Source organism: Euwallacea fornicatus, chromosome 13 (assembly GCF_040115645.1).
Source record: "Euwallacea fornicatus isolate EFF26 chromosome 13, ASM4011564v1, whole genome shotgun sequence".
NCBI lineage: Eukaryota > Metazoa > Arthropoda > Insecta > Coleoptera > Curculionidae > Euwallacea > Euwallacea fornicatus.
Window position 1 is genome coordinate 2,776,689 of NC_089553.1, and position 250,497 is coordinate 3,027,185.

Sequence of the window (250,497 nt, forward strand, 5' to 3'; positions counted from 1 at the left end):
GTTTTGAAAAATACAAGTGTTTTTATTGTTTTGCTTTTCTTATCGAATTGAATGTTTTTGAATAAAATAAGTAAAGTAATTTTCCACTCGAATTTTTTCTTTATCAACTCCAAAAAAATGTGATAAGTCCCTATGAGCAATAAGTGTAAACTCCATAAAGCAATTCGGTAATAGGGGGTGACATTCAAAAAACTGAAGTTGGATGTCGTTGGGACGTTAAAGGGTGGAAAAAAAAAGGTTCAAGGTCGTCCAAAAAGTCGCAACAAATTACTCTCGTAACTTCCACTTGAAACGTTCTTCCATTGAAAAATCATTCGAAAAGTTTCATTATTCCATGTACATGGCGATTCGCAACGCAACCGACACAGAACAGGCGCGTGTAGGGCACCTCTAAACATGTCGATTTTTTATACGAAGTTTTTTCCTGACGCCTGCGATTGCTGAGATATCGGTTTCCGAAGATGAGTAAAAAAACAAATTAAAAGATTCTCTATTTCAGGAAAGGCTTAACCTAGAACCGCCATATTTGGGAAATATTTTTGTTTCATTGACGTCTTTATTTGCTGAAAATTTGAAGTGGCTGAAAACTTAACAAGAGGTGGTTTACCTCAGCAACCGTAGGCATCAGGAAGATACTTCGTATAAAAAATCGACATGTTTTAAGGCCCCTTACACGCACCCGTCTGTGTCGGTCGCGTCGCGAATCACCCTGTAGATGACGGCCTCTGCACCATTGTTGGCTGCTGACGACGCTATAGTTCGAAAGATATTTTTTCCACATCAACTGCCTCCGACCCTGCAACCTAAGGATGGCCCGTACGTGAATATGGCCAATTTGGCGGGTCATTTTGAAAATCCCGAATCCCGGTAAATGCTCACGGAACCCATCGTGTCTTGGCTCTGATCAAACTAATACCCCCTTAAATTGACGCCGTGTGTAATGGTCAGAGCTTGTTGGTGATTAATAATGAGTCAAGGCGATTTTGCTACAACCGTCTTTTGTGACGGTTCCTCTGAAAAACACTACGTTAGCATCATTTGACTGATTACTTCACAACCATTTTGAAAACGTCCATTAAATAATAATGGTATCAAGAAAATAAAATAACGTCGTAAGTTCTGCGGCAGGTTAATTCGGTCGACCTCCCTGCTAAACCTAATTGCACTCACGCTTAATTGAATTAGTGAGTTAAGATGGTTTAAATTCACGTTTGATAAACCAGAGCGTTAATAAGTTGTAGTTCGGCACTGTCCATGGATATAAGTCCCACATCGTGGTACGTGAATACCCACCAGTGCTAAACTTAGTTCATAGTGTTCAGTACCACCAGATAAACTTTATTGCTTTTATTCAGTTCGATATGTTTGATGATTTGAGTCTATTGATAGCGAAGACTCGGTGTTTTTGAACTTTTCGAAATTTATCTGCGTTACGTGTATGTCAAGTGTCCCGAGACACCAACTATCTGATACACTAGGAAGATTAGATTAGACGGTAAAATGAATAATAAAGTAAAAGAGAGATTTATTTAGGTGAACGTTTTTTCTAGTTGCATCATGTATCCAAAGAAAATCTTCAAGAAATGTGTCCTATTCAGCGGATTTCTGGCAACGGTGATAACATTCGGAATCGTTATTATCTGCTTTCGAAATTTGATTTACAAGGCGATTTTGAATAAAGTGTTGATGCTGCAGGGAGACGGTCCCATCTACAACGCATGGAAGAAGAACCCGGTCCCGTTGTCCTTAAAATTATATCTATTCAATTGGACGAACCCCTCCGACATTCTCAACAGGTCGGTATCATCAACTTCAGGAAGACAAATTTATAATTTAATTTCAGTTCAGTGAAACCATTTTTTAAACAGCTCGGCCCTTACTTCTTCGACGAAACCAAGGAAAAAACGAACGTTACATGGAACGATGTCGAGGGCACTGTGACCTTCCGTCACCTGAAACGGTGGTGGTTTAATGCGGAGAAAAGCAGTCGAAATCTTAGCGATCCAGTGACGTCAATTAACCCCATTGCTTTGGTAGGTAAAACAGTTGATTCTAAATATCCCAATTAACGAAATCAATAAATAAATGACTTCTCCATTAATTTTAATTAGGATATTTTAACCTATTTGTTGTTGTTTACAACGGTTTTAGGCCAGTGCTATTACAGTGAAAAATTGGAATTTTGTGGTTAAAAAAGCACTGGATATTATGATGCAATCCATGAGCATATCCGTGAACTCTACCCACACAGCCGGCGAAATAATGTTCTATGGTAAAATTTCCCTATTTCAATTAATTACAGCACTTAATTGACTTTTCCCCATACATCAGGATATGAAGATCCTATTCTGAACGTGGGCAATAAATTCGGTTTTTCGCAACTCCCAAATTTCGACAAGTTCGGATGGTTTTACACGGTAAGAACTGAAACTCCTCCTCACAGACTTAACTTCGAAACAGCGTTGGCCTCTGTTCACGGAGGCTGTCCATTTCTTTAGTTCATCCAAGGAAATTTTGGAAGCCCTACAAAGAATTCTAAATCGGGCTAAAGAAGCGCAACATCATTATTATAATTAAATCTCCATACTTAATCGTTTTATTGCTCTGGATAAAGCTCTTATCGTCATACAACAACAAAATTAACCTTATTAAGATTACTAAGGCCATTTTTTTGCACTTCAACAGAGGAACGATTCAGAACTCTATGAGGGAGAATTCATTATGGACACAGGCGCCAAAGGCAATTTCGGGGAACTCCTTTTCTGGAAAGGAATGAATTCCACCCCGTTCTATCGGGGTGAATGCGGGAAAGTGGGTGGATCGGCCGGGGAGTTCTTCCCTAATAATATGACCAAAGAGTTAATCATTAAATTCTTCTCGCCGGATCTTTGCCGATATCTCGAGCTCGAGTTCGAGGAGGAGGTCGTTGTGAATGGAATTTTGGGGTACAAGTACGTGGCAGGGGATCGATTTCTAGACAATGGTAACATAAAACCAAACCAATCGAGCAAATGCAAGATCAATTCTTCTTGTATCGTAGGTACAAAAATAAAAGAAAACAAGTGTTTTTGTGAGGGAGCCTGTATGCCTTCAGGAGCCCTAAATGTGTCGACGTGCAGGTACGATTCTCCAGCATTTGTGTCCCTGCCCCATTTCCTCAAAGCTGACCCTCATTATAGAAGAATAATTGACGGAATGGAACCTCAAAAAGACCGGCACGAGTTTTATATGATCTTTGAGCCTGTAAGTCGGTAATTTTTCCATTTTTTAACCTATAGGCTTTCTGTCGCAGAGAACTGGAATACCTCTTCAAGTAGCTGCAAGATTACAGGTGAACTTGCTGCTGCAGTCTATATCAGGATTTAGGTAATATTATCTAATTAACATGCCAAAAACTATGAGAGCGGCGTTTTTTTTTAGGTTTTTGGAAAAAATTCCAGAAGTGTACGTGCCGATCCTGTGGTTCGAGCAAACAGTGACAGTGCCAGAATCCATGACACTGTACCTAAAGATATTTAATAATTTTGAAGTAATCTGCTTAGCACTAGGAATATGCTGCATATTTTGTTCGATTGTGTGTAAAATATGCTATTGTTATAAAATATGTCAATCGATAGTTTCCAACCGCAAAATCAACGAGAAATACAGTAGAGAAGAAGTGCCTTTAACATTACAGAATACTTCCTCTTAGTCATTGTTAAATCTACTTATAATTAAGTATGAACTGAGTATACTTTAAAATTACGCTTTTGGAGCACTATTTAAAGCCTTCTGATTCGGCTTTAAATTAGAATTAATGAGGTACTTATAAGTATTTCTATTTTGTTCGAAATAAGATTGACTTATAGAAGGGGGAGAGTCCATTCTAGGGATAAAACAGGTTCTAAGCGGAAATGTGATATTGTTCTCTTAACGTGTATACGTCCTAGTTATGCCAATAAACAAACGTTTGATATAAAAAGTCTGGTTTCACCTTTATTCCTCAGTTCAATCTTTCATACAGGACTGTTCAGTATCGACGCTCATCATTGGGATCTCAGTAACCCTAAGAGATACGAGGTCGGTTTGGGAGAGGGGGGAGAGAGATTGGGGGGAAGTTACGCAATTTGGAGCTCAATAAAATGCCTTTTCGAAATTTGAAAAATTCCGATTACATCCGGAGATATCCGTAAAAAAACGAAATGAAAAAAAAAACACGTTCCTTTTGTACAAAGTGGTGATATCATATTTGAAATCTGGCGTTTCGATTTCCAGCAGCCATCATCGACTTGATTTTTTCTTATGGGAGCCATCTTGGATTTTTACATTTTTAAATTCAGTATTGTTTTCTGACTACGACAATGCATTACATGTTCGGGTTCAGCATTTCAGTTCGTTGAAAGTGTCAAAAAATTAATCTTGCTAAGAACGTTTCGGAAAACTTGATTTTAATGAAATTACGTATCACGCCTAAATGTTTTCTGAAATTTAACTACTTAAAAATGAATTTAAAAAATATAAATAACAAATTTTTTTGAGAATATCATTTTAACAATTTAAGGTACCTAACATATCAACGAACTTTGTCTCATTTAGTATTTCCAAAACATCATTAGCAAAGTCTATTTTTTTAATATTTGGATCAAACTGAAATGATGAACCTTAACGTGTGATGCATCGTCTGCAACTGAATTTAAAAATGTAAACATCCAAGATGGCGCTCATAAGAAAAAACCAAATTAATGATGGTTGCAGGAAATCGAAACGTCACATTTCAAATATGATATCACCACTTTCTAGTAGAAGAAGTGGTAATTATGACGTGTCATTCGTTTTTAATTATCTTTTCAAATAACCCCAGTTGGGAAAAGAAACGTTTTTTTTTTCAAAATTTTGTTTTTTTTACAGATATCTTCGAAAGTAATAGATTTTTTTTTTTACTTTAAAAAGGCATTTTATTGAGCTCCAAATTGCGTAACTTCTCCCCAATTTAACCGACCTCGTATCCCTTCTGGCTGCTGATATCCCAATGATGAGCGCCGATTCTGAATAACCCTGTATAATTAAATACAGCAATTTTTTTCTCCCGTTTTTAAATCGATATGGCAACCTATATATTTACCATATAAAAATTTATCGATAGTATACACAGTAGACACACACACATATAGAGGTCTGGTAAAAGCTTAACCACTACGAAGGCTCAATTATGTGTGCATGTGAGTTCATAAATTTATCTGATGAACGATAGTCATAAGCATTGCGTCGCGATCCTACAGGGACACCATCGTCCTCAGATTTTGTAATTTTTATTTCTAACATGTTTGTGAACGTAGTCCACACTTGAAAAATCTCGAAAACCGCTAGAGTTACCTCCGGAAGAATCAAAATTCACAAATAATTTCTGCCAAACCAGAGGCGCACACATATGACACTTGAGACGTGATAAAATCGAATGTTGTTTCCTAAATCATAATAAAGAACTTTGAATCTATGTTATCCGTGAATACCACCTTTGAAATGGTGGAGCTTTGGAAAGGTACTTTTTTTGAATATTCGTTTTCGGCATCAAAAAGTCATAAAAAATCAGAGACCAAAATGATACCGAATTTCGGAAACTAAAAAAGATATTGCAAAACGATTTTCGTTTCAAGCTAACTCAATTATAAGTTTATTTCGTATTTCGAAAATATTCTTTGTCCACCTACCACTCGACTGACTCATCAGTGAATCGATATTGGTACGAAAACGTATAAAATATTTTACAATTTGCCTTTTGCTAAGGTATGAGTAAGTTATGAGTCATACGCCGAACGATAACCACGATGTGATGGTCTCTAAAAGTCCAAATAACGTTACACTCTTTTTGTGAACATAGAACTTATTGGTCTAACCATGGAAACGATATGAGAAATGAAATAATAGATAGCATGTATGTACATGCTTACATGTGTTAAATTTTAATACAATAATAAAATATCTTCCAAAACAGTTAAGAGTATCGGATGAATTTCGACTCGAAACAGAAGCAAACGTATTGGAAACCTGAAACATACAAAAAAAAGTCATTTTTAATTCCTGAAAATAATCTTGACAACAGTTGTAATTTTGAATTATTTTCCTCTTAAAGTAGAGCCGCACCCAGTTGAAATCTGAAACACCAAAAAATCATATTAATTCTTGAAATAATAAATTTATCAAGCAGTTTGAGTTTCGAATCGATTTCGATTTGAAGCGGAGACGTATAAAGTTGAGACCCGAAACACGGGAAAATTCAATGTTAATTTCTGAAAATATCTTCAGTGGAGTTACAGTTTCGAAATAACTTCGACTTGCAACAGAGGCGCCCACAGTGGAAACCTAAAACAGACAAAAAATTCAATATTAATGCTTGAAAAAACTTTCAACCAGCTGAGATCTGTAACGAAGGAAAAAATAATTATTAATTTCTCGAAAAACGAATCTTAAAACAGAAATCCGAATTAAGTTCGACTCGAAGCAGGGCCGCATCAGCTGAGATCTGAAACAAAGGAAAAAATAATTATTGTAAACTTCGACGCGAAGAAAAACCAGTATTATTTCCCGAAACAAATTTTAAAATTTTGGAAACAGCTTAAGTTCCGATATCATTCTTCGGCCATGTCCAAAGATCACGTGGGATTGCTGTATAAGATAAAACAGCTAATCCCAAAGTACTACCTGATACTGAAGGCCTACTTATCTGAACGAGGTTTCTACGTACAGGTCGGAGAGAGCCACTCTCGCTCATGTGGAATGCACGCTGGAGTTCCCCAAGGATCTGTCCTGGGGCCATTCCTCTACTCCTTGTTCACTGCGGATGCGGTCCAGAGCGACAGTGGCATGTTGTCAACCTTTGCAGACGATACGGCATTCCTAACCTGTGACCCAGACCCGCACATCGCAACTGTCAATACCCAGGAATACCTACATCACCTGGAGGAGTGGACGAGTAGATGGAAAGTTCGAATAAACCAAGGCTAGTCAACCCACGTAACGTTCACTCTGAGAAGAGAAACCTGCCCACCGGTGAGCATCTTCAACCAGCCAATTCCGCAGGCTGATAGCGTGAGGTACCTGGGAATGCACCTTGATCGGAGGCTGACGTGGAGAAAGCACATACACACCAATAGGGTCCAATTGAATGGAATTATCAGGAATTTGGCCTGGCTCCTGGGCTACCGCTCTCAACTAGGACTAAGCAACGAAGTCCTAATCTATAAATGTATTGTCAAGCCAGTTTGGACTTATGGCATCCAGCTTTGGGGAACCGCTAGCAACTCGAATATAGAGATCCTGCAGCGATTCCAGTCAAAGACTCTGCGCATGCTAGCGGGAGCCCCCTGGTACGTGAGCAACCTTACTTTGCATAACGATCTCAAAATGGCAACCGTGAGAGAGGAAATCCGGAGACAGGCCAGAAGATACATGATCCGGCTGAACAGTCATCCCAACCACCTTGCGCTGAATCTCTTAGACTCCTCTCGATATTCCAGTGGATTGAACAGATTCAACCCACTGGAATTTAGCGACAGGTTCGGCGCCTAATGGGAGGAGGACCGAGATGTCGGTCACCCTTCAATCATTTATATTTTGTTTTGTTCTTTGTAAGTTCATATATAAAAGTTGCTGAATGTCCTTGTAATTAATATGTGACAGATTGTGACATCATTAAAATTTAAAAAAAATAAAAAAATGTCCAAAGATAGCACCTAAGTACGTTTTAAAAGGGTCAAAATTGTAACTAATTTCGGCTTTAAACTAAAATACTAATTACGACGTTTCCTTTGACTTGACAAAACTTAATTGTTAACGACAAGAAAAAACAATCAGAACTCACCCCTGAGCACCAGAAGTGTGGGCCAGAATCACGTCAGCAACATCTAATTTCACTGGTTAACCCATGGATGTACTAACGGCGTACCTTAAGAGTCTTTAGAACAAAAGAAATCCCGGTTATCCCCCATTATAAGGGCAGCGCGAATTACGCACGCCCTGCTCATCGCAGAGCTAGCATTCGACTGAATCACCTACGAAATGATATCAGTACGACCTGCCCTTTGTTAAGGTACAGCTGATCGGTCGTAGCAATGATAATCGATAGGAAGTAAAATGCGATGTTTCCAGATTTACCTAAAAGGGGGTATAAGTCGCGAATTTAAGGCAGCAGTTTCTTTATGCAAACACACCACTACGAAATAAAAAATATATTTCCCATCGGGAGGAGAATTTAATGGAAAAAGCTGGCTGAGGTTTTTCCAAAAAAAATGCTAATTTAGAATTTCGTACAGTATTAAATGCTTCATGTTCATAATTAATATGTGTAGAGGGTGCATAAAACAAAGCGAATTCCGTGGAAATTAAGGAAGCGATAAGACATACAAGGTGGCTCAAACTAGAGAGGAGATGCGCATTTATATTCCCGTTCAGAAAATGTCCTAAAATTAAAAATATGCACTGGGCTTGTCAAAATATGAGCAAAAAACTGAAAATTATGATTTTCGAAAATCATAAATTACGAACACACCGTTTGAGTAAATTCTACAAAATTTGGTATTATCAACTACTGTCAATCTTTTCTTCTAATTTGAACCACCTCTCACCGCTTCCACAATCACCACGAAACTCAATTTATTTGAGACACCCTGTATATGTCTATGTATAAAGTGTGTTCCGTAAAGAATGCCTCAAAAAGAAAAAAAAATCTTATAATCCAGGCATTAAAATAAGGTTTAACGCGACTTGCCTTATGAAAATGTTACTCGTTTAGGATATACCGGGGGTTAAAGTTAATTTTTATATTTCAATTTCATTAAATAAATCGAGTAGTTCTGAAGATATGCTCTCTAAGTCTTGTATTTGTGATTTTTTAAGGCCCCTAAAAGAGTAATTCGCGAAATTTGAGTTTTGGAAAAGAGGGCGCTAGTTGCAGCCTATAGGGTGCACATTTACATCTCAATTTTTTTTCTCAATGTAATAATTGTGATTTTAAGCAGTATTATTGATAGATCTATCATTTCGAAAGACAAAAGGTTTACCTCATTTATTGTGCTAATCCAAGCCATATTCGAAATGTGGCGAAATTAAATGTCCCTAACGTGTTTAGCAAGTGCACGATATTCAGTACGAATAATTTATTGATAATAATTATTAACAACACGACAGCAACAATTAACAAAAACAATTTACTTCAATGAATTTTAATAAAAAATTAATAATTGTTTCCCTGAATTGTTTTTACTTAATATCGTGCTTTTACTCAGACATACCATATTATGGACATTTACGCACTTCGACACACAACTTCCAGAACTGAATAATAAATAGTGAACTTACAAATTTGATTTTTTTTCAATGAACAATAGCTTAAGCATCGTGTCGCGCCCCTACAGGGAAAACTTTTCCTTCGTCAATTTGTCCGGAATTTGTAGTTTTTGTTAATAACATGTTTCTAAGTTGTGCGGGCAACTATTTCAATATTTGCAATAAATATCTAAACGTAATTTTACCTGTCGGTAGATCCCCTGAAGGCTTTCTTATCAGCTATTTTTATATCGCGAATGATTTTGAGCTCGATTAGGAACGGGCGCCGTTGGTACCTTCTGCTTCCATAGATATTCTATCAACCAATTAGGAAGGCATCAAATTTTTCCTTTTAAAATTTAGGCGTTTTTTAGCTTTAGCGTCTTCAATTAACATTATTTGGATTAAAACTGCCCGTTTCCCTAAGTTGCCTTTCAAAGCTCGTGAAAATTTGATAGTTCGGAATCCAGCGGTATGGATTTATTATTAAATTGAACTTTGACGCTCACACGTCCATTTTCATCGCAGAATCCATATACGCACTAGAAGTATGACAATCTTCTGAGCGATTGGTTAATCTCCATTTTAAAAGACCAAAAATTTCTCAATTTACAATAAACTCAACTCCGATCAACAACAACCATAGTGAACGCTATCGGTTTGTGAGATGTACGAAATGTTCATTTCATTGATGCGTTTTTAACATTGTTTTCGCAACAATGATGATTCGTGAGGTATCGTAGATAATTTCTCATAGAGAAACTGTGTGGCGAACATTTTGCAAAAACATAAAAATTTCAAAAAAAAGCCAGCTTGTGGCAGAGAAAAAAAATTAAGTAATTCGTACTGAGGGTGACAAAAATACGAAGTTTCATTTACGAACGACGCGCCATATTGAATACTTCCGCGTATTAAAAAAATTTATGGAGGAACTCTAAGTTCAAAAATTAGCGAGAATCGATGAGAGCTCAGCAGTTATTTCGAAAAACTACATTTATTTGAGAATTTTGGCGTCCTGCAGCGGCGAAACGAAGCAACGTTGGATATACATACAGTGTGACCCACTTTTTTTGGGGTCGGTCTGTAAAAATTTCATAAATAACGCGATTTAGCCCGGATTTTTTTTTTTTTAATTACAGAGCTTGATAAACTGCACATTTTCATCAAAAATGGCCTATACATGCTACTTGCATACATACATATGTAGGGTTGCCTAAAATGCCTCATTTTTCATTCAGAATGTCGAGCGTTATCCAGTCATTTCAGGGGCACTTTGTCTGAAGAACCCTCACCCCCACAATCGGATCCTTACAGTCGTTAACACTGCATTATAATAGGATAAACAAGGAGGAAAGGAAAGACATTTCACGTCAGAGAAAATGAGTATATTGAAAATCTTACACACCCCACACTCAAATATCTCTTTAAAGAAGTAGAAATGGCACGTTCTATTAACGTGATTTTCTCTTCAAAGTGCTTACCAATGTTGATTTCTTTCATTTAAATTTTTCAATAGTTTACCATTTGCAAAAGGAAAAAACGGGGCTTCTTTCAGTTTACTGGTTGTGTAAGTTAAACCAAGAAGACATACCCAAAAATCATTTAAACAAACTTTTCACATCGATCGATCTTGACAATATGATTGAGGACTCTGGATCCATTTAAGTCCGCATGTAAGGAAAATTCTACTTTTCTTTTATAAAAGATTCTATATAATTATCTTTATTACGGAATAAACATTTTTGAATATGGAGACTTTTATTATTGTAGGGTGCACAAAAATCCCTTTTTGCCCTGCACTTAGAAGTGCCTTTGTGCCTTCTTTAAGCTAGCTTAGCTCGGTAAGGGCCACTTGACCAATGTACTGGCACTTTCACCCGGACCACCAAGCTGACCAATACCCCTCGTATCATGGATATTGTTCACTTCGGTAAAGTTACCAGAACTTTGATCTATCCCCACCAAGTTCCATATTTCAACAGAGTCTTCACGGATTACGACCTTCAATAACTTAATGTCTGTGTACTTAAAAATAAATAAGTTATGACCATCTGAATTTGATTTACTTGGCAAAATCGTAAAGCGATAAGAAAATAATTAAATAACATAGTACCCATGGAAGCCCATTCATTAGCTAATCTCTTTTGAAGTTCCATAGTCCGATTCCACTCGAATAAAACCAAAACAGCAAACAATCCGAGCTTATCAGAAAAAATAGATTTTTTTCTTAAACCCAAACACTTGAACAACGATAATTTGTAATCAACGGCTCAGTTCGTGTAATGCCACCATGTTGGGAAAACGTGCTTTAACTGGTCTGCCCCGACTTGTTCTTAACCAGCAGGGCTTCAACGGGGTGGGATTCTATAAGATTCCGGGACAGTTGGCCGCTCTGAGGCCCTTGGTTTTGGACCATTGCAGATACGCCAGCACCAGTCCCAGATTATGGGTACCCAGTTTGACTGGGGTAAGTTTCATAGTCACAATTAACTTTCTTTCTGCAATACGTTTAGGGCATTCGACCAAACGCTCACGTAAGCCTGGCAATGCCGCGATATTTTTCTGTGGCAATTTGACAGTAATCTAAAATTCTTCAAGATCTGTCTTTATTGGCATTAACGTTGCTATTTTTGTGGATTTTGATGCATTTTTTATCGCATCCCCGAAATAGAGAAAATGTGAAAGAGATGAAAAGGCGAAACGGTCGCGAATTTAGTGGTTTAAACCAAAGCAGGAAATCTAAGACCCGTAAAACATATAATTTTTCTCCGAAAAAAAAATTGTTTTTCTCATGTTTTGGTATTATTAGAAATCAATACATAAATCTTTGTTTTTATTTGAAAAAGGTTTATCTCTCAATACCATAACCAGAAGCTCCGTATGAATCGTTCTCAACAGTTACTTCTTTGGATTTCTAATGACACATTCTTGTTTTTGCCCATGCAATTTGACGTCATCATAGCAAAACCCATGTTAACCTAGCAATTTTTCTAACTTTTCTCTATATCAAAAGCACATTTTACGTAATTCGATGGGCGTTTCTTCTCTCGATCCTGAATGCAAAACAATTTTGTTGTCGGTTCAATGTTAAAAGCTAAAGTGCGAATGTAATCTAGCTGTACTTTGGAAGATATTTAGAAAAGTCTTTGCAACTTTTCGATTTTCTTGTGCTCAACTTTATATCGATTGTCGGTTAGGTTATCTCTAAAAGCATTTTGTTAATTATCCTTTCTTGAGTATGAATTTGAGTATGATTGTTTCATACATTGGGTGGAATAAAGGTTCTTGATACATGCGAACATATTTAATTATGAACCGACATTAAGCAACAACGTTCGACTCACTTATATCTCCTACGAGTATAGACAAATGAAACGTTCTTGTGATATTTTATCCCTCAGCCCAACTTTGGAAACAAACCCATAGCAGAACGAAGGGAGAACACCTTTAGTGACAGGAGCCAGCTTAAATATGCTAGAAGAGTTGTGATCAAATTGGGGAGCGCCGTTATCACCAGGGAAGACGAACATGGTTTGGCGTTGGGACGACTGGCCTCCATTGTTGAGCAGGTGAGCATGTCAAGTTCAAGTTGGGATGTGGATTAATTGCCTAATATACAAGGTAGCCCATGAAAAAAGTTCATTTACCAGTACTTTAAGAAAATCGTGTCAGAATTTCCCTTCCAAAAGCATTGAAAAACTATTCTTATTAATCCTTATGTTACTGGAAAACTAAAAAACGTGGGTGCGGGCGATTCTACAGGTAAACTAATCTTAATGAATAGAACATAAAAAATGTCTAACATATGCGGTTTTCTGTGCGAAAAAAATAGAGTTTTAAAATCTCTAGATAGAGACAATAATTTTCGAAAATCTGGCCGCATGAAGGTTTACTAACGAGATCACGTGAACACCGATAAAAACAACAATAGGAAAGTGCATTGTGGATTCATAACATTCAATAATGAACAGGATATCCTATGGAAAAAAATGGATTTAGGATTTTCCCAAAGCAGTTTTAATACCTAAAAAGCAGTAATTTAAAATTTACACTCCAGAAAATTAGTATTTGTTAATGAAATTACATGTAATATTGATGGCATCAAAAGAAAAATCATGAAATCCCAATTTCCGAATTAAGGTTGCAGAATGCCAGAACGAAGGCCGAGAATGCATTATGGTGACCAGTGGGGCTGTGGCTTTCGGCAAGCAGAAATTAACCCAGGAATTGCTGATGTCCCTATCAATGAGAGAAACCCTGTCCCCTACCGACCACACCAGAGAGGTCTCATGAAGTTTTCTTTGAAAAATTACTTATTCGTTCATACTTCTTCATACTTAGGACGCACCTACACTACTTGAACCCCGCGCTGCCGCTGCCGTTGGTCAATCCGGGTTAATGTCATTGTACGATGCCATGTTTTCCCAATATGGAGTGAAAATCGCTCAGGTTTTGGTAACTAAGGCGGATTTCTACAACGAAGAGACCAGGAAGAATATCATGAGCACCTTGTCGGAGCTGATTAGCCTCAATATAGTTCCGATTATCAATACCAATGATGCAGTGTCGCCTCCTCCTCAAATTGACGAACCCATTGGAGGTATTTGTTAATATATAACGTAGATGTCGACTCAGAAATTCATTGGGAGAATTTTCAGCTAAGCCAGGAAAACGCGGCATTTCCCTCAAAGATAATGACTCTTTGGCTGCGATGCTGGCAGCAGAAGTCCAATCGGATTTATTGATTCTTATGTCCGATGTCGATGGTATTTACAACAAACCTCCATGGGAACCTGGTGCGAGGTTCTTACACACTTTCTCTTCGGAACAACGACAAACCATTGAATTCGGCCAGAAGAGTAAAGTGGGGACTGGTGGTATGGACTCTAAAGTGAACAGCGCCATTTGGGCTTTAGATAGAGGCAAGAGCAATTACGAATTTAGTGCTTTTTAACTCAATTTTTTTATGATGTTTTAGGGGTGTCCGTGGTAATTTGCAATGGATACGCCAAGGAAGCCATTAAGACTATTTTATCTGGAAGAAAAATTGGGACTTTTTTCACCGATTCTGCTGTCGTTGGATCAGTACCTACAGAAGTTATCGCAGAAAATGGTTAGTTTTAACTAGGCTCTGCAAAGATAACGCAATTCTCCATTTTAGCTCGAGTTGGGGGTCGACTTTTGCAGACTCTTACTGCAGAGCAAAGGGCCTCAGCTGTGCACACTTTAGCAGACCTTTTGGTCTCTAAACAATCCCTCATCTTGGATGCAAATCAAAAAGACCTTCAAGAAGCTTCCAGCTCTGGCCTGGCCAAACCTTTACTTTCCAGATTATCGTTAACTACATCTAAGCTTAAAAATCTCGCGGTTGGACTGAAGCAAATAGCCGATTCTAGCCATAAGAACGTGGGGAGAGTTCTAAGGAGAACTAGGTGAGTGTGGCGTGAGTTTAACGTAAAAGTGACTACTAATACTAAATTGTTAACGTGGTTAGGTTGGCAGAAGGTCTAGAATTGAAACAAATCACAGTTCCTATAGGAGTACTACTAGTCATTTTTGAATCCAGACCTGATAGTCTGCCTCAGGTAGCCGCTTTAGCTATGGCATCTGCAAATGGACTGTTACTTAAAGGCAGGAAATTGCAGTTGAACGTGAATTAAGTGTTACATATATTTTTTAATTTAGGCGGTAAAGAGGCGGCATACAGTAATAAAGCTTTGATGGAGCTCGTAAAGGAAGCGTTGGGAACCGTTGGAGCTGAAAATGCCATATCTCTGGTATATAGATACTTTTGTCATAAGACAAGAACCATACAAAAACAAAACAACCCTTCTTCAGGTTTCTACAAGAGAAGAAATCGGAGACCTTTTAACAATGGAACAACATATCGATCTGATTATACCCAGAGGGTCCAGCGACCTCGTCCGGAGCATCCAGAAGCAATCTCAACACATACCTGTGATGGGTCATGCAGAAGGTCCATAATCACCCACAATTTTCCCCAAATAACTAATTTAAATAATTCAGGAATTTGCCATGTCTTCGTGGACAAAGATGCCGACCTAAAGAAGGCCCTTAAAATTGTGAGAGACGCCAAATGCGACTACCCAGCTGCTTGCAATGCCATGGAAACCCTTCTCATACACGAGGATCTAATGAATACAAGCTTCTTTTCGGATATATGCGATTTGTTGAAGAAGGAGGACGTTAAGATTAACGCGGGTCAGTTTTTGCTTAATCAAAATAATGATTTTTCAGAATAAAAGTTTTGCAGGGCCTGCATTGAATCAAATGCTGACCTTCGGTCCACCTTTGGCGAAGAGTATGAAGCACGAATATGGAGCTCTGGAGTGCTGTATTGAGGTGGTGAAAGGAATAGATGCGGCCATTGACCATATTCATACCTATGGCAGTGGACATACTGAAGTTATTGTTACAGAAAATAGTAAGTTTTTGATATTTACTCTTATGAGAAAAAATATTTTTATCGCCATTTCGTCAAGATTATCCTTTTCTAGTTAGTTCAAATTAGCTAATTGTGTGGGTCTGTAATTAACAAAACAGTCCTAAATACGCGTAATTTCTTACTCTTAATAGTGAAACGCTTACATCTACACTTTCAACAGTTTTAGAGTTATTATTAATTAAGGGAAGAGTTGTCAGGTAATTAAAAAATATTGGCGATAATTTGGGAGTTCACAACTTTGATAAGACTTTATTATGTCGCATCATTCATCACCTTCCGTACATATATTATGCCAACGTTTCTTTTCGTTTTTAGACAGCAGAGCAGAAGATTTCCAGAAGCGCATAGACAGCGCTTGCGTTTTCCACAATGCCAGTTCCAGATTTGCGGATGGATTTAGATTTGGACTGGGTGAGTTTCCTTGATCTACAGGATGGCACTAATTTAATCATGAATTAAATGCTTATGTCGTCATTTAGGTGCTGAAGTTGGAATAAGTACCGCCCGCATCCACGCCAGAGGTCCGGTAGGCGTGGAAGGCCTCCTCACAACCAAATGGGTTCTAGATGGGGTAGATCACGCCGCAGCCGACTTTTCCGAGCAAGGAGGACGGCAATGGCTCCACGAAAGCTTGCCCACCAACGGTCAATAACTTAATATTATAGAATTAATATTTATGTAGATTTAAGTCTGTTAAAGATTGCTTCAATTTTGTATTTTTGTTGTCGAATATACTTTTAGATTTGTGAATACATGCGCTATATACATATATTACTTGGTCAACAGGCACCAACCCGCATTAGTCATGATCATGATTAAATGAACGCAACTGTAAACGCGTTCATTGTATGAAATACTGTGCTATAACCAATTTTGTGGTACATAAATATACTCATTGTTACAGCATGTCCAATATTCATAGACCCAAACTTTAAAGCGGCATTTAAAAATGCTACAATTATACCCTTTCAAAAATCTACCCTATCTGCACGGTTGGTGGCGCCACGAACGTGAGCTCCCTGCGAAAACCCTTTTTCTGCTCGGGAAAAACGTAGGTACTCAAGTGAAAATTTTCTTCACACGTTTATTTCGCAATCCATACAAAGAAAACGCATTTTATCAAATTGCAAAGCTAATTTCTACTCCTTAGCAATGTGCCATGCAATGTAGTGAAATAGTATATATTCTTGTACACAAATAACGGTAAGTAATAATGGGATGACAGGTGGTCCTAACCAGAATATGGATTGTCACGGAATTAGCGTTTAAAACTTACCGAATTTCACCTAAAAGCTTTTACTGAGACTCCAAATTTCAACCGGTCATAGAGTTAATATTAGAAAATGGTCAGCGGATAACGTGGACTAGATGAGCAGGTCACACCACGTAACGCTCCGAACTGCGGCTTCCACAAACAGGGATTTCGCGAAAGAATACTCATAGCACTACGTTTTCCATATTTCTGTGTATCCGAATAGTTATATCGGTTTTAGAATTAAGATTTCACCTGAAAAACTTTCCGTTAAAATTAAATGTTTTAAACAGTCTAACACTGTGACAGTAATGGCTGAAAAAACAAAAAAACTTCCTGCGCAAATCACGAAATTTAGCTTCTACGCATTGATGAAATACTAGACTAGTTCTAGATAGGCAGAACTTCAAATAAAACTTATACAGAGTGTTCCAAATCCGATGTGCGATCATTGCTGTCTTTTAAGCGGTAAGAATTTCCCGGTAATTTATTGCTATACTATATCACTTATAGTATAACAAATTAGAGTTAAAATCTCCCCTTAGAACTTCTGAATTTGTTTATGAATATTTTCCTTCTAGGCGCCAATTTTTTTGTAATCCAAAATGACGTTAAAATGGTTCATCAAATTGAATTTTCCACTGCTAGGTCGATAAACATATGCTATTTTGATGTTATCTCACAGAGAGGCAGAGCCCTGAAATCCTCTAACAGGTAACGCGATATTCAGACAACTGATTAAAAAAGTTTGTTTATTGAGATACAAAAATATACTTGTTTTTCAACTCCAATTAGGTACCTATAGTATTAAAAAGCTGCCTTATTTGTTGAGGCTTGGAATAGGCAAGACTGGTAACATTATTGTAGTAAGATAGCTTAAAAACAAATCAAGAAAAGCTACGCTATATTTCAGCTACACCGCTCTTCTTTTTCCCTGGGCAGCTACTTAATTTACATACTGAGGCTGTGGCCTATAGGGCAAAGGTTTGCCTTTAGATTGAGGTATGTTTGGTTTTCGAGGCAACAGCTCCTCCTCTTCCTCCAATTCTGGCTCGTCACACTTGTTGCCAGTCTCGTAAGAAAATTCTCTGTAAATTCCTTCAAGTTCACAAAAAGCCTGTTACTACAGTGGTTGCAAAGTATATAGCTTCACCTCTTCACTCCGTCGGGATCAACATAACCATATTTTCCTCTAATGATGCAATCAGCCCCCAAAGTCTCCTCCTTGAAAGTCCCGTCGTCGTTTTCGAAACCCCAAGTGATGCTTCCGTCCTCGTTATCAGTACGATATTTCCTCAATATCTGACTCACGGGCTTGCGCCTTCTGTCCCTCTCATCCTCCTCATCCTCGTAGGTTTGTTGACGAGGGGGGATTTTAGTAGGAGCTGCCCTGAATGTTTGCACTGGAGCTGGCCTACTCACCTTTAAGTAAATGTTGCATCAAAGTATTAGACAACGATAAAGACAATGTGCAGCCTTACTTGTTGCCTTACAGGCGTCTGCCTTAATGGAACTGGATCGTCTCTAATATCTTGTCTGATTACGGCCCTGGTGGGGAGCGGAGGGGGCGCAGAAGGCCTGGATAGCAAGGGTTTATCTCTGATCTGGTCGCGGATTATCGGAACAGGTCTTTCAGGTCTGAATGGCAGAGGTGTTTGACGCTCTACATAATTGAGTCGGAATTTAAAAAGGCACAAACGCTATTTAAATAAAATTAAAAAAAAAAACAACAACAAGAAAGAAGTACAACAAAACCAAAGGCTTATTAAGCGTATTAAGATTCAAATAATTTGTTGCATATAATGCTGGACCATCACTTGATACAGTGTGAAACTTATATTTATTCTCAGCTTTTGATTATATTTAACGGTGGCGGCATCCCTACATCAAACTGCAAACAATAGATTTACTGATGCTGTGACGAAGGATAAAGTAATCAATAAACTTGAATGAAAAAAATATTAAATAAGCAAACTTTCACCTCAATACATCACAATGTTTATAGTATTGTATTTGCATATAAAATAATTCGAGACACGGATAATTTGCTTTACAGCGTGCAACAGGACTGCTAAATCTCAACAATTATACCCGCACTTTCTTGACTTGTTGCAACAGATTATTAAGCACAACAGGCAATACTACATGTTTCGGTTTTGCTAATTTCATCAAGAAACGTGATTTGCAAAAAAAAACCATCGGTACCTTCTTCATCCTCCCGTGCAATGGATTGAAGAGAGAGCCCCAGTTTGTTAACTTCCTCGTCGAAAGCGGACGTAGGAGATGGCGATATAGAAGGATAGTTAGGTTCCTCTATGTCTTCTATCACTGGCCTCACCTGTTAATAAAGATACAGCTTGGCTAGTGACAAAATCATTCTCATTTGGCAGTAAGAGTGCCATACCTCCCTGCCCGAAGATAGCGTAGGGGTGGGCCTGCGCAGCCTAGCAGGGCTTATGCTTTGAGTTCTCAGTGGGGCAGGCCTAGTCCCAATGGGCAAAGCCCCGGGGACTTGGAATCTTTGAGGGAGCTGAGATGCAGCGTAGCTCACATATATCTACATTGTATAAATAAAGATCTAAAATGCTTTCAGTTGTCTAAGCTAATGCAGCAAATTAATTGAGCGATATATGTAATTGCGAAACCGCTAAATGGACTTGAACCGACTCCAATTAAACGGTACCCACCAGCACCAAAATTGTTATTTACTGGTAAATAGGTGCTTAGTGCATATCGAACTAAAAATTTTAGGTGTAGCCCATGTATTACCTTGGTCGCATTGTAATTGATGTAGTGTACTAAGCGCTGCCCGGCACGCCTGTCAGGCTAATTATTAATTATACATAACATACATATTAGTATAACTGAATGTTACACACATTTTTTTGAAAGGGTAAGTGCCAAAGAGGATTTTCCGAGACTCGTATGCAGTTAACTGCTAATGAGGTGAAAATTGTTCGTTAATTGCACAATAACTAATTAGGAACCATCTCGTTCCATTTTCGTTGATTAAAGACACAGCAGCGTGTTACAAATTGGTAAGTGTAGCATCCACTCAAAACCAAGTTTCTCATCTATTAGAAATTTTCAAGTAAAACCTGAAATGCTCCACCACTGATATTTCGCCAGATAGGGTATAAATTTCAAAAAATGGGTAAGTATGTACATACGTTAAAACTATTTTCAAACGTCCTTGCCTCTGTTAAGAATTCTTATGTCCGTTATCTCCCTCGTATATGAAATGCAATGATTTTTATGTCTGTATATGTATCGGTACATAGCACATTTATTACAATAAAACAAGGACGAATAACAGCAAAGACTATAGATTTACACAGGTTGTTAGACTTTTGTACTACGTAAGATTTCCAATTCCGTATTCCTATTATGCACCGCACCTCTATGATTCTTTAGGGCTACAAAAATTCTTAGAGAATTTGTTCTGTTACAGACAAATGCAGATTGGTTAAGACAATTTACGTAGAGATTTCTGTTGGAAACCTGAAAGATCAAAAAGGTGCAGCATCTGCGTCAGCGGCCCATCTTAGACCTTAAGACACCTCCTTATTCTAAAACATGCAGGCCCATGGACGCCCACAGAGCTGAAGTAATACTGATTCAGGTCAATATCGTAATAATAATTATGTAATTATTAACTTTCTTTTGAGGAACAGCCAGTGGTTTGAAGGAATTGGTGAGATGACCCATGAATGAAACGCTGATTTCTGGCACATGCGCCATACGTTCTTTTTCATGGAAAAATTATTTCCCATGTATACACATGCAAATTTGTGTGCCTTTTTTACTTATTTTCGTATTTTATGCATAAATCTTTCTTAAGTGTTCCTTAAATATTGCCGCTTTTAATACCCCTTATTATCACCATAATTTGATTGACCCTCCCAATACAAGGTGAAAAGTATTACATAACGTACTGGGTGAGGTCCCTCAAGGACCCTATTCCTTTATTCCCCAATTTTTGTTAACTAGTGTAATAAATGAATGCTACAAATAAAAGAAATCAAGTTCAATAAATTATAAAACATTTTGCGACATTAAGTACTTAACAATTAACATTGAAGTGCAAAAGACTTATAAAATTAACTGCACTGTTTAATTCTAACGGAGATGCTTTGAAGCTCTTGGCAGACAAATTCTTACACCTGCGACACTTATTGACTTTATCGTCAGTTCTTCTTGGACAGAAAAAATATCTCTATCCATTTTTCCTGACTGGCTACAAGAGATTATTCCAGTTCGTCTACTGAAACATTCTCCCTTGCTTCTTCTTCCACTTGTTCTTCTACGTGAACAGATCGTAAATAACTGGCAGACTTCTCTTGGAAGTCTGCTTCAAATGCCAAGGTTATTTAGTCGTCTCTGGATCATAGGTACAGTCAAGCATCCAGTCCATCACCACCTTGGCTGGTCCTTTTAGGAAACACCACATTTTGATCATCGAAAAGGGTCATGTATTTTTGTCCGTGAATCGGTTCATACAGGGTATCACCATTTCAAGTCGAAATATAGGAATTGTACAAATGGGAGAAAGGTCGCAAAAGATTTAAAGTGTCCCTAAGAAAGGCCAACAACGAAATGGGTGGAGTCAACCCGGCTGACGTCTCTTCTTGGATGTTTTGGTTAGTGTCGATTTCGTTGCTTTTGCGCCGATAGAAAATGTGTAAAATATCAGAGCAAAAAGCTCGAATGTAAATAAATGGAAAAAGCGCAAAGACCATAACTCTGTAAGTTAAAATCGAAATTTACTACATGCTTTACCTACACTGGTCAGTTTATTTACTTTCCGTTATCAGTCTGGTTTGTTTCGACACTTCAGTCCGTGTTGACAATCTTAGACCGACCAAAAGTTCATAATCAAATATCAATGACGTAACTAAGTTATGCTGTAATGGAAAAATATAGAGTAATCTGTAAATAAGTAGAAATTCGAAACTATTTCAATCCATCACTTGAACTTAAATCAGCAAAAATTCTGACGTGATGACAGATCTGGACTGACTCCGCCTACTTCAACCACTGGTCTTTGAACTCACTTCGTTGATCTTTGTCTTAGGCATATTAAACCTCATGCGATCCTTTTTCCACTTGCACAAATCCTAAGTTCCAACTCGAACTAATGCTACCTGTATAATTCCGATCCCTTGAGTCACACCCCATATTTTTCCCTGTACCTTCAAACCACGTTTGGTCCCTCCATTCGGACAAAACACAAACTAGATCTCAACTTTCAAAGTAGATAAAATGAGGAAATTACGTGCAAAAAGAAGTACTTCTTCTTGTGTGCAACTTCATTTTTTGAGTATCAAAAATTCTTAATAAATCCATTTGTACTATGTTGTAAAAAAATATATTCTGCTGCTGTTAACTGCATTTTACCGTTCGCTACTTCAAACACCACATCCATAATCTCTGATTTCTGATCGTTTCCAATATACCGTAACCACTAGTTCAGATTCTGACATCGTTATTGCTATTGAACCGTAATGAGAAATTTATACCAGCATTTAGTGTGCGTTTCCCTTAATAATTAATTATTCAATGTTTGACTCAATGGCAGAGTCAAATTAACCATTCACGAGGAGATTCGAGACCATTCGAAATCTAAGTATAAGAACAATGAATTAATTTGCAGTATCTAGTTGCTACAAAAAAAAGACAATTTTAAGCCGAGGTCAAAATTATGTTTTCTAGATTGTCTGCTACAAAAAGTACGGTATAATTCAGCATATTAAAAATAAAGTTTATCAATAAAATTTGACGATACTGGAGGTCGTTTGGTCTCAAAAAGACCAAACATAGGTAGGTTTCGTCCTCCCTTTGTAAAATTCGGGGAAGCTTTGACTAGTCATTTTTTCCTGCACCTCGATTAATTTGGACCAAATAGCAATCGTAGATCTCGGAAATCCCGGATTTTCCCCGAAATCAGATATCTGTCTACTACATGGGTATTTCGAAAACTGTAAAGGACATTAAAACCTAATTGCACGAGCTTATTATGGTGCTCGGTAGCAAATTTAGTGCCATTTTTAAGCGCCCTTGGCACGCAAATTTTTTAAATTAGCGATGAAAATGCGACAAGTAGTAGTGCCTGCTATTTCCTTTAGAAAGTGGGTATTAAGAAATATAATAAAAACGTACGTTACAATGCTCTGAATCTTCCATCATATGACTCTTGTAGAGAAATTAAATGTTTTTTATCATTAAAATGTGCAATTTTAGAAGACAGCGGAACATATAAGTATAAAAATTTGTTATTAAATCAAATATTAAACATTCACAGGAAATTCCTTTCAAGACCTTCCTATCATTGGAACACTTGTTCATAAGTCTACTATTATTAAGTCAAGTATGCCCAACTCAATAAGGTAGCTGCCGAACGAATTTTTCTTCATTTTAAGCACTTAGAGATAAGGGAGTCTCTAGAATATTGAAACCCACATAATAGTTTATTCATAAACTAGCCATAAATATGGTGACTTTTAAAAATAAAAAAGGTCAATAATTAAAATTCGTTAAATTACCGGCCAAAATGTTGTTTTTTAAGATGTTATGTTGGTTAAGAAAATGTGATCAATAGATTTAATATAAACTTGTAAGTTTTATAATTTCATGATAATGAATATTAAACAAATTTTCTTTCCTTTTCCTGTTCCCCTTTAAAACTTTTATATCGGAAAAAATAACAAAAATGTACAGGGTTTTGCGGTATAACATGTGCTATTTTATTTTACGAAACTTTCCTTATTTCTAAATCGCTTATTTTAAGGTTTTCTAAGATTTTAAAACCCACAGTTTATCCATAATTCGCAGTACTGAAAATATTTCTTGACGATATGGCGTTTCTTTAGTTCGTGGGTCATTTGTGTTTTTCTGCAATTGAAGTTTCATTTTAATTTCACTGCATATGGAAACTAATAAAAAAATTCATTGCGTTAAAACTTTATAAATTTGAAAAACACCTTTGTTGCACATGGAACTACAAATATGCCTCTCACTTCAATTATTTTTACTTAATGGTAAAAAAGCCTTAATTTGATTGTTCCTTTAATCCGGGACACCCTGCATTGCATGAAATAAATGAAAAAAGTTAATAAACCGGTACCTATACCCGTGCCGGCCAAACCAGATTACGTAGTCACGCCGCTTACACATGGTCAGAAAAACTTGCGTAAACAATAAACCAGTAGGGAAACGGATAATGGACTTGCGATATTAAATTATTAACAAACACAACATCCAAATAACAAACGGTTAGTAAAAGCTTAAAACAACTGAAATTGCCGTAAAATTAAAAATACCTATTACTACAAAATAAAAAAAAAAAAAAACAAAAATGCAAAACACTTACCACAAAAAAAAACGCAGTAACGTGCCGCCGACCCATCCTGATGACGAATGGAATTCTTCGACTATCAAGAACGCAGGTAAATGCCGAAATCTTTATAATCGAACACTTTCACTTTGAGAAAAATGTCATCTCGCCAAGTACACGCAAAATGAGTTCAATCGTAACCAGACAGTGTTATATATTTGCCACACCCCGATAAATTCTTGCAATGTGACCGCAAATGTGGAGACAAGCAAAATACAGTGGCGCACGACGAGGCGAAGCCACCCTTGTAAAATACCTAATTAGATGGTTGATTGATAGCAAGAACCGAAAGCGCGAAACTGCTTTTGTCACATGTAGCCCTGAAGAATGGGCCTATCACGTCACACCTAGAGTTGCAGTAGTCCCGATGAAGCTGACGAGCCCATTGAGATGAAAATATTTGGCCCTATCGAATAATAGGATAGGTTGTCTCAAATTTTGTAAACATGCATAAAAGGTATCCCCTGCATTTTGGGTCCTGAACAGTACATATCCATCAGAAATCGATGTCATCGAAAGTGATTGTCAGGACATTTTATCCATTCTACAGAAGGTATTGTTGCGAATTTCTCGCTCTTCAGGAGGAATGTTAATTAAAGCTTGGTGAACATATTGTGGTCTTGACCGGGAAAACTACGAAGGGTTGTTTTGCGTTCTATAGAGATGGACAAAAGATTTACAGATACTGTATTTTGCATTGGTCGAATTGCACTTAAAATATGGAACATGTTCTTGAGGATGATTCCTCAAACCAAAAGCGGCACTTAAATTTTCCGCAGATCGTTCTTCATTTTGAATACTGGGTATAACTTTAGTAGTCCGGTAGCATATTTGCGTCAGGAGTGGCTAAATATACACACCTTAAACTAATCAGCCAAATGTGTGCATCTCACAAGTATATTTGTTTTGTTCGCATTACCCACGATAACTTGATTTTGACCGAATGTTCACTCCAATGCAGGTTGAAATCTAAGGGGACACCCAAATACTTGGCCATCAGAGCCAGAGAGAGAACTTACTGCTCATGGTATCTCTTTTATTTAGATAATAAAAATGTATTAAAAAAGGGAGAATTACGACCGAGAACATATTTATTTGCAAATATGAGACATTACTTACACTAAACATGAAGAGTTAAACATAAATACAATAGTTATTCACCTAACAAGTGCAAAAAGCTAAACTTTTGCTTCACACTTATTGCAGTTGACCGATCAATTCGAGACGGAGTTCGGTCAATGTTCCAGTGCGAGAAAGACACTTTCGCTCGTGTTAGATGCTATATTTTTCCTACGAGCGCATGTTCTGTGATTTTCATGCGATATAAGTTCTAACCGCACCCTTGCTATAAAGTGCCATTTTCAGCTCGCAAATGCATACAATAAAGTCACTTTATCACGCGCTCATAGAAAAAATTTTGTTCAATACGGTCGTGGCCTGTTGCCAAAGTTTCCAGAAAAATTTTTGCCTCGCCCTGCATTCCAGTTATCTGGGGGAGCTATAGCTATGTCCATGTAATCTCCAAGGGTCAGTCTATAATGTCCCAAGGTCATAAGATCGTCTGGCCCCTTTATTCCTGTTGTCGTACTTCCAATTTCTCTCATTCTAGAAACAATAGAAGAGCTTTTTATCTAATAAGTCAAAGACAAATCACAAAACACCTAAACTGGTTAACCATTTGTGATATCATGAAAAAATTATATGATGACTAATTTACAATGCATCTCATTTGAGCATATTTGTTTCTACATAGTCTAAAGATAGCTAAGGTATATCTATTTGGTCAAAAATGCGCCAATATAGATCATTTCCAAAAAGAACTAATGTAAACTTTCAATGACCTATTGATTTAAACTGCTTTATCAACTATTACTCTATTGAGAGTAGAATGCTTAAATCATACCTGTACATGGGGCTCTTGAAATCAGGATATACAAGTGCAAAGCTAAACTTTGTACCCTTACGACGAGTTTCTGGATTCACTTCTTTTACCAACTGTGTAAGTTCATGCAAAGTAGCATCTTTCCAAGTATAAATTTGAAGTTCATTAGAGGGAGTGTTTCCTTTATGGTACTCTGCTATTTTGTGGTGTTGCCCTGAAGAGGAGACAAATACCCTTAGGAGGAATGGGCAAACCTGAAACCAAATAAGGTTTTTCAATGATGGTAATATTTGATAAGAAAAAGAGACATGTACAATTGATAACAAGTTACTTGGACCAGCAGAAAAGTGAAATATTTTCTAGCAGTAGCCGATTTCCTCATTAAATGGGCATATATCCTTAAAACTCAGATTAAATTCTGAAAACTATGTACATACAAACATTCAAGTTCATTCAAGTTAGTTCAGGTTCAATCAAATTCCAAAACACATGCTACTACTAATAATAAATCAGCAAATTTATTACACCAATTATCACACTGTTTCTCCTTCAAATTCATGGAATCTCAACACACTAAAAGAAATACTACTTTTTGCGACCAAAGAGTGTTTTACACAACTTTTGCCCACTCAAACTTCGGCAATGACTGACAACCACAAACCAAATTTCTTGAATCTACTTAAACTAGCATAACTAAATATATGTAAAGCTAATGGTCATCGTCTGTTAAAAGATATTAGAAGTTTGATGAAACTACTCACTTTTTGTCTATCCACAGCATCATCCTTCCTATCCTCACTGAGTTTGTCAGTTGCAGACATTTTTTATGAAATAATATTTTATGAAAGAGAAAAAATAAGATAGAAATATTCTGATCTAACTTCTGATCTTTAATGATCTGAATTTAAATAATCTCTTGTTTCTGATATTCCTCGAAAATTCAGAATTTTCACCCAAACAAGCAAGTCAAATTCCCGATTTAATCAAAAATATAACCTCAATCTTTATTCCAGGTCTTAGGGTACCTTGGTTCTGCTCTAGATACTCAAATTACGAGAAGCCAATATTAATATTATATCGAATATTTGAACTGATCCAGTTAACATCAATTAACTAATACGAAAGTAAAGAAGTAAAATGAAAATATGAACTTGTCTTTTAGCAGTTAAATTCAAAATAAAAGAATATTTATATTAGTTCCATCGAGTTCTCTATTCTATGTATTAACGATTGACAAGGATTAAAAAGCCGATTTTCTTGCTAGTATGAGTACAAGTACTAATAAAGGAAATAAATTTTTAATTGAAAACAAGCATAATTTCAAGATATGTACAAAAATAATTTTGTATTTCAATAGAAACTTGTACATTTTTATATACCCCAAGAACTCAAAGAGCTCTATTGGCTCTCTACTTTTACAGTTTCTACACCAAGTGACGCTCCCGTCACTCATAACCGACTGCTACAACGGCGGTTCTATCGATTGTCAACTATGCCGCCGCGACGGTCAAATAAAATATCAAATAGCATCTCGAGGTTTGCAATGTACCCTCTATTTTTATTATGTTATTCAACAATTTAGGGTTTTATAAAAAAAAATGGAGCTGCAAAATGTTAGAAAAATGGTAAATGGAGTTCCAGAAACGTCCCCACTTGCCTCAGGTACATTTCAACTCGCGGCAAAGTGCCCATATTTTAATACAAAAATTTGCCTTTTAGATGTTTACTTTCTCATACAAAGATTCCTATCCAAGGGGCCCTTAAGAAGAACTTTCCAGGTAAAGACAAACCTATTACCTTCTTTATGATAAACCATCCTATAGGTACTTGGATGTAATTTTCTGAAATTGTGTATGCTGTAGTGTTTCCTAAGTCTATCCATAATTCCCCATGCATTGCTAGATTGCATTGCTCAATAGTTAACCTTTAAGGACACCAAAAGCCCTTTGAATTACTTGTTCAATGTGTTTCACACTATTCACTAGATTATAATGAATCTTGACCTGGGCAACTTGCCATTTTTACACAAATTTATAATAATACAACTGAATTGGCCTAGATCTCAAATGGTACAGTTTTTTATAACCATGAAAGTAGCTCTTTAGTGTTTTTGTTTTCTTTTCATACAATAAAAATTTCATAAAATAGAAACAATTGCTTTGGGGGTTAATACCCCCAGCAACATTGACACTTTTTGCAATAATGAGAAATGAATTTAGAAAAATTACCTATCAGGCCTACCTTCAGTTGAATTGAATTGAAAATTTATTTTCTGTAAGAAATAGTTAATTAAAACAGGAGCAATAATATATGACCCCATTTATGTTTTAATTCCTTCCATGATCTGCCTTATTTTGTATTGTTGTATACTCCATTTAAGTCTTTATCTACCTGTAATAATTCATTACAATCAGTGGAATGGTTGCAAAAGGGATTTATCCACAAATTTCTATTTTGTAATTTTATTAGTTACTTCATACTCATTTTGCTTACTTCTTAGTTAAAGTTAAAAATTCCAAATTATTTCTTGCAGGAAATAAATCTTCTATTCAGTTGTTCTCATGAAGAATAACTCTTTGTTTCTGTATCTTAGACTTGAATTTATATTTCCAGACCCTCAATGAAGAATTACATGAGCATCGGGTGAGTAATAATAATAATTATAAATGTTATATTCTGATAGTGTTGAAATGAGTAACATTTCATATAAACCTAAGCATTTTAAGTCATATGTGTACAGAACCACCAAAGGCCTATTTGGCCAATAAATACTGGGTGTCCAAAAAGAGTCCAATCCACTAACCTCAGATGCTTTGAGCATAAAGAAGTTTATGAAGGTAACACATTTGACTTCTATTTCCTAAATCTTTAAAATATACAGAGTATTGTGGATTGATGAGAATACACTATGATGACCTAAGGTGTATTGCAGTTGAGACAGTACAAGATACTCATTGCCCCAGAGTGGATATTTCCTACTAGGTGTAGGTTCCTGACACACTTCACCACCTCTCGTTGTAAAGACCTGTTTAAATCTTTTAGCTCAGTAAATGCTTTGCTAACATATCAAACTTTTGTGTAGTAATTGTTGCATATAAATTTGAAATTTGGAGAATTTATTTTTCTTTGGAATCTACATAGATACATAGATTAATCATTAAGTGACATCAATTATTTGCCTAAATGCAAACAACTATTAACTTGATTTGGATTGGTCTCGTTTTTTATGATACCCTGTATAACAATTTGTTTCATTGGGATATTCTTTTTTAAAGATTTTGCCAAAAAGAATTGACTGGAAAGGCAATGAACATGATAGGACAGTCGAAGATATGGTAAGATTGTGGAATACTTAATATTGTTTTTCAGCTAATTCATTTCAATTTTAGCAAAGACAATACCCAAATATACGCGAAGATTTCCTGTTTTACTTATGTAGTCAAGCTTCTGCATTGCTGAATCCAAATACTCAGTCAGTACCATCTTTTCTCTGCTTTCGTCCCAATTCAAAAACAAAGAATGGAACCTTTATTAATTCTAAACAGATTTTTAATTATGTTAACAAATATCGAGGAGTCTCTCTTCAAGATATAAAAGCTCCTTTCAACATAGGTAATGTACTGTTAAAAAAGTGTTTATTGTACCATAATGAGAAATTTCAGTGAATAACATCAGGGGGAGGGAAATTGGTGGGTCTCTTTCTCGTCAAAGAATTATCGGGCCAAAAATTTTTACTGGGATGCAAATTCAAAGATGTACGATTGGTCATTTATCTGCAGTGTATTGCTTATTATTTGACCATTCTGGAAGGTAGTTAGAACTTTTCTAGAAAATTTTGCATTTATGAAAAATCCAAACTTCCATACAGATATGTAATTACTGGGGCTGACGACCTCCTGATAAAACTATGGTCCACGTATACAGGACGTCTTATTGCTACTTTTCGGGGGGCCTCATCGGAAATTACGGACATAGCCGTAGATCCTGAAAACATTTTATTAGCCGCCGGGTCTATTGACCGAATATTAAGGGTACAATAAAGTATAACTCATGTTAGAGTTATGTTTATTTCTCATTTATTAAAATTAGGTGTGGAATCTACAAAGCGGGGCTCCAGTTGCAGTTCTTACAGGACACACAGGAATGATAACTTCAGTGAATTTCTGCCCCACTTCTTGTTGGGGTCAACGGTATTTAATCACCACCAGCACAGATGGATCTATCGCCTTCTGGGTCTACAGTTCAGACGGCAAGGAAAAAGTTGATTTTCGGTGGGTGTTTAATGCTTTTAAAAGTAGGAATTAATGCTATCATCTTTGGGATTAAACACAGGAATACCCCAACATTATACCAGGAGAAACTGAGGCCTGGACAAGCTCAAATGATTTGTTCTTCTTTTAGTCCAGGAGGTACATTTTTGGCCACTGGATCGGCGGATCATCACGTTAGAGTTTATTATATGAAAGGTGTGGACTTGTGATAAAGTATTGCAAATCTAAAATGTAGTGTTATAATATGTCAAATTAGGGGATGAAGGACCGCAACGCATTCTTGAAACTGAGGCTCACACTGATAGAGTTGATTCCATCCAATGGGCCCATTCAGGATTACGATTTTTGTCAGGCAGTAAAGATGGGTCTGCAATCGTGTGGTGGTTTGAGCGGCAACAATGGAAAAACTTGTTTTTGGATATGACCTCCAAGTTACCAGGGTATGTTAGAAGTTTATACATTATTGGAGCTTCAAGCTGAAGTTGGGTTGAACTCCATTAGGGACAAGCAGAGTGTAGAATCGGATTCGAAGAAGATACGTGTAACAATGGTGGCTTGGGATCGCTCGGACGCAACGGTGGTCACTGCTGTCAGTGACCGTTCGCTGAAAATATGGAATGCAGGGACTGGGCAACTAGTAAGAATTTTATCAGGTAAGAATAAGTTTTTTTTTGGCATTTCTGTTGAGGACCAAAACCACAAGAATTTGGTAACGATTTTTGCAGTTTATTAAATCTCTTGGTTTTCGACATATGAGGTGACATTAGTACCTATTTGCTTCAATTTTATGATGTTATAAAATAAAGAAGAAAATGCTTTACCAAGGTTCTAGGACCTCTATTGTGGCCGGTTATAAACCACTCCTCTTACAATAGATTTTATTTGGCATATTCATAATGGAATTTTGTACCTATATTGAAATATCAAAATGCAAGCAAAATTGAACTCAATTCAGTATAAACAAATCACACAATTTTTAGAAACACTCATAACACCAGAATGACGTTTTTTGTTTCATTTGTTAATTTTTATCAATGCCAAACTGAAATATTTTGTAAGAAAAGATTAGTTCAAGGAACTGTTAACTCCGTGAAATGAGCTATCAATTTTGTCTCGTAGAAGTAGCAGCGATCAATAGTAAGTTAGTGAATACTATGTATCTAACGCTTTACCATTTAAGATTAAATATTATTTAACATTATTTTTAGGTCATAACGATGAGGTCTACGTATTGGAACCGCATCCACATGACGAGGACATTATTCTTTCCGCCGGGCACGATGGCCAACTGCTCATTTGGGATATCAATAGAGGAGAGATATTATTTAAATATTTGAATACAATTGAGGGTGAGGTTGTTTTTATATCATTGTTTTACCGTCAAAGTCTTGAATATACATTTGTATTTCATGTTAGGTCAAGGTTATGGGGCTATTTTTGATGCTAAATGGAGCCCGGACGGTTGTACCATCTCGGCCAGTGATTCTCACGGCGATATCCTTACGTTTGGTTTTGGATCTGGAAGTCCATTCTATCAACAGGTATTTTTCATCCTTTTTTTTTGACATCTATAATACGCCGGGTTTTAGCTCCCTAAAGAGTTGTTTTTCCATACCGATTATCGACCTTTGGTGAGAGACCAAAATTACTGGGTGTTAGACGAGCAAACTCAAGTTCCACCCCATTTGATGCCTCCGCCTTTTTTGGTCGATATCGACGGAAATCCGTACCCTCCAATGTTGCAAAGACTGGTGCCTGGACGGGAAAATTGCAATGCCGAGCAATTGGTGCCGAACATCGTTATAGGAAACGAGGGTGAGTATTGTTTCATGGATGATATGTTTTATAGTTCAATTATCGTTCAAAAGGGAATCAAGAAGTAATACAGGACCTGCCGCAGCAAATTTTGCCCAGTCCTGAATATGAAGAGGACGACGATATAAGGGGCAACGCGGGGGGTTCTATGCGTTCACACAGGTATGTAGAGGTCTATGCAATTGTTACACGTTTTTAAGGATTTTTTTAAGAATACGTCAAAGTACCGGGGATTGGCAGACTGACCATAATATTGAGTGGAAGAGAAACGTATTAATGGAATATCTGCCGCGAGCTATTTTAGATAGAGCTAACGAAATTAGGTATATTTGGTTCTAAATTTTCCCATCATTCACTAATTATAGTTCCATAGAAAACTGATAGAAGAAGCGGAAAAGAAAGAGTATCAAAAACAATTACGAACAAGGCCGCTTATGATCTCAACCGCTGCTCCCAGCAGTGGCAGAATTAAAGATCAGAGAAAGCGGATATCAAAGAAGCAGGAAATGAAACCGAAGAATCAATTAACAGTAAGTGCGGAGAGATAAAAGTAAAAATCTTTTACACTATATTGCTTAGTAAATTTCGGGTTTCTCTGGTTATAACCCAGGTCCGATTTGTAGTCGAGTAGAAGTTTTTAATTTAAATTTGTTTTGCATTTGAGCTGTGAAAAAAATTGTAATCTCTAGCTGGAAAGCAAGTTTCTTCGCTTGTTAGATGACTAACTACTTTTGAGTCACAATGTTGTTGTGTTTAATAAGCGATATGTACATAGTGCGTACCTTTTTTTATGTTTATATAACATTGATAGTACTATAAATAGGATGAAATGTTGGAAAACTACGATGTTATGCCGGTGTGTCCTTACTTGACCGACGAATCGTCATATTCGGATTGGGCGGAAGAGGTTTCAGAGCCGCGCAGGACCAGGTACGAATGTGATCTTTATATTTTGGAGTATGACGTAATTCTAAGTTATATAATCGTTAAGCAGAACACGTCAGAAAAAGAACGCATATAGCCGAAACAAGTCATCTTCGGATAATGATGAAGATGACGACTTGTCCGAGGAATCAGGGGCTAGTGATGATGCGGATTCGGATAATATTTCCGATCAAGAATTGGGAAATTCGCCACGGACCACCAGAGAGAATAATAAATCTGCTAAGGTAAAATTCTAGAATATATAACTTTGACCTATGCCAAGAAAAATTTTAATTATTTTCAAGGATAAATCGCGTGTGTCTTCTCCGAGACCATCAACCTCAAGGCAAGCGGGAATGTCCAGGGCATCCGTGCCGAGAAATCGATTGATACCCAAAAAAGACCCGATGCCAAAAATGGCGCAAACTGCCAAACTAACGGCCACGGAACCGTCCACCAGCGGGGGAGTGACCACCACCTCCAGCGGACCTAAAATTAAGGTAGATACCGCTATGTTTTATAAAATAGATTCAACTTTATTCTAATTATTTTCTTCATTTGCATTTAATTGAATTGATTAAACTGCGTTGGTTTTCAGGTTTCAGAGCAATACAAACTAAGCGAATGGCTGTCAGAAACACGGCCTCGAAAGTCTCCATATTACCCACAAATTAACGACGAAATTGTTTATTTTGTTCAAGGTAAGTTGTTCTTTTCTAATTGTTAATAATTCCTTACTTAGCGACTTTTCGAAAAGACCTATCTACAGTAATATTAATAATTGATTTAATGTTACAATTATGAGTAATAATCTCAAATCCAAAGGACACATCCTGTATATCGAAGCAGTCAAACAAAAAAACGTGTACGAGCCGGACATTAAAGAACTGCCCTGGGTGAAAGGAATACAGCTCAAAGACCACGAATTCTGTAAAGTGGTCAGCATTCGTTATGAAATCAAACCACCGCGGCTTTGCTGTCTGAAATTGTCCTTGCAAGACGAGAACAATTGTCCCACTGGCCGAACAATCACTCTCCGTTATCACGACATGCCCGATGTGCTCGATTTCTTCGTTTTGAAACAGTGTTACTTGACTGCCTTGTCCAGAGATTGGCAAGCCGGCGACAGGTGATTACTATATTTAGGTGAAATTATTTGCTGTTTTTAATATTCATTCTTCCAGGTTCCGCTGTATGATTGATGACAATTGGTGGATAGGTGCTATTACGTGTAAATCTCCTGCTAGCGAATTGTATCCAGAATCTGTCTTTATGTGCTATGAGATTGTCTGGACAAACGGAGAAAAGGAAAGAATGAGTCCTTGGGATATGGAGCCAATAGATGAAAATCGTAATGTGGTTCGAAATGCCAGTTTGTAACTTTTTAAATGTGTCTTTTTCAGGAGTTCCTGAAGACGAGAAAGAAGCCATTCCGGTCTTAGCCAATGAACTATGGTCTATTTTGTACAAACCAACGTCAGTAGACTGGCCGAACTGTGAAAGAGACACCGCCTGCAAAGCTATCGCCAGAGGGATTACACAAGTACATAATTTAGTAATCCTATACCTACATTTGAGGCGAATTGTTCATTTTTCATTTTATTGGGAAAAACGCTTTATACGTTCCCAATGCTGGATATCCTTATTTTGACACACCGTATTATTCTCAAAATAAAATAAAAGAAGAAATGAACTGCAGTGAAAGTAACTAGAATTACCTTCTTTATATAGGTTATGGAACTGGCAATTGCTGAACCCTTCCTGGTACCGGTAGATATAAATGTCTACCCTACTTACGCTCTAATCGTTGAGTACCCCATAGATTTGTCGACTATTAAAGCTCGATTCGAAAACAACTTTTATAGGTAGAGATTTCATTCAAGATTTCTGTAACGAAATTGCTAAATTTATGTTTTTGTAGGCGATTACCGGCCGCAGAATTCGATATTCGTTATCTGGAAACTAATGCTGTGAAATTCAATGAGCAAAACAGCACCATTGTCAAACATGCCAAAATTCTCTCCGCGCTATGTTTGAGGATCTTAAAGTAAGACAAAGCCACCAAAAGCTCTTCGATTGATACATATCTAGACGATATATACGTACTTTCTCTTTGCAGAAGTGGTAATAATGCAATAGACATCGCTTCAGTTTATCATCAATTGGTCGACGATTACTATTCCTCTACGGATGGTGAATAATGTTTATCATAAATGGTATAGGTATAGGTTTAATTTGTCGTTTTTTAGGCAACGAAGAAGAAGTTGACATTGTAAAGCCCTCAACGAGCAGGTCTGTGAGGTATTTGCCGGTTCGATCTTGGAAATCGCCGGATGATTGGAAGATAGAAGCTATGTAAGGTCTAAAAGCCTATTTTTACGTTGATTGCTTTATTTTATGTTTACAGGGGTCTGCTGGAACTCATGCGGCAAACAGAAGACTCTGTACCCTTCAGAGAACCAGTTAATAAGCATAAGTATCCCACATATCATCAGGCAAGTATTGATTATGGAATATGTATAAAATTACCGAAACAATTTATTTTGTCTTCGATGATGTGAAATTTCGAATATTTACAGTTAGAAACTGAATATATCGCAAAAATAGTCGAAACAGCGCATGTCCTTATATTGTCATTTAGTGACTTCTATTTATATATGGTTTCGAGATAATTACTATCACATAAATCTGGGACACCGAGTATAGTGTAATAAACAAAATATGAAAAACACAAACGTAAATATTTTTTTTGCTCACCGAATACGATCCTGTTGTTTGCAGATCATAACAAGACCCATGGATTTAGAAACGGTGAAGGAGAAGCTTCAGAAAGGAGCTTACAAGGAACCCAAAGATTTCTGCTGTGATGTAAGATTAATATTTCAAAACTCAAGAACCTTCAATACGAATAAGAGATCTCGGGTAAGTAAATTTCAGTTTCTCTGTACCTACTTGCGCACTTATTATTTCTTGTCTATATTTTCTAGATCTACGTGATGACTGTCCGTCTATCAGCTATGTTCGAGGAACACATTAAAAAAATCACGTCGAATTGGCGGATAGCAAAGAAGCGCCATCGCTGTCGAACGAGTTCTTCATCCGAAGAAAGTGATTGTAATGAACCTTCTTCGGAGGAGGATCAAAACAGATCTAAACAGAATACCATCAAAGTGGTGGTAGAGAAAATTGAACCTATAGAAAATGGAACTTTGGCCGCGTACGACAGCGATAGCGACAATACCCCGTTGGGAGCGCTGTTGGATCGCAGCACTGAATCAGATAATACCCAAGATAAAGTGGTTTCAAGAGCGGACGAAGCACCCTATCTTGGAGCGGAAAAAAGGCTGCTGTTGTCAAATGGATTTGATCCAGAACCTTCGACGTCTAGCCAAAGCATAATAGACGATTTCGATCATAATTACACCAACAAACAGCCCACTACAAGTGGGACTCGGAAAGATGTTAAATCTAGCGATTTTTCGGAAGACGAGGGTTTGCATAGTGATAATAATGATAGTTTTGGTGAAAAAATGCGGGAAAGTGGTGGTTCGGATAGCGAAGAAGAAAGTTTAAATCTGCGGCAATTGCAAATGCGTGGAAAAAGAAAATCTTCAGAAAGTGATGATCAGGACGAAGATTTTTGCCCGGACGAATCATCGAGCAGTTCTGCTGTAGACGCTCCATCTAGAAGAAGAAGAAAAAGTAGCACAGACTCGGATTCCGATGACGAGAAGCCACTTAAGAGACGAGGGCGGCGGCCTCGAAAACCTTCCTTTGTCGTAGAAGAAGATGAGGAAGATGATTCTTCGGACAACAGTACTTCAGACTCCAACACGTCGGACGACGAGGTACCTTTGAGAAAGGCACGACGCCGGCGTAAAAACAAAAAGACGTCTTCCAGCTCGCAAAGCGACTCCTCCTTACGTCCTCGCAGGAAAAAGCGAAAAGTGCTGGAGAGTGAAGACTCAGATTTAGATATGGGGAGGACTAATGGCCGGGCGAGGTACTTCGGTAGCGTGAGCAGTCGCGGTCGAGTGAGGAAAATCACCGAGCGCGCAGCAGCTTTTTTGAAGAAAGACAAAAAGACTGGATGACGTAGCTTTAGCCCATTTTTAGGACATTTCGGACGTCGGAAAACTTTTAGTATATAAGTACAGTGTGTTTCGCTTTATTGATAGGACCAAAATGTTGGCACGTATGATGTGGGTCTCGTATAATAAGATTTTGTCCGTTTCGACTTCGATAATAAAGAATATTTTTATTATTAAAGGTGGTGTATTTATTCCGGCAAGTCTCAGTTTTTAGTACAACAATATTTCTTTTCCACACTTTTCCAGACCGTTTAATCTTCGACAGATCATATGACGTAAATCTTGTGTTCTCTCAGTGCGAACATGACTTGCTAAAGGATCAAGTTACTAATTGGGCTGGAGCATCAGTCTGGATTCTCTGGCAAACTAACTGGAGTTTTTCTTTTGTAGTTGTCTACGTTTGAGTGATATCTCCATACTTTGCGGTTCCGAAGGGCTCGAATTTACATCTTCTTTTCAACATCTTCATTGATATCCTGGCGGAGTGTCTTACTCTGGAGAAAAAAATTCCCTTCGCCAAATGACGCAGAAATATAACTACTGTTTTTTTTATTTACCATTTGCATTATTGTTTCTTTGCAATGTGAAATCTATCTAGCAAATTTCTTAACCTTTAGCTATCTATCCATTCTGCATGACATATATATTTTTTGCTCTGTTTATTTTCGTTAAAAAACGAACAGATTTGAGATTTTTTCAATGTGCAAAGATTGATCAACAAACTGCACACACAAGACATATTCATTTTTCAGGGACAAAAATCGCTTTTGTGATATGGAAAATTTCTTTTTAATGTAAAATTTCCTAAATCGACACCGTAGTTTCCTCTTACGTATTCAGGAAGTACTGGCCAAGATTTTGGGTCAAAGAATTTGGGGTCTATGTGACTGCCCCTCGTATGTGTGTATCGCCACGTTTTGTCGGATGAGATTTCCACTTGAATTAGCCATGAGGTGCTCATTATATTTTTCGACCTCGAATACTTGATTGAATAGTAGTAGTGCCAGTGTGTTTCTACTGGGTCGAATGGAATCTCGACCCATAACAGGATCGATTATTTCAAGTAAAAGAAGAGAGAGCGCCGGAGAACAAACACATTAAATAGTTTAAAGAAAACGTTAATGTGCGACTAGGTATACTTAATCATCATTGTGCACAATTTATAAGTTTACTAAGTATAGGTAATTGTGTGTTTGGTAGTAAATATGTGGCGTTAAGAGTTTTTTTATTACTGATACTATTTTTGAGTATAAAATATTTAATATAAATAAATTCGGATTATGTGTCCGTCTTCGTGTGCGAGTATTAGCTGCAGGTAATAGGAACTTAACGCTAAAGGCAATAAAGATAAGATATCGTTTTTACTTGTAAATAAAAAGTATAAATATGTTTTAGTTGTATACACGGTAATTGAATTCTAAACGATTAAGCTAACACGTAGAAGGGTTCAAATTTTAATTCATTCTAACGACATTTTCACGCAATTATTATTGACGGAAATAATTGCTGTTACTATATTTACGAGAGACTCGTAAACAGGTAGAAAATAACGAGTAACCATAACGGTTTAAGATTCAAGTACTAAGTACGATAGGTCATATTTTGATCCCATTAATATTCTCCCTAGTTACATACGTTTATTTCTCAGGTCTGGAAATGTTTGTTTAAAAATCATGATATAAGTTTTTCTCACTCAGTTACAACCAAAATGGAAATTGGTGGGATTTCATTCGCTCCCTTGAAGGTCCCGATGGACCGCAGACTTCAAACATTGGCCGCCGGTGCTGCATTCGTCTGGCTCATTTTCGGCGGGTTCATATGCGTGATCTTCTCAATTTATTTAATACTTTTTACGAAGTTTTGGTTGCTCACTATCGCGTACCTATTGTGGGTGATGTTCTGGGATAAGCCAATCAGTCAACAAGGGGGGAGACCCTGGAAATGGGTGAGAGGTTGGCGGTAAAGTACTACAGTTGAAAGCAAATCCTCGACCTTTTGCAAGAATTACTTTCAGGTGGTGGAAATACCTGAAGGCATATTTTCCTACTACTCTGGAAAGGCTGCCGTGGGTCGAATTGGATCCCAAAAAAAACTATCTCTTTTGCTGTTTTCCTCACGGAATGCTATCTTTGGGAGTATTCTGTAGTTTTGGTAAGTCACAGAAAATTTCTCAACAAGCAAAAAACTGTTGGATTCTCTTGCAGGGACAGAATACGGGGAATTTAATACACATTTCCCTTATCACAAACCACACATAGTGACCCTCTCTCAGCATTACATCATGCCATTTTTCCGAGAAATGGCACTATCTTTAGGGGGAATTTCGGCAGAGGCAGCAGCCATAGACTACGTCCTAAAATATCCAGAAGGAGGGCACGCGTGCATACTGATGCCTGGTGGTGCTCAAGAGAGTTATTACTGCAAGCCTGGGCAGTACAAAATCATACTGAAAAAGGTGTTTTATCGTAACCTAGCAGCTGCAAAAATAACTCTTTCTTTATAGAGAAAAGGCTTTGTTAAATTAGCCCTAAAAAATGGGTCGCCCTTAGTTCCAGTGCTGTCTTTTGGGGAAACTGATACTTTCGATCAAGTGGAAGGAGCCACTTTGAGAAAAGTCCAAGAATTTCTCAGGAAACGGATAGGAATCGCTCCAGTTGTTCCGGTAGGAAGGGGCTTTTTCCAGTATACATTTGGCCTGGTACCCAGAAGGAAACCTATCTGGGTTGTAGTAGGCAAACCTATGAATATTCCAAAAATTGAAAACCCAACTAATGAACAAATCGAACAGTATCATTCCATGTTTGTTGATTGTTTACAAAAGATGTTTGAGGAACAAAAATTTAATTACTTGGAAGACCCCGAAAATAAAAAACTTATTATTGAATAAATAATATTTTTGTTGAAAGTAACGTTGTTTTCTTTGAGACAGAAATAATTCCCCAAAAACTTGAACGTAATAATAGACAGACATAAAACTTAAACATGTTTAATTAGGCCGTTAATAGATTATGTACAAAAATAACCTAACATCTAAAAATAAATTAAAAGCCTTTTTTTGTCCTCATTGGAAGCAGGGATTCCTTAGCGTAAGAAAATAAAGTCAATAAACCATATTTTCTATTCCTTTTAGAGATGTAACTGGACACAACATCCACATCTAAAAATCAGCTATTACACCAAAAAAAAATTAATTAATGTATAGTATTACCTGATAGGTCAGTGGTAGTTGGTAAAACATTGTCATTTGCTGAGAGTGAGACAAAAAGGGCAAATGGTACTAGCCATAAGTACAAAGTAAAATAGGCAATTACCTAAAATCAAGAAAACATCTAAAGATTTAATAAATTGTTTATATGTTTAATTACCTATTAGGCCAGCTTGTATAACTCAGGTTTAAACTCAACCTGACATTTAAGCCCCAGATTTGACATATATATTGCATTGAGAATTTAATTCAGCTCTTATTACACTAAAAATTGGAACTTCATTATTAAGTTACAAGTGTAACAAAAATAGGAAACAGCTAATTTTATCTTGATTGGTTGGCATTTGGCCCTTGACATCCTCTTCTGAATATAATTTGTGCATTAAATGCTTTAGATAATGTTTAATAAAATTTGAGCTAAGTTGCTCTAAAATTAATTGATTATTTTTAGTCACTTGTTCTATTACTTATGGTTAAATGTCAGAATCTTTAGCCTAACACTGGATGGAGTTTAAGCTGAAGGTATACAACCAGGCCTTAGCAAGTAAAAATTAAAATTTAATATAAAATTATGTAATCTTACCTCTGAAAAAGGGTGGTAAGTTGATGAAAAATAACTAAATGCAAAATAGTGATTCACGAGCACAAATATCATCCCAAAGATAAATTGAGGTGAAGAAAACGCTACAAAGGGGAAATTGGAGAGTATCATAAAATGACACACTTGAGCCAATATTCCACAAATAATCATCACTGTTGGGAAATTTTCAAACAGCCATAGACATATATAGAGAGAAGTTACAGTCTACAAATAATGTAGAATTTGCACTTCTGTGTGACAAAATTGATTAAGATCATTTAAATCTTACCACATTCATCCACCAGATAACTTTTTTTGCAATCGAAGAGTATTCTTCTACTAGTTCTGCAATATAATACAATCCAGAGGCTAAAATACATATTGGCTAGTTACTCAGGCGGGTAGTTTACTTACTGATTAAAAACCCTTACGTTAGGGTCTTACCTATTGATACTGTGATAAACACTACTTGAGCTAGTATTGATAAATAACATATCAGTGTTAGGAACCACATTTTGCTTAATTACTTTTATTTAGTGCTAAAATAACTCATATTTAAATAATAAGAATGTATTTATTATTTTGTTTGAGCTACCATTTTAAGGGGCCTTCCCAGGTTAAGCTTGTGTTTCCATATTCTATTTTTAGATAATCAAAGTACTTGAGAAGGGTGTTTCTGAAGGTACACCTGTATGGAATTGCTGATTTTCCTAAGGATTTTTAAAAGGCTCAATAGAAAGAGGTATTTAAAGTAAGTAGTATAAATTAACCTCAAAACTAACAACTATCGCTGTCATTGATAAAAACCGAAGATGATGCAAATCATTTGCAACGTTGCCATAACTGTCCAATTTTCTGTTCAATGAGTGCTGAATTTTGACGAACCTTTTAAGGTTGTTTTGTTAACAAGCTCTAGTTTAGGAATGGAGTCAAACCTGATATTAGGATATAGAATATAGGCTTATATATTGACAAAATGGTACATTAGAATTTTTTGATAACTTATTCGGCTTAAAATTTTTACGCTGGTGACCTTTAAATTTTTACTTTGCACAATCTTACATCCCTGGTACGCTCCACTAAGGATTAGACTGAAAAGCGAGAAGGAGACAGAAATTTGTAGGGGAACGAAAAGAGATAAATATATTCCTTCGAATCCCGAGTATTTCCGAAGATTTCGGTGGGACTTCGCAGATGAATAACCGAACTTATATCAATCTACCGACTACTGCCGAGTTGTCGAGTAGATCCGTTTGCTGAGTGCTCGTGCCGCCCTCCGCGCCGTTCTGCCATGTTCTACTGAGTTTTTGAGCAGAAAAAATACCTCAAAATAACATCGTTTTGTGCTAAAAAGGTAAGTTTAAACTATTATTTGTATAATTTCCTAAACGACAAATTAAAAATTACGCGTAAACCGCATTTTCCTTTACTGAAAATCTCGATTTCACTTTTGGCTTTGTTGTGTTGTGCAATTTGACAAGTAATGGCGTATTTGCTATTTTATTTCCCACCGAACTCTTTATTATTTTTTGCCATTTTTCGGAGTTGTTTCGAGGGCTGAACTGTTAATTTAGCGTATAAATGCGTTGTTGCTCTTTATTCTTTCCATATTAACCTTCTTAAATTCTGGTACCCACTCTATGTATTGTAGGGGGGCATATAGAATGTAAACACTAGGAATGCAGCATCTACATGTAAAATAATCTTCGGTCTCTGTTTTGTTATTAGAAATTGTTAAAATAGCGTTTGTCTCAAGTTAATTTATGGTAGGTAATTAAAATTCGCCCTATCTCAAATCCTAATTTTGGCGCCCATTTCCCATTTACTAGACCTTTTTACTGGCTTATTTACAATACCATTTATATGACTACCCGTCCTTTCTAGAATTCTCTTAAGAAATATATTTGCCTGCCAATAAAGTCAATAAAACCTTTTGTTAAGACTAAGATAAGAATTTTGCATTTTACAACCCTCAAAACCCCATTAAAAGTCTTTTATTAAAGGCTAAATTCAAGGATTTCTGACAAATGATTTTGGTTTATGGGTGTATAGTAAAAGGGACCAGGTAAAATTGAGCAGGGTAGGATTAGATGGTTTTGAAAATTGCCTCTCCACAGTGGATTGTTTACCTATTGATAGATATCAGTTATTGTTAGTCTAATAGTCATCAATTTAGCCATAGTTACCAATTATCACAAAAAGACATTTGCAAGATGTACCTAACCTTTAACCTATAGACAAATTATTGTATGCTACTAGTATATCATTTTTTAATTGAACATAGATATTGGAATCTTTGCTACCAAGTTAATATTGGTAATAGTTTCTTGATTACCATCACACAGAAACCAATTTGGTACAGCTAGACTCCTGGCTTATAAGTTTATGATGTCCAAGGATTTTAAGGATAGACCAGGAAAGTGGGGGGGGGGGGGGGGTGTACTGTGACCATATTTTACCAACAACCTTTCTTGTGATAAACATTTCATTGGTTGCCGTTTTTTTTTAATTCGCACATTGATCACCATATTAACAATTGCATAGTAATATCTAAATACCCCAATACATGAAAAAAAGTAAAATGTTTTGAATTTGCCAATGTACGCACTGAACGCCTCAACCCAAGGGCGCCACTCTGACTTTGGTGTGCAGCGATGAAGTCCGTTCTTACCATAAGAGGAAGTAGGCAGGCAACAGACACACGCTGACAGACAAGTTCTGATGAAAAACATTATCATATATGCTATAGCAGCGTAGTGGTCTTATTGGTATAATGTGATATAATCCAACTGATCCTAAATTGTAAAGGTATCCTAGAAACTAGGGAAAATAATGAAATTTTTCTTTGGATTACGGTCCATTATTATCTCTGGCGTTATTAACATCTGTAGGGCATTACCAAAGACCTGGAGTACCGAATTTATTCTGAAAACGGCAACACATCTGGACACGTGCTAGCGGAATGTCAAGTTTCGATTTGGGCCCAAATAGGGTACAAAGTTCGTTTTTGTGCCTGCTGCCTCTTTCAATCAAAATCCTTGATCTCTCTTTTCTGTTTTTACAAGAATTGTAAGCAATAGTAATGGGAGGTAACAATTCGATTTGAGTCTTTTTTATGATTACCATTATTCCCTTAAAATACGTTCAGGAAAATTCTCGATCACTTTAAGTAGTTCACTAAATTAGCATCAAACTTCTATTTAATCAGTTTTTATCTGTTTATGAAAAACAGAGTATGTATTGCATTTCATATTATTAGGGTTTTTTTAAATAAACAAAAAGCAGAATTTTTATATTTACTTAGCATAAAGATAATATAGTTAGATAAGGTTAAGGGGCTTGGGTAATCGTCAGGGACTTTCCTTATTATTACCCGTATCAGTTGCTAAAAGATTTCTCTTTGCAGGTATATCATGGCACTAACAAACCCTCATTTGATGTTCAACCAATAAATTGCACCATTAAGGGAAGCAAACAATACCAGACCAGGTAGGCATATTGTTGTTATAATTAGTATAATGGTTTGATTGAGAGAACTTAGATACTTCTAAGAAAAAAAATGGTTGTCAGAAGTATGATAGTTTGATTGAGAGTGCAATATTACTTATAAGAGAAAATTTACTTAGATCCATGTATGTCCTCTTTAGGCAACTAAACATGGACAACATATTTTAAAATGGCCTTTGGCTTTGCCAAATTAGCCATTAATACCACACCTCTTGGCTAAATAGTAACCACGAAACAAGGGCACTTAAGGTTGGAGTTCAGGTGCAAGATTCTTTAATTTAGATTAAAATATTATGAAGTACCGACCGCTGCGGTCACTACCTTCAGCGGTCCAAGTTTGGTTCGAAGAACAACTTGAAGCATTGGGAGTTGACTCAGCGCTGTACACTCGCTACATACTTAGTTTGATGTATGCAGACCCCTCGGATATCATCAATGCTGAAGACGAATGTATAATTGCAGGGCTGAATCAGGTATATATCTGGAAATTTGTTTCTGGCATTAGCTGGAAATTGAATTTTTTGGGGCGCTTTAGGAGGGAAACAAACGTCTCAGACGCGCAAAGTCGTGGCGAAAATATGCATACGTTGATGCTGACCAAATTAAGCGTTCGGCAGTAGTCGAATGTCTCATGACAGCTGCAGAACAGGTACCTACTGTTTGTTCTGATGTGCACATAATTCCTTTTGCTTCTTTCTTTCACAGTCCATAACTCCATCCTGCAGAATCGCCACTAAGTGCCTATATTTTTCGCTTTTTGTTTTGTGCATTTCTTGCTTTGTGTTTCGTATTTTTAAAATGTCCTTTTGTCATTTTTTCGCTTTTTTTACGCTATTAATTGGATGGATTATACTCAATTTGAAATATATGATTGATTTCGTTGTAGAATTGCGAAGTCGAGGCGTTAGTGGACCAACTTTGCGAGAAGCTTCGTGAAGTCCATTCAGAAAACGACGTTTGGCCCTCCCAAGATACTAAGGTGCCTGTACCTGATGAAGATGAGCACCAAATGAACAAGAAAATTTCCCCTACTGAGTTAGCACAAAAGTAATTATTTGGCTTCAGGGCTTTGTTTTTGGGTTTAAGAGTGTATAGCTAACACTTTATTAAACATTTTTCTACAGGTATTACGCTGCATTTCCTCCCCTCAGCCAAAAATCAGATTTATATTTCTCCTCCAATATCAGTTTGGTTTTAGACAAATGGCCGTCTAATAAATCAAACACCAATCTGATTGCTGCCAAGTGGACGCCCCCAGGTATGTATTATTTCCATATATTTACAATATTGGATACCTCAAAATTCATACTTCCCTCATATTAATTTTGTTTGTCCTTATTTTCAGCATTGTAACTTTTATTAGGCTAGATTACACTATATTTATCGTATATGGGCTTGAAAATGCCCTTACACCGGAATCATTCCAATAGTATTGAGTTTGTTTAACCCCCTTGAATGATGAGGATTCCGTGTAATTCCTCTAAATATTCCGAATATCAGTTCTCGTCTGTTGAAGAAGACCGTCGCCACCAATTTAACAAGAAATTTAATCGTCGCCCACAATGGCCCTTCTATAACTAACATTGAGTTCCCTAAAGAATTCGACTACATTATTCAATTTATTTACCACCTACCAATGCTTCTTTTAATGTGCTTTTTAGTAACATTTTCCTTCTACTTACTGTCTTACATCATCAGATTTAACGCTAGGCTGTTATCGGGAATATTGATGTGTTTACATAACCAACATTTGCCCCAATTTGGGGCCGGAGTTTTTTTTAATAAGTACGAAATATACTCTTTTCTGTTGTAAGTTGCAATATGTAGTAGTCTACCCGTCCGTGACGAATCTCCATTCACATTCTGATATTCAAAATTAATATATCATCCAGTCTGCATCTAGAGAGTTTCAGCAATTGTCTCAAACCCCTAAATAATTGAATAACGTAATCTTCGCTACATTTGAACAACAGAATGTTCATACCGAGTGCTTTATTAACTTTTTAATTTAATGAATGAATTTCTCAAAAAACAATAATTTGAGAGCATTTTTTTTTTCATTTTTACCAGGTTCTTCAAAGAAATCCAAACGCAGATATAATAACAATCAGCCACTCAACGAAAATACCATGAAAACGCCTAGCAGAGATAATCAAAATCGGAACAGATTTGGCCACAAGAGGACGCACTGCGGACGCGATTTGTCCAAAGAAGCGGCGGATCCTTCTAATCATGGGAACTTCGTGGTAGTTGTAGAGTGTACGCCTCCGAACCGACGTAGCCCTGTTGCTAGTAAGTAAAAAGAAGTTGCACCTTTTGACTAAACCTTTGTAAAATTACTATGGCTTATCGGCTAATATTTTATGGTGTAGACAATTTCACGAAATTTTTCTGGCATGATCACAAACATTTCGCCTTTAACAATCTTTTAGACCAGAACTTTTTCTTTATGATTTCAAAAAGTGTGTATTTAGTTTAGATCTGTGGCATTTGAATTAAAAATTATTTCTCATCAGAATCTTCAGAGAGAGATCGTCCCAAACGGATTGGGAATGCTGACACTCAAGAGGGCAGAATGAAACTATGGCTAGCAAATGCGGAATGCAAAGATCCCAACAGGCCCATTAAGGTGAGTTTTTAAAATGTCCTACAGACTTTATTTCAATGTTGGAACTTTCGCAAAGAAGAAAAATATGGTGAAAAGAAGGCGGCTGTTTGAGAACAACAACCAACACCCCCGCTCTCCCGTCCCACTGTATTCAAGGGCGCTTTGGTCCCTGCCCACAGAAGATCTTAAAAGAGATGCCTTGGCTAGATATGTCAATGATCTGTATTCAGTTGGAGAAAAAGGCAAGTAAATCATAACTATCTCTGGTCGGAATTGATAAATGACTTTTAGCGGATAATCAACCCTTTACCACCACTCTTGACATCGAGCCTGAAATTAGTGCCCTTCGCGAAGAATACCAACGTTCTCCTGGACGAAAGCTAGATGATGATGAAGATGAAATCGCCATTAAAGAAGAGTATAAGCGACCACGTCAACGAGTCTCCAATCAGGGCGTTTACGCTGATTATATGGGCAGGGACAGTTTGGAGGAGAAAGTTTATAATGGTGATTGGGAGGATGAACAGTGTGATGGAGATTGTTCCACGGTACAATTTTGGGACACTTATTCGAAGGCACGCAGAATGATCTTGGGGAAGATGGGTGATTTGCAGAAACAGGGTAAGTTACTATATTTAATCTATAAACTATAATTAATAAGGGATTTATCAGATGTCGAATTCATGAAGCAAAGACGAATCAATGACCTGTTAGTAGAGTTGGGGCAAAGCAGTAAGATAGCCGTACCAAGAATCCGCCAGCGTCACGACAGTCATCCGCGGGATGTTTTTCATCCTCTTTCATTGAGCCTGCTGACGATAAATCACAGCAGTGTAAGTCAATTGTAAAACAAAACTTTTGTATTTTCAAATAATTTTTGCTATTATCATTATAACATTTATTCAAGACTTCTGATGCAATCAGGTTGACAAACATTTGCATAGTCTAAATTCGTTAAAAAATAATTAGATATAATGACCTAGTTAATTTATACTAACTTTACGAAATGGATTTGCAGCAGAACAGCGCCTTTTGCGAATACCGCCCTCCGTTGCTGGCTAAAGCCCCGTTGCATTCGAATCCGTTTAATAGCCTTATTAATCAACCCTCCTCGAGTTTGAACCCGCCGAATGTTTCAGAAGATCAGAACCGCCAAACTCACTTCCAACCGTTGGACGTGCTCATAGCACGTGAGGAGCGCAAGAAAAAAGAGGAGAGAAAAATCAAAGACGGGACCACCTTTGACGTTCAGAGCAGTATCGATGAGGTTAGTCATAGTTAAAGAAAAACTTTAGTCACTAATGGCAATGCCACGATTGATATGTTTGCAGCCAAGATGGCCGCCCTCATAACATCTCACAAGAATGTTGCCACTGACGTCATAGTTTTAAGGATTATGATCATGGTCTTCAATTTCATTAACCTGCGTTCTTGTTTAGGTGAAGTTTGAAAGATCGGATAGCGGAACGTTGTGTCTCCAAACGGAGTTTGGTGAGATGAGGAAATATTACGATTTCAAAATGCAGACGCCCAATGACGAATTAATGAAGATGCCCAAAATTCGCAAATCGGTTGGAGATCCACAGTTCCAGGTGAAATTCTGGTTATCCAAAAACGATAAGGTGAGATATCTATCTTCATATGATTTATTAGTACGCATTAATTAAATATTGTTGTGCGGTAGGCTTGCCAAACTGACGATCCTTCAGACGAAGCAGTGTTAGGACCTCTACACGAAGAAAGGAAGCTACTGGACACCGATTTATCTGAGTCTACCACTAAACACGATTTGAGCGTATGGATACCTCCGCCACCGCACCGTAAGTAGCTATTTTTTTTTATGTTAGTATCAAATTTAGAGAACAGTTTTTGCCACTGTTTTTCCTTAAAACAAAAATTACTTTTGCAATCTCATAAAAATTTGGAATAAAAATGGCTGTCTTGGCTTTGTTTGGGCCATGTTGCAACTTTGTTTTCAACAAACGAGCATCTCGCTGTTTCCTAAAATGCTCTCATCCCTTGTTTCAGCAGAAGAATTAAATCCATCAAATTCGGACCCAACAGAGGTGGACGGCCTGTGTGGCGCCAATAAAGTGGTTTGGGGCGACGCGCCCAAAAACTCAAGCCTGTTCTGCAAACACTGCATCGTGAATCACCCGTGGCCTGCCAATTTGCCGCAATATACGAACTGCGACCTGAAGCACATCTGGGCGGGAACTGAGGTTTGTTCCATTTGTTGTAAATTTAATTAAGTGAGAAATTATTAATTCTCTGTTGACTTTATTTTCAAATTGATTCGTATAGAAATAAAGAATTTGACAAATACCAAGGTTCGACTTCTACAGAAATTAGCTTAGAGTGACAGTTAATAGCACATTAATTTTTTGGCCCTAAATAGTTTAGGCAAACATCTAGATGCAGCTATGACTTTGATTGAAATAAACTAATCTGTTTTTATATTTTGTAGAAAAGCGACGAATGTCCTTGGAGAACTATAGTTCCTACCCCTCAGGCCGATCGGTCAAGCTCGAAACTGCGAGAAGAGATCCGCGAAGAAGCCGAACGTTTGTTGTCAGACCTGAACAGCCTTCATCTGTCCAATTTAGGCGGTTGTCGTTACCTTGATTCACGCGGTTTAAATGGCTCTGCGGAGAAAATACGTCGTCACAGGTAAGAACACCGACGTTTAATGTGAATCACGGTAATTTTATTTAAGGGAATAATTTCCATGGAATCGTGGAAGTAAAGATATACTATCGATTACTTTTGCGGCTGATATTTTGTTTATTTTTTATTACAGTTTTATGGACAGCGCCTGGAGCTTTGCCAGCCTTTTACAGGAAGATCGTCTGGTCAGTTTGCCCATCTTTCCATCTCGTCGTTCGGTAACCCTTTAAAAACCCCTCCCCTTTTAATAATGCTAAAAAATCAGGGTTATCGCCTTTACACTTTCAGCATAGAAATCTGAACTGAGAATGTAAACGCGATCGCCTTACGGATGCAAAACTTAAGAACCGTTGCTCAGCAAAGAGCTGTATTTTTCGTCGAATTAAGTTCTCGCGTAAAATTCTCTGATCCCTTAATATTGGTCATAAACTGATGAAATGTAATGTTATATTAACAGAACTTTGTTTCAGCCTGCTTATGTGTAAATGTTTTTTAAGTTTTGCATCTTTCATCGCTGGCGAGGAGTAGGTATTTGGACGACTTGTGGAGTTTATAGAAATTTGTGTAATTAGTCGGTTGAACGAAAATTTGGGTGGTTCGGATATAGCGTTGAAAATTGGCTATGTTGTTGGACACGCGGTGAGTTTTTGTCGAAGTTACCGTGGCTAATGAACGGGGAAGAACATGCAGTTTTCGTCTTAGTTGAATCCGTTTAATTGTACCTTACTAGGTATTTCTAAAAAGTTAAGTTTTGTCATAAGGTAGGTCTGTTCCAATAGAAAGGGAAATTGAAATAAACACAGCACGTCGGTTGGGATTCCTTGTACATATTTTTGATCGTTTCTAATGTGTCGAAATTTTTAAACTGAAAAAATAGCGTCGCTTCATAGAATTTTTTTTAAGGTGTTAGGTGGTATTGGTTGCATGGAAATTGCAGATGTATTACGAATTCCAAACTTAATATGAATATAGTAGAGTATATAAATGTAGAATCTCGAGATAGAAGTCCTGTTAAGGAATATGATCAAGAAAGACAGTTACAAAAGTTTTTCGCTATTGCAGCATTACATAGCTCAACATACAATAGATACAAGTCTTTATTTATGATTTCGAGTATGATGACGTCTCGTCGTTTCCGACATTTAGTGAGATATAAATTTTTCAGATTGTTCTCATGCTGTCAGTAAGATAGCAGACCCATCCAATGGATTGCTTAGAATCTGTTCTACGCTTGTTGGAGCTAAAGTTAAAGAACTTATTCCTGTGCGTAGCATCGCCTTTATTAAATCCTTCTGGGACACTGTCTAATAATGTGGTTTACGTCATCCCCTTAGCAACACTCACAGAAGGTTTTGGATTAATTTTTATCTGTATTAAGTAATATGCCTTAGCTCTTTGTTAAAGAGAATCTTGTTTCCAACCAAATCTTTCAAGAAAACAGCGTGATTAACTCAGTTTTTTGCAAAATAAACATAATTTTTGGTACTTTTCATATACCCTGTTATAGTTCATAATGCCTCGTGAAATTCCAAGTCAATTTCCTTCTATTGTGTCAAATGGTAATAGAACCATCCCATACATATATGCACGCTTCCCCACATTCTGTGGCCCAAGATAGCCTCCAGATATTTGTAGTACTCATTTCATTTGGCGCTGCATTTAAGTGGGGGCTACCCTTGTTAACTTGTCTTCCCAACTGACACTTCATGACCATTTTCATCTGCTCACTCTCTTAAGCCTTCTCTGCAGGGATATTAATCACCCTGAATTAATCCACGTTTTATGCCAAATATAACTATTATTAAAATATTGCAAAAATTGAATCGAGCCATCAAGAACAGCAGCGAAGTCACGCTATTCGTAACTCCTGAAGGAACTGTTGACCTCATTGCCCCAAACATATCTTAAAAAGCTCCCTTGACTCTTCGTTGTCTGAACTTCCATCGTAAGTGTATGCGATTTTAAGAAAATTGACAAATGTCATATCAACGTATTTTTTTTCAATATATGTAACGACAGCATTACGCCCCATCTGTGAGTTCTTGCTGCACTTGTAATAAGAATTTTTTTGGCGTTAAGCAATGACTAAGGGTAAATTGAAGTAACAACCTCCCTATCATGTAAAAACAATTAATCCAAATATTGTTGTTGAAGCTTCTTTCTCCAATTGACAGTAATTTCTTCGAGCATTAGTTACAGTGCGAGATGCAAAAATAATTGGTTTTGTATCTACTTGGGAACTTAGTACCGCTGTGACCGCATCACAAATAACATTCACCTCTACTAGACGTATAGTATGGAAGCAATAAGTTCCTCACTATTACGAAGTGCTTCTATAAAGTGATCGTCCCAAACAAATGGAATCCTTAAAGATTTTGTGAAAACGCTTCAATGTATCAATTTAAATAAGACTAATTAACTCACTCAGGTGGCGGCAGGAGCGCATGCAATAGCCCCAAAACGAAAATGACTTCTGGCGCTGACAAGGGTTAGTACTTTTACTTAAAACCTTGCTACCAGACATACCTGACATACAACACATATACCAGCTACCTTTTATCGATACACTATATGACTATACCTCCTTTCTTTTTCTGGGCTTGTCCAGTCCCTATGTTTAACCTTTCACATGGTACCAGAAGGTTAAATAAATCTTTTTTTATCTGCTTTTTTATGTACATCGACCATCATGTGGTCTACAGAAAATAGGTGAACCAACTTGTTTTCTAACCTGAACAACCCTTCTTCAGTTGTATCAGCGGTACATCAAGATATACGAAATGGCTATCTAAATTTAAATAAATTGATTATTGATTTATTTCAGGAGTATCTCTTTTTTAATAATTTGCGTAACACCATGCATAAACAAATCCAGAGGAACATTCCTTCTCTTAGACCCTGGATATAATATGTCAATTCGATTTCTACCAATTATTGGTGTAAACTCTGAAATTGAACAAGCAGATGTGCCAATAACTCGCAATTTGCCATCAAAACCCCACTTTCATCAAAGTGTAGTAGCCTCAATGGCTACATCTTTAAATAACTACTCATATGTTGCTTTGTGAGAAATCATTGTAGAGGCTCTTGTATTTAATTTAATTACTAACTATACTATTTTGTTTCGATTAAATAGTATGTACTCCCGTACCATTTTATCTTATTAGTCAGTTGTGAAACGAATTCCTCATAGTTCTTCTGTATTGGGGATATCTTGGTCTTCACTGTACTGTGCAGACCTTCAATTCATCATACGCTTTAATCGCTAGAGACTGATGGTCCCGATAATGTTATAAACTTTCGTGTTTTTTTTTTGCGGTATTTCACTATTCTATACTCTTCATGTAAATATTGGAGTCCTCAGAGAGCCATATATTCAAATTACCCAATGAGAGCCACATTTCTATTTTCACTTTCGCCTCGTGGGTTAACAAACATACTCATTAATTCGTTAACTAAGCGAATTACTGAGTATGTCAAGTTTTATAAAATTTATAATTCCAAAAGGGACTATTGACCTCATGACCCAATACCTGTCTTAAAAAGCTACCTTTACCGTGTCGTGTATGCTGAGTAGGTATCTGCCCCATTTGGTTTTGATCGTCTTCCATATAGAGGTTAGAAGATGAATAATTCTTCGATTATACCCAGTAACCATTCGACTTCTTCATCCGGGGTCACTAAAGGTTTCAAGACTTGTTAGTAATTAAGCCGGTCCATATGGTTTGAGATCGGTATAATGTCTGGACATTTTTTTTTGACATGGCTGAGTTTTCGCAATTCGATTCCGAAAATCTGGCAGCTTAGAACTCTCACTTATTCAGCAATTGAATTTGATCGTCTCTGTCGCACTCGTGGCGTAGCTAATTACTATGGTCGTGTCATGTTGACAAATGAGCGTCGCAGTGTTGCCTTTTCGTGAATAATTATTTTAAGATTTGACATCAATCCTGATCAGTTCAAGTTTTTAAATAGAATAAAACAGGAAAAAATAAGCAGAAACGCTTTTTAGTGGAAATTTCTCAGTACGAGTTATTTTCCAGTAGCAAAACGGTTTTTTCAGTCAATTTAGACATTTTTAGACGTATGGACTAAGCTGAATTGGTGATGGTCTCGGTGTAACTTACTAACGTGTAATTAGAAGTGGAGGTTTTGTAATAAAAGATTTTTTGTTTCCGAGTACCCCTGACCCGTTTTCAAACTCCTGCACTATTTTTAATTTAATTGTACTGACAAATGTTGACTTCGTATATGTGACAATTTCCGACATCTTTTTATGAGAATTCGACAAAAACTCACCTGATATAATCGAATCCGATGAGGTGTAAAGGACAAATCAAAATTAAACTTAAAACGTCAATAATATGTAATTTCACTCTTGCCGTCTATGAGTCATATTTCAACACTTTCTTCGCCAGTGGTTTTATTTCGTGCGGCTTTCAAAGTTTACATATACCCAAATTGGACCGACAGATTTCGAGGGTTTCGTCTTCCCGGTGAAACCCCACACACAAAATACGACTGCCATATTAGTTTTAGTGCAGAATCCTGTACGCTTTCGCCGCCAGTGCCGAAAGTCGTCATGTTAAATCTGTCCGGGTCCATGGCGGTATCTTCTCATTTGATTTCGCGTCCGCTTTAGTGGAATTTTATTGTCTTTGTAAGCATATTTTGTAGTGTAGTTTGGAAACGGTGAACGGCGACGCCGCTAGTTATTTGTTCGTGTCCGCGTCGCCGTATAGATCAATCTTAAGTAATATTATTTCGATATCGAAAATAGGAAATTTAAGAGGTTTTTTTTAGTTGTCGAGGGTCAAGAGGGCTGTTTTTGTTGGTTAGTTGTGTCTGACGACCGCGATTTGACATCTATGCTAAGCGGTAAATATCTATCAGCAGACATTTTCAAGGCATCCCACAATGGAACTCCACAAGGGAATTCAGGAATTCGTCTTACAGCGACTCGTACATACTTACCAGGTCATATTCGGAAATAAACAAGTTTTCTTAACTTCAACTAAAACTTCACTTCGATTTTGTAATCTTGTCTTACACCATTTATATTTCCTGGAACGTGGCTTTAAATCGAGAATTTTTGTCGCTACTAGTTCGTTCATATGTGAAAAAAAACGAAATAAAATTACTTGTGTACTTGGCCATCACCCGCTGTAGCAATTTGAGTCATGTCGTGACGTCAGTGATGGGGCAGTTGCTGGCAAGCAGTGGACAAAACTGCCAATTTCACTGGACGCTATCAATTATTTTGCGACGAACCAGCAATAGTATTGTCGCTTTTTTATTCAAGACCAATTGACACTGTTCTTGGATAATTTATATTACGAGTTCAAGCGTTCTCTTCTGATAAACTCATTTTTCAACATTTTGCCCCGCTGGGCATCAGGCATCAATTCACATTATGATTTTTCGGAAGAGTTTTTGCGCTCTAGTCCTTCCTAAGGGCATTACAAGAATAAATCACAGCACAGTGGCCAGGTTCTGGCTTTAGGAGGTGTCAAATTGGTTTATCAAGGTCGTCAGATTAATGTTAAATCGAATTTTTCTTTTTGTTAATATTGTTTATGAGGTCTGCCCAACAACTTCAAAGGCGGTTCGTCTTTGTAACACACTGTAAAATTTACTGCATATTTGTATGATTTTTCCTGGTAGACCGTTAAAATAAGATTTTTGCAGTTGGTGTTCGCCTGTCAGAGCAATTTCTGACGGGAATTATTGTCATTTTTCGTTTGATTTAAGTGGTAAACGTTAATAATAATAGATCGGCTGAAGGTGAGTCACTATATCTTCGGAATAACTTTTCAGTTATGTAAAAAATGTTAAAAAAAATTTGACTTCGCCTTCAGCTGCGCATAAACTCGAAAAAAAAATATCGCAAAATCTAGCTTATAGCGATATGATGATGGTGGGGTGACCCGCAAAAAAAAATAAAATATTTTAACAATTATTATTATATTTTTTGTGTGTGTGCATATTGTGCGAGTGTACAGAAATTTTGTATTGTTGAGGATGTCGCGTTGTTGGAAACAACACGCAATTCCTAGTTGGAAACATGTGTTTAGTGTGATAAGAGCAACTCGAGAGCCTTTGAGCACAAATTTAAGTCTCTAGCACAAGATTAAAATCACTCTGAAGTAGTTGTTTAAGTAACAAGAGTGTTCATGATAAGTATGATTTTTCTGTCGACTGCCGGACGGTAAAAAGTTAATAGTATTACGCTTGCTCTAAACGGATCTGCCCTTCTGTCTGAGAGTGAGCACCTCCATGCCAAAGACCGATTGCCATCATCCGTCAAGCACGCGTGTGGTAATTGGCCAGATGCGCGCAAGCATGGTCGCCTCACACCAATCGCAACGCACTCGAGACGATACATTAATAAATTATTGCTGTCAGTTAACGATTTTGTGTTTATTAAAGAAGCGTGTTAACGAATTGATCAGTCGAGGGAAAAATACGCTTAAAGATGTCAGGCAACATAAATGATATGTTAAAGTATCCAAACAGCGCTCAGAGGCTCGATTCTAGAATAATAAACTAACATTTATTTTTCAGTAGCAATTATTAACAAAACGTGCGTTTCAAGTTCTGTAAAATTAACGCATCTTTAATAACGGAACGAGTAGTTTCAAGATCATCCAAGATAATTTGTGTGCTCTCCAATCAAATCACCGAAATTGCATAAAATTCGACAACAATTATTGTATTGCAAAGCAGTGGCCACAGCGTTAGTTCGTAAGGCTGCTTTACAAAAAAAAAAAAAATGTGTAGTTGAACGACATGTTTTATGTTTTTGCCCGTAAAGTTGCTTTTTTATTTTGGGGCTCGGGCAAGCATCACTTGGTCATTTATGACGAAATTTACGTAACATACGTAAAGGCAGTGGTCTTTTACCCAAGACCGGATATTACAAATTATGAATGCGGGCAATTGCCTCTAAGATATGATTGTTCTGTTAACGAGAAATGCCTCAGTGCCACACCAGTCCAAAACGTTCAACAGTGCTCAAAATTCTTAAGTGCATTATTTCCACAGAAACCAAGAAACTGATCAATACTTTCAACGTTACCATGGAAACCAAATCTTCCAGGTACAGTCGTTAGAATTGTGATGGGTCGGTTCTAAAGTACTTACTTTAAATGTATAGGGTGACCTGAAAGGTTAACAGAGGGAGGCAATAAGACCTTTAGGGGTGGGCCACCTTCGCCGCTTCGCAAGTTGAGTTTGCATTGCCTTTGGAGGTGGTTTTACCGAGACATGCTCGAACTTGGGAAAATAGAAACAATTTTGTTGTTTTTACAAGTATGGAGGGAAGAACGCGCCAAATAGGTCCTTTAAGATGTCTTGCTGGTTGGCGAGAGTCAGTTAGGACATATAAAAATTCATAAAATAAATACAACAGTGCAAAGTTACCCCTCAAACAATATACAAGAATTTCAATGGCGATTTCATCGACAAAGGCAATGTGTCTGCAAATGCGGGGCAGCTTGCCCTATCCGTGGAGCAACTTGCTTGGTTTTGCCCTCTATGCATATGAGGCCCCAGTTTTCGTAGTCCCCCAAAGAAAAAGAAAATTCACTCCTTCCGCGATTAGTCCCGTGTTTCCCGGCTCCCGATGGGTGCATTTCAGCCATAGTCAGTGTAGCAAATCTAATTATTGTTCGATGGAGTAGTTCTTGAAGTTTTCATTCCAGTGGACAATTATTCTGCTTTAGGCCGGCAATACCCTGATGGAACAAAAACGTTTTTGTATAAAACGGGGTTTCTTGGTTTAGGAACGTCCAATGCGCACTAGGAAGGTGAAAACCCTTTGTGCGAAAAAGTTTTTATAGAAGGAAAAACGTTCGTTATACAGTTATGATTTGCGTTAATACCAGTTGTAATGAGTGAGTTCCGAGGAAGAAAATATTACAGTTTTATGGCAATGGATGCTTCCACAGCTTCCATGTTCCGTTATTGAGATCCCATCGTTTGCCTCAATGTCCTACCCTTTCCATGGAGGGAGGATTTTTCCATGCAAAGGGAAAACACGAAATGTGTTAGTGTTTGTGCACAAAACAAACGGTCGCACGTTAAGTGTGACTAAACATATCAAAACGTTTTATCGGCGTAAACATAAAACGCAACAAAATTTGCTGTTTAAAAAACGTTTCTCTGTGCGGTAAAAGGTATTTATTTTACAGTAAAACTCGTCCATGAAACATTTTATCTGAGTTTCAGTATAGTCTTTTTCCCCCCAACGAAATTAACCCCAAAAAAAAAAACATTTTCGTTGAAATCGGTTTCGTTTAATCAGTGTGCTGTCGGCTTAAGTGATTGGAATATTCGCAGGCAACAATCCTTCTGTGAGGGGCATTTCCTTTCAACTAATGTGGCCCATTTTCGCCCTCTTCCCGCTACTCATTATTTCACTTAACGGTAAAGTACCCTTTCATTACTAATATTCCTTCGACTGGAGGTGTATTTTTGCTCTTTTTCTTGTTTTTTCTCGAGACTCCGCTGAACTAGGTTCCCATCGTCTTTAACCGGCATTATAAGCCCCATCCAAACGGCGAGCACCACCTCGCTACTTCAATCAGTTCCGAACTTCCTGTCTGGCCTGACAATGAATCCGAATTCGACACTTCCTCATGTGGGTCGTAACCAAGTTCTTGGTCTACTGGATTGACGCTAGCCAGTTCTTTATGAATAGTTTTCTTTCCCCGACTCCTTTTTCTTGAGGGTGACGGAGTAAAATGCAGTTGAGGCCTGCCTCGAATCTGATTTGTTCATATTTAATGCGTTAGCATGCCGCATGATGCGGACTGGGCCTCCATGCCAGACCAACAAATTTTGAATTGCTTCTTGTCGAAACAATTGGGATAATTACTGAACATACCATTCCCTGTCAACACTTTTGTCAGTCCGACGTCGCGCGCAAGTGTTCTTTGCCACGCCCTCGTTGGCAGTTTTTACGTTTTTCTTTTCCAGGCTGTCAATTCGCTTAGTTCCAGCGATCGCCAATAGAGCCTCCATTGATTCTCTTCTATACGCAGTTTTAATTAATGTTGATAATAATTCACCCTTTGGGATGTTAATTTTGCCGAGTTTATAGCCTTCCTATTCAAAATTACAGTACACTTTAGATTTATTTAGGTTGTCGAATCTGTACGGTTATTTCCAGCGTTTGCAACATTCACAGGGCAAGCTCTATTTTAAGAGTTCGCTTAAGAACACGCCTCTGCGAGTTAATCGCTTGTGCATTGGTCCTTCCTCGCCAGGCTTGTAATTCCCTTGCTCTAAATTCGGCATTTGTTCGCTCAGTTGCTCGAGGCTTTAATCCCAATATTTCCTTTGAAAGATCCTTCGATGTGTCCAGTACCTCGCTACATCTCCGTTTTGCCACAGTGATATTCCCGGGTTCCGAGCCAGCATTCAGCCTTGCGCCACCTGACCGCCCCCCGGCAAGGGCGGCCTGAGGTGCTTTTTATAAAATAATCTTTCAGACACCCTATATATTTAGCGATACTTTGTGCTGAAGACTGCACTCTCAATATTAAGAACTTAGGCGATTTTCGTTAACACTGCAGATTCATTAGACGATTGAGCAGAGATAGCTTGATTTCCTCTTCTATTACAATGGTTTGAATATTAATATAAATGACATAGATCCGATTCTTCAATGTCCTGCCATGCGCAGTGAAGTGCAGTCAAAAGGTCTTTAAACTGCGCAGGTGTTTCGTTAGCAAACACTTATCTGTCAGTTAGTTGTTGACTGGGAGCCGTATCCCTGAATAGACATTGAAGAACCGGCCCGTGAATGTTCTGCTTAGTCAGTGACCCTTTTGAGAAATGTCAGGTGGTAAATGACTAGTTTTCAGGTGTTGAATGCGAGGAGAAGAAAGCTGATGGGCTGTGTCATTTGTATCATGTTTCGGTTCATCAAATAATACAGCTATCGTCGGTTCACTAAATAAATAATAAATTCGTTGTTGGGTGCCATATGTTGTCAGAGAATCTGACCAGAACACGACGATAGCTGATCACCATTTAGTGCCGCTCTGTTCGATTTTTACTAAGAGCTATTTAAACAATCATAATATTGAATAAATAACTTCACAAGAGAAACCGTTTTTTAGTCAATTCCCTTTCTCGATTGCAGCCCGCTGGGCTCCGCAATTAACAACAAAGTTGCATTTCCATCCCTTATCGAGCCCAAACATTGCAGGAGGGCAATGCAACCGAAAAGGAACTTCCGGCAACAAATCGATAAGACATCATTACGCCTGCTCTCTCCAACGCAATCACCCTTACGGCGCTACAGGGGTGAACGTTTGTTTCGATGTATAATTTATAGAACTATAGAGCCCCATAAGGGAATTTTCGACTAGCCAAAACTCCATGTTGCTTTACACAAAGAAAAACGTGAAATTTGTGGTTTTATCGCGTTAAGTTTTCGCAGTGGCTGGTCGTCCGAGTATTGGAGAGCCCCCGGTATGTTTGAGGTCCCTCTGCCTCTCTTGTGGTGCGTATCGAAAATTTGTTCCAAAAGGCGTGCGTCGTGCTAAAAGGGCCGACATCGTTTATCCACTGAACGCGCATCTAATTTTATTTAAAAAAAAAATCATTTCCACGTCGTATAATGTGAGTGATATTGCACATCGGGCTCTGATGTAAATGCCGTTTTGTAAGAGTTTTCAGTGAAATGTGTCCGAATTATCGGTTTTCCCGTCGCTAAATGGAGACCCTCAGATGTTCCTGCGAGTCATGGTGAGTGGAGGAATGTCTACAGGAATTAGCACAGCAGCATGGCTGCAATCAGTTAAGCTCTGCCTCGGTGTTATTCCCTGCCCGATGAAAGCTCAAAAGTGCACGTTGTGAATGGGTTACGTGTTGAGCCCCCCTGTACATATTTCCGCTTAATTGCAGCGGTATTAAAATGTATAGAGCAATTTAATCAACTCCACAAAATCTGAACTTACACGTCGCAAAAAGCTCGGTTTAACACGGTTCGAGTTAAATTGAGGCACGCAATGCATGCAATTTGTAAAGTTACACATTTTTGCAGAAAATTCCTTTATTAGCCTCGTAGTCGCGACCAAGATGGATTGATCGGGCACTACTAGGAAGCAGGATGAGTTCCACGACTAAGGGCAACTACCACGCGATAAAATCCTCTGAAAACGAGTGGCCTCCCAACCATCAGTACAATAAGAAAGATGGCGTCCATTTAAACAACCTTTGGTCCATATGGTACGGCATTATTTGTGCCATCTTGCAAGGATATCTGGCCTACAAGTGCCTCAAGGAGATTTTAGGTCTTAAATAATTTACGAGACTCCGAACGAACCAAACTAACCCAAAGTTATTCTTTGCACTCCTAGGCTATTCTGTGTTGACCTGGCCTGATGGACTGCCGTATCTAGAACTGAATTGCAGCCTAGGCCTCAATGGGGCAGTTTTCCTCTTGTTGCCTATATTTTTCACTGTGACAATACTCAAGGTATTAATGCGGCTATTGCCGAAAAAGACCTGAGGAAGTTACAATTTTAGATCGGAAATCTGGCCAACGATGGGTACAAACTCGGAAGGCAGACTTCGATGTGTAGCAGAGAACCTACAGACGTCCTGGGCAGCGGTGCCAACTGCGGATTGTTCCGATACGGGGGCCCCACGGCTGCATTCATCCACATTGCCATGGCTTTTTGCCTTTTAATACCGAAAGTGCTCATGGAGGGCAAAATGATCCAAGCGGGGTTTCTATCTCAAGGTAAATTGCAAAGCACGAAACTGTTCTCTTTTAACGACAGGGTGCCACAGAATTATGGTACCAAACTGCCAGGGATTGTTCAGTGCGACGATGGTACACATCCTAGTGTAAGGATCCGTGCCAACAAATGTCTCTCTGAGGGGCTACGGCTTTGTGATGCTTTAAGGCAATCATGCGCAAAAATGTGTTTGATGAAGGTTTAGTACGTTTTATTTTAATTTGTTTGTACAAAATAACACTAGATAAATTGTTGAACATGTCGCCCTTGAACTTGATTAGTTCGGCCGACATTGAATCGCCAGAGCCGGTCCGGTTTCGCGGCCGGTTAGGTCACCCGATCTAACACCTTTAGATTTCTTTCTGTGGGGACATGTAAAGTCTCTGGTTCACGAAACGCCAGTGGAAATTGAGCAAGATCTGATTGCGCAAATCACTGCGGACTTTGAAGTCGTTCAAAACGATTATGAAATTTTTAGTCAAGTTCGCAGAACCGTGTATAGAATCACTCAAACTGGACGCTCCACCCATTTTATAGGAAAACGGAAGGCCTTAGCAAAGTAATTTCTTCACCACATAAAAAAAGGCGTAAGCTAAAATAAATGCTAAAAACATTGAAATATGCAAAGCGACGCTCGGCGTCGCGATGCCCACGCTCTATTGTTTTCAGAGGCATGTGTTTTCTTTTAATATGAATATCGATACGTTCTGAACAAATTTTGAATGAAAAGTTTTTTGAAATTTCTAATTTCAAAAAGAACCTTTACTTTAGGTAATGTGTTAATATAATAAAAATATATATAAATAAAAAATATATATTTTTTATTTATATACTATATATATAATACTTGTTTAGAAGATGTCGATGTTCACGTTTAAAAAAAAAGGTGTGTGCCTGAAACAAACTTAGCGTCGTCGTCGCGACGCCGAGCGTCGCTTTCCATATTTTATTGTTTTCAGCATTTATTTTACCTTATACCCTCTTATTTAACGTGATGAAAAATTACCTTGCTAAGCCCATTTATTTTCATATAAAATGCGTGGAGTGCCGAGTTCGAATGACTGTCGTGTAGGCAGGTGCAATGAGGTTCCTGCATGACACTTTAAACAATTATTTCACTGTTATTTTGTACAAATAAATCAAAATAAAACGTACAAAAACTTGATAAAAACATATTTACACATAAGCTGTCTTAAAGCATCAGTTGCCGATACGGGTTCTTATATTCGCAAGTCTTCCATTGCTACATTGAACAAACCCTAGAAGTTTGATCCCATGGTTCTGAAACACCCCGTATAACCCTTATAGACTTCATTTGGCACACTGACCTGGATTTCCTGCTGAGTCAAAAAAACCGCTCGATGGTGCTCAGTTTTAACCCTCTGAGCGGCAACGGCTCAGGAGCGAATGCGATGGTTTTCAACGAAATGGCTCAGAGGTTTTATGATCCCTCGAAATTTATTAGATTTTCGAGCGCGAATTTAACGCACACTGTTATCAAGACGCTTAAGGATTTTATTGGGCACGAGACCAGGAAATATGAGGCTGTTGCGGCTGGTAAGATCACGTTGAAAGCGTCTTCAGTTACATGTCAAATTATTCACTTGATCATCTTAAGCTCTATGGTTTTTTATTCTTTTAGATGGCCTCTGGCATTCTTCCATATCACTAGAATACATAAACTTAATAACCGCACTTGTGATCTACTCCGTTAGGTACCCTTCGCTATTTTGGTCGGCCAATAAGTGCCTGGGACTGTTGTTCTCCTTCATGCTCATCGTTAATGGCATTCAAATCGTTCTCTCTTTTGCCGGAATCAGCATTTTGTATAAAGTAATTAGTACCCTTGAAAGCCTTTAACATTCAATTTAATGATTTTATTATTCAAGCTTCATATAGCGGATATTTGGAATTACCTCCCTTTCAACCAGCCAAGGCTCTACATGACCTTATCGCCCTCAGGCTTGTCTCCATTTCTGCTAAACGCTCAAGTCACTTTCGCTCTGTATATGCTGGCAACCTTACTGGTTCTGGCCAGCAGTGTTGTGATGTATTTTTACGGTCATACTAGGTGAGTCTAATGATTCATAGTCATCAATGAATAATTTCATTACAACAGATTCATGGAATTTATCAACCACCAACGCGACAAAAAGCTGATAACTCTGCCAGGTTCCTACAGCAACATTTGGGTGTATTTCACCCATTGCGCCGCATTTTGCACAATAATTTCAATTGGAATTTGCAACGCTCCTTTGGTGCACGACTTCGTGGTGGCCTACAAAGGAAACCATGACGAAGTGCAGCTCATTTGTATCGTCTACGATGTGTTTCACTTGCTCTTTTGGAGCTTCGCATGGATGTTTTTAAGCGCCAAGCACAGGTGGACTTTCAAGATCCGCATTTCTGTGAGTTAGTTTCTTTTCTTGTTTTTATATAAGTTAATGATTTGTATTGTAGATAGGGGAGGCTGTCATCAAGGAGTCCCGCTCCCTGCGTCTGATTCACAGCGTTCATCTGAACAACCAGCAACAGCGCACAGAGGAAGCTTCCACTCAGCAACCTCTTTTGATTATTGGCAATGGGAGGACTTATACTGTGGCGGACACTTTGCCCAAGAAGGCTATTATGGAGGTTTTACAACGTTCGGCTATAGTTAAGAAGTCCAAGAGTAACGGTGAGTGGTGCAATGAGAGTAACGCGGGAGTTAAAATTACTGTTTTAGGCTCAATGACTGCGAGCGAGGATATGAGTGAGGAGATCTATTGGCTGAGGCCTACTTTAGATGGGTCATCGCAAGCACAAAAACGCTCCAAGTATTTAAGATGGTTTCGGAGGAAGTCCCGGCAAAGCTTTGTGGAGACTTCGAATACTTCTCCTAAACGGTACAAATTCAATACTTTTGCGACAATGTGATCATAGTGATACATAAGCTAGTATTACAATGACCATTGTATATAACCTGTAATACATTACTATATTTTTCTATAAGTTACGGAATCGAACGTTTATCAATGAGATATATGATATTTAGCTATGGTTGTAGAAAAAGTATATTCATTGCAGTGTATCACTGGTGACGCATTCGCGTATGCAAGTCCATAGATTCGTTAATATATGTTGCAACCAGTTGGCCATAGTCTTGAAAGCCTGTTCCTAACAAATTTTTATTCGCCATGTTATCAAGAAAATGCCTAAATTCTTCTTTTAGTGCTAAGCCTAATACAAGGAATAGCGTAATTCCTGGAATTGACGAGGATGATGGTGACTACGCGACTCTAAGAGAGCTTCCCTTGGCCCCTCAAAGAACCAATGTCTCTATTGACAATTCGGGAAGCGAGGGAAAGGTCAGTTTCCCTAATGATAACTCAGTTTTTCTATACATTTTTTCTATAGTTACTTGCAGCTGTACATGATGAGGAAATTACCTATGCCAGCGCTAATAAGGACTTCACCCCTCCTAGTCTGTATCAGGAGCACAATAATTCTTTGCTAGAACCTATTGTGGTGCATACAGACTTTGCTTCACAGGTAATGAAAACATCCTTTATAACTTCTTAGAATGCGTTTATTAAAACGTATTTAAAGCAACCTTCCACATCCGGCAATTCTGAACGACTGCTCCGGGCCGATTCCGGCATTTTGGCCCATGAAGAGCTGCCCGGAAGGTCGAATTCTCTGAGCACTGAATGCTCGGTGTCTCCTCCTGAGCCGCCTGGCAGCAGCCACAGCGAATCCTCCAGTGGTGTCCATTCAAATGACAGTAATGAAACTTCCATAGCGAAGCAGGTAGGTAATTATTTTCTTTCAGGTTCGGTTGAAAATCCAATCATTTTAGCAAACCTCAAAGCCAAGCTCGGATTGGAAATCATCCCAAAACGACATAAACTCCAATGGAGAAATAAACCCGGAAAGCACCGTTGTGATTCGACGTAAATCAATCAGACCCAACCCAAATGAAGGAGTAAGCTTTCGGACCTTTAAATTCATTCAAGCTTTTTCAATAGGATTTTTAGGTTGCAGAGGCCATATTGAAAGAAGATCCCTATGGGAGGGCGACCAATATGAGGATGACGTCTTTTATGGATTCCAAAGGGATCTTGAGTCAGTCATCTTCTGCGACGTTACCACACTATCCCACGCAACCTAGCGTCCAGAATGTCTTCTCCAACTGCTCGACCATGCCACTGCCACAGCACACTTCTGCCTCTATTCCTCAGCCGATGGTTAATGGAAACAGGTGAGGAATAAGTGAAAATCAATTTGGCAAAGTTTCTCATCTTTCGTTCAGTTGCAACGTTTACACCAATCGGCTACATACGACAATACCAACGCACCTCAATGGTGTGAAACTCGTGACGACCACTACTGCCGGCACAAGGGTTGCTGAAGCTACCCCTCACATTTCGAAATTGGAGCCTATTTACACTAAAATTAACAGAGCTACGAACGAACTGTGTCATTATAGCAGTTCCAGGCGCTCGTAATAAGTAGTTTAAACGTACGAGGTGCTGCAAATTAAGGTATATTTTAGAGGACAAATGTATTTTATTGAAGGCAGGAATAGATTTCTCAGATGCTACTTTAACCCTGGCCTCCTTTTTATCAAGAAAATGTTGATTTCCATGGATCTCTAATATACCTAAAATTATTGTCTATATTATTAGGTGTTGTTGAAATAGCCTCTAAAGTGTTTATAAATGTACCAAAGTTCTTATTTCACACAACATAGACTGATTTTTATAGTTTTATAATAATTAGTCCTAATAATCGCTTGTGGTATACAATTCTTTGCTCACTCAATCACAAATCATCGCCTAGCACTAACGTTTCTTAGGAGAAAAAACTCATTTACGTTCCATTACTTCGGCTCTTTATACGAATTCTTTCACATATTGGATCACCCTGTAGGTATAATACGAAACTTTCACAAATCCTACACATTTTGTCTTGGAAATGACTCGTTACGTGACGCACAAAATTGCAATTTCCAAGACAACAAGCGGGATTTATACTCGGTGCGGGAATCAATAAGGGTAAACTCGAGACAAATAATAAATACGCGCAATTATGATTAATAATATTTGTATACAACAGTTGTCTGCTTAATGGTATAATATTCTATATAAATGTTTATTTAGTAGTCGACACGTAGATGTGTTAGGAGTTTTTTAGTTGAAATGAGCATGGGTCTGTTCACTTCAAGAAGGCTCCATATCACGTTTTCTTGAGCCCAATATATTTCACTCTTAATAAAAAATTCCATAAGTGAATTTGGGCCGAATTTACATATTCCTGTCTGTTTTCACCTGGGGCAGCACAACGCAATGCAAACGAGCTCCATGTTATCTTTTGAAAAGGCGAACGAAAAGTTGCTTAAATCTGAACAAAACTGGGCACTGTCGGTGGGAATAAACAAATCGTTAATATATTCGGTAGATAAAGATTGATTCGCTCCTGGAGAATTTGTGCAAAGTGGCGCAGTTCCCTGAATTTGTGAGCTAAAAATAAGGTCAACTTCCATTTGTATGTGTTTGAGAAGGGTAGGGCACAACTGTTGGGGCCTCTCGAAAATCATCGCTGATATTTCTATTTGCGTCAGATCCCTGGACATTTTTGCAATTTCCGACCGGAAAACATGCCCGGCTACGGAAACCCTCAAATAAACCGGATTTCTGAGAAATTCCCAATTAAAAAGTTGGAAACAGCAAGGAAATTAGTTTAATGTGTGCCCGGTAGGTTTTTTTTTAAGTTGCAGAGGTCTACAGCGGAAGAAAATGTCTATTATCCATCATGAAACTGATTAACTTAATTACTGTTCCGAGTTTATCGACGTATATCTTAAGGATTTATGTTGCACCTCGAATGGTTGACCAGATCGGCTAACGGGAAGAGAAACTTGAAGTATAATTTTTGAGATATTTTTGCCAAAATGCAGATTTTTACCATTTTGGCGCATTACATAGAGAAGAGTTTTTGCACGAACTGGAACGTTTCCTAAATATTTCATGAATGATTGTGTTTCGGACAAATATGTTTCACGTGATGCAAAGAAAAGGCATTTTGTCACCCTGCGTGAAAAGAGGCAGGCGTTCTTTTGCCCCCCAATGAACAGATCCATTACGACCATTATGACTTGATATCTACCCTCGGAACGTCTTTTACATATTACAAAAATGAATATCATCTAGCTATATTGCTATTTTTGTCCGAAAATAATATATAGAGTGGTTCTATACTAATGACCATGAGCAACTTTTGGGACGCCCTGTGTAAGTCCCATTTATTACATATAGCAAAATTTGACATTTATGATAGATATAAGATTGGATTTGTGTGTTAAATTACCAACAAAAGGTACTGAATTCACCACGTATTAACCATCATATTCGACCATAATCTTAAAATATAATATCTCCCCTCATATCAATCGAGATCACAGTATTTATACGCATTGGTGTCACCCATCGAAATATTCTTGTAGGTATAATAAAGAAAGTATAGACGAATCCTAGCTTTTGTATTTTAATGTGAATTTAAGATTGTGCTGCTTATATCAAGATACAAAATGGTCCCTGAATACAGGCATTTTACCTCCATTTACGAATACAGCATATGAAGGGTTAATTGATGGACTACCGCTGGTTGTGAAACGTGAACTTCGATTACTACTTGAGGTTGTAATAGCAGAGGTTATAGAGTCTAAATGTCTGTTTCTTGCCTCCTATAATAAAGGCTGTTTAATTCCTCCTATCCAAACTTTATAATGGTTGTGCGCAAAAATATGTTATCTCACTGTGTGTAACACAAAAGTGAATGAGTTTTCCTGCTGCTAACTCATTGATTTTTCATTAGCAATAGTTATGATTAATTGTATATAATACCTTCGTTATTTATGACTCTATTATGTATACTTACATTGATCTGAAATCTATGTACCTACTACTATCCTCTATTTCGATGACTATTTACAGACAGGATAAGTACTAATATGTTGCATTCATACAATGTAGGTAAATAAATTAATATATTATTTAGTATTTAATCAACAGTATGTTTTAATTGGTTTACTACGTACTCCGAGGAAAACACCAACACATCCCCATTTTTGGCTGGTTGTACGCTCACAAGAGCGCTATCGCAACATTTCCCACTGATCCTCCTAAAGCTTTTGTGAAACACAATTTTCGGTTCTTCCCTCGTTGATTTAATGCTGCGAGCACTGTCATCGTAGTCTTCGTTCGTTTGTCCTTCACTGTCGATTGGGTTCTCAGGCAGTCCTCCTCCGTCTTCCGGCCTGATTACCTGGAAACCTGAGGCCCCCATTCGGATACAGTCAAAGGACCACTCGATTAACGTAAAGTCCTCCCAATTGGCCTCAGCGTCGATGCACATGTGCACGTTTCTGTTGTTGAAATATACGTTGGAGAACTCCACGCAGAATTTGACGAAGGGAATTCTGGGCAGGCGAATGCAGATTGGAGGAGGGTTTTTGCCTAAAATTCCAAATGAGAGATGCTATTATTCATACGACAGATTTAATCATTACCCGAGAAAGTCCGGTCGAAAAATGGAACATCGTTTAAGGTCATGACTGCGTGCACTGCAAAGTCCTCAGGTTCGTAAGTCATGTTCACACAGGCTTTTTGATTTAGTCTGTCCAAGATGTACCCTGTACAGCAGCCGCATTGTCCCGAGGAACACGAGCATGGCAACCGGAAAGCTGGTAAAAAAGGCTTCCGCGTTGTATATGGAATTGCCGATGAAGCAGTAGCGGCAGATTCTTCTACGATGAGAGATATCGCTGTCGTTTCTGAGATATTTTGGGCTATAGGGAGAAGTGTGATGATATTTAAGATGCGTGAAGAAACGCATATAGGAATAATTGTTTTTACCTGTGATCATATGCTTGCCGATGCTGATGAAAAGTACCATTAGTAGTACCATAAACGTAGATGCTACTGAACTCTGCATGTTCTCAGGGTGTTAATGCGAGAAGTACACGTTGAACAGCTAAAGCTGAATCCTTCGTTGTTATGATGTTCCACTTTTTCTTTTGCAAATAATCAGTAAAGTAATGGCTTTCTCTTGATAGCCGGTCTTAACGGAAGAACGAAAAACTCCCGTGATGCGGGCATATTAATTGCGTATATGATTACAATAATAATCGATTATTATATAATGAGAAAAAATGAAAATAATGGCAAAAAGGTGATGAGTTTTAAATAGGATATGATGACCTAGATTTCGAGAGTTTTGTGGCTTGAAAATAAAATTTGAAACGTAGGAACAGCGAGTTTATTCAAGTAAATCTATCAAAAAGTTTTGTGAGAATTGCGGTACGAGGCAGCAGAGGAAACTTCTACCCGGAATTTTATATAGAGGCTCCAGTGGACCAAGCACCTGGAAAGCAGGACGCGGTAGAAGTTAGCAGCAGAACCTCTCGAGGCATCACGATTCTTTATGGATATGATAGAAGGAAAAACAACAATGCCCGAGGCAAACATTCCTCTAAAAGAATGCCCACGAGGCATGAAGTACAATCAACAGAACCAATAAGTCGTTATAAATCGCACCTTCTTGATCGTAGGAACAATACAAGCGAGAGGAATCAGGTCCCCGGATGTGTGGAGAAGAAGGAATTCGTAAGGGAGAATTCAGTAATATTCAATATTAAATGTCATTAACACTAACATAAGTTTAATATATTTTTTTTACATGAATTGATTCATTGGATCATCTTCCCTCTTTCTCTTCAAATAATATGCCTCAATTTCTTCTTCTGTTGGCTTCTTGACGTCAAACATACTATTGTAGGGCCTCTTTCGCTCATCTACTGCCATTAGCCTTTCTGCTTCTCTCTGGCTCTTCTCTTCAGCCTGCAGAGCCTCACTCAGTTTGTCCTTTATCCTTTCAGTCCCCTTTTTGGTATTTTTTTTCTTCTTCTTTTTGATATTTTCTATGACAGATTTATTATCACTTATTGACCCTTGTTCAGTCAAAGACTCTGCAGATGCCTCCTCTGGATGGTTTGTAATGGATGGTATTGTATCTGCATCCTCAGTTTTGCCTGCTTCTGATAAGCAGTAGGAGTTCTAGAAAGAATGAACATTAATACAAATCAAATTTACTTTTGCAATAACTTACTTTGATAAATGACTGGCAACATTTGTAACCCCATTGACCACCTTTCCAATATGACCCCCAAACACTGGTGTGGTTGTTGATATACAAATCTTCAGAATACTTCGAGAGTACTTCAGTCTTCTCATTCCCCTTCAAAATTTTGCCAGAACGTGAATACTCTACATAATCTTCAGTTTGGGCAAGCAAAAGTGTTTTGGGAGGGGCTTCTAAATGCTCAGCCCCTCCATATTTTTCTAGGACACTTGACTGAACTTGAGTCTTGAACTGGGATTTTTTCAATTCATACTCTTTTTGTAGTAGCTCTAGTTTAGTAGGCTCTGCCAACAAGTGGACATCCACTCCACGCTCATGGGCCTCCCATGCAAAGAGTTGGGCTTTTGCATGGTTTTTGGTATCTCCAGTGAAGCGAACAAAGTTCTCTCCTTCATAAATATCATCCTTACTAGGTTTGGGATTCTCCCTCATAGACCTGGTTTTTGGATCATAATATGCAGAATTTGGATCCAAATTCCTTAAGTATTTTGCAGTGTCCTCTCTAATTCTCAAGTTTCTTACTGTGATTCTCTGTTTGCTGTCTACTTTTGTCCCAGGCATATCCACTTCATCCACATATTTGTCCTCATCTTTCTGATCATCATCTGAACTCTCTGCATCAAGTTTTTCTACCTTAAGCTGTCTTTTAGCTTCTTCAACCTTCTGAAACTCATCAATGACTGATGTGTATTCAGTGGGATTGTAGCCACTCCATCTATCTCGCTTCCCATCAAAACTCAAAGAGAGATTTTTCTGGATGTATTCATCTGGGAGGATGTTGGCTTTTGAATATTTTGCTCCAACCTTCCTTGGTCGATCCATGCAATCTTTTTTCTTGTGTGTCATTGCCCCGCAGTTTTCACAAGCTCCCTTTCGGAACTTTGTCACGATTTTTGTTGCATCTGTTCCTCTTTTGTACCACTCATCAATTTCAGAATACTGTTTCTGTCGATCTTCCTGTGGTCTTTGATGTTTCAGCGTAGGGCCAGATTTTCCATAATACCATGGAGCATTGGAAATGTATTGAGGAATATGTGGGTTAATATCTTTACCCTCTTCGTCAACTGCAGCGGGAGCTGTACCAGCTTTACGAGCCTCTTCCAGCTCCTTGGCCTTGCGCCAGTCTTCTCTGGATTTCTTCTTGGGTTCATCCTCAAAAAGGCTCTTGTTTTTGAGAATTTCTGAAACGGGTAGCCCCTGAGTCGAGCTAGCCATGGCGGGTAACAATTTTTTAAATTAAAGTATTTTAAAGCGTTGTTTTGTACGACTTAGCTAAAACTCATAAGTATTATCAACAAAAATAACAATAAAAGAATGTCAGTGACGTAGTTTATATTAGTGATTGACAATCCAGGACAGAAGAGTAGACATATACAAAATAAAACGAGATAAATAGCTACATAGGTATGGAGTAAATAAGGACAAAAATCAACTTTGATAACTGGAAATTTTCGTTTGTATGGGGGCGCTACTAATATCACTCAATGCGAATACGATGGACTGAAATGAACATTTCATAGGACAAAATTGGTTTATGATTTAAATAATATTCCCTATTAACAAATATAAAAATATTGGTATGTGAATTTTCAATTACAGATACCAAATAGATTCTATGAATTTGAAGGGAGTTATTTATTTTTCCTTTTATTTCTTTACCCAATTTTCAGCCAAAATTGATTAAAAACAACTTTCATCCTTTCATAAGAGCACGGATGAAAACCTTTCTTGACGTTTTGGTGACACAATTCTTGTAAAAATGAATAGAACATTGAAAATTAACAGAAAATGTAAAACGTGTGTAAAGGGCTCAAATAAAAAACTGTTGTTTATGCGTTGATGATAAATTATGATATAATGCAAGGGTTATATATAAAAATAATTAAATCACACCTGTGTGAATTAACCCGTAAATTTCGCGACACCGTCATGTCAATTTTTGTATATTCTAGTAATGTAAAGAAGTGCTTTTTGTTACTTTAACTATATAAGACGCCGTATAAAATAGCCTAATCCTTTATATGAACTAATAATGAGATTGGGACCCAATTCCACCCATCATCATGTCTATTAATCGTGTGCAAAAGCTGCTTTTTTCCGAATATTGCGACTTTCAAGACTTAGTCTTGATCGAAAGCCCGTTTGCTCAAACTACCAAAGATGGGAGAGGGTTGCGTCAAGTACACTTAGGTACGATATTTAAATAATCTAAAGAAAACACATCGGATTTTCATATGCGTTATATAACATATCAACGCAAAATCGTAATTTATCTCGTCAGGTTTGACTCCTTCGAAATTGATTTTGGCTACCGACGTCTTGCCCTGGATCGGTCTGGAAAATGTGACTTATAATCCATTTATCGATCCAGAAATCGAAACTTTCGAACTGATTGCCATCTACCCAGTAGAATGCGTGAATTTAAGTATCTACAGAAAGAAAAGAAGGCAAGCCTTAAAGGCTCATTTTTGCAACAACCGGGTGTTTTACTTCGAACTTGGAGGTTTCGAACGACGTGGCGTAAGCAATTTTCAATTTTCCTCCTGAGTGTGGCTTAATCAAATTTCCGGAAAGATGTTTTGGAACTTGTGGTGCGAGAAAGTCAAGTTTTTGTGTCCTGCGGATTCTGGCACCTCGCGCTCTGAAACCTCAATTGCGTCTTCAACGACTGGAAGCAGCCTTTACTTGGTGGACAAAAAAGTTATTACCATCAATGGGGTAAGGCAGGTCTGGTGCAAGTACGGTCCGAACTCAAGAGTGGACACTCATCTTATCAAAGAAGTGGCGAGCGACGATCGTCAAGTATGTTTCGTTAGGTCTATGCACAAACGCAATTATTTATGGTAATTTTAATAGTAGAGTCTGGTGAGGAAGTGGACTGATCGATATCTTTATCTTGGCAAGGATTTGCAGGAGTCTTCCTTGGACTACAAACCAATTACCAAGTTTCCATGCAGTGAAGAATTTGTGAGACCCAGGAAGAAGAAGTTCCGGTATAATGTTAACCAATAAGTTTGCACTCATATAGCTGCTTCTTTTTTAAAAAAGGAAACGTGCAGAATTCCCAATCCAGACCCACCGAAAGGATTTAACGTTCGGAGATCGGAGAAGCGTTCAAGTCAACAGATTCAGATCTGGAGTTTATGAGGGATGCAACGTGGGGTTGTACTTGACTCTCTACGATTATGAGAATCCTCTTGGAAAGCAAAACTCAACTGCTATACAAACTACTTCATCCGAATCAATCATAGATTGGAAAACTTCAGATTTGGAGGAAATGGCCGAAACTGCTTTGCGGTTGTGGGAGTATTGTGGATGCGGCGATTTAAAAAGCAACAAACAAAAGTAATCTTTCTTTTGAGTAATTACTTCAAATCAGTTCTTTAAACATTATCAGATTGCGTCATCGGAGGAGATACGGCTTCGCCCCTAATCCGTATTTTCTTTACGGAATATGGCCTTCGATTGTATCAAAATGGGACAGAACTTCCTTGCAAATGAAGCGAGTATTGTCGGACGTCAATCTGAGAATTGTTGCGGAGAAGGGCCTTAAATTGCCAGTCTCGAAGCGGGAATTATTCGTCACCATTTCGAATCAGATGCTAGCCCAAGAACGCCCATGTAGAATGAACAACACAGTGTAAGTATAATTAGGCACTTGACTTAATAATATTCATGAAAATTTCCTAGAAATGACCTCAAGAAACCAGTAATATTCTTCTGGACTCCTGGCTATTCGTACCGGCCGATTTCCGCAAAAAACGCCTACAGCGAGTTGCAGCAGCATTTGATGAACATCAGAAACCTTCATGAAGCAAGCTCTAAATGCAAAAGTAAGTTTTCCTTAATCATAAAATGAGTTGATTTGAAATGTTTACGGGTAATTAGTTTCCTGTTTAGGACGCAAATGCAACGGGCGTCATTTTTTAAAGCGCTTTGGAACGAGTAAGAACAGTAAAGGCTCGGAAGAGGAAGACTTTGACGAAGTTTGCGAGAAAAAAAAGCGGAAGCATTGCTTTATTTTACACATGCTAGGAACGAAATTTGGGGAGCAACTTGTTCAGAGTTAAGGCTGCTTAAGCTTTTAAAGGCATATTCTATTGCGGACCTTCTATAGATAAAGAGAAACGACCTCATGAATCCTCTTTGCGGTTCCTGAAAAGGATGGTGGAATTCGATGTCAGCGTGTCAGCCTGGGATTTGGATTCGACCACCCTAGCTCAGCAACTCACCATGATAGACAAAGAGCTGTTTTTGAAAGTATCCTCAACTGAAATGGGCAACTTATTATGGCAGCGCAGTGTCAATAACGCTCCTAATATTGCTGCGATCATCGAGTTTTCATATAGAATAAGTTGCTTGATAGCCAGCGAAATTCTTAAGAATGACACAGAAAGGGTAAATACAATATTATATACTTAAAAAAATCTTCGAGAACCATTCTTGACAGTATGGCGGAGCATAACTATATTAATGACGCTAATCGAGTACATAATAAAACAATGCTCCACCATATTGTTAAGAATGGTTCTCGAAGATTTTTTACGTTTTCAACGTATATTTTAGGGAAGAGCAAGATTAATGGCCCGGTTCATCAACGTCGCGAATAAATGCCACAAATTGTCAAATTTCCATTCGTGCCGTTCGGTTTTGTGCGGCCTGCAAAACCCCGCAATCTTCAGGCTTCGCAGGACTTGGGCATACGTTCGGAAAAAGCACTCCTTAAAATACCAGTAAGGTTCAGTTTTAATTGAAGGTCACAAATATTACGCGTCCAGTGGCCATTTTTGGCAGTGTAATATTATAGTTTATGTCCGTTTGCAGGGCCTTTGAATTTTTCTGTCGACTGTATCGAGATCCCCGAATGCCGTCCTTTCAAAAAACCTTTTTTGCGTTTTCTCGACACCCTCCCTATTTGCCGTACATAGGACACCTAATTGCCAAATTGTTCGATAAAATCCCGCAGTATAAGTTGCAGACTCTCCAGCAAACTTGCTCTCAGCAGCTCAGCATTTGTAGGTGCCCCATTACAATTTACCGAGTTATCGGCAATTTTATTTTAGATAAATCGCTGCGATCCTTGAATAATAAAGTGCCACTGAAGCAGAAGCAAGCGAATATTTTTGCAAAAATCCTCAATGCATTCTCCAACCCCTTGCCAAATAACGAAACCGGTGAAGCCGACAATGCGAAGCAAGAAACGCACTCAAAACCAATAAACAGAGACAAAACAGTTAGATTGAAAGGGTTGCACGAGCACTTTCGACCTTTAGACGATTACAAAGATTGCAGGAAGGACATTTTAAAGCAAACGGTGGAATTGTTGGAGAAATGCCAATTGGAGGCCTTGAACTACACTTTCAGCTGCAATGACGCGGCTCGGAATTTTTTGCTTAAAGCCAGACACTTTGACGATAAAGAAAATTTCTTTATTTCAGTGTGTTTGGAAGCGCCTGAACCGAATAATGCTGAAAAAAATGAAGTGTAGTTTTGTGGGTTTCACCTTTAGGTAACTCCATTTTTTCCGAAGCCGTGTTTATTGTGACCGGTCCTGCAGAACACTGTTCATAGAATTAAACAATTAACTCACTGACAAATGTTTGGGTAGTTCCTCTTTTTAACATAAAGAACCGAATTTTTCACAAGTGGAAGCATTTGAAAATATAAATTAAATACTATTAATTCACTATTGTTTCGTACTATTACATCGTTGCCAAGTTTAATTTACTGCTTATAAAGCTTAAATAGCTGTTTTCATAACATCTGCATGCGTATTAACCCTAAAAAATATCAGGGCATAGAAGCAGGCGATCTTGTGCCAATGGGAAAAGTGACGGAAGTCCGCCATATTGGTCCTCCAGTTCTGTCATTGCTAACGAATTTGTGCTGATATTTAGCTTGTTTTTGAAATTTTGCTCATTTAGTCGTGTTTGCTTAAATATTATAGTTAACGTGGAATTATTTAAACCTTAAGAGTTATTGTGATTGAGTTTTGCATTATTAGTGTCATTTACTAATTTGGCCTTACGTCGAACAATGGTAAGTCGTGCAATGTGTGGTTGTTCTTTATCGCCAAGAAATATAACTGTGGGAGTTATGAGATCCTACTTATTGATGAAATATTACTGTGAGAGTATTTGATTATTACAACTGTACATGATGTTTTATATATTAAAGTGTAAACATACGAGATACTTCTTGGTTTATGGTGCTTAGCGGTTATCTAACGGCGGCAAAATTGAAACTGCCTATTCAAAAACGGCTCCCGCGAATGAAGGTTTAGGGACACGGAATGAAGCTGCGCGTAAAAATACTGTACATATAATTTAAGTAAAACATAAAAGTACATAATCAAAAAATAAAAATGTATACAATACACATGTATATGAAACTTATCACAATACAATTGCGGCACGGTAAAATAACTAAACAATAAAGGAAATGTAATAATTTAAGCCTCAATTCCAGATACAAACTATCGCCCCTTTTACCAATAATGCGGCACAAGGCATTTCGTATATTCAATGTTAATTATTGGCGATTAATCCAGTCTTCGAGAGTGGTTTATTCTTGGTCAGAGTGGGCCTGCAATTAGAGAAACTCCGATGAGATTTGTATCAGTGCTTTTCTAAGTATTAAGAGAGAGAAAGAGAGAGAAAGAGAGAGAAATAAGACTCAATATAATTCTCTGTTAATATTCTCTACAGTTCATTCAATTCTAAGATAGAGTGGAAGTAAGCAAACAAGTGGGGCTCCCGCGTGGGCCAGGGTTGGACTCGGAGAGATTTCAAAGAAATTGACAAGAATTTATTGAAAATAATATTATATTTGTTAGTGAGATAAAACGTAGGAAAGTGGCGAAAATTACGTTTATTCATTTATATACTTTTATTTGTTTATGGCCCGCATAAAACCTATATAATGTATGTGTATTTATTTTTATACATTTTAAACAAGATAACAAAAACATAAAACAACATTTGAACATCTTACAAACATATTCATTATCCACTTACAAATCTTATTAAACAAACTATAAATAGAAAATATGCAAATAATATACGTATATTAAAACCAAACATAAGAAACATGATTAATCTAGCAAAATTCTATGTCAACTCATCTGATGAACTTAATGGGAGCCTGCTGCTGAAATAGTTCCGCATTTCGTCGATTAATATCTCTGAATGCTGATTAAGTTGCTTGTATGTATAGATGATGATTGTTCTTGCGATGACCTCCAAGTGAGACCTTTTGGAACGTTTCTTTACTGACGATATGACAAACAGGCACAAGAACATTCTGCATCGATAATCAGATATTTTCACTCACTTCCACTATACACGCGATATTCACTTTGATTCAATCATATTTTGGCACTTTTCTTTTTTTTACTGCTACATTTTATCACTTTGTATATCTTGCGATTAAGGACGTTTAGGTTGCTCGGTTTATGATATGTCTACAGGGTGGCGCATTTCGCCTCCCGTCTCCTAGAGATCAGTTAACGTTGAAAGTGGAATTTTGATATTGTGTACTTTACCTGTGTCTTAGGACGTACCTTAAGAAAATATGTCAAATTATATAGGGTGCGCTAAAAAAGTGTAACGATATCGAACAACTTTGTTCTAATGGAACACCCTATTTTTTCACATTTAAGTGCTTTCTATAATTGCCTACATATTCCTTTAATTATGTTGAAATCGGTTGAATAATATCGGCGAAAAAAACTTAAACTAAAAAAACGCAATTGCATCTCTGGTTTGAAAAATTAATAAAAAATAGAAATAATGACTATTTAAGGAAGCTATACAAGGTAAATAAAAATAAAATACTCTAAAGTTTGAAAAATTTGGCTCTAAATTTTGGACGCCCTGTGCAACATCAATCATCGAAATTTTTTTAATAAAACTATTAAACCGTGTGTAATAATCCCCTTATATACTTTGTTTTAATATTCATTATTTCTATTTTTTATTAAATTTTCAAAGGTACAAATTTTTTTTTCGCCGATATTCAACAGATTTTAGCAAAGTTTTAGGAATATATAGACAATTACACAAAGCACTTAAATGTAAAAAATAGGGTGTTCAATAAAAAAAAAAATGTTCAGTATCGTCACGCTTTTCTGGGGTGTCATGTATAATTAAAAATATTTTTTCTGAAGTACGTTCTAACGCGCAGATCAAGGATGCACAATATTAAAATGCTACTTTCAATGATAACCGAGATATAGAAAGGGGAGGTCAAATACGCCACCCTGTATACGCCATAACTGTTTGAGAAAAGTCCTGTAAAGAGCAGAAATAGCTAATTAATTCGACGTTCTTTAGATGTTTCCTTCTTTCTCTGATTTATTGCGTTTCAAACCGAGAACAGTACGACGCTGCACTCATTTCGCAGCCATTGGTATTCACTGTTTTCATTGAATTTTTGTTTATTTCCACTTTATCTTAATTTTGAATATAGTATAGATACTGGTTAATTATTAGGTATATTATGTTCATGCCGAAGAGTAGGTACGGAGAGTTGTTTTAGTAATGAAGTCCAAACGCTACAGATGGGTCAGTTTAGGTTAAGATTTAGGTCATCGATTACTGATCTTACATCTCTCCGAAAGTGATACTTTTTTGCGCATTCAAAGTTTTGTGACTGGCGCACTCATGTTTCAAGATACCGCTAGGAGTGTCGCCATTTTTGAGCGGAGGGTTGATATTAATAGTGACGCGAGACACTGTCTCATAGTGGTCATCGGTCAGATCACTTGTGGATTTAGCGAAGGCTTTCGATAAGTTATTTAGCGAGATACGGACTGCACCGTTTCTCTGAGTTTTGATCTGAGACTCCCCCAGTAAGTTCTCCTAAAAAATTTTATTAGCTCGTACCTCCGGCGAGCTCAAGCATACCCACCATAGACTCAGTCCTCTTCTTCAAATTGGATCTGTTCAGTGTCTGCGTCAACTCTGAGGCCAAACGGTTCCCTAGATTATCCTCTTTCCCTAAAGCTTGTTCTCGATTATTCTGCAAAAAATCCAGCTTTCCGGGCGCCCTTCTTGCAGTTGCGTATTCCCCAATGGTGATGCTCACAGGTCTGTTTCGGCGTATGGTACTGCACCCTGACTGACTGGATAAGGTGGCGGACAAATTCCTCTTTTGAAAATATGTGCTGGGAGGCCTGGGCTTGACACTCGCGGGACTATTGATTCGAAACGACTCCAGAGACTCCATTTCAGCGGAATTTTGGTTTTGACATCCCGAAGTAGTACTGGCCAGACTGACAGTGTCGTAGTCGGGGGTGGGACATGGGGGCGGCTGCGGAAAAGCCTTATTTGGTTGCTGCGACGAGAGCACGGAATATTTTACTGGAACTGGGGGTGCCTGTTTCGACTTATTGATGCTTTTAAGTGTGTTTGAGCGGGATGACGGTGAGCAGGAGTTCCCCGCCAGCTGAGGAGGCTAAAATCGATTTTTTTTTTAACTAGAATTTTATTAATTTGAGTGCGTACAGGAGGGGGAGGAGGAGGCGCCGGGCTGAGTCCGTTGGTTCTGCAGGCGATCAGTCTTTTGGATTCCTCAGAAATGCCGTTCTGAAGGTTGCTCAGTCGTTCGGAAAGTTTTTGCGACAGCTCGTTGGCTTTGTTAGTGCTGTTGAGCCGGTCCTGGAAAAAAAGGCCGAATAAGTTGAAAGTACTTTTACTATATGCATTCAAAGGGACAGAGTAAATAAAAAATACTTTGTGGACAGTGTAAAGCCGAGACCCTAAACATGCCTGAAATGGTAACATTTTTTTCTCTTGAAAAGTAGACATAAACAAAGGAGGTAGTAGGTGCAAATCCTAACAGGGGCGTATCCTGGGGAAAACAAATAAAATATGGATACAGCTAAATTACCTCGTCAAATAACCAGAGGAAACAATAATTTCTAAAATTTTTCACCCACTTCGTATGGTTACTCAGTTCCCCATGATTGAGCTCCAGAATCACCCTCTACGCCTCTATTGTCCATAAATAAACGCAATCAACGAAACTTGAAATTATGGAATTTTTGAATTTTCCTTTACAACGCTTGGCTTCGCTCTCACATCCGAATTTGCCATAAAAGCTAGATTAAGCCTTAAATGCTCCTGCGGAATCTATTCTGTATTTTCGCGACGTTTTGATCTAACATACAGGATGTTGCAAAAAAGAATTACTGGTAATTCGACATGTTCCTTTGGTAGGTGATAGGACATCAGGTAATGAGTGAATCGTACCCATGGACGCATATGTCAAAACTCATTAGATTTTGAGTTATTTAATTTTTTTATTCGGTACCTTGATGATTTCAGAGCGATTTTTCAAGAAATCCTTTTTGGATTTTTTTATTTTCGCTACTCGATCACTTGTGTAACATTATGATCTTCCATATGGAGGGAAATATGTCCGAAAACGTTTGCATCATATGAAGATTTACTTATTACTTACATTTAAGTTAAATTGTTCATCTAAATCATTTCGATTATTTTTTTGGAATCGCAGATGGTTTGTTGCACATATGTAATACGTCACTGGATGGCTATTGAAATGAAGAAGTTTTTAGAGCGATTTGTGCGCATGTCACTGTTCCGAGGGAATTGAGGTAGTCGATCTTCGGACATTATTTAATGAATTACCAAATGAGCAAACAAAGTCTTAGTGAACATGGGACTGCAAAGTAACGGTTTCGGAGAATGGTTAAACGGAAGGTTATTCTTTTTTACTTCCATTTTTTACTTTGCAAAAGATTGAATATTCTTATCATAGCATGAATATTCCGTGTTCGACCATTGTCTGTGCATAAGTTTTCGTTTGCTATGGTTGTTCGTCCCTGCTTGGAATGGGAAGAAGGGCACTGTCAACATCCTACGTAACTTTATTTTTTGTTTTTGGTAAAGTCATCTCTTGTTTGTTTGCACATAATAAATAAGTAATAACTAATAGCACGTAAATGTTTTAAAGAATAATAGCCTTCCACATCTCTGAAACCGTTAATTGCAGACTCATGTTTTCCAAAAAACTTATTTATTTCAGCCCGTACTATTATCTCTTTAAATATTTTACACCCTTTTTTTGAACACCCTGTATAGATCGGATTGTGGAAATTTCCATACATGTTTCCAACGTATAACGATAATGATAATTATACGTTGAATTCGAATCTGTACAGCACGATGGGCGGCCCATGGCAAACTCCGGTATTTTCTAGTTCTTGCCTTTGGGCTGAAAAAAACCATGACCGCGTAGTCAACATCGCAGTTGGTTAGAAATATAATTAATTGAATTTAACTGCAATAATTCAACTACAATAATTAAAAATGCTGATTATTATTGCTCGAACAAAATACCATTACCCGTATCCTTGCATCCATCAAGCAACTCATTTCCTCGTTATTGTGGAATCCGAAACTTGGGCCCGATAATTATTGCATAATTTCATTAAGTAGACACATTTTTAATAGAAATTTAGCAACAGGCTGAACCAATCTTGCGCTTACCAACACCTGCAATTTTTTCCGCACTCTTTATCACGGTGTATAACTGGAAATTCGACGGTGGACCGAAGGTATTTGGAGAGTTGCATAACAAAAGCAATAATTCTTATTAAAATAATTGAATTACATGCCTTAACATTAGAAAACTATTACATGTTTATGCACGCGAGCGAAATTATTCTAATGAAAGAGTTTCTCTAGTCCATTACCATGCTTGCAATAATTTCTATTCATGCTTTCAATGCTGAATGCATTAGCGAAGCTTCTGCTGAAAACCGCTTATCATAAGCCAAAAACGCGTTAATTTGTTTAGTTTAATAACAATAATGGTGATAACACGATATATTATGTAGCTCACTTCGTAAGTTTGCAGTACGAAAGCCGGTCCATCGCCATTCGCCTTCATTTCGGTTGTTCAGAACATTAGAAACGCGTTTGTACAATGGAGCTGCCACCGCGAAATTTCACACAAAACTAAACAATACGAACAGCAACAAATAGGCAAAAAGTATAAACAATTAATTTAGCGGCTTCGCTTATCGCGCGCATGTTGTACTCGCCCCGGCTGAATTGTACTAAAACTGCGCAAGTATTTAAGGAGCCGCTGAAATGGTACGAAACCTAATGTACAAATTCTAGTACAATTTCGAGGCAAATTGGGAGCCCACGGAAAGCGATAATTAATAATTCCTCTGCGGGTTGTTTTCACAGATTTTAGGATTATCGCTTCGCAACGTAAATATTTAGCAACGATTCCATAGATCGCAATTAAATCAGGTCTAATGTGGCTCGGCCCATTGTGGTGCTAACGTAACACGTAACACGAAGATGGTGGTTCGCACGATTTACGAAGAAACCATCGTTATGACGCGAGCTTTACGAGAGGGGACAAATGTTATAGATTACAGACATTTTTATCAATATAATGTACCATTGTTTCGCGTTTCAAGCCGACAGGTGAGAATCAATTAGTCAAAATATGACATTAGTCTTAATGATTTATACATCTGACATCAGTTCCATTTATACCACATTATAATAGGTATCTAATCTCTTTAGGTAACATATGTGCAGTATTCTTCGAAGCTCTCACGAATGTTCTAGGCAGAGTAATGAGTATTTTCCCAAACAGAACTAAAACTTAACTTTGCTCATTTTATCGATCGCACGCTGCTCCTGTGCCAATACTCGAGCAAGATAATAACATAAAATTATAGTGTCAAGCAAAGACATGTCAACAGCAAACGATGCTCGGGACGAACATTAAAGATAATTCATGTTAGTTCCGGTTAGTAGGATTCAATAATTTTGATTATTTTATTAACGCGCTTCAGCTCCGCCATATTGCCAAGAATAGTTCTCAAATTTCTTTCGATCAACAGCGAAGCTTTGTATAGCAGTTTAGAAAATTCATCCTGTGTAATATAAACATTTTCCACTTAAGTTCGTTAAATCAGTATTGCTGGACACATTTTCGAGGACTATAACAGGTACACGTGAAAGAGATAACTTGATCAGTCACAAAATATTATGATACGCTAGTGATTTATTATGTATTAAAAACTCGACAAGTTCTCTGTAACCTAAAGGACATATTAATAAAAATGGGACGTTCAGAAATAAATTTCAAGTAAAGTGCGGTAAGAAAAAGGTCAGGGTGGTACCAGGAGGGGTTAGAAAGTTGAAAAAATCAACAAAAATCTGGTCGTACAACTCCAATAATTTGTGGACGCAATGGAAAAATACTGCAATTTTCACCTTGTACAAAATGTGATCGAGAAGGGAATAACAAATAAATGAAATTGTAATTTTTCAACGGCATCGCAACAGAACTACGTAAGCAGTTTTACAATGCAAAAGTACACCCAAGACAATAATAATCACCAGTAAGCAAATATTTAACCAATTTTATCAGGACTCGCCTCGTTTTGTTCTGCCACAGACGTGTTTATACTTTTCTCAGAATTCTCTACGTTATCCACCTCGGTCGATTTGAACATTTTTTGATGGGCTTTCTTGAATTCGTCCATCAACTTGCTGTGTTGGTGCTGACGGTCCGAATCCACACTTTTCAGTATCTTTTTCTTCTGGAGCTGATCATCTATTGAGGTCTGCTGAATCTTCTTCTGTAAAAAGAGAAAAAAGTCAATAAATAATTCCGGCTTAAAATAGAAATAAAAAGATGGAAGCGGGGTAACAACGGGTAGCTTGAGGTGAGGGTAAATTGGCTTGATAAAAAAAAGAGCAGCTCTTACAAGCAGTAACAACAGGTCCGCACCACTGGCACGTATTTACCTTTAATTTTTTGATTATGTATTTATCGAAATATCGTATTCACAGAATACCCGAATTTGATACGTTATTGGTGACATCGACTTCGGCATCCAGAACATTGAAGCCAGTTATACAGGATGTCCCTGAAATAACTGTACAACGCTTGACGAAAAATTCCTTAACCGAAAAGAAAGCGCTCTAGGCAAACTTACATACGAGTATATGAAATATGGCTTTTTGACGCTACAGGGTACCGAAGTTCTCAAATTAATATAGTTCTTTCGCAATAACTGCTGAACACTTTTATTGAATTTCACTAGTTTTGGGACTAAGAGTGACTACATGAATTGACGTGTTTTGACTTGAGTGGGATCTTGTTTTAATGCGTGGAAATACTAAGTGTGTCGCGTAAATAAAAGTTTGTGTTTTTGTTACCCCGGGTACCAATGGCTCTAATATTTTCTCTGTAACAAAACGACTTCATTTTGACACTTTTTGGTCTCTTGTAAAATTTTAATTAGGAGTACAGATTCTTTGCAAAAAATCATTTACGATGCCTACCGATCATAACAAATATTCAAATCGCAAAATTCCCAGCCATAAAACTATGACGAGTATTGAACGACATGGGAAAATGGGTAGTTTTAATCAAAATAATGTTAGTCGAAGGCGCCAACACCGAAAAACGTCAAAAATTGACAAGAAGAAAATATGGCTTCATCCTAGTTGATTGGTGGAATATCTACGGAAGTGGAATGTACCAAAAAACCCATTTCTTACGGAGTTCTCAATCATCTCCAAAATAAAAATAAATGGTAAGAAAGACTTCCGCAGCTCCATCGAAAGGTACACTTATTGCAAACATGAAAATAGTTACCTACATGACTCAGAAATATTCAATGAACAAACCTTACAAATTCTGGACAATTTGGTGAAGGAGATTGTTTATTCTGAAAAATCGCCCCATAGTGCTTACGGCTTTTGCTTATTAGATTGCAATCATTGTGCAACTTTTAAAGTTGCTAATTTTTAAGAGACCGAAATGATATATGATGGCTTTATCTGTCGCTTCTTCCCAAATCCGTGTAAATTACGATAAATGCGCGAATATGGACATACCGTTAGATTATAAGCTCCCATTCGTAAGAGGGGGGGGGGATATCTAATAACACGTTTTCCGATCCCATTTTAAAATTGAGGTCTAATAAATAATAAAGAAAATATGTTAGAAAAAGACGATATCTTGTTAAAATAAAGACAATATAATGAATCGAGTATTTTGTTTACCCTCCTTGTGAACAATCTTATTAAACAAACAACAGAACGGAAATTTCAATCATATCTATGACTAATAAGACTTATCTTCGATTTTCAAGAGCAGACCTATTCTCTCTTTGCCAATTTTCAAATTTGGAACGCCGATATCCTGGGAACGCGTGAGTTCTGATGAGTGAAGTTGTTTCTTGTGGTTCAGTCAAATTTGTCGGGTCAATGAGAATGTCGTAATTAAAATGTTGGCCTAAAGTACGAAATTACTTGCAATTTTTGTTCTTTTGTCAAAGGTATTTAGGGCCATTTTTGTACGTGGCCGATAAATGATATCGCAACGCGAGCTGTTTCGAATTAAAAATTCAGGAATTAATACTGATCTTTTTTTGTCTCAGGTCTCAACAGAGTACGCCTCTGTTTCGAGTCGAAACTATAACTATTTTAAAGATTTTTTTCCAGGAAAAAGAATTATTTTTTCAAAAATGAATATTAATTTTTTCGTGTTTTAGCTTTCAACTGAGTACGCCTTTGCTTAAAATGGAAACTAATTCGAATCTCAAATTCATTTGAAGATTTTCAAAATTCTTTTTTAGGAATTAATATTTAATTTTTTTTTGTATAGCAATTAGATACACGTATATATGTATGTACATACATATATATATATGAATTCTGAAAAGCCTCTGATTATTTTCCCGTTTATTTTCTCTTTTAAATGAGAACTTTATTTATTATAAATATATTTGAAGAAACGAAATTTTTGGAGGTCATCGAATCGTTGTGATCGTTCGGTCTATGATTCGTACCTTTGCAAAAGGCAAATTGTACAGTACTTTGTGCGTTTTCGTATTCATATTGATTCTTAGATGATTCATTTGAACAATAGCGCGACAAATAAGACCTTTCAAATGCAGAATAAACTAATGATCGAGTTAACTCAAAACGAAAATCCTTTGACAATATTTTTTGTTTCCGACTTACATTATTTTAGTCCTTAATTTTGGGATTTTTTTGTGCTGAAAATGAAGCGTTAAGAGAAATACCTTTCCAAGGCTGGAAAACCTCATTGGAAAGATCGATGGTCAACATAGGTCCAAGACGTTTAATTGTAATTTAGGAAATAAAATTCGATTTTCTTTCGTTTCAAGTATATAGTATATAATATATTATAATCTCTATGTAAAAATTTTCATTTCAATAATCTATGCAGGCGCAAAAAAATGGTACCGATTTCACAAGCGGATCTCGTATGTTCAGGATCCACCTGGACACCCGGTATAATTCACTCAAATGCTAATGCGGCTATTAGCAAAATGTTCATAACGCGCGCTACACTAATAATAATCGGGATAATCAAGAATGTTTCCGTTCTAACGACTGGTGTGATACGTTGTTAGTTTATCCACGATTTAGTGAGTGAAAGCGGGAGGTATTTAACTATCAGTTTGTGAGTGAAAGTCGATTTTTTAATATTATCTTAAAACGTCAATTTCTGGACAATGGTGAATGCGAAATCGCACATTCAAATTTTAACTCTGTATTTACCTCAATATGGTTATATCCATATTTAATGATTATTTTCTCAAAGATTCCATTTCTGGACAATGGCGACGGTAAAATTTTTACAAAATCATCATAATTTTTGTAAATTAATAATTACTGATTTAACAGCTCCCAATTTCTCCCCTTATGGTTGTTTATTTCTTCCCTAGATTTTTTATTATGTGTTTACTGTTTGTCATAAGTCTAAAGTATTAATGTAACCAAACCTGTCTTCTTTGAATCTCCAGCGCAATTGCCGAGGACAAACTCGTGTTGGTGACGTTGCTTGTACAACTGCTTTTACTCGCCAAACTGCAAAAACTGCTACCCGATGCACTTTTCATCAATTTCAAGTGTCCATTTTCGCTCCTAATAGCCTCCGCAGCTTCTTCAGTTCTATGCACCTCCACCAATACAGTTTTGGTCTCTCTCTGATGCACTGCTGTCGAGGATATCTCCTCATTCGGTACTTTGTTGTTGATCGGTCTTAGATTAAGACAGGCATATTCCTCGACTATCGGCACCTCGGAACCATTGTTGTGGATCGTGGTGCCGTTTGCCGATAAATTAATTATTGTTGGTTTGAACAGGGGTTTGTCATCTTGATCGTCGTCCCAGGATTCCCATTTTTTTACGTTTGCCACTGAAAAAAATATCAATAAATTAGACGTAGTTTTAAATTTAAAGGTTAAAAAACCTACAATTCTTGAACTTATCGAGATGATTGAGCCTCTCCCCCAAATCTAGATTTTCCTCGGTCACAATCGAGAGCCTTTTCGATTCGGACCAAGAGGGACTTTGGTCACCGGTGACGGAACTGGCAGAGCTATTGTACCCACTAGATTCGCCGGGAAAAAGCTCAGAACCAGCTCCCTTTCTTATGACCATATTGAGCTGTCTGCAAGCCTTCATCAAACTGACCGCCTGCATTAACACAGTTTAAACGATTTGGGAGAAGTAAAGTCACAGATAAAAAATACCTCGTTGAAAGGTATATCGGAAAAATCCACGTTATTGCAATGCAGGATTTGGTCCCCAGGTCGGAGGCCCGCTTCCCGAGCTATTCCACCCTCTTTCGTGAATTGCACGAAGATGCCCGGTTTCCATTCAGGTCCTTTGCAAATTCTGAAAAAAAAAAGTTATTAAGTTGATGGTTTTGGACGTTATTTAATTGATTACCCACCCGCATCCTAATTTGCTCTTTGGAGCTACCATAACTGTTATTCTGACGTCGCTGTGTTTCTCGCTCAATTGTGGAGAACCCCTCGAAGGCGAACCCGTATCGGTGATGATTTGCCAACTCAGACCATCATTCTTTTTACTAATATAACATCGTTCAGACAAATGTTTAAGGACGTATATGTTGTTCCCACTTATTAAAAATGTTTTTTTTTTATTTAGGAAATTAAAAACATTCTTTAACCCGATATAAAACTTATATGGTTGGATAACGCTGAATTTGACATATGAGTGAGGTTAGAAATCTGTTATATAATATTATAGGTGTTCTATAATCTTCTGATTATATTCTATTATAGGTATTTCTAACCTCCTAACTTGTCAAATACTAGAGTTTGACATTTGTTAAAATTTGGGATTTTTAACTCATACGCAAAAGTAGATACAAAAAAACGATTTCTAACTCCACCCCTATGGCAAATTTGTCTGCTGTCGCTCTTCATCATTTATTTAGGGAAAAACAATAATTAATTTCACCACTACCCGATTTTTAATAAGTTGAAACAGCATGTATTTCACGACTTACTCTTTTACTGGTATCATCCCCACACCTGAAAAAAAAATTATGGTCATATCCGCACAAATCCATGGTGTTAAGCAATTTGTTAACACTGAAACATCTCCATTTCACCGTTTTTTTACGCGTCCCTAATTCGGTAAAAGTGAAATGAGGAGTGATCGTCTATCAAATTCCAATTTGGAATTACTGTCCCGCGGAATGGGACCATACAATTTAACACCTAACAGATTGCAGCGGTTGGAAATTACTTTCTCATACATCAATAATAATTTTAATATTCTGATCGTTGAATAAACACATTCCAAGAAAGTGAGAATTCCCTGTTTGTTTATTTGATTTAGTCACAAGTGACAGTGGCGTATAACCCAGCGATTCGGTCTTGCGCCCGGGGGCCCAATCTCCCCTACATCCGCCACTGGCTGTGATATAGATACACACCGTAATATGAAAAACGTGTCTTTGTGGAAATTCTAAGAAATCTTTTAATTACGCTAACGGTTTTCGGAAATGTTATAACACGATAATTTCGAATTGTGTAGATTAATTTCCAGGGAGGCAAGACATCTTTGGAATTTCTCTATAGACCCACAAATTTTTACTGTAAACTCCAGGACCGGCCTAGCTTATTGAAAAGAAAATACGAAACGATTTTTTTTAACTAAAACATCAAAAAATTCTATCTTGCGGTACATCATTGTAAAGGGGTTACTAAGAACTTTTAAAAATGCCCAAAAAATGTACAGGTCCGTATTTGAAAAACTCAAGTTGTTGTCATTATCTCAAAAACCAGGCAACATTTAAAATTTTGAAGTTTACTGGTTTGTAGACATAGGAAAACTATGAAGTTTTTGTATCGAAGGTTTGGTGAAAAACCTTTGGTTTTCGATTTATTTAGAAAATTAAATTTGACCGAATTTTAGTTTTTTCATAATGACTCACAAACTAAAAATCATTTGACAACTTTATTTACAGTTCTGAGAAGAGTATAAAATTTGGTACATTTTTTCTAATTTGACCGACCCTGTAACTCTTATCGTTTAATAAATAGCAATGATAGCACATCGGATTTCCAACACCTTATTTATACCATATATATATATATATATATTGCTTCAATTGCACGTCCCTTTGGCGCCGCCCTTGGGTTCTGATTTTTGTAGCATATTAAAATCGAAATTCGGTAATTTGCAAAATTGTACTGGTAGTTGACAGTAAAAGGCGTCCCAAAACATGTACAATACCGTGCGTTTTTATAAATTTAATTATTATTATTTAAAAAAAATTAATTACAACAGACATTTAGAATAAATTCTTAATAAACTAAACAGGAGAAATTATTCTGGAATTCTAAAATCCAGAGATACGCCAACGACGTACTGTATTTTGAGTATCGCAAACAGGTCCGGCCCATATAAATTTGTTTCCACTGAATCTCACTTAGCTGTAAATCCATCACTGATCACATTGTTGCAATTGGATTTTTGTATTCAAGCTAACTTAACCGCAAGTTTCGACTAAGCATAAAATTTGGACTATTACAAAAGAATTAAGAAAAAGGAGTATATTTCTTTAGGTAGTTAGATACTTATTTATTGATACTATTTCTTTCTTTTTGGGCACAACAAGCACATACGGCTGATGACGAAATACGACAGATGTTTGTAAAAAACAAATGGTCTCGTCGCGATTTCACTATCTTTCACTTTTTGGCCAGTTTGTCCTATATTCAAATAAAATAGGTAAAGAGCCTTGAACTTTAACTACAGCATTTCGCCATTCCGGAGTACTCCCCATTCTTATTTGTATTGCTTCGATGGCTTCGCGTGTATACCTGTAGCCACCTATAGCGAGGAAACGATCTGTGGTCATTGATTGTGGGTTTTTAATTTTAGATTTACAGTTAACCACGATCATTTATTTTCCCCTGTAAATGGCAACATGTCACCGTTCTTTTGTTTCTTAATGACAGGCAAATGTCAGAATAATCTGACGACGTTGGCAATTGTTTCGAATTCAGTCGGGGCCGAATTCCACGGAAGGAGGGAAGAGCCAGAAAGAAAACTTTGTCGAACGTCAAATTTTCTCGGTATCGTCAAAAATTACATTCCCACTCTCACATGTTCACTTGTTCCTTTAAATTCTAATCAAGCTCCAGGTGTTCTTTAATCAAGTACATACATAATTGAATCGCGTAACAGCTAATTATCGTACATAGATGTAGTTAAGATAGGGCATGCCCAGGGCAGTTCGCATAATGAGTTGAGTAGCAAAAGCGCCAATCTTTCCACCTCAATAGGCATCGGTTTAGTTTTGGCCATTAGCAAGCAGACCTGAAGTATTGTCATCTCACTTGTTAGCACCTATTTATGTGTATAAAAGTTCTAAATTTCAACGGATTCTCTTATATAGCCTACATTGATCCTGCACCTGCATTTTTGCATACCATTACCAGTTTGAAACTCACCTCTAACTTTCAAGGTAAGATGAGTGTGATTAGAGATCAGTTGCAGAACCTCTTTGTGGACGGCGTCGTCCACTGTGTAGCCATTGATGCGGACTATTTGATCTCCCACCTGAAATACGTACATAACATCAACAACTTTCGTATATAGCAAGCTCAGGTTGAATTGTTGTACATAAGCCCACCTAAAGTGTCTTTGGAAGATTGTTATTTTAATGACTTCTAAACTGGTTTCAAAGGATGTGGTAGATTATACAAAAGTACCGTGTTATGGTTGTTTCTGTGCGCTAACAATTTCGTTAACTAAACCTACGGTTTACTGTGTGATATTGCTTATGGGAAAATGTACTTAGACGAAGGTACTGGAGGACTTCTGGTGATTGGTAAAATTTCAACTAATTTGAAGAGCCGGAACTAATCATTTCTTAATTTTTCTGAAAATTGGTCGAACAATACCCCATTCGGCGTAGGACATTGGAAAAAACCTCTTTTAGTTAAAATCTATGTACTTTTGCCGATCAATATCGAAATTTTTGAAAGTAAAACATGTTTTGTTCACAAAATTTCGTAATTGAGCCCACTTTTGTCTTAGAAAATTTCTATTTGCTCCTCTTTTATGTGTAAAACTGAGCGTCAATCTCATGGCATTGTAGCGTACTCTCTAAATCACGTAGCCATCCTTATCTTTTGCACCACGATGAATTGATATTAATTAAACCTGTTGCAAATACAATAAGATTGTAATAAATAATATAGCATTATGAGTGCTGGTAGAGAGAGAGTCTAAAACACACTTTTCTTTAGATATTTATATACAGGGTGTCCGTGTCTAGCGATCAATCACCCGGATGTTGGTAACCTTTAAAGATACGAAGTCATTCAAACATTTTTTTCGATTTTCGACAGTTATTATCAACTTTGTTCTTTCGTATAGACGCCATTTCGATTTTCACATTTCACCCAACATGTGATACATCACGGTAATAAAAAAAGCGAAATTTAAAAACTTACCGCAGTGCCAAGGACCAAGATGGTTATTTGATTTGGAGGGAGCATTTCACGTAATGGACGTTTCAGTTTTGAGCCCACAGTGGTAGAAAATGTACATTTTCTTAGGTCAAGAGCGGAGTTAATGACGAAACAGTTCCGTCCATAAAACTATTTTTTCCATTGAAAAGTGTTCTGGTGAATACTGAGTAGCGAAAGTAAAGAGATCTTGACCAAAAGAGGTTCTTTCCAATGATCTATGAAAATCGATTAATTCGCGAAGTGGCAAATCTGGAAATGTTGTTCCATCAATCCTCGCAAAATCAGACGCCATTTTCTAGCCCCTTTCCAATGCATTTCCTCCCATTTCGTACAGCTGTGGCGGACGCAAATTAAAATAACCAGGGGATATTGATACTTCGATCTTCTGACGATTCCTCACGTTACTATTTTTCATAATATATTATCACACCTCATGGACACGTGAGCCCACACTGCGGCCATTAATTTCCAAAGAAACTGCGTATGTCATTAATTCCACTCTCCGCTTTCGGTATGGTATCACTAAATGTTAAAGGAGTGCTCGTGGTGCTGCAGGTGAATTGTTTTGTAAGATGTGCTACATTTACGTTCTCCTGAACGCGCCCACAACTTGTAGATTTAGCGACGCACTTCTTCACGTATCATGGAAAACGAATCTTAATGTAAAAAAGGACATTTAAATGATAATAAATTTGACCTGTTGCGAGAAATTGTTGCAAACCAATGGGTGATTAAGATAATGATTTGGCATTATTTCGTCACGCTCCAATTGGTCCTGCGAATGATAAATAATAAGAAGTCAATACACCGAGTAGTATGTGGATAGCTACTTCAAGACTTTTAGAAATTTTATTTGTTATTGAAGGGAAATCAAAGTGGAAATATTGGAGCTTCAGCGCGCGTGCATGGAATGCTCCTAGATCGGGTTTCACTTACAAGAGGCTGTTTGAACTACCAATAGCGATTCTACAGATTTTGGAGGCTTCCAAAGTTAACATGAGGCTTTCGCACGTAAAACGATTAACATGTGGCCTTACGCTTGATCGTAAACGAAACAAATACCGGGCGTCCATGAATTTGCCCATTTATGCAAAATTACGGGGAAAGTTAAAATTTACTTTCCTCCGTACTCATTATTAGTTTAATAACCGTCATTGTTTATTACCAGTGAGAAATACGACAATTAAACAATTTCAATGGGCACACGTCTGTCGTAATTGCTCCGAATGGGATGGGATTTTATAATAATTTAGTGAGAAAATTGCACTATTTATTTCATTCCCCCATTTCGACCTCAGACAATTCTCTTTGTTCGGCTAAAAAGCCATCAAGGTGACTTATGAATAATTACGTAAACAATACTTACGCGCAATCCCTGTACATGGGCCTCAGACCCGATCTCCACGTGAGAGACGAAGATTCCAGTTCCATGTTCTCTGCCTCCTCGTATACTGAACCCCAGAGACGGACCATGCCGGTACGACAGGCCCGGAGGTGGTAATGGGCCATTGGCTGGTCTCACTAACCTGCAGGAGAGTATACACGCATAATCCTAATGTGAAATGTATTTTATAATTGCTGTTTGAAACAAGTATTGTAATAATGCCGGTTTAAGAACCTCTTAGACCTATGTCCGGTCAAGCAAAAAAACTTCTCTATAATGAGCCTAATGAGCGCAAACAACAGGAAAATAGTAAACCGATGTATCTAGTGCGTTTACCTTAATTAGCGGTTTGTTTAAATATTGTTCAATTAGGCGGTTTCCTTTAATTTTTTTTGCTTTCACACAAATTTGAACGAAAGTCGTCGCGCAAGCAGAAATTGTTATCCAACGATTGCTCCATCGGGTGCTGATAACAAGAAGCGGGTAATTTAGGAAGCAGCAGTGCAGGACAAGGCATCTCGAGCTAATTAGAAACAAATTGATCACGCTACATTAAATTTCAATATTCGAACAATTAAACTATTATTACGTACGCCACTCTGGTGGGCATTGACTTTAAGACACCGTTAGAGCAGATCTGAATTATTTCTTTTTAGGAGACTGAAGTAAGTTCGTACAAAATAGCCCAAAATAGCACATTCACGTAAATACCTCTGTTCAAGATACAATTGCAAATCCAATCAGTCCGCGTGTGCAATATGTATGGGAATAAAAGTAAAATAATAATCTCGACACCTCGATTATTTCCAAACGCCATTTTACTTACTAATTAGCGTATTTTTCTTTTTTTTTCGAACCTATTTTGTGAGATTTTGAAGGTGCCGTTAAAAGAAGGTCCCTGCAATGGTTCTCTTGGACTCCGTGACCGTTAATTAATCCGGGATAAACACTGAACCCATAACCCTCGTTACTTCGCTGTGTTCACGGCTCGAGCAAAAAAATCAAAACCACAGGTAATTCTGCAATGGTAAATTATACAGGAAGATCGTAAAGGACATCATTAAGACCCGAACGTCAAGTTTGAACCCTGAAGCGCGCAGTAGTTGGAGATCTGAGCCGTGAGGGTCAAGAGTATTTCACAACACCGTCGGGTGTAAAACTTTTTCCAATACTGCATTTGATAAAATTACAATAAACCTAAGTAAATTAAGAGTTCGTTAACCCCAAAATGCAGCATAACGTTAAACGGGGTCTTAAATTATAACATCAATTGTAATATTTAACATTCGTTTCCATGACAATCATAAACAAAACAACAACGGGGATGATAAAAAGAGTGTGGCCAATTAGCTCCCTAAATAAATAACGAGTCATGCGCGCGTTATTATTAACCTGTTATTCAACTGCTGAAAAAAAGCGAGAAAGCGTGGTTTACAGTCATTCATCACACCCAATAATTGTGTCATTTAAACCTATAGCAGTGAAAAAGCATGTTTATTCTGCTTTAGATGAGATTATTCACCTCTGAATTCGTCGACAAAGTTGGTGTATAATTTTTTTATCTTTTCTTACCATATTCTTTCCCTCGTTGCGGCTCCCTGATTTTCTCCAGATTAAGTTCTGATATCAAAAACCGAACTTTGCAAAGAAACGTCGTTTAAATTGCTTATTATATATAGAGTGTTTCAAAAAGAATGAGGTTATAGGGCACATTGCTGTAAAAAATATTTTACTATAAATTCCTAGTTGAAAACGAGGCGTTTCGGCTGTGGAGCATATTTCCCAACTTCAAGTTGTAACAGGATATTGGTAAAAAGTGATTTTACCATCATCACATCGACCTGAGGTTTTCAAATTTTGCAACGAAATTTTACTTTTAAATTGTTGAAATGATGCAAATTAACCTCGTTATTTTTTTTATTTTTGAGTTACATTAACTTCTTGATCTCTGAAATTCCTGTACCCACCCACGAGGGCCTGTTAAGGATACTAATGGCAATCTGTCTTTTTATGCAGCAAGATTCTTATATGATACAAAGGGTGCACGATTCCATGATTCGAAGGACAAATGTACTTAACGCGATTAAGAGTTGCTATTTTAAACCATTATTGTAAATTCACTATTTTTGCGTTGTTTTTCCTAGAAATTACTTAAATATCGACGTGTTTTAGTGTCAACGAAGAAAACATTACGTTATCGGACGAAAATTGCTCCAAAGCCAAACCGGCTCATTTTCTACTAGGGGTATCTATGCAAAAATTTCGTGCCGCAATGCTCTCTATACCCTCCCCTAGTTTGGTGCCACCTTTTTGAAATGCCCTGTATTTTCTTAGTAGTTAACCTTTAGTAAATGAGAATTTTCTTTAATTTTTTTTCTGTTCTTTCTCCCTCCTTGTTACGCCTCTGGTTTTTTTTAATAGCGTTTCGATTCTCTTTTTTTTTTTATCGGGAACTCATTCTTGCTACAGCAGCTGCAGTGAGAGTTGCGTTTTGTTTTTTTCATCATGTTGCCTACGCAAGGCGAAAATGGAAACGTTTCAGCCATTATGGGAAAGTTGGAACTCTTTATCGCCATATTGGAACACGTCTGCACTTTCTGGTGGTTTTTCGTAAAAATTTCACGATTATATGCGGATAATATTTTAAAAGGATCGAAAATGATCAAGCGGATTGTGTTTTTTGAAAACTTGCTGCGTATTTTTATATCTCTTTTTATCTAATACCTGGAAATGAGAGAAACAATCCTATACAAGCAACCAGCATTTCTCTCGATTAAATGGCCGGCGACGTCACATTGGAAGCTCCTGATTGGTCCAGGCAAATTTCACGCTCCATTTTGTGACGTTCTGCTGCAGCCATTTGATACTTTGCAGGTTTCAGTTGAAGTTTTTCATTTAATTTCCCACAAGTTTTGCGGTGAAAAGTTAAAGGAAATGTGCAAAAGTATTTTGGCGTCTCAAAACCTCGCTGGGAATTTGAACTGTTTTTCTTGAGTAGAAACACGCCCAAATGAGGCTCATTACAATTAACACAGCTTAACATTTGTTTAAATATCCGTAAGTTGGAATTCAATTTTTTTTGCAGTGATGCTACACTGAGTTGTCCAACTCAGCCCCGCATTACTACGAAAATGACTCATCAAAATTAATTTTTTGCATTATTACAACGCCACACGACTGCTTACCTTACAGTTCTTATTCGATTATTTCGACTTCCACAACTCTCGCTGATGGTCTCCGAGGACATGGTGGAATAGGCGTACTTGTGGTGCTGCATCACCCCCATACCGATGGTACCGTACTCCATGGCTAACATGGCGGAGACATGCTGAAAGTAACGACACTGCTGATAATGAAGTTTTTCTGCGACTAAACTATGCTAAAGCCATAACAATAAAATAAGACTGAAAACACGTTTTAATTATTCCGAGAAAAAAGGAAAAACCATCGTCCCAACTCGCATTTTCTCTTGCCATTTATACACAATTGATCCTTTTCAGTGTCTTGATGGGCAGTTTAGATTTTCACCGCCAATAATCGAGATAAGAGATTATTCGATTTCTGAGGAATCACTTTCTCTTTGATCTGAATTGAAGTGGAAGCGCGTCTCCACAAATAAAAGAAACCGCCGCAGTTGCGAAATTAGGTACCCGTTTAAAGTTCCTTGATAATCGCACCAATTTACTCACTGTCGTTTGGCATTATCACTAAATCATTTACATACAGAAGACCTTCAGTAAAGGTAACGGTATGCTTTATATGCAACGTTATACCATGACCAAGAGCCGGCGATAATAACGATTTCGAACAACTATGCAAGAAAATGAGGCTACGATGACAGCAGAACGACCTTCGAAGATAGCTGAATGTTCACTTTTATAATCTTGAAGACATTTTTATTATATGTATTAATAATATCAAACTACCATTAAACGCTTCTACGTGATAAATCACGAAACTGACCTGCTAACCTAATCGGTGCGGCAAAGAAACGCATCATTTACACGTGTATACCACACAGTGTTGATATTATCCATCGAGAGTGGAACACTTTTTATGAATTACTTTCTCCGACGATGTGAATTTCGAAAGGTCATAAACAATTATCAGATTCTCATTGAACATCTATTGAAAGTAGTTAATGACTGTTTGCGCGTATACAATGGCGGTGCTTTATCAAAAAAAAACGGAGAAAAACCGCAAATGTTTGAGTTATCACGAGCAAGTCTTTTGGTTGAGAGAAGGGAGTCCCAGTTAGCATGGGAATTTTCAAAGAATTCCATATGAAGTAGCGGGATGAATTCCCAAGATTTACTTTGACTTGGGCTTGCTCAGAGTAAAGCCTGCAAGTTGCAGTAGTGACAACTTAGCAATTTAAAGGGAAAATCCTGACTGTGTGACGCTTGTACCCATAATTCTTTTCGCAGGAAAGTAACAACTTTGAGACTTATTGACAACGATCCTGACTACTTTCCTTGGATAATTTGCCAATCAAAATCTCTTTTTTTGTTGGTTTGGCAATTTTGCAAAAGTATGCTGGATCCTGGAACAGCAAACTCATTAACAACTTACAGAGTAATTTATTTCACTGTTTAATAATGCCCCTCAATCAGTTTTACGAAAATGAATAACTCGGTTAACGAAATACACGTCAACGCGATCGTTCGAGACCACCAATTGCATACGAGTTCTGCAAAGTTCTTAAGTACTAAAACAGGGGGCTAAGACAGATTGGGGTACTACGGCCAAGAGACAATTGTGTGACGGTTTATTATAAATATCTTTAAAGCGTAACACGTAGATGAATAGCGAGATTGATCTTTTATTGAGGTGTTGCAGTTGTACCGATTCAGCGAAACGGGGTTGTATTTAAATTCTAATTCTTACCAAGAAAAAGGGTGAAAGTTTTATTGCACAGGGGCACATATTTTCGATAACGAGGGATATTGAAATCCGGCCATGCCGGATATATTGCCGGGAAATGGAGATGTACATAGGCGTAGCATAAGGATACGGTACAAATGCTAGAAGTCCAAAATCTCAATTTCTTCATTTCTGAAAATCCTCAGAATCGTGATTTATCTACATTTCTGATTGCAGGAAAGTAAGAACTTTTAGGTTTTTCTCACGACAATTTTGACTCCCTTTTTGAACCATTTGATGATCGGAATTTCCTGCCATTTTGCTTCACAGTTTTCGCAAATATTGAAAAATCTAACCACTCGAAATCGAAAATCGTGACCAACATCTTCTGGTAACGACGATAAACTCGCAAATGGTCCGTTACAACAAATAGATTACAACATTGATGCGCTTAAATACAATAAACTTACTCAAAGTAGTGATACAACGTGGATTTGTTGCCCGAGGATTAAAGAAAAATATTCTAATTCTGTGGCATCGCGAACAAATTGGATACAGAGAATATATGGAGCAGACAAACTTGCAATTTGATCTTCTCTACTGTTACCACTAAAATTAGCAACTTCATGCGCTAATAAACTACAAACGTGGTATATTCCGAGTCTAATTGGCAGTAATTTATCGAGGACACACTAGAAGCAACTATAATGTAAAACATTCAGCGAAAGAAATAATAAATAAAAGATAACTGACCCGTCCGACCAACATATGAAAGAGACGCGCCTGGTAGAAAAGTTCTTTGGTCTCGACCACCTATTGAGAGCCGCAGAAGATTCTTTTAATGACCATTTGCCTTCTAATTGGCCTTCGGAGATGAGGCACACCCAGGGATGCCTACTTAACTGTGTCGGATGGGTTGTACCGTAGCCAATCTCGAAAAATTTTTACCGGATTATCGATGAGTAAATATGGTACTAAAGATTACTTTGCAGCAGAAGAGCAAATTATCGCTCTTCTTATTACCACGGTGAGAACAATCTTTTGATTTGTGGGCCACAATGGATTACAGAACAACTTATTAATGAAGCTTTATTTATTGAGATTATTGCATCCAAATTATCTCCAAGACAAACACAGTGTGTACACGCAATTTTTAGATAAAACCCGACTATTAACTAATCAAGAGGAAGCACAGAAAACCATAAATTTCGTTAAGCCAATGCGAACCTCTTGAGAACTCAATGAACCGTGGAGACTGCAGCGAAAGAGATTTACGTATAGGGGCACTGTTGTCCAGTTCTGCATTGCGGCTCTATAGGTACTCGAATTTTTCCAAGTATTAAATACTGATGTTAAAACTTTGCTTTCTATAATATAAACGCCGCAAATTGAAGGGGCCCACGTGCAACATCTGTCAGTACCATACTGGAGTACGCCGCTTTACGCAATTCCTAAGTGTGATATAATAACTCGGTCCAGGTAATAGATTCGATTTAATAAATACGGCAATTATTTAACACAAGGAAATGGAATGTTTGGTCTGTGACCACTACTGGTTTCTTTGTGGCACATGGGTACCTAAACCATGACATCGGGAAAGGACACTTCTCGAACCATAGAATTGGTGACTTTAATTCGATAGGTAACAAGTGCCACGCCACTGAAATTAAACAGGAACTTGTCTAAATTGTTCCGCTATAAAATATGAAAAAATAAGTCAACTGAAATCAAAGACAGCGGCATACTGGACTGAGATGTGAACTGGTCATGAAATCAACAATAAATATAAATAAATGTTTTTATTATTTTTTTTTTTATCTTTATTTCTAAAATGAAAATGTTACACCACTGAAAGTAAACAGAACCGTGGCCAGGTAGCTCTTCACCAAGGTGCCACATTTATGACTTAATTGGAGAGGCGCCGACGCCCGATACGACGCCAATCATCACCAAGTGCCGAGACTTCACGGACGATGACTCACGTAGAACACATAGACGAGCAATTCCACAGATTTGCTCGGTGGACAAAATAACTCACGTGTGTTTCCGGCCTTAGTTACACTTCAAATTGTCGATAAAAACGCGAAATATACTGCTGCAGCTGTTGGGTGTTGGTGTTGTTGAACCTTTGTTGCCTGCCCCCATCATCAGCGCTCGGCCACTCGCTGTACGCTGTTTTTGCATCGTCATTTATTTGCTTTAAGCTGAGCAGGGCCTGCAAAACAGTGTTCAGGTAGCTGAAGCACCATTCTCAGACAATAGAACATTTCATTTCTACTCAAATTCTTATTGTTTGACATTAAAAGCCCTAATCTTGTAGTAATATGGATTGTTCCACAAGTTTCAACCCTTGCGGGGACACTCCTGATTACTGACATTTTATCTAAGTTTTTTTCTGATATTTTAACACACTCGGCAATTTTTTTTGCCAAATTCGAGGTCTTCAGTTGCGTTTTAAGCAATGAAAAATGTTTAATACATTCAATCCCCGAATTAAGGATAATATAGAGTGACCGTTTTAGCAGCCCCTCGGACTTCTATGGGCGTATTTGTGACTTCTTAAAATAATCAATTAGGGGGATGTATGTGAAGTTAACGAGGTTAAATCTTAAAATTATTTGCAACCCGACAGAGTGTTCCAAAAAAGCGGGACGTCATACAGTGCGATTTCTTCAAATAGGAACATTTGCGGTTTTTTTTTACCTTTCTTGATCCTGGGTTAGTTCTCAGATTTTTTTAACCCTAAGATGCAGTGAGTCGAACCTGTGACGTTTAAAAAGACATTTAAGACACTCTCACTGCATCATAAAAAAGTTAATATCGCAGTTAGTCTAAGTTAGATTTTGTTAATTTTTGGATTCTCATGTAAAATCACGTTATCAGGCACGAATACGCATTTCGTCAAAAACGCATACAGATTATTTACAATGACAACTTTAAACTTCAACTTTTCAACTTAAATTTTCTTGAATTTTTCAAATAGGGAAGTGTATGGACGCGAGAAGAAAGAAAATTTAAGTTTCCTCATTTTGGTATAAAATAATGTCATATTCATCTTAAACGTTAATGGATTTACTTATTATTTCGAGAAAAACCGTATTCATGGCCACGTGCCTATGTAAGTGTTTAACATGCGTTGCCATGGTTTCGATGTTTTTTTGTTTTAAGCTTTGACAGTTTATTTACAGTTTTCTGTTCCTTCGAAATATATTTATTTTAAAACTGGCCATTAAAATGAAATATACTCAACAAGAACTTAGTATGATTTACATATTTAATTGTTCATGAAATGGAATTTGTTTATTAGCATCCCAGCATAATGCATTTTTAATGGAGGACAACGTAATGTAAGAAGCTTTAGCCGTCTAGAGGAGTGTTTTGAACGGACAAGACTTGATAACTATGAAATGAAGCGTTTAAAGAAGAGGGTCTTAGGGGAAAAAATGACCTGCACATAATTTTATCACAAGTAGAAAAACCCGCTTTTAGCGTAAAAAAACTTAGTTAGGAGGTGAATGAGCTGTCAAAACTTAAAACAAACAACCTTGAAACCATGGCAACGCATGCTAAACAATTAGGCGTTTAGCCATGAAATGCAGGTTTTCCTGAAATAATTAATATTTCCATTAACTTTAAAATACATATGAAATTATTTTACACAAAAAAAAAGAAAACTGAATTTTCTTTCATCCGATGTCATAAAAACAACATCCTGTGAGAAAAAAAGTGAAAATTAAGTTTGTGGTACACCCTATACATATTTATGCCTAAACGAGCACTTGTGCCTCCTAAAAGGATCTTACAAGAAAATCCATCCTAAAATCATCAAAATCTAACTTAAGCTAAACGCCATATTAATTATTTCATGACGCACTGCAAATATCTAAAATTTCTTTAAAAAATAATCTAGAAACTATCGCAGGATCAAAAGAAGTTTCTATCACGTGAAAACGTGCAGAAAATACTTTTTTTTTTAACTACACTTTAAAACTTCCCGCTTTTTTGGGACACCCTGTAGGGTTGTCACTAATTGTCAAATTTACCTTAATTAGTCTCATATACAACCCCACAATTGATTTTTTATAAAATTACAAATTAACCGAGCCGAATCTGAGGGACTGTTAAACGGACACCCTTGTATATGTAGGTTGCTCTACAATTGCGTCCCTCGTGGAGATGTCCCTGATGTCTAGTAAAGCCACTGAATTTAATTTTCGACATTTTCAAATTTTTTAAGCTTTGATGACCACGATCGAAATGTCAAAAACTCGAAATTTGCCAACTTTCCAATGACGGACCCGAATTCCAAAAAATTTCAAAATTTTTGAATTAAGATTTTTGGAACGTGTTACCTGTCCGGAAATAAAAAAATTAAATCTGTCTCTAAAAATGTGCTAAATGCCCAATATATGTAGTTAATATTTCGATAATTAGTCGCTATATGACGTCCAACTCCATTGGCGTGCATGTTTTCTTATTCTTTTTTAGAAAACCCCCATAATACTTGGGCACGTTTCAATTGTCCATATTATCATCGCAAATTAATAATCTCCCATTGTCAGCACAAATCGTTTTGCCATATTTTTAGACAGACGAATATTAGCAATTTTCTCTTCTCCGATCTGCCAAACACAAAGATACGGCTTCTTCAGTTCAGACGGAGTGGTTCCACATATTACTTTCGCGGTTCGATCTTCGTGACTCACTTTCCATTCATAAATAATTTAGAGGCCGCTTGTCGCACTCATACCCCCAAAATTTAAAAAGAAAAAGCGGTTCTTCGAGTATCAAAGGAAGATGGCCGATGTGCGCGCAAACTGGTGATGGGCAGGACATTTTTCCTTCGGGTCATCGGCGGCCTAGTTAATTCGGATGACGGAAATGGAAATCAGCAGGTTGTGATATGCGATTTTCAAGAATTTTAATTATTTTCTTTTGATTTAGTCCAGTTTTAATTAGTGTCAAACAATGCCTGGTCGTGTGTGAGGCATGATTCCCAAACAAAGTGGAAAGAAAAAATTAACGGTCCGTCTCAGACGTATAACATACATTTATTTAAACTTGTTAAAAACTCAATAACTAAAATATTTGTTATTTTTTCATTTTGGGTTCTTATTTAAATTCAATGTTATAGCTAATAGTTAATTCTATTAATTAGTTAATGTCCGCACTTTCACCACGCACCTACTTAGTGGTACCCCGAGGGACGACAATGCTGAAATCTGTGCTGCATATTCTAATGACCACCTGTGTTTGAAATCGATTTTGTTTACTTATTCCATCAAGTAGCAAAACCATAAAGCTGCAAATAATTTCTTCAGTTGAGCAAAGTATAAGTTCATACTTCAAATCACACAATCAGAATTCCATTTCACTTATTTCTATTACTGTTGATTTCTTTTTCTTCAGTCTCTGGTGCTGTTTGCTGAGGTATTTATTGGGAAATGCATAATTGGAAAATAATATAATATAGAATCAAAACTAATTGAAAAAAAGTGATAAATGCACTTTGTATGTTTATACAAGGTGTCTCAGAAATAACCACCGTCAATGTTGGCGCAAATCGATATTTACAAAATATTGGAGAAAACCTAATAGACATGCGCTGAAATGTCGTTGCTGGAACATGGGGTGGTAAAGTTTAAAAAAAAAAAAGCAAAATTGTAATTGCTTGAAAACGACTTTAGATAGTGCAATAAGATTTTGTTGAAACATTTTAAGGTGCCAAATTGATTCTAATTAAAGAAATTAAATAACATCAACGGTTTCGACGGTCTCAATGAAGGGGGAAACATTTTCGGGAGATTTTCTCAAAGGAATCTCAAGAAATTAAAAATTTTTATTTTCGAAAAACAGGGACGTATCAATTCTTCTTTTAAAATGTCCAGTAACATGTTGGTCTTATCACGCTGTGGTATCGGTAATTCTGAGGGTCGCAATTATTCAAGGAAAAAATATTTTTAGTTACCCAGTGGCGCGCTTACTATCATATTATTACACATTTTTAGTATAAAAAACTGTTGATTGCATGAGAAAACCCAAATAATGTTTTTTTTTCAAAAAACGGTCGCTCACTATTTTTTTTTTCAAAAATAACACGTGACATATTAGTATGTAAGTCACTGGGGGAAGTAAACAGCCTTTTTTTTGTTTGAAAACGATGGATCCTTTGTAGCTGAAAATACCTTCAAAGTGTCGTTAAAATGTTTGAAGCGTTTTGGAGTCTAGAATTTTGTACTTTTTAAAGCAAACTGGAACGCCCTACCTTCCAGCAAAGAGCTGTTGTGGACCTATATTTATCACAATTCTTTTGGATCATTTGGTCTATTAGCCTCTGCATTTACGATACTCATTTCTGCGGTACTCTGTATGCACATATTGCAATAGCAATGAAGGTTTGGGGGACGAAATGCGCTCTAGCGTGATCTTGAGACTGTAATAAGTGCGATTGCAAGAAAGATGATGAAATTAATAATGAAACTATTTCCTTACATGTTAATTTAAGCAGTTTCTTGATGAATTTATGTGTTCGTATGCATGTCGTGATAGATCAGAGGCATAATGTTGAAATTACCATGTAGGTGCATGAGAATAAAATAAAATATTCATATATCCATCTTGGTGTTTATATTTCGTCTCGACACTACATGTATGTATCAGTTTGAATGATTGGTATTAGCACTTTCTAACGAGATTGCGGACACCATTATCATCACTGAAGGAGGCCTGGGGCTGCTGCAGCAGTACACCGAACGAGACCAGAAGGACTTTTTGGAATGCAGTCGGTGTTGGCTGGTGCATGCTGCATGAGCATGTGAGATAATTTTAAAAAATGGTCGAAACATGAGACGAATGATCTGATACCACAACTGCGTTTGCAAGAAAGAATATTGCATGCAATATCACTCTGTGTGCGTTCGATGAATGTATCAAGAAAGATGTGCATGTACGGATAATTTTTGAGTGACTGAGTAATCCGAAAATGAAATTATCATAAGGTTAACTACCCAGAAGATTCTCAAATAACTATTTATGAAACTCCCTGTATACAGGTTTCGCCAAATAACCCGTCCATTAGAAATTTCTCAACTTCCTACTACTATAGCTCAATGAAACTCGGTTTCAGACTAGAACTGACCATTTTGAATCCCAGTGAAATATTTTTCACATTGTACCACTTCCGGTTACACCGGAAATAGTTACCAACTTTGTTACTTTAAATTGAAATCCATTTTTTTTGGTTTTCACATATCTAGTTAAATTTTAAGATCACTTTATATAAATTGTTTGACATGTAAAATTTATCGCTCTCGAGTTATACGGGAAAATTTGAAAATTCTGACAGGTGCGGAAATCGATATTGTGCACGAACCGCTGCAAATTTTAGAATCGATATTCTAGGGCTCAAGGAAGATCTAATTAGCTACGTGTTGATATATTTCAGTTTGACAAAAAGTCTTCCACAATCGCTGAAACGTGTCTCTAAAGTTGAATGACTTCAAATCTCAATAACTTGTTTATTTTAAATGGGGCATCTCGTATCTTAGAGCATTCCCGAGCCTATCGAGTTCTGTTTCAAATATTATTATGGTTCCCAAGACTGATTTTGGGCAAAAAAAGTGTTGTGGAAGACTTTTTGTCAAATAAAAATGTGTCAAAACGTAGTTTATTAGGTCCTCTTCGAGCCCTAGAACATAAATTTTAAAATCGCTACGAGTGGCGCACAATACCGATTTCCGCAGCTGTCATAATTTAAAAATTTTCCAGTATAACTCAGAAACGGCAAATTTTACACATAATATACTTTACATAAAGTGGCCTTAAATTTTAACAAGAAATCCGAAAATTACAAAAAATTACCAAATTCTGTTTAAAATAACGAAATTGATAGCTACTTCCGGCACAACCGGAAGTGCCGCCATTTTCAAAATGTTTTACTTGGATTCAAAATGGTTGATTTTAACCTGAAACCAAATGTCATTGGGCTACAATAGTGGGAAGTCAAAATTTTTCTAATGACCAGGTTGTGTAACTAATCCTGTATAGTACCTAAATTTAGTGATTTTGGGTACTTACCGTTTATATAAACTCGTGCACACTCATCAAATCAAAACACTATAGGGTAAGGCAAAAATTTCAAACTGAATCGTCAAAAGCGCACAACAAATATATCCGGTGGGTAGCAAAATTCATCTGTTTTATCGATACCGGTGAAGTTTTCCCTTCGGGGAAAACCGCTTTGATGAATACGAAAGTCAATTTAAAAGCGGCACCGAGTGCTTTAACAGCAGCAACAGCCGTGAAAACGTGAACTGAGCTTTGAAGAGTCTGAAGAAGGCATTGGCATGAGTTTACACGCGGATTTTGTTCCCCTCTTCTTTGGTGCCAACAGCCAACTTGCTGATTACCTGTTCGATGTTGTTAGTTCACCTGTTTTCAGCAGCGGACAGGCCCAATATCTTTGCATTTTCAGACCATCAGCGTCCTCACTAAGAACTACCTTGCCAAACTTTAGAATTGCAAATCCTGCAATTGGGGCTCTATTAGAATTAAAAAATTAAATATGATTTTAAGGTTTCAAAAAATATGAAGCGTACTGAGTATGACTTCAAATTATGAAATAATGTTTTAATTTAATTATTTTTCACATATTTTTTCTAAATCTTTATGGAGATTTTCGACGTAGTCTATTAGTTTCAAAAGGAAAAAACGTGGACTTGCCTCTCACATTGGTTAAAATTTGTTCTATAGTTAATGTGATTGTTGTTGTGAACTTTGTGAATTTTAAACTCACTTTAAACCGTTGCAAATTATTTAAACAACAATATTGTGTTTAAATTGTAGATAAATAACTATTATCTACAATCTTCACATAGTCTACGTTTTGTTGCCCTTTTTGATAGTCGATCACACTCTTTTCCTCTATTTAGAACCCACAGACCTCTGTCATTAACGTCATTTCAAAGTCACTTGTTATTTGTCTAGTGCGGCCGTTGGCTCGCTTTTGTCTTTTTACTCTGTAGTAACGGCCATTTCCGTTTCGTTTGATCGGAGTTTGATCTGATTTCATAATAAATTTCTTAATTGCATTTTCCAGTGATATCGTGCACATATTGGTCGACCATGGCGACAGTCAGAATCCACCAGGATCGGGAAAACCAGTTGCCTCAAGCCAGGAGCAAACTGGCTGCGGGCAGTGATGGAGGGAACCAGAAAAGGTCCGTTTTAGGGCAGTTGAATATCGGCAATGTCGAAAATACTTCTGAAGCTTGTAGAAATAAGCAGGTGAGAACTTTTGCGTTATAGAACAAATATATTCAGAGTGAATTAAGCAAGATTTTATTGGAGGCTGTAATCTTAGGTTTTAGTAATTAAAAGACTGCATTTGTGCCAACAAATAAGCCTCGTAAAAGCAGGGCATTGGTACCATGACATTGTGTTGAAAAATCCAAGGAAAAAGTTAAAGATATTGAAAATTAACATTTAAAATTAAGCAGTCATAAACTTTGGGAAAGATATATCTCTGTATTTCTTGGAGTTTGAAATGTCATCCCATACCTTTGAAGTGAAACTATGAAGAGTTATAAGAGGCTTTTTAAGGTCCATCGAATATTCCTTATAAGGTGAAAAAACTCTATGAACATGTAACAAAATAAATGCCTCTTGTGTTTTTGAATGTGGTGGAATTATATTAGGTATTTGTTTAACTATAAGCCAAAAGTTTTTTTATGCCTGTTTGCAGGAGTGAATTATGTTTTGAATTAGAAAAAAGTAGCTTATTCTGTAAAATCTGTTCTTAAATATGAATTTTCTAATGTGGGGTTTACATTACTAATTTTTTTTATTGTATTTTATTACTAACTCAAAAATGAAAAATTTGTTATCATTTTTCTTAACATTTTTAATTACCCTTTCTGTATAGGGTGACATTTTTGATAGAAATGGTAACAAAGAGATGACATCTGATGCTATTCCGTTGACAACCATTTTCAAGTGAAAGTGGTGACAACTTTACCAGGACGGAGTTTCATTTCTTTTAATGAGGCACTAATTAATTTAATTACAGAAGAAGCATTTATTAAAGTACTAAATTATATTCACCTCACTCAAAGCTATAGAAGAAAAAATCCTCTAGGTACAGCATTCAAGCTTAATTGGTTTTTTCCAAAGCATATGGCATTAGCCTCGAATGGATCAAAAAATTATAATTAATTACACAAGAAAAATATCAGTAGCTCCTTTATTCCTATTCCAGACCTTTGGTAAATCAAAGACTATAAAATGCAAGGAAAATCATGTCCTAAAGAAAGAGAACAGCCACCAGGTTCTTAGAGAGCGAGTTGTAGAGCCAGACACTCTAAAAAATATTGTCAATCCTATTATTCCTGTGGCCCAATTTGAGGCTTTTAAAGTATATGAGGACTCCACCTATGAAGACAAATGTGCCAGGATTGATGAGAGACTTAAAGCTAAGAGCACCTGCAATATATATAAAGGTTGGTTTAATATACAAATAATCATGTTTCATTTTACTATTGTGTAGGGACTACTTTAAAATATTAAATAAATTTGATCATGAGAAATAAATTGATGGCATAGTTGAATTTCTCATAAAAGTTGATTATATTACTCTCAAGTAATTTATTAATTATGGTAAATTACTATTTTCAATATTCTTCAATAGGAACTGAAGAAAAGTTTGTCACCAAAACTGAGGTGGCTGAAATGGAACGTTTGGGACTTATTCCTAAACCATCACCACTGAGCCCTATGAGTATTGAGAAATCTTTTGAAATTGACTGTAAAGAAAACATCTCCCAGTTGGCCAAAAGTGATGATGAGAATGGGGACTTTTTTGCGGTCACTGAGTACTTCCCAGAAATTTATCAGTATTTGAGGGCTCATGAGATGCGGAATCGGGCTAAGTCTGGTTATATGAAGAAACAACCTGATGTCACTGCTTCTATGCGTACAATATTGGTCGATTGGCTTGTGGAAGTAGCGGAAGAATATAAATTGCATACGGAAACTTTATATCTGGCTGTAAACTACATTGACCGATTCCTTAGTTATATGTCGGTGGTGAGAGCTAAGCTTCAACTTGTGGGCACTGCGGCCATGTTTTTAGCTTCGAAATACGAAGAAATTTATCCTCCGGATATTGGGGAGTTTGTTTACATTACGGACGACACATATACAAAGAGACAAGTGGTCCGCATGGAACATCTCGTGGTAAAGGTGCTGGGATTTGATTTGTCTGCGGCTACGCCTCTGACTTTTGTCACTGCTATGTGCACCATTAACAAAATTGAGGAAAAGACTAAGTTCTTGGCTTTGGTGAGTTTAATTTGGAGATTTTGTGATAGTTCTAATTCTTCTGTGTTCATGTAGTACCTTTGTGAACTATCCATGCTTGAAGGAGAAAGGTATCTAGAGTTTTTGCCCAGCCAGCTCTCAGCCAGTGCTTTAATTTTGGCCCAGCTCGCTTTAGAACAGACTGTATGGCCTGTGGATTTTGCCAACAACACTGGCTACAAAGTGTCCGATTTGACTCAATGTCTTCATTTCCTGTACCAAGTTTTTCTTTCTGTAAATATTAGGAAAGCATTTTTTGCCTGATTATATTACATTACGATTTTAGGCTCCGTCTCGACCACAACACGCCATCCAAGACAAATATAAGTCTCAGAAATACCTACATGTGTCCCAGACCGTCGCTCCACCCATTAATCAATTCTTAGCTTTAAAGATGTAAGGTCCAGTGGTCATTTATTAGTGCATGTCATACTTTAAAAAAAGTTATTTTAGATCTTTTCCAACTAAGAGGAAAATCAATTTTTGGTTCGAAGATACGGTCAGAAATATACGTATTAGACCAGTTAGGACCCCTTACACATATTTTTGGCCGTTTTTGATCACGCGGAATTGATTTTCTATCTTGGTGGAACAATGCTAAAATTTTCTAATCGCTATTTAGGGACAAGCGCAATCTCAAAATTGTCGTGGATGCCCTCCTTAAAACCCAAAAAGAAATATACATTAATAATCTATATGCTCTTAAAACTTGTTAAAAATCGGACGCTGCCTTAGCAATGAATTGCATTAACCCTTTATAAATATCGGACAATGACAACTTCGGCTACTGATACTGTCTGTTATTTAGATAGGGACAAAATAATTGATTGCGATGGCATCGGCCGATTTTTAGTAAGTTGGAGCAGCATATAGATACCTGTTCCGTTAATAGATGTATTAACCGCGTGGGTGTTTACTGTGCCTTGTAAGACTTTAAAGGATAAGTTTGTGTATATGTTTTATTTTTATTAATATTTCTTTTAGTCGCCAAATGTGGCAATGTACAGTGTGGGCATTTCCTTGCATTTTTATACCTGTTTCTACTCGATTTTAGTAGCTATTTTTGTTTAGTTTTTAAGCTAAGATAAGAGGTTTTTGTGGGCCTTGTATTGCCATTTAAAAAACTTAATAAAACCACCGTTTTCGACTTTTTTTAGCTCTTTCCACATTCCTCAGTATTTGTTAGAATAAAACATCTTCGAGGAACCTTCTGCGGTCATATTTTGGTAGGGAAAAGAAAGATTTATATATTGTGGATTGTTTGAATCGGGCAATATTGTCACGTATGGAGTTTGAATGGCTATTAATTTGATACGTGTTAAAATTTTTATTCGGCTCATATTTCCATAACAAAAAAACTATCGAACCACTCTTGATGTTTTCATAGCGTTTCGAGCCTTCTAATTGGTTAGAATAGAACATCCTTGAGGAATCCAAAGCACCATTCCAATACAAACATAAATTAAAATATCTGCTTCTGAGTAGGCAACACGTAGTGCGTTCATTGCATTTTAGGTTGAAGTCAGGATTAACAAGCGCATTTTGCATTGTCACGTGGGGGGTTCACAATTTTCATTAGATGATGAAAAACTGGCTATTTATTTTTATCTGCGTCTGTGTTTTGTTTATGCTGATTATTGTATTATATTGTACGTTTTTTTTTTATTTAACTGCTTATTGCATATCAGTTAATTATTGTTTTATATACTAAGCCTAGAAAAAATTATACGGATAAGAGTTTGTTGTAGGTTGAATGTTATTTTTATCGTCTACAACCATATCATTTATTTCAATTATGAAAGTGGTGGATTTTTTATATAGTCGCAAAAGGTCCTAATTGTATTTCGGTATTACAATAATAATTATATATATACACTAAAGATTGTATTTATGATGTTTTTGGTTGCATATATCGCAGAGTTAGAAGGAAGTTTGTCAGCATTGTTACATGCTAGGGACTCTTGACTTTTGATTGGTTGATGAAAAATATCCGCCATCTTTTCAATTGTTTTATGTTAGTTTTAGTCTAAGTTGTTTGTAGTGCCAGTCTCGATTATTCGGGGTATTGTTTAGTGAATGTTAATGAATTAAATGCGCTTTTGAACTTTTGAAAATAATTAATTATTTGTGTGACACGCTAGCCTGTTCAACCTAGTATATAAAGAAGGTAAGTTCACATTATTGCATTATAGTATACTTTTCGTTCAGAGAAACAATTGACTGCAAAGAGGAAGCTACTGGGTGAAATGATAATTTAAATTTAAGAAAATAGCAGTAGCTCAAATTCTGACAATCTTCATCCTTTAGTTGCCCTATAATTTCTTGTTTCTTCTCAAATGTTTTCTCATTCAACTAGCGTAGCATGAGATCTGCAAACATTTCATCCGTTTTGTTAAAACATTGGTTGCTCTGGAAACAAAAACCATTTCGATTTCAACGACAAAATGATCAAAGCGTTATATTTAAAAAAAAATTTTCAGATTATTAACAATACAAAACTAAATTTAGATTTCATCGCGTCCTGCCACCTGATGCTAAAGACAGGTAACGGTCTTTTCTCCTACTTTGGATACGTTTTCGATAGATGGCGCCACAATTTATACCTTTTTATGTACACTAGCCGCCAATTGAAAAGAAAACACAGTTACTTACACAGCGTGCTTTTCTTTACGATGAACTTGTTACTGGTACCTTAAGACTTGTATTTAATTTACAAAATATGCGTTTTCGTAACGAGATATAGAGTAAACTATGTTCCTAAGCATGTGAACTGGCTCAAAAGCGATCTTGGACACCCTGGCATAGAGTGTGGTTGAAGCGCGTCCAGAAACATCGTCCGACTGCAAACTCTAGTCCTTTTTTCATTCCTTGGTTCCTTTTCACCACTCTGGTACTGCCAAAGCCATTTCATCACCTTTGTCTATCTTTCAATTAACTTTTTGGTTCTTTGACCTCTTACGTAGTAGTCGTTTGATTGAAGTTGCGTTTTGCGAGCATTATATTCTTTTATATATTTTTGGTTCCAGCAGTGTGGATACATGCATTTTCTAGTCGGCTACCTTAATTTGTAACATTTTTCTAAATCATGACATGCAGAAATCTGGTCTGTTCGTTATTTGATTTTCATTCTTCCGTTCGATATCTATTTGGAAAAAAGTTTAAATCCCCATTATGCCTGCTTTGCATAAAAATCTCCAAGCATCAGAGGTTACAGAAAGTCATTTAGCTAAACGCCCGAATACCTCCTTGATAACGCAACTGTCACTACCTCTTTCCTTGGGCACTCACTGGAAGTACCAACTTTACTTACTCAAGCCTGCTATCGGATGATAAAGGTGAGCCACAATAAGCGATGGGTTCACGAATTCGCCAGGCTCTTTTCGGGCGCTATCGGCTTAGATTTAATGGCTATATCAAAGTGCCGCGCCCAACTGAACTTTCTGTGATTGTTACGTTCGGTGGTGTTATCATATGTCCCAGTTCATCAACCCAATGTTGATTCTCAGATAAGCCCATATAACTGAATTAAAGAATGAAAGTGTTAAAAATGTCTTCTTTGGAAAATAATAAAACAATTACTCATCTTACAAAAATGAAATGTATTTGGTGTTAATTATTGTTCGGCCGCTATTCAGTCCACCTTCTTTAAGGAAAGAGACGGATTGAGAGAGAAAGAAACCAGAAAAATAATACGTATCAGGGTGGAACGGGACTGATTAGTATACCTGTAAGAATTTTACGACGGGCGGCCGAAAAACAAAGCTATCGGACCTGTCAGTTGGTTGTGAAGGACCTATTTCTAAGTTAAGTGCTCTTTTTAACGAACCCAGTAATGACACGGCCGGACCGCCGCACCGGATACCATTCGAACCTCCCAGGGAGCCCCAAGCGCCACCCGCATGCTTTGCTATTTCTTTGACCAATTTTTGCCGAAGTTTTCGATATTAAAAAGGAAAATAATTCCTCTTCTTGTTGATTTTGAACGGTCATAAAAGTAACTTTTTTCCAACTGAAATCCATGAGAAATTTGTGTCAGTCCTTCATATTATTATAATTCCCACATTAAGCCTCGAAATAAATGGGGAGGCTACCATGTAATTTCCAGACCATTTGTCCGCGGGTTTTGAGTGATATTAAAAATAATGACAACACCATAATACCCGGCCAGATCGGTGTTCTCCCAATGATTTTATTTATAATGCTGTTACGTCTTTAATGAGCTCTAAAAATCCCCGAAAGGATAGTAAATTGCAGGTTTGCCCTTCGTAACATCTTTTTATTTTTCGTCATTATTGCGACCATTTTTAGCGGGAATATGGAATTATCATCCGCATGAAACGATCCTAAATTGGCAGGTTTTAAATTCGCGAATTTCGGACTCTAGATTTCGCTAGACTTAACGTCTGTTGATGCGCTGATTGATTTGTAGGGGCCTCATTAGGCCCCCCTTTCCCCTTCACGGATGGGCCACCACGAAGGCGGCCCGAGAACATTCCGAAACTTAAGGTGTCCACTACTCAACCTTATAATATCTCCATTAGTGAGTCTGGTAAACCGAACTTTAAAAAATTTGACGCTTTTTAGAGGAACTTTTCAAGTCATCGAGAAAATTAAGAATCGCATTGCGGGGCTAATTAATTACAGTTGTCTATTAGGGGGACGGGGGCTCTTAAATGTTGGCGATCATGCCGATGAACAAAGGCACTCATCGCGCCGTCATTAACAAACTTCGGGATAACAAACGAACTCACGGAACACCTGGGTGGCGGCCAGCCCCGAATATGCAGGGGCGGAGCTCTGAGGCATTCCATAATACCGTAAGACAAAATGTACGTAATGCGGCTGAGTTTTAGCTGAAATGTAAGGACAGCGCCTTAAAGAAAAATCAACCGTCTCATTCAGACCAGTAAGCAAAAGCAAGGGAAGGCACGAGGACTGTTCACGGTTAATCATTTTAGTAGTTCAAACGGAACTCAAAATGCGAAACAACTGCTTGTGGTAGAAGTCTTGAAGTTCACTTTTTCTGTTATAGTGAACCATCAAGATAAAGAGGAAATACTTATATTGCTCCGCCTCTGTACACTAAGATGTTGCATCGCTAAAACAAGCGATCATCGTAAAAAAAAAGACCGTCTCTACAATTTGGGGAAAGAATGCAGCGAATGGCCGGCAAGCAGGCCTGATCTGAGACCCGGTGTCTGCCATAGCGAAGCGTAGTCAGACATAATGGCATTTCTCGGGTTATTTTTTCTCGTGCGAGTATTGAAAAATCTGGAACTAATGCCTAATTAAGGGCGTACAAACGAGATGGTGCCTACGTCTGCAACCTGTCTTTTTTTATGAATTTATATCTAATTGAAGAGCGAAATCCCGCTAGGTCGGGTTTACTCTGTCGTATATACGGCCATTGTGTTCTTCGGTTTATTGACTTTTAAAAGAGCCTAGGAAGCGTTCTCAAACGGCTTATTAATTTTCGTTTCGATTCGGAAAAAAGCCTATTGTTACCTCTAATAAAGGAAAAATGAAGCCGTGCCGTGCGGTAATAATTGGATTTTTTGCCTTGTCGCTTAGTTATAAATAATTAATGTAAAATCGTGTGTTTATCGTAATAGAAGCGGAATGAGAATGGGAAAATTATTGCAATGCAATTTCCCATTGAACTTCTTTGTGCATGCAACAGTATAATGCGACCAAGACAAGAATGTCTAGCATGGGAATCTCCTGAAATCGATAGACGTAAGCCCTCACGACTGTAAAAATTCCGCACGTTCGGTTTGCAGCTCCTTCTTCCAAGATAATTCAATTTGCAAAATACACTTAAATGGTGATTCTACGTATATTCCGGAAACTAAACTGGCACACACCATCGTTGTTGTTCGGAGATTCTGAGACACCGAGGCGCAAAGATTGAAATGCAACATTGCACGATCAATTCCGTTTAGGGCCTGTGACGACGTAACGCCGGACATCTACAGTGTGTCGCATTTAAGATGAAGACACCTCTATAATTTCGTTATTTGAAGGGGTACAGATTTGAGTTTTTGCACAGTCTCTACAGGTTAATGAGTTGCATTTTTTAAGATACTCAACTGATATCCGAAGCGCAAACTGCGCCTAATACAAATTCACATACAGGATGATTTCTCGATATGTTGCGTCGCATTGGAGATATCGAAAAAAATTGTTAGAAAAAGTTGTTTAGAATGTTATTTTAATCTTATGTACCGAAATGTGAAACAGGTGTTAAATATCGATCAGATTAAACTTTGCGGTCGTTAATCAGAACTTAACGCAATAAACTCAGAGTTAAAGTGCCATTGAGTTTAAGAGAAAAAATCGAAATAATCCGGTTGTTCTGTGATCACGCTCGTTGTAGCAAAGAAGTAGCTGCGGAGTTTAACTTGAGACATCCCCATCATTTGCGAGGAGTGGTAAAAAATAGAGTTTATAAAACAAGGCCCTTGAAGTTGAGATGAACTTTGTGCCAGAATGAGACAAGTCCGTCAAGATGTAAGCATTCCGGAACTCAGGCGAGTCGCTAAACAAAATCGTAAAAGAATCGAAAAATGTATTCAAATAGGCGGAGGAGAGAAAGTTGAGAAGGGTCACATTTGAAAGTTAATTATTTACATTATCAAAATTATTGTTGTAACTTTTGAATTAATTATAACTTATGGAATTGCCAATGTGTCGAGTAATTACTTTCCATGACACTTTTATTATTATTATTAATTTTTTATTATTAAGTTAAAAAATTGACCTGTAATAACTTCGAGTAAGAATCAAAACGATGGAAAAATAAAAAAAGCCAATTTTGTCATGAAATGCGGTACATGAGATTAAAATAATATTCTAAACAACTTTTTCCAACAATTTTTTTCGATATCTATAACTCGAAGCAAAATGGCGAGAATTCGTCCCGTTTGTGAATTTGCAGGAGGCACAGTTTGCACTTCAGATATCACTTGGGTATCTTAAAAAATTCGACTCATCAAGCCATACACACTGTGCCAAAATTCAAATCGGCACCCCTTCAAGTGACGAAAACATGGGGATGTCTTCATCTTAAATGCGACACACTGTGTATCATTGCAAATTGCTGGTTTTAACGTCGGCTTAAATCTGAAATTTTAACTGAGCTAGAACGTACCGGGCTCAATTTTAAAGGGATCGGTTCTAGAATATGTGTTCTTATATTCTATAATTTTTCCTATATCTCTCTGTAAAAATTGTGGGTATTCGACGTCTTAAACGGGGGTTAGTAGTAGAAGACTTTGGCTTTTTCATCCACTCAAAAGTTTATTTTTTAAAATAGAATACCACACATATGTACTTTTGAACATCATCCACCGTGGAGGTTTTCACAGTCTGATAAACTGACACTATAACGCACATTTGTTTTGCTGTTTTAGAACTGTATTATTTTTAATTTCCCTTAAATTTTCAAAAGTTATTTTTAGTTTTTTTTTCATTGCAAAATAATTTTTATTTTTTGGAATTTTGTCAAATTTTCACCTTTTTTCACTTTTTCCTTTTGCAATTATCAAAATTGGAGTCAGTTTATGAATATTTCCAAATGTAGCAAGGAATGCGTATCGCTCTATCTCTAAAATCAAGGAGAACTACAGGTCCACAAAATGTGAAAAACCTCATGCATGTATTCAAATTTGAAATATTAAAAAATGTGTATGAATTTATTAAACATGGAACCGTGTACCATCGGGTTCAGATATCAACTTTCTGTGTACACTGTTGTGACAAAAGATAGCACTCTATGGACAACGAATTTACCGCCTTTGGGGAGAGAATAATCTTGTACCAATGACGTAATAATATTTTTTGAGGGGTATAAGTTGGCTGCAGATTAAATTGAAAACAGCGAAATATTTGCTTTTCTTCATTTACTTTAAAGTTGCCTGTTTGTTTTTAATTCCTAGCGATGTGCCTTTGTACCTATCTCCATCTACATCCAACTCAAAAAACGTATTTCTCTCATCGAATCAAGCGTTCCTCTTACCGTTTAGGAGATCCCTCTGCTCGAAGTTTTGATCTTATTGGGCATGCGCAATACGCCAAATCCAACATGATTCTTGATTTAGTTAACAGATAATTAGGGAAGTTTTTATAGAGCGAGCACGCATGGGAACGACACACAATGTGGATTTCCATCTACACAAAAAATACCACTGGGCAGAATAAAAATGCTTTAATATTTATGTACATTCTTTGTACAGCTCGCACATTTTACAAAATAAGCTTGTCTAATACTTATAAATTTACACATTCAGAAATGATTATGTACAATATGCACAACTTCGTATTAAGTATATGCAGCTTTAACAATAAAATAAATACATCCAATATATTTAATGTATCCTTGCAGGTACTTATTAATGTTACATTTCGAACGACCTGTGTCGCAAGTGTCTCAGATTTACTCAAAGAGGTAACTTGAAAATAGAGGGGCTAACCTTAGAGTTGCATAGCGGCTAACATCAAGTCACGTTGTATTATACAATAAACACACGTATGTACGAACAACATTGCAATAATAAAAATACAATCACAGACAAGAGAATATAAAAGAGAGTGGCAAGTCTGGTGCTTATGGTCACCCAATCACTCCACGCGCATGCTCGAAGCTCGAGTCCGACAAGAATTGATCACAGACGCTTTTTCGATTTTTCTCGGTACTAAAACTTACTACCGGCAACCGCACCCTGTCACAACCATTTCCCTGTAGTTCTTCAAGACCACCTTATTGTCCACGTCTAAGTAGAGCATGGAGATGGAGTTGAGTTGCGTGGGAACGCAGCAGGCTTTCGGAACGGTCATTGGGGACATGGAGTTCATTAGCGTCTGGACTATGGCGTGATTCGTCGTGTTTAAGTGGTCAGCCAGAGGGAATCTACATTCACCATGGCAATAATAAGCGTCGTATCCTGGCGGGGCTACAATCCAGTCCTTCCATCCTACATCGGAGAAGTCCACGTACATTTTGTGACGCATACACTCAGAGTGTTCGTCTTTCCTCCTCCCTTTCCTCGCCGCCCGCTTGCGCCTCCTTATCCTCCTTACGACATCTTTAATGTTTGATTCTCCATTCCGCTTATCGTCGCTGTACGTATACAAAAGCGGTTGGAAGTTTGTCCAAGTCTGATCGTCTTCGTCGGCATTTCGTCTAATCCGGATATTGTGCGTTCTTCCAGGGCGATCCAGAATGCTCACGATCACTCCGTGATTGTTCTTGGGGTCTTTTCTCCACCGATGCACCGCCTCGCTTAAGTCCAACTTCACCGTAGTGTTTTTGTAAGGGTGTATCACTTTACTGTCGATAACCCGCTTGAAAGGGTCGTGCACGCCTTTGTGACCAGGCTTCAAAATGTCCTCTACCACAATTCGCTGGAAATCCTTCCTGGAGGTCTTCCGTGGAGGCACTTCTGTCCTTTTGAAGATCAGTTCGGCGTGCTGGAAGACTTCTTCGTCCGGGAGATTGGGCTCGAATTTGAAGCGAATCCTGTGCGGCGCTTGGAATTTTCGATCAATGGGGCTTTCTGGAAATAAAGAGATCATTGAGTCGCTAATTGAAGAATGAACGATTGAAAAAGCAAAAGTAAAAAACAGCTGTTTTTAAAGTTAAGCGATTTCGACGTATTTTCTCTTGCCGAACCGCGTACGGGTAAAGTTGCAGCGGCGCAGTTAGAGCAGGAGAGACGTAGAGGAAAACAAAACGCGATCGATCAATGGGAAAATATAAAATTTTGGAATTCGATACAGACGATTGAAACAAGAAATATCTGTACGCGAATGGGGGGGCACTTATTGAGTAATAATGCAATAATGTTCTGTAAGGAGCAATGGAATTAGTTTATTCTGCAATTAATGTTACTAGTGAGATTAGAAAATTAGCACATTTCTTAGAAAATTTGACATTTGCTAAATTTTAAATCTCTCTCGTTACGTCTCAAATTAATTTAATTAGCACTGTCTATTGTTGATACAGGAGAAGACCATTCATTGAATTCCATACGAACGATAATCAAATAATACACAAACGAGTTGCAATAGCGCCAATGCTATTTTAAAATGAGTGGTAGAACAGTTTACAATAACTGCAGAATATCCAGTTTTAAGTGTAAACGAACACTCACTGAGACAGAAAAGTTATCGCCATTTTGAGCTTGTATACAGGATTTTTCAAAAGAATTGGACTACCCACATAAGTATCAAATTAATAGGCGGAGTGTTTCTTAACAGAGCCTATTTGAAAATCGAACTTGTAGTAACGTTGTTACGAAGTATTTAGATCACATGCCAACCCAATTTTTTTTGTGAATTATTAACGCATTTTCAGCTCTGATTTCACCAAAATAACCGAAACGCTTGATCAAATGTGTAAATACGTCGGGTGTTGGACGATTCGGCAACGCCGCAAGTTCAATTTTTAAATGGATCGGAATTCCTTAGATACGAAAATTTCGATCTTTCCGGATCTTTTGTCCAAACCCTGTATACGGAGTACTTTTGCAAAATGCGCCCTCTGAGAAGCATGCTTGAAACGCGAGTTACGTCAACGTTAACATGCATACGTCAGAATACGGATAACGCATGCGACAATACGGGGTTTGATTTCTCCTTGGTGCAGAAGACTTAAAGCGGGTAGGTACATATGCATATAAATGGTTCGTCTTCGAGAAATAGGAGACGTTAAAGTTCTAAAACGCAGATCCCAAATCAATCAAACTGATGATTTTGAGAATAATGCTGTGCCTCCATTCACCGATTTAATCGTACAGCGACAGCAACGTATCAACTTCAATAACACAAATTGGCTACATAATGGTGGCCTCTGAAAAAATTCCTCCACGTCATTACGGTTCAGCTGGTAGCAGTGTAAACAAAGATATACCAACAGGGTGTGGTTGGCTGGTTGATTATAAACACCTGATACCAGTGCGGTAGGCACCAATTTTAATTCCAACACTCTATTCTCGATTGTTGGGGGAGACCGTGATTTGGCAACTCAGCCATGTTGTGAAAGGTCACAGGTCCCAAAAAGGTAAAAATTATGTTATTTCAACCGAATGAACGTCAAACGGGCATTTCCCACCAATGAAATTGAGTTGCATCGATCATTTTTACCCCAGGACGAAATTTGACATAAGACAGTTGCGCTGTTCGTAAGAGCTAGATTCTTTTCAACCATCAGCGCCACTGCCCGACTGAAAGGTGCCGAAAATTTCAACCAGCGTGAAAGTAGGGCGTGTTTACACGTGCCCCATCAGTAATACGTATTGCAAAACAGATTCGATTTTAATTTAAGCTAAGGGTGGATTTACACTACTCCTTACCGATATGCACAAAACTCCTGACGGTGTTTGCACTGGTCAAATAGGCCGCCTTTTTAGGGATGTTTGAAGTGGCAAACTTCATCCCGTTTTGCAACTCGTAGAGCCTCCTGATTTCTTCGGGGATCACCAATTTACTCCGGTCCATCTGGAATAATAAAGTCAATTAAATGTAAGAGGAGGGCCGCATAGAACCGAGAACGGTTATTGAATCAATTAATACCTTTTGAGGTCGTTTTTTATGGCCGAAAAGGGTGAAGAGGGTGGATTCGACTTTTTCAATGACCTCTGGAGGGTAAGTGTGGATGACGCCGGATGTTAAGAAGCAACACTCCAAAATAGCCAGCCAGGCCAGCCAGCAGCCTCTGAGATTCATTATCGAACGATCTGGAAATGAAACGGATTAACTTAGAAATGTTCGAAAACTAATAAATAGAACCAATAAAAATTGATAATCCCGAAGAATGCCGTATTTGCATCAAATCTGAATACCAAACGAGAGCGTTCATTATACAAGGTGCTGCTCGCTTAGCGACTAGAATGAAGAAAAGATACACCGGGCGAACCGGTCTTTCTTCGCTTAGCTGTATATTTCAATTTCAACATTATTATGTTTGTATCTTGCGTTGTAGATGCTACGTCATACAAGCTTATTTATAATTATGGCCTTTCAGCGTTGGAAACGTCCGAGCCGATTTCTTCCTACAAATTTCACCAAATCTCTGAATATTTAGTGAAAGTTTTAAATGGCAACGTCGCGTTTGGCATTTGTTGATTTGAATCCAATGAAGTGACGTTTTGAGGCGACGTTGCCACTTACACTTTTTAAACAATTAAGGAAAGTCCATCAGGAATCTTTTGATAAATTTCCTGTTCCCAGTCTGGTGCCTCAGTCAAAGCAGACGAGAAGCCGGCCCGAAATAAAACTTATTGTTTGTATAAAATGATTGGTTAACTTAAAAAGTCGTTCTGCATGCAGTTAACAGTGCTGCTCAAACATCTTGGAAAAATAAACAGCGACCGTTTAAGTTTGACCAGATGTTAAAATCGTCAAACTGCCGTGACCTCGATAAAAATTATTCAGACCATGGTGAGTTTTCTGGTTAGTTTTCACGATGGATGTGTACTGAGCATGCTTTTTGTGAGGTTGATTTTTTTACCGTCACGTTATCGGGAGGCCACGACGATAGCTCTCTAACTTGGCTGGCTTTACCAGACAGTATGGCTGCGTAGAAGAAGGTAGAAACGGACAGAAGAGTTCGAGAAAACAATAAAACGATTTACTGACAGAATGACTATTACAGAGTTGTTTAACGAAAATGACAACGTGGCATTTGTATGCGACCAAGATGGCCGCCTTAGAAATCCTTAAAACAAAGCTGTCATTCGCGTCAAAGCAAAGGTTTAAGCGACGTTGTCACCTTGTTTTTAGTTCTTTGAATCTGGCCGGGATGTTAAAGCGGGTTTTTTTTTAAATATAAGATTTCTCCATATACGGGAAATGAAAAGAAAATTAAGAGGAACAATACATTGATTATCTGGGAGAATCATCAACTGCGAGTTATGTCATCGGAAACAAATCAATAATAACAAAGTATCGTTTGGTGTTTACCTAAGATCAAGATGGCCGCCTCACAATTTTTTTATACAAAGCTGTCATTCACGTCATTGCCTGTTCTTTGCCACTTTGAATTTTTTAGATTTCAGAAGATGTTAAGTAGTTTCTGATTTAAAGCGGGTGATGCGATAATCCAGTTTTAAAGAGGAAACCATTGAAAGAAACCATCGTCTTATAGAGACTTTAATAACTTCTGATCAATTACGTTCCGTCGAATGACGTTTTAGCGAGTCTTTGTGCAAAATTATCGAGTTTCTTTTTTTAACTGGAAATCGTAAAATTCCTCGAGCTGAGGCACAAAAACGGGTTGATGACACCGTTTTGTAATTCCAGACAAGGACGACTGCTAATTTTTTCGGTAATAAAATGTTAATGGCCCGTTCGCGTCTTACATTTTTTCGGACGTTAAAATGCCTTTAGCGATTTATTTTCCGTCTAAAAAAAGAATCTCATTTTGACCTCAATATCAAGCGTTTAAAGCAAATATTTAAATAATTAATTAATATCGCCTGATGGCGATATTTGAACAGCACTCGTCACCTTCGACAAAGGTGTTTTCTTTCTTGCACGCCTCTGTATCGGTACGTTTCCATAACATTATTTTATTAAAGAATTTCCACTCCCGTATGTATCCAATAATAAGCGTTAACCCAACCAACCGACGACGACCAAGAGAGATTTCTTGTAACTGAACCCGACGCATTCGAGTTGTATAAGCGTGCGACCTTGCCCGCATATAATTTTAGAATTTACAGTAATGGCTCGTTACTTTTAATGACCAGAAATGGCTTTCCGAACGTTAAATTTTACTACATATTTCTTTATACTTCTTCAAATGGATCGCGTTTCATTAATGCAGTTTATATTCATCTCCGATTGCCGGGAACTTAAACTCTATACTTAATGCACTATAAAATAAAACGATCGTCAGGAAGCTATTAATAAGAGACAAGTGAAGGCTGACAGTTGACAGACAGCCATTATGCATTACCGTGGAAAGAACCAAAAGACGTTGTAAGGAGCGCTCTGTCAAAATCTATAGTTCTGCTTTTTTCGATTTAGACAATCTTCAGTTTTAACAGGAAGTCCTAGGTAACTTTGGAAATTGTTTTTAATAGCTGCTCAAGATGGACGGGAGACCCTTTCAAGGAAGTTTAATAATATGACTCCCAGAAGTCAGGACATTTGTAACAAATATGGAACAAAAGCAATAAATTTGATATTGCGTTCAAAGGCCAATCTATTATGATAAACATATAAATAATATTGTTTCATAGAAAGAAGGCGATTAGCATTTTCCTATGTACGAGTAATCGGTCGATATCTATGCGCGATGACCGATTATAAAAAAATTTAATTATTATTCCGATCCATAAATAAACATAAAAATTTGATCGCGAGCGTTGCATACATTAATGACCTTTTTTATTGCCTCCGCCGCAGTGGTCGAAAGACACAATCGAGAAGACTTAGATCTGGAAGCGGGCGGGCCAAAGCGCACCACGCGTACCGCGACCACCCCAGACTGCACGGCACCGCAACACACACGTTATTCTATAAACGGAGATATCGAGTTGCCTTAAATGGCGAGACGCGCTCAATTGTTTTCCGAGGCATTTCGAACAAATGCGCGTTGCCATAATTGCACTAATTGTCGCTCGATGTTCGTTTGTTTTGACGCGGTTTTGACAAACAAGGAGTTTTCCCGAAATAGACGTGGTTACCGCAGGTTGTTGGCATTATGGGTTTTCTTTTCTTTCTCGATCGGTTCCAGCCGACAGGTGTCGTGATCTCGAGGGAACGGTAGTTGACGGTAATATCTGGCGAATCTACAGGGCGAATCAAAGCAGAGCGAAACTGACGTCTGTATCTGAGAGGCACAGTTTGTATGACAAACCTACACCGGAATTAATCTTCACAGCCAGGCAAATTGAAAAAAAAAATCATAATATACTATTATGCTATGCTATTATGCTCGTGAGATACTACATGAAAAGTAACATTTTAGCGTTTCAAACATGGCAAAAATCGTTTTTTTTTTTTTAATATTCGAGACATGGCCTCAAGGCGGGTGAAATTACTCGAAAATCCATGGAGATAGCTACAGGAAAGTCAATTGAGGAATTGTTCCTTGTGACTTCTAGCTTCGCAACATTCAACAATTCACCAGGTGTTTCTGGAAAAAATCGAGTTTCTACAGGATTGAAAAATAGTCATGATAAAGGTAGTTAACAGGATAAAACGTTGCACTGACGCGGATCTATAAGAGTAAGTGGGCGTCAATGCTAAGTGAATTCTTGGATCGCCGGTTACAATGCCCGGCTACGCGTCCGCCACTGTTGACGGTGCTCAATACGCTGTCATCATTGGCGTATCTCGATATTTTAGGACTCAATTGTTTACTGTTTTTTGTTTATTATTTCTGCTGCTTGATTTCGCGATATTTTCGTCATAGGTTTGACTATAGATACTTAAATGAAGAAATATAGATAATTTTTAAAGCACTTATCATCATTCACGTCATCACAGCGTTTTAGTCCAGTAATTTTCAACATTATGTCAACCACTTAAATTTTCTGTTCGTTGGTTCTTAGTTGAAAATGGTGTTCTATATGCGCTTCTTTATGCTGCGATAAAATTCATATTTTTCAAATTACAGACGATCCTTATAGTGCTTAATGTGCACCAAGTTTTTAGAGTATTACGATGATCTCACGCTCAGCAATTTTGAAAACAACTTTGTTTTTCAGTTCTGCACCTTTCGTTTTAATGTTTCTCAATGAAAAATTCCACCCAGCACGCCTCTGCTTTTACTGCACCTAAATGTCAATTACTCAAAATATAAAAAAATACTTAGTATACGATAAATCAGTGGTGTATCACAGTCTTTCACGATCTACCAATTTTCGTTATTTTTAATTGCTTTTGTTTTAACCCATATTAACGTGTCAATTTCTAGGAAAATCAGTAGTGCATTTGACTTCAATAAAATTTCAACAAATTCTTGAAAATTAGAGAGATAAACAACATCTTTTGGACCATTTTGAATTCCATGTGGATGCGCACGCGATTTTTTCAAATCTATTTACAAAAGTAAAAAATATCATACTGTCATGATGCAAGCAAAGGCATATTTGGTTCCTCGGAACGTGTACCTATTTTCCAAATTTACTATCGTTTCGTAATAACTGAAAAGAAATTAAAGTGCGCCCCTGTGTTTCACAGTTATAAAGTTTACGAAGAAATAACTGATATTAGGGACATGTTCAAAAGGTTTTGACAAAAAAGAAGAGAGAAAATATTGGATCCCCAAATGTCTCGTTAAAAAACGCGTAAGTACTTCAGGTACGTCATTGTTTTTCAAAGGCTATGGAAGGTTATAGAGATAAAAAATTCTATAGATTTGTCGATTTTATGGCGGTATTAATATCAGGATTATATAATGTTGCCAAATAAGAATTTATGGGCTGGCAACATCCGTGACAATCAGTGGCGTAGTGCGTTTTACATAGGTTTAAAGAATTTTGAATGAATAACGACGATTTCTTTTAATTCGTTCTAAAACGCCTCTTGTTTTTTCCAAACCGATTCAATTACAAGATTTCAATACTTTCAAATGTCAATGGCGTACTCTTTTACGTTTTTTAGAGCCTCCAGAAATTTTCACAGCTTCGAGTGATACGACTTTTTACTTAGATGGAATTACCCGTTTGAACTATTTTCTTTGGCCCTGTCAAGATCATTGATGGAGCAAAGAGTGGGCCCTCGGGCATAGCACCGACTTGAGGATGTTACAAGTCAATAATATTCGATCGTGCACTTAGTGCTCCATGGAAACAAGTGTTTTAACAAAGTGAGGAAAATTCTAAGAAACGACCTCATTAAGTGACTCTCATCAATAATTTTATGAGGTAATAGCATAAAATCACACGTACGCATATAAGACTATAATGGATGTGCTAAGATTCGGCTCGAGGCCGACTTTCTTGATAAGGTTTAATAACAATTAGGATATTACAGAGTTCGTTGTGAAAGCGGACTTTCCGGGAAAATTCTAAAAATATTCGGTGTACGTGATGTTTGGTCGATCGCAGAAATTTGATTGGCAAACATATAATAGGAAATAGCGATAAAATTCACCTCTCCATCTAACCCACGTTCCCAAGAAAACCGGCATTCAAACCATTCTCTTTGGTTCCAATTTCGACCCTACTTAAACCAAGATACCAATAAAGTTTTATTGACAACATCAAGGTAGTTCCTTCGCGAACTTTATCACTAGGTGCGGGTGTCATTATGGGAACCTTAAAGGCGAATATTTCCTACAGAGGTTGTACCTTTTAACAACACCCTCTCGTCCCTTTATTTGAAAGTTGGATGAGTTATTGCATTATAATAATGTGGGCAATCTTGGAAATATTTATATAGAATAAATACGAAAAATAATGAATTGATTGCACTCACCAACAAATCGACGAACGAAGAGTGGTACCACCGGACGTTAATCCAAAATGTTGCACACTGCACATACACACAAATGGATAAAAACAAAATCCAAAAATATCCCACGGCACTGATCGGGCTGACTTGTCCGGTACTATCCCAGCAGTGGACTGAAACTTTTGAAGATCGTCGTAGACGATCTGACCACCCTCTACCTGGTATCTCTTCAGGTGTTCGTCCAATCGGACGGTACCCGCTTTGACACGTGCGAAGTCCACTCGACGTTATAAGTTCACTATTGTGTTTTATTGTTGCGCTTTTTTACTGTGCACTGCTTCAGATATGCAGTCGAGATTCCGCTTTATATGCAGTACTAATTGGGTGGGTACAGGCCCCTGGAGGGTACCACCCACACCGGTTCAACTAAGGCCTTTATTGGGCCGCGGTTTTGTTTTTTTTCGTCAAGTTTTACCCCTCTCCCGATGCCCGTCAAAGATGGTTCCGATGTTAGACAATGAGCCACTTAGTCTGGTACTGCAGGTACCTCTTTCCCTTTTAATTAGCCGCGCTCATTCGTCACGGCTCATTTGCATCGGCTTTTGACTTTTGGCTCTGGCCAATTCGCTCTTATTTAACTACCGGGAAATTTGTTTAGGTCGTTATTTAACCCGGCGATAAATAATTTCATTGTTGCACTTGTTAGCCGACACAATATTTCCAGTGGCGGACATATAATGATCGGGAAATTCCTTGCTATATTTTCCTGTTGTTTTGGCGCTGGCTCTGAGGTAAGTCGCGAAAAAGAAAGGGGAGAGCAAAGTGCAATTTTAGCAGAAGGCTCGACAGTCGCAATGAAAAATCAGTTTCACGCTGAAAGAGTAAAGATTTCCCAGGAAAACAGTTGTCGTTGTCGCTCAAATTTTGCAAAATTCGTAAGGTTACACGCATCCATGAAATTTTGACCTCAGTCGTCTTCGACATAAATTGCGTGCGCTACTGATAGTCGCGAATATTAGCACGTTACAAATCCTCAATTTAACAACACTGCTGTGTAAAAAAATCTGAATCATGGCAGAAACGGGATGAGAAATTAATGAAATCGACTATCTTCACGTAAAACTCCGCTTTTTTTGCCAAATTTGAAAAATTCATTGTCAGGATGCTACTGATTTTCAGAAATATCGTAGTATCATAGCTTCGGGACTTGCAGATAGACTGAAAAAATATCAGAGACGTACCAAAAGGGATGGAAGGGGTAAAAAACAGCGATCAGAAAAAAATTCAAAATTTATGGAAACTATAGGAAAATGGAATATTGAAAGATCATAATTTCTAGCTTTGTAAGTTGATACGAAAACGATCAGGGACGCACATACGCCAACAATGTACTGCGTATTGTGCACAGCGACCAATGTCGAGCACATAGTCGGGCAGTTCGGTATTCGTGTGATAGTAACATACGAATTTGCTTCACTTAACCCATCATCACGTACTAAATCGTGTATTGAAGAAAAGCGAAAACGAACTTCATTCTTCAGTCGAGGTTTTTCTATAATTTTTCGTTAGTGCCGAAAATTTTGAATGTTCATATGTTGTTTAAACCGTCTAATTTCACCAGAAGGATAATTTCCGTAGGAATGATGCAAGGACACACTATCGGTTCCAGTTTTGTTGTAGTGTTTTTTTTTTTTTTTTTTTAGATAAAGTTGGCCAACAAGTTGTTCTATTGGCCCTTAGTGTTGTAGACGCGGTAGTGGCATTATTCTAATAAAGCAGCGTGGGTGTATGGAAATTACTCCAGTAAACAACTATAACAAAATAAGACGTAAAATCGATTAATTTGCATTGAAAGTTATTTTTAGTTCACGTTTTGAATACCTTCGTTGCTAAATAAGATATCTACTACCCGTATAAAATATGTCTGCATCAGATTCCTCCAAACCACATAAACTTTAAACATAAACCACAGCTGCATATAAATATAGTTCAATACGTTGTTGTCGATTTGTTTATATGACGAATACGTTTACGGATTAATCATAAAGATTTGAGCAGAGGTTCTCGGATGATGGATGCAACTGTGATATGCATCCGTCATTCGATGATAGGAATAATCAAAAACAGAATATGAATCATCAATAAACCGAATGCGCTTTTTTAATTATTTGTTCAACGTATGGTCGAACGGTGGGTCCGTTGGACAAGAACTGAAAATGTTCGGGGTGGAGTGCGTTTTTCTCTGGAACACCTTGTATACGAAATCGAATAATTATTTAATTCGTTTCAGTTTTTGTGACATTGCACGGCATCAAAGTGACAAATTCAACTGCTTGTCGTGTCATCACATCATTGGATGACAGAAAGCTGGAGATGACGTCTTAAGCTCCTGTCAGTATATTGGTTGTGCGATACCATATTAAAGAATGGCGCCGGTTTCGCACATTTGGAAATAAGGAAACAGCACGCTCGTGACTTTTTGCTTTAAACTCATTTAAGGAACAATGATCAAATTTGAGCATGCTGTTACAAAAAAACTTTGAAAAAATGTACAAAGTGAATCGTTATTTCACAATTCGAAATCGTTGATCGGAGGTGCGTTTGTGGGTTTTATTACGAAAATACTACAATTTAGCCTGAGTAATATATGAGTGTCAAACTTATGTAACATGTGACGGAGTGGGGCTGCAAGCATGAGACGGCAACTTCAAGCGTTCTTTTCATACATCTTTGGCGGGAGAATTTTTGCTCCAACCCCAATAATTCAGAAATCCCTTGATTTGGATTTATTTTGATTTATGCTGGGGCCCATATAACTCCCTCTGCCGCTTGCAGTACGATTCGCCCTGAACATGCCCAAGGTCTAGCAGCTCATTGTATCGATTCGCAGAACGAATTTTTAATTAGGGTAATTTGGCTAAAGTAGCCCCAGTACAATGGAGCCTGCCTGTCTAGGCCTCCACATTTCCCAGAAAAGTTTTGACACTTTCAAGTGCCCCAAGTATCATTTTGTGCAGGTGTTTCGCCTTTTTCTGTCCTGTCAGTTTCGGTGCATCCTCAATAACTAAGTTCAAATTCGTTTCAACCCGATATTTGCTTTTCCCATGGCCGATGCAGAAGAGTGAGTTATTAATGCCCCCGAATGCGTAAATAATAACGTAACCAGATACTCGCGCAGGTCCCTCTGATTATTTATTAACCTATAATCCGTTCGGGACGATAAACAGATAGGCCATTGTGGGTTTTTCACTGCATCTGTCCGACGAACAATGGGGCACATATAAAGTAACGATCCCATACAGGCCACCCACCGGGGGGGCCCTCCGTCTGTCCGAATTCACACACACGAGGCCACACGTGACTTTGGGGCACACCTGTGGCATTGCGTGGTTGCCATTGCGATTCATCAGCGAATAACCCTTTGGATGATATACGTATATAGAATGTATAGAATTGAAGTTATCTTCTATTCTTTTCTATTGAGCTTCAGTTCGGTTTCCTAAAATGGACGTTTTCGGAAGAGCATATTAATGTTCTCTCTAAGCAAATGTATGTGTAGTAATTTGTCGATTCTTGACAAAAGGGTGAGTGCATTTTTTAAATGAAAAATCTCTTCTTTATTTCGACTTAATTTTAAAGATGTAAGAATGTGCATTTTTCTTAAAATTACTTAGAGAGCCATTACAGCAATCATCGGCGAATTACGTCCATTTTTAAGTTCCGGAAATCCTCTAAATGTACTTCTTCCATTTGATTTTTTGCTGTTGTTGGTTTTACTGGAAAATTGAGTCATTATTTCATTGCCTTTGCGTGCATTCGACCCTTTCTCACAATCGGCGGTTCAAAGGGTAAGCAGTGTCGATATAAGAGCTGGAGTTAAGTTCCTCGATGAAGCTTTCTCGTTAACTCAACGTTCATCACAAAGTAAACATCACAATAATTATTACAACCTTAACTAAATAAGTAAACGAGGAAGTTGTTAATGAAAAAATTCTATCGGCCAATAGCGGTTGTGCATTAAAAGCTAAACATTTACCATTTCAATTTGCGAAAAATCATATCGATAAACAATCATGCAAGCACGTTTCCTCGAAAACAAGTCGCTAATATCTATTTGCAGATGGTACTTGTAAATAAACTCGGACGAAATTGAGATTAAAGTTCAATTTAGGTTTAGCTCAAAACCGAAAACGGCCCGATTCAGGTTCCCAAGAGATTCGTGTAATCTCTCGGCAATATGTAACCTTTCTGATTAAGATTTATTTATCAAGGGAATTGGTTTGGACATAATTAATACATACCGAACCAGGTTAATTAGAATTTTGAATTTCCGACCAGTTTGACCACATAGCCATGTAATTTTCTGATTATATACCTACTAATAGCAAATAAGCAATTTTTTCGTCTATAACGTAGGTTTATTGTCGCTGCAGTCGTCTTCCACAGCGGCGACCTTCCATTTGGTACTGCTGCTGGTAAAAGGAAGCGTATACTGCCATAGAAAGTGCAACAACACAAGCCGATTAAATAATACGTAATTTCAATGAAAAGTATTTCGCCTGGCACCTTCGAATACCATGCAGGACTTGAAAATATTCAGGTGACCCACCAGCGGCGTACCACCGAAAATCTCTCACAATTTCACCGCTTTTACCAGAATACGTAACAATAATCAATAATGTATAATAATTAAATATTATAGGAACGCCTCTGGTGTAGGTCCTTCTCCGTAGCAGCAGCAGCAGCAATAGCAATGTAACCAGTTTGGTTGGTCATCTCTGTCCTGTATTTTAGTGTATAGTGTAATATTATTGCAAGTGCGACTGATGCACTTATTTATTTAAGTGTAGTGTGTTCAGCCATCACCCTGTATCACGCGGTGAATAATGGCAATAATTATTTGGCCACTGCAATAGAATAAATGAGGCTGTTACATGGTACTTTCATTTACGTCAGCAGGTCGGGTAAACAGGTGCGCGATAGAGGCCGAAAAATCGCCCGGTCATGTGACATGTTGTTTACGTATAATTTGCATGGGGGAAGTCCCAAGGGTACCACCAACAATGAAAAACTCGAATAATAGTTACAAAAAATTATTCGAAAAATGGCCGTCTAGTGCTATGACGCGTAATTTCGAGGCCCATCATTTCAAAATGGCGCCCGTCTTTAATGTCAAATGTCGTTCCGATATTGACAGTTTTGGTTCAACGTTTAAAGATGAGGTTTAGGGGAAAGGAATTGAAAACCTTCAGTTAAAAAATTTGGGCGTCTCCTGCTGTGAACCGTTGTTTTTCAACTTTACTAGACTCCACCATGAATATCAAAAGACTCGGCAAAAAATACAGTCTGCTAACAATGTCTTCGCCATCTGGGTCTGTAAACGGCTTAAGAGAGAATGACAGCTAGAGAACAGACGGACAGACACTTATTAAATCCGAATTCAATGTAATTGCTTCATTAATACGAATTTATGTGTGGCAGTAGTAATTTAGCGTATATAGAAAGCTTATCAAACAGCGAATTTCCTCTTAGACGTTGCGGCATCTTGTGAAAATCCGTTGCCGAAAACTAATTATTCTGCCCAATTATCAAAAGTCAACACGAAATGTTGCAAAAGCCCGAACTCAAGCCGGTTTCTGTTTATTATTTGAAGTTGAGGCGCACATGTCAGGACCTAATTTACTCGAACGTAACATACTTTATTCGTGGAAATCCGAATAAGTAATAACAAACATATCCTGAAGTTTACGATGCAATTTTCGCAATGGCTTTTCACGATTTTCTCCTAAAGGTGCCCGAAAAGTGAAGTGATGTGGAAAGACCTTGTATTAAGACTTTGGTGGAGCAACGAAAAAGTTCGCCATTTTGTATTGGAGAATTATTTCACACTCCCAGTGTCTTTATTCTATTATTTTCGGGGATTCGATATGTGTTCTTTTAGTCCGTCCATTGTGTATAAGAGCAGAACAACAGGTGATCTGTGAATAAGGGATCAATGAAAAACGAAGTGATGAAATTTTAACTGGATGTCGAAATCAGAACGCACAGGCGTCGCTCAAAATAATAGAGAATTCATGTCCACGATGTGGAAGCATTCAGTACAGAAGTAGGTTGTTGGAAAATTTGATGTATTTTTGGACACCACTGGACGTCATAATTTGATATATACAAACACTGACCATTGTGACTAAATATAAGTAAAAAAGTAAGTTAAAATAATTAACCCAAGTTCTAAGGAATTTTGGGAAAATCTGTCTTCAAACCCAACTAAAACTTTCAATTTTCTATTCGAAGAATATCAAACATTTCGACTGTTGGAGTTTTAATCGGCTACCAAAATTCTACTACATTGTTTTTACATTTACGTTATTAATACGAAATAGAAAAAATAAACTTGTCTTAAGACATCACACTTATAACATTTTCTCTATGTACAATGTATAATATCAATGGTATTTGAATTTTTGCAAAAATAGTGTCGTATATGGTTTCTCGAAATTTTCGTAAATTTGCAAAATTTAGATATTTTTCAACTTTTGAAAATTTTGAATTCGCCACCAATTTTTTTTTTAAGGACTATCAAAACTCGAAATTATATTTATATTTAAACATTTTTGAAAACTAGTGGTCGCGATTACATAGCTTTTCTAACGAAACTTTCTCTCTCTCTCTCTCTTTCTCTCCCCCTCCCCCTCCCTCTCCCTCCCTCCCTCCCCTCCCTCCCTCCCTCCCCTCCCCCTCTCTACCTACCGCCCTCCCTCTCTCTCCCTCTCTCTCCCTCCCTCCCTCTTTCTCTATCTCTCTATCTCACTCTCCGTTTCCCTTTCTCCCTCTTTCCCTCTCTCTTTTTCCCTCTCTCTCTTTCCATCTCTCTCTTTCCATCTCTCTCTTTCCCTCTCTCTCTTTCCATCTCTCTTTTTCCCTCTCTCCCTTTCTCTTTCCCTGCCTCACTCATTAGAAGTTCAACAAACGTAGTTTTTCCAAATTATAGAGAACCGGGACTAACTACCGTTAGAGTCGGTTTAAGGGAGCGTTTTTTGATATAATTACCCGAGTGCACGTCCGCCAATGAGTAGTTAGCATTAGAGTGTCTGAAATATGAATGGCATAAACTGACTGAGCTTTATGTTGCGCTGATTGAACTTTTGGACACTGTACGAAGTTATTCAAATGCAAGTAATGAGGGGATTTAATTTAGCAGTGATTGGTTCTCTCCTGAGAAGTCCGAGATTAATGCTATCTATAAAGTGCAAACCACGTCTCGATTTGCGACAACAAAACAATGAAGAGTCATGACCAGAAAAATTGTAAAACCCCTTCTCAGAAAAGGCCTTTCGCACAAGTTTTATGTTGTATGGCGGCGGACATTTTTCTAATTAAAGTATTTTTTATTTTCAATTTGCTCTTTACCTTTGGAAGTAGACGGTCCGAAAGGTTGAATGCTTGAAGTCAAAACGTTCGTCTGGCAGTCGCGGCAGACTACATGTCGACATGAAATCCTTGATCGGCAATCGCAACTTGACTCGTTGTGGTTTCCTCTACGAGCGATTTCTTCTGCTACCACTGTGGGAGCACTGCTGAGGCCGACATTTTCGCCAGACTCGAGTCCAACGGACTTCCAGAAACACTGAAATTCCTTTGGAGAACGCCTCGACACTCGGAAATTAGGAAATTGCCGCCCACGCCGGATTAGTGTTATTACATTTAGTCACCGTTTTCACGGGATATTTTAATTCCCTAAACGAGCCAGGCCGCGAACGATACACTGTAGACTTGTCGTCGACTCGTTTTTCGTACCTCGGTAGACGTGAAGGCGATTTCAGTGCCACAACAACACACAACAACAATTTTTTCTCTCCTTCAAACATTTACACACCACATGACCACATTCTATACACACTCTCGCACGGACAACGGCGACGATATATCTATGGTATGTTCAACGAGCGTTCTCTTTACCAACTGATGGTATTCTTGAAGGTAAAACTTAAAGTCGAACAGGTGAGACACGAGAATACCTGTTTTTGCTTTTTCATAATCGGTGAATATTTGCATACGACGCTGATGCTGGCGGTGACCATTTCTGGTCAACTATATTGGTTTTGTTCAATGTTCGATTATTATAGCGTTTTGCGGTTTCTTCTTGTTACGTTTTCTTCGTCTAACTCTAGATACATATCTATGAAAAATCGATGACATAAAGGATAAACATATTTTATGACGTCAGTATTGTCATAAATATGCCGTCACCTCATCCTCTTTTTTAATAGCGAGTCCTCGGACAAGCCCATCATTTGGTAGCACCATTTCAAAGTGGAGGTGACGTCATATCAGTTACTTCGACGACGTCACAAAATATATTGGTTGGTATAGAAAAGGGCATTACAACACGGTGTCTTTCGGTTTCGCTTTCTGGGTTTTGCTATTTTTCTTTGTTTATTTTTTCTTTTGTGGTGTTTGTACGCGGATAGTTGCGCTTTCTTATCAGCGTTGTCGCTGTTGTTACCAGTTGTGCAATCCGGGTTCGGACGTCACTGGGGATTTTGAACTCCCTTCCCACCCCCGTTAATTGTCGGGCATGAAACGTGACTCCTTATGGAAAATTAACCACCAGTCTTAGGGGGTACTAATTAATCACACAAGCAGCACACAAATTTTAAGGTGTCGATGTTTTTAATTATATTTTTGAACTCTAACACGACATTTGACGAAATTTACTACACCGAGAAAGTCGATCGTAGAAAATTCAAATATTTACTCAGTTTTTTATTTGCCAATAGAGAGCGCCGCATCTCGAGGTCCAAATTGCGTGACTTTACCCCAATTTAACCGACCTCGTATCTTTCGTGGATACCGTGGTCCGTCCCTATGGCTAAGCTCCAAAAAGTGACCCGCTGTATAAAAAGGATCTACCTCGTATATCGATGATTCTTTTGGCTTTTGAAGCTTTCACTAAGCAGGATAATTACCATACCAATACAATATGTACTCATTTTAGGTGGACCTGAGTTGTGTGACATTTGTCCGAAATCGACCGAGTCGGTGCGTGAACAACCGTCAGCCGTGTATAATGCCCATAACAAGAGTCCGATCTTTACATAATTGTAAATTCATGTTTTGTGCAGGCAAATAAATGGCGGGACCGTGGATGTGTCAGAAATGACGAGGGACCCCGATCGAAAGCCACCTGAGGCTCTTCTGCTTTTGTTTTTACCGCCCGGGCTTGTTCGGGCCTGCCGGGGGGCCCACGACATTCCTTAATGGTTTTTTCTCAGGCCCCTTTGCGCTTATGATTAATTTATTTTATCTGCTCGCTGCATCTTTATGGCATAATTTAATTTTATGGGTATTATATTAAATAAACAAAGCTCATCTCTCTCCTAGAGGGAACTGTTCCGTTCTCGCTTTCTAGCAACGAAAAATCGGCGGCAACGGCAACGCCGCCGAAGACCTGGCAGTCGCAATTAACATTCCTGAAGACCTGCCATCAAGCAGCAGGCTTAGAACAAAGATATCCGTGAATGCTCTCTTCGGTCTCTTCAGTCTTCCCCGATCTTCAGTTTTGTTCCCACCATACGACGTCACCGCGGTTCCATCACGACCACGGTGGTTGGTTCGGATTGAATGGACGGGAAAACCGGCTCGTCATTCACTCATTAAAAAGCCGAAAATTGCAATTTAAAGACAAGACGTATTGACATTTACTTATACGCGTCGCTGAAGTGGCAACTACACTACCTAATCAACAAGAAAATATTCATACAATAAATAATCATCTTCGCATTCATGATTACATTGGAAAACGATATTTACAGCGTTGAAATGGACGTTTTGTTTAATTTCGCCATAACTCAAGAGTATTTATCGCCTTTAAACACCTGGCAGCTGGAACCCTCCCGATTTCAAATTAATATTACATATTTTAAATCTTTAATAATTTGTTGATTCGAAGATTTCTAGGAGCTTACGGAACATTTATTCGGTTTCACGGAAACGAGCCACTCGGTGATTGAATTGTTGTTGCTTTATCTCACATGATGCGATCGTCAACAGTAATTAATGCAAAAGTTTAAGCCCAACACGACCATCAATGATCTAGAAGAACTTTTAACAGTTCCACGAATAGCGAGGCAGCTTGTTTTTTAGAAGGCAACGTTTATAACGCCATTTTGTCATCAAAGATGCATCATGGACTGACGCGATCGCCGCATATGGGCGTCATGGAGATGCTACTTCCTGCCATTTTGCCGCCGCCACGGATTAGTGTTTCATCTGCCAAAAAGCGGCATCAAAACTGTCAAACACGATATCACGCCCGTGACGCTTTCTAGATCATCGAACGTGACAGCGAGGAAGTCAGGATATAAGGTTATGTGGTAGTGCTCGTGATGACACCTAGGAAAAGAATTTTTAAGGGTTATTAATGGGTTATTAATATTTGCTAAGAAACTACGCAGACAGTATGGCTTCGAATTGTTAAATCATCATATATTTAAATACAAAATTTCAGCTTAAGGCGATTAGGCACATGCTTAAATTTCCTTTTTACGACTCTAATGTATTTTATGCTTCTCTAGGTATTGGAGGATACGAGCAGGTTCGGTAATTGCTTATACTTCGACTATCGAATTCAACACAGAGAGCAATACATCCCTGACCGTCAAATAAGTACCTACTTCTTTGGGCCATTTTTGACTTTGATGCTTGCCTTTGCAATTTGAGTAAAGTGCTTATAAATGAAAGTGCAATGAAGTCAATTTTCAAGATCCATAAAACGGCCAATTAATCGAGTTGAGAGAAAAGGCGCAAATCTCAAAAATTTCAGAGTTATTGAAGCTGGTAACCAGTAGCTAGAGCTCCTTGAAGCATACGAACATTTCATATTACATTTTCTTTAATTGCAGCTATGATTTTGATTTATGCAGACATTCTGATCGTCAAGAGCAAAATTTATGAAGTTTTCTTACTTCGTAGAGAATAGTTTGAGACACAAGTCCGCAAAATTTCTGTGCAGTTGAAGCTGCACGAAGGTAGCTTCAGAGCCTTGAAACGTGCAAACATCAACTTTAAATTTCCTTTTTTTGAAACCATTCTGTCCCTTTATGACGAATCTTTGATCGTGAACAGGAAAATTCAAGCCGAACTTGCAAACAACGTTGATATTTATCTTTTCCTTTGTTGTTCATTTTTGTGATTTTCAAATTATTTTAAAAGAGAAGTTAAATTCATACGCATTCCTCCTCAACAATTGGGTTAATAAAGCGTGGATTTATTTCACGTCAGTAGCCATAAACTTAAGTGCAAAATCATGCAGACCCTTAACAGACAATGGTCTTCCGGTGTTTATGGGCCGGCCCATTGAACGACTGTCAAAAAGGACACTGATAACATTTCGTGAAAAAATGTTTATCGGTACGGCGGTACTGTCTTCATGTCGATGAATGACCGATCTTTTACTATCTATGAAATTTTACAGGTTATTAAAATTCCTTCGGGACCACCATCGGAAGTATGAATAACGCATTCCTCCCTCGTTTCGGTTTTGACCTTATTAAGCGGTACTTTTGACCATACAAAGCCAAAAATAGATAAGACCACTGCGCTTTTATGATCTACTGACAATCCTAAGTTTACACGGGCCGTATAGTCCCTTTGTCTATAAGTTACTTTCTTTTCAATGGAATTTTTTGAAAAATGGGACATTCCTTTGGCGTGAGTAGGCATTTAAGCACTTAAAGGTGGACGAGTAGCAGTGAATAAGACCGGCAAGCAGCCTTAAACGAGGTGCGAAAACGCCAAATGATTTATTGAACAAGCACAAACACATTAGAACCCAACTCGAAGCAAACTCCCAAAGTGATAATGTGGGCATCATCATCTCGGACGCGGTTTTTTACGGCTCGCACTGATGGTTCCCAACTGTTTTCCATTTAGTACCATCTTAATGGGGTTTGGAATGACTTGCGTGCGGTCCGTTTCAAACGCGTTGAGCAAACAGCGTTAGGTGCAGCCAGTCTTCATGTTTTACCATCAGCAAGAGCTCCAAAATCTTCCATTGAAGAGGAATCTCGATGCGTGTACAACGGGTCGCATTTATTTAAGACCGCGGGGGGACAAAGGGGCACCCATGGCGGCCAGGTGCAGCGCCTCGGGGGCCGCATTCCTCGCGAATCACTCGCAGTGTGTTGTTTGCTCATCCCGGACCAGGGGCGGCAGCATGAAGGGGCTACTGGAATTTGGTAATTGACTGGAAGTCTCCGGAGGTTCCTCACTAATCATTATCAAACTTTCAAATGCCGAGTTGTACCAAAACCACCACGGCATACGGCCCGTGAACCACATGTGTACATATATCGAGGGAGCCCCCCCCTAGGTTCTTAAGTACTACCAAACGTGATAACATATGCCATCACTTGATGCCGGGAAAGCAACTAGGAAATTTCATCAGTTACCTGAAGTACCTCCCCTCCGTATTATTGAATATGTTGATTTCTCGATCAATCTTCCGGGTGAAAACACGCATTAGCGAGAGTTTTGAAACTATTTGAAATGCACAAATTCTGAGAAAAATAATCCATTGCTAATGGAACTTAAGATATTTCGAAAATTGTACGAACTGTAGAGTTGTGGCGATATCCTCAAATATCTTCCTTCCATACCTCGGATGCACGAATGGGTTTACGTAATTGTTGCGCATTTCTCTTTTCTATCAATACAAAAAAAATACATTTAGCTCCTATTATAACCTTGTTCAGCCCCTGGAACCAAATCCCAAATACACCTACACATTTAATACCCCCTATTCTGACTTGGCCATCAAAAAAGCCAGATAAGAACTCGTGTGAATTATTAGGAATCCATGTTGTCCTGACTAATTTGGCCCGGACCTCTTTTGTTTCTCAGCGCACATTCGATTGTTTTCGATGTGTTTATCAGTGCCGTAGTGGGCCTTGAGAGGTCCGAGATCGGACCGTCAGATAACGAGCAGAGAATGGCATTTTTAAAGTTTTTTTCGGTCGAGATAAGAAGAGATTTGTGTTTTCAGGTCTTGGAAGGACAACTCAACTACTGCAGTAGGGTCCTCGATCCTCTTACCGGGGGCAGCTGTAAATTTTCTCTAGGTGAAATTGCCGCTTACTTTGTGCCGCTTGTAGCCCACTGTTTAATGGTATCCAATAGCTAGAAAAGGGTAAGTAGGACAGTATTTGTTAATAAAATACAGAAGAAGGAGGATAAGAAGGCAAGCCTGATCTTATTATTTGACGTTTATTTTCGACTTCGCCTGGTATAGAGCAGAAGTTGTAGCTAATCCACTTGATGGTTACGGTGGTTCGGGTCGATTAACACTCAGTGTGAAGTACCAAACCGAGAGGATTTTTACCACCCGGGACATTGTTTATAGCGCTCCATTAAGAGGCCGAGATAAAATTTTATTTTCTAATAAAATTTGTCGTTTTATGTGGATTTTAGCGGGGGTCCTCTCCTTTATAAAATACTCACGCCATTCAATCAAAATTTTATTGTTTAATAAATAAACTCTCTGGACTTCGTTCAGTGTACTGCGGTTGCCGTGTTAAGACCAATACCTCCAAGTCCTGGCAACTTTACCCAAAGTATGACAATATGGAAACAGTGAAATAGAGATGGAGTGTTAGTTTCGTGCTTTCCATAAAAATCCTCTTCCATTAAGATACATTTCCAGTAATACATGGATCTAGCGATCCTTAAACCGATCTCTAAGCATTTTAACACTATAAAAATAAATGTCCTTCATAATGTATACGAGAGACACGCAGTACACTTAAACAGAGGAAGGTAAGTGATGATTCATAGGGGCAATAAAAGCGAAAAAACACTTGAAAGGTATAGCAAACGTTCTTGAAAACAGGATATAGTAAATTAAGATAAGATTCAAGCGGAAGTTACTTTCGTTGGTACCTACCTGTTAAATATCAAATATATTAGCGTCTCGCGCAATTTGTAATTTTACACGCCTCCATCTTTACCCCCAAAGTAAAATATTAATATTTACAATGGTTTGGGTCTTTGCAGACGTTCTTTTACAATAAAGGGTTGTAAATTGTAATATTAGTGACCTTCCAAAAGGCTGAACGAATGCATCAAGGACAAGGAAGTGCGAATAATAATATAATCAAATTAGTCGGTGGGTCATGAGTAACGACCAAAGTGATAATTAAGTTAAAATTTAAATGCCTGGTATTGTTCGACGAATTGGAATATATGTATTTAAATCACTCATGCACATGTTCCGTGCATTTGAGGCTGCCTGTTCCTTTTTTTTTATTCTATTCGGTACTAATAACGTGTCACACAGCAATAGAAAGTTGGAGCAATGTAATTCTGAGATAAAACTAATTGATACTAACATTTATTCTCTATTGGGAGATGTATGAACTAGAATGATAATGCTTTTCATTCTACATCGATGGGCAGCATTTCACCCCTAAACAACTGTCTATTAAATTCCTCGAAGCGGAACACACACTCATAGTGGAAGATAAACATCAAGGAAAAGAAGACAAACACGGACTGATAAGTAGGCACTTTGTGAGAAAATACTCAAAGGAAACCTTTGAGTGTGACCTAAAGAAAGTGCGCTGCTTGTTCTTGTCGAGTAAGGTTGTTGCGGGTTTCAACCCCTCGTAAGCTGATCTGGCTGAAATTTCCCATTGTTTTTACGCGCCCGTTCAGGGAATCTCAGCAGAGACAATTATTTGTGGGAGGACAATCATAATGAACGCAGTCTTGTGGTCAACAATAGTCAAAAGTACATATGTAGTTTAAATTTAGAGTAGTTTTGATGGTATTTGGAAAGCATTTCAGCAGATTTACAAATAATCTGGAGAAAGCATATGAAAAATGCTCTTTGTGCATATCAAAGTGAATACATTAATTTAAACTGGATTTATGAACTTTATTACTCCCGTTGCGTATTGCTCTAGGTATTTTGCCGTTCTTTTATATGAAGAACGTCAAGATCACTACCGAAAAACTCGTGGTTTACCACCAAAAATTAATAGCAGCTGTTACAAACGCAATATACTACTGATTGTCATGCCTGCTGATGGAGCATAAATCCTATTTTGCCAACACTGCGATAGGAAATCGGGATCCTACGATCGTGTAATGACGTAAATTTCCAATTAAATCCTTTTTCTACGCCCACTAGTACGCCACTTCAATAAATATCCCCGTGGTATTTGTGAAAAGTGGCGCCATACAGCGGTGATTGCATAATGCAGCGATGCCGAGCTCTCTAGTTCGCCATATTTAGGCTTGAGTTGAATTGTCTAACAATTGTTTGAAATGAAATTGTAATTCTAATTTTATTGTTATAAATATTTAAGAATTTCATCAATTATTGCAGTAATTGCCAATACTTATGCCTCGATAAACATAATAATAAGTGAAATATAATCCTAATATCAGTATTACATTTAAGACTAAAAATGGCGATTAAAGAAATGCATTTGTTAACCAGTGACTTACACCATTCCAGTTTTGTTGCTCTTTTCTCATAAAATAAATAGAGATAGCTAGCTAATCGTTGGTTGATGTTTAAATTTCACAACTAGTTGTTAGGAATAAGAGGTTAGGATTGTAACAGAAGATAATTAAAAAACACGTAAAAATTTTCAGTTGTTTCAAACTTACATTTCCTCAAAAATTCATAACGAAGTATTCTTTAAGGTGATTGTTTACTTACATTTTCTATATTATTATTGCTGCAAATATGGCCAGTGGCTTCTCCTTTGGTGTCAAGTAAGTGGAAAAACCTAAAGCTTTTAACATGTATCACACATTTAAATAAAATCCCTAGAACTACCCCAGCTCCAACCTTGACTACACCAACCTTTTCCTTTGGGAGCTCGGCTCAAGCCCCCACATTATCACTTGCTCTTCCAACAGCTGCGAGTAAGATTTACAGAGACAAGATTTCATACTGTGGCTCAACCACTCTTTAATAATTATTTTAGCCCCAGCTACTGGCTCATTATTTTCAACTCCATCTCTTGGGACTGTGTTATTAGGTTCAACAACCACCTCAACAGCACCCACTTTATCATTTATGGGTTCTTCAAATACTAACATCACAATGCCAGCCACCACTACTGGGTTTGGTTTTGGGACAGCGACAACAACAAGTACAAATTTCGGATTTGGGCCTTCACAACCTGCGGTAGCCACTGCTGTACCATCAGCTACTACCGTATCTCTGGGCTTTGGAGTTTGTACTGCAGCTCCTACCTCTATATCAGCAGTAACAACTTCCACTCCTGTGGGTTTAGGTGGTGTGGCCACATTAAATCAATCAAAAGTGGCAGTGACAACTCAAAAAGAGGTTGCTCCCAAAGATCAACCTTTACCCAATGAGGTCCTGCAGACTGTAGAACAGCTTAAGGAGTTTGTTAAACAACAGAAAGTGTATAGTTCTGATATTTCACGTTGCTCCATAAGAGATTTCCGAAAAGTGGAGCAAGAAATTGATCAGTTGAGCAGCAATTTAAATGATATTGAGAAATGGCTAAAGAGGAACAGACAGATGGCTGAGAAATTGAAGTTTGATACAGTAAGGACTGTTCAAAGTGTGGAAATGGCTCAGAGAACCCATGACACACCTCCAGGATTGCAGTATGAAAACATGGCCCCATTAAAATTCTTCTTCAGTTTGGCTGATCAGTTTGAAAATGACATGCAAAATTTGAAAGTGCAAATTGACACTGTCGAGAAATTTGTTAAAAGCCACATGAACCCTGACCCATTGATGCCCCAAGATTTGGCCATGGGAATGAGAAGGTTACACGAGACTTTTGTCGCTTTAGCAGGAAGATTACAATCTGTGCATACTCAAGTGGAGTCACAAAAAGAGAGCTATATGAATATTCGCAAACACTTGTTGCAGGACAATAGCAACCCTTTTGAAAAGCTGGCCAAGGGGTCTACCCATCACATGACTTTTGTATCAACCTCTCCCAAAGTAGCCACTGGGCCAACACCTTTTAATGCTCTTACTTTGAGTAATATGACATCTACAACGGCACAACAACCTGCAGCACAACCTCCAGCATATCCAGGGCCTAACACCAGTGTTCCTGGAACTGGTATGTTATATTGAAAAATAATTACAAAATTAGAAATAATATGTAAAATAGTTGGACAGAAGATTTTTATTAAGACAAGCCTCAACCATAACATGCATGCAATAAACAAAGTTTACTTCAAAGCATTTTTGATCAGTAACTTCTTGATATTAGTAGAACCAGTAGAAAATGCGATTGGCTATCAAATATAAACTTTCCAAGGTTTTGGGACCACTGGATTCGCTCTCCCATTGGGTAATACACAGGCCGCAAACTCGTCTCTGTTTGGCTCCACCACTTTCAATCAATCCACTTCACTTGCTAACTCCTTCCAGCTGCAGAAACCCCCCACCGGAAATAAACGTGGAAAGATATAACGTTGAAGAATAATCCGTTTATTATGAGCATTCTCTGACATAAACGTTGTATATCTACATAACATAAATAAAGACAAAACATGATTTTATTTTTATACTGAGTTTTTAAAATAAATTAATGATCATATTGTAAGGGATTGGTGATTATCAAGTTTGCACCCCAGAATGGAATTTAGCAAAAGAATTCACGGGTTTGAAACAAAGAATGAAACTGCCGTATAGTATTTTAAGAGGAAATTTTTTTGGTTTCATAAAACGGACGTTTCGACCATATATTTGTTTTTTTTTTTTCAAATTTAAAACACATATAAGGGAACAATTAATAGCCGCGCAGGAGACGCACAATACAGTTTTAAAACGTTTCAGTTATTAATTGCTTCTTTAAACAGAATGTTCATCTCAAAACGAGGCACCAATACGTGCCACTCGATGTGAAGTGCCATTTAAAATATTAAAGTGGGGGTAGCTGGGGGTGATTGAAACGATTCTCCTTAACGTCAAATTAAACTTTCCCCTAGACATGTAAATAGACGTTTTTCTATTATTTCAAATTTCCTCCCAACGAAAATATATTTCGGGTGGTTCGTTTTGAAATGAACACCCTATAGATAGTTTAGCACTAAGTAAGATCACATGTATGGTCGAAACATCGGCTTGTTGGAATACAAGGCGTTTTATCACTTCTTCCAAACCCGCTAATTGACTTGCTCGATTTTAAAATATTGCGGAAATTTTTTTTATTTTGAATTATTATAATCAGTACATACAGGATTATAAAGGACTAGAGTATAAAGACTGGACATGAATTAGATACTTTGATATGCATTTTCACATTTTTTAGATGTCGCACATATCTGCCGAAATTAATAAATAATTATAATGTACTCATCTACACGATTATTATCACTAAAATAAAAAAGACACAGCCTAATAGCGCTATTATGGCTAATTACAGCAACTATCGAACACTGTGTAATTTGTATTTTAATACCACGAACGCTAAAGTTCTTAACACAAACCAGAACAAAACCAGCGCAATGACGTCGTTGCTGAACTGGTCCGATTTTACCGCAACATCGGCGAGGAATTTTTTGGGATACCGGTAATGGCAATATTGGTCCTCCGGACAATCAATGGTGGGTCTCTCCAAGCCATATATGGCACCCACGACCCCCTCTAGGCCGAACCTCAGAAAGGACACGTAACTGCCCCAATACAAGTATGAGGGCAAGTCTTTAAGGGACACGCCGAAGCCCGCGAACATCATCATGGGCACCGTCAAAGTGGGACCCAAGAAAGTGCCATCCTGCAAGGAATAAGTGAATGTGGGCATTTGTGGAGGGAAGAGGAGCGATTGAACTTACCACAACGTTGAAATAGGCCCCAATCACTAAACCGAAACTTTGAGTTACAAACACCACCAGCAAACTGGTGACGAAGAACATGGTGAAGCGAGTATTATCGTAGGGCTGAGCCGTCATGTAGTAGATTATGGAGGTGAAGAGGAAACAGCAAAACGCCTTTGAAAAAATGTTAAATAAACGTTGATGAGTGTGTCGCTGCGATGGTAATTTCCATGGAAACCACGAAATCGGCGAGTATTTAGCGCTTCCATGGATATTATTTTATTTTTAAAGTTATATGCACTTTAATCTGCTGACCTTTGTGCGTATAATTAATTACGAAATTAGTGGCCCCGTTCAGCATAGTTATCAGTTGTGCAACTGTTCAGAGTGATGCTGAATGATATACCACCTTTCAAATAGATTTAGATGTGTTAGATCATATTTTGAGTGGTAAAACGCATCAATTTGTAATTAAAAACAGGCCAACCGCTATTTATACATTTAATTATTAATAAATCTCAAAATATGCACGTGTACTATGCCTCTGCTGAATATGGCCAGTATTAAACTTACCGAGAGCGGTATGTCAATAATCGTTACAGACGTGTAATACATCTTCAATGAGTACCATCGATTGAAATGCTCCTTAATTAAAATGCTCATTTCTGTGGGAACTGAAACAAAACAGTTAACATTTCAGTAAAATCCTTATGCTTAAGTGCAAATAATTTTTTATAAAAATGGCTAATTTGTCAGATAATTAGTTCCTATACTTACATGTCAGTATGGTGAGCATCATCGTGGAAAACGTGTGATGCATGAGTATAGAAAACAGCAAATTATAGTTGTCCAACACTTTGGACCCGTCAATTCCGGCCTTAAAGTACAAGGTCCCCAACATTAAGGCGGTCAGCACGTTCACACCGATTCGGAGATACGTCAATGTTTGATCGCGTTTGGATTTTATGTAGCCCCTTTTAAGTAAAACTTTAAGTTGGTTCAATTTTGAGGTGGCCTGCAAAGTGCCCGATTCGTCTTCGAACATGGCACTCCCCGAAAAGCCGGTTTTGAGGATTTTTTCGGAGTCTTGGAAGTATTTCAAACTCTGCCCGTTTTGCGAGGTCGCCACCATAGTTTCAATCTTTTCGTTGGCCTCAGTTTGATACTCGCCGCAGGCCAATTCGATTACGTAATCGGCCGGATTGTGGAACTTCGGACATGGGAATCCAATGTCCTGGAAAAAGGGGATCATGTTGGCGGTGCCACCTTGATAGAGACACCTGCCTCCGGATAGCACGTAAACTTGATCGAACATTTGGAAGAGGCTGGCCGAAGGTTGGTGGATGGTGCAAACTATCGTTCGTCCCTGCCCTGCCAGAAGTTTTAGTAGTTCGAGGCATTGTTTGCAGGACGAACTGTCCAGACCTCTGCAAAATTGTCTAGTCAGATTATTCCGTTACGTTTTGTCTTCGGCTTTACTTATTACGTGGTAGGTTCGTCGAGGAACATGACCAAAGGGTTGCTCACCAATTCCAAGGCTATGGAAAGCCTCTTCTTTTGACCGCCAGAGAGACGTTGCGTCCTGGTATCTCTAGTTTCGCTGAGACCTAATGTTTTTAAAATTAGGTCTATCTGAAATTGTTGAACGTTATTTTATGATGAGTGTCACCAAAAGACTTTGGACTTTGGTTACCAAAATAAGAAAATACAATAATCATTATTTTTTTTGTGTAAATGGTCAACATTACATGGACTTTCGATTCGCCTATTTTGTGCGAATCAATACAATGTTTAATTTGCAAATATATATCGTAATAACTAATATTTGCTCTATGTGTATTTAATATATTTCCCAAAAAGCATGTAAGTAGGTAAAAAGCACCATACATATAAATAATGAAAATTTTTTTTTAGCTTTAGCGAAGGTGCAATATAAGATGATCCATCCGCCAAAGTGATAAATGTTATCAACAAAATTGCTTTCAAACAGCCTTATATGGTCAAAATAATCGAGTTTCAGCGAAATAAACTTGAAACTCACGCGACGACATTAATTCTCACAATTTGGCGAGCGCGCGACATCACCGATGCATTCGCCAAAATTATGGTGCCTAATTGCTGCTTTTAAACAATGAATATTAATCGTATTACGAATTAAGTAAACTCGAGAAAAATTCCGAGTTAAATAATCTCGAAAAACTATATATAACGTTATTTTTGAAATTTTGGCGAAGGCGCCGCATGAGTAGCTCATTGCCCAAAATTCAATCTTTTGAAATTGCGACTTTCAAATATTAAAAATGTATCAAATTTTGCGCTAAATTCACATGTAAAAGAACAAATGACATTCGTTTTGAACCTTCCATGGAGATCAAATGTAGGCTGCGTGCCCGCCAAAATAGGATTTTTTAGAGTTGCAACTTTCAAAGTGCGTTCATCGAATTATTGCCAAATAAACATAACAACAAATAAATAATGTTTGTCCGAGTTGCTTAGAAGTCCCAGATCGGAGCGTGTTGTATCGCGTGGGGTCACTGCAATGGTCATTAACATCAGGTAGAGTGTTTCACTATCCCTTTCCTGATCATATTCCCGGTCAGTTTCCTGATTGTATTGCTCTCCTAAAAGTGCATTTACCCACAGTTTTGTTAGTATCTATACGTGAAGTGTTCAATCACTTCCTCAGCAGAACCACTGAAGTGACGGTAGCATAAAAGTTGGGTAAACGCGTGGCTGAATTATGCTGATACAGTTCCAGTGACCCCGTACCAAGAAGAGCCATCGATAGCACTTGTATCACACCAAAAGAGAACAGCGATACGATTGTTCTCATCTGTGATTGGGTTCCTCCTTATTTTCGTCATCATCACAATAACATTTCATACTTTATTATTTTTATTCTGTTAAAACCTTTCGCAATACGTTAAGACAATAATGTTAATTTATTATGCTCCTACTAAAACCTAATTGATCTGAATTTTTCAAATATATCTCAAACGAAAAATATCATGGTCGCAAGAATTTTGAGCAATGATTATTGATATTTATAGTTGTTAAAACCAAAGTCCAAAGTTCTATTTATCTTGCTTCTTCCTTATCTGAAGCGTTAATCATAGCTTGAGAGAAATATTGATACTCAGTATCGACTAGTTGTATTTATAGATAATACTTTGTTTGGTCCCTACTTACAACACGCTGTTTCTCTTCTTCGCTGGTACTGGAGGGCAGTTTAAGATCGGCTGAAATGTGCATGTTTTCGCTCACAGTCAACAAAGGCTGCAGACGGTCGTCCTGAGTGATATAGCAAGATAATCGCCTGAAAGCCTTGAGTTTTCTGGGGCTTCCGTTGATCAGGACCTTTCCCCCTACCCCTTGAATGCTGTACCCACTCATGACGTTGAGCAGCGTACTTTTGCCGGCACCAGAAGGGCCCATGATGGCGATTAACTGTCCCGAGGGGAATCTACCATTCACCTCGTGAAGAATTCGTTTTCGGGCTAAGATAAAACAAGGAAAAGGTGTTATTAGGAGCTGCCGGTATTGACGTGTAAAGGATGCATGAAAGCATCTTTACAATCTATAGAAACTGGTATAATGAAGCTAGAATGAAATAAAACGGAGCCGTTTCTGTCTTGAAACGGATCTGTGTGGTGTTGCAGAGGGGAATCGTGAAATGCATTGATTCGTAGGCGTAAAAATTGTCCCCCCAAAAATTACTGTTTTTTTTTTTTTTTTTTTAATTTAACACGGAAAATCAGTACACAGTCCACTGACACAGCTTAATCGTTCCAAATTGATGCTATTTAATGAACCCTGGGTAATACCTATGAAGTCATGACGAAATCTATAATTTTTCCTCGAATATTAAAATCTACGGCGTTCCAACAAAAATTTTACGTTACGGTTATTTGACACGGGCACGTTACATGAAATATGTTTCGAGTTTTTCAAAGATTTCAAAAACGGCGTAATATACAGGGGGTTCCATGAGGAACAAATGAAAAAATACATGTAGCTGCTACGTGGGCAGCCCTGTATACTTGTTTATTGCATCAAAAATGCACAACCAAAAAACCACATTTGACGTGGTTCGGTATTTCCTGAAAAATATTTCCTTCAATTCTTAACGGGTTTATGCGAAATTTTTGATTCAATATGTATGTGTGTGTGTGTGTGTGTGTGTGTGTGTACGTGTGAATCCCGTAGCAAAAGGTTATTTTTCCTTGTCTTCCCCGCCTCTTTCAGTCAGTCAACCAGACACAAGACATTTTTCCAGAAAATGGATGAGAACGGTCCAATTTCGGCCATTCAAAACTTCTGACGAATTTTACACTAACAATAGTAAGCGTCAACGGTTGAACTTTGGACTACTTTGAGTATTACTGAAAAATCCCTCGATAATAACATATTGTTAACGATAAGGCAAATTTATATTTACAAAAAAGCTCATTGTAATTTGACCGCCTTGATAATTTTTTTTATTTGATTTAAGTTGATTAATAATTCATCGTAGGTAACGGTATCGTTAACATAATTTACGGGGGTAAAGGTCGTTCCCTTTGGAAAAAAGTATCTCAACGTGATTTATTAACGCACGTCGTCCTTATCATATCGCACATGTGTGTAATTCCGATCTTTGCTAAATTGATGAGAACAATGTCTAAACTAAATCGTGTACCAACAATTCGTTTGAAGTAGTAATTTTCCTGACTGATGTTAGGTTTTAAATAGAAATTCAGCTAGAGGTGTACGTATCAATTAAATGCCATAAGGTCGTGCTTAAAATAAGTACTGATAATGCACCTTCCAATGTTTATTGTCGTTACGAAGCGCGCACTGAGGTTGCAAAAAAAATTCAAAATTTGCACTTATTGCCATCAGAAAGATTAATTATTATTTTGTCGGCAATATTTTCACATTGTTATTGTTATCGTTGCGTAAAATCCGTCTCCTTTTTACAAGGTTGAAGTTATGTTTCTCCTTTTACACCCAAATAATCGTCTTAAAGCAAATGACTAACCCAATTATACCATCGAGGAGAACTACCATCAGCCTTGACACCGCCTGATGATGATTTTGATTCGAAGATCTTTTACGTCTGAAGAAGGAAAATCACGGGCTAGAGAATACTTACTTGATTAGTACTACTCTCTAATTTTTTTAGGGGATTTCTACATACTTGAATATGTCATAAAATAAACTAACTTCTTCCTTTGAGGAAATTTCCTTCTGTTGCGGTAAAAGTGACGTTTTCGAACTTGATGTCCACCGGAGAATCGGATGGTACCAGAGTGAACCCCACATGAGGGCTTTCTTCGTCTTGCTGTTGCTGCGGCTGCTTGCCCACCATCGCCAGTTTCCCATTTTTTCCCTGGGTGGAAGCTTCCATAAGTACGGTTTCCATTGCGCGACTATTATTGTTTGATACGGCGGCAAATCATTTGTCACGAACGCGGTGGATATGAACCAATCGAGCGGGTGCTGTGTACTAATTAGACTTATCTCGCGCTGGTCACTTATATACATTTTGTTTACCATTGGACTCTGATATACCCAGTTCAGACTCCTACTGATGCAGTGGCGGACATGTAGATGGGCATTTCGGCGCGGCGCCCCGGCGATCAGTGACCCATGTGCGAGTCCGTCACTGGCTTTCAAATTCTCGGTACTTCAAAAACCAAGCGGTTTGACGCTGAAGGCGTTTAAGAGCAAAATTATCTTCAAGAACCAGCCAATACTCCAAACGAAGAGGTGAAATTGTCGAAAACCGCTTTTGCGCGATGCCTCAATAACTTGTTACATATAATTTTCCTCAGAATTAAAAGGGGATCGAAATTCGAACGAGAAAATGCAGGCCCGTGTTGGAAGCACAAAAGTTGATGACTACGTAAGGCCAAAAGTAGGGGCTTTTTTATTCATTCAGTTTTAATACACCGAAGGGAAAACTCTGTTTATTGCCGTTAAAAAGTCATAAGACCTGCGAATCACGACGAATAAAAATCAAACGGGAGTTCAGTCTGGATACATCAGTCTGGAAAGTAGCTAGGTCTCAAAACCTTGTGATGCGGCAATGATTTCGTGCAAATTGAGTGCTGCAAAGGTTTTCTACAAATTGAAAAATTCTCCCTTTAATTGCAGTGGAAGTAATGACGCACTGAGGGCAATTATATGATAACAAGGGCGAAATAAACAATAAAATAATAATAAAAAAAAACAATTGATTCGTAAAAAACGCCAATGAAACACTGGGTATTGAGACTTATAAACGAGTCCGCGCCGGCATAAATTTGCCTTGCACCGAAGCCTCTTGACTCTTAGGTCCGGTTATGTAGTGTTGAGCCGCCAAAGGCAGTATTTGCTTTGAACTCATTATAATACAGTAGAACTCGGCTGTAACTAACAAGTCCTGTAACGAACGAACAAAAAAATCCCGCTCAAGTTTCTATAAAGTTAATGTATTTTTATTGGACTTTAACAAACATTCGGTTTTAACAAACCATATTTATCATTTCCTGAAACTTTAAGCTCGGTTATAATGAACTGTCGGGAGATGCTGCTGTGAGCTAGTTGCTAAAGATTTAAGCGAAGGGGCCAAAAACCAGCACATTTCTGATTTTGAAGAAATGAACTTAAGTGAATATAACATGATGGATAATTCCTAATGATATTGACATTGTTTGAACAACGGTCAATGATCGATATGAAAACGATTAAAGTGATGAGGAGGAAGTTGAAAGGAATGACGAAGTGTTAATCTCCGCAGCTCAATGGGCGCTTTCTACTTTGAAGATCGTGGCGATATTATGTACAAATGACTTATTCAGAAAACTAAAACCCTTTGAATGCGACAGATCTTTTGCAAAACAAAATAACTGAAGAGGCATTGAAGAACCGCAAGGTATAGATTCAAATTACACACTTCTGTTCTACCTAAATTGCGATTTTACTTAAGATTTTTGTTGTTTTTTTCTCATTTAATAAATACCTATGTATTACATCTAAAAATTGTATAATTTGGTATTTGGTTAAAACAAAAATTTTAAATCAACAAGCTTTTTTCTTCGATCCCTTATAGCGAACCTCCACACGTAACTGACGACAGGTCAAGTCCCTTGAAGGTTCGTTATAGTCCAGTTCTAGTATACTTTTTACTGGTGTAAACGCCATTAGTCTAGTATATCAGTTGATATGAATTAACCTGATCTAATGCTTTTACGGCGATAAATTAAATTTTCTTTGGAATAATTCCTAAATATCTAGCTGTTTTATGTTGTTTTCTGAGATATTTGCATTGCGAATTATCTTCCAAAAAATTCCACGTGCTTTTCAATGAAAACATACACCAATTATTGTTTATTTACAACTGCATATTATGCTCCTCGATATCTAACCAGCAATTATATTATAAGTATGACGATAATCGGACAAAGAAACTTGTCCATCGGTCAGCTGATTGAAGTGTGACGCTTCTTTTTCCGTGGTTCGCCTTCTTTATACGCGCAAAGTCCATCAGTGATAAACTTGAAACTGCGGCATTGAGAATTAGTCACAATGAGAGTTTAGTTCCGACAAACAAATTATTATTTATTAGCATATTATAAAAAAATACTTCTGTCTTTGTAACAAGATAGTCTTATTTGTCTAAAACTTGAGCAGAATTGTTTCTTTCCCAGAAAAAGTACTCGATTATCCACATCACCACGCACAATGCCGACAAAAGGGAGGCGGAATGCAGGGCATAAATTATTGATCCTGACGTATCCCTCACCAATCCTAAAAGAAACAATAATTCGTTAAATTTCAGTTCCTTGGAGTAAAAATAATGTGATCCCACCTATCAAAGGGCCGACTATCAATGAAACAATTCCAGTGAAAAGCATGTTGATTCCATTAGCAGCGGTAATTTTGTCCAGGTCAACATAGTTGGGAAGCAACACCGACTGAAATACAGCTCTAGTACCTTTGGTGAGGCCTATGGCGGTCACGACAACGTAGACTACAAGTTTTTGCGTAGGCCACGTAGATAGTGCTATTTTTAACGATATTGGATGAGTTAACTGCATTGCTGCATTGCAAGTACATAACTCTACGTATATTTATGAATTTGACAAAGAAATGAGGTTTTTTATGAATCACATTAACGAGATATTTTTCCAAATCCTTTTGATACATTCCAATTTTAAGTTTTTACCACCAAACGTCCTCTGATACGCTACTCCACAATCGTAAATAATAAAAAAGAATCAAATTTCGAGCTAAATAAACTTGGAAAAAACGAATCATATTAATTTTGCAACTTTGGTGAACGCGAAACAAGGAACGTCACTCAGCATTACTTGTTAATTGTTTGTGCTTAATAATTATTGCTCGTCAAAATGCAGTTTACAATACATATTCCTACTTCCTTACGTCCTTCAGTAAATTAGTTTTTATTTACAGAGCCACGTTTCCATTTTGATAATTAATTCAAAAGTTCAGTAAAAGGGCAAGTAATACAATGCGTTCTTGGCAAATAAAATGTTGTTACTCGTCAGAATTGTCCTTACCAGTTCTCGCCAGAATGGCGACCACCAGCGCACTAGCGTACGTGAGTTTCGCGTGCACTTTAAAATAGTGCACGCACATGGGTACTACCAGTCTACCGACTATATCCGCCGCACTTTGAATTGATGCGGCCGTTGCAATTTCGCTCCTGTTAAACAACGATAATTTGCCAAGCATGAACTGCAGCATCAGTATTATGTTTAGTTCGGCGGCAAAAGACACTCCTTGAGAGAAAATAATGCTCCATTAAAAATCGATTTTCGTTTCATAGAGTCACCCACCTAAGCCGACAATCATTATGACTAGAGGAGTATTATGCAATAGTTGCAGGTCAAAAATGTCAAAAAGTTTCAGTCCTATGGGCACGGCAGTTTTAGACTTTTTAGAAACTGTGGCATCGTTGTAAACGGGGTCCTTTTGGTCATCTTGCAGGAAGAAAGTGGTGGCTTCCTATATGTATAGTTTGTATTATACTCACTCAAGCAAAGTCTCTTTAACACACTGACCTGCTGAGTGGTTGTGGAAAGAGCACCTTTAACTTCCATCATTTCTTCACTCCTCGCGTCCTTTCTCCGAACGGGTTTCAACAACAGACAACCAATAAAAGAAAACAAGGAAACTCCAAATAGGAGTAACACTGTGTATTTTCTGCCCACAAGACTGAGCATAACATCACAAACTTTTGGTATCACTATTGGGGATAAGCTGGCACTTGTAATCGTCAAACTTACAGCTATAGTCAGTCTTTTTTTGAAATATATGTAGGTACCCAAGTAAGTTGCCGGCATGACGATTCCCTGACCCAGCCCTGGAATAACTTTGATGAAACAAAATTCTAATTGAAGATCTACCAACCTATTAGAACGGACGTAGATCCTATTAGGTGAATATAGGACGTCGCAAAACTACTTAAGAGAATACCAAGGCACATAAGTGCAGCCCCAAAAAGGGCTACTGGCTTCATTCCATATCGTTTTAAAACAGGGCTTGTAAAGAAGCCTTAAAGGGGAAGAAGTGTTGTTCTTTTAATATGATGGAACAATCGGAAAAGTTATTACCAAATGAACAATACAAGGAACTATGTAAGTGTAGTAGAAATGATGTTTGGGTACTGGTAACACCCCATTCATTAAATTCTTGTCCAAATATCAATCCAAAACATGGTACTAGAGTTAGGAGGCTCACCTAAAAGGTTAACATAGTTTTGTAAAACAAAACAGATATAAGTTGGTGGCCAAAGTAGAGTATTCCACTCGCGTGTAATGAACATTTTCTCCTGCCAAAAAGCTCTTCATCAGGGATAATAATTTTCATTATAAGCTCTTAATAGAACAAAACAGTGAACTTACATTAATTAACATAATCGCCCCAACTATCACCCAACCATATCCCCCGTCTGGGTAATAAGGCTCCTGAGCCTTCTCTTTGATTTCCATAATTGCTCCAGCTGGAAGAGGCTATCTCTCATATCATAAGGCTACTGAGAAAATGCCGCATTTCAGCATTGTCAAAATGTGCAACTCAATTTGTTCAATATTGACTTACGATAGATAGCAGCTGAGTAATACACTGTCTGTGTTTGTCCTAAGTTTATGGATCATTGTTTTCTGCATCAGAGAGTGGCAAGAATTTTATGATTGATCTTAGAAAAGAAAATGGCATGATTAATGCTTAGTGTGTTTCGAGAAAGATGTAATGTTTTGGATCACTTAAGGTAAAGAATTCTTATAACTTATGTAAAAATATGTATAGTAATCTATAGTGTGTATGTAAAAATCTCATTTGACTGTTTTGTTTTAACCATCTCTCATCAACATAATAAAAACTGGCAATTCCTACTAGAACACTCATTCTTTGGTTTTACTATTCGCACTATGCATATAAATTGCATTAGTGATTAGTTGAAAGTCTTCCACCTTTGATTTGAAATTTTTGGAAATTGGCCATAATTTTTCTTTGCTATTTTTTTATGTAAATTAATTTAAGAATAAAATCAACACTAAATCTTAATTTTGAAATAATTGTACAGTGTATTCAGCTTCAAAGTGTCCACAAAATAAAAGCATGTAAATGATAAAAGCAGTATGTCAAATGCTCACAATACCAATAACCACACAATATTTAGGAAGAGACACCTTTACTAAGCATCGTTTTTGCTCACAATACAGATATTGAGACTCTTTACATAGTCAATTCCCATTTCAAAATTTCAAAATATACATATACAAAATTTATGGGAATTTAACGCAATTTCGTGGAATATATGGGAACATAAAGTTTTTAAATACCAAGAAGCATTTAAAGGTAATTAATGAAAAGTCTAAATGATTTATAGAAGCAGACTGTCATATGATAAACATTTGCAATAATTCCAAAACATTATCATGTAGCAGTGTTGTTCCCAAAGTGTAAATTTTACTCAGTTTTTTTTTGTGCATAATGGTGTATTTCAGTATGCAAATTACCTTCAATCAAGATGTTTCTATGAGTCTTGGCAGAATGTCTGGCATAGTACAGTGATGCTTGACTAGCTGTAACGTTGCTGAAGCTTAATATTTTCAGTACTTGTAGTTTATATCATAGGTTTTTCTGTAGTAGCTTTGCTTGTACCTAAAAATTCACAATTTGATTAGATAAAAGAATGAAGTATGTGAACAATCCATTTAGTTTATTTGCATTTTGACTTATCATTGTTCTTTGAGTATTGTGTGGTTATAAAAATAGCAAAAACAAATTTAAGATAATAACAATAACATTAATTTTATTGTCTACTTTATTATTAGTGTACAATACATTTATTTCAAAATATGATCAGTTGTTAACTGTCAACTTGACAGCTGATGACTCAAACTCAAATAATTCTCCTTGTCAAATTTTTAACATGTTATTTTTTTATGTTTACATTCATTGTTTAATATCTTCTCAAATTTTAAAAAATCTAATTTTTTAAAATTCTTCCGAAGATTTTTTGGTGGCCTCGAACAAGTCTGATGCAACTTGAATTCAGCCAAATTTTACAAGCACTTCAATGTTCCTTGTCTGCTGCCATTTGTACAAATCAAATTTTAGCATTATCACCTAGCAACTGTCACTTGAAATAATGTCTATGTCAACGTCAGAGGAAATTTTTTATTGATATAGTTGTTGATGTGGATGATAAGTATTGTGCCTCTCAATTTAAAATATTCTATAAAATAATAATTTAACTTCTAAATAATCGCTAATGCTTAAAAATTAGAACTTTTCAACAAGCTGAGAATGGACCATGCGAAGCTAGAGGTTGTTATTTGATCTATGTGGTATTCATACTACTTGTTTACTACTCTCCTTAAAAGTTACGTTTGTTTACATTGTAAATAATCCTTTTATTTTTCAGATGTACGATGATGTGGGGGCTCAAGTTGAGGGCGAAATGAATATTCCCTCAAACAAAAATACCCAGCACATCGGGCGCCCCGATTTTAATACCTTGGATGAGCCTATCCGTGATACTATAGTAACATCTTTTTTGCATTTACTCATTACCCTGACTTTGTATTGTTCCCCATTTTAGTTAAGAGATGTTAAGGCAGTAGGTGTTAAATTCGGCCACGTGTTGTTTCCGAAAGAAAAGAAAACCCTGTTAAAAGAGTGTATGTACTTATTAGTATGTGTAAGTATTCAACTTAAAAGTTATTATTGCACTATTCCAATTTTATAGGGGATTTATGGGGTCCGCTGATGCTTTGCACCTTCATGGCAATGTAAGTGTTATTTTGATGTGATCATAAAGCATTTAACTAAAAGTTTTTAATAGGATTCTCCAAGGTGGAACCACAGCAGATGACACCAATGATGGAGGTCCAGAGTTTGCCGAAGTGTTTGTAATAGTATGGATTGGATCAATGATTGTTACTTTAAATTCCAAGCTTTTGGGGGGAAACATGTTAGTTTTTCCTTTAATCTTCAAAACATAGAGTTAACCATGAAACTGTTTTAGATCTTTTTTTCAAAGTGTTTGCGTCCTGGGTTACTGTCTTTTACCCACAACTTTAGCCTTAATAGCATGCAGATTTATTTTGTTGGCCGAACAAAGCACTCTATTGTTTTTCATCAGATTTACAGTGTCAATGATGGGATTCATATGGGCGACATATGGTAAGCATGAAAGGCAAATCCTTAAAGGTTGTTATGCATTGTATTTCTTTAGCTTCCATGATATTTTTGGGTGACAGTCAAAAACCAGGCAGGAAACTTCTGGCTGTTTACCCTATAGGACTTTTCTACTTTGTAATATCCTGGCTGGTCATATCGCATACTGCTAGCTAAGTTTGGGTTTCTAGAGAGAAAGTATATGAGTGAATGTGTATTGCGTATGTGTATTCAAACTGAATTTTGTATATATTAAAATAGAATGGGTTCTCTTTTTTCTCTCATAATACAAAAGCCCATATACATCATGTTTTCAATTGTTTAATATTCATTTTAGTTACTAATAAAAGAAGTATTAAGATGGTTATTGATTAAGAAGGAAATATACAAATATGCAGTGTGTTTATTTATATACTTGCTTCCTTTAACCTGTATGTAAATTTGTTCTCTTAAAAAAAAATTATTTCTCTATTGTACGTTTTTTCCAAAAAGGATAATTTTATGACGGTACAATTTTTTTAATTCATCATATACACTTACTGACGCCTGGTAATCGCCATTTTTGATATAGATTCTTAATTAAGTTTTCCAACAACCAAGCGAGATAGATACAGAAAGAGTTATGCAAATTATTAATTAGATAGAGATGATTGCAGTAAACGTAATCCTACAGAATGACGCAATTTATTAGTGAACATATAGTTTTGACATTGACACTGTCAAACTTCTTTCCGTTAATAAACAAAGCCTTTATTATAAACAGTAATAATATGAATTCTTTGTATGTTGTCTTCTAGTTATCAAAATGAAAATAAATTTACTTACAAATTTAAATCGCGAATAAATGTGTTGATTTAACAAAATCCGCTATTACATTTTATTTATTTTTGATAATCAATTGAAGTGGACATTGTGGACAGTAACCAGTTTACCTTTAGGTCTAAAAATATTAAATTGCGTCGTAGAAGTACTATACGTACTTGCCAATATAATCCCAATTTAGTGCATAAACAAAAGGATTTCTTAGCAAATGTAAGCATGTTAATGCATGTAATTGATACTATTAAATAGTGCTGAGAATGATAAAGAAATTTATACTTACTGCTTTCTATTGAAAAAGTCACAATTTGAATTGAAGTCTAATTTTTTAAGTCATTAACATTTATTGAGTAAGTGTGGCCCAATTTAAGAAACATAAGTTGAAAATGCTTTTAATATGCTTTAGTCAATTTCTTCTTGGCTTGATTATTGACTAGTATATAGTGGGCACCATTTAATTTACTAGTTTCCTTTCAGTTCAGCTGAATTCTTGAATATTACCATTTTCAGAAAAAAACAATTATTTTCAATTATAAACCATGGCAGAAAGAGTTAAAAAACGTCTGTACCCAGAATTGCCATTGCAAGATGCTACACCATTAGTTCCAAAATATGTGAGTAATGATACAAAATCTTTATAAAATAGATGTATATACATATAAATATTTTTGTTCCTCTTTGTATGTAGTTTGAGCTCTGTAAGCTAAATTAGCAAACTGGTAATAAACAGAGCAATAGAGTCTATATACCCAGCATACTTTAAATATCTCTAATTGTAAACATTGAAATTTTCATTTTTAGCATTCATTACCCCAAGAGTTTACTGAAGCCCTACCACAAGTACCAACTCGAAAATTCTCAGACAGCTCCTTTGGATCTCCAATAAATCTACCAATCGATCCAGATTCACCAGATAAAACTCTTGATCTAATACCAAAACATTATGCAGGATTTTTGGAAGATTATATTGAGAAAATTGATGAAATACTCAACAAATTTGATGAAATCAAAAAACATGCTGCCAATTACCATTACAAAAGCAATTGTGCCAAGGTATCTGGAACAGTTGTTAGCAGCACTGGTGTTGCCTTGGTAATGGGTTCACTATGGTGGGCTCCTTTAACTGCTGGAACTTCCTTAATGCTTGGAGCAGGTAAGCGACGTCCTTACAATAAATAGTTTGTTTGCACAAGTTAAATGTTAGGAGGGGCAGTAATGTCAGTAACAGGAAGCCTTACCAATGTTCTAACTGACTATATTGATTATAAAACTACAACTGGAATTATGGAAGATATTAAACTGCTTTTGAAGCAGAAAGAGATGTTTGATATATGGATGCGTAAGAGCTTGACTCATTTCAATGAGTGCATTACTCAACTTATGGAAAATGGGGTTACTAGAGAAATGGCAATATCCACCATCATTGAAGGTAATATTGCACTAGATTAGTTCAGGTTAATGTTGTGGGTTTTTTTTCAGGAATAGCAAAAGGGGCTATTAATATAATGGAAAAACCTGACAATAAAGTTTTATCATCTCTAAGTATGGCAGTAAAATTGCAAAGAGTGCAACATTTGGCTGTGGAAACTTTACCAGTGATTGGTAAAACATTTCACATGACTGAGAAGAGTTTTCAGTTCATTTACAATATATTGGGGCTCACTGGTTGGTACTTACTGTTAATTGTATCTAGATATTGCATTGGTGCTAATTTACAGGACGTACAGTGCCAACATTCATAAAGGAATTTGCAAAGGTGTCGGGAGTACTTTCAGTGGCGTTTGTGATGGCAGACCTAACAATTCTTATAAAAGATTTATGCTCGGAGCATCCCTCTTTGGATATTATAGATAAAGTTATGGGAAAGCTGAAGGTAAAAAAACTTTTGATTCAGTGAATCATTAGTTTAATCTTTACGGAAGTTTTGGTATTTAACTTGAACTTTAATAAGCATTTGTATATTGGTAATTATTGTGAATTTAAAGTATCTTTCTGCAAAACAAAATATTCCCTTAGCGTTGTTTCTTAATTTTAAATTAATAGGTTATTTGGTGTGACCCTGTGGCACTTTTTATTAACAAATAGTTCAACACAGTTTATATGGCAAAGTCACTTAAATTATTGTAAATATTAGGACGAACGAGATATTCTGCATGACTTGTTGGACATACTGGTTGCAGTTGGATCAAACCCAGAAGGTGTATTTGACAAAGCAATGTTGGATATACAAATGATAGTGGACAAGGAAGATCTGCTTAAGGATTTTGTTATTGTGAATGATGAAGACTTTTTGGAGAGAGCTGGCATAGGAGTGCAATAGTAAGAACCCTTAATCATATTATTTAATGCATATTTGCTTTGACAAGATAAAATAGTTGTTGTATATATGTATATTTTTGTAAGTTTAATAAAATGAATCACATAGGTACTTCCCTATTCAAGCTCATCAAAAAACTACTATTGTTACATTGTTGTACAACAGAAACGATTTCTGTATATTTTTGGGCTAGCACCTTGTTGTTGATGCACGTAGTACCTCCTCCTCTTTCAGTTTGTTTTTCCTGTAAATAACTGATAAATTCACCAACTCAGGCATTGATCGAAAAAACATTTACGGCTCTATTTATATCTCCAATACATAACCATTTTGAAGAGTCCCGTGATGTGGATACCGCCCATTTAGAGTGGTCTGTTGTGCTCATAAATGACATAATAATTTCAGGGCTGATAGATAGTGAGATGGATACTACATTGTCGACTCTGAAATAGGTACATTATTCTAAACGGTGTTTAGATTCGTTAATCGATTGTTAATGCGCTGTTAACTTTAACATCAAGCTACAGTTTCCATATAAATCAATAACTTGTAATATAAGTTAGTGTTCCTATGGAAATTAACTTAGACTTATATTAATAATGTAGTCCTAATTTACTGGTATATGTGGTCGCAGTTTGAAGGCAGTCGATTAGGTTCATTGGGCCAAGTTTCCACGTACAGATTGGTCTCCAAAAATGCGCTCACCAAATCAGCATATAGGTCCTTCTCAAAATTTCCTGATTTCGCGAATGAAACGAAATTAACACCCTTTTGGGTGCTGATATTTGCAATACGGTACCAAGGACTGTGTTGCACGGTTTCATTTCTTGCAGCTTTCTCAAGCTCAGGGACGATGCTTCTTAAAGTTTCAGGGACGTTTTGAGCGAATATCAAAGGTTCATTGTATTGAAGCTGTATCCCTAAATTAATGATTAGTAGGTAAAAATGCAAACTATAGTTGGACTTATAATAGTATAGTACCAACGCTATTCAAGTCACTGATCCCCAAACTGAGACAAAGGAAGCTTTGTCCGTAGTGGATGCCACTGTTTGGGTATTCATAGTGATTTAAATTATAAGGGAAATGTGGTACTGAGTGAATCAACCATAATCCTGACGTTTTATCGGTCATCACTGCCCCTTTTGTGTGTCCTTTGCTGCCGCTGTAGCCTTGCGGAGGTTGATCGTTGTACAATATGTACAGCAAATCTTGCTGCATTTGGGAAAAAATACATTTGTGGTTTTACAGCATTGTTCATTTCACCTCATTTTTATACAGTGGATTCAATGTGTTGCCAATTAAAGAGTTGCTGCTGTTAAGTCCAATTTCAGAGAAGATCCATTGATTGTGGTTCTCTGAGGTCATGTACATGTATCCTAAACCGTCCCTCACCAGGGGATGTTTGTGTTTTGTTTGTTTCGGTAATTTATATGCCACATACCTATAACAAAATTTCTTATAATTGATTGTTGAAGAAATGAGATATATTATTACTCACCAATCTAGCGAATTTCCTTGTTGATCTTTGCACTGAAGACCAAAGGTAACGTGGAGTATAACGAGCACACAAATGGAAGAAACCACGTTATGATGCATTTTAATCGACGAATGTATGCACACTTAGGACGGATCTCGTGTAAGTACCGCATATTTTATTCAGCTCTTTATCGCCGCCAACGGAAGTTCTTTCTATTATCATAGTGGCACGGTTTATTTTGGTGTTTGAGAATCTGAAAGGTTAATGAGGGTTATTAGGGATGACTTGGGTGCGTTTCTGTAATTACGGCATTAATTGCCCTTAGGTAGGTAAATAAAATAGAAAAAATACTGTTTAAATTAATGGTTTTTTGTAATATTTTTAATCTCGGGTATAAATTAAATAACCAATTTTATACTATAATAATTATTACAAAATTTATGGAAAAATTAAGCTCCAGAGTTAAACCGCGCCCACTTGCAGAACCGGTATAAGCAATTGAAATGCGTCTTGTATGTAAGTGCTGCTATTTCCAGCCTGTAAAAATACCATATTTATTATCGCATAATTTCAATTGTATAACCTCACCTCATAAAATATATTGGTAATTTTACTATTGATACTATCTTTATCCCCGCTTAACGAGCTCAGCCTTTCCGTGTATTTCTCCGCTTCTTGAAGAATAACAGCTTTTGCAATTGTGGTTATTCTGTTCAAAATTAACGATAATTGTTGGGCCAAAAGTCGTGCTATTAAATTACTTACTGCACCAAACTATCCGCCTCATCTGCAGTACTTCTATGCTCTTTGACCATGAGTAACTCCCCAGCTTTATGGAACTGCTCCATACAAATAGCAGTGAGCTCACTCAAGCTGTTGATTGCTTGCTGATGAATCTGCTCCTCGTCCACAAGTGAGAGATGAATCTTCTCCACCTCTTCACAAATATTGAAGAACTTGACGAACGTTATCGGCACATTAAGTTCGCTGACCAAATTTGAAATGGTGTGTTGAGCTTCTTTCAAACTGATCTTATCGCTATCTTCTTCCTCCTCAGGTAACTCGCACAGTTCTCTGACTTGCTCCAGTGTTTCTTGCATGTCTTTAAGTGCATTATCTGCAAGGGAATTATGTAAGTTGTCCAATTTGATACTACAGAGCTTGGACAACATCTCTAGGGCTTCGAGATGCACCAGCCCTTGATGGTCATCAAACAGAGTTTCATAGTTTTTGAATTTTCTTTTATTCTCTTGTTCCAAAGGTTCATTTTCTTTTTCGGCCATTTCTTTGGCTTCACGTAGAATTTGAGATAAGTTGGGTTTGCCCATTTTATCGAGCTTTAAAAAGGCTCGTTTCTTTTTGAATCCTGGATCTCCTTCTTGGAGAACTTCCACAGTTTTCTTTCCAATAGCCTCCAAAGTGTCCAGACCTCCAGTTATCACTTTGGAGCCTGTGGATTCAACAAATTTGACCAAACTTTCTAGACCAAATGTAGATGGAAGAGTGTCTTCATCTAGTTTCTGTGGTTTTTCAGTAATTTTAGAATTTATTTTTGCTAATTCTTCAGGCTGAGGAATACCCATGCTACATTCTAAAACAGTTGAAAGTCCTTGAGATACTTGGTTAGTTAAGGAAGATACACTTTGTGTAGCTGTGGATAGCAGCGAAGATACACTCCAGCCACTCCAGGTGGCATCTTTTATTGTTGTATGTTCTGAGGACTTTTCTAATTTTTCCCACTCATTATCTGTTGATTGTTGCAAGTGGTCAACAGCATTAATCACACTGGCTACAGATGGTTCACTAGATTCCCAGTCAGCATCAAAGTCGTCCCAGGCACTAACCTCGTTTTTGAAAGCAAGACTAGTTTGAGGTTTATTTAGTTCTTCTTTAGCAATTTCAGAGCCCCAATCAAGTTCATCTTCGTCCCAAAGATTCTCCTCGGATGCTGAGAGTTTGTTTTCAGAAATATCATGTTGTTTGGGGCTTTCTAAATCATTATCTGCTAAAATTGTTTTAGAGGGTAAACTTGTAGTAGGACTAGGCACTTGAAGAGAATTTGTTAATAAGTGTGTGAATTTTTGATTGCTGTTATTGTCCAACAGAAGAAACTTCTCGTTTTCAGGTGTTTTTTCTGATAAATTTCCTTTTTCTTTGTTGATTTGTTGCGTTATTTTATTTTCTGTACTTTCTTTTAGTGTAAGTGCTGCAAAATTACACAAAGTGTCATAGTGATTCGGTGACTTTCTATTTTTGCGTCCTTCTGGTGATCTGGATGGTTTCTCACGGCTTTCAACGTCGGACAAGAAATCCTCATCGGCGCTCTCAAAATAATCGCTGTCTGAAGTTTCCATTTTTCACAATCTTTTAAATTTAAGAGATATTTACAAGGAATCTCAATAAACATATGTTTTTCATAATAAACAAAGATGGTCACGACAGCAATTCACTTAAACGTCATTGTCAATATGTGGTTTAACTTGAATGATATTTTGCAGAAACGTATTGTCGTCTCTTTTTATTCATACAAATAAAAGAAAGAAAACACTATGTCCTCTATTCTGAATTTATTATAAAAATTAGCTGTCAGTACAATGAAATTTAGAGAATGATATTGTAATTGCACTCAGTGCTTTTGCGTGTTGTCTGGATTTCAGTGTTTTTGCACTGTAAAATAAATTAAATTAAGGTCGCTTTTTTATAGTGTAGTATGAACATAATGATTATTTTAGCAAAAAATTGATATAAAGAAAATTTAGTGTTTTTTGTTTTAGTAACTACAAAAAGAGTTTTCTATTATCATAAAGACAAAATTTGTAAACATTTCTTAGAAAAAAAATTTTGCGGAATAGTTTTAATGTTTCTTTACTCCAAAATGTATCTTCGTGAAATCAGTGGCGTACATAACAATTTATGTCAAAAAATGAATTGAAAATGCGCTGTTCTGATTTCAACGAGATTTTGTTCCGCAGTAGCCATATGATACAGTTTTGATATGCCGCGATCAAAATTTGATTTGGGCAATTTTAATTTTTTGGTTCGAAAAATATCATGAAATTTTTTAGCGTAAAAAGTCGAATGTATCAGATCCGTGTTTTGAACTTGGTATATCAATGATGTATCGTATGACAACTGCGGAACCAAATCTCGTTGAAATCAGAACACTCCATTTTCACTTAATTTTTTTAGTGTAAAATTGTTATGTACGCCACTGACTTTTCAACATCGAAATTTGTAATATTATATTATGTGCTTTAAAGTCCCGAAGCAAGAAGAATTCTTAGGATATAAATATACCTCCTTGCTGTTCTACTATCCTGATACGAAATGTTAAATTCAGTAGAGTTCTTCCGCATGTATATGGGATCAATTTCATCAACCTATAGATTTTTAGAAGTCCGGTAGAGTGTAGAGTTAAATCCCCGATATTGGGGAATAAATGGTGAATGCGCCAGTTAAATATTTCCGGGTGGTGGCGCCATCTTAGAGCTTGCAGTCAAAGGAAAGCACCATATTAAATTACACATTTAAAGCAGGTACGTTTTTTCTACTGCATATTACTCATAGATAGCGCTGCTTAAATTAATTCACCACACTTGTACAGAGGGAAGGTTAATAGATTACGTTACATAACTATGTGCAAAATGATTATATTACTGTTCTATTGAAATATAAATGAATTGTTTGTATATTGAAACGCTTTTTATTTCCAAAATACTATTAGGAGCTAAATATACCTCCTTACATTTCTGCTTTCCTGATACGAAACGTTAAATTTAGTCAGAGACACTGTATGTGTATGGGCCATATTGGTTTGGTTAAGGTCTGTTCGATAACTATCAGGAGCTAAATATACCTCCTTGCATTTCTGTTATCCTGGTACGAAATATTAAATGTTCAGTAAAATGTTGCCTTGAACATTGATCTTCGAAAAATCAGCGGCGTGCATAATTTTACATTAAAAAAAATTAAGTGTTACGATTCAAATCTCGTTAAAATTGGTGTAAACGATTTTTAATTATTTTAGCAAAAAATTGTCATGTACGCCACTGATTTATCTTATGCTTTTTGGAGATGTCTAATTTTCAAATTTTAGGCTCAATTTTTATTAAAATAAAATCCAACTTCTCATAGAAACATTTTATTAAATATAGAGAGTACGAAACTTGCAGTTTAGAATGTATATTCGTTTCTTTATACAGACATCTACTTCTTTATATTACACTTAGAAATAATATTATTTTTATTTACACTATACATGCGTATAAAAATCACTAATAACCGTTGTATAAGTTTGCTAAATAACAAAAATAGGCTCGACTAATATAGTCGAGTTGTAGTAATCAATCGTAAAAAAGGTCCTTCCACTGCCCGAAACGAAAGGCGAATTTTCATTTGAGGCAACGAGAAGACTATGGCTCATCTGAAACTATGTCGAAACGGCTCATTCGGAAGAAACGCTACAGGTTTCTTTCGAACAATTATTGTTTGATAAGAAGTTAAGTATTGGTAACAATATACAATACAGTAAAAAAGAGAATTGTACTACGTAATATGTACGCTATTTCAAGTCATTAAAAATTGGACAATGCCATGATGGAAATAAATTGTTTTAGTTCTATATAAATACCGCAGAGACAGCATTGATATTGAATTTTATTTAATCTAACAAATGTCAAATTCTAGAAGACTGCCGAATTTGAAACCTCACTATGTCAAAAACATTGACACAACAAGACTGCAGCACAAGTCTACTAAAATCTCTTAGATTTCTAACCTCACTCATGCATCAAATGCAGATGCTGCCATTGTCACCTTCATTTAGAAATAGGGGAAAAACAATAATTTACTTTTATACGGCATCGCCCGATTTTTAACAAGTTGGAACGGCATATACTTTGCAACTTTTATATACACATCTGTTATAGTATTGCATTTAAGAAAATTAAAATTGAGTTTATGCGTCGTTTGACCAGCTAGAAAAAAACTACTACGTTGGTGCAATAACTTAAATAGTCCATAAGCTTAATGCGATAGGCACAACCTCGACAATGTTTTTCTTTTTGTGGAAAAATATACAACGAAGACTTAGTTCAGATCTAAAAGGCACTAAATCACATTTGTGTTTCATTGTTACACCTCAACGCCCATTGACCTGTCGACCACATACTTAAACGAGGCCTCCTCTTCCAAGTTGATGTCACTCTCAAACTTGCCATCGTTGCTTTTATTCGACTCTTCCGTGCTTCCTGGTTGCATTTTGGCATTTTCAACGGCAATTTCCTCGTCGGGTAAAAAAGGTACAGTCAGTTGCGACCTTGTGAAGAATGCCATTTTTTCTCTGAAAGAGGTGCATTAAACAAAAATAAAAATTAAACATTAAAAAGAAAGAAAACGGAAAAAATAAGGAAGGTCTGAAAGTCTTTTACGAATGGAAACTTACTTAAAACTGATGACGTCCGGCTTTCCACTTCCTGCTTTGGTTTTCCTCAGCTTGTAAATCTCCCGGGAGACTTTCCTCAGCATTTTCTCCACTCTCTTCTCGTCGGCTGTTTTCGTGGTTCGCTCTGCTTGTGCGATCAAAATTTGGAATTGCTGGTTTTCCAGCAGGAACGCCGCCACCTCCGTGTCTCCCTTCTCTTTGGCCACTTCCAATCTTTGTTTCAGCTCCCTTAGCCTCATTAACTCCGAATTAAGCATCTCCAGTCGGGTGTGTTGCGCCTGAAGGTCCAACTCTAAGTCTATCGAAGTTCTAGGCGTTTGAGGAATGTGCGACTGCGACTTGCCAGTGGAAAGCTGCGCCATAGAGCATGAAGGTCTCCGGAATCGTAAAGATCTCCTCTCCAGCGCGTGTCTCTCAAAAGGTTTACTCCCTCTCCGATACAAAGGCATAGCGCTGTCGCTGTCACTGCGATTAAGTTTGCAGATGTAGTCATGTTTAGATACGTGCGCGCTCGGCGAAAAAGTCTGGCTTCGCTTTATTGCGCCTCTATCCTCCGTATTGCCTTGTTGCGCGACTAACTTCATATGTTTTGCATGTTCCGGATAAAAGGCGCATTCTGTGTTGGTTTGCTTGTCCTCGTAGTTATTCCTCTCCTCGTCTTCGCCGTCCAGCTCGTGTTCGTGCACCACATCCAATTTCTCATTGGGACGGAACTCCAAGGTCTCTTCTTCCTCCTCTTCTTCGTCGATTTCCTCTTCTTCCTCCTCCTCGTCTGAATCGTCGGCACTGTCATACTCGGTGGCAGTTTTTAGGCAATTGTATAATTCGTCGAAGTTCAGGTTCATGCCCGTAGGAACCACGGTCTCTTGGTTGCGCGTTAGCGTGCTCGTCTGGGAGGATATTATCGTTGAATCGTCCGAGCTCTCCTCCTTTCCACACTGTTTGTAGGAGACGTCCGTGCATGTTTCGTGCTTTTCTCGAATAGTGACCGACATTTCGGACATTTGTCTCGCGGGCGGCGCACTGTAGGAACAGGCCTCTTCTTGAAGACTGAGAATGTTGTACCACTTTTGAGACATAGAATTTAGGTTGAAGTCTGCCAAGCTTACTTGGGCGCAGCCCTAAAATAAAGGAAAACGGCTATTAAAGAATCGAATGACACATTAGAAGCGACCACCGACATATTCATAGTTACATCTTGACAAGTTTTTGTCTTTTTTCTTATGCGTGTGAGAAAAAGCGTATTTTACCGCATTAATGTGAGATGAGAGGGTCTACTTTCAGGCACCAAATAGAGTAAAATTACTCAAACGAAATGAACAAAATAAAAATAAATTGAAAAAAGATTAAAAGGTAGCGCGATGGGAGCTCCTTAAAAAACCAAGTAAAGAATAGAGAACAAAAAATATTTTAAAGAGTTTTTGCATATGACAACTACTAACCACACAAATGTCTTGTTGTTGCTCTTCGAACTTGCTCCACACGTTGACCTGAAGAGTTTTCGTACATATTTTATTGGCTGGAACTGGAATGTTAAAGCTGTCCTCGAACGTGGCTTTCCGCAAATCACGAACCGTCCTCGTGCAGTGAGTTTGAGGCGGACTTGCTGGCAGTAGGGCCGTCTTTATATACCTAAAAGGTAGAAGAATTAAATACATATGGATTGTGATAAAGATCAAGTAGTTTAATTTTTAACATTTAGGCATTTGATTCTACTTACACTTCACAATTTTCGAGTATAAACAAAGCAGTCAAATTTCTGGCTTTCTCCACAGTCACGTTCAACAAACCCTCGTTGGCGACATACTTTAACTTAATTTGTACTTGCGCAGTCTCAAAGTCGGGTCCGGGGCCAAAAACACCGGAAGCTCGTCGTCTATTGGACGCCTCGAACACTCCCGAATCTCCTGCCACCGATTCATCGCTAACTGCTGCTGACACCGACCTGTAAAATAATGAAAAAAAAATGCCACCTGTTGATTATATGTTTCTAAATCATACCTGGTGTTTGTTCCAGAAGAAGACGTTCTGGACAAGGTCGGCCCTTGCAGCATATCGTCCAAAATCTGGCCGAGCACCGGTGGAGGCGTCTCCGAAATAGGGGACAGTGGCGCCTCTCCAGAGCTCTCGTATGAATATCTGCAAGGCCTTCCCAAACCGGAGCCTTGAGACATATTCGTTGCCTGCGCTTCCAAAAGGTCTGTTAAAGGAGATAGACTCGGTATCGATACTCTCGGCGGGGTATAGTTGATGTATTCGTTGCTGCCATTGTTGCTGGATATTCTATAGGGCTCTAGGTAGGGGTCGGGCTGCAGCATTTTCCGATCCTTCTCTACTTGTTCATAAGTGGGAGGGGGCAGAAGACAAGGGAGATTCTCATACATCGGTGATATGGGAGGTGAAACGGAGGACAACGAGCTTCTTGGCGATAAGGAGGGTTGCGACCTCACAGGTGATGGAATTACCTATAACAGAATCTTATGTAATTTGTAGATGGTTAAAAGTATGGTATTTAATGGTACATATGTAAGAGATTCCATTTTTTGTATCGCAAAATACCCAGCGTGTATTGTCAGCTGCAATTACAGGTTTTCTTTTTTAATCCGTCAAGAAACTTCCTATACACGATTGGCGTTCGAAAAACTGAATGATAAATTATGGAAACTGAAGACGCATCTCTGTGCTTTTAAGCGGCAGAAAAATCATCAGTTACGTCATAAGTGTGTATACTTCTCCGTACACATTTTTTTAGCGAATTCTTACCTGTGCATTATCGTTATTTTTCAACAGTCTTTCCACCCTCCTATGTAGATCGGCCATGTCCACGTTCGAGGAGCCCACACACTGCGGTCCGCCATAGATATCTGTAAAACTGAGGCCGGAACTCAGCGATCCTTTGCTACTAGTTGTCGATAGCGAGCCCAAACTGGAGCTGCTGCTCACGGACAGCGTGCTGGCAGATAACGTCTTAAGTTGCGACTCCAACTGCGTCATCTGTCTCAATCCGTCTTTCAATTGTTGCAGCAAAAGCTGTTTTTCTTCATGCAACCTCAACCTGTCCGCTATGGCCCTATTGGACATTTCCAAGGCGTTGTTCAAGTCTTGCTCCAATCGCTTGCATTCCTGCTGAATGTCACACATTTCCTCTTTAGAGCGCATCCGTGGCGTTATGCTCCGCAACTCTCTCAATAGCTGTTCCTTCTCCTGGAAGAGGAGTAACCTGTCTTTGTCGGATTCCGCTTGACCGGGTTGCACTTTTTCTTCCAAGTCTGCCAATTTTTGTTGGATAGTTTGGATGCGCTTGCGTGCCTCGTCGTACTCTAAGCGCATCTTTGCCATTTCTGCCAATCTCGTTCCTATTGGGACTAGTTCACACGATAAATCTGTCTGGGAAGCGGTGCTCAATTTCTCCTGTGGAAGACTTAAGGTGGAAACATCCGGTGAACTCTCCGACAGCTGCAGCCTCGTCAAATCGTCTTTCAATTTGGCCAATGACTGCATCAATTCGGCTTTTTCCTTTTCACCCGAAGACAGGGACTTTTGGATGTTTCGGAGTTCAGCCATTATGGCTTGGGCCTCAACGATGTTGTAACAGGTGCCTTGAGCGGTGCTCAATTTTTGCTCCACACTAAAATGTCAAAAATGAGCCTATGAAGGGAGCCCTTCAATGGAACACTTACTTGGCCAATGTTTCCACTCCTCGCTGAGTAAAATTCATTTCGTTTCTAATTTGTTCCAGTTCGGACTTGAGCCTGGACACTCGGTTCTTGGCCATGGCGACATCGGATTTCAGCAAATCAGGATCGTACTTGGTGCTGATGGTGCTTGCCGTTGAGCATACTACAATTTAGTAATAGATATTACGTATTATTGACGAATATACATTTATTAATGCAAAAGATTTAAAATCATTTGAATTAATATTAAAAAATGGGACCAGTTGGCATATGTCCTTTTTGACTTTGAAATTGAGAACTGCGATTGGCCCAAATGCATAGTGGCGTTGAGTTTACATATGTGACCGTCAGTTAATTGTTCCTACTCCCTTTGCTTATCAGACAAATTGGAGATTTCTGAACTGTTTGTCACCCCGAACAAATTTTCTATGTGATTAAGGTATTTATCGCTTAATGTTACTTACGGCTTGTTCGTGACGTTGTCAACGTGGCCAATTCGTTATTAAGATGATTGTACTCATCTTGAGCCAACATGAGCCTCTGGGACTTTACTTGATAGATATCCTTTTTGGCCTGAAATGAAAATTCTTCTTAAAGCTACGAAGTAAAAGAGATTAAATTTATCTAAGCAAGGAAATGGGGGAAATTTATAGCTTTGAATACTGCTGAAAAAATTATCTTTCTTCTGGGGAAACACTGAACTGAGGACAATCGCGACTTTATGAAAAGATGAAGACTACATTTTTAATAATAAAGAAGTGACAATTTTCGGCAATTTGCAAATTTTTCGAATTGAATGACACCCACGTCAAATGTGACAGTGACAATAGCTTTGCCGGAGAAAATTAGCTGAAAATTAATATGGTATCGAGGAGATATTTTTAATAATAGGGACGTCACAATTTTGGAAAATTTCCAAATATTTGGAAATAAATGACAGCTATATCAAAAGTGACAGTGACAAATGCAATTTTGACAAACAAACGTTCCCATGAAATTGCCGCGTAGAAAAATACTTTTTAGGTAAACAAAGAAATTTTTTTAAGTCGCGCTAATTTTTCACTTACAATAACCCCGAATCCGGCCAAATTTGCCGACGACGAGAATCCGTAGGGTGCGTTGCCCATCACATACGAGGCAGGCAATGTGAAAAAGTGTCGCGGGTACCCGTCGACCACCGGCTTTGCGAGGGGTAACGTGTGCACTTGCGGGGGATGTCCGTCCCCCCGAAAAATGCGAAAGACGGCCGGCGGGGCGGTGTGACTGCGATGCACGTAACACAAGGGCCACAACTCCATCTCGACTGAGGCTGCGGATTGTCTGACGACCGGCCTTGATTCGTCCTTCAGCCAGGGCCCTGTGTTGCCCCCCTCCCCTCCCCGCCCCCCCGACCCGTGATGTTGGCCCGGGCCACTCTAATTTCCGTGTGCATTCCAACGGGTCGGGGGCAGAGAACATTGTTTCGGTTAGCCGCGGGGACTTGGCCCTGATGCGTTATAATGGCGAAGGGCCATGGGCGGCGGGACTAGCATCCCTTTCTCTCGTACTTCAACTAGAGGTGTCGACCACATTTTTACACCAGTTTATTTATAACTGAGCCTATGTTGGGAGCTATGCACGTCGACGTTTAGTATTGTGCACGATCCGCGAAAACCCGAAAATTCGCTCGACTACGGCACTGGGCCATCAACGGTGTGGAATTTACCCTTGGCCGGCAGCAAGCCAGATGCGGGGCAAAGAATGAAGATTCAAGATAACGCGAGTATAAGGTTTTTTTTATTCCTTTTGGGATATTTTGCCGCGAAGCAAGGCCGATATTTTAAGCATTGCTTTGTTGGGATAAAGCGGAATTTTACCTTTGGACATTCATAGGATGATTGACGACGGTTCTCTTGCGCGGATCAGAGAAATGGAGAAAACTATTCGATACGCCAACTTAATACAGCTCGGGCGTTACCAGAATATTAACAACCGATATAAATAACGGACAGTGACAGAAGTAGAATTTGGCAGATGAGTGGGGTTAAATCTCTATTACACGTCAAATTTCAGTGGGCCTGCGCTGAATTTCTAACCAAATTAAGGCGAACATTTGCCATTTGCCATAGCACAGCCGTTATTTATACGAGAGAAGAACAATTTAATTCCACGGTATTGTCGTATTTTTAACGAGTTGGAATAGCGCATGTAAGGCACACTAGGCTCGAGGTTGTTCGCAAATCAGCGAAGGATCGACTTTTGTTTCAGTTTACGTTTAAACTAGAGTGACGAACCATGTGGTTCCTAGCTAATTTGGTGACCCACGGGAAAAATGGCGACCAAGCCGATGTCATTTTTTTCCCCCCTTTGGTCAGCGGGGATCTCGAGTTTTACAATGGGCCGTCAGCTTTAATTAAAAAAAAATAATAATAAAAAAATATATATATATTAAAAAAAAAAAAACTGTGAGACCACGGCCTACGTCGACCTGTTGATGGTTTTTAGGAATGGGAATGAGCGGCGACTTCCCCGATCGAAAGGAATTTCGCGTTCGGGCAACATCGGTGGAATGCAGCGGTCCGCCAAGATCGTGCGGCGTAACACAGGTAGCGCGGTTCGCGCGTCCCCTCCCCCTTCCCCCCTCGGATGGGCCCCCTCGTAATGGACTCCATCCACACTCACACTCTCGCCATGAACGCAGATATCGGCCACCGACTCACTTCGTTCGCAATAATGTTTGAGCGACCGAGATGATGATGGTCATGACGGCTACCGACTGCCTACCGAAGAGAGCCAGCGACTTGTACAAACTTGACTTACTATCCGATAAGGAAGTGCGGCATCTCACACCCTCCTCAATGAACGTCACTGGATTGCAAGTACGTACATTATAAAGAAAGAGAGGCGAGAACCAGTCGGGTTTCTCTTGCGTCCCTGCCATCAGTCCTTTCATGCAGTTAAAAAGTGGGTAGATAGACAACACGGAACACCGGTGGCTGGTACTCTCGGCATTTGGAATTTTAAGTGGGCAATAAAAGGGCAGTTCATTATTTTCTCTTTTATGATGAATTCAGTCTCACCTCAAGTACGTCTTGTGCAGTTTGGAGGTAGTCCCTCAGCATCGCCTCTTGAATGGCCCTCCATTCTTGGCGCGGATCTTCCAGCTGCGTGGACTCTGAAACATCACGTAAAAACTCTACGAAACAAGAAAAAAACACATATCCGCCTTAAAGAAACAGATGATGACGGAATTAATAACTACTGCTGCACGCTTATGAATTATTTATCCGTAGTAGGTATTTAATACCTTTTTGCTTTTTTCCCACAAGAAGAATGGTAAATATGCGCTGAACCTATGATTCTAATAAGATTTTTTTCACGGTTGTAGTTGCGAGATATGCAATTCCGCAACTGCACATGGGAAACTATGCTCTCTCGCCGTGCAATTATCATTGGAAATTATCCTCGGTTCTTATTAATTCACTGCGCTCGCGGATAATAATTATTGACGGAATGGTTTCAGATTTTGATAATGCCACACAATCTTTGCGAACGATTCTAAATCGACAGCGGTATTTCCTTTAATAACTGGAGGAATTTACTCGCATTCGAAAGCAGCAGAAGTTGCATACAAAGTGTCCCAGATCATATGTATCAGTTGTAAACGAGTGCCATAAGGGAGTTACAGTTTTTGACTCACCTGAACTAAGTGTCAGCAATGTCAAAATGGCCAGTGAAAATAGTGACATTTTCACTGACGTAACAAAAAAATAATGAAAACTGCAATGACTCCTACCTACCATGAACAATTCTCAAGATATTTTGGAATGATAATTGTTTTCTCAAATCAAAAGATTTTTTTTGGGGTTACTGTAACGCGTCCTCGTCAAAAAGGGGAAAACTAAAAACTTTTTAGAGAGATTTCAAACGCCATAGACAAGAAAAAGACCCATTCTATGTTACAATTAAGGCCTAAGGGACCAATGGGGTCAGTGGCTACAGTCAATTTTTACAGGAGCCCAATAGGTTAACCCTGTCTACAACAACAATGTGCCATTCGAAATTTAGTCATTTAGTAAATACCCCACCTTTTTGCGCTTCCCTGTACTAAACGAAAAAAAACAAAACAGCTATTCCGTATACAGGGCGCTTGAGCTTTTTCTATTATAACTTTAACAATCCGTAGACCTTTTAATTTTTGAAAAGAATTATTATTAATTTGTAAAGGAAAATTCTCATTAAAAGTGATGAATGTATAATTTTTTTTTAAATTTCAGTGCCTGTAAAATGATTTTATGCAGGTGTATAATAAGCGTCTGCCTGCCAACCTCAATTAATCCCAATTAAATTTAAATAACGAGTATTTAAATTACGTTCGAGTTTGGTTCATCCTCCAGAACTGTCAAAGTTGTAATAGAAAAAAGCTAGAAAAGATACGACAAAAGTGAATGTGAAGGAAATAGACATTGCAAAATGGAAACATACGGAAAATTAAATGCAAATTTCCATTTTGTATCAACTGGAGTTCCTGAACGAAGCTCTTGAATGGCTTCCTGATACCAATGACATCTGTACTAACAAGAAAAGCACAGTTATCGTGTTTTTTAGCAGTCGAGCTAATCAAACAGAAAAGAACCTATTTTTTAACATGTGTAGTTTTGTTAAAATCCCTGAAGGCTATTAAAAAAAATCTATAATTTGTTTAAATTTACAATTGTTAGCGCTTATGCAGATGTAGATACAGTATGAAGTAATAAAATGGCAAAATGAGAATTTGCAAGCAATTTTGTAATTTTCTATTTTCTAATTTCAATACCAATATCATATCTTTTATGCTTACTGTCGGGTTAACGCTACAATTTCTGAACTATTTCTCGTAGAAAATAAATTATCAATGCAACGAATGGTACCCAGTTTCAGATTTTTTTTTTTTTTTCAAAAAAGAACGTCAGTGAATCTAGGGTTAAAAATATTTACCTTAATCTGGAACACCTTGTATAATAACCAGATGACGGGAAGGGTTAAATTCTACACAAAGAAACAGCAATAAATAAATATATATGTGTACACACTTACGCTTCATGTGATTGATGTAGTAAGGCCCAATTTGGCCATCGTAGGCTTCCTCCCAACCTAGAGGCAGTTCGTTTCCTATACAATCGGCGAACGTTTGGGGTTTCGTGTATCTACGAAAAAATAATTGAAAATAATGGGTTAAATTCGGTTTTGAGAGACCGAACATTGGGAGAACTATAGAGAGGATTGGTAGTAGGCTCGACGATCGACGTTACCCGACGAATCGTGATTGAGTGTGACAAGAATCGCAAATAATATCATTAATAAACAAGTTACGAAACGCCTGTCAGGATTAAATATGACGAAAATAAAAAATAAGAAAATTAATTTTTTATTTAATCGAATTCTGATATTGTATAACATTGGTAGCCTGAAACTTAAATAACGATAGACCTAAATGTTAAGAATTTTAATTTTCAGATGAAAAAACAATTACACATTTCGATAAGTCTTGTTACATAAAGTCGTTAATTTTTTCTGACATCAAACACGTTAAATTCATGTATACAAAATCATTCACTAGTGAATGAGTAATGACCCCATTAATGTATGATTCTGCAAAGTAAGACGCGGTTGTTGTTTGTGTCCAACCATCCACCCAATCGCAACCTTTATATCATGCTAATCACGTAAGCAATATCTGTCACTCGGCCAGGGTGTCATTTTTGCATTCCACTTTCAATCGACGATGAAAACGCACTTCTAGAGCAAGTAAGATGGCCTTTTTCAATCCTGAATTTTTTATCCCGATTTTGCCCGAATAATGATTGAAAATTGCCACTATGACGTAGATTTTCGCTCCCAATCAATCCCAACCTGTTACATCACGTTTTTCACGTGAGCAATACATGTCGCTTGATGAAGCTGTCATTTTTGACATTAAGTTCTGTCAGGCCGTGACAAACGGGTGTATTCATGGGACAAATACGGTGACCTTTTTTTAATACAATAATTAGAAGTTTCGACAACGACGTCAGTTTCTTTTCAAGTTTTAAGCTCCTGTGTACGCGAGCAAAAAGGCAACATTCCACGAATCAAAAATCTCGTGAATTCTTAGTTTCCGCCACCATACTGATTGAAATGAAATACAAAAGGTGGCATATACGTTCGGTACCCATGAACCATGAAACTGCGTGCCAGAGCGAGAGAGTCGACGCCGACCGCACGTCGTCGGGTACCATTGGAATGCGGTGACGGTCGATGCGCTGTTGCCGCGACCGGGGGGATTTTTCATAACATATTTTTTATGACATTGATAAATTGATAAAAGCTCCTCCGCACCTTAATTCAGGACTTCAATGTGATGAAAAAGTAACGGTAATTGGCAACTTATTCTTGAATGGTTCAACGTGTGCCGTACATTTTAATTATCATGTATATGGTTGTAAATACTGCTGTTGCGCTTTGTCTACTTACGTGGGGGAGCTATTTTGGGAGCTGGCACTCCAAGAATGTGGCATGGAAAATAAAAACCATAAATGACTTAAATATAGACCCTCATCATCCTCAGGAATTTTAAATACCTTCGAAATAATGGTATGCGTGTAATCCGAAACAGATGTTTTATGTTTTCTTTTTGTCGAGATGCTTTTTATTGTTTTGACAGCTGGCTTTGTTGTCTTATAAAGGGATCGATTTTTTTGCTCCTTCAACAGATCACAGCCTCAAAGGAGATCTATGGACCGAAAAAGGGCACGATTATCGTGGCGTTTGAAAAAATTGTGACAGAGGTCAATCGGAAAACCACAGCAGTAATTCTTTGACACCTGTCAAGCCTACCGATAAAATAGAAATCTGCAATTTTTCGACCTCAGTATTTTTTTTTTAAGTTTACGGTTCTATTCAGATCTGCTAACTCGATCGAAACATAAAAATTATTCTCATTATCCTGATTACGTCACCTAAACGTCTGACAGTGCCGTAACGCAAAAGCTGCAGCGGCATCAATAAATTTGTCAATTCAACGAAATTAGATAAGAATAAGAGACTTAGAAATCATAACAATTCGAATACGAAATGCATATTATCGTCGTAAAGATTACGTTAAAGCCTCGGAAAAGAACGCCAAGCTAAAACCGTATCAAATTTGATGCTAAGTGCGCATTCCAACGACGCGGACAGTGTCAGGTTACCGATAACCTTTACGAAGGCCAGGCCTCAACTCCTTTTACTGGTTGAACAATCTGGGGTCTATTACAGGCCTGCATTTGACTGATAGATAGGGCTCGGACGAGATAAAACCATCATTTCGATTATGACGTCGTCGCTCAAACGCCTTTGTTTTCGAATACATCATTAAGCAGAATTTGCCATTATTAGAGAGCATCCCGCATCAGGAGCCAATTTCGCTCAGCTGGAAAACCTCCGAGAGCGTTCCGTTTATCGCCGATATTAATTTTGCTACCAGCTGCCCAAACAGTGAAAACATAAATACATCCAAGCAATATCATCGGATTTTCGCACACGACTCGATATTCCCGACGCCAAACAGTCTATTTTGAAAAATACCCCTTCAAGTGTGGAATTCTTAGACAGTGTCGGAGCACCAAGTTATTTATAGTCCATCACTGGTTTTATAGAGGCTCGCTAAAACTTATTTGAAGATTCATCACTTAAGCCGATCTAATCGGCCTCATGACTACCTCATCGTTTTCCATTTCTCGAGATTGACCTGTCGAACTGGCTCTAAACACCCCTGAAATTTCGGTAATAGATCTGCGCACATCAAGCAAATAAAGGCATGTTACAATTCCCGTTGATCTTTATTTATATAAATTCAATATAACCAAGAAAACGTCTGGGGTAATATGTTTATTTTCCTGGTAGACCAGATCTGCATTACTTCACAGTGTGATTTCGTGGATGTGATTCGTCTACTTAGAAATACACTTTCTACAAATACTTGAAATTCAAAATACTTTTCGCATTAGTGGTTGCAGCGCAAGGTTTTTTTCTTTTATTCCGTTACTGATTAACTTCTGGTTAAAATCCTTGGTTAAAACCGACTGAAAATAACATTCGCACTTTAGTAAGGGCTCGGAAGGACACCTTTCTTGACGATTTGGCGACGAACAACTTTGGAAAAACGAGTGGAAAATCGAAGAATAACAGAAAATGTAAAATAAATAGAACGTGTACAAGATAAGACTGTTGTCGTACCCCCTTAAGCTAAATCACGATTTGACAGAGGAAAGTGCAACAGGGTATAAGGGTTCGGGTATTGACGTTTTGGTGATCAAAAGTGGAAAGTTAACAGTTATCTATAATATTTGGAAGGTGAATGCTGAAAATACGCAAAATCCTTTGAAGTTCCTATTCCTAATCGCCGAGGAATGATAAGTTTTTTACCACGAATCATGTGGTTATTCCGAAATTCGATTTGAGATAAGTGATTGATGTCAGGTGTTTGTACCTTAATTTAACCTGTCTAAAACGTGATTTATACTTACTGAACAAGGGGCCACACATCAGCTCTGATTAAGTAAAATATATGCCCTTTCTTTGATTTGTTTGTTTTTTACTATATTCATCACAGAAAAGTTACTTGAGGAAACGTCCTAACACATCCCTGAAAACTCGACTGGTCCTACCGCCTCCCTAGCGCACCCGCTGGAACCAACGAACGCAGCAACTTTGGCATGCCATCGACGAGAGTTTGGATAATCGACGGAATTATTGAGAATGAACTTTTTTTGATTTTATTGGTGTCGCTTTGATTTGACTAGATCAAGCTGTGGCGTGAGTGAACTTTCTGTGTGATTATCACGTAAACGGTCATTCCCGGATGATGGTAAGTTTAGACGGAGAAACGTTACTTTTCTGAAAATTTGCAGTTGTAAGTTTTCCTCTATTTATCTACAATATTTTGAGTAACGCGACGCTGATAATTACGCAAAGAAATAGTGGCAACTTCGATATATTACACGAGACACCCTGTATATTTATTCGTTTTAATATTCGTCCTATCTTTTCGATCAGTTTTATTTAATAGTTGACATACGTATTTTAAGCGGTCATCGAAACGTTCCTTACTGTCTTACGTTCGTGTTCAAAATGATGAGCTAATGAACCCTCTTAGTTCAACGCAATTTTAATTCGTAACGAACGGGAATTTCTTGCATTGTTTCAAAAAGGGTTTAAGACTTCGCCCCATTTAGAAAAATACGGATCTGGCACTCCCCCAAAATGGAAATTATGCAGCTGTTCAAACAAGTTGGCAGGTAGCGGGGTTGCGAATATTCGTTTCTGGGTTTATACGAATACGGTACAATGCTTTTAAATGCGAAAGAAGTTCGCAACGCCCTGAATAACTTAAATTTTAGCCAAAACCTACTTAAATAACAAAATATTGTAATTTTTTATATCTGCATTAAATGCTCGAAATGGCCGCAATTGGGGCACTTCGAAATGCGCACACTTAACAGTCCGGTTTGTAGCCCTTTAGATCTCATTTACGATTTTCCTCTTTATAGTTTACTGGTGTGATGGAAATTTGCCGTTTTGCCTTATCCCACAAATAAAAATCCAGTGGAGTGAGATCGGAAGATTTAGGGAGTCACCCCATGGACCTGGACCTCTAACTCGGCGGCAGCCACGCATCTCTAAGGTCTCCCTTTTTACCTTTTGACTATAATTATAGGCTCGTTAAAGAAAAAAATATATCTATATATAAATAATTAATACTTTAGCATCGCCATATTTTGCCCTCTACAACGTGGTTTATTGCAACCATAAGACACGTCATTTTTTTATATAGTCCTAGACTTTTTAATCGACTTCTGAACCTCCGTTTTATCCTCGATTAAGTGATATATAGCACTTAACGATTTTGTTGCTTTTTAGATAAAATTCTGATGCACTTAGTAATTTGTGCTATTATCAGCCTGTTTATAACTGTACTCTTATAAAAAAGCGTGTTGCGTCCACTAACAAAAAAAAAAATCAATTTCCTGGGTTTCCTCTGATTTTTTTTAAATTGGAAAGTCGCTTTCGTAACGGCCAGAAAAGAAACGGGGTTTGGCAATATCACATTCAGCCTTGTCTAGAGCAGTTCCAAGAAGCTTTTCCCAATGTGACAGTCGATTATGAAGAGTTTAAAAGTACTCTTAAAAGGAGCGTAAACTTGTTTCGTAAAACGGGAAGCATTTTAGGTACAGAGAGGGAAGCGGACGGGTAACTATCCTCACAGAAGAGGTCGTTCAAACGGCATAGGAATATAATTGATAAAAATCCCACCTTCTCGGGGCAACTATCTACCTTCACAAAATCAAGTTTCGTTGGGCAATTTGTGCAGGAACTGCTGCCACCAGACAACAATAAATGAGCACACTTCTGCCAGTGGTACCTCAATTATATTGTCAACGACAATGCAGTTTCGATAAAAAAAAAAAAAAAAAACAAAAAAAAAACGTATTTCACCAAGGAAGCGTGATTTCATATTTTCAGCCATGGAAGTTCTTCGAATATGAGAATTCGGACGTCGCAAAATACTCAAGTAATTATGGAGAACTCTCTACATCGAGAGAAAGTAGAGGTTTGGCCAGCAATAAGCAAACGAAGGATTGTTTGCTGCTGGTCTATTTTCGTGAGATTATTTTATGAAAATAATGTTGATTTCTAAGAGTTCTAGACGATATTTGAACGATACATGACTCGTTTAGAGGAAAAGTGATATAGTGTTGGCAAAACGTTTACCGTAAAAGTGGTATTCTAGACCTAAAACACGTTTAGGACAGTATTCGGCGCATTATTAATTAAATATATACCGTGCGCAAAGTCACGATATTCCCATAATTTACCGTAAATTACCGGAGAATTTTGATCAATTTCAAATAGTTAAGAAATACTCATACGTATGTCACCGGTAAATCACCGGCTAATTTCATTTAACATGTTAAAAGTGTCAACTGTCACAGTCATTTACGCCACATACCTTACTCATACTGTCATTATTGAAATTGACGGTCAAATTCAAAAAATCTCCAGACAAATTCAATATGACTAGCCCGTTTTCGTCCAATAGGTCTGCGGTAGTTTGCCAATACGACAATTGTCATCTCACCTTACATACGACACGTCCATCATAGCGCGGTTGTCAGGGCTATATTTTTATTTATTAGCATGCCCCAGCCGAATACCACACCACGTAATGTAATATCATTACACACGGCTTGAAACTTCATTACGCACGCTTACCTGTAATCCATTTAGTCATCGTTTTATCACAATAATTAGTTAAATGAGAGTGTTACGACATTGCGGTGTTTTTCTTAAAGCGGTCCGACTTTAGGTATCTTTGGTTTTGCTTTTAGAATGGCGATGTGATTCACTCGCAATACAATATAATGGATAAACCACCACTGTAATTTGACCTTTAGAGTACTATTGTTAAATATCCAGTCATGAAAGCATATTTCACCTCTCTAAGTATATTATCCATTAATTATCAGACAACTTTCGCCGATTTGAAAGAGTTGAAAAAGTACTTGTAAGTCCACGTATTTCGTATTGATAAATTCAATTTAATATGTCAAAACAGTCAACTGTCGTTATTGTGTACGCTATAAGTGTCAATCATTCTGTCATTGTTGAAGCTGATGGTCAAATTAAAAAATCTCCAGACAACTTCAATACAACTTGTCCGTCATGGTCAATTATTTCTGCGGTAATTTATCTATCGCGCTATTGCCATCCTACCCTACATATTACACACCCATTGTGGCGTGGTTGTCATAGTTATATGCTGATTTATCAGCGTGTCCCGTAATATTATTTACGCACAACTTCTTTGTATACACATTTATCTGTAATTAATTAGGCACACTTATATGTAATTGCTGATTTCCATTATCACCACTACATCATCAATTTACCGCACCACGCTAGTTAGTTAAATGGGAATATTATGACATTGTGGTGTTCTTAGGCGGTCGGACTCTACCTCTCCTTCTCGTTTTGCTTTTCAAATATAGAAGGGACTCACTTGTAGGATAATGTAATCAATTCATAGAGGAGTGCTGTAATTTTATCTTCAGTGTAGAATTATGAAATGTCCGGTCAAGAGAGTAATTTGCTTGTCCAAATATTTGACCGCTACATTACTGTACAATTTTGATAAATTTTAAACAGTGCAAAAATGCTTTACTTGCCTGCCAATTTTATTTTATATATCAAAAGTCCCAACTCCCACTATTATGTACTTCATATGTCACTCGTTCTGTCATTATTGAAGTTGACGGTCAAATTCAAAAATTTCCAGACAAATTCAACATGACAATATTTGATCAATTTGTTCTGTTGTAATTTACCAATTGGCCCATTGTTATTCTATCATTTATGCTACGAAGTTATATATGAAAACTTCAATCGCAACACCTCTTACCAAAAATGCTAGAATTTCAAACTTTCAATGAATTACGACCAGTAAATAACATGTAAATTTTTGCAAGAATGCTTGAATTATGTCAAGTCTGATCCTATCAATGCTTATGTTGCCAATAGAAGTATTTTCCCTTCAATACAATGAAGCTTTACAGCTAAGCATAGCACCGGAACGCCTCTTACAAAGATATATACACACATTTCATATAGCATGAATAAATTATTTGTTACTTGCTTGGTCTTATTTTATTATTCCAGGGCTTTTTATATGACGATATACTCATTGCTAATAAATAAATTAAATAATGATGGATTTTGGAACAAATGTGTAAAAAATTTGATAATTTTCTGGTTCAGTGTGTCAAGTTTTGCCAGGTTCATGTATATGCAGATGACACACAACTGTTACAGGAGTTCATTCCCAATATAGGAAATGGACAAGTAAGGTAAACCACTTGTAATTTTAAAATTAGACAATTAAGGTGTCAGTTTAGATTCTTCGAAACACTACATAATAGGTCCAAATGTTCATAAATTTGAAAATAATCTAAGGGCTAGAGAAGAATTGGACAATGTTTTGGGAATCAGAGAGTGAAGACTATTATTATATTGCATAAGTAGGCACATTAGATAATAATTTAAAAGCTGCTAAGTAAAAAGAAAAACATTCCAAAAGACAACGTAATATCTTTCTTAAGAAGGTCCATTAGAGAATAAACTAGATAAGGACAAAATTGAAATTTAAAATTTTGGAAGTAGAGATGGTATTTACCGAATTTTTGTAAAAGTGTATTGAGACAGATAATTAAGTTAAAGAATGAAGCATATAAGAGAATTCTTTAAGCACTAGGAAACGCCTGTAGTTTACAATTACAGAAATGGAGATGCTATTTTGCGGAGCTGAAAAAAGATGTAAGGGAAGACAATAAAATATCTTCTTCAAGGGAGCATTTTAAAGAATAAATTGGGCAAGAAAACATTGGAGTCTGAAAGTGGAGATTACAATTTTGAATTGTTCGAAAAAATACACTATGGCAAGAAAAAGTAAATACAGTCCACAAGTAGGTAAACAGTTGGAAAAATTTCAAATTTACAACTCAGGAAATGTTATTCTGAAAGACAATACCAGTAAATACTTTCTTCACATGTATCCACGGAGAATAAGCCAAAGAAGAAAGCTTTATTGAAAAATGGGGCGTGGAGATAAAAATGATAGAAAACGAGCAAAGAGTAGTGGAATTTCTTTTAAAAGGTATTAAAACGCAGAACTTAGAGATGAAAGGGCTGACAGAGGAACAACTACCTTAAAATGTTGTTAATAGCAAGAAAACATTAAGATAAATATTGTAGATAAGGAACAACACAACAGGGTGATTCGGTAACAATGGGACAACCTGGAGGTAATACATGTCAAATGGTGACAATTCGAGAAAATGTATCTAATCTGAATATCGATAGTTTTGGATGTATGTGTACAGGGCGTTGAAAGTTAAAATTTTAATTAATTTTTTTGCCATTATTCTAAAAGTACCTAGGTAGGACACTTGAAAATTTCTCAAATTATAGCTTTTAGGTGACGAATTATGTGTTCTAGAAAATGAAAATACACTTGTTTCGCGTTCAATCTCTAGTATGATCAAATTTAAACATAGTCTTCATTAAATAGATCTTTCTTGACAACGGATTGAGATATCGAATTGAAACTAAAATACATAATTAATGAAAAAATGATTGCTCTTTCAGATTTTGAACGTTTCACGTTAGACATACAGGGTAGAAAATTATTAATTATAAGTTCTGTAAAATTGACTGTAAATGGCTCATTTTACTTGTAACGCGGAAGTCGCAAAATGTACCTTAATAGCCACTTAAACAAACATAACTTTACAAATTTTGAAGTGTCTAATCTAGATATTTTCAGGATAACGGCAAAAAATAAATTAAAATTTTACTTGCAACATCTTGTATAGATCTGAAACTATCAACTTGTGGATGAGACATGTTTTCTCCAGTCGTCACCATTTGACGTGTGGTATCTATGGCTTTCGGTTGTTTTATTTTTAGTGAATCGTCCTGTTTAAAGTCTTGAATATGGATTTTATCGAATTTCATCAAACAGCAGGTGTCAGAGCATGGCTCAGATGACGTCAAATGCAATTTAAAAAAAGGCGCACATGAGCAGTTCAAAATAAACAATACAAATAAGGAAAGTATCAATACTGACGATAAGACCATATCGTCAGGATTATTTAACACAATAACAGTGGAATAATAGTGGCCTGACGTAAACCGCCTTCAAAGAAAATTGTAAATATTTTTAGATACAATAAATCTAATATTTATCCTCGCAGTCGCGCATATTTTCCGTTTGGAGGCAGCACCGTGCCGCAAGGTTTTTTTTAAATGTAATAAAATTCTTGCATACCATTCGCGTTTCGAAAGCAACATTCCGACCATTCCAAATGCCAAGACAATCCGATAGTTTACCGAACTGCGAGGCACGTATTTCTCTCCATTATTATTTATTTCGACTGAGAATGCACACCAATGTTTGGTTTAGTTTAAACTGGCGGCTAGAACGATTATTAATTAATTGGAGCAGCGACTTGCCACCCGATAGTGGTGCTAATTAAAATGCCCGTATTGAATCGCCGTTTCACCCAAAAAATTCCAAACTGGATAATTTTGGATCGCAGGGCTGAATGTGCTTCCCGTTTCGGAGAGATCTCTAGATGAGCGTTAAGTAAATCAAAGGAATGCGGCTAGAATCCTACCTGTCTCTCGGGTCAATCCATGTCGTTTTCTTGGAATTGTGGTCGATAAAGTAAACCTTCCCGTCGTAGTCGCGTCCAAAATCCCATCCATCGGGCAGCGGAATCTCGCCGTTCCGTTTTCTGGGCATTATTCCACGTTAAAATCCATTCAACCCCACTGGAACTGGCGCACACACACACACACACACAAACAACTAACTACGCACGGCCATGTTGAATGTTGAACACATTTTATTATCAAGAAGCGAGAACGGTCGCTGACAAGTGACGTCATACGGAATTCGAACCAATCCGAACGTTGGCTCGGGTCTTTGCTGTGGAATGCGACTGACTCGCGTTATTAAACATACAGCGTGTACGGCTACGCTACGTACTATCCGTATATCTCTCGATTGGGGAGTGCAAACTATTTAAAACGAACGCCTACAGTACGGCTCTTTATCGTTAATATTTAATACTACCTACTGATTTGTTCTTAATCGGTCGTTAGCACAGGAAAAAATGCGGCTCTCGGCTCTACGGAATGCGCGACTTTTCCACTCCCATTTTTACGTACTTATACCTACTCGAGCGGGATGTTTTTGCCTTTACAGAATTTTACTTGCTACCTATTAGTACCTATCTATGTGAAAAATCTAAAATTAGATATATTTCTACTGGAATGCCGGTCTCATGGATTTACCGGTCAATGCTTAAACAAAAAAAGGACAATGCTGAAAATTCGGCATATGTCGCTACGCAGACTACCTTTTTTTGCAGAATTATAGAGTTCCGCGGAAACTTGAATTTGACATTTACTACCGTCGTTTTCTCGTCTTATGTGCAAAAGGGATGCATGTAGAAAAAAATATTAGAATTCCGCATTTTCATTCTTTTTTCACTAAACATTAAGCATTTAATATGAGATATTTTGCTCATTTCATACACCAAATTATATTTCTAACAATTTTGAAATTGAGTAATCATGATACTAGCATCTGGAGACATCTACATGAAATATGGTAAGTAAGAACTGACACAATAGAAAGAAAAATGTAATAATTAATTTCATCTTCTGCTACCTGACACAAGCTGGCGCTGCACCGCAACATTAGATTAGTCACTCTGGTGGAATAGGTAACGAGCATCAAATGGTTAACAATAGGCTTATTAAGTATATATATATATATATATCACATATTCTGCTGTTCATGCCAAATTAGGACCAAATTTAAAATAAACGTATTGTGATCAGTCTTACAGGTATGCTGGCATATGTTTGACCTATAACATTATCTATTTTTAATGTATTGTTCGTATTTGATTCGCTCTTTCTTAAAGGACTAAAGGTGAAAATGAGGTGTAAAATCTTTCCAGCAGACCAATTGTACTTTATTCATAAACGTTCCAATTAATAAAACACTTTCAACAGTCAAAAATAAACTCGAAAATGACGCCAATCGTGGAGAATGCCAGCACCAGTAAATTAAATAAAATATAATAAATCAATGTTATTACATTATCATAAATATTTTTCTTTACATATTTCTGGAGCTCCTTACCGTCCTTCACTTGTTGGGCCCTGTGCTAGAACATATTCAATTCTAAGAAGATATGAAACATGACAATTAAAAGACGTTAAATTTCTAACTTGAATATCACGTTTTATTAATGTCACCATCAGTCAGTAATATTAGGTCAATTCGATGTCTTTGTTGCGTTATTCATCTAGTCAGTTCTCATTTCCCCCTGACCAGTTTTTCCACTTCTATTGAATTTGTTCCTGCAGTGTGAGCGTCAACGAAGACTACCTTCCCCTTATTTAAATTCGGTATCTGTTCCCTGTGACCCGGCAACACATTGTGAGCAAGAATGTCACATAACAAATTTGCAGCTTTGCTCTTCAATTCTCGTTTACATTGCGCCTCTCAGCTTTAAGTTCCACATTTTTGATAGGTTATTTGGAGATACGTCTTCTTGTTTTCTTAACCTTGTACTTGCCATTCAGGTCGAATTTTCTTTATCGTAAATTAATTCTCTTAGCAGACATCTCAATCTCAAAAATCTTGAAACCGGAGGCAAATCTCAAAAAAATTTGAAAAATGTTCACTCCCTGTGTACGTAAAACTGTCAACTTTCATAGAGAACAAATTTGGCGAAAACATCATTTTTTTGCAGAAAAAAATGGACAAAGACTGGCCCATTAGATGAGAACCACATACCGATTAGCTTTGAAGCTATTCAATACCAATAATGCCAACCAAATCTTCTTAAGATTACAGTCTAACAATCTTCGATGTATATAAGTGTATGTAAAATAAAAAAAAAGGAAATATTTTCTCTAATTTTCAATAACCCAAAAAGTGTCTTAAATAGGCTTCATTCTAGTCTCTACACTATGCGTTTGAATCGGCGTATTAACTGACCCGTAATTGACCATAACGTCATCATAGGTTTGGTAGAGGGATCCAGAGACGCTCTGCCCCGCACCAGGTGAGACCAGACCTTGAAATTCGTCATTACTTCTAGGCATGGAATACATACCTCTGCCCCTTATACGCCGACTAATAGACGAAGCTTCAAAACAATTAAAGTTTTTTACTGCAATCTGCAAATCGTAATTATTTAAACTGAACTCACTGACAATTCTTATATGCTCTTGAACGTCTGTGCTAACGTCGGATATATCCCACATCGCTAGAAAAGCGCTGCAGCAAGTCTGAGGTCTCGTGCCCTCTCTTACATATGGTAGATACGAGAAACTATAATGATGGGCGATTGCAGCTAAGCACATTTCAATGCAAATCAGGAAGTCCTATTTTGTGAAACAAATTGTTTAATGTAATGAGAAAATCTGGGAAACACAATGTAATAGTTAACTAACAATAGAATACATGAGAGATTGATGACTTTTTCTACACCACAGCGATCCACTCATTGAAATAACATAATTTACCTGTAATCTAGTTGATAATGAAACTCCATCTATATCAGGTTCTGAAGAACTAATGGCACCTGTATACACTAAAATAGCTATGACCATTCCTTGACTGATGAAAGGACATAATCAGAACTTAAAGCTTGAATTACAAAATTCAAAACTTACAAAAATGAAAAGAAAACTACAGCCTTAATACACAAAAATTTAGGCAAAGGTTTCATGGGTTGAAGTTCTGCCTTGTTAGCTTTATAAAACATGATTAAGCAATACATGGCTGTTGATTGTGATATATTGTTAATCAGGATAATGTAGGGAAATGCCACATTTCCCTTGAACTGACCATCTCCATAAATATCCCATATTTTACAAATGCTAAAATATTGGAAAAATTTCAATTATTTAATAATGATGCAGAAAGATTATTGTAAAACTCACAATGATATTGCAGTAGTTAGAGGCCTGGTAACTGTATACTGCAGAATGCCATGTTTGCAAATATGCACAAAAGGCCTTAAAAATAGTTATGCAATTATTCATTTAGCTGCATCAAATGGCATATTTTTTAATTCGTTCACATCCATGGAATCCATCACTGACAGAGTTATTGAGATGATATTATTTAACAAATGTAAGAATAGAAAAACCATTGAGATGTAGCTTTGTAACTATTATGATAACTTCTATTTATAAGAAAAATAAATTAAATTAATAATTAATAGAAATAATTACTATATCTATGGATGGAAAAGAAAATATAAACGATCAAATCTGTTGTGTTTTGTTAATCAATGAATAGAAGAAAGTGTCTAAAATTTAATTGTTATAATACCTTCCCATTTCCCAATCAGGAAGACAGCACATTGGAAATATGTGCTTGACTTGAGGCTTGCATTCTAAACTAGCCTCCAAATTCATTTCCATATTTAGATAATTTAAGAGATATTTCATAAAATTGTATATCACATAGGCTTCATAACATTCTCTTGCACTATCTACATAAACTGAAGCACTAGGGTATATTAAGCCTAACCACTGAAATATGTGATTACACAGAAATGCACATGGTAACTTTTATTGACAAACTTACGGCATTTAATGCATAAATTGGCACCATCCACAATATTCTAAAACATATTTTTTCATATATACCAAACATATCATGAATGAAAATATCACCTGATTATATGCTTCTGAAGTCTTGGTTGTGTGTAATGTATAACATGTTGAATAATCTCCCACAGGGAGATAGGTATGGCAGCCCCAACAAAACAACCGGCAATTAAAACTTCGAGGTCGTGTCTGTTGAAACCGTCTTCAAGAGATTTCAACAAAAACAAGGGGACAAACACGAGTGCAGCCAAAGCGTATACGATCACAAAAAGGGGCTGAATCCAGAGTTTCCATCTGGAAAAGCATTCTAAACACGAGTTGTTGCACATTGCTCTATATGATCACATGGTCTGGTTAGTTTAATTAAAGGCTGAGCGCGACTAATTGGACAAGTTTTATCTATAATAGTTACTAACTTCTTGCGATATTGTTAGCGTTATTTATCTTTGATTCTTTGTTTGTTTACATTGTAAATGTCAAAGACACAAAACAAAACAGATTAGACTTTGTGACACACCAGCGTCAGTTACATGTCTAAAACTTTCAATATGGTGGCTGGGATACAATAAAATTTTAGTAAAACCTTAATTATTACTTATACCTCAAAGACTCGTATGTCCGGATTATGTAAAGCAGGTATCAGAAAACTCGCCTCTCTCCTAACCTCACTTTATTAAAAATTAAAAAAATAAATATCAGACTGTTTTCTTAGATTTGCACGTTTTGGTGGAAAGGTGATTGCTGATTTTGATCATACTGATAGTTTTTGAATTATTTCAGTATATTCAAATAATTAAAACATACGAAAAACACGTTGTGCATGTCTAGTAAACAATTACCATTTTCAATATAATTGTTAGTGCTATCATAAAACACTCCGAACCATTTCACTTTTATTAGGGCCCGATTTTACGATGGGACGAAAAACGAAAAAATCCAAAATCAGCTTTGAAGCTGAAACAGTTACAAAAGAGCATGCAAGACACATTATTTCTGAGATAAAACCAAATGCCATCACAAAATTGAGCGACGAGATGCATTTGGAGGCGCCACTGCTAGTAAAACCGAAGAAACGTCATAAGAGCACTCCCGACGAAATTCCACCGGCAAAAAAGTTCCACGATTCAAAAAGTAATAAACCTATAGAAGAAGAGGTTCAAACAAGTACACAAAATACAGAAAAGAAAGAATCAAATAGGTCTCGAAAAAAGAAAAAACACTCTCAACTTCAGGAAGAGCAAAGACTGAAAGGCGATTTAGAGATGCAGCAGAAAGCCCTCAACTATCTTTCAAAGTGGAAACACAATAGGTCAGAGTGGAAATTTGAAAAGTTGAGGCAAATATGGCTACAGCAATATCTCCTTGATGTGAATAAGATCCCAGATGAATTTTGGGAGAGTGCTGTTCAATATTTTAGTGGTTCTAAAGGACATTCCCGGCAAGTAGCATTAGATAATGCAGTGAAGGTTATTGAAGAGGATGAAGGGGTTTCTGAGGAAAATCAAAGTGAAGATTACAATATGAAGCTTAAACGGGCTAGAGACATTATACAGAATTTACAATAATTAGTGTATTTTTTTGTTTTGTAGAAATAAATATTATTTAAAAACACAAAATATCCAAACTGTTTACTATAGTATAGACAGGGATACAAAATCGCCTAAATATACTGATGGTGAGGTAATCAGTGACAAGTTTAAATAAGTATTTTATAATAATAACTACTTTTTTACACCTATTTATTTCAATTATTAATTACTTATGCACAATAATATTTATCAGAGAACTGGGAAGCAAATTATTAAATGAGGGAGGTTATTTCTGAATGTTACCTACCAGGGTGTTCAACATAAGACACATATCTGTTACCATATGTTTGTAACATAAAAAACTTGATTGAATTCCAATATGTCCCCATTATATTATTATCACGTAACAAATAACAATACAATTATTATTCAACAACAATTTTTACATAGACAACTGGAAGTTATGCATGTAGGTATATACCTATTTGTAATTTTCCTGGAATACCTGGTACTTTTTAGTCTTAACGTAGTAGGTATTAATTGTTTACTTAATAGGGCTTAAAAATGAAATAAGTGCGCGGTAATCTATATTTACACATAATACAAAATCCACATAACGGTAGGAAGCAGCAATTTTCTATGATCAACTACAGACGCATTTTGTAAATTGTAGATTCATTTCTTTATTAGTCAAGTCAGAAGGCAGTTCTAGGGAATTTTAGTGTATGTATAAGCTTCACAACTGACAACTGGTAAATTAAGAAGGAAGTTATTACACTTACTATCATACAGCGACACCCTAATAATTATTATTTCCTAAAATTAATTTAGGTACATACGTACAGATCATGAAAACAATCCGGCCAGTAAAAGTCGCATAATATTTCCAAGGGAAATGTAGTCGTATCACATTTTTAGAGTATAAATAAAAAAATAAAATAAAACGTTAACTAACAATAAGAAGTTACTTACTATTAACTTTTGTTACAAGTAGTAGGAGTTTTCCTTAGTTTTAAAATGCGAAAATAACGTTGTATATCAAAATTACATACTTAGTAATACTGTTTAAAATAGTTTAGCTACCTACACGATATCCTGGCTGATCCTTCAACAGTAAAGGGGTTCTGTTCAACCGATGAGGCGTATTATTGTTAAATAACCCCTCGGCAAAAACGAATGCGTGAGTACGTATGGTAGAAAAACTGACCGATTTTAATATTCATATAAACAAAGATGTATACGAAAAATTGGATATTTTGCTTCCAATGTGAAGAAGTAGGCATATTTCGCGATATTTGAAATGAGGAAAAAATATTGGAATAGTAAGGTTTTACATTTTTGCTCAGTGTTCAGAATCTGCTGTTGTCAAATTGCTCAAATGAGCATCGTAAATCTATTGAAATAACACCAACTTCCTTTTTTTTTGTAATTCCATGTATATAAGATTTTCCATGCTGATTTCACATAAGGTGTAGGTATAACAAATATGAAGTAAATAATAAAATTACAAACTGGAAATTTATTAATTATATACAGTAAATAAATAAAGAAACTAGGCACAAAATGAGATTAGGTTTTAAAATGAGAAACAATCGTAATATTCAAAACCAAATGTTATTTTCTGCTTAATTTCTTCAATTATTTTAATGAATGTTTATGCGCAATTTCATTATCTAAGATAATCAATTGCTGTCAGTGGAATGACCACAAAACAGATTTGTCTGTATAACATATATACGTTACACACATGTGATATATGTCGTATTATGTATAGCATACGTATATACAATAAAATAACAATTTGTAATGAAATGAAAATTTCGCCGATATTTATCGACTACTACTTACCTTACAGTTCAACTCTATTTTAGTGAAACGACGTTCACGTGGTCATCGTGTATTTTCGCAACTCTGAAGATAAGCAAGGAAATATTTGTGGAACTGTCAAACTATTCGAATTTTGAAAATATCCTTTTACCTGTATTCAGTTTAGCACACTTTTGAACGAACACTCATTATGCTTCTTCAATCTTTAATTTGATTTAATTCGTATTTTTGTATATTACTTTCTAAAAGTTTATGAGAAATTTGATATTTTCCCCGAGGGAAACGGGCGTAGATGCTGGGATGCCACAACCGACCGAAGCGCTATTGTTTAGTTTCCAAAGCCTACTTGTTAGAAAATAACTAAATAATCAAAGCTTTGTATAAAAATTGCATTCGCCATAATTTCAAGAAACTTTGTTGATGTTTAACGCTTCCTCACAAATGAAACATGAATTGTGATATATAGATAAATACTTTGTAAACGGAGACAATATAAAATAATAGAATAAATAATACACATCCATGATAGGCAACAAAACTTATCAATAAACTGCGTTTGAAAGTAAGTTCATGTTAAGACCTTGACCGACGACAGCTTCGCTTTAAGAACCCCTTTAATGTTAATCTGCGTATTCTTAGATCTGTCGAGTTAAAAGGTTTTCTATAATACAAGGTAAGTTTTTTTCAAAGATTAGTTAAGAAATCTCGGAAACCAGCAGAGTTACGAAATGGAAATTAAATAGGAAAAGTAAATATCGCAGTTTTGGAAGATCAACTTGAACAAATTGACGGCTTATTAGATATTTCACAAAAACTAAATTCTGTCTATTTTTTGAAGTGCTTTCTGTTACTGATCAATGATATAGACGACACTATAAGAACGAACTTATAATAGTGCCAAATGGCAGAAGTTTATCTATACAAGTTAGTGCACCGTAGCGATATGTTACACGTCATACTATAATATTAATTTTATTTGTACTTTCTCCCTAATTCGTAAATTACGTCTATAACCGACTTCGTAGTTCTGCTAGTTCCCCAGATGCCTTCACTAACCATCGAAAACAATTCACTCTGTATATGTAATTATACTTGTTGAAAATGGCGCCACATTATTAAGATCATTACTTTGTTCGCTTCCAACAAAAATCTCGACGAATTTAGCTTTTCTAGTAAACCCTGTAGATAACCCTTGTCAGCCCGGTTTAAGCAAGAGGTCGACAATCGCATTAAAATAATATATCAACTAATAAATGATTGCATTATCAGATCTTGAGTGACCAGAATCCTTGGGGAATATAGAAAATTCCAGATACTTAGGAGTAAATGAATGAGTCCCCGGGACAGCATAATTATACTTTTTTTTTACATATTGCAGTTTAAAATCTCGAATGTAAGCCGTGATGCAAATCAACTTAAAGAGGGAAAATTGTGGCCTGTCTTTAACAGCTAAAGTAAACGGATAATGACACAGATGAAATACTTCCGAAACAGAAGGATTGCATCTACGTGACAATAAGTCTATGTTCTTACCTCTGCCAAAATCTCAACCGAATCGGATTTAAGGCCCGAATGTTCTATTACTGATAGGACCGAACATCACGTCTCACAATGCGCACTTGTGGACGGTATATCAATCGTATGACTTTCGTTGCCGAAAATCAGACGCAGTCTCTTCATTGGCAATAGCGGTAGTTCCTCCCGTTCCTGAGCGTGCTGCGTTACAAAATGATAATAAGCCGGTAAAATGACTAATTTTATTATCGTTTGTTTTACCTTTAATCGCCGGTCCCGCTTCCGGTCTTTGGACTTGTGCCGTTTTTTCCTGTGCGAATTTGGGGTGCATGGTGCCTCTTCATCCACTCCTTCAACTCTCAACACCTCGTATTCTCTACCCAAATATTCGTCACCCAAGCTGTTTCCTGATTCGATTACTTCATCTAAAACGGGGCTCCGTTTCATACGCAGCGTCAATTTCAACCGACCTCCGGGCTTTTCCGGCGTAGACACTGCGGGTGGAACACAATCTGGCGGTTCCTCATTTATCTACAATTATTAGTCTTAATCTCTTGAACGCCAAATAAAAAAAAAAGATTATACAAGATGTCCAAAAATATTTAAACAGGCTCCCGGACTTAAATACAATTAATTGTTTACTAAAATTAATTCAAAATTTCTCTCTCCTATTAATATAGTGTTTCAATAAAATAAAATTCTTCTGAATACAATCAGTTACCTGCGCACTACTCCAACAATCACTTTCCCCAATTGCCCCAATAGCGGCAATCAAGCAGTCCTCCTCTTTCTCCTCAACGTACGTGTCTTCCTCTTTATCTCCTTCGTCTTCCCTTTTCCTCAACGGAACAATGTCGCTTACAGCGTCGTCATGGAACTCATAAACGTCACTTTCGGCCGGAGCATCTTCTCCTATCTCAACAATTTCAACCGGATTGTGTTTCAAGTGTTTCCGCCTGTGGCTCCTCCTCCTTCTTTGTTCCAAGTTGCACGGTTCGCTGAAAGTGTTATTGTTGTTGTGACATTCGAGTTTTGGAATGGCGCAACGATCGGGAGCTAGACATTTGTGGTTTCTAAGGGTAATTCCCGACGGTTCCTCCATAACATCGCCTGCAATAATTTTACTGAATTATCGGTCCTACACAAGCATGACTTGTAATTACCCAGTTTTCCACTCTCATGGCAATCGTTGAACAACTTAATTTGTTGGGTGGCATCACAGACAGGATCGTTATCACTAAACGTGCTGGGGCAGCTGCTGGCGTTGCTCTGCAGATCATCGAGCAAATTCGACCTGGACAGGTCCGCTTGCAGAAACTCCTGAAATTGCGACTTATATTAAATTAATGAATTACTAAATGAAAATTATTGTTCGAACGTACTTGATTGGCCTTTTGTGCCTGTCTCCTTTCCAAACGCGCAGTTCGAGAACTAACGGTGTTCGTCTGTATTAACGCCTTTCCATTTATCACAGACTTTGTCTCAGTACAAATTTTATGGTTTTCACTAATGTTTGACCCTGAATTACTGCGACTACTTCTCTTCATACGTTGAAATTCGCTTATGTCGGAAAACTTACAACCTGAGAACAGATTAAAAATAAAGTTCCTTTTCAGACGTATGCACAAGTAATCTTATTCTTTATATTACGCTACCTTGTGCTATCAGTAATTCAGCATCGTACTTTGTAAGTCCCTTTTGCCTCAATTCCATCATACTTAGAGGTGTCACGACGGCATTATGCTCTAGTCGCTCATTACAAGATCGTACAGTTTTATTGCTATTCTGTAGTATCTTTTGCTTGGTTCTGTTCAATCTATTGTCAGTTTCCCTAAGCCTGTAGCCGTTTTCTTCCTTGTGATCGTTTTCTTTCGCGAACGTTCCTGTTTTGCGCCGTTCGCAAGTTTCGCACTCGCAGTAGCAATTTTTATCCCCGAAGAAATCCTCCCCGTAGAAACAAGTAATCTCCTCCCCAATTTCAATATCTCGAAGCACTTTGACGCACGCAGTGTCGCGACCTGTCGCCACAAATTTGCAATTTGCGCGGCAGTCGTGGTTAATGTAGGCCGCAGGCCCCAGCCACAGCTGCGCGCAGTTTTTCCGACAGCTGTACATGACGGAAAAGTCATTTTTGCCAGGATGCAAAAGCTCGTCTTCTTCTTTTTCGGTGAGCTCCGCTATGCAGCCCACAAGGCACTCGATTTTGTCGTTTTTGAACCACCGTCTGGTGGCTGATATTTTTGCACCCTTTTGCCCTTCGAGCGAATAACGGTAGCAAGGCTCGATGACAAAGCCCGACTCTCGATCAAATACTCGGAGATATCGATAGATCTGCAAAAATTAAAACTTTGTTACTAAAAATTTTTTATTTGGAAAATGTTTTAATTGCATGAAAGAATTGTGGTGCGTTCTTTGACGCTCATTATTGTGGATAAAGTCGGTTCACCTCAAGACCAATATCATAGATTAAATTCGCATGCCAAAAAGCATAATAGACTAAATGAGGCGAATTAAAATTGTATATAATCATTTACGTAGAGAAACTGAAATGTAGTAGCACCTTTTTTGAACAGTTCCTTGAAAGCTGTCATTTCACGCAAGAAAATTGCTTCTAGATCTTACCATAATGAAAGAAATTACAATTTTTCGGTTTTTCGCATTTTCCAGAAAATCATAAGTTTTCTTGCAACTTTTGCGACGCCTGCGGACATATCTCTTCGAGACGACTGTGTTCTTTGTTTCCAACTTTTCAATGGTTGAATGGGACAAGATTCTCTACTTCATAAAGAGGTGGATTAAGAAACAAAAAGAATTCCTCCTTAAGGGTTTAATTGCTGGGTTATGACACCTTTGCCAGCAGGATCATTTCCATAGAAATATCAAACTCAATCAATGCCCTGATCTGATTTCTCTGTTTCTGTGGAAGTAATCTTACTGGTAGAGTTAAAGAAAAATAGATTCCAAAACGCAGTAGCAGAGATAGTCAGCCATATTGTTGCACTGATTATAGAAGATTAAGAGATTTAATTGATATTTTGTTAAATACACAATGTCTACTTAGATTGTATAAAATGATATTTGTAAGTGCAGACCCTTATTGGCAACTGTTTGACAATAAGTAAACTTCAACCCTTCATATCTAATAAAAATGAAAAATAAAAACAACTTCTTACATGTTCCTCTAATTTCTTCTGCTGGTTCTTAGACCTGAGTCGTGGCATCCACTCCCCCTTTAAAATACGACTATATGCTCTGTCATAATCCTGATCCCGAATGAAATCTTGGACAATCTTCTTGAGTTCACCAGAATTGGTTCTCAGTGGTCGGTACCGTATGTTCATCTTGTGGGAATTGAATCCCAAAATGGGATCAAGCACTAGAGATGTGGCCGCATCATCATTGTCTGAAAGCTCTTTGGGGGTCATAGAAGCAGGCTGCATTTTAGTGTTTTGCAAGGGCCTCGTGTGCACATCCACCACCATTCTGGTACCTGTTTACTGAAGATCATTTAGATTAGTAAAGTCTTTGTTATGTAAAAGTGAATACATGACAACATGGGGTAGTTGGTTTGACAATCAATATTACAAGGTGAATGTTATAAAACAACAACAAACAACAAACAAACAGAAAAAGGCACCTGTTTTTTATCCTTTTTTTGAATGCCATTTTATTTTGGTTGGGTGAACAAATGAAGAAGAATAAATGAAAATTGCCTGGATGCAAATGGGCGGAGAAGCCACATGATTCAAGAAATTCTATAGGAAAAAGGGCTGAAAATTATTTCTTTATTGTGGATTTTCAAACCATTGTAGGAACCATGACAATTCCTTTAAAGGGTCACTCCTACGAGTCGTTTTTACCAAATAAGGTGACTTACCCTTGGGAAAATTACGAAAAATCTACAAGCTAACTTATCACAGAATTTCACTATTACCAGTTCACTGCAGATTTGGGGCCAAACAATCCATATTATTCGAAAAAGTTCCAGGATCTGATGGTACAAAACAACGCCAGAAACATCATGGCAGACGCTTTTTGTATGTTGACAAAACGATTTTTTTAGTGCGAGTTTATGCACTGGACGTTTAAAGTCTCGTACAATTCGATTCACCATCCATATGCAGTGCTGATTGTGAATTAAAATATGATCATTTTAGTATAATTTTAATTTTAAACATAGTTTTCTCCAAAACGCATTTTTCCAGTAGAATGCGGGTTGCGGGTAGCGGATAGCAGAACACATTGAACACAAAGCAGTGTTGCCATTACGATCGTACAATATGTAGTTGGATTTTATCGAAGTTGAAGTAGACCCAGGACTTTTTCTGGTCTAGATAACACCATATTGGTTTCCTACTAGGTTCCCCGTTATTTCTTTCATATCAACCCCTATTTTTAACTTTAATTTAGCTTAATATTCGTTGCAGTCCACATTTGTAGCATTTTATTCCCTATATTCAAAGAAACACGTATTCATAGTAAACGGCGATTATACCATATTTTATAATACTCGTCTATTGTACAAATGAAAAAGGGAAAAATGATACCCTGCAGCTGTTAAATAGAACTAGAACCATTTGAGAACAATAGCAAATTCTCCCATGGAATAGATTTATTCCGAATAGCAAGCTCTGGCAATGCAAATACATCCGAGATGTCAATGACATTTATAAAACTCTGCTCTCTGACGATGGGTAGCCGAACGACAGATATTTCCTGAGCAGGTCGCTATTCGATGCGGTAATCAAGATAATGAATTGTTAAAAATTAAAACTATCAATGATTATTTATAACAAAAGCTGTGTTTTTTAAATATCTGGGTGCGAATCTAATTTCGCAAACATGGGCCATGATACCTCTTAGATAATGTTACATACCTCGAACAATATTGTAAAGTCGTTTTTCTGAGAGTTTTACCATATATCAGACATAATGTGATTAGAATCCTTCTATAAATGACGTGTGACATATCATTTAATCATGCATTAGATTCCTTCATCTAAACTCTACTCTAGTAAATTTTTAAGGGTGGTCAAACATTTAGTTTTTTATTTATTTTTTCAAGGATGTTTTGTCACCAAAACGTCAAGAAAGTATGCAAGGCCTGAGCCTTTTTTGTCCTATTGCACTTCCCTTTGTTAAACTGCGATTTATATCAGGGGATACGATGATATTCCTATTTTAGACGTATTTTACATATTTATTCATTTCACATTGTCTGTTATTTTTCCTTTTCTACTAATTTTTCCAAGGAAATTCTCGTCATTAAAATGTCAAAAAACGTTTTCATCTGAGCCCTTATTAAAAGATGAATGTTATCCTTAGTTATGGTTTTCGATTGGAATGGAAACAGTCGAAATAATTGCATTAACATTTGATTTCGATTAGCGTTGTTTTGATGCTTGCCTAGGCACTTGAAACAAATTTTCAATAGTTTGAGTAAATATTCACCACCCGGTTGCAATCGCAAGTGGCTGATAACATTATTACAGATAAAAACACATTTCCTTGGGCACTCAAAAATGTTGTAAATAATCTTTTAAAACTTTATCATTCCGCTACTTTCTCATATATTTATAGGTACAATTTTTTTAATTAACGTTGAACAATCAATCCTCTAGACAACCTCTCTCATTGCGTGTACAAAGTGTAAAGTAAATTTTCCTAACATATTTCTCAAAAGATATTACGCGAGTACCCTCGACACTGCGTTGCGACGTTCTCAAACAATAAATCTACTTCAGATAAACTTATAAAAGTACTCTGCAATCAAAGTTCCTTTGGTTATTATAGTTTTTGATCTGAAGTGAGCTGGTAAAATATGGCGCATTTTACATATGCCCTTATCGTCTTATTTTCCTTGGTTGCAGCAATAAGTTGCGCAAGCCTTACCAGGTATGTAAAGATTCAGTTACTCGCTCCATGAAGCTCTAATTTCAAATATATAGAGTGCCCTTAATCAAAGGCGTTACTCCGAGAAAGAATCTCAGGCACATCGGAGCCCATTTGGAGAGTCTTAAGCAGAGGTACACGGAAGGCATTCCGGAACCTTTGACTAACTATCTAGATGTACGTAGTGTTAGTATGTTGATATCTAAAATGTTGACCAAAGTATTATTAGGCACAATATTATGGAGAAATCACCATTGGAACGCCCCCCCAAACTTTTAACGTGATCTTCGATACTGGCTCTTCTAATCTTTGGGTGCCCTCTTCTAAGTGCAATTTGTTCAGCATCGCTTGCTGTAATATTGATTGACTTATACCCATTTAATTAATTAATTACGATAATCTAATTTTGCCTCAGGGATGCACAATAAATATAACGCAGACGACTCCTCTACCTACATTGAAAACGGAACCACTTTTGATATTGAATATGGATCTGGCAGTCTCAACGGGTTCTTGTCCACAGACTCAGTTGGGGTGCGTATGAAACCGTGTATGATCCCTTGTTATGTTTAAACACATTTAGATCGGGTCTGTGACCATTGAAAATCAAACTTTTGCCGAGGCCACAAATGAACCAGGGTTGGCCTTCATCGCCGGCAAGTTCGATGGTATTCTGGGTCTTGCCTACCCAAGCATTTCTGTCGACGGAGTTCTACCCCCCTTCTACAATATGATCAGTCAAAATCTCATTGATGAGACCGTTTTCAGCTTCTTCCTGAACAGGTAGGGCTTTGTTTACTTTACTGGCGGATGTACAGGGTGCTTCTTAACGTTGTCTTAACATATCAAAGTGTGATTTCTCAAATAATTTTATGAAAAAAAGTTCATATGAACATGTTTCCAGAACGGCCAAAATTTTTAGTTACAGGGTGTTGAAACTTTTTTTCGCATCGTTATTTTAAAATTTCTCAGACAGTGCTTTAGACTTTGATCAAAAAATTATTCTTGCCAGAAAATGTGAGTGGCGTATCAATTTCTTCGTGAAAAATATCGGAAGACGTGTGTGCAGGGCGACACTGATTTTGCAATTGATTTACTTTTCTAATCAAAATATGGGGTTTTATGTCCTAGTAACATGCACCAAAATCGAAAACGATATATAAACTGTTTTCAGAGAACTTTAAAAATAAAGATTTGAAAAGAAAAATTTCATCACCCTGTAGCTAAAAATCGGGATCGTTGCGGACATATGTTCATATGAACTTTTCTTCATAAAATGACCTGAGATATGACACCTTGAACTATTAGCAAGACATTAATGGATACTCTCTATAATCCTATTGGGTATTTCTTCGTATAGAGATGTTGACGGAAATGTTGGAGGAGAAATCATATTCGGTGGTTCAGATCCTGAATATTACGAAGGAGAATTCACTTATGTAGACGTGGACCGTGAGGCTTATTGGCAATTTAAAGTAGACGGCATTACTGCGGGTACTGACAAATTTTGCGAAGGAGGGTGCGAGGTTATTGCTGATACTGGTCAGTTTTGTGAATTTCAAGATCATCTCTTATAATCAAGTAAATATTTAATTTTTCCGTCATCAGGAACCAGCTTAATCACAGGCCCTACTAAAGAAATCGAGGCCCTAGCCAAATCTCTTGGAATCTTCTTTAACATTGCTGGAGAGTACCTGATCAGTTGCGACAAGGTTCCCTCTTTGCCCAATATTACTTTCACTTTTGAAGGAAAAGATTTTCCCTTGGAAGGCAAGGACTATGTTTTGGAGGTATTATCATTAACCCTTGTCTCGCAAAAATTAGTTTAAGACTTAAATGATTTTTTCAGGTCGACAGTGGAATGGGTGTCTCAGAATGCATTTTAGGCTTCATGGGACTGGATGTGGCCGCCCCAGCTGGTCCCCTGTGGATTTTGGGGGATGTCTTCATTGGAAAATACTACACCGAATTTGACGTTGGTAATAACCGAATCGGTTTTGCCAAGTCCAAAAACTAAGGGGATATTTCTTGATTTATGAAAAATTGTTAAACATTATACGGAACATGAAGCTATTGGTTTTATTTAAATAATATTTGAAGCCTGAATGGAAATGGATCGAGTAAATTTGAACCTGAAAATGGAGGGCATGAGGTTCTGAACCACCTTACATTGCTTGCAGGTGCTATAATTCGACTAATGTTTCAACGTTTTCAACAGATGGCGCCATGAACATAACACAACAAACACTCCAACGTTTTATATTATCACTCTTTTTTAAATTTTCATTGGGGAATTTGGAGAAATAAAACACCAAGCGATGTGCCACATACACAGTGTCTTAAACTTTATTTCCATGAATTTTCTAAAAACCCTTCATAAGACTTTCAAAGTAATTAAATAATTGTGAATGCGATCGTAGACGTACAGTGCAGTGTTGGAGCTGTAGTTCTTGCTGGGTTTAATTCAATTTTTCACTCAGCGTCGATGAACTAGCTGTCGCTATGAGTAATGATGAGAAAGGCGTAGCCTTTATGTGGTCCGGAAAAATTCATGTCGATTTTTGATCAAGAGGTCTTTAGGTCAGTCCATGGGAAAACATGGATTGCGGTCAGTTTCGACATTTTCAACCCGTTTACCGCATTTTCTTGGATAGATTCGTTGAAAAAAAATAACGTACTTTTGCCGAAAAATTTAAGTTTCACGTGTCAGTTTTATCATGACAAATTGCAGTTTCAGTTGCTGGAAAACCAGACGTCTCTCTTCCATATTTTCCAAGACTGATTTTTTTCCAAGTATTGGATAGGATTCAGGATCGGAAAAAACATGCGCTGCGTCACTGCTTATTGCGCGAGAATGATTTTTTATGCGTCAGTTCTACCAGTGAAAATTGGGGCTTTGTTCGTTTGGAAACCAGAGGCATATCAACAAAAATTTTAGGCTGTTGTTAAATAAGAGAAAACAGCAACTTTTCTTTTGACTGAGTCGACTTCAAACCTCCTATAGTTGCCCAGATCCCTGTGCTGTTCATTTTTAGCATATCGGGTATTGTTGGAAATCATCATATCAAGTATTAATGAGGTTCATTAATGAATGATTAGAGTTGCAATTGTTGAGTGATTTATACTGAAGGAAATGAGCCAAATCTTAATGGCTTTGTGGATTTAATTTGTTATCACCCCATTTAAAACTCTCCTGAGTCATGATATACGTCATCCAGTAGAACAAATTGAATAAACAAAATGAGGTTGGGAAGACGATGCGGGCCACCCGATCGATGAGAGAAACGCTGTTGACGTGCCGAATGCTCCCGTGGTGTCCTCGCGTATTCAAATCTGCAAGATTAAGCTATAGCGACATCTTAATCGCATATAAATATATACCAGGTGTCAAAAAAACCTGGACACAAGAACTTGGATTTAATACGCAGATAAAAAAAAGTAGTAGCAAGTGATGGAGACTTGGCAACGCCTCGCTTAGTTTTTGTTTCTGAAAATGACAGTGACAGAAACGTAGACATTTTTATCGACTACGCAGCCAAATTTAGGAATTTCATTATTTTGTATGATACTGAATTGAATAATATCAATGTGAATTCAACTCCCAAGGGAATGAAGGTACTGAGGAATTGAAGAAAAATTTTTCATTGCGAGTCATAAAAAGTAAAGTTTTTTAAATTCAGTTCGTTCATTTACACTATCTATAACAAATGTCGCCATTTAAGTCATTGGAACGTCAATTAGGAGCGAATTATTTGACAGATCTGTGTATAACACAACTGTCAGAATGGCTATATGTTTTAATGGTACTCTTTGCGGTGTTCCAGATTTTGTTTGACACCCTGTAGATTGTATTTACCCAAGGCAGCGGCTTCGCGTTGCCTTTGTTTCCTAAACTTATCATCCCCCTTCAGACAATAAAGAAATTGTTTCCATCTCGCCAACTTGCACTCAGTTTGGGTCGTTTTCTCCACTGTTACCTTAACCGAAGGTGATGTTTGGATGCTGGACACCAGAGACGTTCGTTTGGGGCTTTGATACAGCGAAGTCGTCTGAAAACTTATCCTACTTCTCATAAATTCCCCTTAAATCATCAGCTCACATTGTAAATGGGACAAACAATCGAGCTTTTCCTTCGACGATTGTCAGAATTTTCCATGAGGATATCAGCTGCAGTACTGCCTATAAACTCCGAGGATGGTTCGTCGCAATCCTCCCATTCGTCTTCGTCTATTGGAATTTCGCCGCTACCCACCTAAGATATACGATAATGGGCGCATTCAGAGCATTGAACCGCTTTATTGCAGCAGTTGCATTTCGCTGAGGCGGCGACTAAAAGCGGTAAAATCCGCCACGCTTGAAAGCTCGCATTTTGAATCTTCAGTTATCACAAATTAACAACTGCTTGTCAATTAGCGTTCACAGCGAAATCAGGCTGCACCGCTACAAATTCCCCGAATGCGTCCAATAATGAAACAAACTCGATTCATGAATAATATAGGATGTCCCAAACATATACAGACAAAGTTTAAGGGGTGGTGGGGGATGTTAAAATAAACTTTTTTCTTAAATAAACATACGCCGATAAATGACCCATTTGAGCAGGAAAAAGGCAATATAGCTTTGGTCATTATTATCAGTTTTTGTTCGTGTTAAACGTTCTTCTTTGATAAATGAAAAATAGTTTACAGTAATTGTTGAAAATTTTGACCATTGGCTTTAATACACAGCTGCACCGTCGGTTCATTGATTCACGGAGTCTATGGAATGTTCCGAGAAGAGCGGTTAGATGTGTGCAACTGGCCATTATTCTTGCTAAGAGATCTTCCTCGTTACGAATAGGCGTTTGGAAGACCATAGATTTGAGATAATCGCGAAGGAAAAAATCTAGGGTGTTGAGATCAGGAGAACGGGAAGGCCCGGTTGCGAGATCTCTTTTTCCAATTCATCGGTACACATCGGTAAATTTTTCAAATCAGAAGTATTTTTGTTTTATTTTGGAGACATATGTTTGTTAAAGAAAAAAATTTGTATTGATATTCCTCACCACTCCTTAAAATGTGTTGGTATATTTTTGGGGCACTCTGTATGGTTACTTTAGTGAAATAATGCACTCCTGCGAATTCCAATAGTGTGGCAATGCAGTAAAAGAAGCTCATCAGCAGAAACCAATCCAGAGCAGTTGCGTAGCGTACTTTAGGCAAGTCCGTTCTGGAATCCAGGCTTATGGTGGACAGCGTCAAGACCGTGGTTATACCTTAGGCACAAATCAACTTTTATTGCCTGCGTTATCAAAGAAAAACTTACCCAGTCCGACCCTGTCGCTTGTAGCTTCTCGGTGAATCCAGAAGGAAACCCAAGAGAGCACCACGATCAGGATACAGGGGACGTAAACTTGAATCAGGAAATACCCAGTGTGACGCTGGAGATTAAAAGAGACTTCCAACACGGAAAAATCATCTGATAAGTGAAGTATATGAAGCACTTGAAATTAGTGACGCGTTCAGAAAATGGTACCTTCTCTCCTCTTGAAAGTAAAGTTCCTCGAAGGGTAACTAATTAAGTCAAACTGGGACAGGGTCATCCCTGCTACGAAATTCACGCTTTTGTCGTTTTGCCAGTGGTAGACTAAATCCCTGGAAGTGTACGCGTCTGGAAAAATCAGGATCGACGCATTGTTCCTGGAGATTACACAAAACTTACAACTTCCTAATAAAAGGGGGCACGACTGTCTGTCCATGGGAAAACTTTTTAATTCCATGGGGCATTTGGCTTTTATCGTTAACCTAATAATAAGTTAAATACAATAATGTGTTCAGACGCAATATTAAGAGAACACTCTCTGCGATTTTCACGGTTCCCGAGGAACCGTTAAATTAAAAATCTCGCAAAATGCCGAAATAGTTTTTGCGGGGCACCACAAGCTATTAAAAAAAAAAATGGCCGAATTGCGCATGTGCAGTCCCTGTGGTTCAAGGCTCTGGGGGCATTAATCGGCGGCTGTTTTGGGCTTCATTTCTATCAGCTACATAATTTTTATATTTGTTTCATTCATTTGCAGCCACTGACTAAACGTTGTTCCTCACATGCTCAGCAATTTATGACTAAAGATATCTTAAATTGTAAATTACCGCATTGAATACAAGATATCTCCATCTTGACTAATTCTCAGCAGCTTGTTGGGAACTGTGATGGTATGAACATAGGAGTTCTTTCCATTGTAGAAATATGTGTCCGGACGCCATATTCGTTCCAACATTTTAATGGAGAGCGACAGAGATTTGATGGGTCCCACAAAGGAAAGCCGCTGATCACGCCAGTATTGCCGGAAATAACAATCCATTGAGTATTCCTATGAAATTCAATTTAGCATATCAATAAATGGTGTGATTCAATAGGATGCAGGGGCGTAGCAAGTCCAGAATCGAAATAATAGATTCCCTGAAGGTATCTTTTTGAAACTGGGAAAAATATGTCGCTGGACTAGCTGAGAGGGATTTGATGTAACTTACCATATCTAGTTCAGAAACAGGTCCCATGCTCCTGATTAGTATGTTTGTTTGGACCACAGTGGGGTGACCTATAAACAAACCCAAGTACGTCATAAAGCATGCGAAAATGTTCTTGGGGCACGTAAAAAATCAACCACGGGCATGTAGAAATCAGTGCATGCGCGAACACGTGAAATGCGAAAAATAAACTACGGACAAGTTAGAAGTAATTTTGGGAGCACGTAAAAATAAATTATGGGCAGGTAGATGTAAACTGTAGATATGTAGATAATTATCTCAAGAACGCGTGAAACAATTACCTGAAGGCACGTAAAATCGAAACTGCAGGCACGTAAAAATGATCTACGAGCGCGTGAAAAAAATCATTTTCGGGGCAGAAAAAACGAATTATGCGCGCGTAGATATACACCGCGGATACGTGAAAAAAGGTTTTGGGAGCTCATAATAAATATTTACAGATATATGATAAATAAACTACGGGTGCGTAGAAATCAAACTATAGGCACGTAGAAATAAACTACGAGAATGTCAAAGACGTTCTTAGGAGCACGTAAAATAATTAACTAGGGGCACGTGAAATGTAATTTTGGGGCGCGCAAAAACAAATTATGGGCAGGTAACATGCACTGTGAATACGTGGCAAATAAACTTGGGAGCTCGTAAATATCGAATTGTGACAAACCAAGAACGGGTACACAGAATGAATTTATGATCATGTACTGCTTTTTGCCAATTTTGTAGTAAATCTATCGGTTAACGTTACTCCCAAATAAAATAGAAAGCATTACGAACGGATCCATAGGTCGTGTAGAAAGCGGTTTTAAATCTCAAAGGCACTATAAAACGCGGCGAACAAAATACTCTTTTAAGTGCCTTTTAAGTTTCTTAATACATATATATCCGACGACACGTATATTTCCCTTTGAAGTTCGTCTAGAATGTTCATAGTTTCAGGAAAATGCCCGAAAGCAGGACATTGAAAACGAAATTCCTTCATTCCCCTGAAGGGAAAGAGTAAACTTGGTTTAAATGTGGCACGTTTAAACCAAACCAATTTATGAATATTCGCTATTTACGAACCTTTTCCATGGCTGGGCAATTGAGAGCTTTCGTAATTCTTAAGTAGATCTTCCAAGATAATGGTTATGTTCTTGCTGACAACATCGTTTGGTCCGGTGTTTCGCATCTGACGAATCAAAGATTCGTTGCTACCCCTAAGTTTCCGCGAGATGTTATCTGTTAATTCCTTATTGATGTTTCCTTGATGTGGAGCTCTTTCCAGAAGCTTAATTCTATAAGGTGCGACAAACGTACTGGAAGTAAATAAGCACTTTTAGACTGTATGGCGATTTTAATATTAATACAGATCCTCAAAGGAATTTAATATACTTTTTTGGGCTTAATAAGCAGCTTGCAACAGTCATTTGCCTTTCTAATTTTCCATTTTCCAAATGAGTTCACGATGAAGTGGCAAAGCCGCCGATTCAGCAGTTGTTTTGTCTTTAAAGGGAGCGGGATGGAAAGAACATCGGCAAATCTCAAGGATATTTTAAGCTTTTGCCGTGGAATTTGTGCACTTATTTATGCGTTAGCATGCTTTTAATCAGATTGTTTTTTTTTGTTTAGGTAAACCGACAAATTCTTGAACTAAAAGAGGAAATCCTCAGAGATCGGCCCTATAAATACCGAACAAGTACGCACACAAACCTTAAAAAGGCGTGTAAAATTAATCGTAATTTATTAAGTAGCTAAGCGACAAAATGAAAATTTACGAGCTTTTTGATATTGCGCAAACACGGATTCTCACTTTATTTCCTGCATCGAAATAAGAGTGCCAAGGACTTTTCCTACGGGAAACTCTTTCCCATTTGCACTGTGCCGCCTTTCAGCAGCCCCAACATGCATTCAGGTAGTCTCAAAAAAACCAGCTATTTCAGGTGACGCCCATTTGGAACGGCACTAGAATTCGAATAACATTGCGAGGTATACGTAATGGGGCGTCCAACGGAAACTTGACCTCCCCGTTGACCTCGGCTAAAGAACTTCTTGGAAATTTTTCAAATACGTGGAAAAACTTCAGGTTAGTTCAGAAAAAACGAATTTTCACGTAACATCCGATCCTCAAACGTCGTCCTCGTGAGTCTCACAGCAACCCTCCTAAAAATTTTAAATGACCTGAGGGGTCGTAGGACACTTGAAGTTATTATATAAAGATTTTTCAAGGCAGCATTGAATGGTGCGGTGCGAATCAACTTTTATAGAGGAGTTTTTGGAGAAAAACACCTACACGTTTCGTAAAAAAATAGGTGCAAACTCAATTAAATGTTGCGTAAACAGTGAAAAAAATTGTTTGTCCATTGCCTCAACAAACACGTTTTAGTTATTTTTCTATTTATTTATTATTATTATTATTATTTATTATTATTATTATTATTTATTATTATTATTATTTATTATTATTATTATTATTTTATTTATTTATTTATTTTTATTTATTCATTCTTTCATTTTTTTAAAGTCATTAATTTTTTAAAACCGAAGTCGTAGCAAGACATCTAAGCGAGTCAGAGGGTTGGCAGGAGAATATACCACACCTGCAGGAATATGCGGAAAAAGCTACGAGGCTCTCAAGTAATCCGCCACGGGGGGTACCAATCCTTTTATTCTGGATTAGCGCGATTCGCCATTTTTGTTAGCATTTCTGAAGAGTTACGTTTAGAACTTTTCAATTTAAGAAAGAAGACATCTACGCCTCTGGGAGAATCCATAGAGGTACGTTAATACAGCTGTGTAGGTCTTCCACAGCGATATCAATTTTTTTCCTTCGATTTTTCTTTGTAACTTTAAACACATTCAAAAGGGTGACAAAATTTTAATAAGAGAAACTACATCTCTGCCTATGAAATTGAGGGGACATTATAAAAATATTTTCGCATAAGCACAGCAGACATCTAATGGTCCTTCAGTCCCAGTATCAGTTTTTTAATTCTGAGGTTTGCAGACCACGGTTATTCAGAAGCTCTAAAGAGCTCAATATAGAAAACTCTTATTTATATAGAAAAAAAACACGAAAAAATATAGATGGGGTGGGAAATATGTAAAATTTGTAGAAGAGCATAGTGCCATTCCACTTCCCAGTTCCAGAATTGCCATTCTCTCTTCCATACAAAAAATATTCAGCAGTTTCTAATAGTCCTGCAGTGGCGGTACCACTTTGTTCATTCGGGATTTCTTAAATTTCTGACAAGTCTGAAGAATTGAGCAAAGATATTTCTTATTAAAGAAGAAGCTTCAACGTCCATGAAGTTGCGAGGGCAATGTAAAATGTCTACAGGAGTATATGGAAAGGAATTAAGTTATCTAGCGGACCTTCAGTGGCGATAACCATTTATTTTACTCTGAAGTTTTCAGAACCCAAATTTTTGTAATTTTGAAGGGTTAAGTATAGAAAGCTCTGACTCCTTTTAGCTGGCGTATGTGATTGCTTTGCCAGCACTTCGTGTATGAGCATTTCATGTAGAAAAGCGTTTAAAAAAGAAAATAAAAATATAGGGTGTCATCACATAACTACATTTTTAAATTGTTCGTATACGGTTAACTCGAAAGCAGGCTTACTCTAAAACGTACTTACAGAAAAAGTAAGAAGCACACGCACAAGAAATCTGCTTCAATTCCCATCACGCTATTTCAAATATCTAACTCTATTTAACGGAAAATAAGAGCGGATAACTCGAATTTCAACAGTTGCGCGCGCCCTTAAATTTTCAAAGGGATTTCTCAACATCCCCGCCTAAGATATGCGTTCTTGTATTTGAGACTTTAATAGGGGGATGAAATGGAATCCTAATTTGCATTACAAACCGGACGAATTCTCGATGAATTTCCAAAAATTTGCCTCTTCCTTAAATATTCACAATTTCAACAACATAAAGTATCTATTAAAAATTCGGGGGAAGGGGATAGAGGTTGTTCAAGGGAAATCAGGATCATAGCGGCCGTCCAAGACCGACGGGGAAACCCCGGCCGCCAATGGCAAAAAATCAAATGGGAGATGCATCAGTAGCTTGCAATATTTCTGGATTTTGAACCGTTGTGATGCCTCACTGATTTGGGTTAAATTGAGTGGTGTGAAGGTTCTGTACAAACTGAAAAATGTTGCATTCAATTACGGAAGGACTAGTGGTGCGCCAGAAGGAATTTTCTACTGCTCAATAACAACGATTAAAAAACGAACAAAAATGTCCACAGTAGTAAGGCCTAAAAATAATGATACGCCAATGGCGTACTATTTAGGTTATTTGATGAGAGTTAAAACACTTTATTTGCACTAGAATCCAAACGGCTCATTCGCGGACATACGCTTATTAAAGAAATAAGCTTGTATTGATCGCTCCCACAACCTCTAAAAACTAGTCGGTATATTTTTGGGACACCCTGTATATTTAGTTCTAGAAATAGATCCAGATCCATATAGGTACGTATATTTGTTTTGCATCGGGATCTCTTCTTCCCTGGACCCGCCACTGCTCTTTCACCTCCGATTAAAGGTACAAAGACGAAAAGGGGGCGGCGAATCTTTGGGTCTGAAAAATCCAAGGACTAAATGAAGCATGATGGAAATGACTTTTTTTGTTTTTCCTACAAGACCACTTTTATTTTGCACTTAAGGGAAATTGAATTAGCACAGTGCGTCCAAATAGTATTTACCCTTCCTCGTCCCTTTCTCTGCGAACACATAAAACCGCAACTCCGAAAACGGAGGCTGAACTCCACAGAGCGAGCGCCTGCGCTCTTACCCTGAATTCGCGGTGCCCCAAATAAGATGCCAGAGAATAAAGAGCACCGCGATAACAACTCTTTGATATAAAATATTCGTATAAACGTTCAGTTTCCTCAAAAAAGTTTCCAAGTTATGTAAGTGACGCAGGTACAGACACAACAAAGAGAATTTTAAAAAACCATTAAAAAGCCAAATTATGCCAATCTAAACCTTCGTTGTCAGGGTAAAGTGTACCACGGTTTTTGCATCTGAAGTGATTTCGTTGCTCGGTTAGAGACTCTCTGATTTGTCATGGAAGGGCCCAAACTGGACATCATACTGCTCATCCTGGCAGTCTACAGCATGACAAAGAACTGCATAAGGTACGGTTTATTATATAACCACAAAAAAATTACTGTGTAAGTAATTAATTTTATTAGCGGACAACGAGGCTCTGTGATGATCTCAGATAGGTTGGATAATGTCACTCAAACTATATCCAGACTTTTGGAAGGTTACGACATTCGGCTTCGGCCAGATTTTGGGGGTAAGTCCGCAGCGCTAAACTTACATTTAACAAGATCTTACGAGTGTCAATAGATAAATATTCATTATAGTTTTCTTTTTTATACATTACATACTACTTATCATAAAAATTGCAACGCCTAGAATTAATGCGTCAAATTTAGCCAAAACCGGTATATGCATTTAGTTGCAGTAGCGGTGCAATTGATAAGATTTTACATATAACGCCGTGCGTTACATGCAAAAAATGTCAGAATCAGTAGTTATACCATATATTCAGAGTATTGGAAACGTGCTTTTCCAGCAGGACAAGTGCTCGTGTAACTATGGCTCATCTATAACTTCGCAATGCCAGTGTGCATCCTTGGCCCCCGCGCCCTCCCGATCTTTCCCCCATAGAACGCGTACGGGAAATGAAAAATTACCACACTTTAGAACTCACCACGTTCTTTAATAGAGATATTGTTGTTGCATACCTTAAGATAACATCGACCATTTGCTTAAAAACATGTAAAGATTAGTTGCTGGGGGTGTGAATTTCCCAAGGCGGCCATACACCTTTTTAGAATTTTAAAGGCTTTCTGGACTTCGGTTGACTTCAAACATTGCGCCATTTATTTTGTGTTTTGTAGCTAATATATTTACAAAGTTGCATTAAAATATATACCCGCATTATTTCTAGGTGTTGCAATATTTACGACGAGCAGTATAAATTGATAAATGTCTAAAGAAGTAGTAGCAACTTTGATCTATTCAATGAGACACCCTTTATATTATTTGGCCGTTAGCTTCGCCATTTCCATTCGACGATTTCCGCTAATGGCTCCTTACCTATTTCCAGCTGTTTTCGAGATATTAATTAAAGTTCTTATTTTTTGTTCAAAACAAGGTGCCAAGGAGACCTCTGCCTCGACGCGATTCGAATTCGTGAGAAGCAGCGTCTTCTGATGCTATTTCGGAAAGATCTGCGAATATTCCTCGTATAGAAAAAGTGCCTTTACGCTTAGACACTGCGATAGATTATCAAAAATTGAGTATGCACGGAGTCACCGAATTGAAAATATCTCGAAAACCGTTAGAGACGAATTTTTTCCAAAATACCTTTTTTATGTAGAGCAGTTCAGAGTGTCAGAATTCGTAAATATGTCGAAGTTATCGGCATTGCTAAGTGAGAAACAAGTATCTTTGGATAATTGATTGTACCTCAGAACCCCTTTAGGAGCAAATATACATAATTAAACAAATTACTTTGACACCTTATTAAATGAAAACTAGTAATATTTGCGTAAGGCAAATTTCGCTGATTCACCTTATTTTCTTATCCTCTAAATTTTTTTCGAACACACCCTGTACTCATTCTCTTTTCTTCATATCAAAAATTTAAGGCGATTACGTCATTATAGTTATTCGTCATTCCCAGCAAATTCATCTTGATTCGAGAAATCACATTCAGAAGCCTGATTCGAAGCTCTAAATCTTTAACTGCTTTCTAATTTTATGGTTGAACGTTACCCTGTCGTACACATCTTCTTAAAGAAAGATGTGTAGACGACACTTGAATGCCCATATTAGCGAGATCGATGGTTCATTTTCATTCAACACGAGGGGCTTTAAATAGATTTCTACAATACGCTTTAAAAATAACTGATTTTAGTAGACAAATATACGATAATAATTAATATAAAAAATGGTTTGAAGTGTTTTAGATCGATCGGGAACAAGAGTTTTCTAATTTTTATATTGCATTATGTAATTTCAATTGTGTTGGTAACGTCAAGACGTGGCCCTGCGTAGTTCTGATGCCCTATTAGAATATTGTCCTTTAAAAAGGCGCCATGATACGCCAATGATTGTCTCAGAATTAGAAGCTTATGAAAGGAGCTTCTTATCGGTAAAAAATCCACTAGTTTTTCATACAAAACATAACGGAGATGTGCGAAAGTGTTTCTGGGCAATTTCGAGCTTTAGGAAATTGCGTTTTGAAAAATCGTCGTGATGTGTCAACGATTTTCTTAAAATTACAAGTTAGCGTTCCTTCTTGATAGAAGACAGAGGTGTGCGTGGCTTGCGTTCCGAATGGATATATACAAATATTTGTGAACAATTCTGAACGTTAGAAAATTATTCTTTGGAAAAACGTCTGGCCCCGCTGAGAATTTTTGAAGAATTAAAAATTTTTAAAAATCAGTTTTTTCTTCAGCAAAAATCGACTCGTTTTTCTTAGAAGGCAGAGGCGTGCGAGAGTCGATTTTGCAAATAACATAAGTGTCGAAATATCTAAAGGAAGCTTTAGGTCCAATTTTTTTCCTTTAATTTCTTCGATACATCGCTCTTTCGACAACCCCCGTATATAGACTGTTATTAAGAAAAAGCACAGACAGACACTTCCCACGCGCTGCCTAGCAACGTGACACCTATCATCCACTACTTAATCTGAATAATTTTAGGAGAACACCTGCTGGTGGGCATGGACCTCACAATCGCCAGTTTCGATGCCATATCCGAAGTGAATATGGTAAGAAAAACTGCAATATCTTAGTTTATTTCATGGGTTGATTTTCGAAGACCACGATCAATGACGAAGGTTGCCAAGGTCGCAGGATATTTATCGAGATGGCAACACCGCATAATTTTTCTCCTTTATAATAATCGATGTCAACAAGGGTGAGAAGTGCCAGTCGTCATGGAGTCTTATTGGTTGGGAATGCGTGCTTGACAGGTTCGCTGACATTATTACGGAGATAGTTGTACACGAAGCCACCATTATTTGTTCAGTGTTGCCAATCCTCGCGGAATTCCTTTAACAATTAATTTCTCTTGTTTCAAAAATAAAGCTGATCGTCTAATAATTATTAATTAAAATTCTATGAAACGTTGGTATCCGCGACCTTAACGTCAAGCTCATTCCAAGTACGGTTTTTTCAGGATTCTTGCCTCTTCTTGGATTTTTCACAGCAAATTGCATTTCACAGGAATTCCGCCGAAGCCTGCAACTTTTTGTTTTTATTTTCTAGCAAAATACGAAATAATTTTACCAGCAGGAATAAAATTATTACTGCCAACCTCGTTTCGAATACACTGTGAAAAAAATTTCATTTTAAGGATTTAACCGCAAAGCAATTAGATAACGAATAACTAAAGTTGATTAAGTTTGAACGGAAATGAAAACGGAAGGAACATAATATTTTGAACGCCGGAACTTTATGGAAGAGCTTTGTTTCCGGCCTTCGATGGACAGCGACCAGAAAAGACCCACAAAATCGATTGTTACATGTGAAAACCGCTTCGGCTGGCACACGCAGGTCGAGGACAGTATGTACGATCTTGTTTTATAACGTTTGGATTGAGCTCTCCATGCATGAGCATGTTCTTATGCGTAATGTCAACGGTTCCATGAGGCAATCGACGCGATGTTCATTAACGCAAACACGAGTCAAATATCTTGTTTCTAGGACGTTATCGAGATATTTGAGATCCTCTTGATCCTTGAAAAGCCCCCACCAAGAATAATCTGGAGGGTTTATATCGGGCAGCCAGTGAGGCCATCGTGAATGAACTAAGTCTTTTGTCCGGAGATTAAATCGACACCTTTTAAATGTTTAGGAAGTTCTATTATTCAACACGTATTGCTCAGCAATTTGTATCTGGTTCATTTCTTTTCAGGATTACACTATAACACTGTATTTAAACCAATACTGGAAAGACGAGCGTTTGGCCTTCAGCAACGAAGACGAAATCCTGACTCTATCCGGAGATTTTGCCGAGAAAATCTGGGTTCCAGACACATTTTTTGCCAACGATAAAAACAGGCAAGAATGCGAATTTAAATGACCAGAAATTTATGTATTACAAAGTGTTTTACAGAGTGTCCCAGACACGGTGGTACAAATAAGCAACTTTTTTATACGGCATATTTGCTTTGTACCAATGTTTCTGGAAACCCCTGTAGACACAAAGTCTCTTTGATAACAAATTTTGTTTAAAGAAATCCTTCGACTCTCTTAAGAACGGATGCGGCTCCTCGCATCCAGGACTTAATAATCATCATTATTTCCAGCTTTCTGCATGACGTAACCGAGAGAAACAAATTGGTACGTCTTAATGGCGACGGATCAATTACATACGGAATGCGGTTCACCACCACGTTGGCCTGCATGATGGATCTCCATTATTATCCCCTCGATTCGCAGAATTGTACAGTGGAAATCGAGAGCTGTAAGAAAGGGATTATGTAGTTTCAAAGAATTCCAATTTGCGACTACTTATTTCCAGATGGATACACGGTTATGGACGTGGTCATGTACTGGAAAGACAGGCCCGTGCGAGGAGTCGAGGAAGCGGAATTGCCTCAGTTTACCATAATCGGATACGAAACGAACGATCGAAAGGAACGACTCGCCACAGGTGAAAAAATTGCAGCTGATGGGAAATTGCAATTTCATGCCCCCATTGGTACGTTTCAGGAATTTACCAGAGACTGTCCTTGTCCTTTAAGCTACAAAGGAACATTGGGTATTTCATTTTCCAAACCTATTTGCCCAGCATTCTCATTGTGATGCTCTCATGGGTATCCTTTTGGATCAACCACGAGGCTACTAGTGCCAGAGTCGCTTTAGGTTTGTTGGATATGCGATATTCTCGTCACCTTACCACGACATACCGGGTGTCGGTTTTTGGAGTTCGAGCAAGGGATATAAGGGAAATATCCTGCTCACTTCAGAACGTACACATTTATCCTGCCATAGCGTGTTCTTAATTTCGTGTCTTCATCTCAAACCACTTTTGAAATATTAAAAAAAAGGAAATAAACAATTTGTATTTTGGCAACGAAGCGCTTTCGGACCCCGCTCTATTCATTTTAAATATTAATTTTAATGAGCTCTACATCACCTGAAAGATTGTCGGTACGTTTATGAAACACCCTATGTAAGTATACATTAATTATTATTTGATTTATTTTTTCAGGGTAATTTGTTAGATTTGATCAGAGTCACTAATATCAAATGCAAAAATATCATCTTTGCTACTTTTTTTTTTTTTAATAACTTAAACAACGTGTTCCGTAACTTCTTTTCATAACGGTGACTTCCTTGCTTTTATACCACTGTCGTTACTGCACTCTCTTCAATGGCAAGAACTTCCTATTACCACAAACTCCATATGAATTATAGTTCTGTGGTTATTTTCACTTATATTTTTATTTTTAATTATTTTTTTTACCAAAAACTGTTTTGTAAGCGCAAAATCGAGAGCAATCCAATTTCTTATCAAACGAAGAAGTTTTTTCGTTCTTTACGTACTATTCAACTGAGTTTGCAGTGCATTTATTGCCAAATTTATACCTGTTTTTTTCAAAAATTAATTGACAGATTTTGAATCGCGATACATCATTGAATGCAGTTTTGAAGATCCTTTAATTTGAGGTGTCACTTGACACATTTTTAAGTTATAAAAAATCGGCCATTTTGTGTTATCGGTGACGTAAGTGACATTTAAAACATAAACAAACGTCAAAAGACAGTATTTTTGTCACATTTCATGCTGCTTTCGAGTTAAATTTTTTTTTAAGTCGTCGCAAGTGGGGGAGGGCACAGTTTAGTGCCGCACGGTGTATCGGACCACTGGATGCTCTACCAGGCGTCTGAACACTTTCTGCTGCTCTTTTTGCGTGACGTATGGCGACGACTAATTCTTCAATATTTGGATTAGCTATAAATTGGGGCAACTTTGCCCTAATTTTTCCAAGTTCCCATCAATTGTGGTTACCGAGTTGACCACGTCTGAGCTCCAAAAACGGACACACTGTATTCGAGATATTTTATGATGAGAGAAAGATACTGTAGGAGATGATAATGCTTTCCACTTTTCATTCCCACATAACAAAAATTTCTATACACCCCGTGAAAGAGGATAAAATTTGCCATCTGAGACAGCACTTATCTTGTCTTTTAACATTGACTGAGAGCTAAATCAGAAGTCTCCCAAAGGATCTTTCTCTCGTCATGGAACACCCTGTATATTCTTCTCTTGTCTTATATAATCAGGTATTACAACTGTCCTTACAATGACCACTATAAGCACTGGAGTGCGCAGCTCCCTTCCTAGAATAAGCTACGTCAAGGCGATTGACATTTACTTAGTCATGTGCTTCGTCTTCGTATTCGCAGCCCTCCTTGAATACGCAGCTGTGAACTACACTTATTGGGGGGCCAGGGCCAAGAAAAAGAGCAAGAAATCTAAGGAGACTGACGAGAAAGCTGCAGGTTAGCTCAGGGCATTATCAGCGCACCAATCTCACATAATACCTGAGCTAGATAGCTTTTCAGGCTCGAAACTGCCTTCTTGCGACCAAAACCAGAAGCAAATAGTGAAGGGCGAGGACATTATCGAGCTGGAGGACATACGGATGAGCCCTTTACCCTCGATAAGAAACCGGAAGCTCTCGGTTAAAATAAATTCTTCTCAGGATTCGGAGTCATCGTCGAACTTCCCTCCTAGTTTCCGGTATAGCAGATCGTCGGGTTATATGTATACGTGCAGACAAACGCCCGGACTAAGATTTCGAGGTGAGCAGGATAAGGCCCAATTTTTCGAGTGGATGGCAACTTTGCCAGCAAGATAAAGTCTAATGGAGAAATTGACCGGATCTGATTTTGGCGTTTGCATGGAAATTCTCTTGCTGCAAAGCTACCGGAAAAACCGGGCCTACAACGTTTTAGTCAGTGGTTAATTGCTGTAATTTCTCAGGGAATCCTGTCCATAAGCCCAAGATGCTGCACGCCATCAGGAAGGGCGCTTTGGTGCTGAAAGCTTCCATGCCAAAGATCAAGGATGTAAACTTGATAGACAAGTATTCCAGGATCATTTTCCCAGTTAGTTTTATGATATTTAATACCATTTATTGGCTGTTTTACATTCTAGAGTAATCTTTGTTCAAATTCGCGTATTATTCATGTCTGGGGATATCAAGGATATTCCTAATTACTTGATCGATCTCTTCTTTTGGAGTATTTTGGGATATTAAGGGATAGTTCAGTCTCCATGTTGTGTGCAAAAACGTCTCCATATCGTTACATTTGAAACCTGCAAATTAGAGTATTGCAGAGGTTCGTACAGAGGCTGGAAGATCAAAATACTGGAGCCCTATGCAGGGCAGTGGCGCACGTTAATGTAGATGTGTTAAAATTTCAGTCACACTATTGCATTTGATGTTAGATATCTACCTTATAAAAACTATGTGTGCTGGAAAATGGGTTTCTTAACGTTTAGGTTAGTTCAGGTTAGTTTAGGTTAGTTCTCAGGTCGCCCTCCCGATGTAATTTCTTAAGGCGGTCCTGAGGGATCTGTGATGAACAGAGCGCAAGTGGCCAGTAGGCATTCCCAGTGAAGCCTAGCAAGTCTGTGTGGCTGGAAGTGTATTCTCTAATTATTTAAAGAGAAATAGCGAGTTCAAGTTATTTATTCCTCGTGGTTAAACAAGCTTGGGTATCACATGTACTATAGAAAAAATGAAAAAAAAATGTTTTAAGTGTCAAAATGCTCTATATTATATTCTAAGCAGTAATAGAGTCGATTTTCAAACTCCACGTTAACATTCATAAAAATTTATATTTTAATGTTCCTACGCGCGGCTGTGATTCTTCTCTTCAGTCCTTCCAAATCCTATGACTGGGTTTCAGAAAAAACAAATGATATATTTTAGTTTTTATTTATTTATTTCTATTTGCAAATACATTTATTTGAATATGGCACCTGTAGCAAAAGGAGTAAGAACCAGACTGTTCCATGACAAAAGGACGATGGAAGTCTTGAGTTTTTTCGTTAAATTATTATTTATTATTGTAAATTTTATTTCATAAGCTGAAGGCTGGTAGTAGCGTTTTACAACATCTCAATTTTCAACAAGATGGAGCTCCACCACACTATTTTCTTCCTGCTAGACGCTGATCACACGATAGATCCCCTGGCCACTTGATTGGTTGAAGAGGACCACTTGAGTGGCCACCGCGCTCGCCGGATTTAACACTTTTGGATTTTTTTCTTTGGGCGCATCTTAAATCACTTGTTTACAAGAACCGAGCCTTAAATCTTGCAAAGATGGAAGAAAAACATTGCAGCTGTGAGTAGGGAAAATCGAGTAGAGTTGTTAATGTTAGAGAGGTCTTGGAAAACAACTTTCATCACCGTTGGACAGCAGGAATGGACAGCATTTTGGACACTTAAAACATCAATAAACAATTTTTTAACAATACAGTTTATACCTGAACTTGTTTACGGTTTGGACGTAAATTTTTTAAAGCTTCTCAATGAAGAAATGCAGGTATTATTGGAAAGGTAATTGGAAGATCTTTCGAATGAGGTATAACACAACTCCTTCCCATGTAAGGTTTCAGTGGTTGTTTCCATCCCGGTAGAGAATGCACTAAATTCAATAGAAAAATGCCTTAACGAATGTCTTCTTTGAAAACAAAACCGACATGTTTTTGCCAGGAACGAAATATCGAAGGTGGTTCGTCAAATTCACACCCTGTATGATGTTTACGTAGTTATGATTGCACATAATCCCACGAGTTTATATAATATCAAGATCAAGCCATATTTGAGGGGAGAAACTCCCTCAATCAAGGCATGCTATTTAGGCCTACTGAATGCTGATATACTGGATGTTTGAAGTATTGCAATGTTGTTTCTAAGGGATGGTTAATCGCGTCAGAAGAAGCCAAAAACACCATAATAAAATTTGACTTGTTGTTAATTTATGGGGAGGCACACCTATTTACCGCCCTAGTACTGTAAATCCACCAAGGGCGTGGTGTGGACCGGGCCGACAACAATGAATTTTGGATGCGGAAGAAGTGTTAAATCTTGTTAAGAAAGACCCTTTCAGTAATTCCCAGGAAATATCCCGGCAAATGGATGTCCATAATAAAACGATTTGGGGAACTTTCCATTCATAAAATCATTAAAACACAGATACAAAAAAATGTTTCCGTCAAGTTAAGCCAAGCTTAATATCACCAAAGACTTCCAGTTAGAAATCCTTAATTGGAAATATCATTGATATCCGATATATTAGATTATACAGGGTGCATCCTTTAAGAGTGGTACCATTACTGCCGTCTTGCTAATTTAAATCGGTGCTTTCGTAGTTTAAGCGTTTGCTGAACATCGATAACTTTTGCCAAGTTTCAAATTAGCAACAGGGCGGAGAGTACTGGTACCACTTAAAAGAAACATCCTGTAATACATAAACACATTGTCAAATTTGATAACGAAATTGCCAGATTTGGTCACGGGAATAGTGCACCTACTGGCGGTTTGCTTTTAGACAACTGCTGTCTGAGCCTGCATGGTAACAATTTATTCCTTATAATTTAGATTTTTAGGACTATAAGAGAAATGTCGTTATTGATCATTACATGCACCAATTACGGGATCATTACACGATCAAGCAGACAAGTTCAAACTTACAGGGTTGAAACTGCGCGACCAAATAGAAAATTCTGATAGAAATCACGGAACTAAATTCTTTAATGATAGGAAGTTTATCGAATTAGAGGTGTGCACTGTATCCGAAGAAAGGAGGACCACCGTGGAGACATCGGAAACGGTAAGAGATAGAGGTGTGGTTAGATATGAGAAAAGTTACGAAATCGCAGGCCTATGAAAATGGCGTTTAGAAATGTCCGAAATATTTTTGGGTTTTTTAGACATTTTGTAAAAGTCGAATTTTTCGATTTTACATATATTTTCTTTTGCATTAATATCAGACCTAAACCAATACTTAACGGTACTGCTCCACGGAAATTTTTATTACTCTTTAACGTGGGCTCATGTGAGTTTTTTAAACCGGCGTTTCGTACTCACGGAACCACCATCAATTTCATTTCTTTTCTTCTTTTATACGGTCCAGATGTTCTGATATCAGATTATGAAAGCCCCTTCCATTACGACTTCAACGATGCACTTACGGTTTAATTAACGTTTCGGTATTTTTTTCGGCCTTATGGAAATTCCCAGTACGGACCTGTACGTAGTGTTTTAATTTTTAAGAAAAAACAATTATCTATATCACTTAACAGTTTATGTCATATAGATGTGTTTCTTTGTCTTTGCTTTTTGAAATTTTATGTCCATTGTTAATTTAATTTTATTTGTTCTTTGCTTATTTTATTAAACTAGTGCATCAATTCAACCATTAGGCTATTATTAAACACCCAAATGGCAAAAGTTGTTAATTGATATAGTTAATTGTTTATTCCTGGAAATTACAAAGCTGCGTACAGGTCGGTAATAGGAGTTTCCTTGCATAAGGCTGAGAAATGGTCCGAAACGCGATTGAACCGTAAATTGTTACAGAGATCGTTGAATTCAAAACAGAGAGGTTCTCAGAATCTGATGTCAGAGCATCTGGACTGTTTTTGAAATAATGGAGTTGATAGCGCCTCCGCAAAGACGAAACGTCGGATCAAAAACTGATAAAGAAGTTAAGGGGCATTGAAAGTTACTCGGGAGAGAAGTGCCATCGGTCTTGGCTCAGGACCAATATTAACACCAGAAAAAACGAATTTTTTCAAAAACCAAAAATCGTTTCGGACACTTCTAAACGCCACTTCCTTAGCCCTTTGATTGTGCAACGTTCTTCCATTTAAACAAATCTGTATCTCGTACCGTTTCCAAGACCTCCTCAATGGTCCTCCTTAACTCGGAGACAGTGCATGTCGCATATAGTCAGTTATTTTTATGGGTCAGTTTCATTGCTGTTTTACTAGTCATTCTCATGAACATCATCATCGTAAGATTGTTTATGGTAAATACTTATTAAGTGATTATTAAATTCTTCCATTCTCAGTTCGAGCTGAAGTTTTTTTTCGTCTTTTCCATCACTCCTTGTAAATCATTGCTATTATCTCATGTTGCATGGGCAAGTTTTTCATAACAAGCTGAATGAATTGGCACAGAGCTACGCTACAATGGACAGCTAATTCTGTTGTCCTACGACCCTGGATCCATTGTAATTTTGCGTGGGCCGGGCTGGCGCAGAATCCATAAATGGACCGTTTCTCTTACTCCTTTTCATCCCACTGAAAACGCTGCGCCGTTTAGCCCGTGACTTCTTGAACAAAATCGATCGCACGTACGAAATGCTCAAAGCAGAAAATTTAATCTAGAGCTCATCTCGTCCGAGTTATACCTCACTTAAAGTGTAAATCAAATCATATGGATGTATAGTGAGTGATCGTGTGTGGTGTCATTAAACGCAGATCCATCAGCAAGTGGTGCTGCATCAGGCTCTTTCACACCCCCATCAAGGGTGGGGGCGGCTATAGGTGTGTGTTGAGTGTGGAACAAGTGCTCCAGCAAAATTTAAGGTGATAGCAAATGTGTGCGTACAAAAGAAGGGCGTAAGGTGATCAAGCATTTGGGGGGCGCATGTAAAATAATGTTGATCCGTCGGTTGTTCGACCATCCAGAGGCCCTCTTAGTTATTGCGATCAGCTGTATCAGTTCTGGTGAGTACCTTTATTTTGAATTTTAAACGTTTGAAGTGAGGGAAAGCGCGGTATGTAACGGGGGTCCTAGAACAACCTTCCATATTTAAAGTATTCGCTTTATTTACTGCCCCCGAGTGGGCGGCAGAGCAGGCACCCTCATCGGAGTCGAGCCATTTCGGACGCATTCGAAAATGTATAATTTGTTTTGCTCAAACCCGTCACTTCTTCATGTGTATTAGAAAACGCTAATAAAAAATAAAATAAAATAAACGCGACACGCATCCCTTAATTCATAGTTTCGAACGGGCCTCCTAGGTAGCTAAGTCTAACACTGTTTGACTCTGAAACGCATTGTGCTCCCAGGCAGTCTCGCAATTTCGGCAGTGAGCAACGGGAAAAATTCAGGAAATTAGGACAAAAAAAAAAAGAGAGTGTTTTCTTGTGCCAGTTTTAAGAATCCGAGGTTCTCTCATACAGCCGTAGGGTCGTGCGCGCCGATCGATTCCGGCCCTGCCCAGCGCTGAATGAATCCATTCATGAACAGATAGATATTGCTAGTAGCTGGGATAGTGTTGCAACTTGATGCTTCCGCAACTGGATATTACTGTGTCCGGGATGCGGAGTCCATTTTCTGATGGCCACAGACCTCGATATGACGAGGATAAATGGTTTAATATTAAAAGGAGGTCTCTCGGACTTCAAACTCCGGATTGAACGAGTGTTTTGACGAGAGCGGTTTGATTAATATCGCGACATTTTAACCGCACAAAGGGCCATAATGCATCGGCAGACGCAAAGTCTCAGGTTGGCTTGCGTTGTGTCGCTGAAGGGGCCCATTGCGACTTAATTCACGGTTAATCCTATAAGCACCGCATAAAATCTTTCAGCGGTATGCACCTCTCAAAAACCGACAACCACCAAAAACTCGACGAGGGCTGTCTACTTCCAACCCGCTTTTCCGGTGTCAAGAAGCTTCAAAGCCTCAGCAACCGTACGCTCAACCACCAAGAAACCCATCATTTCCACTGGGCAGCGGTATTATGGTGTTCGTACTACCATAAAACCGCAAGAAAGCCGTGCCATCTACCACCATTACTTGGATCCCTTGGTTAGATTCCCCATGTCTTTCCCAATTTCCTTCGTCCCTCAGCACCCCTACCTCAACAACTATGAGAAGATATTGGAAGGGTACGACGAGACCTATGAGAGACCTGTGCAAAATCGGGGAGGTGGCCTCTTGAATCCTTGGAGTCTGCCCGGTAGTAATCAACGAGATATTGTGGAAGGTAAATTATCTTGCTGACATAGTCCAACGGTCTACATAGGAATTTTTTGTTGTTTTAGGTAGAGGATACTTATTCCCTGACGACCCTGCCAACGAGGACATCCCGCCAGTCCCTACTTGCTCGAATCGATGCAGAAATGGGATGTTTATGTGTCACAGCAACTGTACCTGCGTGAGCAAGGAATACAGGTATTCCCTGAACGTTGCAAGGTATTTCACATGAAAGAATCATACATTGCCAGATGCGATGGGAGATCACAATGCAAGGAGGGAGAAGACGAGGAGCTTTGCGAAGGCCAACCCAGCGGCCATGATCATACGTTCATCAAATGCGACGAAGCCAAGAACTTGATTTTATGCCCCAAAACGCAACGTTGCATCTCGAAAGATTGGCTTTGCGATGGTGACAATGATTGTGAAGATTATTCGGATGAAACGCGATGTGGTGCGAAGAGAACGTTTATGACCTAACATCGGTGATTGTGATTGATTGCTCAACAGGTTTCTTGCACAATTGCACTGGTGATCAATTTCAATGCGACAATGGATTGTGTGTGCCTAAAACTTGGGTTTGCGACAACGATAATGACTGCAGAGACAGATCAGATGAAATTAACTGCACCAACTCCAGGTAGGAACCAAACAAATGTAGGGGAGGGAATGTGGGCAGTCCAAAATTAAAGCGAATGGGGAGTGTAGAAATTAGAGTGTGATTCAAAATCATTACGACGATGATAAACTATGAACTCATCCTTTTTTCCAGATGCAGACCAGGTGAATTCGAATGCGCAGACGGCAGTTGTATAAGCTCAAATTGGAAATGTGACCGTCATCTGGATTGTATCGATGGATCAGACGAGAGGCAATGCGGTGAGCAAAGACAGACCTATACAGGATGTGCATACTAAAGTTACATAACAATAACGATGTCTTAAACAGTCTACAATCAATTTTTGCCCCTTTAACCCCTTAAAAACCAAATTGCAAGACTTCACACACCCTTTATGTTCCTGCGTTCATGGTGGAACACTCGATGGAATGTGCTATAGAGATATCACCAGTTCAAGTCGAACCAAAGGAGTTGTGCAAGTGAGAGAAGGACCGCATTAGTTATAATGTGTCTCCGACAAAGACCAATGAAGTGCGTTGCGGGGCTAGACGTTAAACTGGGCGGAGTCAGTCGGGATCAAGTTGCCAGATTTTCCACCGTTTCAGAATTCTTACTGATATCACTTCTAGTGATGAATTAAACTGATTTCGAATTTTTACGCATTTATGAATTATTGTTCATTTCCCAATTCTGGCATATCTTATTAATGACCATTGACGAATACGATGATCTGGATTCGTTGATATTTTTTTATGATCTTTTGGTGGGTACGAGACTGAGCCGAGGTTAATAATATAAACGAAAGGGAATGATTCGTTGGCGGTTTAAATCGATATGGGAGAATAAATAAATCGATTGGTGCAGGTAAAGAATGTAAAGAATTTCGATTTTAACGCGCAGAGATACTGTAATTTCGTTCAATTTTCATTTACATACATTACTGCGTTTTATTCTGATATTTTTTTAAATTTCCATCACCATGAAGGCAGCGAAATTGATACTAAGCTACACATGGAAGGGGAGGAGTCAGCAGGACTGACTCCGCCCACTTCAACCGCTACCCTCTTGGACGCGCTTCGTTTATCTTTGTCGGAGGCAAAAGGAAATGTATGCGATCCTTCTCTCACTTGCACAATTCCTACGTTCAGATTTCAGCTGGTGATATCTGAATGTTAATAGTAATAACATACTCTTCGCACTTTTTGTTTCCTAAACTTCGTGTTTCTTGGGTCCTTACGGTTCCTCAGTGGACTTAAGGTGTAGAATTCACTGTTTAACCGAACATGAAACGCCGAACAGTCGATTTGAATTCGTCGAGTAACTACGATCAAGCGCAGGTGAATCGAACAAGGATTTGCCGTTCGGTGCGCATTTGCCATCGTTCGCTGTGAGGGTGGCAATATCGAAAGATTTGTCGTTCGGGGTACATTTCTGTATACGGGGAAATTCACATTTACAGGAACTTTCAGTTTAATTGAAATCCACCGCGAGCTATAGATTAAAGCAGCACACAATAAGAAAACAAAGTTGGAGCGAGCTGCGAAATGAAAAAATCGAGATAATTCGCTTCGAGCTCGCTTCGAAAAATGAATCGACTGAGAGAATTTCAATCGAATCTCGTTGTTCAGAGTTCGGTGTTAGTTCGGCGTTCGCTCGCTCAATGAATGCGCACGTGTACGTGGCCCGCCACAAATAGGAGTGAGCGGGGTACAGAAATAGGTCCATAATACCGATATTCACTGCCGCACTCGTGTTTAAAATTTGGAATAATTGCCCACACAGGGAATCTGATTCTTCTTTTAGATATAAACCCTTCGCGTTGTAACGATAACGAATACGAATGCAACAATCGAAACTGTATCAAGTTCGATTTCAAATGCGACGGTGATGGTGACTGCGAGGACTGGAGTGACGAGATCAATTGTCCAATGAACTATGGCGAATGCACGTCGGGGGAGTACAGGTAAGCTTAGACAACATTTTTTCTGATCCTGCATCAGTGTCCTTATGCAGATGTCAGAGCGGAGAGTGCATTCCTAAGAGATGGCTCTGCGATTACCAGAAAGATTGTCCTAACGAAGAGGACGAGGCAGATTGTAAACCTTCTTTTAACACTACCTGCAATACTGACGAGTTTGCTTGTAAAAAAGGACAGTGCATTTTAGTAAGTTGACGGTACGGGCGTACAGGGTAATTCAAATTCCCTGCCCACCATTGTGATCTCGAGGGTCATAAAAAATACGAGGTCGCAAGTGATGGATTGTTTCTTTATTGCAGAACACCTGGGTATGCGATGGTGCCGCCGACTGTTCAGAAGGAGAAGATGAGCAAAATTGTGACATTTCATGCGACGAGGGAAATTTCCCCTGTTCCGGACCTGGGGAAGGTAACACGAAGACGGTATATTGCTTGAGGATGAAACACAGATGTGACGGCCAAAAAGACTGTCCGAAGGGCGATGATGAGGTAAACTGTCCAATGAAACGGGATTGCGAACCGGACACGAAATGCGAACAACGATGCGTTACTTATCCGGACGGGACCAGAGGATGTGCCTGTTACACTGGTTACAAGCTGAACACTACTAATAATATCACGTAAGTGTCCCGGATCTCTTAAAACTTCTGATTTTCGCACTTTTTGCTCAGAGACGTAATAAAACAATGCGCTGATTGTTGTAGCTGTGTGGACATCGATGAGTGCCTCTACGCCACCAATCCAGTTTGCTCTCAGACCTGCAATAATACATTGGGAAGCTTTAAATGCGGCTGCATGACCGGATACATCTTGAGACCAGACTTGAGGACTTGCAAGGCAGTTGGGGCATCACCCACCCTACTTTTTGCAAACAGGATCGACATCCGCCAGGTAACAATTCGATAAACTACCACATTCCTAATTTTTCCAAATCAATTCGCTTAGATGTCTCTGAGCAACAGCAGGTACTCTCTGATATTGAGAGGGTTACACAATGCAATATCGCTAGACTATCACTACAACAAGCAGCTTATATTTTGGTCTGACGTGTCTACTGATAAGATCAAAAGGGCTGCGGTCAACGGTACTGAAGTGACCAGTAAGTAATTTCGCAGGCTATTGAGCAAGGTTGAAAGGGGCGTTTTACAGCTATTGTCAGCTCGGGACTCGAGTCTCCAGGAGGTATTGCGGTAGATTGGACGCACAATCTCCTCTTCTGGACAGATTCTGGTACGAAACGAGTAGAGGTGGCTAATCTGGACGGTACCCATCGAGCAATAATCGTTGCTAATGAACTGGACAAACCGCGGGCGATTGTCGTTCATCCGGGAGAAGCTTTTCTCTTTTGGACAGATTGGGGACCAAACCCTAAAATCGAAAGGTCGGAGATAGACGGTTCCAACCGCAAGAGCATAATCACTGAATCCGTGTTTTGGCCTAATGGACTGACTCTGGATTACACTGATAACCAGTTGTATTGGGCTGATGCCAAACACAACGTTATCGAGGCGGCCCAACTTGATGGCTCTAAAAGAAGAAAAATCGTCACCAAAGGGCTTCCGCACCCTTTCGCCATTACTATCTTCGAGGACGCCATTTTCTGGACCGACTGGCATACCAAATCCATAGCAAAGGCGAATAAATTAACAGGAGCCGGCTACAGGGCTTTACACTCGTATTTGCACTTCCCTATGGACATTCACAGTTTCCATCCTCAGAGGCAACCTAAATTTAAGAACAGATGCGGCGTATCTAATGGAGGTTGTCAACACTTGTGTCTTCCCAATAGAAAGTCATACAGTTGTGCATGTCGCATGGGACAGAAATTGAGGAATGACATGAAGACTTGTCTCAAACCTGAGAAATTTTTGATGTTCGCTAAGAAGAAAGACATACGCATTAAGCATTTGGACGGTAAGCTGATGAATAGTATGCAAGGTAATTGTTAAGGACGCACTTTTGTGCAATTTGTATACTATAGTATGGCCTTGTATGTATGTTTTGTGGCTTTTTGACACAAAGAAAATGACTTATATCTATGTCAAACATTTTTTGGACACTGTCAAATTGTCATTTGTCAGTAATAAGTTTTAACGCAGGCGCTTAACGCCATTATCAACTCGTAAATGCATGCGTTTTTCTTACTTCACCTAAGTAAAAAATAATTTTAGTTTAGTATCAACTTCTCATTTAGGGTCATCCGAGAAGCAATATGAGACAGTCTTGCCTCTGGAAGGCATTAAAAATGCCGTGGCAGTCGCATGGGACAGCAAATCAAATTACATATACTGGACAGATTTAGCCTTAAAGTCAATAAACAGGGCTTATTGGAATGGTTCAGATCATCAAGTGATCCTTCATACCAACATTGGTTAGAAAATTAGCATTTTGCTTGATTCTTGCATATAACGTTGGTTTTTTCCATAGAATCCCCTAAAGGCTTGGCATTTGATTGGATTTCCGATAAAATATATTGGACAGATTCCGTGGTTTCCCGAATCGAAGTAGCTAAAGCTGATGGTTCGATGAGATCTTTGATTATATGGGAGGACGTGGACCAACCTGGGGATATTGTAGTAGACGCACCTAGTAAATATCTGATTCGATACAGGCTGCCTGGTTTTTTGTAGCAGAATTTTACACACGTACTCTACACCTTAAAACAATACGAGTAACGATACGAGTTTGCTATATAAACCATATTCGCGAAACGCTTTGATAAGGAAATGCAGGTTGTTGAAATTTTATATTTTTTTCAATTTATCTTTCGTTGCTCCCAAAATGTTTGAGATGTTTAGCTCAAATATTGAGCAGAAGTCAAAAGTATAATTAGACGGGTGGTCTTCATATCATTCCTTGACAGTGAGGAACTGGCTAAATGCAGACTAGTCACACAGATGGGTAACACGTGGAGGACCAATTGCTTGGCCTTCTCGCACGCCCGATCTAACGCTTCTAGATTTTTACATTTGCGGGTTTGAAAAGGAAAATTTGTACTCTAATTCTGTAATCTCGTAGAAAGAGGTCATAAGGCGAATGAGAAGTTTTGCTCCTAGAATAATTGCTCAGAATTTAAGATTTGTTCGGTAATCTTTATGGTGACGTTCTAATTTATGTGTGGAACGTAGTGGTAATTATTTCGAACAATTTCTGTAATAATAATGATTTGGTGTTGACTTAAATGATTTTTTTTATGGAATGACTATTATATATAAATATATATATATATATATAAATATATATATATAAATATATATATATATATATATATAAATATATATATATATAAATATATATAATAGTATTTGAAGTTGCTGTTGTCCTCGTGTCGACTATTATTTTTATTTCTCTTCTGTTAAAAATCCACTTTACTCTAGATCGTCAATAAATAAATCCTTATTCTTATTTACACCGTAGTGGCGTGTCAGGAAATGTAATGTGAGTAGGATGTCCGGAATGTCGTAAACCTACTCAATGGAAAAATAGCACGCATTACTTCACCGTTATCCAAATAACCGAAAGACGATGACAAGCGCCAAAATGGTCAAAACACATAGAGGTTTCTAAATTGAACAGACAATTTAAATTTCTAAATTAACTACTTACGCTGCACCACAAAATAATTTTGGGCCAAAAAACTGGGTCAGAATCCCAAAGAAATATCACCCTGTAGATTTTCACGATCACTCAGTGTTATCTAATCGTGCAAGCCTTAAACAAAAATTTATGCTCGAAATCTGAGCTGAACGTCTCAAAAACTTTGAAAGCACCAAAAAATAAAGTGAAATAATATAAAATTTGAACACCCTATATTCTTTAACAAAACAATTCTTGAAAGTAGTTTATATAGCAAACTAATATTATTTTTGCGCGTGGGACACGTGGTTAAAATTCTGTTACAAAAAATCAGGACGTCCTGTATAATTCTTTTGAATAGACTTAAATCGTGTGCAAAACAAGCGTAAATAATCCATTCTCTGGTTATACCACCCAACACACATTTGTCACAGAAGGTTCGGTCGGCTACGGCACTCTGATCTTTTCAGATCGAAGTGCAGCGCCGATAGATATCGAAGGATTGGAGCATTCACAATTCTGTTTGGTCTAACGGCGTGCTAAATCAATATAGATTAATGAAAGTGAACTTTCCACTCGTATGATAAATGTATGTTCAGTGGTTATACTTAATGCAGGCGCAATATGCTGATTATTTTCAAGGAAGGTTTGTTTTCTCCTTTAGGCGGCCTGATGTTTTGGGCGGAATTGGGCGACAAGAAGAGAATCGAAAAGGCCAACATGGACGGTACTAGTCGAGTCACTCTAGTTTCGACGAACATATCCGAACCGAGTGGTCTGGCAATCGACCATACCACGTCCAAACTTTACTGGACGGACAGTAAATACTTGACCATAAGTTTAATCAATTACGATGGAACTGGCAGAAAAATCCTGTTGGGTAAGCACCTGATTCAGCAATAAACTTACAATAAACGAAAAATTTTTATAGTTGAGCCGTCAGGTACATGGCCGTACGGATTGGACATATTTGAAAATTATATTTATTGGACGGATCCCAGGAACAAATTCATAGAAAAAATCAATAAACTAACAGGCGAAGACAGATCGATCGTCTTAAGGAACGTTCCCGATTCCATGGGGATCAAGGTGTTTCATCGGTTCAGGAAGAACGTTGTTAGTTCTTGTAATAACGGAAACAACGGTGGATGTTCCCATTTATGTTTGTTGAAGCCCAAAGGACACTCCTGCGCATGCCCCACAGGCATTAAATTGATGGTGAATTTTTGGTTCGATTATACTGGATCAACGATCTAAAAAAACTGGATGTAGCACTAAAATCGCGGCAATTTTTTGGGTGTAAGGCTGCCATGTATTAGTGTCCCTGTGACCTAAGTCTTGCGATGGGAGTCGTTTTGCGCATGTAAGCGGCCATAATGGAGCCGTCGCTTCTTTCTGCGCATTTCGCCTCCATGGATTAGTGTCTGATTCGCCAAAAAAAAAAGTAACGAAAACGATGCTACATCGAGTTAGTCAATAGATCGTTGCATTCAAGAGTTATTTGACTTCATTGACTATAATATACAGAACGACAAGAAAACGTGCACCAGTGGACCTTTGAATTATCTAATTCTCGCCCACCGCCTCGACATAAGATTGATATCCCTGGATGTCCCGTACATGGCGGACGTAGTCCTGCCATTCAAACACCTCAAGATGACCACAACTGTCGACGTGGACCGAAAAACTGGCGAAATCTACTGGGCCGATGTATCGGAGAGTTCCATCCAGAAATCTACCCCTAATGGCACTCACAAGGAGGTGATTATAACACGTGAAATCGAGACCCCCGATGGAATAGCTGTGGATTCGACAGGAAGAAAGGTGCTGCACGAAAATATTCAAACAATTAATGAATAATGTCTTCGTTCTAAAATCTTTACAGATTTATTGGACAGATTACGAGAGGAAAAGCATCGAAGTAGCGGAGCTGGACGGCACTCACAGGAAAGTCTTATTCAACAAGGACATCTTCAACCCCCGTGCCATCACCCTTCATTACCATCACGGGCTGATGTTTTGGTCGGACTGGGGCCAAACAGCAAAAATTGAAAAGGCACACATGGACGGAACGAATAGAAAGGCCCTGATCGTGGATGAGATCATGTGGCCAAATGGACTCGCCATTGATAGGCCTGAAGGGCGATTGTACTGGAACGATGCCAAGCGGCACACTATTGAGTCATGCAACTTGGACGGGGAAAACAGGAAATTGATTCTGGCCGAAATTAAGCATCCTTACGGTCTGGTGGTTGTTGGGAACCATATCTATTGGACTGATTGGAAAACTCAGGCCCTACATCGCGCTGATAAGGTAACACATTTGCTAAATTTAAGTATACTTGGCGGTACCTGAACTATTAGCCAAACGATCATAAAAACAAAGAAAGAAAGAGAACCGGAAAGGCTCGGAAGCTCTATGTACAGCACGTAGTGATTATGTTCGCTGGATTTCGCGTGTAATGAAGATCTAATGCTAACCGAAACCTAGAACCACCTCAGTTGGTAGTTCTCACTCACGATAAGAATCATGTTAGATAGGTTGATTATGATCATATGTAGAGGAGGGAAGGAAAATTTGGAGGAGGGGTGAATTTGAGACACTCCTCAAAGTACGACGTTACCGAACTGGGGAAGTTTTCCTCAGATTTAGGGTAAATACGTATGTGTACCGCTGTTTTATTTAAGAAAATTCCTTAGGCTTTGATATGATTGAAAATTCAGCTCGGTAATAGAATCTCGCCGTTTTAGGAAACCGGAGAGGGACCCACTGAGATAATAAGTGGCCTAGAGGGACTCATGGACGTCAGGTCCGTTCAAAATGACAACATCGCGGAAAACGCATGCGGCGAGAATAACGGTGGATGCAGCCACCTGTGCCTGAGGAACCCCAAAGGATACACCTGCGCATGTCCAACAGGCTAGTTCACGCTTATTCTCATTTCGATAACGTCACTTAACGTCATATCGTTTTATTAGGTTTGGCCAAATCAAAAACCCATCCGAAACAATGTGATCAGGTTCCTCAAACTTACCTCCTGGTGGCTTCAAGATATTCAATCAGTCAGATCAGTCTAGACACAGCGGATGGTTGGGACGTGTCCCTACCGGTCAAAGACAACCTTGGAAATGTCTTGGATATCGACTTCCACTACAGGAAGAATCTTGTTTTTTATGCAGACATCGGAAGAAACGTCATCAAGAGTGTCAACATCTACAATATGTCCGACGTTCGTACTATAGTCAGTGATAACTTGACGTCGCCAGATGGCATTACAGTCGACTGGCTCGCGGGCAATATTTACTGGACGAATACCGGGAACAAAAAAATTGAAGTTGCCAGGTATGGGCATGCCCTTAATCCCTTGCTATTGCGGCTTTTACTTAAGAGATTCTCAATTCCAGGTTGGATGGATCCAGTAGGAAAACAGTGGTGTCGAAGCTCGGCGACCCGCGGTCAGTGGTGTGCAATCCGAAAGCTGGCTATTTATTTTGGAGCGATTGGGATCAGAATAATCCCCGTATTGAACGCAGTCATTTGAACGGTTCCCATAGGCGGACCATAATAAGTGAAGGATTGACGTTTCCTATTGGGTTAGCCATAGATTTCGCTTTGAGAAGACTGTACTGGATCGACGCCAAACTGAACGTAGAGAAGATAGAGAGTTCCGATTTTAATGGCTACCACAGACTGGCCCTGCCTATAGATAGTTCTGAGGAGAAGGCTCATCCGTTTTCCCTGAGTCAGGTAAGTACCATTATCCCGTGCAAAAAGCGAAAGGTTCATGTGTCATGTATTTTAGTATAGAGAATGGCTCTTTTGGACCGACTGGGATCAAAGATGCGTAATGCGAGCAGAAAAAATCAACGGCAACGGAAGGACCATAATCAGGTCCATGCATGCCGTAATGGGCATAACCATGGTAACCGAGGAACGACAGCCCTTCTGGAACCCTTGCGCCGTCAATAATGGCAACTGTTCGCACTTGTGCTTCTACAAGAAGGGCGGCTACACCTGTGGTTGTCCAGACGAGCACGCACCCTCGTGCAGCACCAGTTAGTTACATAACAACCGTAAAGCAGGATTAAATATTCGTGGTTTATTAGATATTCCCGTGTAAAAATCCCTGGCGTTAATCAATAAAAAAAAATCTGGCGCTAACGATTCATGCATGTCTAAACCCCACTTAAGAAAGATCTGAAACATTGGGGCCAGTTGACTAGCGCCCGTTTTTTGCATGTGTGGACGCGTAAAGAGGAACCACGATTACATTGGCACTGGCGAGAATAAACCATGCATGTGTAAACCTCGCTTTAACGAATCACCTATAGCTAGATAATTTACAGCTCCTCGCGGACGGGTCTCAAACGTATGCCCTGAAGGTAAAGGATTTGACTGTGGTACTTCCGGCGAAGCGGATTACGACGATTACGAGTTATTTGGTTTTGGAGGCCCCTTTGAAACGAACCATGACGTTCCCGTAGCAAGTGATCATTCAACTTTCTACATTATTACGTTGGTAAGTGCAATTGGACGGTAAAACATGATGCGCTGCTCCAACTTGACTTAAAAGTTGCGCGCATTATGTCAAGCAAAAATTTGACATCTGTCAAATTTTTAATATTATTAATATGCGTCGTGCAGCGGGCATTAGCGATGACGTCGCAGAACGGCAACGACGCTCTGCGGCTGGAAGGTTTACTGTGCGTTCATTGCAATGGCACCGCACGATTTTTAATAACTTAAAACAGCGTATATAAAGGATATAAGTTAATTTTTCCTTTGTCTTATAACTATACCGGTACCTATAGTCATATTTTTGTTTACGTTTAGGTGCCCATGCTGGCGATAGTGATCACGAGCGTAGCGGTAGTAGCGTATATCCTCATAAAGAAAGGGAAAAAGAACTACATTGACGGGGCTAGCCGAAGTTTTTCCAACCCGAATTACTATTCGAACGACCCGAACGCACCACAAAACCATCAGCCGGATAGGAAGCAATTTATATGGAAACGACTGAAATATGACAAATCACAGGTAACCCTATATAGTCCATTTACAACTTATTTGTAGAAAATGAGCCATGGAAATTTGATATGTTACCTCTGCATGTTATGGCAGACATTAATTTTTACTTCCGTGAACAATGTCTCAAATTTCCCACTTTCTCTTGAATTTTGGCATCCATTGGTTTCTGGTTGCTGCTGGTTGTTATTTAAATGTACACTGGATCTGTTTCTTTGTAGAATATTTTTAACCCTTAACGACTGGCCATGGCAAATGGCTATGTGTGCATTATAGTCAATGTAAACATTCTTAACGTCTAGAACAGTAAAATTTCTATTGTTTAGGAAAGAGTATACGAGGAGACAGTGGTGGCGAGTCCCGAAGTGACCAGCTTAATTCCGACAATTCTGACGCCTTGCAGTTCGAACTGCGAGGTGGTGACGCCGGAAATGGAGAGGTCCCCCTCGGTTACGCCCCTGCACAAGGTTGATATTCAATAAAAACGCGATAGGGCCCTTAATCATTTATTTTTCTAATATTGAAACGCAACAAAATTAGTCACCTTTAATTACTCGACAAGCGTTTAATTTAGTGTTTGTTTAGGACGTTTTCATGTAAATAATAAAGAGTTTTGTCAAATTAAGGTGACTGACAATAAGAAATATTAATAGACTTAATTAACAAATGAAGCATTTTCGCATTGTTTCTTGTATTGTGCATTTTTGAAAAATTCCAATCAGACTCTGTGTTTTAGTATTGTTTTGTATGAGAGGGATATTTTAGTACACTAGGTAAGAGGCAGAGTAATTAGGTTCAATTTTTTAGGGAAATGATGTATATATTGTTTGTAGTGTTGATCCTTAAATGTTATATGTAAAATGGGTATTTGTTGATTATTCACATATTAGTTCCTTAAACGAAATTGATGCGACGAGCAGATATTTTTATTGTTAATATACCCAAATTCAACCAATTTTTCGCGTACCGTGTTTTGGGCAATTCCAGTTGAAACTCAGATGCTTTAACTTTTTGAAATTGTGAAGTCCGTTAAGTAATAGTTGAAAAAAGAGGAAAAACCTATTTCCAGCCGAGTTGGCCATGAATTCGAATCAATTTTGTTTCTAAAAACATTCGCTCATCGGCTTCTGTCAGTTTCGACTTTTACCAAATCTCATCAGTATTGAGCAATTGTTTTCCGTAATGGAATAATTGACGGTCACGGCCTGCTTGACTTGGAATTCATTTTGCTCGTTGTTCGGGTAGTCGTTAACGTACTTCAAAATTTCAAAATCTATTATTCGCGGGAAGTATTGTTCCATTAAAGTATGCGAAAAAGCCGAGTTTGAACTGCGTTTGAATCGAATTTCCAAAGACACTGTCCACTTTATCCATCAAGCTATAATAAATTAGATATACAGCGAGTCCTATCACAAAACTATAGTGTATTTTATGTATATCGCATAAGATTGATACTTATGTTCCATACGTATTTGTTAGAAATAGGAACATATCTTATAACGCAGCAAATTTATAAAAATCGACCTTTTGTAATATTCATAATATGAGAATAATCGTTAATAATGTGGCATACATATCGAAGAATGGGTATATTGTTTAAGAAGTTTTTAATTTTATCGATCAGATCATCGAATATCTCTTGAACATCCCACTAATTGTATTAATCATTAAACTCCTGATAATCATGAGGAACAAATAACTATTGGCCTCCTTCGTGACCATTGTATTCGAAAAACCAGGGCCGTGAGTCGAGCTTCAGTCCCATCGGGCATCCGTCATCTGACAACAGCATAAACTGAAATGCGACCAATCAGAATGCTGTCGGTCATCTCGTGACGCATGCTCGATGACGTTTGAATGAAATTTGACGAGAGATTCATGAGATAGAGCCACCCTTTTTGCCCCCTTAAATAAATGTCGACTTTTATAGTTGCACTTAAACTTAAAAAAAAATTTACTATTATAACGTTAACTCGGTTAATTATCGTTAACTAGTATGAATGTACGTTGTATAGATTAAGTATTAAGATACATATTTTTTTAACGTATGAAAGTGCGTATTTTTAAAGACTGACGGGACTAGAAATTAAGTGATAGCAACGGACATATTTAAATATTCTGTGGTGCAAAGGCATCGAAATATTTATTTGTGTATGGTAGAAGTGATGAGGGAAACGAAGATGATGATGATGACGATGATGATGGTGATGATGATGATGATAATGATGATGATGATGATGATGATGATGGCTGTTTAATATCCAGTTTTGCTTTATGCCAAGTGCATCATCAGCAAACTGTTTTTACCAAAGGGAGTTTTCGCACATTCCTCAGTTGCAAAATTTTTCGATGAACTCCAAAGGTGAGCGCGGAGATTCGAATTTAACCACATCAAACAGACGCACTACAGCAATTTTCACTGGCCGTTTTGCCGCACCCGGAAATTTCGTACGTTTTTTCCTTAGGCACTTTATCCGTTGAGGGTGTTTTCTTATGCACTGACGCCCCCCTTATCGGTCCCGTTATTTCGGAAAGATAAGTGATGGTAGAAACAAAGAGTTGCGTATTATTACTCTATTTCTCTCTACACACTCGAACTCCAGATACGCCCGGTATATTATTGAACGTTCGGAGAGTCCTGATTTCAAATACACTGGGATTGTGCATACTTTATGGTCGATAACCGCCTGCTTTCGGACGGTCTTTATGTCGATACAAGACGAGCTGCAAAGCATACAAACTTCTTTTTCTTTTAATAGATAACCCTGCATATCAATTTTTATTTTATAAAGATTTTACAAATTTACTTAGCGATAATACAAAAAATCAGGTTTTTTATACGGGTGCGGCATTGAAGTTCAAGCCAAAACAGCAAAAAGTTAAAATGCATATATGGTGATTATATTTCATGGGATGCTGTGCGTCTTTCCCCCCTTGTAGTCATGTGTGATAAGAACAGTGCAGTACGTACTAGAAACTAAATTGATTTTTTTTCACACAAAAATTGATTGCCATTTGTAGACGAGAAACGTCTCGTAATTTAATTTAAAGTAATTGTCGGGTTCTGAAAAATTTTATACGCCATAGGCGTACTACCCATTACTGATTGGTATAAACAGGTGCCGGAGCATATAAATGTGCACTGCACCGAAGCCCGCTTACGCCTTAATCTGCCACTGGAATTTATTAAAGTTAAAACTGACGGGCGCGACTCATATGCACAGAAACGTAAACGGAACTGCTCTGGACAATCTTGCGAATCTTCTCTGTAATTTTTACAATCCGGGAAAAACACAAATCACTCCGTATAAAACAAGCAAGTTGGTATACTTTGTGGCTCCCTCTGTATATACTTTCGAGAATTGCTGAAATCTGACGAGACACGTTGCTTGTAGCTGCAGTTACGATCGTATTTTCAGGAAAACATCCAGAGGAATTTTTGAAATCGGGATTCGAATATTCCCAATTTTCTGACCTCCCGTATACACGGTGAGACAGTTTACAGCAGCAGGATTCTGGCACTCGATGGAGATTCTCATTTTAAGCAAACTAAATCCTTTCAAGTAACACTTTTGTCTCTGAGATACCGCCGGTGAAAGATTAAGGTTTCTTTGCAGTTTTCCATTTATATCTCACTTAAAATCGGGTTATTTAGAGAGGGTCGAAATCCTGGTGGTGCAAACTGACTCAGTCTGCATATTTGAGGTTAGACAAATACGTTTTTTGTTAGCGTTCGATAATCGAATATTTCACCTTTCTGAGCTTAATTCTTGTTTCAAAATCTGATATAAAAAAATAAACAAAACAAGTCAACTTGTACATTTCTCACTATTTTGGGGAGGGGGTATGGGGGAGGGGTATGAGGGGGAGGGGTGTGAGGGGGAGGGGTGTGAGGGGGAGGGGTATGGGTAGGGGGGCGTAACAGTGTACACTATATGGAGAAACGCCCTACACCTAGTTATTGGGGTATCAAAGTCTTTTTTATAACATGATCAAATGGCTTAAATTCGCTAAATAGGAATGGCAGAGTATTATTGTTTCCTTTACTTCGAGCTAAATTATCGGCACATTATGGCCCTTTAGCGCGCATAAAACGTCGATTATGATGAAAATAGTCTTTACGATGCATGCGCGGTCACCATGGAAACAATATTAGAAATTTCAATTCCGGCATGTCATGACACATTGACGAATTCATGACACTTTTTGACGACTAAAACGTCACTTAGTTGTGATATTGATGCACTTGTAATAAAAATATTGTATGGTATTCGTGTGTAGAGACCTTTAAAGAGCTTGCGCCGTGCGCGTGCGCACTCGTTAAAGGCCCTTTTATGCACTTATATTATAAAATACTATAAATAATGTAAATGTAATAAAATTTAATCTCATTTTTTAGATGAAAGATACATTTTATATTATATTATTACTTTCAATAAGAAATGTTATGGATATAAGACATATTCTAAGTAAATGTTTTTAAAAACTTAGTTACTTACTAACGGGTAGGTATAATTCATATTTATGCATGGATAAGGACCTCCGATCGATACCACCCACACTTCCTTTAGGCTCATTCTTCATATTATTGTTGGCGAATGGCACAATTTCGATGATGGATGACCTCTATAATGGTTATATGGGCGATATGGATTAGAGGTAATCAGGCAAACTGTAAATGTCATAAATAATGAAAAAAATAATCTGGGAGATGTAGTGTTTCATTTCAGCCTCTAGGGCTTCTACTAGTTTCCGTGGCAAACTTCCTGGATGCACCCCATCATGGCTTGCATGAATTCATTTATTACTCGGGCATTTCCCCGACTTTCCAAACGTGTTTTTGCCGAACGGTTGCAAACAACGAATTTCCTGTAGCCTTAAGGTCTGTAGTCTTACTACAGCCAAACTTGCGGCATCTTGATGAATTATTATGTTTTGCCGATAAATACGTATATGCTGACTAAGCACCTAATGGATACAGTTGCTTTCGACAAATTTAGGTCGTGGAACAATGCGAGGGCCCCCATTTTCTGAGAAGGGTTTATATAAGCCATTTGCGGGAAACTATCGCATTCACGCATAGTTTAGGCACATAATTTCACTCCTGAATGTAAACTAAATAATCCATCGGGAAGAAACACCCAGGAGCTGCGCGTGTATCAACAAACATCTATCTATTATGGCAAGTTCAATGAGGCGTGGCACGTTATTCTGGTCAGGTCAGTTTGGATTAGGAATAGAAAATATAGAGTGCAATGTAGGTATTTCTGTATAGAGCGTCATAACTTCAACCACGTATTATAGATTTCAAAGTATGACGAAAAATTGATATAAATATACAGGGTGATTCGAAATTCAGTGCAAAAAATTGAGGGGTGTTTTTTTTGGAGGTTAAAATAAGACTTTTTTCCTATAAACATGGGTCCGTAAGCGTTTAATTTTCGATATACAGGGCGTTAAAATATTGTCACTGTCAAAACTTATAATAGGCTATAATGGCGTAGTTTGATAATTCTACGCGTTATCTGTGGAATTGTTGACAATTTTTTTAGCTGAAAGCTAGTACGTAGTATTGACTGAGCTACTACGTGTGTAGTCATACGTTTCGTCTAGTTTTTAAAATCTTCAAAGCTTTTCAATCACATTATTCGGGCTTTATTAGATTTGTTTTTTTTAGAATAATCTGTTTTCTGTCTACATCGTTCCAAAAATCGATTTTTACAAATTTGACAGAAAACGCGTAGAAGTGTCAAACTACGCAGTCATATCTTACTATGAATTTTGGCGTAGATAATAATTTAACACCCTGTATGTTGAAACGTAAGCATTTGTGGACCCACGTTTAGAGGAAAGATAATTTTATTTTTTGGACATCAAAAATGTGCTCCAAAATCCTTTGCTGTGAATTTCGAATCATCCTGTGTATCGAAAGGCGCCTCGTTTTCGATATACAGAGTGCGAACGGTTGGTTCGCGAAGATAGTTTTTTTTTATTAATATATTCCAAACGTTCTGTGATAAATCAATGAAATTTTGCACTTTGTCACATCTTTTTGAGCTCTTTCCGAACCTCTATAGGGTGTTTCAAATCCGGTGTGATATCATTGCTATTTCTTAAATGGCGAGAGTTGCAAGGTCGGTTAAATTAGGAAAAATGTACCAAATTTTATACTCTTATAATAACTGTAAACAATGTCGACAAATGATTTTTAGTTTGTGAGTTATTGTGAAAAAACTCAAATTCGGTCAAATTTAATTTTCTAAATGAATCGAAAACTAAAAGTTTTGCATCAAAACGTTTGGTACAAAAACTTCATGGTTTTCTTATGTCTACAACCCGGAAATTTCCACTTTTTCCAGGGGAAGATAATACCGGGACGTAGAGCTTAAAAACTAGTTACATTTTTTTTTACGCAACCTGATTGGGACGATTTTAGAGGGAAAATATTAAATTTGAAGATTTTTACATACAGAAGGTATTTTTGTTGAAAGTCAAAATCTCCAACGGTTTTTGAAGAATATTAAAATTTATCAAGTGGGTAGAGCCGTTTAAATCAACATCAGATTTAAAACTCCTTTTTATTAATTTTTTAACATTAATTGTAATTAACTACTGTTCCGGTAACGAGGTAAACAGACTAATAATAAATGTTATCATGTACGAAGATGTCAAAAACATGTTTAGTTTCATCTCAATTTTCTAGAAAACTGTTGGAGATTTCCGTTTTCGACAACTCTAAAATCTTGAAATTTAATTTATTCCTGTAAAATCGGGAATAAAATTAAATACCAAAAAGTTTAGGTAGTTTTTATACCCCCTCCCCCTCCTCTGTATCACGTCTCCCTGAAAAAAAGTGATGATTTATTTATAGAGATTCAAACAGAGCATAAAAATTCATAATAAAATACAAAATTTGATTAATTTATCTCGAAATATTTCGAAAATATTGAAAAGAAAACTATTTTCAGAAACCAACATTTCACACCCTGCCCATTGAAAACGAAGCACTTTTCTATATATCTTGATATGAAGCTTTCGCCCTATTTTCGGACCTAAAATACATGTTTGAATTTATGGCACTCTGTTCAGAGACATCGTGTATATCGAAACACTTGTCCAGGACTCCTCATTGGGAACAATCTTGTCGAATATTTTTTACGACGAAGGACTTAGGATCGACTTCAAAGGTGATGTAGTACTAGCTGCATGCGCAGCTGATTGTCGCTGTGCTTTCGCTGCGATTTTCACAGGAAAAAGCAGGAAAGAGTCGGCTGATGAAAAGCAACTTACAGTAAAACAAACGGAGTGGAAATGAGGGAAAATGCGCTAAGAAGTGACAGCCGAGAAGGGACAGGTTTGTGATATTCGCTGGACAGAGGAGGATTTGGAAGATTAAAATTAAAATTGACACCTCAGGAGTGCAATATCCGCAAAGGGTAATGTACTTGGGCGTCTGTAGGGTGGTGCCAATTCGAAACGTATGGTCGGGATCTCAGAAACTGTAAGGGATACAAGATCGGTTAAATCGGGGCAAAGTTGCACAATGTAGTGCCCAAGAGGATGCGACTTCCAACTCGGAAAATGTTCAAATACCTTCAGATATGAGCATAGAAAAAAAAACAAAATTTTGCTTTATTACTTCTATTTTTTCCTAACCTTTTTGCCGCTTATTACCACGTTTTCATTCCAGCAAGATGGCGTTGTGAAATATGAAATCCGACGTTTCGTCTTTGAGCCACCACCGTCAACTCCAGTTTTTTTTTTAAATACGGACCTGGATTTTTTATCTTACCTTTTTTTTACATTTCCCCCATCTAAGAGAGAAGATGCATAGCAACCACCGCCAAAAATAGTAGATGTAATAAAAATACCCTAATAAAAAGTGCATATATCTATCACTGTTCCATGTATTGTTTTTAGCATAGGTTTGTCTTCGTTGTGATTTATTTTGCTCGCATAATAGGCGTTTTCAATCAATTTTAATATATGAAATAAAGGACGTAAATAATTTTTATATGCAATATAACAAATAGATAGGACATGGGGTGTTATGGACTGAATTCGTTCAATTTTTTTAATAAGTAAACAATAATTTTTCACTTGGTAAAATTAAGCCGCAGGGTGAGAATTATTGTCAAATTGTCGTTCTGTCAAATTTATTCCGCAAAAGCTAAAGTTGATATTAATTATTATTAAAGTAAAATAAAATGTCCTCATCACTTGGAAAGCGAAATATGATAAAAATCAATTACTCTTGAAACAGAAATGCACAATTCTCTTCGGAGCGCTATTTACAAGAATAAAAAACTTCTAAAGTGGAATTAAAAATTATTTAAATTACGTATGTAATTAAATTATTTCGAGTTTAGTGACAATAACACAAAAGTTTTCATTTTATCGTAAATAAACGTAAATTAATAAGCTAAGATGTCTTCAGAAAGTGGTAACAATGGCACTCTTTAAATTAACTCTGGGAAATACAGAAGTGATATTGCAAAATTTCGGCTTTTTTTCTGGACATTTTTGAAAACATTTCGTTTTCTTTTTGGGCTCGAGGTGGCACTTTCGTGGACATTAAATTGTGCAACTTTTCATCGATTCGAGCGACCTTGTATCTCTTACAGTTTCCGAGATCCCAACGATAAGTCTCGAACACGGATCAAGTTGTACGTCGATAAGGACCTGAAGGTGAAGGAACGTGTCAAGGAAGAGCCACCGTTTTATCAAACTGATTACATGAATGGCCTCAAATATTCCGGGTCGTCGACCAACGAAAGGGAAACTATTGGCGAGCATCGTCTTATCCATGTTGCTATGTGCCAGATCTATATAGAAGAGTTGAATCGAGATAAATACTTGCCGACGTCTCCTGGAGAGTGTAAGTCGAAGAGGAGTCATAATGATTCCTTCGGCCTATCCTACGATGCTGACAGCGGCCGTAGAAGTGATCGCAGTCAATAGACCAGCAAATAATAGTAAGGGAAAAGTGCGATGGTGAAACGATATGGGAATAAGCGGCTGATAGAAACGAGATAATGTAACAGTGGCAAGAAATATGGAAGTGCAGCGAGGGGTTGCCAAGAGTGTTTATTAAGGGCATAGTCAGATGGAAGACATGAGTGAGGAGAGACGAACTACTTCCTCACAAAAATGATGACGGGCCATGGCACCTTTGGTGCATAACTGCACCAACACACGTGTTGTTATTCGGAGGAAAAGCAAGATGCCTACTTTACCATCTTTTATTGCAAGAACTTCGCAACAGAAAGAACACACGCGCAAAAATATACTGAGGGAAATTTGTGTCGGACCTAATGCTAAGATGGGAAGAGGACTGGAACATTGCGAGCAGCATGATTGGGGACACAATGAAGACGAAGTCAGATTTAGAGAGAAGGAAACAGCGAAGGTAATTCTACCACCTCCTCCTCATGTAATACATGGGGGCGGTTTCTGAAGAGGACAAGTGCTGAAGGGAGGGCAGGAGCTTAGTTGATCGATGATCCTGGAAGGAAGCTAACTCGACTCTATGTGGGAACATTCCTCAAGCCTACATGTTTGCATGCAGACCCTAATTTTGCAGTAACAAGCCTAAAGTACTGCTTTAGTTGCTGTCGGCCGCTGCGCAAGGGCAGTGAAGTTATCAGGGACGCATTCCAACGTTTAACCAAGTGATTTTTCTATGATAAATATTTAGACGGACGACGGTGTATATGTATTATATTGAATATCACGAATTTGACTCATACAGGTATCACCAGTTTAAGTCGGAATATTGCAATTGTGTGATTGGGAGAAGGGCCGCACAAGGCTTAACATGTTTCGGAAAAAGATCAACAAAGAAGTGGGCGGAGTCAGTCCAGCCGCTGTCTCCCCTTCGAGGTTTTTATTAGTGTCGATTTCGATGTCATCGCTGCGATGGAGTTTTTAACAAGTACCACAGCAAAGAGCACCAATGTAAATAAATAAAAAAAAAACAAAAACAGCAACTCCTCACGTTAAAATCGAAATTTCTTGCATGATTCGCCTGCACTGGCCAATTTATTCAGTTTGTAATATTGTTCCATTTCGTCTCGAGTTAGTGTTGATGGCTCAGTCTTGGAGCTACCAAAATATCATAAACAAATATCAACGATTTTGAGTCAACGACGTAACTAAGCTACGCTACAATGGGGAAATAAACAATAATCTATAAATAAGTAGAAATTCGAAACTAATTTAACCCATCACTAGAACTTACATCAGTAAAAGTTCGGAAACGGTGAGAGATCTGGCAAAACGCTGAATTGACTCCGCCCACTTCAACCGCTAATCTCTCAACCCACTTTGTTGGCCTCTGTTGGAGCCACATTAAACCTAATGCGCTCCTTCTCCCACCTGCACAATTCCTATTTTCCGACTTGAGTTAGTGATAACTGTATAGTCATACATACATATATTGATTGTATAGAACTTATATATAAACTACATATAACTTTTTCTCATATTGCAAATGGCAGCTTATGTGCTTAAACTAATCGAGAAATTATTCCTTAAGAACATTAAGATATTCTCCCTTCAGGGGAATGAAACGGAATCCGCAAATTACGTGCAAATATTTATCTTGTTCATGAGATTTAATGCCATCCTGATATACACTGTTAATAGCGTGGATTTACTTTGGCGATATCGGTATTTCAACCTATTAAAAAATCGTCGAGTGCAATAGAAATTTATTTTTGTAATGACACGAGAGAGATAGAATGAGCACGTCATTAAGAGGTATTGAGGAAAGAAAAATAAATCCAATTTATTTTATCTCTCTTTTTAATATTCTGAGTAAAAATGTACGAACGACGATTGCGCGACGCTGGATGAACGCACTGGATTCGACGAGAGCAGTCAGTGACGGGGGCCGTTGCACTGATTTATATCTGAGCAAGCGAACCGCTCCAGTAATTTGGAAATTATTTGAAAATCGTATTAACTGACCTGAGAATTTCGAAAATCTGCTTAAATATCGTCGGACATAAAATCTTTGACGACACATGAAATATCACGCCATCATCGTAGAATTTCATACGTGAAGTTTCGACTTTGCACCATCATCAACCTTTTTTTTAATGACATAAATATCTTAGTCATTGCTGGACGTCAAAATGCAGTTTCACCGCCTAGACCAATTCGATCCAGCTTTACGAATTCTGTAACTATTTAGTCCGCTAATAACGACGTGTAATCGTAATTATGTTGCGATTTGGAGGTTTCACGTATAAAATACTGTTTAAGTTCTTTTCGTTGTTTCCAAACTGAATGGAGCTCTACGAACACGCTGAAAAGCTACAGTGCAAGGGTCAATGCTGGTTTCCAATCTATTATTCGGGTAATTATAACGGCCATTTTTCTTCCTAGTGATGTGCCGCCCAAAAGGCATCCCATTATACTTGAAATTTACAGGTTTCCAAGTTGAAATTAAAATTTCCTCCTTTGTGCAAACTTCTGCCGCTAATAAAACAGTGGACGACACCACAAGTTTTGAGGACTAGACGTCCCTAAGTTATATAGTAGAATTACTAATTAGCTCTTTTCACGAGGTGCAATTTGAAAACACTTCTGCGGGCTCCAAATTAAATTTTTACTCTGCCCGTGGAACGGGGGAATCTCTCGAGAACCAGACAAAGCAGCACCGGACGACGCGAAGTGCCGCAAACGGCGACGGGGCGACGTATCACTCTCGCGGCGCGTCAATCACCAAAGATCCCATAAAGTTA

General features: G+C 37.7%; 30 protein-coding genes and 4 long non-coding RNA genes across 70 annotated transcripts; 19 read left to right on the top strand and 15 right to left on the bottom strand.

Annotated features, from left to right (window-relative positions):
- The first annotated feature begins 1,107 nt into the window (after positions 1 to 1,107).
- On the top strand, positions 1,108 to 3,961 carry LOC136343001 (protein peste-like). Of its 2 annotated transcripts, XM_066289348.1 has the most exons (9): positions 1,118 to 1,495; positions 1,551 to 1,796; positions 1,844 to 2,033; positions 2,152 to 2,272; positions 2,332 to 2,417; positions 2,686 to 2,983; positions 3,041 to 3,243; positions 3,293 to 3,366; positions 3,421 to 3,961. In XM_066289348.1, exons 2-9 carry the CDS (start codon positions 1,558 to 1,560, stop codon positions 3,689 to 3,691), a joined length of 1,482 nt encoding a protein of 493 aa, XP_066145445.1. In that variant the 5' UTR covers positions 1,118 to 1,495; positions 1,551 to 1,557; the 3' UTR covers positions 3,692 to 3,961. The 2 variants fall into 2 exon arrangements, with proteins under 2 accessions (XP_066145444.1, XP_066145445.1); XM_066289347.1 differs by having other exon boundaries at positions 1,108 to 1,495; positions 2,686 to 3,243.
- A 7,590-nt stretch (positions 3,962 to 11,551) lies between these two features.
- P5CS (Delta[1]-pyrroline-5-carboxylate synthase) lies at positions 11,552 to 16,672 on the top strand. Its single transcript, XM_066289316.1, has 14 exons — positions 11,552 to 11,767; positions 12,702 to 12,869; positions 13,441 to 13,584; positions 13,642 to 13,900; positions 13,959 to 14,222; positions 14,279 to 14,413; positions 14,462 to 14,732; positions 14,795 to 14,931; positions 14,986 to 15,077; positions 15,139 to 15,277; positions 15,328 to 15,522; positions 15,575 to 15,745; positions 16,082 to 16,177; positions 16,246 to 16,672. The coding sequence occupies exons 1-14, from the start codon at positions 11,591 to 11,593 to the stop codon at positions 16,416 to 16,418; spliced, it is 2,421 nt and encodes an 806-aa protein (XP_066145413.1). The 5' UTR covers positions 11,552 to 11,590; the 3' UTR covers positions 16,419 to 16,672.
- A 1,081-nt stretch (positions 16,673 to 17,753) lies between these two features.
- On the bottom strand, positions 17,754 to 24,545 carry LOC136343019 (uncharacterized). The gene is made up of 6 exons (XM_066289379.1): positions 24,388 to 24,545; positions 19,423 to 19,575; positions 19,224 to 19,356; positions 18,500 to 18,681; positions 18,172 to 18,440; positions 17,754 to 18,106 (listed from the first exon to the last, which is right to left on the bottom strand). The coding sequence occupies exons 1-6, from the start codon at positions 24,421 to 24,423 to the stop codon at positions 17,965 to 17,967; spliced, it is 915 nt and encodes a 304-aa protein (XP_066145476.1). The 5' UTR covers positions 24,424 to 24,545; the 3' UTR covers positions 17,754 to 17,964.
- LOC136343036 (uncharacterized) lies at positions 19,582 to 23,631 on the top strand. Its single transcript, XR_010732731.1, has 2 exons — positions 19,582 to 20,172; positions 20,470 to 23,631. It is a non-coding gene; the product is annotated as an uncharacterized lncRNA (long non-coding RNA).
- Positions 24,546 to 25,484: 939 nt separating the features above from the next.
- On the bottom strand, positions 25,485 to 27,479 carry Bin1 (histone deacetylase complex subunit SAP18). Its single transcript, XM_066289396.1, has 3 exons — positions 27,055 to 27,479; positions 26,315 to 26,547; positions 25,485 to 26,016 (listed from the first exon to the last, which is right to left on the bottom strand). Exons 1-3 carry the CDS (start codon positions 27,112 to 27,114, stop codon positions 25,833 to 25,835), a joined length of 477 nt encoding a protein of 158 aa, XP_066145493.1. The 5' UTR covers positions 27,115 to 27,479; the 3' UTR covers positions 25,485 to 25,832.
- A 276-nt stretch (positions 27,480 to 27,755) lies between these two features.
- On the top strand, positions 27,756 to 37,572 carry BRWD3 (bromodomain and WD repeat-containing protein). 3 transcript variants are annotated; one of them, XM_066289288.1, is made up of 31 exons: positions 27,756 to 27,955; positions 28,013 to 28,071; positions 28,907 to 28,936; positions 29,569 to 29,628; positions 29,683 to 29,905; positions 29,956 to 30,103; positions 30,162 to 30,324; positions 30,383 to 30,564; positions 30,626 to 30,759; positions 30,821 to 31,004; positions 31,066 to 31,217; positions 31,773 to 31,913; positions 31,981 to 32,105; positions 32,154 to 32,379; positions 32,433 to 32,541; positions 32,592 to 32,702; positions 32,753 to 32,909; positions 33,203 to 33,309; positions 33,371 to 33,548; positions 33,609 to 33,803; positions 33,902 to 34,004; positions 34,129 to 34,432; positions 34,488 to 34,654; positions 34,707 to 34,846; positions 35,035 to 35,168; positions 35,225 to 35,350; positions 35,423 to 35,496; positions 35,553 to 35,658; positions 35,711 to 35,798; positions 36,085 to 36,225; positions 36,291 to 37,572. In XM_066289288.1, exons 1-31 carry the CDS (start codon positions 27,892 to 27,894, stop codon positions 37,395 to 37,397), a joined length of 5,238 nt encoding a protein of 1,745 aa, XP_066145385.1. In that variant the 5' UTR covers positions 27,756 to 27,891; the 3' UTR covers positions 37,398 to 37,572. The 3 variants fall into 3 exon arrangements, with proteins under 3 accessions (XP_066145385.1, XP_066145387.1, XP_066145386.1); XM_066289290.1 differs by having other exon boundaries at positions 27,757 to 27,955; positions 28,887 to 28,936; XM_066289289.1 differs by having other exon boundaries at positions 27,757 to 27,955; positions 33,374 to 33,548.
- A 772-nt stretch (positions 37,573 to 38,344) lies between these two features.
- LOC136343016 (diacylglycerol O-acyltransferase 2-like) lies at positions 38,345 to 40,299 on the top strand. The gene is made up of 5 exons (XM_066289376.1): positions 38,345 to 38,527; positions 39,092 to 39,353; positions 39,409 to 39,545; positions 39,599 to 39,849; positions 39,898 to 40,299. Exons 2-5 carry the CDS (start codon positions 39,103 to 39,105, stop codon positions 40,279 to 40,281), a joined length of 1,023 nt encoding a protein of 340 aa, XP_066145473.1. The 5' UTR covers positions 38,345 to 38,527; positions 39,092 to 39,102; the 3' UTR covers positions 40,282 to 40,299.
- A 65-nt stretch (positions 40,300 to 40,364) lies between these two features.
- On the bottom strand, positions 40,365 to 41,974 carry LOC136343027 (protein TEX261). The gene is made up of 5 exons (XM_066289395.1): positions 41,624 to 41,974; positions 41,469 to 41,548; positions 41,183 to 41,404; positions 40,603 to 40,705; positions 40,365 to 40,551 (listed from the first exon to the last, which is right to left on the bottom strand). Exons 1-5 carry the CDS (start codon positions 41,691 to 41,693, stop codon positions 40,436 to 40,438), a joined length of 591 nt encoding a protein of 196 aa, XP_066145492.1. The 5' UTR covers positions 41,694 to 41,974; the 3' UTR covers positions 40,365 to 40,435.
- A 411-nt stretch (positions 41,975 to 42,385) lies between these two features.
- LOC136342982 (uncharacterized) lies at positions 42,386 to 60,077 on the top strand. 6 transcript variants are annotated; one of them, XM_066289305.1, is made up of 17 exons: positions 42,386 to 42,533; positions 44,586 to 44,668; positions 44,827 to 45,159; positions 45,222 to 45,335; positions 45,573 to 45,733; positions 45,811 to 45,944; positions 46,757 to 46,978; positions 47,203 to 47,315; positions 47,371 to 47,536; positions 47,586 to 47,915; positions 47,967 to 48,127; positions 48,313 to 48,561; positions 48,734 to 48,916; positions 48,979 to 49,114; positions 49,323 to 49,516; positions 49,762 to 49,964; positions 50,095 to 60,077. In XM_066289305.1, the coding sequence occupies exons 3-17, from the start codon at positions 44,980 to 44,982 to the stop codon at positions 50,189 to 50,191; spliced, it is 2,643 nt and encodes an 880-aa protein (XP_066145402.1). In that variant the 5' UTR covers positions 42,386 to 42,533; positions 44,586 to 44,668; positions 44,827 to 44,979; the 3' UTR covers positions 50,192 to 60,077. The 6 variants fall into 6 exon arrangements, with proteins under 6 accessions (XP_066145402.1, XP_066145404.1, XP_066145405.1 ...); XM_066289307.1 differs by having other exon boundaries at positions 49,326 to 49,516; XM_066289308.1 differs by having other exon boundaries at positions 48,316 to 48,561.
- A 190-nt stretch (positions 60,078 to 60,267) lies between these two features.
- Positions 60,268 to 68,766, top strand: tinc (tincar). Of its 4 annotated transcripts, none has more exons than XM_066289299.1 (16): positions 60,270 to 60,719; positions 61,018 to 61,267; positions 61,334 to 61,452; positions 61,503 to 61,719; positions 63,026 to 63,274; positions 63,360 to 63,550; positions 63,607 to 63,788; positions 63,837 to 64,125; positions 64,178 to 64,394; positions 64,443 to 64,602; positions 64,929 to 65,064; positions 65,114 to 65,248; positions 65,306 to 65,506; positions 65,556 to 65,681; positions 65,734 to 65,957; positions 66,009 to 68,766. In XM_066289299.1, the coding sequence occupies exons 2-16, from the start codon at positions 61,084 to 61,086 to the stop codon at positions 66,202 to 66,204; spliced, it is 2,826 nt and encodes a 941-aa protein (XP_066145396.1). In that variant the 5' UTR covers positions 60,270 to 60,719; positions 61,018 to 61,083; the 3' UTR covers positions 66,205 to 68,766. The 4 variants fall into 4 exon arrangements, with proteins under 4 accessions (XP_066145399.1, XP_066145396.1, XP_066145398.1 ...); XM_066289301.1 differs by having other exon boundaries at positions 61,034 to 61,267; XM_066289300.1 differs by lacking the exon at positions 60,270 to 60,719 and adding an exon at positions 60,763 to 60,958.
- Positions 68,690 to 70,308, bottom strand: LOC136343022 (uncharacterized). The gene is made up of 3 exons (XM_066289384.1): positions 69,613 to 70,308; positions 69,267 to 69,545; positions 68,690 to 69,213 (listed from the first exon to the last, which is right to left on the bottom strand). The coding sequence occupies exons 1-3, from the start codon at positions 69,689 to 69,691 to the stop codon at positions 68,759 to 68,761; spliced, it is 813 nt and encodes a 270-aa protein (XP_066145481.1). The 5' UTR covers positions 69,692 to 70,308; the 3' UTR covers positions 68,690 to 68,758.
- An 82-nt stretch (positions 70,309 to 70,390) lies between these two features.
- Slu7 (Pre-mRNA-splicing factor Slu7) lies at positions 70,391 to 72,220 on the bottom strand. Its single transcript, XM_066289346.1, has 2 exons — positions 70,865 to 72,220; positions 70,391 to 70,812 (listed from the first exon to the last, which is right to left on the bottom strand). The coding sequence occupies exons 1-2, from the start codon at positions 72,110 to 72,112 to the stop codon at positions 70,432 to 70,434; spliced, it is 1,629 nt and encodes a 542-aa protein (XP_066145443.1). The 5' UTR covers positions 72,113 to 72,220; the 3' UTR covers positions 70,391 to 70,431.
- A 641-nt stretch (positions 72,221 to 72,861) lies between these two features.
- Positions 72,862 to 108,196, top strand: LOC136342981 (uncharacterized). The gene is made up of 13 exons (XM_066289304.1): positions 72,862 to 73,087; positions 73,179 to 73,417; positions 73,472 to 73,699; positions 73,757 to 73,890; positions 73,946 to 74,242; positions 74,295 to 74,537; positions 74,588 to 74,730; positions 74,798 to 74,962; positions 75,015 to 75,295; positions 75,464 to 75,630; positions 75,722 to 75,912; positions 75,961 to 76,406; positions 108,086 to 108,196. Exons 1-12 carry the CDS (start codon positions 72,961 to 72,963, stop codon positions 76,383 to 76,385), a joined length of 2,640 nt encoding a protein of 879 aa, XP_066145401.1. The 5' UTR covers positions 72,862 to 72,960; the 3' UTR covers positions 76,386 to 76,406; positions 108,086 to 108,196.
- On the bottom strand, positions 77,203 to 107,376 carry LOC136342983 (uncharacterized). Of its 4 annotated transcripts, XM_066289312.1 has the most exons (15): positions 107,065 to 107,375; positions 101,027 to 101,203; positions 97,311 to 97,453; positions 94,108 to 94,267; positions 91,716 to 91,824; positions 89,258 to 89,282; positions 88,676 to 88,813; positions 88,473 to 88,617; positions 88,194 to 88,416; positions 87,720 to 88,135; positions 84,330 to 84,533; positions 80,404 to 80,556; positions 79,808 to 80,353; positions 79,505 to 79,758; positions 77,203 to 77,482 (listed from the first exon to the last, which is right to left on the bottom strand). In XM_066289312.1, the coding sequence occupies exons 3-15, from the start codon at positions 97,439 to 97,441 to the stop codon at positions 77,425 to 77,427; spliced, it is 2,562 nt and encodes an 853-aa protein (XP_066145409.1). In that variant the 5' UTR covers positions 97,442 to 97,453; positions 101,027 to 101,203; positions 107,065 to 107,375; the 3' UTR covers positions 77,203 to 77,424. The 4 variants fall into 4 exon arrangements, with proteins under 4 accessions (XP_066145409.1, XP_066145410.1, XP_066145408.1 ...); XM_066289313.1 differs by lacking the exon at positions 101,027 to 101,203 and having other exon boundaries at positions 97,311 to 97,468; XM_066289311.1 differs by lacking the exon at positions 101,027 to 101,203 and having other exon boundaries at positions 107,065 to 107,374.
- Positions 107,970 to 111,495, top strand: CycA (cyclin A). Its single transcript, XM_066289359.1, has 5 exons — positions 107,970 to 108,273; positions 109,244 to 109,484; positions 109,673 to 110,325; positions 110,380 to 110,577; positions 110,630 to 111,495. Exons 1-5 carry the CDS (start codon positions 108,112 to 108,114, stop codon positions 110,741 to 110,743), a joined length of 1,368 nt encoding a protein of 455 aa, XP_066145456.1. The 5' UTR covers positions 107,970 to 108,111; the 3' UTR covers positions 110,744 to 111,495.
- Positions 111,496 to 111,634: 139 nt separating this feature from the next.
- Positions 111,635 to 160,281, top strand: LOC136343025 (protein YIPF6). Of its 3 annotated transcripts, XM_066289391.1 has the most exons (8): positions 111,635 to 112,510; positions 140,795 to 140,938; positions 158,495 to 158,614; positions 158,672 to 158,750; positions 158,819 to 158,861; positions 158,915 to 159,043; positions 159,098 to 159,255; positions 159,308 to 160,281. In XM_066289391.1, exons 3-8 carry the CDS (start codon positions 158,495 to 158,497, stop codon positions 159,424 to 159,426), a joined length of 648 nt encoding a protein of 215 aa, XP_066145488.1. In that variant the 5' UTR covers positions 111,635 to 112,510; positions 140,795 to 140,938; the 3' UTR covers positions 159,427 to 160,281. The 3 variants fall into 3 exon arrangements, with proteins under 3 accessions (XP_066145488.1, XP_066145489.1, XP_066145487.1); XM_066289392.1 differs by lacking the exons at positions 111,635 to 112,510; positions 140,795 to 140,938 and adding an exon at positions 156,734 to 156,832; XM_066289390.1 differs by lacking the exons at positions 111,635 to 112,510; positions 140,795 to 140,938 and adding an exon at positions 158,192 to 158,397.
- On the bottom strand, positions 118,535 to 135,719 carry LOC136343012 (protein decapentaplegic-like). Of its 2 annotated transcripts, none has more exons than XM_066289368.1 (4): positions 135,160 to 135,719; positions 121,915 to 122,078; positions 121,695 to 121,839; positions 118,535 to 119,897 (listed from the first exon to the last, which is right to left on the bottom strand). In XM_066289368.1, the coding sequence occupies exons 2-4, from the start codon at positions 122,065 to 122,067 to the stop codon at positions 119,047 to 119,049; spliced, it is 1,149 nt and encodes a 382-aa protein (XP_066145465.1). In that variant the 5' UTR covers positions 122,068 to 122,078; positions 135,160 to 135,719; the 3' UTR covers positions 118,535 to 119,046. The 2 variants fall into 2 exon arrangements, with proteins under 2 accessions (XP_066145465.1, XP_066145466.1); XM_066289369.1 differs by lacking the exon at positions 135,160 to 135,719 and adding an exon at positions 127,774 to 128,091.
- Nup58 (nuclear pore complex protein Nup58) lies at positions 143,346 to 145,323 on the top strand. The gene is made up of 4 exons (XM_066289352.1): positions 143,346 to 143,532; positions 143,591 to 143,685; positions 143,748 to 144,872; positions 145,074 to 145,323. The coding sequence occupies exons 1-4, from the start codon at positions 143,504 to 143,506 to the stop codon at positions 145,226 to 145,228; spliced, it is 1,404 nt and encodes a 467-aa protein (XP_066145449.1). The 5' UTR covers positions 143,346 to 143,503; the 3' UTR covers positions 145,229 to 145,323.
- On the bottom strand, positions 145,226 to 152,084 carry LOC136342991 (ATP-binding cassette sub-family G member 1). Its single transcript, XM_066289328.1, has 7 exons — positions 151,780 to 152,084; positions 149,764 to 150,071; positions 148,061 to 148,206; positions 147,352 to 148,001; positions 147,148 to 147,248; positions 146,593 to 146,748; positions 145,226 to 146,534 (listed from the first exon to the last, which is right to left on the bottom strand). Exons 1-7 carry the CDS (start codon positions 151,976 to 151,978, stop codon positions 146,187 to 146,189), a joined length of 1,908 nt encoding a protein of 635 aa, XP_066145425.1. The 5' UTR covers positions 151,979 to 152,084; the 3' UTR covers positions 145,226 to 146,186.
- Positions 153,009 to 157,970, bottom strand: LOC136343005 (monocarboxylate transporter 13-like). 5 transcript variants are annotated; one of them, XM_066289357.1, is made up of 9 exons: positions 157,584 to 157,970; positions 156,468 to 156,565; positions 156,177 to 156,303; positions 155,974 to 156,117; positions 155,625 to 155,926; positions 155,400 to 155,568; positions 155,121 to 155,342; positions 154,409 to 154,603; positions 153,009 to 154,347 (listed from the first exon to the last, which is right to left on the bottom strand). In XM_066289357.1, the coding sequence occupies exons 2-9, from the start codon at positions 156,552 to 156,554 to the stop codon at positions 154,208 to 154,210; spliced, it is 1,386 nt and encodes a 461-aa protein (XP_066145454.1). In that variant the 5' UTR covers positions 156,555 to 156,565; positions 157,584 to 157,970; the 3' UTR covers positions 153,009 to 154,207. The 5 variants fall into 5 exon arrangements, with proteins under 5 accessions (XP_066145454.1, XP_066145455.1, XP_066145452.1 ...); XM_066289358.1 differs by having other exon boundaries at positions 156,468 to 156,575; XM_066289355.1 differs by lacking the exon at positions 157,584 to 157,970 and adding an exon at positions 156,664 to 156,760.
- LOC136343010 (uncharacterized) lies at positions 160,142 to 162,496 on the top strand. Of its 3 annotated transcripts, none has more exons than XM_066289363.1 (7): positions 160,142 to 160,281; positions 160,579 to 160,682; positions 160,870 to 161,221; positions 161,273 to 161,497; positions 161,548 to 161,733; positions 161,787 to 161,941; positions 162,203 to 162,496. In XM_066289363.1, exons 2-7 carry the CDS (start codon positions 160,608 to 160,610, stop codon positions 162,386 to 162,388), a joined length of 1,179 nt encoding a protein of 392 aa, XP_066145460.1. In that variant the 5' UTR covers positions 160,142 to 160,281; positions 160,579 to 160,607; the 3' UTR covers positions 162,389 to 162,496. The 3 variants fall into 3 exon arrangements, with proteins under 3 accessions (XP_066145460.1, XP_066145461.1, XP_066145463.1); XM_066289364.1 differs by having other exon boundaries at positions 160,150 to 160,281; positions 160,546 to 160,682; XM_066289366.1 differs by lacking the exon at positions 160,142 to 160,281 and adding an exon at positions 160,303 to 160,418.
- On the bottom strand, positions 162,486 to 164,087 carry DNaseII (deoxyribonuclease II). The gene is made up of 6 exons (XM_066289373.1): positions 163,885 to 164,087; positions 163,650 to 163,827; positions 163,367 to 163,598; positions 163,002 to 163,305; positions 162,684 to 162,828; positions 162,486 to 162,629 (listed from the first exon to the last, which is right to left on the bottom strand). Exons 1-6 carry the CDS (start codon positions 163,980 to 163,982, stop codon positions 162,486 to 162,488), a joined length of 1,101 nt encoding a protein of 366 aa, XP_066145470.1. The 5' UTR covers positions 163,983 to 164,087.
- A 124-nt stretch (positions 164,088 to 164,211) lies between these two features.
- On the bottom strand, positions 164,212 to 166,323 carry LOC136342994 (protein FAM114A2). Its single transcript, XM_066289334.1, has 3 exons — positions 164,629 to 166,323; positions 164,452 to 164,572; positions 164,212 to 164,400 (listed from the first exon to the last, which is right to left on the bottom strand). Exons 1-3 carry the CDS (start codon positions 166,215 to 166,217, stop codon positions 164,326 to 164,328), a joined length of 1,785 nt encoding a protein of 594 aa, XP_066145431.1. The 5' UTR covers positions 166,218 to 166,323; the 3' UTR covers positions 164,212 to 164,325.
- A 1,665-nt stretch (positions 166,324 to 167,988) lies between these two features.
- On the bottom strand, positions 167,989 to 188,492 carry kibra (WW and C2 domain containing protein kibra). Of its 5 annotated transcripts, XR_010732724.1 has the most exons (12): positions 188,193 to 188,492; positions 178,039 to 178,148; positions 176,043 to 176,137; positions 173,448 to 173,556; positions 172,987 to 173,146; positions 172,070 to 172,934; positions 171,308 to 171,771; positions 171,027 to 171,251; positions 170,749 to 170,938; positions 169,307 to 170,427; positions 168,641 to 169,204; positions 167,989 to 168,569 (listed from the first exon to the last, which is right to left on the bottom strand). XR_010732724.1 is itself a non-coding variant. In XM_066289298.1 (11 exons), exons 1-11 carry the CDS (start codon positions 188,318 to 188,320, stop codon positions 168,997 to 168,999), a joined length of 3,675 nt encoding a protein of 1,224 aa, XP_066145395.1. In that variant the 5' UTR covers positions 188,321 to 188,492; the 3' UTR covers positions 167,989 to 168,996. The 5 variants fall into 5 exon arrangements, 1 of the variants encoding a protein (XP_066145395.1); XM_066289298.1 differs by having other exon boundaries at positions 167,989 to 169,204; XR_010732726.1 differs by lacking the exons at positions 178,039 to 178,148; positions 188,193 to 188,492 and having other exon boundaries at positions 175,850 to 176,134.
- LOC136343037 (uncharacterized) lies at positions 181,370 to 182,255 on the top strand. The gene is made up of 3 exons (XR_010732732.1): positions 181,370 to 181,519; positions 181,574 to 181,832; positions 182,172 to 182,255. It is a non-coding gene; the product is annotated as an uncharacterized lncRNA (long non-coding RNA).
- A 177-nt stretch (positions 188,493 to 188,669) lies between the features above and the next one.
- Positions 188,670 to 190,288, top strand: LOC136343042 (uncharacterized). The gene is made up of 2 exons (XR_010732737.1): positions 188,670 to 189,434; positions 189,513 to 190,288. It is a non-coding gene; the product is annotated as an uncharacterized lncRNA (long non-coding RNA).
- On the bottom strand, positions 189,815 to 192,698 carry LOC136343008 (transmembrane protein 184C). Of its 2 annotated transcripts, XM_066289361.1 has the most exons (8): positions 192,289 to 192,698; positions 192,200 to 192,236; positions 191,942 to 192,144; positions 191,548 to 191,622; positions 191,278 to 191,484; positions 191,128 to 191,221; positions 190,812 to 190,986; positions 189,815 to 190,748 (listed from the first exon to the last, which is right to left on the bottom strand). In XM_066289361.1, exons 1-8 carry the CDS (start codon positions 192,549 to 192,551, stop codon positions 190,540 to 190,542), a joined length of 1,263 nt encoding a protein of 420 aa, XP_066145458.1. In that variant the 5' UTR covers positions 192,552 to 192,698; the 3' UTR covers positions 189,815 to 190,539. The 2 variants fall into 2 exon arrangements, with proteins under 2 accessions (XP_066145458.1, XP_066145457.1); XM_066289360.1 differs by having other exon boundaries at positions 189,815 to 190,986.
- A 96-nt stretch (positions 192,699 to 192,794) lies between these two features.
- Positions 192,795 to 193,787, top strand: LOC136343024 (uncharacterized protein C7orf50 homolog). 3 transcript variants are annotated; one of them, XM_066289387.1, is made up of 2 exons: positions 192,795 to 192,858; positions 193,123 to 193,787. In XM_066289387.1, exons 1-2 carry the CDS (start codon positions 192,837 to 192,839, stop codon positions 193,785 to 193,787), a joined length of 687 nt encoding a protein of 228 aa, XP_066145484.1. In that variant the 5' UTR covers positions 192,795 to 192,836. The 3 variants fall into 3 exon arrangements, with proteins under 3 accessions (XP_066145484.1, XP_066145485.1, XP_066145486.1); XM_066289388.1 differs by having other exon boundaries at positions 192,848 to 192,956; positions 193,003 to 193,787; XM_066289389.1 differs by lacking the exon at positions 192,795 to 192,858 and adding an exon at positions 192,865 to 192,956.
- A 331-nt stretch (positions 193,788 to 194,118) lies between these two features.
- Positions 194,119 to 201,676, bottom strand: Hmt4-20 (Histone methyltransferase 4-20). Of its 3 annotated transcripts, none has more exons than XM_066289321.1 (8): positions 201,028 to 201,676; positions 200,267 to 200,590; positions 198,749 to 199,424; positions 198,476 to 198,675; positions 198,257 to 198,425; positions 197,815 to 198,203; positions 197,355 to 197,624; positions 194,119 to 197,294 (listed from the first exon to the last, which is right to left on the bottom strand). In XM_066289321.1, the coding sequence occupies exons 2-8, from the start codon at positions 200,573 to 200,575 to the stop codon at positions 197,178 to 197,180; spliced, it is 2,130 nt and encodes a 709-aa protein (XP_066145418.1). In that variant the 5' UTR covers positions 200,576 to 200,590; positions 201,028 to 201,676; the 3' UTR covers positions 194,119 to 197,177. The 3 variants fall into 3 exon arrangements, with proteins under 3 accessions (XP_066145418.1, XP_066145419.1, XP_066145420.1); XM_066289322.1 differs by having other exon boundaries at positions 200,971 to 201,676; XM_066289323.1 differs by having other exon boundaries at positions 198,257 to 198,413; positions 201,028 to 201,674.
- LOC136343039 (uncharacterized) lies at positions 196,145 to 200,267 on the top strand. Its single transcript, XR_010732734.1, has 2 exons — positions 196,145 to 196,251; positions 199,761 to 200,267. It is a non-coding gene; the product is annotated as an uncharacterized lncRNA (long non-coding RNA).
- Positions 201,677 to 202,743: 1,067 nt separating the features above from the next.
- On the top strand, positions 202,744 to 205,054 carry LOC136343011 (lysosomal aspartic protease-like). The gene is made up of 8 exons (XM_066289367.1): positions 202,744 to 202,988; positions 203,042 to 203,162; positions 203,215 to 203,338; positions 203,401 to 203,519; positions 203,569 to 203,768; positions 204,346 to 204,527; positions 204,594 to 204,775; positions 204,835 to 205,054. Exons 1-8 carry the CDS (start codon positions 202,915 to 202,917, stop codon positions 205,000 to 205,002), a joined length of 1,170 nt encoding a protein of 389 aa, XP_066145464.1. The 5' UTR covers positions 202,744 to 202,914; the 3' UTR covers positions 205,003 to 205,054.
- A 248-nt stretch (positions 205,055 to 205,302) lies between these two features.
- Positions 205,303 to 213,213, bottom strand: LOC136342997 (gamma-aminobutyric acid receptor subunit alpha-6). Of its 2 annotated transcripts, XM_066289341.1 has the most exons (11): positions 213,126 to 213,213; positions 210,575 to 210,807; positions 209,495 to 209,562; positions 209,114 to 209,334; positions 208,686 to 208,768; positions 208,500 to 208,634; positions 208,290 to 208,442; positions 208,079 to 208,239; positions 207,085 to 207,237; positions 206,842 to 207,034; positions 205,303 to 206,318 (listed from the first exon to the last, which is right to left on the bottom strand). In XM_066289341.1, the coding sequence occupies exons 1-11, from the start codon at positions 213,170 to 213,172 to the stop codon at positions 206,131 to 206,133; spliced, it is 1,635 nt and encodes a 544-aa protein (XP_066145438.1). In that variant the 5' UTR covers positions 213,173 to 213,213; the 3' UTR covers positions 205,303 to 206,130. The 2 variants fall into 2 exon arrangements, with proteins under 2 accessions (XP_066145438.1, XP_066145437.1); XM_066289340.1 differs by having other exon boundaries at positions 208,500 to 208,768.
- A 1,083-nt stretch (positions 213,214 to 214,296) lies between these two features.
- On the top strand, positions 214,297 to 225,632 carry Lcch3 (Ligand-gated chloride channel homolog 3). Of its 3 annotated transcripts, none has more exons than XM_066289349.1 (10): positions 214,297 to 214,636; positions 214,694 to 214,800; positions 217,226 to 217,293; positions 218,442 to 218,587; positions 218,836 to 218,993; positions 219,051 to 219,182; positions 219,242 to 219,394; positions 220,823 to 221,041; positions 221,093 to 221,344; positions 221,526 to 225,632. In XM_066289349.1, exons 1-10 carry the CDS (start codon positions 214,566 to 214,568, stop codon positions 221,702 to 221,704), a joined length of 1,485 nt encoding a protein of 494 aa, XP_066145446.1. In that variant the 5' UTR covers positions 214,297 to 214,565; the 3' UTR covers positions 221,705 to 225,632. The 3 variants fall into 3 exon arrangements, with proteins under 3 accessions (XP_066145446.1, XP_066145447.1, XP_066145448.1); XM_066289350.1 differs by having other exon boundaries at positions 221,105 to 221,344; XM_066289351.1 differs by lacking the exon at positions 221,526 to 225,632 and having other exon boundaries at positions 221,097 to 221,287.
- A 243-nt stretch (positions 225,633 to 225,875) lies between these two features.
- On the top strand, positions 225,876 to 239,660 carry Lrp4 (LDL receptor related protein 4). 2 transcript variants are annotated; one of them, XM_066289285.1, is made up of 25 exons: positions 225,876 to 226,291; positions 227,161 to 227,559; positions 227,618 to 227,747; positions 227,801 to 228,003; positions 228,060 to 228,189; positions 228,322 to 228,428; positions 229,972 to 230,131; positions 230,182 to 230,332; positions 230,446 to 230,765; positions 230,850 to 231,036; positions 231,091 to 231,244; positions 231,295 to 232,083; positions 232,340 to 232,516; positions 232,573 to 232,734; positions 234,386 to 234,601; positions 234,653 to 234,939; positions 235,249 to 235,545; positions 235,607 to 236,035; positions 236,473 to 236,641; positions 236,701 to 237,064; positions 237,127 to 237,469; positions 237,525 to 237,777; positions 238,069 to 238,241; positions 238,556 to 238,759; positions 239,074 to 239,660. In XM_066289285.1, exons 1-25 carry the CDS (start codon positions 226,222 to 226,224, stop codon positions 239,227 to 239,229), a joined length of 6,030 nt encoding a protein of 2,009 aa, XP_066145382.1. In that variant the 5' UTR covers positions 225,876 to 226,221; the 3' UTR covers positions 239,230 to 239,660. The 2 variants fall into 2 exon arrangements, with proteins under 2 accessions (XP_066145382.1, XP_066145383.1); XM_066289286.1 differs by having other exon boundaries at positions 231,295 to 232,059.
- Positions 239,661 to 250,497: the final 10,837 nt, after the last annotated feature.

Coding starts and splice junctions, on each gene's coding strand:
- Lrp4 (XM_066289285.1), top strand. CDS start 226,222: ATGTTGATCCGTCGGTTGTTCGACCATCCAGAGGCCCTCTTAGTTATT. Junction 228,190..228,321: donor ATTAACTGCACCAACTCCAG/GTAGGAACCAAA, acceptor CCTTTTTTCCAG/ATGCAGACCAGGTGAATTCG. Junction 236,642..236,700: donor CACCTGCGCATGTCCAACAG/GCTAGTTCACGC, acceptor TCGTTTTATTAG/GTTTGGCCAAATCAAAAACC.
- DNaseII (XM_066289373.1), bottom strand. CDS start 163,982: ATGCATCATAACGTGGTTTCTTCCATTTGTGTGCTCGTTATACTCCAC. Junction 163,599..163,649: donor ATCCACTGTATAAAAATGAG/GTGAAATGAACA, acceptor TCCCAAATGCAG/CAAGATTTGCTGTACATATT. Junction 163,306..163,366: donor CAGTGACTTGAATAGCGTTG/GTACTATACTAT, acceptor TCATTAATTTAG/GGATACAGCTTCAATACAAT.
- LOC136342991 (XM_066289328.1), bottom strand. CDS start 151,978: ATGGAAACCGTACTTATGGAAGCTTCCACCCAGGGAAAAAATGGGAAA. Junction 150,072..151,779: donor AAATTTCCTCAAAGGAAGAA/GTTAGTTTATTT, acceptor GTTTTATCTTAG/CCCGAAAACGAATTCTTCAC. Junction 146,535..146,592: donor GGGCCTATTTCAACGTTGTG/GTAAGTTCAATC, acceptor TATTCCTTGCAG/GATGGCACTTTCTTGGGTCC.
- LOC136342997 (XM_066289340.1), bottom strand. CDS start 213,172: ATGGGAATTGAAGCAGATTTCTTGTGCGTGTGCTTCTTACTTTTTCT. Junction 208,240..208,289: donor AAGCGACAGGGTCGGACTGG/GTAAGTTTTTCT, acceptor TTTGTGCCTAAG/GTATAACCACGGTCTTGACG. Junction 207,238..208,078: donor GAGTGCATTATTTCACTAAA/GTAACCATACAG, acceptor CGTATATCTTAG/GTGGGTAGCGGCGAAATTCC.
- Lcch3 (XM_066289349.1), top strand. CDS start 214,566: ATGGAAGGGCCCAAACTGGACATCATACTGCTCATCCTGGCAGTCTAC. Junction 218,588..218,835: donor TTTGCCAACGATAAAAACAG/GCAAGAATGCGA, acceptor CATTATTTCCAG/CTTTCTGCATGACGTAACCG. Junction 219,395..220,822: donor TAGTGCCAGAGTCGCTTTAG/GTTTGTTGGATA, acceptor TTATATAATCAG/GTATTACAACTGTCCTTACA.
- Hmt4-20 (XM_066289321.1), bottom strand. CDS start 200,575: ATGGTGGTGGATGTGCACACGAGGCCCTTGCAAAACACTAAAATGCAG. Junction 198,426..198,475: donor AGGCACAAAAGGCCAATCAA/GTACGTTCGAAC, acceptor ATTTAATATAAG/TCGCAATTTCAGGAGTTTCT. Junction 197,625..197,814: donor ATTGTTGGAGTAGTGCGCAG/GTAACTGATTGT, acceptor TAATAATTGTAG/ATAAATGAGGAACCGCCAGA.
- LOC136343005 (XM_066289357.1), bottom strand. CDS start 156,554: ATGGAAATCAAAGAGAAGGCTCAGGAGCCTTATTACCCAGACGGGGGA. Junction 156,118..156,176: donor TTCCTTGTATTGTTCATTTG/GTAATAACTTTT, acceptor TTCCCCTTTAAG/GCTTCTTTACAAGCCCTGTT. Junction 155,343..155,399: donor CATAATGATTGTCGGCTTAG/GTGGGTGACTCT, acceptor TTTTCTCTCAAG/GAGTGTCTTTTGCCGCCGAA.
- LOC136343010 (XM_066289363.1), top strand. CDS start 160,608: ATGGCAGAAAGAGTTAAAAAACGTCTGTACCCAGAATTGCCATTGCAA. Junction 160,683..160,869: donor CACCATTAGTTCCAAAATAT/GTGAGTAATGAT, acceptor TTTCATTTTTAG/CATTCATTACCCCAAGAGTT. Junction 161,498..161,547: donor AATATCCACCATCATTGAAG/GTAATATTGCAC, acceptor GTTTTTTTTCAG/GAATAGCAAAAGGGGCTATT.
- Bin1 (XM_066289396.1), bottom strand. CDS start 27,114: ATGTCTGCAACTGACAAACTCAGTGAGGATAGGAAGGATGATGCTGTG. Junction 26,548..27,054: donor ATGCTGTGGATAGACAAAAA/GTGAGTAGTTTC, acceptor ATTTGGTTTCAG/GTTTGCCCATTCCTCCTAAG. Junction 26,017..26,314: donor TTCAAGAGCCCCATGTACAG/GTATGATTTAAG, acceptor TATTGTTTCTAG/AATGAGAGAAATTGGAAGTA.
- LOC136343027 (XM_066289395.1), bottom strand. CDS start 41,693: ATGTGGTTCCTAACACTGATATGTTATTTATCAATACTAGCTCAAGTA. Junction 41,549..41,623: donor GTTTATCACAGTATCAATAG/GTAAGACCCTAA, acceptor TATGTATTTTAG/CCTCTGGATTGTATTATATT. Junction 40,552..40,602: donor AACTACCACTGACCTATCAG/GTAATACTATAC, acceptor GCTGATTTTTAG/ATGTGGATGTTGTGTCCAGT.
- P5CS (XM_066289316.1), top strand. CDS start 11,591: ATGTTGGGAAAACGTGCTTTAACTGGTCTGCCCCGACTTGTTCTTAAC. Junction 13,585..13,641: donor CTACCGACCACACCAGAGAG/GTCTCATGAAGT, acceptor CTTCATACTTAG/GACGCACCTACACTACTTGA. Junction 14,414..14,461: donor AGAAGTTATCGCAGAAAATG/GTTAGTTTTAAC, acceptor TCTCCATTTTAG/CTCGAGTTGGGGGTCGACTT.
- CycA (XM_066289359.1), top strand. CDS start 108,112: ATGGCGACAGTCAGAATCCACCAGGATCGGGAAAACCAGTTGCCTCAA. Junction 108,274..109,243: donor AAGCTTGTAGAAATAAGCAG/GTGAGAACTTTT, acceptor TTCCTATTCCAG/ACCTTTGGTAAATCAAAGAC. Junction 110,326..110,379: donor AGACTAAGTTCTTGGCTTTG/GTGAGTTTAATT, acceptor GTGTTCATGTAG/TACCTTTGTGAACTATCCAT.
- LOC136342981 (XM_066289304.1), top strand. CDS start 72,961: ATGTCTATTAATCGTGTGCAAAAGCTGCTTTTTTCCGAATATTGCGAC. Junction 74,538..74,587: donor TGTAGAATGAACAACACAGT/GTAAGTATAATT, acceptor AAAATTTCCTAG/AAATGACCTCAAGAAACCAG. Junction 75,296..75,463: donor TTAAGAATGACACAGAAAGG/GTAAATACAATA, acceptor CGTATATTTTAG/GGAAGAGCAAGATTAATGGC.
- LOC136342994 (XM_066289334.1), bottom strand. CDS start 166,217: ATGGAAACTTCAGACAGCGATTATTTTGAGAGCGCCGATGAGGATTTC. Junction 164,573..164,628: donor GAGGCGGATAGTTTGGTGCA/GTAAGTAATTTA, acceptor AATTTTGAACAG/AATAACCACAATTGCAAAAG. Junction 164,401..164,451: donor TTACCAATATATTTTATGAG/GTGAGGTTATAC, acceptor GTATTTTTACAG/GCTGGAAATAGCAGCACTTA.
- Slu7 (XM_066289346.1), bottom strand. CDS start 72,112: ATGGCTAGCTCGACTCAGGGGCTACCCGTTTCAGAAATTCTCAAAAAC. Junction 70,813..70,864: donor GTTGCCAGTCATTTATCAAA/GTAAGTTATTGC, acceptor CATTCTTTCTAG/AACTCCTACTGCTTATCAGA.
- LOC136343024 (XM_066289387.1), top strand. CDS start 192,837: ATGTCCGGATTATGTAAAGCAG. Junction 192,859..193,122: donor GTCCGGATTATGTAAAGCAG/GTATCAGAAAAC, acceptor CACTTTTATTAG/GGCCCGATTTTACGATGGGA.
- kibra (XM_066289298.1), bottom strand. CDS start 188,320: ATGCCCAGAAAACGGAACGGCGAGATTCCGCTGCCCGATGGATGGGAT. Junction 178,149..188,192: donor TGGATTGACCCGAGAGACAG/GTAGGATTCTAG, acceptor ATTTTTTCGTAG/ATACACGAAACCCCAAACGT. Junction 170,428..170,748: donor AACAACAAGACATTTGTGTG/GTTAGTAGTTGT, acceptor CCTTTATTTTAG/GGCTGCGCCCAAGTAAGCTT.
- tinc (XM_066289299.1), top strand. CDS start 61,084: ATGAGTTCCACGACTAAGGGCAACTACCACGCGATAAAATCCTCTGAA. Junction 61,453..61,502: donor TCACTGTGACAATACTCAAG/GTATTAATGCGG, acceptor TTACAATTTTAG/ATCGGAAATCTGGCCAACGA. Junction 64,395..64,442: donor TAAGAAGTCCAAGAGTAACG/GTGAGTGGTGCA, acceptor TTACTGTTTTAG/GCTCAATGACTGCGAGCGAG.
- Nup58 (XM_066289352.1), top strand. CDS start 143,504: ATGGCCAGTGGCTTCTCCTTTGGTGTCAA. Junction 143,533..143,590: donor GGCTTCTCCTTTGGTGTCAA/GTAAGTGGAAAA, acceptor TAAAATCCCTAG/AACTACCCCAGCTCCAACCT. Junction 143,686..143,747: donor TGCTCTTCCAACAGCTGCGA/GTAAGATTTACA, acceptor TAATTATTTTAG/CCCCAGCTACTGGCTCATTA.
- LOC136342983 (XM_066289313.1), bottom strand. CDS start 97,441: ATGTTAGCCATGGAGTACGGTACCATCGGTATGGGGGTGATGCAGCAC. Junction 89,283..91,715: donor TCTTACCTTGAAAGTTAGAG/GTGAGTTTCAAA, acceptor TTTTTTTTTCAG/GTGTGGGGATGATACCAGTA. Junction 88,136..88,193: donor TCTCGATAAGTTCAAGAATT/GTAGGTTTTTTA, acceptor TATTTTTTTCAG/TGGCAAACGTAAAAAAATGG.
- LOC136343008 (XM_066289360.1), bottom strand. CDS start 192,551: ATGTGCAACAACTCGTGTTTAGAATGCTTTTCCAGATGGAAACTCTGG. Junction 192,145..192,199: donor CAATTTATGCATTAAATGCC/GTAAGTTTGTCA, acceptor CACATATTTCAG/TGGTTAGGCTTAATATACCC. Junction 190,987..191,127: donor CATTATCAACTAGATTACAG/GTAAATTATGTT, acceptor TTCACAAAATAG/GACTTCCTGATTTGCATTGA.
- LOC136343012 (XM_066289368.1), bottom strand. CDS start 122,067: ATGAATCTCAGAGGCTGCTGGCTGGCCTGGCTGGCTATTTTGGAGTGT. Junction 121,840..121,914: donor ATAAAAAACGACCTCAAAAG/GTATTAATTGAT, acceptor TTATTATTCCAG/ATGGACCGGAGTAAATTGGT. Junction 119,898..121,694: donor CAGGAGTTTTGTGCATATCG/GTAAGGAGTAGT, acceptor CTTTATTTCCAG/AAAGCCCCATTGATCGAAAA.
- LOC136343025 (XM_066289390.1), top strand. CDS start 158,377: ATGGACCATGCGAAGCTAGAG. Junction 158,751..158,818: donor GAAAACCCTGTTAAAAGAGT/GTATGTACTTAT, acceptor CCAATTTTATAG/GGGATTTATGGGGTCCGCTG. Junction 159,044..159,097: donor AAGCTTTTGGGGGGAAACAT/GTTAGTTTTTCC, acceptor AAACTGTTTTAG/ATCTTTTTTTCAAAGTGTTT.
- LOC136343001 (XM_066289347.1), top strand. CDS start 1,558: ATGTATCCAAAGAAAATCTTCAAGAAATGTGTCCTATTCAGCGGATTT. Junction 1,797..1,843: donor CCCTCCGACATTCTCAACAG/GTCGGTATCATC, acceptor ATTTAATTTCAG/TTCAGTGAAACCATTTTTTA. Junction 2,418..2,685: donor AGTTCGGATGGTTTTACACG/GTAAGAACTGAA, acceptor GCACTTCAACAG/AGGAACGATTCAGAACTCTA.
- LOC136343022 (XM_066289384.1), bottom strand. CDS start 69,691: ATGCAGAGTTCAGTAGCATCTACGTTTATGGTACTACTAATGGTACTT. Junction 69,546..69,612: donor CGGCAAGCATATGATCACAG/GTAAAAACAATT, acceptor TTCTCCCTATAG/CCCAAAATATCTCAGAAACG. Junction 69,214..69,266: donor TTTCGACCGGACTTTCTCGG/GTAATGATTAAA, acceptor TTGGAATTTTAG/GCAAAAACCCTCCTCCAATC.
- LOC136343019 (XM_066289379.1), bottom strand. CDS start 24,423: ATGGGTCGGCGGCACGTTACTGCGTTTTTTTTTGTG. Junction 18,682..19,223: donor TGCACGGGAGGATGAAGAAG/GTACCGATGGTT, acceptor TCAATTATGTAG/AGCGTCAAACACCTCTGCCA. Junction 18,107..18,171: donor GATCCCGACGGAGTGAAGAG/GTGAAGCTATAT, acceptor AGGAATTTACAG/AGAATTTTCTTACGAGACTG.
- LOC136343016 (XM_066289376.1), top strand. CDS start 39,103: ATGGAAATTGGTGGGATTTCATTCGCTCCCTTGAAGGTCCCGATGGAC. Junction 39,354..39,408: donor AAATGGGTGAGAGGTTGGCG/GTAAAGTACTAC, acceptor AATTACTTTCAG/GTGGTGGAAATACCTGAAGG. Junction 39,850..39,897: donor ACAAAATCATACTGAAAAAG/GTGTTTTATCGT, acceptor CTTTCTTTATAG/AGAAAAGGCTTTGTTAAATT.
- LOC136342982 (XM_066289305.1), top strand. CDS start 44,980: ATGAAGTACCGACCGCTGCGGTCACTACCTTCAGCGGTCCAAGTTTGG. Junction 47,316..47,370: donor ATCCCAACAGGCCCATTAAG/GTGAGTTTTTAA, acceptor ACTTTCGCAAAG/AAGAAAAATATGGTGAAAAG. Junction 47,916..47,966: donor GGGTGATTTGCAGAAACAGG/GTAAGTTACTAT, acceptor GGGATTTATCAG/ATGTCGAATTCATGAAGCAA.
- BRWD3 (XM_066289288.1), top strand. CDS start 27,892: ATGGAGCTGCAAAATGTTAGAAAAATGGTAAATGGAGTTCCAGAAACG. Junction 32,703..32,752: donor GATAGAGCTAACGAAATTAG/GTATATTTGGTT, acceptor ATAGTTCCATAG/AAAACTGATAGAAGAAGCGG. Junction 33,804..33,901: donor CCAGCGGACCTAAAATTAAG/GTAGATACCGCT, acceptor GTTGGTTTTCAG/GTTTCAGAGCAATACAAACT.
- LOC136343011 (XM_066289367.1), top strand. CDS start 202,915: ATGGCGCATTTTACATATGCCCTTATCGTCTTATTTTCCTTGGTTGCA. Junction 203,163..203,214: donor CTTTGACTAACTATCTAGAT/GTACGTAGTGTT, acceptor AAGTATTATTAG/GCACAATATTATGGAGAAAT. Junction 203,769..204,345: donor TTCAGCTTCTTCCTGAACAG/GTAGGGCTTTGT, acceptor TTCTTCGTATAG/AGATGTTGACGGAAATGTTG.